The sequence below is a fragment of the Hermetia illucens genome, chromosome 7 (genome assembly GCF_905115235.1).
Source record: "Hermetia illucens chromosome 7, iHerIll2.2.curated.20191125, whole genome shotgun sequence".
Lineage (NCBI taxonomy): Eukaryota > Metazoa > Arthropoda > Insecta > Diptera > Stratiomyidae > Hermetia > Hermetia illucens.
Genome location: NC_051855.1, coordinates 12,881,369 through 13,154,540, shown reverse-complemented (window position 1 = coordinate 13,154,540; position 273,172 = coordinate 12,881,369). Strand labels below are relative to the sequence as shown.

At 44.9% G+C, this 273,172-nt stretch overlaps 9 protein-coding genes across 28 annotated transcripts; 5 read left to right on the top strand and 4 right to left on the bottom strand.

The window, feature by feature from the left end:
* Window positions 1-5,396: 5,396 nt before the first annotated feature.
* LOC119660887 (lysophospholipid acyltransferase 5) lies at window positions 5,397-14,573 on the bottom strand. Of its 6 annotated transcripts, none has more exons than XM_038069809.1 (5): window positions 14,181-14,573; window positions 7,154-7,543; window positions 6,356-7,090; window positions 6,004-6,296; window positions 5,397-5,937 (listed from the first exon to the last, which is right to left on the bottom strand). In XM_038069809.1, the coding sequence occupies exons 2-5, from the start codon at window positions 7,233-7,235 to the stop codon at window positions 5,620-5,622; spliced, it is 1,428 nt and encodes a 475-aa protein (XP_037925737.1). In that variant the 5' UTR covers window positions 7,236-7,543; window positions 14,181-14,573; the 3' UTR covers window positions 5,397-5,619. The 6 variants fall into 6 exon arrangements, with proteins under 6 accessions (XP_037925737.1, XP_037925736.1, XP_037925739.1 ...); XM_038069808.1 differs by having other exon boundaries at window positions 7,154-7,525; XM_038069811.1 differs by having other exon boundaries at window positions 7,154-7,478.
* A 6,329-nt stretch (window positions 14,574-20,902) lies between these two features.
* On the top strand, window positions 20,903-27,306 carry LOC119660710 (DNA-directed RNA polymerase II subunit RPB1). The gene is made up of 5 exons (XM_038069345.1): window positions 20,903-21,077; window positions 21,242-21,405; window positions 21,473-25,775; window positions 25,835-26,020; window positions 26,092-27,306. The coding sequence occupies exons 2-5, from the start codon at window positions 21,331-21,333 to the stop codon at window positions 27,174-27,176; spliced, it is 5,649 nt and encodes a 1,882-aa protein (XP_037925273.1). The 5' UTR covers window positions 20,903-21,077; window positions 21,242-21,330; the 3' UTR covers window positions 27,177-27,306.
* Window positions 27,307-29,504: 2,198 nt separating this feature from the next.
* On the top strand, window positions 29,505-63,419 carry LOC119660858. Its single transcript, XM_038069753.1, has 5 exons — window positions 29,505-30,095; window positions 37,363-37,801; window positions 50,601-51,623; window positions 58,099-58,322; window positions 58,411-63,419. The coding sequence occupies exons 3-5, from the start codon at window positions 50,806-50,808 to the stop codon at window positions 62,238-62,240; spliced, it is 4,872 nt and encodes a 1,623-aa protein (XP_037925681.1). The 5' UTR covers window positions 29,505-30,095; window positions 37,363-37,801; window positions 50,601-50,805; the 3' UTR covers window positions 62,241-63,419.
* Window positions 63,420-77,691: 14,272 nt separating this feature from the next.
* LOC119661008 (putative uncharacterized protein DDB_G0282133) lies at window positions 77,692-118,248 on the bottom strand. 6 transcript variants are annotated; one of them, XM_038070149.1, is made up of 12 exons: window positions 118,185-118,248; window positions 117,435-117,641; window positions 108,970-110,926; window positions 102,572-102,758; window positions 98,911-99,145; window positions 97,958-98,002; window positions 89,421-89,497; window positions 89,146-89,247; window positions 79,461-79,906; window positions 78,784-78,853; window positions 78,284-78,528; window positions 77,692-78,212 (listed from the first exon to the last, which is right to left on the bottom strand). In XM_038070149.1, the coding sequence occupies exons 3-12, from the start codon at window positions 110,916-110,918 to the stop codon at window positions 77,861-77,863; spliced, it is 3,708 nt and encodes a 1,235-aa protein (XP_037926077.1). In that variant the 5' UTR covers window positions 110,919-110,926; window positions 117,435-117,641; window positions 118,185-118,248; the 3' UTR covers window positions 77,692-77,860. The 6 variants fall into 6 exon arrangements, with proteins under 6 accessions (XP_037926077.1, XP_037926078.1, XP_037926074.1 ...); XM_038070150.1 differs by lacking the exon at window positions 79,461-79,906 and adding an exon at window positions 88,291-88,553 and having other exon boundaries at window positions 117,744-118,224; XM_038070146.1 differs by having other exon boundaries at window positions 117,744-118,224.
* Window positions 118,249-145,031: 26,783 nt separating this feature from the next.
* On the bottom strand, window positions 145,032-166,567 carry LOC119660794. Of its 3 annotated transcripts, none has more exons than XM_038069609.1 (11): window positions 165,294-166,567; window positions 154,304-155,049; window positions 153,803-154,082; window positions 153,181-153,742; window positions 152,472-153,111; window positions 152,150-152,406; window positions 151,041-151,893; window positions 146,686-147,311; window positions 146,367-146,610; window positions 146,193-146,304; window positions 145,032-146,161 (listed from the first exon to the last, which is right to left on the bottom strand). In XM_038069609.1, exons 1-10 carry the CDS (start codon window positions 165,328-165,330, stop codon window positions 146,227-146,229), a joined length of 4,323 nt encoding a protein of 1,440 aa, XP_037925537.1. In that variant the 5' UTR covers window positions 165,331-166,567; the 3' UTR covers window positions 145,032-146,161; window positions 146,193-146,226. The 3 variants fall into 3 exon arrangements, with proteins under 3 accessions (XP_037925537.1, XP_037925538.1, XP_037925536.1); XM_038069610.1 differs by having other exon boundaries at window positions 145,032-146,087; window positions 146,216-146,304; XM_038069608.1 differs by having other exon boundaries at window positions 145,032-146,304; window positions 165,294-166,566.
* A 7,914-nt stretch (window positions 166,568-174,481) lies between these two features.
* On the top strand, window positions 174,482-187,893 carry LOC119660797 (segment polarity protein dishevelled). 7 transcript variants are annotated; one of them, XM_038069621.1, is made up of 11 exons: window positions 174,482-174,564; window positions 175,690-176,079; window positions 176,146-176,215; window positions 176,280-176,861; window positions 176,938-177,301; window positions 177,377-177,550; window positions 177,615-177,704; window positions 177,770-177,838; window positions 186,285-186,371; window positions 186,522-186,593; window positions 186,908-187,893. In XM_038069621.1, exons 2-11 carry the CDS (start codon window positions 175,892-175,894, stop codon window positions 186,925-186,927), a joined length of 1,716 nt encoding a protein of 571 aa, XP_037925549.1. In that variant the 5' UTR covers window positions 174,482-174,564; window positions 175,690-175,891; the 3' UTR covers window positions 186,928-187,893. The 7 variants fall into 7 exon arrangements, with proteins under 7 accessions (XP_037925549.1, XP_037925550.1, XP_037925546.1 ...); XM_038069622.1 differs by having other exon boundaries at window positions 174,496-174,700; window positions 186,327-186,371; XM_038069618.1 differs by having other exon boundaries at window positions 174,496-174,700.
* A 6,407-nt stretch (window positions 187,894-194,300) lies between these two features.
* On the top strand, window positions 194,301-217,933 carry LOC119660772 (plexin-B). The gene is made up of 12 exons (XM_038069540.1): window positions 194,301-196,910; window positions 204,456-204,632; window positions 204,705-204,830; window positions 204,896-205,498; window positions 205,558-205,761; window positions 205,825-207,753; window positions 207,806-207,939; window positions 208,003-208,691; window positions 208,755-209,335; window positions 209,398-209,580; window positions 210,233-210,356; window positions 216,339-217,933. The coding sequence occupies exons 1-11, from the start codon at window positions 195,651-195,653 to the stop codon at window positions 210,338-210,340; spliced, it is 5,994 nt and encodes a 1,997-aa protein (XP_037925468.1). The 5' UTR covers window positions 194,301-195,650; the 3' UTR covers window positions 210,341-210,356; window positions 216,339-217,933.
* Window positions 217,934-223,605: 5,672 nt separating this feature from the next.
* Window positions 223,606-247,002, bottom strand: LOC119660899 (slo-interacting protein 1-like). Of its 2 annotated transcripts, XM_038069837.1 has the most exons (9): window positions 246,441-246,484; window positions 238,147-238,230; window positions 237,892-238,093; window positions 237,541-237,801; window positions 233,032-233,130; window positions 230,414-231,459; window positions 230,205-230,344; window positions 229,868-230,145; window positions 223,606-224,308 (listed from the first exon to the last, which is right to left on the bottom strand). In XM_038069837.1, exons 3-9 carry the CDS (start codon window positions 238,069-238,071, stop codon window positions 223,787-223,789), a joined length of 2,526 nt encoding a protein of 841 aa, XP_037925765.1. In that variant the 5' UTR covers window positions 238,072-238,093; window positions 238,147-238,230; window positions 246,441-246,484; the 3' UTR covers window positions 223,606-223,786. The 2 variants fall into 2 exon arrangements, with proteins under 2 accessions (XP_037925765.1, XP_037925764.1); XM_038069836.1 differs by having other exon boundaries at window positions 237,892-238,230; window positions 246,441-247,002.
* Window positions 247,003-252,886: 5,884 nt separating this feature from the next.
* Window positions 252,887-271,777, top strand: LOC119660926 (slo-interacting protein 1-like). Its single transcript, XM_038069906.1, has 8 exons — window positions 252,887-253,571; window positions 260,242-260,712; window positions 266,381-266,887; window positions 266,950-267,219; window positions 267,290-268,323; window positions 268,386-268,654; window positions 268,733-268,977; window positions 270,385-271,777. The coding sequence occupies exons 2-8, from the start codon at window positions 260,683-260,685 to the stop codon at window positions 270,958-270,960; spliced, it is 2,931 nt and encodes a 976-aa protein (XP_037925834.1). The 5' UTR covers window positions 252,887-253,571; window positions 260,242-260,682; the 3' UTR covers window positions 270,961-271,777.
* Window positions 271,778-273,172: the final 1,395 nt, after the last annotated feature.

Genomic DNA, 273,172 nt, shown 5'->3' with positions numbered 1-273,172 from the left:
GAATTTCCGGGCTGAATCATCCTCAGCTATACGGATTAAGTGATCCGGCCACCGCAACCTGTTGAGCCGGATTTTATCCACACCTACACGATCATGGTATCGCTCATAGATTTCGTCGTTATGTAGGCTACGGAATCGTCCATCCTCATGTAGGGGCCATAAATTCTTCAAAGGATTCTTCTCTCGAACGCGGCCAAGAGTTCGCAATTTTTTTTGTTTCTGCACTGATTGCCAAACTTAAAATTGTAGATATCGGAACGCGATATATTTTGAGGCCTAGATTTGTGAATTTTTTTTTCAGATTTTTCGGTTAGATAGGTTCTGAGAACCGAGATTTGTTTCACTTTTTGGGGTACACATTTTGAACCCTCACTCCCTTATATTTCATCTAATATCAGAAATAAGACCAGTTCCGGAAAGTACTAATTGAGCCCTTTCATTTGATACCCCACATGACCATTCCCATTTCGCATATATGGGAAAACCCCCCCTTCAAACTCAACACAGCCGACATGTTCTCACAAAATTTCATGACGATCGGTTTAGCCGTTTCTGAGTAAATCGGCTATGACAGACGGACAGACAAATATTGAAGCGATTTGAATGAGATTTTGCTTCACGCAAGACTTGTTCGTCTTAATAACACTGTTTTCGTATTTTGTGACTGCTTATTGAATCGTGATCGCATCCTAAAGATTGACCCAAATTACACGTTAATTCCACTACAAGAGTTTGTCTGTGAAGGATCTTGCTTCGATACAATTGCACTGCGTGAAGCTCGTCAGAAGAAAGTGGAAGGAAAATATCAATAGCGTGAAACCTTTTTTTTTTTGTCGTATCAATTCTCCTCTTCTGGAAGAGAATGGTGGCCATCATTTCATTGTTGCAACGATTACGGATTATTCAATAACGGTGTGGTTTGGGCGCGTTTGTGCGTGAACTATGCTCTTATGGTAAATCGCAGCAGTGGGATCCAATCGAACCCACTCCTTCCCTTTCTTCTTTCTCCGCTTCGTTCGTCTAGTTTCGCTTCGGTGTTCCGCCTCCGCTTTGGTTACTAGCGCCACATGTCTCGGGAAGACAAAACAACGGGCAAGTTGGCACTTTCGGTCACGCTGCTCTCAGGGCAGAGGTGAGGCAGCGTCTGATGAGTTGCCTCTGCCCTGGACGAAACCGTCAGTCAAATTTTTGATTTTTTTCGATTCTTAATGCTTGGAGTGCTACGCTCCAAACTAGGGATGCATGGACTAAAAAACGAGGGAGTAAGTTGCTCCTCATTTAGTCCGGTCCACCATCAAGTGGATGGGGACTTAGGATCCCGCAGATCCTAAACAACAACGGGGGGCGCGATCCCCCCTGTAGCAGTGGTCGCAATCAGGGTGCCCCCCTTTAACGGTAGAATTCGGCGGCGTGGTTCGGCCAAGTAAAGGCAGTCAGTGAGTGAGGAAACGAAGCTGAATCACTTACTGGACGTGTTGACGCTGGGCAACCATACCCCTAACCAGCTGCTTCAAAAAATGAGGCAGCTAGGTGGGGATAAGGTCGGTGAAAAACACTCTAATTGAAGCGGCTCCCGGAGTGCACCCGCACCATCTTGGTCTGCGGCGATTCGGGGTCGCTGGAGGTGTACGTAGGCCCCGTGGTCGCGCAGACGCTCATCGGGATGTTGAAGACCTAAAGCAAATGGTGACGACACTTGCGCATCCAGTTTCGAAACTTGCGACGATGGTAGGTACTTTGCGTTCAGGAGGTAGATCTTGATCGCAGTCACGGCGTTGCTTCCTGGGCGGCACGGGCGCGGAGGTGTCTATTCCCTCCATACCCCGTCCAAACACGTTGATATCGCAAAATTTGAGACTGGCTGCCGCGAAGTCAACGTGAGTCTCATATTACGCTGAACGTTTTTCTAGCGATTCGTTTTGACAGACATTAGCACCCCTATTTTAGGCGTAGACTTCCTGTGTTACTATGGACTGTTGGTGGACCTGCAGAACAAAGTCCTTAAAAGACCCCGCAACCTTGCCAGGCAAGTGTCTGGAAGTAATCAGCACCGCCACAGCACTCCTCTGTCAGCGGTTGAGTGCAAGGAAATTACGATAATTAAGCTGACCCTGCTGTGACGCCAGCTGTGGGATTTTGTTGTTGCTATTGTTGAATTGCTGATAGATTTCGTCGAGTTTGCCACTGCAAGTTGTTGAACGGGAGTTTGGCTGATTTTCGAGATGTCTCTCTGGGAGCGTGTATTTTCACGATGGGGTCCTGGTATTGGTTCGAGATTGGGTTCCCTTCGATGTTGTTGGACATCGCGTGTCGATCGATATTATTAATAGACGCGCTGGTCATTGTCGCAGGAGCACTGTCTAGCCAACTCAAGACAACAACGGTTGCTGAGATATTGACACCACTGCCTGCACATCTTTGTTGCGTGATCGATACGGAGTTTGCAGTTTCTGATGCTTTTGGCTTCGTCTGGCTGCCTTGGAACGCCTCTTTTTATAGGCTTCCGATACAATGCTTATATCGGCGCCTGTGCCCCCAGGCAACCGGGTTTTCGTATTTCGGTTGGACATAGACATTCATCGTGAAGGGGATGAAAGAGGACCATTCGCAATCACTGAAGTCCAATTAAATGATTTCTTCCATATGATGGCTTCGGAGTTGAACCTCCAGGTTTACTAACATATACCCTCGGGGCGAAGATTTTTGGAGCAGCGGATTGGCAAGATCATAGTCTTGTACAGTAAGAGCTTTGACCCTATGGTGAGACGTTTCAAGCGAAACAGTTTCTGTAAGCTGAAATAGGCTCTGTTGGCTGCCAACAACCGTGCGCGGATTTCATCGTCATAGCTGTTATCGATTGTGATTTTCGACCCTAGGTAGGGGAAATTTTCAACGGTCTTAAAGTTATAGTTTCCTAGCTTCATTGTTTTGTTTGACCAGTGCGATTCGATGTTGTTCGTTCTTTGATTTTTTGGCACTGACGTTGCCACCATGTACTTTAATCTTGCTTTCATTAATGTGCAGCCCAAGATCTCGTGGTAATCGCCGCCTGTTCGATCTGGATGAAGGCAGTTTGTACGTCTCAGGTTGTTTTTCCCATGATGTTGATATCGTCAGCATAGGACAGTAGTAGTTGGGTGGACTTAAAAAGGATCGTACGTCTTGCATTTATCACAGCATCACGGATGACTTTTCCGAGGGACAGGTTAAAGACGACGCATGATAGGGCATCCCCTTGTCTTAGACGGTTGTTGGAGAGGGATCCTGCTGCTTTTATCTGGCCTCGCACACTGGTCAGGGTCAACCTAGTCAGTCTTATCAATTTCGTCGGGATACCGAATTCTCTCATGGCCGTGTACAGTTTTACCCTGGCTATACTATCATAAGCGGCTTTAAAGTTGACGAAAAGATGGTGCAACTGATGTCCCTATTCCAACAGTTTTTCCATCGCTTGCTGCAGAGAGAAAATCTGATCTTTTGCTGATTGGCCTGGACTGAAGCTCCTTTGGTATGGGTCGATGATGTTCTGGGCGTATGGGGCTATCCGGCCTAGCAAGATAGAGGAGATTATCTTATAGATGGTACTCAGCAACTTGATACCTCTATAATTGCTGCGTTGCGTGATATCCCTCTTTTTATGTATGAGGCAGATAATGTCTCGTTGTCGTCAGGCATGTCAGGCCCCACAATGGAACGGGATGAAGACTAAGAAGAAGAAGAGCTGCATCCATTATCCAGAAACAATACATTCCGTCCATTTTCCAATTGTTTGCTGATTTATTGATTTTATTGAAAATCCCTTCCAATTCTTATAATGTTTCTACTTATCGCAATTACTGGCGTCTAAATGTTGCCCTGCACCCTAACCAGATCATCCTAATTTCAGAGTGAAATGCTCGACAGAATATTGTATTCTATATTATGGAAAATAACAAAATTTTCTTTCGGCTCTTGCGTTTTCTTTTTCGTTTCCTTTTTTTTTTTTCAAATTACTATTGCTAAGTCTTATACCATCTAGATAACGATTCTTATGTACTAAAGAATTTATTCAGTTTCAAATAAATCACAAAGCAATTAAATAAGTGACATTTTTTTTTTTGGTCACTTTTTTTTAAGGCAGGTTGATGTAGATTTTCATCTTGTAAAGTTGAGGGAGGGAGGGTAAGTAGCATAACAGATTTGACTTGTGAATGTGTGGTATTGGTTTTTACTTTGTTAACATCTTGCAACCTTTTATTAGGAAATTAAAAAGTGGTAATAATACTTTCTTGTGGATTGAGGTGAACGGAGGGCAAAATCATAAGCTCAGTCTTAGATATTTACAAAATACAGCTTTGGCCAAAACTATTAGGCATCCCTAGAAAATGTTAATAATAATCGTTGGCGCAACAATCCATGTTGGATCAGGGCCTTGAAGTGTGTTAGAGCACTTCATTCAAGACCGTAACGGTCCACTACAGTACACTGTAGGAGGCAATGTGGTCAGCATTGTGCTCGCCCGAGATTATTATCCTGATTTGACTCATGTACTCATTCACAGCTGAGTCGACTGGTGTCCGACGTCAAATCACGATACAAATTCCACTGCCACCAGTGAGATTTGAACCTCGACCTTCCGTATGACAGCCTTGCGCTCCAACCACTCAGCTATCCGGACAAATGTTGGTACATTGAAAAGTACAAATTGATTTTACAAAAGCTTTAGATACAACCTAGGTGGATACGGTTACATGCAAAATAAGACAGCATGAAATTTTTTAGTACAAGATCTGAGAGATAAAGCTTAAAGCAGGTGTTTTGAGCTTTAATGTTGGTGCAAGGACGTGGCGTTTTGTTGTTTTTTGGTTAGATCTGACAGTTGTGTTTCCGAAAATGATGAAATGATTGAGCTTTCAATAGCAAAACGAATAAAAATACATTTTTTTTAGAGAAAAAAGGAAGTCTCACGTTGAAATATCAAAATTGTCTGAGCTTACTTGGGATATGCCGAAAGAAACTATAAAGGTTATTAGTGCTTGTACCGCAAGAGAGAGACTTCCCGAAGTGGATCTTGACGGTTATGGAGTCAGAAAGGAAGCGTAGCTTTTGGAGTCGAACATTTTTGGGTGACCCTAAACCACAAAATAAGGGAGCATAGCCTTGCATCCAAAACAGTGCTCAAAAACGTAAATGATAGCTGCTGTAATAAAGGCCAAGGGTGGACCAACAAAATATTAATAATACTGTATGAATTATACAACAAAATCGATTAAATTACTCAAAGAATTTCATTTTTTTGCACTGAACAAGAAGAAGACATAGAAAGTAGGGTGCCTAATACTTATGGCCAAGATTGTAGGAATATTAAGTTAATTTTCAAAAGAGATTGTTCTCTTTAACAAAGGCATGAAACTATATAAACTTTGCAGCTGTAATTTTGATAATTTTTTTTTTTCAAGTACATCTGTATTACGATTCGGCATATTATACATAGTTGATGAGATTAAGGACTGTAACTGAAGTTGGACCGCTTTTTTTTTAGTCTGGTATGCTTCTTGGGAATTCAATTTTCTGGTTTAATAGTCCTTTTTTATTCTCAATATTCCGTTTTATGTGTTATATTGACCCTATCACTTACATTTAATCTGTAGCGACCTTTGAACTGGGCGCTCTCGTTTCACCGCCGCTCTTTACATTCTTTTTTGGTGGCCTAAAGAATTGGTTATAGATGAAGTGCCCTAAAAACCAAGGCACCAATAATACAAATCCTATATAATTGAATGTCTTATAGACGCTGAACCATTTATCGTAGCTCAAAAACACAAACGGCACTAGACACCAGCCCATTCCGACCAAGGTATATATTTGACGTAGAATGAAAATCACAACCTGGCTAGGCGTGGATTTGACTAGATTGCCCTTTGGTCCATTGGCAAGTCCATCATAAATGTTGGAAATCTGAAAAGGATGAAACAAAATTCTGAAAAAAAGTACATCAGGAGAGAGAGATAGGATGGAATCTACCTGTCTTTCGAAAGTTATTGTCAGATATTCCATAAAAAAGGACATATAATAGCCTGTATGGAATCCATGCCAGAGTGCCAGAAAGAATAGTGCGCTCGCATAGCTGATGGTTCGATTGTTTAAGAATTTCAGGCGTTTATAGACGTTCTCAGCGACCCAGTGATTTGTGTTGACGTTAAATGAAAGGACATAGTGGCCAAGTTTCGAGGCTTTTTCAAACATCTCTAATTTTATGTTGGAACATGCTGACCAATCTTCTGAGCCGTCTTCTTTGATTCCAACAAATGATAAACCTGGAAAGACCAAGTAGAATTGAAGGGTTCATGTTTGGTATTTGAACAAATGGACCTACCAAAGCACGTTGCAGCTCCTTCCGCCAACAGCCAGCATGATACATATTTATATAGCGCCAATTTACCCCATATGGCCAGCAGGATATACTTGTGCCACCAAACATATGCTTGGAATTCTTCTTCCAAGAAATACTCATCAGGTAGAAATCCCGCTCCAATTTGTCTAATTGCTAGATAAAAGATACCCAAACCGAATCGGGTTAGACCACTTCTTACATGTCCTTTATATCGTTCAAACTCCTTGTTCATGAAGCGTTCATAGCGACGAAATGGAAATTGAGGTCCGACTAAGCAACACGCTGGGAAATATGTATAGGCTGTAATCTCAAGTAGTGATGGAATTCGCGTCAGAGCTGACTCTTTTTGATCCTTTGACAAGCTTTCGGGTTTTTTCAAGCCGTCCGCTATGCTGAATCCTAATCCGATTAAACGTAAAACTAGAACACAATGTGGCATTGTCCAAATGATATCGTATTCATCGCTCTCGGTGAAATAATAGGCCAACAATAAATAGGCCATGTGGAATATGAAGTTGATAATGACTAGATGTTTTGGCTTTGCGTAAAGGACATTTGCAATCACATAGGTAAATAGGATGGCAATTAGACTGTGATAGACATCAAAACCATAATTGAAAACAATTAATAGGAAACCGCTAATAGCGAAATATATATGTCTAATTGTTGTAGATTGTTTGTACATGAAGTTATGATAGACTAGAGCTAGAGGGTAGCCTGGAAATTAAGGGAAAAAAAAGATGTTAAATATGAACTTCAATTTATGGTTTTGTAACGTACCGACTAGAATTGAAATAAGCAACCGTAATGCTGGCTCCGGGGCGCCAACTGCTGCAGCTAGACTCCCTATCAGGAAACCCATTTTATTTTGTTATCTGGATCCTGTTCAACCAATGAAACCTAGGACACTCTCAGCTAATTTGTCGTTATTTTTTTGGAAACCTTTTTCTAGTTTTTTTACCAATTATTCAATCACAAATTCATTCATTCAAACTCACAAGAAATTTCAACATTTTGAATTTGTATTTTGTTTACTTGACATAACGGCCAAACCAAAGGGGGCCGAAAATCGTTAAGAGTCGCGCACTAAAATGATTCCATTACACTGAAAACAAACACTCCACTCGTATTTTGTTATTTGGTATTATCCAGCTAAGAATTCAAAGAGGACTGTATTGATTTATGTAATTATTTTAAAACCCGAAATTGGATCAATATGGATGACCTTGCCTAGCACTAACGCACGATTCCGACTAGTATCCAAAGAGAAGGAATTTATTATGGAAAATCCAAAGCCTCCTCTATTGGACTATTCAAATCTTCATAGTGCACTTGGATTGAAGCCACCTTGGTTTCATCAGTATTTCAGTTAGTTGACTGACTACTATGATTAACGAATTTTCTGTGACTTAGTTTTAGCTTGAGGAACCCGTACACTCTCGCTAACGTTACGACAACAGCACTGGGGGGCCCTACAACGGTCCACAATGCTAAATAAAATCTATGAAGCCCACGAAATTCCCTCTAAGATAATCGATTCGAAAGTGCTTTTGAAAAAAAAAAAAAAAAACCTGCATTTGCCCCATTGCATGCTATTGCTTATGATGCAATCATTCAAGATACTTTGTCTGCATATACATGTAAGACACCTCTGGCAGGTATGAGAATGTAATCTGCAATCATTTGGTTGAAAGCTCGAGCAGCACCCCAGCTAGCTATATATATATATCCATTACATATGGGTTCATCCATGTTTAGTTTAGAAGGTGATGTTTCTTTATAGGTTTCATCGCAACAAGTGAAAGCACTCTCTATCGTGTTCCGGTTTTTCTATAAATATCGAAATGCATTTATTAGTTGTAACCAATGGAGCGACGTTAACTGCTGGTGGTCAAGTTACTTAATCATGGTCGGCAAAAAAATGGTTTCATAATGGTTAAAATTGCTATCGTATGAAAGTCAATTACGAAGAAAGATTTTGCGCGGCAAATATTGATGTTTCATCAGAACAATGTCCTTTGAAATTTTATGGAGACGAAAAAGGCTTGCACACATTTGATCGCGACGGGAGTTGTGCGACCCAAATTGCGCGTATAAGGGTTGAGGTTAGTGCCTCGTTGCCTCGCATTTTTCTAAGATTCCCCTTTTCCCAAATGGGGTTTGTAAAATACAAGCTTTGGCTTGATTTATTAGGGTCCCTGACTTTAACAATTCCTCTTCTATTATACTCACCTCCGTAGTGTGGTGGATTAAGGTGAGACAAAAACGTTTTCACCGTAAACTAGCCACACTGCAAAGATCTGTGTGCCATGAGCACGACATCCGGCTCAGCTGTAAACGCATTACTCAATTTGCAGCCCCTGGATATATTTATTCAAAGCACTACAATGAGAGCAGCTCATAGACTAATTTGATTAGATCTGGGGGAAAACAACGGACGTGGAGGGACAGAGCATTGGAAGAGTTACTGGGAGCACTGAATCCATGCTATGCTAACGCGAAGATAAAACAAGCTCTCACAGCTTATGGTCTGTGCAGATGGACCTTTGCCTCGACATGTCCCTCATGTGGTAATGTGGATATACGTTGCTATCATTAGGCCGATGTTCGTTTATGTATCCGTAGTGTGGTGGGTTAAGGTGAGAAAAAAGTATTTTCACCGTAAACTAGCCGCACTACAAAGATCTGTGTGTCTGGGAATCATTGGCGCCATGAACACGACATCCGGCACAGCTCTAAAGACATGATTTCTCGAATAAAAACGAGAAATGGGCTGTTCCTTTTAGACAGTATCCAATGGTTTTTCAAGTCTAAGTATATGCGGTTGAAGGGTAGGCACATCGCAATCTGCAGTGATAGCCACACGGCATTAAGGACGTTGGGATGGAGGAGTCCAGAGTGCCTATTGGGGGATACGAACCCATGCGTACAAAGGATTGCTTAAACCTTACCAAAAAGAACCTCCGAATCATAGTGGGAATTCTCACTGGTCATTGTCGGCTGGACTATCACCTAGGGAAGCCAGGGATATCTACGGACACTGCCTGCAGGTTCTGTGAGGAGGAGGACGAAACCTCTATGCACGTCCTGGGACAGTGTCCGGCACTTGTGCAAAGTAGGTCGATACATCTGGGAGAACACTTAATATCAGATGCAAAGCTGAAACTTCTGGAAGTGGGGAACATACTAAAGTTCCTAACGGTTACAGGCCTACTTGAGATAATATGATCAACAGGTACACTATAATCAGTAAAAGGGGCACAATAGTTCTTCAATGACGCGGTGCGACTTTCCCTTAACAGAATAATAATAAATTAAGGACGTTGAGTAGTCCATTGATCACCTCGAAATTCGTTCAGGAATGCAAAAACCTTTTTGAACTCTACCTCTCGATTCAATACAGTGGAACTACTCGGGGTACCTGGTCACCTGGCATAGAGGGAAATGAAATCTCGGATGCTTTAGCAAAACAAAGTTCCATCTCCCCCATCCAAGGAATCAGCAATTGCAGTATCATTAGCATTGACTAAGGCTGTGTTATCAAAAACTGGGAACAAGCTTCCCACAAATGCAGGTGGGAGAGACTAAATACTGCTTGACACATCAAACTTTACCTGCCAGAACATGTGTTCCACAAAGTGTATCCTGTCGAAAAGCAGAAGGAGTTGCAGGAGTTTTGTAGGCATTCTGACAAGCGATAATTCACTAGCTGGACATATGTTCAGAATAGGAATAATTCAAGATGATACGTGTCCCTCCTGTAATGAGGAAGCCACCGCTCTCCGTGCCCCTGCGTCTAAAGGGTCCCGGATCGATGGAATTATCTTATGCAATGCACGGGTGCACTCTCCTCTGCTACTTTTGTTGGTCGGATTAGGGGATTTCATCCGGACCTGTGGGAGTTGCCCTGAAGTCGGGATTCCAATTTTGCTGTAAATTCGTAATCTTTCACCAAATGTCCTTTTCTCTAGCGGAATTCTAGTCACTGCTGGTTCAGTTTGGCTGTTCTGTTGCGTTCTCTCTATTCTGTTATTTCTAGAGCCAATTTCGTTTATTTCTGATTAAGATTCAATTACAAATTCCTGCCTAAAAACGTCTAACGGGAAATGTCCATTGAATAATACTTACATATTTATGAGGTAGGTAGGTGTAGTGGCCGCTTCGAGGAGCCCAATTAGTGCTATGATGTGCTGCTTTGATGCCACAAACTCCTCACACCATGACTGCTGTTATGAGAGCTGGAAGGCAGAGTCCAGTCACTTCAGATCTCTAGAGCCAGCTCGTAGCATTCACGAATGAAAGCAGCTCTCCCATCCTGCAGCTGGGAATCTCTCTGAGGTCCACAAAGGATAGTTTGCCCAGTCTCCGTAACCTGACTCTAGCTAGAGCTGGGCCTGACGGTTTCTCCTTATTCTCCGCAGCTTTGGCAACGCGAATTGTAGAGTATGCCGAGCCTGGCGACAGTGCCCCGTGCAGACGACCATAATCTTGTATGCCTTTCCACGCGCCTGGCACAGGAGCGCCCGTGATCGGGTTTTGTTATAAACGGGCCAAATCCTTGACTTGGGACAGTTGGTGAGCCTTCGTCATCTGAGGCCCGCGGCTACTAAGTATTGCGAGTAGATTCCGCCCTTGACAGTCGCCAACGAAACACCGACTGTAACCGCCAAAGGACTGCCAAGAGCAGAGCCCAGCCTGGCCAATCCGTTAGCTCGCTCTTTCCGCTCTATGTTCCTATGACTGGGAACCCAGAGGAGGGTAATTTTGACCGTACTGCCCGACCGCTCGGCGCACTTTTGCACTGCCCCGCCAGCCTGGAGGATGTCGTCGATGAGTCCAAGGTCGCATCGCTATTACTTCCACTTAGAATACACTGGCGGAACCTAGGAGACATACGACTCGGAGACACTGTCTCTCTATTCGATAAAACCCCCACAACGACTCCACAGACTATTTTTGGTCTCTCGGTGAAAAATACTGTATGTATGCCGCCGGTCTTTCACTCTGCCCTGATTGGAAAGTCCACAGCAAAGTTTTTCGTGAAGTTCTGCTTGTATGGGGGGCATAGTCTGTGGGGAAAGCCCAGATTTCCCGAGGTACTTCGTTTGAGATGTTACTATGGCTGGTAGGGCTTCGCTGTCCAGCATCCGGACTCACGTAGTCTGACGGCACTGCACGCTACAACGTATTTAATGTGGAGATCTAGGGAGAGGAGATACAGGAGTATATTGAGAGCATCTGCCTAGCAAGATTGCGGAACTCCGGTAGCACCTGCACACGGGATCCTTTAAATCTTATTTAGCTTCGTTCTATTGTACTTTTTACTCAAAGATACCATACAATAGAGCCGTACGTTAGGGTGGAACGCATCACAGCTGTGTACATCTAGAGAACCATCCTCGACCGGAAGCTCCATTTCTTTGCAAAGGTTCCCTTGCAGGCGTAGAAGGCTATACAGGGCTTCTCAACCCACAATTCTATGCTCAATTCTCAATTTAGCTTTGGATCGAGGATTACACCCAGGTACTTTACATTGGAGGAAAGAACTAATCTTTGCTCATTTAGTCGCCGTAGGTGGAATTCAGGTACCCTTACCTTGGCGGTGAATAGCATCAGTTCTGTTTTGGTTAGGTTTATAACGAGTCCACATGTTGCGGTCTGCAACGCTCCTTCCATGATTTCACTCATAAGGGAGGGAAACATCTCTGACACTAATATCACAAAGTCGTCGGCATACGCCACCACCTTCACCCCGCTGCTGTCCAATGTACGTAAAATTTTGTCCATTACTATTAACCAGAGAACCGGAGAGATGGCGCCACCTTGGGGCGTGCCTCCGTTCACAGCTTTGGTCAAGTGGTTGCCTTCCAGATCCGACTGGATTATCCTGGTTCTTAAGCTTCCGCAAACCCCCCGAGCAAGGCTCTGACTCACAGTCCTCCTCGCTAGCGGGAAAGTGTGTTTGTACCAGCAGCTTCAAGGTTTTACTAGAAGATTCCCTCCAAAAGCCTTTCGACTTTTTAAGAAAGGATGGGCTTTCATGTTGCTTGGATATAATCTTACTGAGCCTCGCGGATTCACTGGTGTTTTCGATGTTCTGACAATAGTCCAACCAAGACCGCCTCTTGGCGGTCCTGATGGCCGACTTGTACTTCTTCAGGCAGTTCTTGTATGGCTGCCAATATTTATATCTGTAGCGGATGTTGAAGATTTCTCTGGTCAGCTTCCTGTGGCTGGAGAGAACTGTACTTAGTAGGGGCACGAGACTTTAAAGGTGATATCGAACGTCTTTTCCAGAGCCTCGACCTCTGTCTCCAGTTCGTCTGTCGTGCCAATCTTACCGAATTCCCCACCGGAGAGTTTGTTCTTAATTACTTAACCAAACTGTCCCCAGTCGATCCTCCTGGGGCCTCTGAAGGGTTTGGAGACCTTTGCGGCGAGATCTAGACTGAAAAGTATCCAACTGTGATCCAAGAAGAATCTCTGGTCAGACACTCTCCAGTCATCTACCCTAAGAATCCGGTTGTCGGTTATTAGGGTGATATCAAGGACCTCCTCCCAACCGTCACAGTTCTCTGAACTAAAGAAATGGAAGGTTGGTGTGCTACCCCTATTACACACCGACAGGTTTGAAGTAATAATAAAATCAAAGAATGACTCACCTCTCTCGTTGATTTCCGAGCTGCCAGAAAGCATATACCTTGCATTGGCGTCGCAGCCTATCAACAGGTTAGCCTTCTCCGGATGATATTTCATGGCATTGGTTTAGCAACACCAGTTGTGGAATGCCACTTCATCCAGGTTGCGTTAATATGTGTAGAAATTTCATTAAGCAGTTCTCCATTGGTTGATAGCATTGACCCGAGATATTTAAATCGTTAAGTTCTGGGCAGGTTATTGAAGCTGACAGCACTGACAGCAAATATACCGAGTTAATGCTGTCAGCTAATGGAGAACTGCGTTATGCTCCTCACATAGGGAAACACAAAACCTTTTATACCTGAATTAGTGAATACTGGCACCCTCACGTAACAAGCATGACCTGGCTTTCCGATCCATTGAAGTGCATGGGAGATTCGACTGTAAACAAACTTATTCTTGGTGTGTTTATATTAGAGGAAGTTAGAACTAGTAAGGGCAGATTGTATCATAGTATCTAACGGAATAAATCCACTAAAAAGATACTTCTCTCGTTTACCTCAAGGGTATCGTTCTCTACAACTATTGGGAACGTTGCCTCTGCGTAATAGCGCAGACTGGAGCAGTCGCCTACTAGGCATCTACACATAGGACTGTCAGATCTCAACAAGCATTCGCAAATTCAAACAAAAACAAATTATCGCAGACGCTTGTGACGCATTCACAAGCTTGGTCCCCAAAATCAAGCCAAACGTTAGGGGAGGTTTGAAGTTTGAGGGAGTCTAGCATGTGAACCTGGTACTAGCTTTCATTGGTTTGAATCTAATCTTCGAACTTTGAGTAGACTACGAGCGAATGGTGTGATAGTGTACGCAAGCAAGGATCAGAGCTACTACAATAATATCAAACATCGAATTTACTTGTTATCAGAATGAAGTGCGGAAACCAGCAACAAAAAAAAACCCAAGCCGTAAAACATTCATTGAGGTCAATAGCACACGCTGTGCGCTATGAGAGAAGTACTTTAATCGCATCAGACTATATGATTCAGATTTTAGATATTTTTGTTATCTGAGGCAACTGAGAAGCACAAAGAACACAACGCTATGCTGCATACTACAGCGAATTGTGCTGCACACACTGTTGTCTTTCGCATACAAAAACTCACGCAATAGCACTAAGAAAGGTTTCGCTTGCAACACAAGGGTATTATGAAAATCACTCGTTGTCACTTGATAGATTGTTAGAAAGAACCGACGCGCTCCATGTGGTGACGACACGGGGTCTATACTATTATTTCATTACACGTGCGTTGTTAATTTTCTATTATATCCAGAGTTTCATGTTCAATTATCACCTTATTTTTCAAAATATCACAGTCGAAATGCTATAAAAAAAACGAAATACAGCCAAACCCGAACTTTCCCGGCTCTCACTTAATATTTTAGGACGCAGGAGAAACAACGTCAAGAAATGTACACATAACGCAGGCAATGATGAGGACGGGGGCGGGGTTGACGGCGGTTATCATAGCACACCGAATAGTTTCGTATGCGGGCAACTTTGTGTGTATAGACTAGGTCATGCGCATGAAGACCAGGTCCCCTACTAGTAGTTACTGAGAGGTTTCTAGTTATAGTTGCAGCATGTTTACGTTGCGAAGGCAGACAATGCGGTGGCTGGTCCCACGGTTGCAGATCAAGGGGATGATTCTGCACTACGTCATAAAGAACTATTGTGCGTTCTCGGTAGTTATAATAAGCGTGTCACAAGCATATGCATCATCGGCTCTAAAACTGAGAAGAATTTCAGGATATCGACTACCTCTAGGTGCCTTAGTTTCTTGTCTGATACTAGATATCCTTCCAGGTCCAGAACATGTTAGTCAAACAACAAAGATTCCGGGGAATCCCTAATAATCCAAGGTCACATATCAAATTCAAATCATATACTTTTAGCAGTGTAATTTCTGTTTAGTGAGCTACTGTGGCCTCCCAGCGGGAAATGGATGCATCAAAAATTAATGATTGACAGCTGCCTCGAGAGGGGTAGATGCACTCCCTTTCCATGACACTTCATTTCATATTACTTCCTCCCAGATTCCAAAAAAAATCAATCCTGGATGCATCTAATCATTTGCTCATGGGCTGAAGGACATCATGCCTATCAGACTACTCCCCGGAAGCAATATAAACACTTTGTAATGTCAGCGCAGCTTTTAGGGATATCGAATTGGTGGAGGAGAAAGAGACAGCCCTGCACTTTTTATGAAGCTGCCCGGCATCCTCAGATCTCAGACTAAGACACCTTGGCAAGGTTTTCTTCAATGAAAAATCTGCACACTCTCTATCTCTGGAAAATGTTCTCAAATTCGCTAAAGCCTGCAAACACCGTAGGCGGGAAGCCATTGAATAGGCAATTTACGGGGATAGTACAATGGGCCTAACATTGGCCTGAGTCCTCGGAGCTGTGGCTCCCCCCAGTAAACTAAACTAACCAAGCTTCCTTAAAAAAAACCCAGAAACATAATTCACTCCTTGATTCCAGTAAGATCCATTGCCATTTATCCTAGATGTATCTTTAAAGAAGCGCTACCTTTAGTTCCCACTGGGATTTGACTGCGTACTCGCAACGTTAACGCACAACCATGATGATTTCCCCTTGGTAGTGAACGTTTTTTGTTGGTAGATAAAGTGAAATGGGTTTAACGACGGTTGCTTATCTGCAATGGCATGTTCAAAACGTGTTTAGTGAACTAAAGTATAGTGTGTCAAAAAAGTAATCGTCTGTTTACATTTTCCGCGATTAATTTACGATTTTCATAGCTTAGCCTCTAATGAATGGCGACCCTAATCGTCATGTGGGAAAAGAGGCAGACGATAACAGGTGCCATGGGGGAAAGGAGTTCGGAGCGCGCAATGAGGATAGCTAGCGTATAATCGATTTTGCGGACACCCATGACCTTGCACTTATGAATACATAATTCATCAAACGATTGTCTCATCTTCCTACATTTTATAATGGAAACAGTAAAACGCAAATCGACTATATTCTCATAAGACGCCGACATTTTACTGATTCACTGTCACTGATTGCAAAGCCGTTTATTATGAGACCATCGTACCTCAGCATCGGCTATTGATTGCCGTCCTGCGAAGTAAGCCACCGATAAAAAAGTGTGAGGAACGCACTGGCCCGCCGCGCATTAAATGGTGGCGAATTCTTGAGAAAAAATGATCTCACTCATGCGATTACCGACCATTACGAATGTGGAACAATCGTGGAATCAAATGAAAGACACGATCCACAAAGGGGATCTGCAACCCTTGGGATCACCAAACCGGATAAGCGGTACATCAACCGATGTTAAAATGAAGGTATGTGAAAAGAAACGCCTCTACCACGAATTTCTCGACGATAAAACGCTGGCCAATTGGCAAATTTATAAGAATGCCAACCGGGAAGCAAAGAAAGCCAGTCGTTGTCACCCGCGCGGACCATTACAAAAATCTTTATGATAAACTGGTCACTCGGGATGGCGAGAGAGATCTGGATCGACTTGTTAAAAGCCGCAACGAATGCACACAGGATATCGAACACCTTTGTTGCGTTAATGACAAGAACGGTAATTTGCTTACCAACCGTCGAGCCGCAACAGATAGATGGTGAGAATACTTCGAGCAGATTTCATCGGAAGAATTTGCTCATCTTCCACTTCCACAATTACACATTTGGACCAGTTCCACCTGTCAGAGCGGCTGGTGCTCAGAGGTGGCGGTGAGGAAGACGGGGCGGCAACTCTGTCGGCCAAACCAAAACCAAGTGGCCGAGAAGAACCTCCATAGTGGTGGCACCGAGAGACGCTGTACTCAGATGCAGTAGGCGAATGATCCAAAGGCCTAATCAGGACGATCAGACCCGAATCTGCACGGGGACTCATCTGAAGTGGCAATTTGATCACGAAACCTTACCAGGGGTATACTGGTACCATGGGAACCGGGATAGCCCCTGGACTCTCATACTTGGGGTGAACTCCCGTTGTATGTGAGTATACCTCGATTGTTTGGGGTTGGACCCCTAGTGGGAGCTTCATGGGGGTTATTGGTTATGCTCAAGCGAGAAGAGACCTTCGGGCCTCGGCGTGGTGTTGCGTTTCAACACGGGTGCCGTACTCCTTAGTTCGGTAGAGATTTAGGTAGGTCTTGCATCCACCAGTATGAATGCTAAGCCATGCACTTGGTATAGACTGGTACCGTTGTTGCTTGTCTCAGCGGGGCTCTGATTGTGGTGACAACATCAATCCGTGTCCTAAGAAGACCGTGGGATTAAGTCATCCAGACAGGTGCTCACGTTAAACTCTCAAGGACTTAACTGTCAGCGCAACTGAAGTCGAGGAGGCAATAAAACGAATGAAATCGGGGAAAGTCACAGGACCTGACGACATCGCAACCGGATTTATCAAAAACGGGGTGCGCAGGAAATAGTGGCCGTACAATGCGATCCATCTGCTCGCTCTTAAATGAACAGGGTTTCCTTAGAGCCCCGATTTTTCGGATTAGCAGTTTGTAACTGAATCGCCACGAGTCTCCATTCACCTCGTCGATCAGATCCTGCCAGCAGCGAGCTTTTCTTTTCTTTTCTGATTTTTACTCTGTCACTATGGTGCATGCCTCCTCCCGCTGCGCTGCGGAGTCTGCTTTTGGGTGATGTGTACTCTCTCACTATGGTACATGCCTCCTCCCGGTCGCTGAGACGTTCTGTTAAGCGGCGGAGCCTGTGGCACTCCTTCCGAAGCTCTTCGATTTTCACTCTCCACCAATACATAAAAGGTTTGCCACGTCTCGATGCCCTCCTAGGCATGCAGGCTCCGCAGGCCGTCGTTATCAGGTTCATAACTGAATTTACGACAGTGTCGGCTGCAGCGTCACCGCCTCCAGGAATACCCTCCGACGCGGCCGCACCTGTTCCAAGAGTTTAGACAAACCTCCCGGCGTTCACCTTCGCGACGTTCCATGCACCGAAAGAGCGCCGGGGTGACGTACGCCGAGAGTTTGTGTCCATCATTTCGAAGGCAATATATTGATGGTCGCTTACCCAGAAGTCTTCCAGAACTCGTGAACCATTCACCAGCGACACCAGTGATTCCAACGTGAAGGTTACGTCTGGGATGCTTCTCTCGCAGCCCGGGTGGATCCGGTGTTTAGAACTACCAGTCCTGTTCTCGCCGCCATTTCCAGAATTCGTTTCCATCTGGAGTCTGTGTGAGGCATGCCCTATTCAAGTGTCCTAGCACTGAAGTCACCCCGGCCAGAATCTGCCCATCTATGCCTAAGATAGCGTCCTCCAAAACATTAAGCATGCGTCGAAAGAACGGGATCGTCTTATTCGGCCCAGATGGCAGCGGTACCTGATATGTCAGGAGGCCATGAAACTGGGTCCTTGTTTTGGTACTGCTCACTGATGAGTACTAAATCGGCTTTGGTCTCTGCAGCGAACTGCGCTAGCAACTCGTGAGCGGTTGCACTCTAGTGCATATTGATTTATAGGATGCGAACTGTGTCCTAGCTCTTTCCAGTTCTGCTCTGAAGACTGGATACCGCCCCGAGCCCGCAGTGTGCGCAATGTTCTCATCAGTCGCGCCACGATCCCTGCACAGGCCGCAGCGTTCCTTTTCATTGCAGGTGTTCGCCTTATGGCCTGCCTGACCGCATTTATGGCACCGACAGGTTGCAGATGTATGCCCATAATTCAAACATCTGTAACATTTGGTTGGGGGGCCCGGATTCGTATCCTACACACTACTCAACCAATTCTTATTTTCCCGCTGTTTAGAAGCTTCCTTGATTGCTCGGCAACTTCCACCACAGCGAGTTTTTGGCCTCGGAAGTTCGCAGAGGTGATACGAATCCGGGCATTGGATAGCTCCGAACATTCGCGTTTGATCGCCTCTTTTACCTCGTTCTTTTCAGGGAGGCAGTCAAGGCCTGGGACTTCCAGAGAACACGTGGGTTCCAGGCTGGAAGCCAAAGCTTTTTCTCCCAGAAACCCCTTGACTGCTTCAGAGAACGTAACTTTATTTATTGTCTTCGGGCCTAATTCGACTAGGACTCCACCATCCTTTGTTTTACGAATGGAAGACACTTCTGTTTGGTTATCTTCGGGTTTAATCTTGTAATGGATATCACTGAGGACTTCCGCTAAAGTCTTCCTTTCCGTCGGCTTAATAAGCAGAGCTCTAGCCCTCCTTCGTCTACCCAGCTTTTCTTTTGGTCCCTCGCAGAGTTTTTTCTGATGTCGTGATGTGTTGTTGTCTCTTGTTCCTCTTCGCCTTTGTATTGAGCCCTGGAGAGTACCTGATTGAAGTGTCCCGTAGATGTCCCTTCCTCCTTCCGTTTTTTTTTTTTCAACAGTCCGCTCTGCAGTGAGCTGTCTGCGATCCGTTTGGTACTCGTGGTGTTCTCGTCGGGAGGCGCCGTTGTTTCTGCTTCCTGCAGATTCTTTCTTACTTTCCATGTCCGCTTATAACATGAAATCCTGTCCAGGAGCTCCTCCGGTTGCATTAGCCCGTTTTTCCCCCCTTTGCTGACGTTTTTCTGGAAGAACGTAACAGATCGCATGCACTTCACAACTACCGCGCATTTCTTAATAAGCCTTTCCTGATCAGCTTGCGCCAGAGTAGTCGACAGTCCTCCCACTCGGCTTATATTCGAAATCATTTGGTTAATTTCGGCAATTTCCACTGTGCCTCTTTGCGCGAATCTAGCACTGCGAAGTACTGTCTGGGTTCCTGTCTCCGTTGCAGGTGTCGCATCTCTTTGGGAGTCCTACTCTGCATCTGCGCGTCCCGATGTCTTGTCGAGTATTTTAGTCCTTGTTACGTCCTTCGCTGGACGCTGGGGCGAATGGGGCATTTGTGTACTGTGAATAAACGCAACTAGCTCACTCTCCACTTCCATTATCTCCTCGTTTGGTTTGTTTTTGTTCGTCATTTAAATGACGACCGTACGCAAGGGAGCGGGCCGCAATAGTCAGGAACAGGTATACCCTCGGGGACAAAGCTCCTACCCCAGTTCCCTGAGGCCTGACCTACATTTAGCTGATCCCGGAACTCACGGACGGATCAGCGCTCACTCGGTTCAATGCACACTACCCGAGCAGGGTCCTGGCTCCATTCTACTTTTTTATACATCCTCCTCTCAGGCTTCTTGGCGATAGTTTCAGCCGGCCATGCAGAGGAATCCGCTGAAGTGCCCTGTTTTGACCATTAAGCTCGAACTTACAAGAGGATGTTCACCCGGTAAACAAAAATCCTCCTAATTCCGTTTAGGCATGAGGGTATTCGCAAGCGAAGGAAGCTCTGGTCCTAATACCATTTTAGTTTTGAAAAAAAAAGCTATTTTTCCGGGTTGTCCTAGTCGGACCCGCCATTTATTTATTTATTATGCATTAATTCATTTGCAGAAAGGAGTAACCGCCGCCGATCTGACTTTCTCCGGGGCTTTTATATTTTTCCGTTTAAGGGTACCTGGCCCCTTCGATGGCGGAAGTGTTGCCTGGAACATATGGCGTGAGTGAAAACTAGTGACCGTCGCGCCATTTACTCGTAGCGGCGAAATGTTTAGTTCCGGTTTGTGTATTTGCTGGCGTGCGTAGGAGCATTTCCGAGAATTAATGGTGGAGTTGTCGCTTAAATAATACTTCTCTCAGTCTTCAAAGCCAGTGCATGAATGAATTCAAAAAGTGACTGGCACAAACGGAAAGTTGTGATCTGCCATCAGAAAGAACCTTCGCGATTTGAAACGAATTACGCCGGCATCAGATGTCCATTGTACATTGTGTCGCTCGCTCGCACGTTCATTGTACATTAGCCATTACTCAGCAGCTTGTTCGGCTTGTCAAACTCATTTCAGTGCGAAGTACCGTTTGTGTTGGGTTAGTCCAAGTGTCGTCCTGTTTATTACGTTCAAAAAAACCCATAAAGGAGCGGAAATATTAAGAAATCGAACGTTACGCGTGCTACGCTAAGCACGGAGCGTTTTCTCGTGCAGAAATTCCAATTTGGGGGGTAAGTTGGTGAAATTACGCTGCGAAGCACGCCATTGAAGCTGCACCGAGAGTACGTGGTGGTGCCGTTCCACCAGGGAAGCGTCATTTGGCGCGCCGAGTAATTTCACCGAATTGCGTCAAGTAAAGTGTGTCGCGTTATACAAATGTTTATATTAATTTCAGAGGTGTTGATTCGCTTAAGCGACAACAGTGAGGCCACGAGCGTGGTGAAATATTCTTCGAGGGAAAGAGTGTAGAGCGACGACCAGAAAATGTCGTCCGACTCGAAGGCTCCGCTTCGGACCGTGAAGCGGGTACAGTTTGGTATTCTGGCTCCGGATGAGATTGTAAGAAAGATTTTATCTAAGAATTTCCAATTGATTGTTAAATCCCGTTCCCATTATTCTGTTTTAGCGTCGAATGTCCGTGACTGAGGGCGGAATTCAGTTTCCAGAGACAATGGAGGGCGGTCGCCCGAAACTTGGTGGGCTGATGGATCCCCGTCAGGGTGTCATTGATCGAAATGCACGGTGTCAAACGTGTGCCGGGAACATGACCGAGTGTCCAGGTCATTTTGGTCATATCGATCTCGCAAAGCCGGTGTTCCACATTGGATTCATGACCAAAACTATGAAAATCTTGCGTTGCGTGTGCTTCTACTGCTCCAAGTTGCTCGTCTCGCCCAATAACCCCAAAATCAAAGAAATCGTAATGAAATCCAAGGGACAGCCGCGGAAGCGTCTGGCCTACGTTTACGACTTGTGCAAAGGCAAAAAGATTTGCGAGGGTGGCGAGGACATGGATTTGACTAAGGACGGACAACCAGTGGATCCATCCAAGAAAGCAGGACACGGCGGTTGCGGTCACTATCAACCCTCAATTAAACGAACCGGTCTGGAACTAATAGCGGAATGGAAGCACGTCAACGAGGACTCACAGGAAAAGAAAATCACAGTTCAAGCCGAACGTGTCTGGGAAATTCTGAAACACATTACAGACGAGGAATGCTTCATTCTCGGCATGGATCCGAAATTCGCCCGGCCCGATTGGATGATTGTCACAGTTTTACCTGTTCCGCCACTTGCTGTCCGACCGGCTGTCGTTATGTTCGGCGCAGCCAAGAATCAGGACGATTTGACCCATAAACTGGCGGACATCATAAAAGCAAACAATGAACTGAAGAAAAATGAAGCTTCGGGAGCGGCGGCGCATGTTATCCAGGAGAACATCAAAATGTTGCAGTTCCACGTTGCAACGTTCGTGGATAACGACATGCCGGGCATGCCGCGGGCCATGCAAAAATCCGGTAAACCGCTCAAAGCCATCAAGGCTCGTTTAAAAGGCAAAGAAGGTCGTATTCGAGGAAATTTGATGGGTAAACGTGTGGATTTCTCGGCCCGTACTGTCATCACTCCCGACCCCAATCTCCGGATCGATCAAGTTGGTGTCCCGCGTTCGATTGCACAAAATCTCACTTTTCCGGAGCTCGTCACACCGTTTAACATTGATCACATGCAAGACCTTGTACGACGTGGAAATTCTCAGTATCCGGGCGCTAAGTACATTGTGCGGGATAACGGTGAACGTATTGATTTGCGATTCCATCCGAAACCGAGTGATCTTCACTTACAGTGCGGTTACAAAGTGGAACGACATTTGCGTGATGACGATCTAGTGATTTTCAATCGACAACCGACTCTTCACAAGATGAGTATGATGGGCCATCGAGTTAAGGTTCTGCCCTGGTCAACGTTCCGGATGAATTTGTCCTGTACTTCACCATACAACGCTGATTTCGATGGAGACGAGATGAACTTGCACGTCCCGCAGAGCATGGAAACCCGAGCCGAGGTAGAGAACATTCACGTGACACCGCGACAGATTATCACCCCTCAGGCGAATAAACCCGTCATGGGTATTGTGCAAGACACCCTAACAGCTGTGCGGAAGATGACAAAACGAGATGTCTTCATCGAGAAGGAGCAGATGATGAATTTACTCATGTTCTTGCCCACATGGGACGGCAAGATGCCACAGCCTTGCATCCTTAAACCAAAGCCGCTTTGGACGGGCAAGCAGATATTCACCCTGATCATTCCTGGCAACGTGAACATGATCCGGACGCACTCCACTCACCCCGACGAAGAGGACGACGGGCCGTATAAGTGGATCTCACCTGGAGATACAAAAGTCATGGTAGAACACGGTGAACTTATCATGGGTATCCTTTGTAAGAAAACTTTGGGTACATCGGCGGGGTCACTGCTTCACATCGTCTTCTTGGAACTTGGACATGAGATTTGTGGTCGCTTCTACGGAAACATTCAGACTGTCATCAACAACTGGCTACTATTGGAGGGTCACAGCATTGGTATCGGTGACACTATTGCTGATCCGCAGACTTACAATGAAATCCAGAGCTCCATTCGTAAGGCCAAAGACGACGTCATCAGTGTCATCCAAAAGGCACACAACATGGAATTGGAACCTACGCCCGGTAACACGTTGAGGCAAACTTTCGAGAACCAAGTGAATCGTATCCTGAACGACGCTCGAGACAAAACTGGCGGTTCTGCCAAGAAGTCCCTAACAGAATATAACAATCTAAAGGCTATGGTGGTCTCAGGTTCAAAAGGATCCAACATTAACATCTCACAAGTTATCGCTTGTGTAGGCCAACAGAACGTAGAAGGTAAGCGCATCCCCTATGGATTCCGTAAGCGTACGTTGCCGCATTTCATCAAGGACGATTACGGTCCCGAATCGCGTGGCTTCGTCGAAAATTCATATCTTGCCGGCTTGACTCCGTCTGAGTTCTACTTCCACGCTATGGGCGGTCGTGAAGGTTTGATTGATACCGCCGTCAAAACTGCTGAAACAGGATATATCCAGCGTCGTCTTATAAAGGCTATGGAGTCTGTTATGGTAAACTACGACGGAACAATTCGTAATTCAGTGGGTCAATTGATTCAGTTGCGTTACGGTGAGGACGGTCTGGCCGGTGAAACCGTGGAGTTCCAGAACTTGCCGACGGTTAAACTTTCAAACAAAGCCTTTGAGAAGCGTTTCAAGTTTGATTGGTCCAACGAAAGATACATGCGGCGGATATTCAACGAAGAGGTCTGTAAGGAGCTAAGCGAGTCCGGCTACGCGATCCAGGAACTCGAAGCCGAGTGGGAACAACTCAATCGTGATCGTGAAGCTTTACGGCAAATTTTCCCAAGCGGTGAATCAAAGGTGGTACTTCCATGCAACTTGCAGCGTATGATATGGAACGTGCAGAAGATTTTCCACATAAACAAACGCGTCCCAACTGACTTGAGCCCGCTGAAAGTCATCCAAGGTGTTAAGGAGCTGCTTCAGCGTTGTGTGATTGTGAGCGGAAACGATCGGATCTCTAAACAGGCCAATGAAAACGCCACCCTACTCTTCCAATGTCTTGTCCGTTCTACGCTCTGTACCAAGTACGTGGCTGAGGAGTTCAGGCTGACAAGCGAAGCATTCGAGTGGTTGATCGGTGAAATTGAGACAAGATTCCAGCAGGCGCAAGTTAATCCAGGCGAAATGGTCGGCGCTTTGGCCGCTCAATCACTTGGCGAACCAGCCACACAGATGACACTCAACACTTTCCATTTTGCTGGTGTATCGTCCAAGAACGTAACTCTCGGTGTACCGCGTCTAAAGGAAATCATCAATATTTCAAAACGGCCCAAGGCTCCGTCTCTGACGGTGTTCTTAACCGGCGCTGCGGCACGTGATGCTGAAAAAGCTAAAAATGTCTTGTGCCGACTTGAACACACCACTTTGCGGAAAGTCACAGCCAACACGGCTATCTACTATGATCCGGACCCTCAAAGAACTGTTATATCAGAGGATCAGGAGTTCGTTAACGTATACTACGAAATGCCAGACTTCGACCCCACTCGCATTTCACCATGGTTGCTGCGTATCGAACTGGATCGTAAGAGAATGACAGATAAAAAGTTGACAATGGAGCAGATTGCCGAGAAAATCAACGCTGGATTTGGGGACGATTTGAATTGCATATTCAATGACGACAATGCGGATAAGCTGGTCTTGCGGATTAGGATCATGAACAACGAAGATAACAAGTTCCAAGACAACGAGGACGAAACCGTCGACAAGATGGAAGACGACATGTTCTTGCGTTGCATAGAGGCGAACATGCTATCAGACATGACCCTACAAGGAATCGAAGCAATCGGCAAAGTATACATGCATTTACCGCAAACAGACAGCAAAAAACGTATTGTCATCACGGAGTCTGGAGAATTCAAAGCTATCGGCGAATGGTTACTGGAAACGGACGGAACTTCCATGATGAAAGTTCTGAGCGAACGTGACGTTGATCCTGTTCGAACTTACAGTAACGACATTTGTGAGATATTCCAGGTGTTGGGTATCGAGGCTGTACGAAAATCTGTGGAGAAAGAAATGAATGCTGTTTTGCAGTTCTACGGTCTATACGTGAACTATCGACATTTGGCTTTGCTTTGTGACGTAATGACCGCCAAAGGACATCTTATGGCCATCACTCGGCATGGTATCAATAGACAGGATACTGGTGCTTTGATGAGATGTTCTTTCGAGGAAACTGTTGATGTGCTGATGGACGCTGCTGCTCATGCGGAGACAGATCCAATGAGGGGTGTCTCGGAAAATATTATTATGGGTCAGCTGCCGAAAATGGGAACTGGTGAGTGTTGCTGCTTTTATTCTTTTGAGGAGGGGATGTTCAATTTTGTTGTGGTTTAGGTTGCTTTGATCTGCTTTTGGATGCTGAGAAGTGTAAGCATGGTATTGAGATCTCTAATACGCTCGGATCATCGCTGATGGGCGCCACCGGGATGTTTTTCGGTGCTGGTTCTACGCCTAGCATGAGCCCGCCAATGACACCTTGGGAACAGGGAACCCCACGATATTTTTCACCATCAGGACCTAGTAAGTACCAATATTTATTTATTTATGCAATTTTCGGAGCTGATTTTTTTTTGTGTTGTTGCAATTTGTAGTAAGTGGTATGACTCCTGGCGGACCAAGTTTCTCGCCGTCAGCAGCATCAGATGCATCGGGCATGTCACCGCATTGGTCTCCGATTCCGGGATCACCTAGTTCTCCTGGGCCGTCAATGTCGCCGTTCTGTCCATCGTCTCCGTCAGCGTCGCCATCATATTCACCGAACAGTCCAACCTATGCGGCATCATCGCCGGGCGCGTCGTCGCCGAACTACTCGCCTGCAAGTCCGAATTATTCGCCTACGAGTCCATTCTATGCCACCAGTCCCGGCTACTCTCCAGGCACCAATGTTCAACCAACATCGCCACACTATTCACCGACGAGCTCAAATTATTCTCCGACCTCGCCTGTGTATTCTCCTACATCAAATTATCAGTCATCAAGTCCGGGCTACTCGGGATCGAATTGTTACTCACCATCGAGCGCTTATTCACCAAGCAGTCCCAACTATTCCCCAAATTCTCCGGTGTATTCTCCAACATCTCCATCATATTCGCCCTCTAGTCCTTCATATTCACCGACTAGTCCCTGTTATTCCCCAACTAGCCCTTCCTATTCCCCGTCTTCACCGAATTACACTCCAGCGACTCCATCGTATTCACCGACGAGCCCTAATTACTCGTCCTCCCCGCATTATTCCCCAACTTCCCCTTCATATTCACCGACATCACCTAAATATTCCCCAACAAGTCCAACCTATTCTCCGCCGAGCCCTTCATTCGATGGCTCACCGCAGTATACGCCTGGATCGCCACAGTACTCTCCAACCTCACCGAAATATTCACCAACGTCCCCTGTATACTCGCCCAGCTCACCACAGCATTCACCAACTGTGGGCAGCGGTAATCAGTACAGTCCAACAGGAAGTAGCTATTCGGCCACAAGCCCTCGCTATTCTCCGAATATGTCGACGTATTCACCAAGCAGTACGAAATATTCTCCAACAAGTCCAACGTACACACCTACACATAATTATTCACCGACCAGTCCGCTTTATTCGCCAGCTGCATCGCAAGGGTATAGCCCTACGAGTCCTGTTTATTCTCCGAGTAGCCCAGCTTCGGAGGAACCTGACGATTAAATGATCGATGGAGGTTGAAGGAAGGAAATCCATCTCAAATGATGATTTGATATGATTTTTAGATTTAGTTGTGGCGATTAAATTTCCCTTTTTATATATGTATATGTTCATAATAATTTGAAAAATTATCGACAACGCCTTTTATTTAGTACGGCAACGATGGTGGGAAGTCATGGCACAGATAAAGACACTTGATGGCGGCTTAGTGCGCATCAATATTTTGGTTCATTTAGAGATTTACGTTGTTCTATCTTTTCTGGACGATGGCCGGGTCGTAGAGGCGGCCCATTGTGAATTTGGTGACTGAAGCTCCGCTCCTTGGCGATGAAATGTATTGTCTCCCTTGGTCTAAGCCCAGAATGTCCGGAATATTCTGGGGCCCCTCGGTGGCGCTGGGGGAATACATTTCAGAAGTCTAAGCTTCTTTCGATAGTCGCTTCCGGTGCTCCGATAGCAATTTTTTGGGGCTAGGACAGAGTGTTGCAGCTGGTGACTGCCAACGTGTCCAGGGACTCCGAATCCGCACATGTCAGGAAGGTCTGTATGCTTTCCGGGAGCCTCTGCTCTGCTACTCGGCAAGGATGCGTTGACATTCTTCACGGGCAACCACCTCCCTTGCGGCTGTAGATAGTTTTATGCTCCTTAGTAAGAAGGGCAACGGAGATTGCTCCACCATCACGGCCGGTTCTGAGACAGTGCGATAAGCAGACACCATTCGCAAAGCTCCTGATCTCTGCACTTGAGCAAGGCGCTTACCTCCTTGTTAAGGGCGTAAGCCCATACCTCCGCACCCTAGAGCAAAACGGACTGCGTTGCTCCCATAAGAAAACGCCTCCTAATATATATAGGGCCCCCAACATTCAGTATTAACCGTCTCAAGGCCGAGACTTCCGCTGCTGCTTTAATTTGCTAGATGAAGCTCATCTTCGAGTCTAGCAATAAACCAAGGTATTTAACCGCCAGCTGTTTCCTTTTATCCTTTTTTTATTCGGGCCCTGGGAACTATTTGGATTAAGTTTCCTCCAGGCACGTCTTCCTCTTTCCGTTTTTTCTCCAGTTCGCTTTGCAATGGCCTATCTGCGGCCCGTTTGACGCCTGCAGTGTTTTCAGCAGGAAGTGCGGCTTTTTTCTGCTTTCCAAGCGTCTTCCGCTGCCCTACACGTTCGTGTGTAGAGGGAGATGCGGTTCAATAGTCCGCCCAGTTTCATCAGCCCGTTTTGGACGCTTTTGCTTACGTTCCTTTGGAGGAATGTTGCCGACCGTATGTGCTTCACCACTGCCGCGCATTTCTTGATGAGCCTTTCCTGTTCGGCTCTAGCTAGGATGGTCGACTGCACTTCTACTCGATTCGTGTTCGAATCCATCTGCTCAGGACTAGTGATTCTGACTGGGTTTTTTTCCGGAACAAGGACACTACAAGGTATTGGAGTTGCCATCCCTGTAACGTCTAACACGCCATTTGGCAAGGTTTCCTTTTTAATTGGGTGTCCCGGTGGTCGCTGTGATGAGCGACGCATTTTTGTGCTGCGCCCATATGCAGCCAGCTCTTCCTTCTTCCCTGATATTTCGTCGATTTTTTACGTAATTAGGTTTATTCTCCATGGCCGTAATAGTCAGGATCGGGTGAACCCTCGGGGGCACAGCCCTTACCCCAGTTCCCTGAACTGCGCTTAGCTGATCCCGGAACTCACGGACAGATCAGTGCTCCCTCGGGACAATGCGGTGTATTAACATCCGACCAGGATCCTGAAGAGGCTGGCTTTTGATGCACATCTCGACATCGGGACCTCCCAGTGTATCCCGACGTGCACCGGTCATTCACGGTTCGCTCTTCACCCAGAGGTCTTATCAAGGTGCCAAATAGGGAATCGGAATTATTTACTCGGGGACATCACTCCCCGTATCAGAAGCAACCCGTCGAAGGATGCTGACCACCCCTGATGCTTCGATAGTAATACCTTAATCGCTCTTTACTGCGGGTATCTCGTGCTTGAAAGCTGGAAAGTTGTCAAACTTATTTATTTTATTCCTTTTTTTATTGGTCCTTGCATCTACTTCGAATTTGGGAAAATGGTAAACATTAATTTCAAAAATTATTCAACAAAAACTTTATTTTAAAATTTGCGCCACATTCGACATCCGATTGATTAAAATATAGATTAAAGAATGTCATATAAACGTATCCATTCCCTAACTTGTCGAATCATTCTATCTCTCTTTATCCACAGCACTTTCGTATATTATACCCAGATGAGATGAAGCCATATACCTTGGACAAAAGAAAATTTCATCGAACTGAACGAATCTCGTCAAACATAGAAAAAAAAACAAACCCAACGAACATAATGGCGTCGAGGCGTGTGTGAAAAAATCCGAGTGCGTGATATATCGGCGGAAATATGTGTAAATTTATCTAATTTTCATAGTGAAAATTCATGAAAAATATAAAAGAATCTATCTATGAACGTCCGGTGTAATGAAAATCGATGAAATTGATGCATGAAAAGGATTTTTCGCGAGTTATCCACGATTCGATTGACTACGGTTTGTTGGACGGTCAGTTGTACGGTTTGCGGTGTATCGGAAAAGAAGGGACCTGGTGCTGCGCCAGTGGTTAATATTGAAGAGTGCGGCCTTGTTCCTTTTATCGAAACGATTGTGTAGTGATTTCGAATGGCAGATTTTCATGAACAAATCACACCCGGAATGGTGGAAATCTAAGTAATTTTGTTGTGCTGGACTCCGATGGAATTCAGATGCATTTTTTTTTCTTTCTCGTAATTTGTATCTGATGGCGTTGTGAAAAAGGAGATACTCTCCAGTTTTCGTTGTGTTCGTGCGTGTCATGTTTGCAATATATCGCGGCTGATGGTTTGGAATTGTCGCTACTCCGGGTCGGCAGCAATGCAGTAATTTTGTGTATGTATCGAAATTGGATGTTTCAGGGTAGATTTTAGTCAAATGTTTATAGCACAGTCCACGGAGTTGATGATTCCAGTCAACAGTTGAAATGATAATTGGTTCCCGCAGTCTGTCAGTGCTGGGGGACCTATGTTGGCCTTCGGAAATTAGATTGGTCCAGGACCCAGGAGTTTTGGAAAATCTATCCAATTTGAAGTCCTTACAGAAGTGGTCAGTGGAAGGGAATCGAACCCAGCTGAAAAGGGCTCTCATCCACCCAGGAAAGTGCAGAGCTAGTTGCATCTTTGTGTGTCCACTTGGAGGTCGTCAATCAGTTCTTTGCTGACGCTTGCCCTATTGGCTTACAACCAAAACAGGTGGTCCGATAGCCATTCTATCCCCTCATTTTCCCGACTATTTGGAAGCAAAAAGGAACCTAATATAACCTTCAAAACCTTAGACCACCCCAATTCCTTGTACGATCCACCAAAAGTCATTATTCATCTTAAATCTTAGCTGACAAATGTCAATGCCATTAACGTACCACAACCTCCAGTTTGTTGTCCTTTCCTTGATACGCTAGGTAGGTAGGAAGGCATCAGTGCCTGCTCCGAGTCTCCGCCTCCAATTAGCCCTTTGATCGCCGTTTTGATGCCACAATCCCCAAAGACTCTGACTGTCCTAGCCGGTTCAGGGCTTCAGAGCCAACCCGTAGCATTCACGAAGGAAAGCAGCTCCCCCGCCCTGCAGCTAGGAATATCCCTGAGGTCCCCAAAAGAATGGTTTACCCAGTGTCCGCAGCGCTGGGCAATCGCAAAGGAGGTTCCTCCCTCTCCTCCGTAGCTTCGGCAATGGGAATTGTAGGGTATGTCAAGCCTGGCAGCATGGGCCCTAAGGGCTAGTGCCCCGTGCAGACCGCCGTAATCTTGGTTTTGTTGTAAGTGGACCAAGTCCTCCTTGATCTGGAGCAGGTGGTGAGTCTTCGCCATTTGAGGTCCGCGGCTGCTAAGTATTGCCAGTAGATCCCGCCGTTGACAGTTGCCAACGGGACATCGACTGTACTCTCCGAAGGACTACCAAGAGCAGACCTCCATCTGGCCAGTTTGTCAGTCCGCTCATTCCCTTCTATCTTCTTACGGCCGGGAACCCAGAAGAGGGTGACCTTAAACGTGCCGCCCAGACTGTTCAGCACGTTTCTGCACCGCCCAGACTGTTCAGCACGTTTCTGCACCGCCCCATGAGCCTGGAGGATGTCGTCAGCGACGACATCCTCCTCGACTATCGATCAGAACTGCTATGTTAAGCTTGAGGCTCGGATCATGCCCCAGCCCTCAACAGGCTTCCACTATCGCCAGTACCTTCGCTTGGAATACACTGGCGAAACCTGGGAGACCATACGACTGGGACACACGGTTTGTGTCCGTACCGAGTCCCCAGACCATCTTTGATCCATCGGCGAAGAATACTGTATCATAACCTTCCAACACGCCCCCGGTCTTCCACTCTGTCCTGGTTGGAAAGTCCGCAGCCAATTTTCTTGTAAAGGTCAGCTTGCGTGTGGCATAACCCGTGGGGTATTCCCAAATGTCCCGAGGCACTTCATTTAGGATGTTTCTATGGCCGTAGGGCTACGCCGTCCAGCATCCAGACTCACGTGCAACGCATTTAATGTGGAGTTCTAGGGGGAAGAGATGCAGCATCTGCCAAGCAGGACTGCACAGCCTGGGTAGCACCTGCACAGGCTTCGTTCTATTGTACTTTTTGCTCAAAGCCTGCCACCATACAATAGAGCCGCACGTTCGGATGGGACGCAACACATCCGTGTACATCCAGAAAACCATCCTCGGCTGAAGACCCTATTCCTTTGCAAAGGATCTCTTGCAGGCATAGAAAACTATACAATCCTTCTTATCCCTCGGTTCTATGTTCGACTTCTAATTTAGTTTTGGACCCAGGATTACCCCCAGATACTTCACATTGGAGGGAGGGACGAATTTTTGTTCGTTCAGCCATGATAGGTGAAATTCAGGTACCCTTGTCTTGGTGGTGAATAGCATCAGTTCCGTTTTGGTTGGGTTTATGCCGACTCTGCATCTCCGGCACACCTTTCGCAATGCTCCTTCGACTCCAAATGGAGGGAAACATCCCCAACACTAATATCATCATCGTCATATGCCACCACCTTCACCCCGCTGCTATCCACTGCTCACAAAAGTTCGTCCATCACTATTAACCAAATTACCGGAGAGAAGGCGCCAATCCTGGGGCGTGCCTCTGTTCACAACTCTTGTGAAGTATATAATATATAATCCTCCAATCCAATACTGGTCAAGACTTCCTTGTTGGCGTTGCTATTAACATCGTTGAATGCTCCCTCTATATCCAAGAAGGCAGCTAGGGTATACTGCTTGTACTGCAGTGACTGCTCAACCGTGCCGATTACCTGGTGGAGAGCAGTTTCTGTGGATTTGCCTTGAGGTAGGCATGCTGGGACTTACAAAAAGGCGTTCTTCCCATAGTTGCCCTTAAGTGGATGGTCCAAGACACGCTCTAGGGTCTTCAACACGAAAGAGGTGAGGCTGATTTGTCGGAAGTCCTTTGCGGACTCATTGTCGCGCTTTCGATACATACGTCACTCCAAGCCTATGATACGTAGCCCAAAGAGATACAGCCCCGATAAATCTCGACAAGCCACGGCACAATTCTTTGCTGTTGCTTCTGTAGCATGCCTGGCATTGTGCCATCTGGAGCCGGAGATTTATATGAATGAAAAGCTGTTTATAGCTCAGTCAATCTTATCCTCGGTAATTATCGATTTGATAGTCTCGCAAAATCCTCTTCGCAGACGCGAAAGTGCCCCTGGATCAACAGTGCTAAGGTTTCACTAGAAGATTCCGTCCAGAAGCCTTCCGATTTTTTAAAAAAGGATGGGCTCCATATGTTCCTTGGAGAAAATCTTACTGAGCCTCGCGGATTCAGTGGTGCTTTCAATGTTCTGACAGTAGTCCAACCAAGACCGTCTCTTGGCGGTCTTGATGGCCGACTTCTTCAGGTAGTCCTTGTGTGGCTGCCAATATTTATGCCTCCTGAGGCTGAACAGATCTTAATTCCATCAGGGTAGCAGTATCTTCTTCTTGTATTTAGCAGGGCACGAGACTTTAAAGGCGGCATCAAATGCCTTTTTCAGAGTCCTGACATTTGACTTCAGTTCGTCTGTCGTGCCAATCTTGTCAATTCGGAGAGTTTCCTCTTGATTACTTGAGCAAACTTCCTCCAGTCGATTCTCCTAGGGTCTCTGAAGACTTCTGCGGCGAGATCTAGACTGGGAAATATCCAACTATGATCTGAGAAAGATCCCTGATAAGACACCCTCAAGTTCTCCAGCATAAAAATCCCCATTGTCGGTAAGTAAGGTGATATCAAGGACCTCCTCGCAACCGTCACAGATGTTCGAGCTGGGAAAATGGAAGTTTGGGTACTGTCTCTGTTACGCACCGATAGATGACTTGCCCCTCTCGACGATTTGCGGGCTGCCCCAAAGCGTATACCTTGCATTGACCTCGCAGCCTATCAACAGGTTGCTATTATGGTCGTCAAATGTTGTATTTTTTCTGGTGGAGCCGATCGGACGTAAGCCATGTAAACTTAGGAAATATATACGTTTTCTCAGGCCCGGACACAGAAAAACGTGCAGACCCCTCCTCGCGAAGTAACATGCTCTAGGTTTGTCCTGATTAGCGTCTCCTGTGCTGTGGAATAAATTATAATATTTGCTTTGGAGCCCTTTGATAGTTCGGCCGCTCCGATCCGGAGGTGATGTCAATGTCTTCCTCTAGGAGGAAGACAAGCCGATTAACCGCGTCGCACTGATTTATCTGCGTTACCCTCAGCATGATCTGTTTGCGTGGGTGGTTCGTCAGTCCCCGTCGGACCGTCGATTTCATCTCCTCCAAAAACTCGTTGGCGGGATCGATTGGGTCCAGGTCGTCTTCCAGTTTTTCAGAGTCTATCTTTTCCAGTGCCTCCGGTTGCTCTCCGTTTATACGGAACAGGAAATGTTACTGTTTATCTGGGGTTCTTCTTCCTTGATAACTGCCCAGTTGTCAATGGGAATCTTGGGAGTTTTGAAGGCGGAGGGATTGGACAAGCCTTATACGGATATTCGGCAATCAGATGCGAGCGACCGGTCTCCTGGGAATCTCATCGTAGGGGATGGCTTTCAGCTTTACGCCCTCCCAGGCTTTGCTGTTCATAGCGACGCAGGGACCGAGAAAGTCTCTGAAGAATTGCTCTCGTAAGTTATAACGTGTAACCCGCGGACCACCTGAGAGGAATCAAAGCAGGGAATGGATCCCGTATGTTCACCTTTAGTATCTCACTCAATGCCCATCTCCGAAACCATGGCCGCAACGCTTGTTCACACCTCCGGTGCTAGTTTACCGCTAGCGGAATTGCCATCCGCAAGTGTCTCCCAGCCACTTCGCGGTAGGGTTTCGCAGTTCGTGGCTCGTCGGCTGGCTGTTGTTGTTTACCTTTCTCGAGGGGTTTCTTAGCGTCCGAGCTCTCGCCCACTCTACTTCGCGTGTGTTTTTGTTCGACTTAGGTCTGAGAGCGGTGTGCTTCGCCTTCTGCTCGTCAGGCAGGCGTTTGCTATTATATTCTTTAACAATCGCGTGGTATTTATGGTATTTGGTCCTTTTCATTCCACTCGTCGATGGTACCGGCCTCCTTATTCTTAGCAATCTTGCTGGGAATATGCATGGCCTTCTGGTACTGGCTCTTGAGCACGGTTCCAATGGACCTTCGGTTTTTAGCCGGTTTCCGGTGACTGACATTCTTGCCGGATTTTGCTTTTGAGGGACCTCCGACGTCGATGGTTTCGGGTTAGGAAAACTATGTCTGGTACTCGTTATACTCAGCTTGATGGCAGTGGATTCCAGACTGTGAACCCCTGGTCCGTCTGCCGCTTCGGTCTGGGAGGTCCCTGAGGTTGGTTGGTTTCAGCACAGCGGTGTTAGGGTTTGCACCGATTGTACTGCTCTCCACGGCTACTATCTTCTGGTTGGATATCAGCAGCTCGTCCTCCGAGCAACCGAGAAAAATGTGCACCCTGGGCAGCCCGGCCACCAGAGTAAGTGTCTTATTTGAAACTGAAGGTGCCCATGGTATTCAGAGTTCGCATACTAAAGACCAAGCTCTCCATTGTCCACTATCCCGGCTACCAGGGTATGAGTCTGAAGGTACCCAAGATATTCAGATTTCGCATACTAAAGACCAAACTCCCTATTGGATTTGCCGATTTATGCAAATTTAACTTGCAGCATAAGCTCCCAGAGCCATAGCCATCCCAGTCAAATTGGGACTAAGAGCAAATATCATTCCATTGGATTCACATACTTCAAACTGCTTGTTAGCAGTGGTCGGACTACCTGTCAGGGGCACCGGCGTCCTTCGAGTCCGAATTGACTCTCTCTACTTCCCGGGGGGTACACGTCGCCACCTCACTTCCATTCTGTCCGAACTCTGGGAAGTCCTGATCAGTTTTGACGCTTTCCTCATTGGAGGTGACCTCAATGCCATGGAGCGCCCCAGTTAACAGTTCTCTTCGATTGGTTCCAGTCGGGTCCATTCTTTAGCGGTCTGGCTTTCCAATACCATCTCATCTGTATCACGGAAATGTGGTTGGTTGATAGGATTTTAAGCTCTGAAATCCTTGAAGGGTTCTCTGTCTTTCGCTGCGACAGAGGTCGCGTAGCTTTAGGTAAGACAGCTGGTAGAGGTGCCTTGATTGCGGTCGAGTCGAATTCATCGTCATCTTCCGTGGTTTCCCTCCCAACGCCTGTCCTTTTATTATATGTTGCGTATATCCTTGCCTCAGTCCCTCCTATCGGTACGATGAATTCTTCGACAGTCTTTCAGAAGTCCTTATGACTTTCGGTCTTTCCCTTTATTCACTTTCATGAACATCTGTTTTGCTCTTCAGTTCAACCGCACCACAAATCATCTAAAACGCACTCTCCATCTAGTCCTCTTCAACATGCCAGAACGACTCCTTTGTCAATCTTCTCTTGTTCTTCCCTATGTTGCTCCTGATGCCCATCATCCTGCTCTTAAGTTCGAGGTACAACTGTCAAGCCTTAACTCCTATACTATGTGCAATCCCTCTAAGCTTGACTTTCGTAGGGGTAACTTTGAGGATTTGAACTTATCTCTGGTGTTAATCAACTGGGCTCCCCTACCTGCGACCAAGCTCTCTTCTCCTCCTTCCTTTTGGGCCTGGACTAGCAATTTCAATGGAAAAGAAGGGACAACAGTTAGGCCCCCATAACTTTTACCCCAGGCCCGTATGATTTCTAACCCGGAGCCGTTTTTTTCGCATAATTTTCACCGTGAGTCCGAATTTTCTCTCTACGGAACTGGGGAAAGGGGTTGTGAAAAACTTAGCTCTGTCAATCTCAACTGTATCTATCCGTCTGTCTGTCACACTGCATTTTTCTCAGAGATTTTCACCTATTGACACGAAATCGAATTAATTCTTACGCATACAATGGAAGTGAATTTAAGGGGGTTCTTCATGAACGCCAGGAAGTATTTCGACTATGAAGGGCTATACTCATCGTGCTTTAATCCATTCTAATTTAAAGCCTTTCAAGTCTCAATTGGAACGATTTATCTATGAAACTAAAGCCTCTTTCCTCTAGAAAAAAATGCATTAGAAGATTTTTAGATAATTTTCATTGAATAGCTTTCCTTACTTTAAAGTTTTGATGGAGACGATTTAATTTCACGTCTTTTTAGACGCGAATAATCTCTACTAATCCCTAAATCCCTTCTTTGCAGGCTTCACTATCTGGGATTTGTTAGTTTAGTGTAAACACAATTAAGTGAATAATTGGTATCTTTTTTTTTCGAAACGAACATTGCCTATATGCCGATTTGCGTTACCAACTTTGTCAGAGACATGGCTTGATTTGGACGCAATCGTAATTAATTGGAAAAGATTCGCGGTCTGCATACGTCTTTCGGAATCCATAAGACCTCCTTAAGTCCGCAAGCATTTCTAGATATCCTGACCTCGCGCTAGGGGTTGGAATCTCGCTTATGGTCATGTTTGTCTAAGAGGGTATAGTACAATGGACTTATTGAGGGCCGGAATGCTAGAGTATCCATATGAGCAGCTCCTGTCGCTCCGTCACCCATTGAACTTGTTTTAGTGATAAAAATCTACAATCCTGATATGTTTATATTACTTTTATATTTCAACGTTTCTTCCTTCTCTTTTCAGCTCCTTCAGCATTCGTGACCGTCTGTTCTAGACTAGGTATAAACACGTGTGACCCTCAGTGACTGACGGAGGTCTCTTTACATATCTTCGAAATACCTTTTTCGGGCCGGTTTAATCGCTACGATTTCCCTAAATTTACGGTAGTCGTCACCCTTATTTGTTGACGTTCGCGATAATGTATTCCGATTATCACATCAGTACGCAAGTACGGAACGTAACGATAGTGCACGGAATTTAGTGCCAGTGTCGAAAATGTATGATTATGATGTGTGCCGACAATTCTAACAAGTGTCTCCGCGCGGGATCGGGATTACATGATGGATAAAGGAAAATAAGTCACACATTCGCAGTCACAGTATCCTGAAGGAAGCAAATCGTCAAGGATAAATACCATTGGATTTGATTCTTGACGGTGATTCGACTTTCTTGCATCAGAAGTGTAAGTATCCTTTTCTATTCATTTATTTCTAGGAAGGCAAATTATACGTATTTAAATTCTAAAACCTCCCCCACCCTCGGTAATTCACTTCCCACCCTCAGGTGAAAGTTGTAAAATTGATTTTGAAATTCTGATCAAGTCAATGAGAAGAGGGCATCATTTGTAAACCTCAGTTGCACCTTGTGTTTCTAGCCTTCTCGAAACAATACCTTCTCGCTCCATGTTGTTTTCAGGGCACTAATCACGGACATGACAAATTGGTGAAACAGTTGACACAGCCTCTCCTATATTCTGGGACAGTCGCCAGCATGACGATAGGAAGCCACTGGTGGTAAAAGTCCGGCGCGCATCCGCAGCAAAATACCTTAGGGGACGCACGAACTAGATCCCAGCCCTCATTAACGGAATGGTCTTTTCGGCTCATAGCACATTGAGCAATTCGTCGTTGGCTAGGGGCGTGGATAGGTAGCCCTCCAGCTGTAGAATGGTCTGCAGATACTCGTCGAAAAGCTCACTCTCTCCCTGAAACCGGTTGCTCATGAGCCTTCGAATGTCTTCATCGTTGGCAAGCTGACCGAACCGGTCTAGCAGTTCTTCGCACAGCAGATTCCAGGGCAGCGGACTAGCCCTCCGCCGCACCGCCAATACCATTCCAGTGCAGGTTCTGCTAACAATAGGTGGAGGGAGTGAAATTGCCTTCCCAGGGTATCTTCCGTCAGCATTGCTATCGGATCCAGGAAACTGAGTCTGCGGAGAACTTCAAGCCCCTTCTGCACACTATCTGACTTACACGGTCGTTCGGGTAAGTGCCTCCTCGGAAAAATCTGTTCAGCTCGGTGGTTGGTCTCCGACCCGAATTCGCACACGGCAAATGCGATGCACCAGCTTGAGGAGTAAAGGATGACCGGGGACTCGACGACTCCTCATTTGATACGGTCGCCGAAGAGGGAATCGTGCAATGCTCCGGTTGGAACCTAAGTTCCCGGATCTACTCCCGCAACCCATCAATCTGCTGGACGAGCGCAGAGGTTCTTTCTGCGTTATGTCCAGTATGTATTTGTCAAGAGGGAATGAGGGGCGTTTTAAGTCAGCGGGTGCGCTGAGTGCCCTCCAGCACTTCGCTGCAGGCAAATTTTACGCTGCGGCAGATTCTATTACAGCGGTCTGCACAGCACTCCATCCCCAGTTGAAACCAGGGGGCTTGCAGAAAACTCCTCGTGGTTGACTGTCCGTAGGCCAAGTAGGACGAGTGACAGGACTTGTGACCAGGAAAGATCGTCTTGCGCCATTATATTGGCCTTTAGCGTCCTTTGCCATGCCTGATGGTAGCCGTTGGATCGAGGGTGGTAGGCAGTTGTCCGGTGTCGTTCGAAGCCTAAGAGTTTGCCTAACAACGAGAAAAATCAGTATTCAAACTGCATTCGCTGGCCAATGATAGATGGTCGCCGGCACACCAAAGCGTGGAATCCACTCTCGACATTGGGCCTCGGGACATGATGGTGCCGTAGTTTCTTTTAGGGGAATCGCCTCAGGCGAACTCAGCTGAACTTAACGACGATTGTGAGGCAATATCTGAAATCATGCAATGGGCAAATGATGTCGAGGTGGATGGTTTGGAAGCGGTTGGTTGACTGCCAGGTTTGGTTCACCTTTTGGTGGAGAGCCTTGAAAGCAGCGCCCCACGGATTCGTATTTGCTTCAAGGCACAACTGCTTGTAGTAATTCCGCTTACTTTCCTGTATAGCCTTCTTAAGGCTACTTCGAAGATCGCGGTATTACTTCTCTTCTCTGGTCCTTTGGCAAAGTTTCCTCGCTCGCAGACACGATGCTCTCAACAGCGAGATTTCTTGACTCCACCAGTAGTTTGGTTTCCTACTGTAATGAAACTTGCTTAGCGGCATTGTAGAATCGCATACCTTAGTCTTCCGTTGACATAACTGGCTCACTTTCCCTTCGGGTCATAACCTCCTTCTAAAGCCGCCGAAGTGTCTCTTCCTCGAAAGCTCCAGTAGACCACCCAGCTATCCTGGTTTTTGCGCTTTTTTCCTTCAGTCGACAGTCGTCTTCTCCGTTCCTAATGTCGAGCCTTGTGGTCACTGTGGGTGTAGTGTTCACTCACCTGCCAGATCATTCATCTTGTCAACGAGGTACTGAGGTAAGTCCAATCGACGATTGAGTCTAGTCCTCTGCCTCGGAAGGTGTAGCAGTACGATGGCCAGCTCCGCGAAGGTTTCAAGCAGGGTTTGGCCCCTGGTGTTCATCCCTCGACTTCCCCAGGCTAACGTGCACACGTTGAAATCGTCGGTGATGTAGCTGTAGATATGAATGCCGTTGACTTTCGCCCGTACAAAGCCATAATTTCTTGAATCGTTTGCCGTTCACATGCTCATATCGCCGCGCTTCCCGATGACTCTTTCGCCTACGAAGGACTAACACCACGTCCAGATTCGACTCTCGAATGGTTTGCAAGAGCAAGTCTTTGGTTGCCTCCCAATGATTAAGGTTGGTTTGTATCAACTTCATTTAGCTTCACGATTCAGCTGCCTCCTATATGCCGGGCACCTGCCACCACTTGCACTGTGCTTGTCGTCCACTCCCTTTTACCCTTTGCATAACATGCTTCGCGGATTCCCCGTGCAGTCTTTGATAAGCTATCGTGCTCACTAGTAATCCTGCTGCAAAGTGACCGAAATCAAGACATCTGAAGCATCTCTTGTGGAGGTACTTGCTCGCTATGTCGACACCCAGACCTTGCCCGCGGTAATCAGTTTAATCCTTGATTCCACCGGCAAGCTAATAACTGGGGTCTCTGTACCTCCATATTCCTTCTTCATTCTTTTGATGGCATTTTCTTCTATTTCGCTACTGTTGAATTGTTCCCTTAGCGCAGCACAGATATCCTCGCGTGATGTGACCTATATTAGCTCTTTGCACTCGATTACTAGCTGCTGCTTTCGTGTTTTCACGTCTGCTTGCTCCCCTAGCACGTTTCCCATCTGACCGGGAAAACTATCCACTGTCTTCTCGCTAGATTTGTATACTTCCAGCATCAGATCCCCCTTTTACGTACGTCTGATACGGCTCACACCGCCACCCAGGTCTGTCAATTCCGGAAAGAGCTTTGACTTTCCGAAGGATACCGGCGTAAGATATATCTCCTTTCTTTGGAATAATCATTACTTTCGGGTGAGTCTTCTTTTTCTTTTCTGCCGCTTTTTGATGTCCATTCTTCGCGTTTACGAGCTGTAGGCTTTTCCCTTTTTGTCAAAGTTAGGGCGGTAATCGAAGAACTACTCGGAACTTTCTTCGGCGATGAGGCTTTTTTTTTCATCGCCACTTGTTGGCAACCGAGGGCTTCACTTATTCCATTCCTACTCGGTTTTCCCGCGTTCTCCACTTGCCTTATGTTGAGGGGGGCGTCACCTGCATCTCTCGCGTGACTTTGCCACATGACGCTTATCCTTAATGAAATCACAGAGTTCATTTATGCGTTCCCCAGTGAAACAAACACTGTTGCAGTTTGCTACCTTCCACGACCGTCTACTCGTACAGTATCCATAGTTATGTCAGTCCAGGGATTCTCTGTCTGTCAGTCCAGGGATTCTCTGTCTGTCAGTCCAGGGATTCTCTGTCTGTCAGTCCAGGGATTCTCTGTCTGTCAGTCCAAGGATTCTCTGTCTGTCAGTCCAGGGATTCTCTGTGTGTCAGTCCAGGGATTCTCTGTCTGTCAGTCCAGGGATTCTCGTGTCTGTCAGTCCAAGGATTCTCTGTCTGTCAGTCCAGGGATTCTCTGTCTGTCAGTCCAGGGATTCTCTGTCTGTCAGTCCAGGGATTCCTTTTTGAGTCCCGCGACGAATCTCGACTGCCCAGGGGTAATGTTGCCTTCAGTGGTGACCTCTCAAGTTTTTGCGAAAAGGATTCGGTGGAGATTTCATTTCCAATCCACTAAGATCTCTTGTTTCGTCAGATGCTAAAGTAGCCAAGTTTTCCACTACTGAGGCACTCCGGGAGCCCGCTTGCCCACTCCTGAAAACCGCCAATACTGGGTTTCCGAAATCCTGCACCGTAAAAAACTACCTTTCTCGTCCTCCCTGTTTGGTTTGATTTCTAGGTGTCCCTCCCATAGCCAATGTATGTATATGTTATGTCATAACCCTCTTTCCACCCTACATGGGTGAGTCAGATACAGAGATCAATGGAATCCATCAGCTTATATTGTCCTTGTATTGTGGTGAAACTGCTTCCACCTTCCGCATGGTCCTAGGGATCAGAAGATTATTATGATATTCTGCAGTTTGTGTTACAATTTAGATCATGGTATATCCAACCTATTCTCTTCTCTTATATGCGTTAACAGACTGACAGCCCCCAAACGCCAGGAATATGTGTGTCAAATTCCCAAACCCAGACTGTAGCCATAAGTGCGGAACGATGAATTTACTGGTGCCAATTTTAAAGCCTAAGGTGTTAGTCGATAATACTTGGATACCAGGTGAACCGAAACCTCAGCGTACCTGTATCAATCAAATAGTTGCGCCTGTTCCGGGGGGTCGTAAACGGGAAGAGCGACATGGTGCTGTGTTTAGGGTTGCTGTCCCCAGGACTACCGGCAGATTTAGTTTTTTGCTGCTAAGACGCATGGTCTGGTACATTTTGTGGCTTTTTCCGTGGTACCAGCATATCGGTACCTGTCGAGGGTCCTGGCGACCTTCTACCGGAGCGCCTATTTCGAAGAGCGGACCTCGACCTGTTTCGCGAGCTTCCCTCCGGATGGAGAACAACAACAGTGTCAATAAGTTTTGCCACGGTGGTTGCCAATGGGGCCATTGTTTTAAGAGATGGGAAACCCGTGACCGCTACGAATTTCCATGGGGGTTGAAGCAAGGGAACCTCCCCTCTGGGGCTAACTTTGAAGACTTATGACTTGTAGTTGTGGTAGCTAATTGGTACCTTGGATATCTCTGCTATTATTTCCAGAAAATAATGTTAAAAAAATTCCGAAAATTCAAATTCGATCATTAACACTGCTTTCGTCCATATATTCATAATGAGTCATGTAGAGTATCTTTTATAAATGCCGAATGCACCGTCTATCCGCTTGCTTTATTGATTGTGCCTTTTTGCTATCGATAACTCACGAAAAGTACAAATCTCAATACAATACAGTCGTGTATATATCTTAAGTAAAAACAGGTTTTGTTACTTCCCCTCTAGAGAAGGTAGACCTCTCCTCGCGAGCAAGTCATCAAGAGAGACATCCAAGATTGTATGTGGTTCTTCGCATGAAAAAAAAAGATATCTGACCTGTCTAGTTGGCACAGCCTGCACGATACTACTCTTGTGGCAACAGATCTTCATCCCCGTGCATATGCTACATTTTATTTGAAATTCTTCAGTTACCATTATCTTGGTTTTCGTGTGGTATCCAGTACGGTTTTTCGTTGGGTTTTCTGTTTTTGTTCAGATGTAAATACACAGATTTGGCATTGTATCTGGAATGCAACCCACAGAGGTTGTATTTGGGATGTTTCGTCAGTCGTTGGCAATTAGAAAGGGAATCTATCTGATATCTTTAATGGCCTGTTTAGATAGGTCCTAGGAACACTAAGGACTTTGTTCTAGGACCGAGGGCCCAGAAGAGAACCTTGCTCTCCATAGTTTGCATAACTCAAATTTTATGCGTTTTTAAAGAGCTCGTATTTTGGTAAAACATGAGGGGCCAAATATCTATTGAAGCGCACCTCAATCTTCCCATTTGCAGCCGCAATGTTTACTCACATAGGAGAGGCTGCTGGAGACGGACAAACCGAACAAACGTGATCGTCGCATAAAAAGGGGAAAAAACTAACAACGACGGTGAAGCAATTGACCGGGGTCTTCGTCGGCCCACCGTACACCTTTTGGGCATAAAAAACAACCGTGGCAAAATATCTTTTTACTTTACTAAGGCCGGGCCATTAGAGACTCCATTTTTGTAGAAAGTTGCGGTGATCAGTAAGTTATATCTTGTGAAGGTATCTATAAGATGGAACGAATGAGCAAGAGGTAGAAAAACAGAGATAGAGGCTAAGAAAAAAGAAAAGATACTTCATGGAAGCATTTTTTGCGAATAGGCATTTTAGCTGCAGACTGCAGAAAGAGCGCTGAAGGGGCGGTCTATTATTTTTATCAAATCAGAATTGGTCCCTTTATTAAAAAAATGAATTTATCTATTCAAAAATAGATGCATTTATCGAGGTGAGCAGACATTCTGGTGGACTATCATGGAATGGTCTAGGTATGTCGTCTCGTTTTCTATTTGTTTCCCCCAAGTAGGTCAGGTAAATCAGATGAAAGTGCTCATTTGAACAGATTTTTCATGCAAAATTGTCTTTTGTCTTGTTTCATTTGAAGTCGGAATCCAAGGTTGATCTTAGATTTCGTGAAAACTATCATGACAGAGCCAAAGCATCCAATAATGACTTTTAAAATATGTAGTATTTCAAGGACAACTATTTGTAGAACTGGCGAGATGCAGGCGTATAGTCACTGCCACTCCTCTCTTCAGCACTTTTTGGAAAAAAGCGGGCAAAGCGAAAGCCTTCTAGGTCGATCTCTTCTTAGAGTTGAGGTTGTTGCTGAAGGTAGGTGAGAGGTTTTGGGACATCAATGGTGTTTGATGGAAGAATCGCAGGTTATAATGGGAGCGATCGTGCTGTTGCAGTACAAGCTTGTCAGGAAAATGTATCTAGATGACCGCCCCTAGCTGAAACCGCGCGGGTTCAACGGAGCAAACCGACCAAGCGATCCCGCCAATTGGGTTATTGAGCGAACCTGACGTTTTTTTTTTTTTGAAGCGACCAAGGGCTCGTCGAACGCTTTCAGCCTCGACAAGGAGACCCACTTGAGCCTGCTCCGGCCGTCGACCTTGAGTGCTCGCCTCGTTCCAGAACTCTAAAGTGGCCCTCGTATGGTGGTTGCAGCGGCCTCAAGGACCTGCATCTTAGAACCGCGTTCTTAAGCAGACGCAGCATTCCAGAGTCGCCTAGCCCTGCTTTGATGTCCAACACAGGGACAACGTCCGGTGCCAACGCTCCACCATTCCATTGGACTGTGGCCAGTATGTAATAGTCCTAGGCCGTTTGAAGCCCAGGAGCTTTCCTCTTCTTCTTTTTCTTCGGCCTTTGTTCCGTTCACAAGCGGGGTCGGCTCGTCGTGATCGGCTTCGCCATTTGGCTCTATCGAATGCCTGATCTGGGTGCAATCTTGAGGCTTTCCTAACTTCGCGAAAAGAGTAGATTCGAATTGCATTCCCTGGTCCGTGATGATAACGGCTGGAACATCAAAGCGCGGGGTCCACTCTAGGCAAAGGGCCTCGGCACAAGGTTGCGCCGTAATGTCAGACAGAGGTATTGCTTCAGGCCACCGCATAAACCTGTCGATGGTCCCATAGTTGCATCTGTGCGAGTCTCTCAAAGCGCTGATGATGTCGAGATGGACGGTGCGCAAGCACTTGGTTGACCTATGGAATACACTTGCTTGTTGACCTTACAGTTCTGGCACTGTCTAGCCCAAGAGTTTACGTCGTTGTTGAGTTTCACGATGAACTCTGTCCGACGATCTAGTCGAGAGTTCCTTGTCATCTTGACATTGTTTCCCCTCAGTTTCCTGTCAGACCGTCAGCTGTTTCCGTGGTATAGTCCTAAGCAAGTCCGCTGTGTCCTCTGTCGCCCAATCTACCAATATAAGGCCTGGGGTGGAAAGCGTATGTCGGTCAGCGTACTCGAGGTTTTTGCGAAATGATGTCATTATCCATTGAATTCCTCTACGTTCTCCGGATAAGGTAGCATGAAGAACGTCACCGACAACAATAAGAAATAATATCGGTGACAGGATACAACTCTGGGGGACTCCGTTTTGGACCTCAAAATCCTCCGAGATTTTACCTCGGTAACGCTCTGATAATGGCTATTAGTTTTGTCGGAATGGCCCCCTGCGTAGAGCACTCCAGATACAATCCCTGTTCACGCTATCGAAAGCTGTCTCGAAATCGATGAAGAGCAGGCGCAGTGGAGATCAAGACTTCACGGAGCGTTCCAAAATGGTCCGCAGGGGGTGTTGATGTGGTCAATGCTTTCAGGAAGTTCTTTGCTTTCTAGAATTATTTGAACTATTACCTATGCAACGGCAGCAAGCATGCAGATCAATTGCCACACTCAAAACAGATCCCCTTTTTGGGATCTTGACGATCATTCTTTTCTTCCAATTTCTGGGAAAGGTCTCGGATTCCCGAGATTTCCGTACGAATGGAAGCAACAGACCAGCAGTAACTGCACGTGCAGCGATAAATATAATAACTCTGTTGGGAGACCTTGAAGCCCAGCATCATCGTGAATGAGAATTCGACCGTTGACATCGTTCAAAGGACGATCGAAAGATTTCCAACCACATTCAAAACCTTTCGTGATGCGGTATACATTCCTGAAATTCTTGCAATCTGTGGCATCTTCCGCTTCCCTGACCAGTGCAATGAAGGTCCCGGGAGTACCTGCCGTGTAGGCATAATCCCATGGTCCTCTTCGGACACGGATTGATTTTGAGACCATAATCAAAGCCCTGCCATAACTGGCACAGCGGTACTGGTTTATACTGAGTGCAGACTCAGCATTCATACCAGTGGATGTAAGGTCTACCTAAGACCTGAGATGTACAGCGCAATTTCACGTTTGAGTTCCAAGGAGCTCTGCCCGCGATGTAGGCATAACCACAGCCAACATGAACTCCCACAAGGGGGGCCAACTGCAAATAACCGGGGGGAGAGCACATCCTCCAGGAATTCTCCTGGAGCATATGATCTCAGAGGGCTAGAGTCACTTCAGATGAGCCCCTTGCAGACTCGGGTCTGATCGCCCTCCTCAAGTATGGGGGGACAGCACTAATTAGCGCAATAGCAAATTCTCTCTTGTGACGAATTTCTTATTCCACCACACATCTTCATGACGGTGCTTCCTGCTGCTCACGGTATTTCCTGCTCCCCACGAGCGAGTATTTGCTCCGGAAATACCTTCGGCAATATGGCTAGTCGAAAGCTCTTCATCACATTAGCATCGGGCGAAGATTTCCCCTTTGGGGAAAAGGAGAGTTGCACCCCATGCAGGGACCGTGGGACCTGTTTGGATTCGGTGTTTAGGTGAAACGTTTTCCAGTGTCCATCTAACACCGAATGGGACAATGCCGGGCTTTCGACGTAGGATTGATGTTCTGGAGAAGGTTAGGGAAGCATTCCAGACGTAACCTTTGCCCCGGAGTTCCTGGTGCCGTTGGTGTACGGGTGGCGAGTTCTGGAAGACTTCTCGGCAAGCGACCATCAATATATTGCCTTGGAAGTGGTCGACACAAACTCTCGGTGTGCGTCACCCCAGCGCTCTTTAGGTGAACACCGGGAGGTTTGTTGAAACTCTTGGAATAGGTGCAGCCTCGTTGGAGGGTACACCTGGGGGTGCTGGTGTTACACCCGATATTGCCGTAAATTCAGTTATGAACCTGATAACAACGACCTGCGGAGTTCCCATGTCCAGATGGGCATGGAGACGTGGCAAACTTTCTATGTATTGGTGGACGACGGAAATTGCAGAGCCTCGGAAGGAGTCTCACAGTCTCTGCCGCGTGACACAACGTCCAAACGGTCGGAAGGAGGCATGTACCATAATGATAGAGCACAGATCAGCCAAGAGGAGACAATAAACAGGAACAAAGCTCGACAAGTTTAATAGGGACCTATGGGGTCTCGGTTACAAACTGGTAACTCGAAAAATCTTGGTTCTGTGGAAACCCTGTTCACTCAAGGCCCATTGTACGGGGACTATTCCCAACGCATCCCGTATGGGATGATGACGTCGGCGTGGAAAGCACCGAGGATTGCCCATTGCCCCATTCCTTATAACAGGCATTCCTTTCTATGGAAAACAATAGGGCGCCAGAACCCGGTGGAATCCCAGCAGAGGTATACAAACTGGTGTTCCAGACCTTCAGCACATTCAACGCTTTCCTGAAACAGGGCATTTTCCTTTCTCGTTGGAAGAGAGCGAGGTTTGCGCTGATCAGCAAAGAGAAAGGCGACTCTGAGTTGCTTAGGGTCTTTGAAAGGATGGAGTTCACCTGGGGCACGGGTGACAGGCGAGAGTTCATGGTTATTCCCAGGTATTTAGTGGATTGAACGGAGGGAATGGTGGATGTTCCGATTTTGATCGTGAGGTTGCGGGTGTCGGCTAGCATCTTGCGGGTAAAGGTGGCTCTACCGCGGAAGACAATGGCTTCGCATTTGCTGGGGTTGAGGAGGAGCTTCCAGGATTGGAGGAATTTGTTGAGGGTTAAGATTGTGGTATTGATGCGGTTTTGGGCGGATTGTATGTTTCGGGACGAGGTGTAAAGGATCAAGTCGTCCGCGTATTGGATGGTTTTGACCGTTTGTGGAGAGTTGGTGGGGTGTTGGAGCGGTATATCGGCGGTGTATAGGGAGAATAGGGTTGCTGACAGAACTGGGCCTTGGGGGATGCCTGCAGGAGGACTGTACGGGTCGGATAGGGTATCGTGGATACGAACTAGGGATTGGCGATCGGACAGGTAAATTAGGACAAGTTTGCATAGCTGAGGGTGGAATTTGAAAGTATGGGAAAGTTTGTAGGTGAGGCCTTCGTGCCAGACCGCGTCGAAGGCTTTCTGGATGTCGGAGCGGTGGTGGGGATGTTCTTGTTTAACTGGGAAGAGGATCTCAGTCTTGAGGACTAGGAGTGCATGTGAGGTGCCGTGGCCACGTTTGTTGGCAAACTGGAATGTGGGGATAATGGCGTGATCAGTGATGTGCTGGAGCATGATATCGTGGATGACGTGCTCGAAAATTTTCGATGTCACGTTGAGGAGGGAGATGGGGCGGTAGCTGCCCGGGGAAGCTGAAGGTTGGTCCTTTTTTAGGATTGGGACGATGTGGGATTCTTTCCATGGAGTGGGAAAGTGTGCAGATAGGAGGCATAGATTGAAGAGTTGAGCGAGGAAAGGGCTTACGATTTTGGCGCATTTTTTTAGGATAATGATTGGGATGTGATCAGGGCCGGTTGATTTTTTATTATTTCGGGAGAGGATGATGGATTCAATTGTTTGGGATGTGACGGCTTGTATTGGCAAGCAGTGGGTTGTTGTAGGTGCGGATGGTGGGATCGGGAATTGGGTGTAGATAGATGTCGTGGTGGTGAGGTTGTGGATGTGTTGGCGCACCGTGGTTTCTGTGGGTGGATCAGACAATTGTCGGGTGGTGTGGTGGGCGGCCAGGAAGCTGTTAGCAATCAGGTCGGCGTGGGCTTTGGGTGAGGTGTTGTGAGGGAGGACGCTGGCTGTGCAGGGTTTGGCTAGTCGAGGACAAGTACCACGGAGTTTATTGCACGTTTGCTGATTAAGCGAGATGTTCGCATGCTTCATAGCGTAGTGGTCAGCATATAGCGTTTGGATATGGGATTGGATGAGAGATGCGTGATTGGAGGAAGTTAAACTGGGGAGCGTATCTGTGTCGATGGAGTTGGCGTCTTAGGGTGGCTTTTTGCTTGATGAGGTCAAGGACATGGGGAGGCAGGGTGATTAGGCCCTGGTAGTTTAGTGGTCTGAGAGGAATGGTTTCGCTACAGGCTTTTTGTGTGAATTCCGTGAACTTTTCCATGGCTCCGTCGATTTCGGTAGGAGACGGATTGGGTGGGAGGTAGATAGTTGACAGTTTGTCAGCTAGGTTGTAGTTCAGGCGTTTCCAGTTGGGAAGGAATTTAGGCTGGGATTTGGAGAGGCGATCAGTGATATTGAAGTGGAGAACCACTCCGTCATGGTCGCTCAAGCCTGGAATGATGGGAAGGTCTTGGGGGGAGGTAGGCGTGCTGGAGTGGACGAGAAGGTGGTTGGCAATTCTCTCAGCAAAATGTAACTAGAGGCAGATGGACTACGCGGCTCATTGGCAACTTAGGTGGGTGGCTAAATCAGAAGCATGGTGAGACCAACTATTTCTTTATCCAGTTCTTAAGTGGACATGGAGGTTTTCAGCCTTACCTTGGAAAGATACGATTTTCGTATTGCGCGTTTTCCAATGGAGTTGTGGACGACGCCCATCACACATTTTTTTCTTGTGGAGAGGCGGATGGGATTCGTTAGCAGCTCTATTTAAACACAGGGGATCTCTCCAGACAATATTGTCCAGGAGAGTATCCGCCTTTTGGTGGGGAAGTAACTTCTGGATTATTTTTAACAAGAGGATAGGGCACTTGTTCTGCGGAGATGAACAGCTTCTGAGTCGTTCTGTCACGATGTTATATGCACTACTCCAGGGATTTGTCCGCTTTTGAACAGAGCTTCTCTCATATTCCGCTGGATGGTGGGCTTGAGGTTCCTGCGGGTTTCCCTATGGGGGATGAGCATCTTCTAGGCATCGATGCGTTACATGCTTTAAAGATGTTTTGTGGAGTGTGGAGGTGCCTGCTTTACGAGGCAGGTGCAGCCACACTTCATCCATTGTTTTTGAAGACCATGTTTGTGTTCTTTTGGATTTCAGCTTCCGGGGTGCGGGTCTCCTGCTGTAGCTCCGTCCTTTGTTCAGAGGTGATTGCCTGGTGGTCGCTGTACGTCAAGTCCTCGCTAACTTGGACTTGACAGGATATATCACTTGTCAAATCATGCTAGTGGGGGAGGTTCTTCTTTATTTCTGTGTTTGTAGATTCAATTGAAAATTATCTAATTTATCCGACGAAGATACGACATAAAAATTCATTTTCTCATTTTTTTTTTCTAGGTTAAATCGGCAGTTCCCAGATAAACGCAGTAAATAACGACTAGTAACCATTGGACTGATGTTAAAAATTGCCGATGATATGAGAAATCACAAGAGAGCAAAGATTGCAATCAAGCAGTTGACCATTTTGTATGTTCATCCCATCGGAGAAACGGCAAGGATAAATTAATTGGCAAGATCCAAGGAATTTAACTTCAAGGCAACCATGACAGTATCATCGAAAGATAATGATACAGATGTGATACTAATGCCACCACCATTACAGTTCACGATAAAAAGTCATTGTGGCGATTTACGTGAACAAAAAATCAGCCCCCGTCGTGTTATTTATAAAAAACATCGTCTACGAAATGGATCACGGAATTTATTACTAGATATATACTCACATACAGCAACTAGGATGAGCTATTGTGTTAATCTATATTATCTTATTACTACTCGAATCCTGCGAGCAAAACACAGGAGCTTAACACGACGAAAACTTATGTTCATTTTCTTAATTTTAATAAATCAAGTGATACAACCGTTGGGTATCTCGTCGACAAGTATTGCAGCTGAGGCTGCAACTGCAACTGGTAACTCGGTTGCTTTACGTATGGACGATTTATTTCAAAATGACGGTCATAATATCGGTGACGGCAGTAGTTCTAGTGATGAGGATAGCGATGGTATTCTGATTAGTTCAAATTTAAATAGTGATAGTTTAAATTCAAGTAACAATAAAACATTGTCACCCTTCTCATTGTCATCTTCGAATCTCGTAACGGCTGCTGCAATTGGTGATAATCCACCATCACCAGTTGTTATTAATGGTGGCAGTAATAGCAATGCAGGCGGTAGTAATAGTGGAATCGGTACCGGAGGTCATTATTTAGATAAAATCGATAATTTAGAACGTAGTGTCGCGGCGGTTCTTATAAAAGTTGCATACGGTACTACATCAACAACGAAACGAAGCATTCCAGATAATAGTTATGTGCCGAGTTTAACAACGATTGCAACACCACCTTTAACGACACTTCGGTGAGTACCAATATTTTTAATTATTCCTTTTATTTGTATATTTTTTTGTATTTATTATTTAATAATTCATCGGAGTTAAGATAACAACAGAGGAGTTAGTGGTTTAGCTTAGTAACATGGAAAACATACTATTTTACGTTGAATTGTTTAACATCTGTTCGCATGCAATACTCAGAGGTGTAAATAATGAACTGGACCCCTGCGTACAAAATTAATCACTGTCATTCATCATTTTTATTTAAACTACTGATTTTTTATTATATTTTTTGCATTTACTATATTTGGTATATAATTTTCACCTTGTCACCTTTACCATATTATTAATATCGCCTAAATGTTTTCTTCCCCTAAATGCTTTCATATAATTTCATTATTTTCCTTACAGCCTTACATTTGCTTCTACTAATTTCATTATATAACTTATTATTTACTTGCACTTGCTTATACCTGCTTTGATGCTTCTGTCAGACGAAGTTCTGTCAGATCAAGGCTTACATTTTTAAGGTTTCGTGTGAACCAGTTGACGTAAAATTTAGTGGGAAGCTTAGACTTGTGAACACGCACGAATATAGTAACCTCATCCTACATGGAGTTTACAGGGACGGGGAGTGCAGAAAATGATCACTCAAATCCTGGGCCCACTCTCAGAAACTACCTAATCCACAAAATCTGAAAAAAAAATCACGAAGCTGTCCATGTAGGACGTCTACGACTTCAAAAATTCTCTACGCCCTTATATCTGCTCAAATAAAGTCAACAATAATATTTTACCATATTTCCTGAAAATCGATAAATGAGAAGTTTGGTGCAAATCCTTCCCCTTCTGACAAAGTTATAGCAACTCAAAATTGTCTCTCTTGAGTAAATTTACTGCAACTGAAAACACTGAATGTCAATATCACAGTAAACTGAGTATTCTCACATGCAAAAATGCATATACATTACGGGCTACATGCAAATGGAACAATTCTGCACTCCGAGTATTCTTACAAAAAAAACCTGAAGCCCTGGACTTTTGCTTTTCGGTCCACTAACTTTGTAGACTATGACGCCGTGGAAAAGCCACCAAAATTTACAAAAAAAAAAGTCAAAAACGCACCAAAAATTTACTTTTCAAAATTTTTGAATAATCCTAGTTTGCGAACCGAGGTATGTGTGGTTGGAGAGACAAAGCCTCTGAGCACTCACTCAGACTCTAGTGGAATAGAATATCCCGAATTCGTTTATGTATCACAGGATTTCTGTCAGTAGATGTGATTGGGGCAATTTTTTAAAACTCGTAGACAGAAGATCAGTAATTTTTTTTCTTCCAAAAATGACATTTTGCCGTCCCCCTCATAGCACTCTGCTCTCCACTCCTGTAGCGAGGTCTAAACTGAGTGGAGAGCGCCGGTGACGTTATCTGTCCGCTGGCATTCGGATCATTCGAAATAAATTTCGAATGCCGCGCCACATCACTCCGCCCCCAGATGAAACCGAGGGGTTTCAGCGACCGAATCCGAAACTGTGTTCCCCTTGAAGCGAACGCGTCGTTGTTTAGGGGTGCCAGGGGGACCCCTAAACAATACGAGGGGAAGAAATGATCTCCCCGCTCGAGAATGCGGTACGGGCCTTCATAAGGAGGCTGCAGCGGCTTCCGGACGTGCGAACACGTGTCCAATTTCTTGGGCGCACAGACAGGTGCGGACGAGTGTTGGATGGGAGGAGTGGCCTTGATGCATCGGAGATTGTCTCTCAGCAGACGCGCCAACCCCAACTCTGTGAGGTCCGATCTCTTGAGTCTCGGTTTCGCTCCGTATACCAGCTCCACGGGGCTGGCAGCAACGGAATAGGACGAGAGGCAAGACTTGGGGTCCAGGACGGATCGTCGGGTGCCATAATGGCGGCTTTCAGCGTCCGGTGCCAACGTTCTAGCATCCCATTCGATTGCGGGTGGTATGCAGTAGTCCGCTAACGTTTAAATCCCAGGAGTTTGCCTAACTCCGATAAAATGGACTCAAATTGCATTCCCTGGTCAGTGATGACCACTGCAGGGACGCCAAAGCGAGGTATACACTCTCGACAGAGAGCTTCGGCACAAGATTGTGCCGTAATGTCTTTCAGAGGTATTGCCTCAGGCCACCGCGTAAACCGAGTCTCGCAAAGGCCCTACTATGTCGAGGTGTATTGTGTGGAACCGCTTGATAGTGCGGGAAAATGAGCCTACTTCTTTCCTTACATGCCTTGTAACTTTACACTTTTGGCATGCGATGCACTCTCTGGCCCAGGAATTGACATCCTTTTTCATAGAGAGCCAGAAGTATTTTTCGGTGACTAACCGATTTGTTGTCCTGTTGCCTGGATGCGCTAAGTCGTGAACCGCGTGGTACACTTCCTTGCGAAAGGTGGCCGGAATGTATGGCCGAGGTCCCTTTTCCGAGTCTTCGTAGCTGAGAGTGAAGTTCGAGCCGAAGATGGGCAACTCCCGGGGTTGGATTTGAGGCTCTGAAGTGCTGCGTCATGCTCCTGCGCCTTGGCAATAACCGAGAAGCCGAGTGAGGCGGGGATGTTAACCTCGGAGATACGAGACAAAGCGTCAGCAACTATGTTGTCCTTGCCCGACACGTGCTGGATGTTTGACGTAAACTGGCTTTTAAAGCTCGGATGTCGAAGCTGACGAGGGGACGCTTTGTCGGGCTTTTGAACACTGTGAACGGCCTGCCTTCTAGGGAGAAGTATGATGCTCAAATCCGCGGCGAGCAATGCACGATCGTAGGCACTGTAGTTCGGTTGAGCGGGGTTCAACTGCCTAGAGAAGAAGTTCAACGGCTGCCAGGCGTGACCTACTGCGATGTCAGAGACATCTACAAAAACGGCTAGAGGTGCATCTTGCAGAGGAAATACCATGAGTGTAGCTTCAGCCAGTTGCTGTTGGGATTTATTGAACGCGCGGGCAGCCTCTTCAGATGCTATCTGCTGCAGTTGTAGCACATCCGCATCAAAAATCTGATGTCTGATACGCTCATAGGCAGGGCACTCACATAGAAAATCTTCCGTGGATTCCGCTGAATGTCAGAATGCCCATAAAACTTCTGCAAGTCTTCCTGACTTTCGACAGGATAAACTTTGCAGTATGTTTGTTTGGCTCTAATAGGAATTGTTTGGTGTGTTTAGCAGCACTAAGGCTCAGCCACCTGTCATTATGGGAAGCTTGTTCCCAGTTTTTGATAGAAGCATTAGCCAATGCTGCTGACACTCCAATTGCTGGTTCCGGTCCAGGCATGGGGGAAACTGAACTCTCTTTTGGTAAGGCATCCGGGATTTCATTTCCCTCTACACCATAATGACCGGGTGCCCATAGTAGTTTCACTGTATTGAATCTAGGAGCCGAGTTCAATCGAGAAACCCAATTCAATCGAGAAACCTAGTTCAATCGATTTCTTTATTCCTGAATGATGTTTGAAGTGATGAAAGGATTTGACTATCTTGACATAATTATCGGTACAGATTGCGCTGTGCCTGCCCTTCAGCCGCTCGTCAATCATCCAGGTTGCCGCCCTTAGAATCGCATACATTTCAGCCTGAAAGATCATTGTATATTGTCTCAAGGGAAGAACCCACTTCTCATTTTTGTTCGAGAGGTGGACTCCTGCTCCAGAATCCTGTTCTGTTTTTAAGTCATCGGTGTAGCAGACTTCAGTATATCCTGACAGACTTCAGTGTATCCTGGTTCGCCCCAGGATCAGGATATCTTCAACTAAACAGATGTATTTATCTGAGAATCGGAAGGCATTGCGAAAACTAGATTCAGTTCTTCCAATGACTTCCAATGCTCTGTGCCCCCCACGTCCATTGTTTTCCCATAGATCTAATCGAATAAGTCTATGAACTACTCTCATTGCAATGCTCTGAATTGAGTAATCCATTCAGAGCTGCGCCGGATGCTGCGATCAGTGTGGATCTCATTGAGGTTACCAGAATGTCCTCACCTTCCGCCGAAAGTTCCGCTTCCTTGCGTCCGATTTCTCTGGACATCTCTACACTTAGTGGTGTAACAATGCCTATGTCCTCATTCAAGAAATTTCGTCTTCTTTCGCAGTGCCTTCCGTTGTCGTCGGCTGGGAGCTCTGCCAGTTGTGTCGACATCACCAGCTTCCGTTTCTTCTGCTTTTCCTGGTAGATGCGGAGGAGAAGGTTCTGATAGGCAGGCCTGTACTCCCTTTTTCTGTGCGGCTGAAATTTCCTTCTGCAGAGTCTTCCTCCTCTGTTTTTTAAAGAGTTAGGCAATAGTGTCATGACTTTTTGTCATCTTTCAGGCAAAAGATTTATCCTTTCTGTGAAAGAATTCTTGATTTTCTGACACAATCCCCGAGTGTAGTTTTTGAAGGTGAAGAAAGGCTTCAGTCTGTCTAAGGAGATCGTTCTGGGTCCGCCATCGACGTGCAAACCGAACGCATGCTCCCTACGCTTGAGGACCTCACAGAGACCCTCCGGCGGTTGCAGCAGCCTCCGAGTGGCGTCAGTCCTCACCAGAACATGGGTGCAGACTCAAGCTCTCCCAGTAGAAGAGAAGTAATTTTTGCGTTCTTCTTCTTCTTTTCCTTCAGCCTTTGTCCCGTTCCCAAGCGGGGTCGGCTCGTCGTGATCGGCTTCGGCATTTGGCTCTATCGAATGCCTGATCTGGGTAGAAGTAATTTTTGCGTTAATGTACTCAAATGGATTAAGGCCCCTGGAGTTGACGATATCCCAGTGGAGTTATTTATTGCTGGATTTTCAGTTATTACAAGTCTGCTAATTCCACTTGTATGAAAAACTTCGGGAATCCGAGACTTTTCTCAGACAGTGGAAAAAGGGGATGGGATGATAGTCAAAGATCCCAAAGAAGGGGAGCCGTTTTGAGTGTAAAGTTGATCCCTGCAATCGCAAATATAATAGCTAAAATAATCCTGAAACGCATCAAGAGAGCAGGTTGGTTTCTGCTTCGGATTCTCCTGCATTGACCCCATCAACACTCTATGGATCATTTTGAAACAGTGCACGGAGTTTAAATCTTCACTTCACCTGCTTTTTCGAAAAAGCTTTCGACAGCGTGAACAGGGAGTGTATCTGGAGTGCTCTACGCAGGAATGGCATCTAATAGCCATTACCACAGCCACATATGATGGCGAAAAATGTCACGTGTTGCACCGAGATAAAATCAGAGGGGTTTTAGGTCTAAACCAGGATCCGCCAGGGTTGGATCTCGTCATCGATATTATTTCTTCTTGTAATCGGGGGATGTTCTTGATACTGCCTTGTCCGGACGACGTGGAGGAGTTCAAGGGTTCATTTTTGCTTAAATACTTTGACTACTTTGATGGCCTCTGTCTCCTCTCTCACCGAGTCATGGACCTTGGCCAAATGGTTCTGGATTCGGAACAAGAGGCAAGTAGAGTTGTACTGAAGTTAAACACCAACAAAACAAAGGTTTTCTGTCTGATGGGTCTTCGCACTCTCCCTATCTGCATTAACGGGCAGAGCATCGAAGGCGTCGATCAATTCGTATAGCTAGGAAGCGTGGTTTCTGGCGACGGTGACACTGAACTGGATGTTGGCCAACGCATTAACAGCGCTAGATCCGCTTTCGCTGCCCTGTCTAAAATCTGGAAATTACTTCAACACCAAAATCGAGTAGAGATTGTTTTGTGCTAGTGTCCTTTCTGTGTTTTTATATGGAAAGTAAACTCCATTGTTGCCCAAAAGCTCCAAGCCTTCGTGAACACGTGTCTGCATCGTATAATCGGGATACGCTGGCCTGATACTATCTCAAACGAAGAACTTGCGCACGAGCCTGGCACTTATGTCATAGGAAGACGGAAAGGGCATTGCGGGCTAAGCCATGCAGTGGAGTTCACCCTTCCAAGATGGCCAACGAGTGGGTCGTCCCAAGAGCACTAGGTGCTGAACAGTATAGGAGGAGGGCGTGCGTCTCGTAAAGTCGTGGGGGGAGTTGAAACGTATTTCCGTATATTCGTGTGGGGTATCAAATGGAAGGTATCGATCAGTGCTTTCACAAGGAAGTTTCCGTTTTGACGTAAATTGAAGAATGTGTGAATGAGGTTCTGTGTATATACGCAAGAGAGAACGTTTCGTATTTAAGTTTTTTTTTTCGGTTTTTATGTGAATTCAAGAAAAAAAGGGAAAGGTGCCATCATGATTTGTAAGTTGGTTTTTGATTTCCTGCTATTTATGTTGCATGTTTGTTTGTTTGCGTCTGTTGTGTTGTAAAATTTATATGTTTGTGAAATGTTTAAATCTATTTCTGTCGAACTTGTAGGCTATATCCTTTCAGTATAATAAGTTCATTCATTTCATACACAGAGAATTATTCCAATCGAATTAATGGCTTAGCATGAATAAAACCTATTATACGTGTTGGGAAATATCCTTCAAGTTTTCATAGTCCTTAACCATTCTTCTCGTCCATTTTGACTAATTATCTTCAAAATATTTGCAGTTATTTGGAGAAATCACAACATCAACAACAAATCAATTTGCATCATCGTAATTACGAGCTGGACTTGGAACGCGATCATGCACTACCGACGTCCGCTCCGAATGCTGATATACTGAAAAGCAACAGTAATCCAACGTATCCTAATCCAAATCGTCATCATAATCATGATCGCGATCGTGATCGTCACAGGCATCTTGTTACAAATTCAACACCTCCACCGTCAAGTAAGAATTTCGGAAACACCAGGCTTATTTTCGTGTATAGTAATTCTGTTTGTGACTAAAACGATACTTCTTTTTTTTTCTTTTGCAGTTCATAATCTACAAAAGAAAGGACCGCCGACAAATCCAATGTACTCAATCGACATGCCATCATATTCCCCACCCGCAAGGTCATTTCTTACTCCTCCTCTACCGCCCGAGTATACGAATCCTTTTGCTGACAAGCCAACTTTACGTGGTACTAATAATGATGGTGGTATCTCTAACGTTGGCGGTGGTGGTGGTGGTGGCGGAACGTATATTAATCGACGTCCGATTCCACCACCAAGCCTAATGCCTGGACAAGAACGTATACCTCTACGACCGCCTGATCTAAATGGAGGCATCACGGGACAGTCAATAGATCACAGTAAATCGCAACCACCGACTGATGACATAGGAAGCACAGGTCAACGGAAAAAGGCCCTTAATACGCCATCAATAAAAGTTAATAATAAAGTTGATTCGCCAACTTTTGAAAAGAGTTCAGGTGTTGCGGCCAATCCTGGAGGCGCGGCGATATCGGACAGTGCTATACCGAACGAGGGGATTAACCCTACGAATGGTGGGGTTAACAATGGTGGGAGTGTCATACATTTTCAGGGAATTTCGCGGATTTTGTCCGGTTCCAATGGACGTAAAGAGGATATTCCTGAAGTCCTCTTGCGTACAGCTACAGTTCGTCCAAATAACTCCCCTCAGCAGTCCCCCATTAGCCATCAGCAAGCCGGAAACGGTCAAAATCCGAACATCAATCAAAGCAAAAATGGCAAAAGCACTGGTGATTCGGATGATAATCCCGTAGAAGTAGGGAATTCAGGTGCCAGTGAAGGCAAGGATCCCGGTGGTAATATTGCTAGCGATCGTAACAGAAAGAATAATAACGATAACCCAACTGAAGATGAAAACACTAGAGGCGATGATTATGATAATTTTGATATTTTTGTCGCTGCCGAACCACAGCCGAAAATTAAGATGAGTACGAAATCCACTGAAAATCCATATGGTGGGGAGAATGTTGGACCTGAAGGAGGATCGACACAAGTAGTCCATAATGTAGGAAACAATCATAAAAGTCTACTGCTGACGACGTCGACTCCGAGTGGCGGTAGTGGCGTGGGGAATGATAAGGATGCAAGTACAAAATCAACGGTAGGTTCAGCGGCTTCAGGAGGAGGAGGCGGAGGCGGCAACAGTTCCAGCGGAGGAGCAACATGGACCGTGGCATGGAACATACATGTTTACTTATCTGCAATTTTATTCACAATTCTAGCGGTTTATTCCATCTTTAAAATGATATTCTATGATAAGTTGACGCATCTTTTCAATCAATCATATTTCATTTGCATTCACCTGATACTGATCGTGATTTGTATGACTCGAATTTTTTACCTTTGCTATGACGCTTATAATATCCATTCATCTTTTCATCTGTTCGTCTCCGAGATACTTTTGAATTTACCAGCGACATTCCTCACAATCTCATTCTCTGTTTTGATATTATTTTTATTGATACGATCATTGAATCATAAGAACAATCGTTATTCTGCATTAATTCGGCCGTTAACCGTTGTTGTGGGGAGCAGCGTGCATGTGGGACTATGCATAACACTACATTATGTGGAGAGCTATACTACAGCTAACAATCAGCAGTTGTACTATCAGCAACAACTTTATCGCAGCAGTGGCGGCACAATGGCTGGTAGTGTCGGTCGACTGCCAACTGTCGGTACTGTAGGACACACTCACCATTCCCATCATCATCATCATCACCAGTTGCAAGTTCCACCCTCACCGCCACGTGTCTTATCGCTAATTTGCCAGATTATATATATTTTCGTTTGCCTTAGCCTCGGGCTGTTGTATCTGTATCTCTATCGAATTCTCAAGCGTGTACTGCGCAGCAAAAGCCAAAACTATATCCATGGCTATCAAAATCTTTCATATGCTATCCATATTACGATTGCAACTGCTTTGTTATTTGTTCTGCTTGCAGCACTTCAAATTTATGGCGCCCTGAGCATATCGACTACAAGACCCTTAATAACAGTTGCACTTGAAATTGATTGGCTCCAATGGGGCTATCAGTTTTCTTTGCGCTTAATTGAAATAGCGATTATTACGCTTATGTCCTGGGTAGCTGGACTGAAAACGGGAGGGAATTCTGGTGTCCTGCAGCGCGAGAAAGCTGCAGGCGGGGACACTCACAATGTTTCGGGTTTTGCATTGTTCCCATGCACATCGAGCTCCAGTCAGGAGCATTTTGAGACTGATTATCCAGCGGTTTGCAATGCAAACACCAATTTACATACGTATACTTTACGAACGGGTAAGCCCATCTACGATGACAACTTTGCGCTGAATTCTCTAACAGGAGGAGCAGCAGCAAATAGCTCTTCTTCAGGCGGAAGCGGTGGTGGGAGCTCGAATCAGTCAAATATAACACAACAACAACGTTTGCAACATGATTTCCAATTGCAAAACGCTGCACCCGGTGGTGATTTCGTCCGTTCCTATGAAACCAGCTCCCTTAGATCTGCCTCTCATCACTTTCATCACAACCATTCGCCTCATATACTAGATGCACAGAGCAGTGGTGGCAATGTGAATAGTTTTCTTTGTGACTCTCAAACCGATCATTATGAAAATCCCAATTTTGAATTAAGGCCAGCTACCTCAGCCAGCACTCGGCATCATCACCATCAGGACAATTGTTATTCAGAGCCATCGAATCCTTATGGAGCCAACAATGGTGGTGGTGATCCATCGATGCTTCCTCCAAATGCACCGGCATCTGGCTATGATTTTCAAGATTTTGAACGCCCAATTTTTGGCAATGCTGAAGGTCCGAGTGACCATCATCCGCGTCCGAACTCACGAAATGATTGTCATCTTCTGTCGAAATCGGCAAAGAGCCAAACCGGATCGACGCGAGATCGCTACCAACAGCAGCAGAATATTCTTGATCGGGCAAGCTACGAGAATCCTGAACGGCGTAGCACAAACTCAACTCATTCATGTGGGTCGGCTCGTAACTACCCTACTTACAATTCTTTCGAAAGGCGCAATGGGGGCGTGCGGAAGAGCGGAACCTTGAATAATATCGGGAATATAATGCATGGTGGCCAAATTGGAGGACGCAATAATAGTACATCATCTTCGTCCTCTTCTTCACATAGGCCGTCGGGGGTTCAAACCCTTAGTTCCACTCATAATAGAACTCAGAACAGTGCACGCAATGGGCCAACAAATAACGGGGCAAATATTGTTAAACAACAAACACCTACAAGCGGTACTGCTTTTTATCGCGGAAGTGACCGATCCCATCACCATCATCACCGGTCTTCCCTTGAACGTAGCAATAGTTCAGTCCTTCATCAGCCCCATCATCGGCAGCTCCATCAGCAACAGTATGCGATCCCATCGTCAGATGATGCTGATGATTTCTGTTGCCCCAATCCAGAGCGCGCTACTTTGATCAACAATTCATCCTCATCGGGTGGACTATCAGGATGTGGAGTACCCGGTGGTGTTGTTGGAAATTGTCCCGACAATAATCGTACCGGTGTTGGTTGTTTAACATTAACCACAAATGGTGGCAATTTAGCTGATGGAGTTAATGGTGGGAGTGTTGCTATTAGTGCTGGTAGCGGTGGTGGGGGTGGTGGTGCCACTTGTACGAGCACAAGTAGTAGCGGCGGTGATAGTGCAAACAGTGGTAGTATGCTTGTTGCTGAGCATGGATTTGTGCGATTTCGTGCCCTCGATGACATGAATAATGCACAAGGTGTGGGAATCCATAATGCATCCATACGGGCAACAACTGGCGGTAGTAATAGCCGTCATAAAGAGAAGCCACGCTGTTTCACCAATAATACGTAGTCAATAGTTCTTAAAGTAGGCCTATAACATGTTTTTTATTTTTTATCTTCTTGGGTTATATCTGGAAGCCCCTCAGCCCTCCCTCACCCCCCCATTTCCCTTGTGTCTTTATTTTTATCTATAGTAGGATCACACATTAGATATTGTCTGTGAAATTCTACTATGAATTAGAATGCGAACGAAACAATTAAATGACTAAAATAAGTATAATATTAAAAAAAATAATGAAATTAGAACTATAATGGTATATTTAATAGAATGAGCAAGATGCAGGCAGGACGCTCTTCAGTCTTTTTGCCTAAAAGAAATAATATTCGTCTCATTTCGATGGGACTGGCGCTTTTTTTTTTTTATTTTTATTGTTTATTCTTCTGTTATTGAATCAATCGACTTTCTCAAGCGTTTTGTAAATAAATTTCCGGATGCTTTATTCTCTAAATAGCTCTCTCCGTGTTCATTCATAAAAATCTTAAATTTTAAACGTTTATTTTCACCTCTAAGTCGCAATAAGTCTACTGCTGCTGGACAGAGCGAGGACCGAGATGTTTGTCCGTTTTTAAAATCTCGATCTCGTGCCCTGGGTTCAAATCCTGGCCTGGTCATGGATGTAGGATAGTACAATGGGTCTACTAAGGACTCCGGTGCTGGAATAATGATCCCCTTGTTTTAAAAATGCCTGCTGCTGAGAAAAGGGGCTGTCCGATAAATACTTAGCCTTCAAAAAACAAACGAGAATTTTTGAGAAATGGCGATTTATTCCTCAACATAGTCTCCTCTTTGCTCGATACACATGACCCAGCGTTGCTCCAATTTCTTTAGGCCGTCTGGAAAAAATTTTTCTCAAGGTCTGCAAAATAGGCCTGTGTTCCGGCGATGATCTATTCATTTGACTCATATTTCTGCCCGACAAGTAGCTTTTTAAAGCTGGAGAATAAAAAAAATCGCCCGGGGCTGAATTTCGGGTTTTTTTTTCTGCAATTCGGCGTTCAATCTGGCCATTAATTCGGCATAGTAAAGATCTTCTTTTTCTTCAGCCTTTGTCGCGTTCACAAGCGTGGCCGGGTCGTGATGATCGGTTTCGCCATTTGACTCTATCAAATGCCTGATTTGGATACAATCGCGAGGCTTTAAAATTCCCACCCAGCGTATCAAGCCACTGTTGTTTCGGCTGGCCTTTTGGTCGCTTACTAGCGAATTCGATGTTCAGACCAATGTTGGCAACTGAGTTCTCATTGGCGCAAATTACGTGACCATACCATCGAAGACGCCTTTCTCGCAGTTTTTCCACGAATCGCCTCCATTACTGAAGGACGTTATAGTCGGCCAACAGTCAGAACCATAGACGGCGACAGGACGGACGACATTGCCGTAAATTTTAGATCTAAGACCTTTGCTGATACGTCGATCATGAAAGTCCTGGGGGTTAATGTGAGTACCTGTCGTGTAGGCATAATCCCACGGTCCTTTTCGGACACGGATTGATTTTGGGATCACAATCAGAGCCCCACAATGACTGGCACAGCGGTACTGGTTTATATTGAGTGCAGGCTCAGCATTCATACCAGTGGATGCAAGGCCTATCTAACACCTCTGCCGCAATTAAGGGGTACGGCATCCGAGTTATACAGCGCAATTCCACGCTTGAGTTCCGAGAAGCTCTGCCCGCGATGTAGGCATAATTACAACCACCATGAAACTCCCACTAGGTTGCCAACCGCAAATCACCGGTCCGAGAACACATCCCCTAGGAATTCCTGTGGAGCATATGCTCTCAGAGGGCCATCCCGGCTCCCATGGTACCAAATAACCTCCGGTGAGGCTTTGTGGCAAGAGCCACTTCAGATGAGTCCGTTGCAGACTCGGGTTTGATCGCCCTCCTCGAGTACGTGGTGATATGTCGATCACAAATTACACCAGTTGTGGAACGCCACATCATCCAGGTTGCGTTAATGCATGAATCTTAACGCAGTTTACCATTGGTTGATAGCATTGACCTGAGGTATTTAAAACGCTCAGTTCTGGGCAGATCACTGCCGCTGACAGTGATTGTGTCTGTTTCATGGGGATCGATCGTCAAAAATTTATTCAGATTCAATCTGAGACCGTGTTGCATGGGGCGATTTTTTGACAAATGGTTCGAGATCATTTTTGCTATTAGACACTAGGAAAACATAGTAGAGATCACACCTTTTGAATGCCATAAAACTGTGGCCATCACTTTTTCGGCCGATGGGGCAGTCTTCGTCCTTTTCGGAGCACATTTACCGGGTGAAGTCCACCGTTTACATTGTTCCTTGGCCTGTGGGTACCAGTTGACCCATGTTTCGTCGACGGTTATGAAACGATGCAGAAATTCCCTTCGGATTGCGGTTAAACAGTGTCAAACGCTACTCTGAAGCGGTTTCACGCTTGCACTTGTTGTCCGGAGTGAGCAAGCGCGGCACCCATCGCGCCGACAGACTCCACAAAATTTCATGCCGGATTTGACTCATGAGGTCTTTTAGGATGTCTTAGCTCTCTCGTGCACCTTCAATCGGCGGTCGGTTACGGTTTGTTACTTTATTCTCTATGGTAGCCGTTCTCGGGACACCTGGGCGTGGCTCATTAAAACTCCACGTGCGACCGCGTTGCAACTCATTCAACGAATTTTTATCGGTTGCCATTGGAGGAGCAGAGTCACCTTATACAAAAACCAAGCGCTCTTTGATTTTGCTGTGCCAATTTGGTAGCCATTTTCGAGACACCTGGGCATGGCTTATCAAAGACCGACGTGCGACCACGTTGGAAATTGTTTAACCAATTTTTTTCGGTCGCCATTGAAGGAGAAGAGTCACAGTACATAAAATCCAAGCCCTCTTTGATTTCGCTGCACGATTTTCCTTCGAAAAACAAGAATCGAATCACCGATCGATATTAGTTTCAGCTATCTCGTGCTCCTGTATATGTCAATACGAGATCTTGGTTTTTTGTCACGTTATCCTCCATGGTAGACGTTCTCGGGACACCTGGGCGTGGCTCATCAGAACCCAACGTGCGACCGCGTTGTAACTCGTTAAATCAATTTTTTTTGGTCGTCATTGGAGGAGCAGAGTCACCTTACACAAAAACCAAGCGCTCTTTGATTTCGCTGCTCGATTTTGATAGCCGTTTTCGGGACTCCTGGGCGTGGCTCTGATATTGGTCTGAGCTATCTCGTGCCCCTGTATCTGTCAATACGAAATTCTGGATTTTTGACACGTTGGCTTCCATGGTAACCGCTTTCGGGACACCTGGACATGGCTCATCAAAAACCGGCGTGCGACCACGTTGCAACTCGTTAAACCAATGTTTTTCGGTCGCCATTGGAGGAGAAGAGTCACCTTACACAAAAACCAAGCGCTCTTTGGTTTTGCTGCGCGATTTTGGTAGCCGTTTTCGGGACACCTAGGCCTGGCTCATCAAAAACCGACGTACTATCACGTTGCAACTCGTTCAACCAATTTTTTTCGGTCGCCATTGGAGGAGAAGAGTCATCTTACACGACATCTAAGCGCTCCTTGATTTCGCTGCGCGATTTTCCTTCGAAAAACATGAATCACCGACCGATATTGGTCTCAGCTATTTCGTGCCCCTGTATCTGTCAACACGAAATCCCGGATTTTTGACACGTTACCCTCCATGGTAGCTGTTTTCGGGACACCTAGGCGTGGCTCATCAAAAATCGACGTGCGATCACGTTGCAACTCGTTAAAGCAATTTTTTTCGGTCGTCATTGGAGGAGCAGAGTCATCTTACATACAAACCAAGCTCTCTTTGGTTTCGCTGCGCGATTTTGGTAGCCGTTTTCGGGACACCTGGGTAAAACTAAACGCTTTTTGGTTTCGCTGTGGGATTTTCCGTCCTTGGTATTTTTCTAAAATCTGTGGACACGCCCGTCGATTAAAACAAAAAACTACGAGCCCAATTTGGCTGGAATTTTGACATTGTGCGTCTACATTCTCGTACGCGCCAACAGTCGGTAAGGCTAAGTACTTATCGGACCGCCCTCATAATTGAATGCTTATCCCTATAAAGGATTTTCACCTCTGAAAGTAATTTTTATAATATTTTCCTAAATTAACTTTGTACAGCTGCAAAGTATCTCTGACTTGTGCATTGTTATTAGCGCTCTGAAATAAAAAAGATTGTATCATTTCAATATACAACTAACCGTGATAATAGGGAGTTTGTACTTAACCTGGTAGCTATTCCAACGATACGTACATTGTGGTGGAAACTGGAGTTTTAACGTTCGATACGGTTGCCATAAATGGTCTTGATTAAGACGGATTATTTCCATGATTCTGATTGAGGTAAATTTTTTTTTGAGGAGGTTTTTTCTTACCAGGGTGCATTTTTTTTTCTATGCTACGTAGCGTTTCCAGTTGAAATTACTTTATCGACGAACAATGTACATTATTTGTTAAAACAAAAACAAGACTGATTATTTTACTGTTTGATCTTCTTTTATGTAACAAATGCTCACGAGATTATTTTTTCCCATTCTCAAAATACGATCATTAACAAATGAAATGATTTTCATCTATTCTAATCCGTCCTTTTTTTTTTTATTTTTATTATAATATTATCTATCATACGCGGTAGATATTACATCACATCATTTCTTTTGTAGAATACATCACGCTCTCTATCTCGTTTTTTTTTTCTCTCTGTTTAAATGCTTTTGAACTATCTTAAATCATTATTGTACCCAAAAAAATAAGGAATGCAAATCGGAATAATATAATTCTTTCCCCAAAAATTAGAAAGAGGGACCGCTCAATTTACTAAGCAGAAAAGAGATAACTCAGTAATGGTTTTAGATAATTTAAAGATGCGCCGCGATCAAACTATTTGGGTTTATATGACGATCAAATATCTATATATACATGTAATTTTCGCACTTCTAAAGCCGTGTTTCCTTTCCATGGGTTGTTTCCATTTCCCCCCTAGAATACTTAATATTATTAACAATTATGGGTTGAATTTATTAGGTACTTTCTCAATCTGTATACAGTATTATGTCAAACAGTATTCCCCTTCCATTGGAGTTTCTTTTCTTTATTTTTTATTTTTATTTTTTTAATTCCAAGATCAGTAGAAATGAAAGGAACATGTTAGAATTTAGACAGAAAACAACACTTAAAAGTCTAACACAAAACACGATCTTTCAAACAAGAAAACAAAACTGATTTTTCTGTAAATATTATATATGATGTTTAAATGTAAGCTTAAAACAAATTAATATTAAATTTTATTTAAGAATGTTTCTAATATGTGAAATTTAAATTAAAAGAAAATACGCATGTTTAGATTTAGAATATTTCTAAGATGAAAAATGATAAAAAAAAAAATATCTTAAAAATTAAAGATTGTCGCCTTTTTACAAAATAAGATTCAAATTCGATAATATAGTAAAACAAAAGTAAAGCAAAAAGAACAAAAAAAAAACTAAAAACGGGAAAGTGGAACATACCAAGGTCGTCACTGTTTCGAATTTCCATAATAAGTGAGAGAAAAGATATTCAGAATTTTTGATATTTACGATATTTCCAAATGGCATTTTTATTTATTTATTTTTTTTCCTTTCTGCGATATCATCATCGCTCTTTCGGCATTAATATATTTTTAACCATAATTGGAAATAGTTGTTTCACTTCGAATGAAGAGTATTCTCATAAAATCATTGCTTCGGCTCCCATTCGTTTCCAAACTGCCGGTTCCTAATTTTTTTTTGAGCTCCAGGTACAATTGATGGTATTTAATCTATTAACCATTCTAATTCTGATCTCTTATCCAATATATCACTGGATAAGAAAGAGCATTGCAGATTTAGTTCAAACGTATCACTTCTGCTTTGTTTTTTATTTCTCTCCCCCATTAGGAGCCATTGCCACTCCCCAATCTCTCTTTACTCTTCTATTTCCATCTGATTATCAATGATCGATTGGAAAATTTACTTTTCATTTTATGAAAAAAAGAATAAAAAAAAAATGGAAATTCGTCAAGGTACAAAAGATCGCATTATGGATATTAAAATCACATTAAATAGAAGAACAATTACAAAAAGAAAGAAAAAAATAAAACAAAATCTGAGAAAAATAACATAACAAATATATTATGAAAAGCATTACTATCATTATTATTAAAAAAAAAAACGAGATGAATTTAACTATGATGAAGAAGCATATATGAAATATAATGAAATAAAAATAATTTTAAAAAATTGATAATTTATGTCCAAGATTTATTTCAATTTATTTTCAGTTGTGTGTGTGTGATGATTGATTATATTTTATAGTAGGAGGTGGTCGAAGGTGAAGGGCATCCACATCTACAGCTGCTATGCTCCACCCAGCGCTACACTCGTCGACTATGAGCGGATGCTTGCTGCTCTTCTTTTGGATGCAAGAGGACGTTGGCCGATCATAATAGGAGGCGATTTCAATGCGTGGGCTCTTGAATGGGGCAGGGGACGTGTTCTCCTCGAAGCATTCGCGGAGCTGGACGTGGTACTGGCGAATGTTGGGTCTTCGTACACTTTCCGGGGAAGGGGCCTGGGGTCTATAGTGAACCTAACATCCGTGAGTGCCACTTTAGCCAGTAGAATCGCTTGGTATGTCAGTGAGGACTATACTCACAGCGACCACCAGGCAATCTGCATAGAGGATCAAGGGCGGATCGAGCTCGAAAAAGAGTTTTCGCAAAATGCCGGGTGGTATGCTTGGCTGGACAGTGAAAGCGTTCCAGGGGGGACACGTTTTCCGCGGTGCTCAAATCCGACATATCCCTGAATGGTACGGCTGGAGAGAAAGCCACCCAGATCATTCGATGGGTGACGGAAGCGATTGCTCCCCAGTAGGCAACCCAACTACTGGTGGAACAACGAAATCGCAAGTTTGCGAGCCGCATGTTTTCGGGCAAGGAGGCTTTGCCAGAGGCTCAGGGGAAAACCCGCTGGCAACGGTCGAGAGGAGGCAAACAAGCAATTGCGTGGCCGCCTAAAGGAAGCCATTCGGAGGAGCAAAAAGAACTGCTTCAAACAGCTGTGCGGCCATGCCGACATAAACCCTTGGGGCGAGGCTTACAGAGTGGTGATGAAAAGGCTGCGGAAATCACCCCAGGTGACCTGTCAGCGCCTCCTGAAACAGATTGTTACCACTCTGTTCCCTCACCACGAAAATAGGGGAAGGCAAATTTTGGTCCAGCCAAATGACGGCATAATACCGCCTGTAACTGTGGAGGAGCTGCGGGAAATATGTGGTAGGTTCGGTGACAGCAAGGCCCCAGGTTTGGATGGCATCCCCAATCGAGCTTTGAAACTGGCAGTGAAGACTTGGCCCGACCTTTTCGCCAACACCTTCGAGGCGTGCCTAAAAGAAGGAATATTCCCTGCCCAGTGGAAAAAGCAAAAGTTGGTGTTGCTTCCGAAGCCTGGCAAGCAACCTGGAAACCCAGCGTCGTATCGTCCTATTTGCCTGTTGGATACAATGGGGAAGATGATGGAGAGAGTCATCTACAACAGACTCCTGCCCATCGTCGAAGCCAGCAATGGTTTGTCGGAACGCCAGATTGGTTTCCGACGCGCCCACTCTACGGTGGACGCAATTGGCATGGTGGTAAACCTGGCAAAAGATGCACTGATTTCTGGCGGCTGCTGTGCCGTGGTGGCGTTGGATGTGAAAAACGCATTCAACTCGGCCAACTGGAATAGAATTAAACGGGCGTTGGCTGACATAGGTGTCCCCGGATACTTAGCGAATTTGGTGGAAAACTACCTCTCAGAGAGGACTCTCTAGTACGGGACGGATGAGGGCCCCAAAGAGTACATTGTCACAGCCGGGGTACCACAGGGATCGGTACTTGGTCCCCTGTTGTGGAATATCATGTATAATGGGGTGCTTGTTCTTCCCGTCCCAGAGGGGACTACGATTGTCGGCTTTGCTGATGACCTATCTGTGGTTGTTGCAACAAAACACCCAGAAGATGTGGAGGTTTACGCAACGGAAACAGTGAGAGCGGTAAAGTCCTGGCTAGAAAAGGCCGGGCTGGCCTTGGCGGACGCGAAAACAGAAGCGGTCTTGATAACGAAACGCAGGAAAAATAACACTGTAAAAGTGGAGGTCGGTGGACATACGGTCGTATCAAAGCCGGCTATCAAATACCTGGGGGTAATAATTGACACCAAATTGAGTTTTAGGGAGCACCTAGAGTATGCATGCCAAAAGGCAGCCAGTGCCACCACGGGACTTGCAAAAATGTTGCCAAATATTGGTGGACCGAAACATTGCCGGAGGTTGGTGCTAGCCGGAGTGGTGCGCTCCATCCTGCTCTACTCGTCGCCTGTGTGGGCAGAGGCGCTTGCAAACTCTCAGAGACGGAAGCAGATGAACTCGGTTTACCGGCGGATGGCTTTGAGGGTTTGCAGTGCTTTTAGAACCACATCAGATGAGGCAGTATTAGTGGTGGCAGACATGATCCCGGTTGACATTCTGGCCAAAGAAATGAGTGTCCTGTACAATGCAAGACATTTGGAGGGGCATGCACAGCGTAGAAATGCGGCAATGTCAGAGTCGCTTGATCTCTGACAACGCAGATGGGACGAATCTGCGAAAGGTCGGTGGACGCACAGGCTCATTCCCAACATTAGGGTGTGGCTTGAGCGAAAACATGGGGATACCAACTACCACATTACCCAGTTCCTCACGGGACACGGTGGTTGCTACAGGCAGTATCTGCACCGCTTTGGGTTGAATGATTTTCCGAACTGTCCCAGGTGCGATGGCATACCGGAAGATTCAGGAGCATGTGATGTTTCACTGCCCACACACCAGTGTGTACAATTTTTACCCGCCGAAACCGATCTCTCCCTTTCCCCCCGTGCCCCGCGAAACCACCGTCAGATATTACATTACGGGGCGGAATCAGCTCACTCTAGCTTCGTCACCTTTCTTCTATACGCGGCGTACGTGTTCGCGCTTTTCTCCTCTCCTCTGTCTTTCGCAGTTTGTTCTGAATATATGCGACCATGGAATAGAGGACATTCCAATCCTCTTAACGTGCTAATATTCTCACCACCAGTTTGCTCCTTTCTTCCACAAATTTTGGGCAGTGGAAGAATACATGCTCTGGATCCTCTGGGACTCCATCGCAATTTGGACAGTCGGGTGAGGTGTCCAATTTAAACCATCTTGAAGGCAGAGTGTACCCTCAAAGAAAATTGCCTGGTGATCGCTGTGGGTGTAGCGTTCGCTGACGCACCAGGACATACCACGCGCCAGCGAAGGGCTGACAAACGTCAGGTCTACAACCGAGCCTGACCCCCCTTTCTGGAAGGTGTTTACAGCACCTTCGTTAGCCAAAACTATGTCCATCTGCGCGAAAGCTTCTATTAAACTGCGCCCCCTAGCATTCGATTCTCTGCTACACCACTCTAGGGCCCAAGCATTGAAATCACCAGCAATCACCTTTGGACTTCGTCCCCTTGCGTCGAGAACAAGATTATCAAGCATTTGCTCGAATTCAGACGTGATCCATATGCCACCGTGACGGTTTTTATATGGTTCACTTATGATGGCAATTTCCATCTCAGATTCGAACGTGGTCTGCTCAAGTAAATCCTGAGCGACCCTGCAATGATTGAGGTTTATTTGAATAAACCTCATTTTCTCATTGCAGTGAGCGCCTTCCTAAATTCCGGACATTTACCACTTCCGACAAAATGCCGGTGATCCTGTCCCTGTTTTACTTCGCACAATAGGCATTTGGGGTCCCTATTGCTCTCTGGCAATATGGCCTTTCTCCCCACACCTTCTGCATCGATCGGACAGATCAATGCTGCTGGTGCATGCCTTCGCGAAGTGTCCAAACATGAGGCATTTAAAGCACCTCTTTGGTGAACTCTGTTCTCTTAAACGGCAGACAACCCATCCAATCCGAACTTTTCCGGCAGCCAACAACATCTGCGCTGCCTCCGCTGGTACTCGAATTGTGGCCGTTTGAGTACCGCCATAGGCTTTTCGTAAACTTACAACAGACTCCTCTGTAAGTTCTTCCAACTTGAATTGCGCCTTCAGAGCAGTACAAATTTCTGCTTTTGATGTTATTTCATCGAGATCCTTACATTGTATGTAGATCTCATGTTTTTGGGCACGCACTGCGGCATTCTCCCCAAGTGAGTCCTTCATCCGAGTGCGAAAGTCATCAGCCTTGCCCACGCTGGATCTTTTCAGCTCGAACATGAGATCCCCTTTCTGGGTTCTTCGGATTCGATTCACATTTCCGCTCAGATCTTTTAGGTCGGGATCCGCTTTGACCTTTCTGAGTATCTCCGCGTAGGACAGATTGCCCTTATTGGAGATAACAATCGCATCTGGACGGGTTCGCAATTTTGCTTTTCCTTTCGCTTTTTTGCTCGTAACCTTAGTCCATCCATCCGTTCGTCTTGGGCTCCGCAACGCTGGTCGACTTTTCTACATTCGCTGTACGCTTTCCTTCTTCAGAGCTATTAGTGCTGGTTTTCAGAGTTTCCTGTCCGCCTTTTTTTCTCTTAGGTGCCTGCTGATTATTTGAAGGATCCCCCTCTTTTTCACGTACTCGCTTATTTCACTGGGATTCGATGGTAGTACGGTTAGGTGTCACTTGGGTCGCTTGTGACACTGTTGGTGCAGCGGGGTTCGGCGTATCCTTAGTATTCTTTTCCTCCATCTGCGATCTATTATAGAGGACTCTAATGGCCCTCACCATATTCTTTATGGCTTGGTGCACGTTGTGCTTGTCCTTGATGAACTCGGACAGCTCAACTATTTTTGCCCCAAGCTGGGTGAAGGGTAATTCCTCCGGATCGGGACTCCGCTCCTTATAAGCCCCGACAGGGTTACTCCTTTTATACGATGTTTCACTTTTGCCAGTTATTGATCTTGTCTGTACTTTATCCTTCATCGCCTTTAGCATTGGTGGAGATCTCAAAGTTGATGAGCTTCTTTTGAATGGATCCTTATCTTGTTGCTGGAGCACCTCTTGCTGTCGCGCATCTTGAACATATGCGGTGGGTGTTGTTACAGTTTTTATCGTCCAACGATCCATCTTAAGTTCATCCTTGGTTGTTCTTGCTACTGGTGTTCTCGGTAAGGTCGTACTTCGCTTGAATACTTCCTTCTCCAGATCCAAATCACTTGTAATTTAAACCATCTAAGGCAGTCCTGAAGGCAGAGTGTACCCTCATGTAGACTGCAGGTTGTTAGTGTTAACTGACATCCGCAACGCCTCCCTTGAAAGTGGGGTCGCATAGAGCATTATTTGGGGCCACCACCCTGGTATAGCGTGGCTCTCCCACGTTCGGTATCATCCTCGCTAAGGCCACACTTGCAGTGGATGATTTGTCGCAAAGGTACTGCACGTGCTGTCTAAAGCTGAGCTTCCTGTCTGTCACCATTCCCAAGTATTTGATGGTCCGCTTGGAAATGATATGATTTCCCATTCTAATATAGGCGTAATTTCTCTTCCGGCGCTTAGAGATGAGGACCGTTCCTATCCTATGTCTAGCCAACCCTTGATAGCTCTGATTGCTTTGCTTGACTATATTCAGCATCATCGAGATGCTTTGCGACAACAACCAGCCCTATATCGCCAGCATAACCCACCATCGTGGCTTCCTCTGGAACCAGAAGATTAGGAACATCGTTGTACATAATGTTCCACAGCAGTGACCCCAATACGAAGTCCTGTGGGACACCCGCCGAGACAGTATACTCCTGGGATCCGTGATCAGTGTCATATGAGAGCCTCTTTTTAGGTAAATAACTATCGACGATAGCAGCAAGATGGGCGGGAATACCAATCTTCGCTAGGAATTTCCCCATTAGATTCCAGTGAATCGAACTGAATGCATTTTTCACGTCTAAAGGTACTTTCACGCAATATTTGCTGCTACTACCCTTTTCGTGTATTGCTTCTTCGGCCAAGCCCGTAACTAATTTGATGACATCAATGGTTTATCTGGCTTTACGGAAATCATACTGCCGATCGGAAAGGCCGCCTTGGCTCTCCAAAGCAGGGAGTAATCTATTATAGATTACCCGCTCTAACTTTTTCCCCACAGTGTCCAGAAATCATATGGGTCTGTATGAGGATGGAGGTTTACCAGGCTTAGGAGTATTACCAACTTCTGCCGCTTTTATGCCGCTGGAAATATCCCCTCGAATATGCACGCTTCGAACATGCCCGGAATGGATTTCACGGCAAACATAAGGGCCTTATTCGGTACTCTGCCTAGGCTCGGGGCTTTATTGTCTTCTATTCTACCGCAGATCTCCAGTAGCTCATCTCTGGTGACTGGCGGAATTGCCGTCACATTTACAGGTGGCTGGAATCTGTCGGCGCCCTCCTCTTTCTGGGGGAATAACCGCTGAATGATTTTCAGCAAGAGGGTAGAACACGGAGATGAACGGCCTCTGAATGGTCCTATCTTGATTCTATAAGTACTCCTTCGTGAGTTTACATCCGCTTCTGAGCAGAGCTCCTCTTGTTCCGCTGGATGGCGAGCTTAAGGATTTTGCGGGCCGCCTTATAGGTGCACTCTTTTTGTCCCTGATCGACTGTACCTATCGTCCTCTGAGCCGCTCTTCTACCTACCGCCCACTGAGCACCTTGTTGGCAGGCTGATCGTAGTAGTTTGGTCTTCTACTGGGGAATGAGCACCTCCTAAGCATGGGCGCGTTCCATGCTTTGGCGATACGTTGGCCCACATGGACGGCTATTTCCGTAGAGGCGCCTCCTTCATCAAATTGATCTAAACACACCTTTTCATTGCAGTCAGCGCCTTCCCAAATTCCGGGCATTTAGCACTTCCTCTCTTCATTCGCATAATAAATATTTGGGGACCCTATTGCACTCCCTGACAATATGGCCTTTCTCTCCACAACTTGTGGGTCGATAGGACCGATCTCGAAACGTCCATATCCTCTCCATTGAAAGGGATGGCTTGCTCCATATGCCCTAACTCAATATACTCGCTGATGGCCTTGTGATATTCCTCGTGTAGCTAAGGGTCTCTGTCTAGGCGTCTCTCCAGTTGCTTAAAGCAAGCAAACGCCCTGTTTCTGGAGTTTCCTAGTGGGGCGATAGTTTTATCCTCTTTGAAGGGTAAAATCACTGCATATCTTCCGTTGGCTTGTGATCCTGGATCGATCAAAGCCCGAAGTGTAACGCTTCCTGCATCCGGTCCGATAGTCCTTACTATTGCTGTTGCCAATATAACGCTTCTGTTTTGTTGTTTGTTTGCTGTATTGACCTGTCCTTCCTTCTTATAGTGAAGGAAGGTATGGTGGAACTTCTTGCACTCCAAGCAATAGGTTTTTTTGAATCGGGGCGTGACACGATTTCGACATAGTTTCTGCTATTTTATCAATTGACATCTTTCATCAAGCGAAAGTTTCTTGAAGGTGTCAAATGCAAATATAGAATGTTCTCCTTTATAACAAGAACAGCCCTTTTTCGACAGCGTTGTAATGATTTTTCCTACGCGATTTAGGGTGGTCTGTTGTTTGATGGCTACGAAGAAGCTGGCGCAGAGCTTGTCCACTGAGTGGAAATCTTTGAGATCCCCCATACTCTCCTCAAAGATGCGACGTGTTTCGTCATCAAATTTCCGAACTTCTATTCTTATAATTATCGGATCCCACTTCATTGTCGGGTATCTCAGATTGCGGAGAGCTGCCAGACAATTCCGAATTGTGGTATACATGGCCATAGTATCGACTGCGGACCTGTAGTGCAGCTTCTTAATGTCGAGGATGGAGTCCATGTATTACGTTGCCACTTGCAGGGCAGGATAACTAGCGCAGCTTCATAGTTGCTGCTGGTTAACTGCAGATGTGACACCGCCTCCTTTGCGGCGCCTTGCAAGTACCCGAGTAAGTAGTGGATTTTTTGTATATTCTCGAGCGCAACCTTGGTAGCTCCTGAGGTATGTACATCTGTATAGCTGTGAATTGTCACCGTGTTCGCCAGTTATCCTAGTCATACCGCTTGTTTCGATGCCTGTCGATCCCGTTGTTTCCAGTGATATTTCGGTGATCCTTCTGATACAAGGCTTTTACCGCTGCTAATTTTGCCTCCGATTCTAGGTGGATGGCAAAATAGGGGTCCTTTGCTTCCAACAATCTGATGGATGACTCTCGTCAGTTCCTCCAATTTTCCTTTGGAAATATTCAGGTGTCTTACGCTCTATACGCTCTCTATTTCGGTAATTCTTCGTCTCCACCTCCTTAATGATGTCTGTCTGCTCTTCTAGCAGTGTCTCGGCCATGATTGGTTTGTATTCTCGAATATTTAGGACTTAAAGGCGACTAGGAAAGTTGGAAACTTGGGTAGATGAAGAAGTGGAAAAGAAGAGTTGATTTTGAAGATTCTATGGACCTATTGCCCCCCTCCGCCCTGTTTGTCGAGGTTTTAACACACAACAGCTTGGTCCTTAAAATTTCTCCTCTGCTTTCCCCTCCTTTTTTCCGGGTATTCGGCAAACACCACTGTCATCTTTACAGAAGCTAGATGGCTTTCTTTTGTGCTGTTCTTCCAGCAGGAATACCCCCGGGTAGTCTCGTCCCTTTAAAGGGAGCTCTCAACCGTCAGTCACTCCTGGCGATATTTTTTAGTTTATTGCTTATGTCGATTGGTTTATAGGTGGTCAAACGGTTATGCTGGCAATAAATGGTTCATGTGTGTTATGTCTCTATGGTTTTTAGACTCGTAGACTTAACTCCACGGTCTTTTTAAGACACGTATTGATTTTGTGACCACAATCAGGGCCCCGGTGATACAAGGACAACGGGGCCAGTCTATACTGAGTGCATGGCTCATTTTTTTCATACAGTGACCCCTGATCCACGCAAGCCTAATTAATCTCGCGAGTCGCACGGGATCCTTGGCCAGTCAGAGGCTCTGCTCATTTTCAGCTCCACCCATTCATCTACACGGGTCGCATTACCGTTCGAGGTTTTTGATTATCTCTGGAATTTCGGAGTGCTCTGTGGTATCCCAGGAAGTATTCTTTACCAGGTCTCGCATGGGCACCCGGATATCCTTTTGAAATGACAGAGCCAGAGATGTTGACAGAGACCAGAAATAGTTAGGCACATATGGTCGAATGCAAACTACACTTGTCAATCAATCGACTTCTCGACCCAATGTGACAGGAGGTTTTATTCTGCTTCGTCTAGACTTTCTAAGACGTTTTAGGGACTTATTTTAAACAACAAATTTTTCGGAATTATGAACGTGTTGGTTCCGGATAGTGGTCTTCAGGTAGCTAAAACTTTACGCCCAATGAAGCAAGTCTCAACGAGCCTTTACAGGTCTACAAGGATCTCAGTGGAATTATAAATATTGGTGTACGAAATACAGTAGTGTAAATAGATAAAAGTATATACCATTCTAGGTTTTTTCAGCTCATTTATTTCTCAAAGGAAAATTTCTATCCATGATGGTTTCAATTTCAAATAATACATAAAATCTAGCTTATAAAACTGAAGACGAATTTTTTGGTTTCGGTTTCTTTTATTCGTTTGCATCATTATGTTTGGAGGGGGGGGTGTGCCAAAACGTTAATTATCTATTGGTGCGACTGGAGATTCTGTCGATGATGCTGCTACGGACAAATCTTCTGGTCCTGATTTAATATCCAGAATATTGTTATTATTATTGCTGGTATTGTTGTTATTATTAGGATTTATCTGGTTGCTACTATTACTGCCGTTACTGTTCACGTTAACATTATTTGATTGTTGCTGTTGTTGTTGTAATTGTTGACCCAGCACCATTTCAGATGATGTTATGTTTCGACACTTTCTATCCAAATTTTCCAACATTATTTTATCATTAACTGATAAATATTGAGAGCAATGTTGTGGTTGTTGAGATGGTGTAACATTACCAACGCAATTTGATACCATCAGTCTATGGAGAAATATGTGTTAATTTCAAGGGTATCAGGGATAATTTAGCATTGAATGTAGTTTTTTATATACCGTATATCACTACTATCCATTGGTACAGAATTCGTTGGTGATCGATCCATTGAAGAGGATGACGATGATAATCTAAAACTTGATTCATGACTCTGCTGTAGTTGTTGTTGATGATGGTGGTGGTGGTGGTGATGATGATTGTTGTGTTTTCCATGATGTTGCTGTTGATGATGATGGCGCATGAATAAACCACTTGCTGACAAAGCAGCTTCTTCAAGTGATACCGGTGGGCACGACCACATATTCTATGTAGGAATGAAGCAATTAACTAAGTCTTCAAATGATATCATTGATCAATGATTGATAAATTTAACACATTGATTTTTTTTCCAAAATAAGAAATTGGTCCCCCATCTATATGCTAACCACTCCGAAGAACACTTAACCTTGGTGAGTGGATGACCAATTGTATCAAGACGGATACTATCTTTTTGTTTGTACTCAAAGTGCTAAATCTGTTCTACTGTTTGATCCTTATATATGTAGTATATCATTCCAACCTGTAAACTTGGTCCACAATTATCATTTGTAAATGTTGATGAATTCGACATTGGACCCTGCGCAACATTTCTGCAAGAATTTATTTCCAAAATTATATTAATGACAATTTAAATAATTCAAATCAGTTTAATAGTTAAAAATACTTTTTCTAGTGAAAATAAATATTTAAAGACTAAGAAAATAAAACCTTACCTTGACAATATGACCTATGACCTGAAAACATTGCTAATCTTATTTTTTTCTTAATGAAAGGCCAAACCAAATGATTTAACATTAATATTTACGTATAAATGGATGAGTTGACTGGGATTTTAAAGCAAGAATAAGATTCAAAGTGATATCAAAGACTAAAGGAAACAAATGCAAGAATTTTAAAAATATAAATCGCGATAAATTGATTCTATTTTTGCGTGGTTTTTTTTTTATTGTTGGAGGAAGGAAGACATTGGCTTTAAGATCTGGATTTGTCTCAGAACATGACATGAAACTCTATAGATTGTCAACATAACTGAATAAAGATGTTTAAGAACCATTTTAAGAAGTAATAGAAGCAAACGAGTTAGATATATTGAAGCATGCAGTCGGGTGCGATTGTGATACAAAGTTATTAAAATATTCTGAAGAATTATTCGAAAATTAACTACATAGAATAAATAGTACAAATGTATAGGCTTACTGTGTTTGAAAATTGCATGATAAATACGATGTTCCATTATTACCACTTCCATTACCATTTCCACAATTCATGGCATTAGTACCACCACCACCACTACCACCATTGTTTCCATTAGTTGATCCATTGTTACAATTTGATGTTGCATTTGATCCTATCAAAGAATTTGCTCCGCTATTCCCACAATTATTATTGCGTGTACCATTATTACTGCCTCCATTACCAGAATTATTACCACTTGCACCACAACCACCACCACCACCACCACCTCCATTATTATGTTGAGACGATGATGTAGGCGAAGTGGAAGGCTCATATTTTCGTGGTCGTCCTCGTGATAAATGACGCCTTTTTACAAATTCATTATCATCAACCATCCAAAATGATCCAAAATCATCTTCGTAGCGTACAAAACATTTATGCAATGATAAATTTGTTCGAATCGCATTCTAATTAGTGAATTCGCCATATTGTCATAGGCGCCATTTTGTTTTATTCAAGGGTAGTTTTCCAAAATCCATAAAGTTTATTCAGCAGGACGTAGGTGGAAGATGATATTTTATAATGGATCGTTGTCATTTTTTTTCCAAAGAGAATGGTTGAATGTAGCAAAATTGGACCATATTTTTTGGGCGTTCAGTGGACGCCATTTTGTTGACCACCATTTTGGTAAACGCCATTTTGGTTAACGCCCCATTTAAGCGATATTATCCATTGGGAGTATGTTAGTTTTATTGCAATTTGGTGATGTGATTTGCAGTAATTTTGTTGTTTTGTTTTTGGATTTGATGAATTTGATTCGTAGGAGATTTCGTATTTAGTAACACGTGAGTTTGAATGGGAGCACATTGTAAATAGAGCAAAAATAGAAGACAAAAGTAGAGTAGAGAAATGGAAGTAAAAGAAAAGTAAAATATTTTAACATATATCCAACAGAAAAGTAGATGATTTGTTAAAAGTACATCCATGAATATAATAATATTAATTAAATGGTCTAGTATTAATCATTTTTACGAAATAGAATGAGATTGTTATTTGAAAGTAATATTTTTAAAGAAGTTTTTCAAGAATTAGAAGCATAAAGAAAATAGTTGAATTCCTATGTTGTTTGAGATATCCTAGATAATTTTAATTATATTTAATAACAATTTATTTAAAACATTTTTAATTCAAGGAAATTTGTAAAAAATACTATCAAAAACCTACTATTTTGAAACTACATAAATTACACCAAACCAGATACAAATAGGAAAGATATATGAGAGATATTATACAGAAATAGAGAAGATTTAAGAGAAAAGATACTAGTTTAACTACAATAGCAAGAAAAGATATAATTGCCTAGTGGCAAAAAAATAAATCCGGAATTTTTTTTCAACGCCAAATTTTGTTTTGGATTTTGAATATCAAAATGTGCATATTTGCATATTACTAACAATTTACGTAAATAACTATCAAAAGCGGATAAGAGAAAAATTTTAATTGTGTAAATTCTACGCTTCAAGATAAAGATCATGCAGTCTTTGTGTTAGTTTTATGCATTCCTTGAAGCAAATTCATTGGGTATTCTTCCGATTAGGGGGTGTGAGCCTCCTAAATTGAAGAATTCTACAAATGTTACGTATATTCTGCTGATTGCAAAAATGTATCTGGTTTTTGGAGACTCGGTCTATGAAATAACGGTACAAACTTTTGGGACAAATCACAGCTCAAATTCAGCATTTATTGGAAGAAGCAGAATAAATAACAGGCGTTTTACAAGACATGGGGCTCCCTACTTTGACGTGGTGAGGGAGCACTCAGCAAGGACGACCCTCTAGAAAAGCAGAGGTGACACCTGAAACCAAGCGATAGCCAAAACCCTAAGCAAAGGGGTCACTACCCTGCAGAGGGCTGAATGGTCAAACGAGCCGTAAACAGTGAACTCTGAGTACTAGGCGACCCTCAGTTTCAACTAGCCTTGTCTCGACAAAAAGGGGCTCTGTCGAGATCAAATTATTATACTTTCCCCAAAAATCCTTTAAAAAGCCAAAATTAAATTTTGACCGTGATGGTCCAACTCCGAGTGAAGGGGTAACCCCGAGCTCATCGATGGAGAACCTCAATCTAGACTCAGATTCTCCAGTTACTCAAGTAGGAACCATTTTGACTGGGGTCCAGTCTTTAACGGGTGAGTTTAAGCAGGCCCCTTCTGTCAGCACTCCTGGCCTCGATCTCCACTCGGCGCCACCTTTTCGACACAAAAGGCAGCAAAGAGAGAGCTCGGTCGGCAACGGCTAAGACTTCATTTGCAGTCAAAGCAATCAAAGCCGATGGATGGGTCTTGTATGATGACACTAATCCATTTGGTTACGATACTGGGCAGTGCGAACAGCTTAAGGGGAACTCGTCCTAGCTGTAAGGACTGCATCCTCGCACGGCATTGCAGCTTTGCTTTGAGTCAGGAGGCGTATATCGTAAAATGTTATGGCTAAACTTTGCCTTTCGTTGGCACGAACGAGTAGCTCGGCCAGTACTGCTCCTCCTTCGACAATGTGCGGGAAGATGTGTGACTACCCCTGAAAAGGGTCGCTGAGCTGCCATCGTTAGAAAAGTGTTTCTAGGTAGCTTGAATGCTGGTCGATCGTAGGGTTCCCAGATTCGTCATTGAAAAGACATGCACTGTCGTAATCACCAAAATAGAGGAAACACCGACTTAATAACCTTCACTGACGGGTCAGTCATGGAAGACGGATCGGGCGAAGGGTTGTTCTCGGGTAATCCGATTATGACGACCATATTCCAGGCGGAGATATATCCCATTTCATTGGCAGCAGAAGAATGTCTGCGATGAAAATGCAGAGCTTGCACCATTCGAATCTGTTTCGACAGTCGGGAAGCATTATCAGCAGTAAACAGCAACGACATATCAGGCCAGTTGATGTGGAGTTGTCATAAGGTGCTGCTGAAACTAGGTCGACTGAACAAAACATTCCTGATTTGGGTGCCAGGGCGCTCAAATATCGCTGGTAATGAGGAAGCCGACAAACTGGCTCGCCAAGGTTTTGGATTCACAATGATGAGACCAGAAACAGCTTTTGGCATTTGGCCATCTACTGTCAAGTCAACAAGCCGGTTTGGAGAATCGAATTTCCTCATACTTCGGCAGTAATAAATCGGCACAGGAGATAAAAGAATCGAATCTTCGATGGTATAGACGATTGCCAAAATTGTCGTCAACATCTTGTGAAAGCAATACTACAAAATACTCAGTCGAAAGCGAAAGCTGTTGCAATGCTTAACGACTCCACATCGACATTTAGCGATAAACTGCTTATCAGTTCGACAGGTCTTTGGTTCTGAATGATTGAATTTCCCTCATCGTTTTCCTGAGAGGTCTTTACTGTTCGTGTCGACTGAGTCCCTATCATGACCTTTTTGTCCACACCCCGCTTTTTTGGTTGAAATATTAAATTATGCTATATATTTTTGTTGACCAGATGGATGTAGATATCAATGTTATCTTCTTTTTCTTTATCCGTTGTCCCTTTCTCAAGTGGGGTCAGCTCATAGTGATCGGTTGCGCCATTTCATCAAAGACCTGATCTAGATGTAGACGTGAGACCTTCAAATCGCCATCCATCGATTCAAGCCACTGTTGTTCGGTCGGCCTTTCCGGACCAATCTTGGTGATTGAATTCTCTTTAGTGCGAATTACGTGACCACACCATCGAAGATGCCTCTCTCGCAATTTTTCCATGATCGGTGCAATTCCATATCGATCGTGGATGTCCTCATTTCGGGTGTGATCAAGACATGTCACGCCACTAGTCCAACAGAACATCTTCGTCTCCATTACTGCAAGATACCGTTCATTATCTTTTATAGTAAAATCTTCATGGGGACAGCAACCGGATCGGACGGTAATTTGAACATTCTGCTGGACTACCTTTCTTTTTCGATATTGGAACTGTGGTACTTTCTTGCCAGTCGCGTGATTCCTTTCTCAACTTCAGTTGTTCTGACATGAAGGTCCTGGTGGTTTAATGTGAGTATCTGCCGTGTAGGCATAATCCCACGGTCCTCTTCGGACAGAGATTGATTTGGAGAGCACAATCAGAGCCTCGCCATGACTGGCACAGCGGTACTGGCTTATACTGCGTGCAAGCTCAGCATTCATACCAGTTGATGCAAGGCTTATCTAAGATAACTGTCGCAACTAAGACATACGGCACCTGAGCTTTGCCCGCGATGTAGGCATAACCACAATCACCATGAAACCCTCACAAGGGGTTCAACCAGAAATGACCGTGCCGAGAGCACATCCTCAAGAGCCATTCCGGTTCCCATGGTACCAGATAATCTCCGGTGAGGCTTTGTCGCAAGAGTCACTTTGGATGAGTACCTTCCAAACTCGGGTCTGATCGCCCTTCTCGAGTACATTGGGAGACACTCCCCAAGGATTTAACTGGAATTAGCTCGAAGCGGAGAACCGCAACGAAACTTTTCCACCAGTCAACTACCGCTCTGCGTACAATATATCACGTAAGATGTCACAAGACAACACTAACACAAAACACACAAGGCTGGTGGCTGTCCATCATGGCCGCTATGGCCATTGGCCTATCATACTGCAGGTGAAACAGCGTCGAGAGACTCCTCCTTCGTCGGAAGGCAGCATGAGTGAATTCATTAGCGCATTGAAGTGTATCACTGCTAGCAAGGCACTGACTAGAAGCATAGATACCATTCATCACGTGAACGCCTATGTCCTCTAGATTATGGAGAGGACATGGAACCAGTCCTCTGAGTATGCCCCACAGAGAATACAACCGGTTCCGCAAGAAAAGAAACTCATTCAAGCTACCATGCTCTGTCATGAGGAAGCCCATTTCAAGGCCGTAGTCCACGACAGAACTTCCTCTGGTAGACACATTTCTGACCCGACCTTTCCCAGGTTCGTCTGTTCCATTCGTAAGCTGTCACTTAAATGTTACACTCTCATTTAACAAACTTTTGACAACAAGCGGTCCTAGACCTTCCACCTGATCGACACTTACTAAGTTCGTTTGCAGCAAATGTACGCCCCTCCTGATCCTGTAGGTACGGGCACGCCGGACTACCTCCAGATTAAGAAAGGGGACACCCGAAAAGACCTACGTGGCGTCGGTCCAGACCGTACGACATACAGGAAGACACGCTCATAGTCCTTTATGTCCTTATACAATATTAGGTTCAGCCGAGTGTGGCGTCAAACGATAGATATAATATTTTTAAGGTACTAAATTTGTCCTCACAGGATTTTTCCCAAAACTTTCTACCGTTATCATATATTATATAAGGGATGACCCTTATAACTCCGAGTCACCAAAATAGACATATATTTCTAGATTCCTGGGATCACATAAAATATCCTTATTGGCTTCACCCCATAATCAGAAAAGCGTCCAATTTATTTGTCCTATTGACGTTTGGTTAGTAATTTCTGTCTTTTTTAGGAAGTACTACTGAATTGTGGAAGCTAACATGATGTTGTCTCCGCAAGGGGCCCATTTGTCTCTTCAAACATTCAAACAAATTCTCAGTCTTGGTTTATGAAGTACCGCCTAATATCGTCCAATACGAGTACGACCATTGTCCCAGAAGGAATTCTTGATTGTCAAAGATTATCTTGTGAAGGCATAATGTATCTTATACAGGTACAGATATTAGTGAGACAACACCATATTTTTAGATTGAATTAATTTAAAGAGAATAATTTTGACCGTTAAAATCAAGTTTGCAGACGTGAGGTGTTTTTTTTAGTGAACTCGTAAGCTCAGTACTCAGGTTTTGTAGGGCTACCCTATCTGCTTAAGATAATTACAAACATCCATGAGCCTGACCGAGATTCGAACCTCGGGCTTTGTGACGTTTAGTTAGTTTAGATTTTGTAGTGCTCATCCAAAAATAGTTTTAATTTTAGTCAAAAGCATGCTATAACTCTACAGATCTAACGAAAATTTAGGTGTAATTAAGGTTATAGATATTTTAGAAATGGAAGATTTTTAATTCGGAACGATTTGACGTAGAGATAAAAAGATAAAATTTGCAAACTACGTACATTTATCTAAATTCAATTCCAACGTAAATAAGACAATATAAGATATTTATTTAAATATTTAGGAGAGAAGAAAGTTAGAAGATTTTAGAAAATATTTCAGTCACACTTATCATATTCTCATGGGTTACATATATGTTATTAGATCAATAATTATAAATGTCCAGCATACATACACATCCCCTCACACACGCGCAAACATGAAATATATAAAAAAAAAACAATCGAAAAGTCTCACTGGATATTAGATTTTACTTTTACCGGATACACAGTCAATATTGTCAAGGGGACGGTACGATATAATTTTTCACATTTCAAAAACGATCATTAACAGTTGCCAAACATTTCTGGATATTATTAGAAAAAACGTGAGTTGGGAGCTGATATACAGCAGAAAGGAGGATGGAAATCACGTCGGGAGGAGCGCAGGGATCCATCCTAGGGTCGGACCTCTGGAACGCTTCCTATGATAGTCTTCTGAGGCTCGATATGCCCGAAGAGTCGCGCCTGGTCGGTTATGCAGACGATGTTGCGGCACTTACTGCCGGACGCACTGTTGAACAGGCGCAAAGCAGACTTGACATATTGATGCGACGGGTAAGCGGATGGATGACTGCTCGAAAAAACCGAAGTAGTCATCTTGGCCAGAAGGAGAATGCCGGCCGTGCGTCCCATATCGATCGACGAGTTGACTATAGAGTCAAAACCAGCGGTTAAATACCTTGGTTTAATGCTAGAGTCGAAGATGAGCTTCTTCGAGCAAATCAAAGCAGCAGCAGACCGGGCTGCAGCTGCGGTCGCGGCCTTGAGTCGGCTAACGGCGAATGTCTGGGTCCTTAGATCTACTAGCAGAGTTCTCCTCATGGGAGCAACGCAGTCGGTTCTGCTCTATGGCGCGGAGGTCTGGGCTGATGGCCTTGACAAGGAGGTGCATCATAAGCGCCTTGCTCAAGTGCAGAGGCGGGGAGCTTTGTGAGTGGCGTCTGCTTATCGCACCATCTCCAACCGGCTGTAATGGTGATCTCGGGAGTGATCACCGTTGCCTTCCTTGCCAAGGAACGCAAAGCTATCTACCGCCGTAAGGGCGAGAACTTAAGAGAGGTGGTTCCCCCTCAAGAAAGTCAGCGCACCTTTACCGAGTGGCAACTTTCTTGGCTCTGGTAGCCATGACTGTTGGGAGGGAGAATTTTGTGCTCTTGAATGGAAAGGTTTAGTCTATTTTTGACAAGCGTGTTGAGGATTTTGGCGAAAACATTAATCAGGGATATGGGTCTGAAATTTTTATAGTCCGAGAGGTCTTGTTTATTTTGGGTATGGGCATGGTTTGTGGAGGGTTGAGATTTAGCCAAGTTTCATTAATAAAGGTTAACATAGCAAATTTGACAGGCGTGTTTAGTCACTGGATGTACGTGTACCTAATTTGGTCGTAACCCGGGGCGGAGCTCTTTTTTCGTTTGTTAAGGACCAGAGCGAATTCCTCAGGGTGACAGTAAGAGGGATGTGAAATTGTTTGGAGTTGGGTTGTAGTTTGCGGTTAGTAAGTCTACGTATTTCTAGTCATTTTCAGAGTCCCAACTCCGGTTGTTGGTTCCTTCGTCTTGAAATTTTTTTATGTTTTTCCAGAATACCTTAGTGTCTTTCTCAACACTGAGTTCTCCCCAGATCCCGTCCCAGGCTTTTTTCCTTGCTGGTGTGGTGGCTTTCTTCCACACATACTGTGTCCGCTTTACACTGAGTGTTCTCATTGTATTTGTACCACTGGGATTGTTTGTTCCATAGGAACTATGTTTTGCTGCTCCATGGGAGAAAAGGTTTTACTTGGGTCCTGAGACTGGGCAACCTCAGGAAAAGCTTTGAGTTGAGCTGTGACAGGTAGAATTCCAGAAACCTTTGACCGTTTGATTGTTGAAGATTGAATTGGGGATCTTGACAGGCTCTTCGATGCCCTTCTCTCTTTCCTGGTTAGGACATAGCCTCCAATTTCTGTTTGGCTTTTGAAATGTGGCCCTACAGGTGCCTGAGGAGATACATCCGTCCACGGCAGATGTCATGAATAAAATGGCCAAATAGTAAACTGTCACATGAAATGTCAGCTAATTCCGACTCGTGACAATTCAATTTTTTGATCCTTATAATTACTAAATGACTGTTGGGAATTGGTTGTTTTTAAACGGATATGGTAATTGGGCAGGTGAAACTACTATTTCTGCGTGAAGGGACGTAATGGGGGGAGTCTATTATAAACGTCGAAACGTGAAATCGCGAAGTCGAGGGTTTGACCAAAATGGCGACTGCTTTTTGGAGTACTCACTTGGTTGCATAAAGGTTTTTCTTTGTAGTAGGTTGCGGCAATATTGACATATGTATGAGCAATGATTGTAATTATTTAAGTAGCTGTTGCTAGTAAATACCCTGTTTTATCACATACTCTCCACCAATAATAAATGTTAACACTAAATTCTCTTTAAAAAAAAATTGAGATGGTATGTCATGCTTTAGGGGAGTTTGCCGCAGACTAGCGTAGTTTTTATAGATATTATTTTGTATCTATTATAAAGGCAGATGTTTGGTATGGATATGTTATAAAACAGGAAAAAGATTCGATAAGATTAAAAATAGGATTTACTTCCCAGGAAAAGTGAAATGATTAAAATTGATAGCAATATTAATGGAAATAATCATATTTTAAATAGTTTTTTGGTAAAATTTGTTTTTTCGAGATTGCTTGTTGTCTTTCTTCTTTATTGGACGTACCCAAATTGCGAATTCGATGCTGCTACTGCCGCTACAGCTACTGCCGCTGCTGCTGCTTGCGCCTGTACTTGAGCCTGTTGTTGATTTGTCGTAGGACTACCCGATAGGGCAGCTGCTGCACAAACAACAGCCGATGATGCTGCCGTTGTACGTTGTGGTCGTCTTTTATAAAATTCAATTTCATCAACTGTCCAGACGGCACCCTTAACATTTTCAACTCGCATAAAACACTTGTGTAGTGAGAGATTATGTCGTACTGCATTCTATATGAAGAAGAAATGACGAGGAGCGAAAAAACCATGTTGTTGTTGTTGTGTTGTTGTTGGTTGATTGTAGAGTTGAAGAAATTTCGACAAAAATGTAAAAGTTTCAACGAAAATACAAGCATACCAAGTATTTGTTGTGAAGGATGATGGGATTAATGGAGATGGATTTATGGAAGCAAAAGATTTTCATTGGATGTCATGAGAATGGTCAATTAATATTATCAGCAAAAGTTGTTCATTTTTACACATATGAAATGAGGCCTGCAACATTTATCAATTCAAAACTGAAAACAATTATATGGCGTATCCATCTTGCCTTCCGTAAGTGTATCAGCGATCAGTTTTCTTGTTAGAGATCCTGTTCATCCTGATGATACGTATAAGGATTTTTCCAGTTCTTTTTAAACTATTTATATGACTTTCACATATTCAGGGAAAACTCTTTGAAAGAACGTCCTTTTAATTACATTTTTTTGAGTCCTGATTCTTACAGGATTTTTCTTACTTTATTCTCGTAAAGTATAACATTATTAGTAGTCCATGCAGATTTCTATTTTTCTAAAACAACTAAGTTTGCTTTAGTACTCACCTTCCATGTTGCTGCGTTTCGACGAAAGTAACAAAATGTATTTTGAAACCAATTATAGATTTCATTTAGTGTCAATTGTTTATCGGGTGATTCTATGATGGACTGTAGGAGAATAAAAAGGGAAATATCCGTTGATTGGAGTACCACAATAAACCATTCAAAAACTTCAATATTACATATAATTTCACCTTTATTTTTGTGTGCATTTTCTATGAGAAGTACCCCAGAAAATTGTATTTTGTTGTTATCATCTAGATTATTAGTAAAAAACTTACTTGTCTTATAAGTGATGCATAGGTGAAAGGAGGTCGCACATCTGCGTTCTTATAAAATTCACGATTTCGTTGTATCTCTGTGAAAATATTAAAATGTTAAAATTTATAATTGCAAACCGAAAAAGGCACTCTTTTGTCGTTAAAGTAGGCTCTATACGATAGTCTTAGGAATGATAAATGAAATTTTGGAAAGAGAAATTCGCATTTCTAAATATATTTTAGGCAGGCACCCTCACCTCAAACTACCCGCACAAAAAAAGAGAAAATTCATGAACGAAAAAGGGTTGAAAGCCACCCTAAAGAACACAAGGGCCGACAGGATCCTCATCTTCACTCAGAGCATTGAAGGTCATTCGTCGATCTTTAATCTCGTAAAAGAAAAGGGGCTACACGCCAAAACGAGCACCCCACCAGTCTTAAGGACTCAGTCCTTGGTAATTCGCGGTCTCCACAAAGAGACAGACCTGGCTGACATAAAGCGAGAGTTCAATGAAGAGCTCTGACACTTGAAGGTCAAAAACGAGTCGAATCTAGTCACGCGAGCAGACAACCTTCTTCATGGCCAGAATCCAACATGGCAACCTTCGAGCCCTCTCAAGAGCTCCATGAAGCTTTCATCAAAAGATTGCGCCTGAGAAAGTCAAGCCATTTCTGCCATTGTGCACAAGTGCGCCGTGAAGTGTACAAAAAGCCATGTGCGAGGAATACCCAATACTTGCGGCAGAGACGCCACACTGCTGTAATTGCGGCCAGACTGGACATCCCGCCAACTACTGCGGATGCCTGCCATACCAAGACATGGTTGCCAGAATCTGGTGGAGCAAAAAAAATGCCGAGGCAATGAGAGCCAAGCAGGCGGTGACATAAATGTCATAAGGCTTGGCTCAACCAGAATAGTTGGTTTACTTTCTTCTCTGCCCTGGGTCAAACTGACAAAAAACAATAACACCGACCGCGTGATTGTGTCTTTCAAGGTGAGGGAATTTGACGTCCTCTGCAACCCTCCAACGCCCCACTTCGCGGGCGAAGTTCAGGACAACCCGCTTACTTCGCCGAGCAATGTAACTGGATCTGTGTTTACTGTCCGTCTATTATCGGAATGTTAGGGGTTTAAGAACCAAGCTAGGGGCCTTGAATCTATCCGCACTGGCTCAGCAATTGGCTGGACGATACCATATTGAACTCCGAGTTCTCCGAAGGGTATTCCACTTTCTACTGTGACAGGGACCGGGCGGCGGTGGGGTCCTAATTGCAATAAAAGATACACCCCTGCCGAATTCGTCTTCTTTTCCTCTGGCTTCCCTTTTGACTGTGTTGCTCTTTGTGTCTCCCCACCCAACTACCTCCCGTTCATTGCATCTTGTGTATACTTCCCCTGTGCTTGCCCTTCTCTCCTGTCTAAAGAATTGTTTGACAATTTGTCTGAACTCCTTACTGTCAGATTCCTTTTCTTCCTTTTCTTTGCGACGATTCACTTGCTTTACTAGCCTTCGAACAACCTCTCCCTTTCTTCCCTTCTACTATATTTCTTTGTGAATATTCGTCTGAAACATGCACTGCAGGCTTTTAAGAATGACGTCGACCCTGCTCACTTTAAAGCTATGCGCTCTACTGTAAAGTCAATGATTAAAAAAGTACATAAAAGGTAATTATTGAGCGTCGAGACCGCCTTTGCCTACGGCAACTTGAAACCCTTGTGGCCCACACTCGTAATCTCACTCAATCTCTCCCTTCTTCTATCAGTTTTGCTGACTCCACCGCCAACTCCCCACAACAGTCATGTGACCTTCTCTGCACTTCTCTTTTGGGTTTTCTCTCTCTACCATTCCACCCTCTACGCCTCTTCTAACTGCAGACAGCTCCGAATCTCTGGCCATTCCTCTCCTTTCGTTTTTCGTGGTTGAGCTCCTCATTGGTAATTTTGACCTCAATGTCGGACCTGGCCCCGACGGGCTTCCTAACCTCTTCTTTCGTAACTGTAGAAAACACATTCAGACATTTGGTGACAAAGTTGATATAGACATAGACTGAGGAAAAGTAGCGGCAGAATAAATCACCAGATAATTGTGGGGAGTTGGCTGAGGAGCCAGAGAATTTAATGGACGGCGTGGATAACTGGGCACTATATAAGTGTCCCGCCTATGTAAATCCTGTGATACATAAACGAATCCGAGATATTCCGTTAGACAGGGGGAATCGAGTACAATGGACCACTAAGGTCTGAGTGCTCAGAGGCGCACACAAGCCAAACGACGACGGGAGGCCATGCGGAGATTATAAGCCTCTGAATGCTCAGACAGTTCCCGAATGATACCCCATTCCATTCATTCATGATTTTGCGCAGTCGGTTCTAGCCAAGGCGTGTCATCAAATCCCTGTCGCTCTTGAAGACATTTCGGAGACGGCTATCTGCGCACCTTTCGGACTCGTCGAGTTCACCAGGGTGACTTTCGGCTTTTGCAACGCTGCGCAAACTTTTTAGAGGTTCATCCACTCTGTCTAGCGAAATTTGAACTTGGATGATATTTTGGTTGCTTCCTCTTGGAAGAATTTGAGCACTTGGACCATTTCGAGAGCATTTTTCAAGGTTTGCTTGAGGCCGGACTTGTCCTAAACGTTAAAAAATGCATTTTCCCGCAGAAGCAGATAAAATTTCGCGGCCAATTGATACCCCTGACGGTATCCAAGCTGACCGAGGCAGAGAGATTAAGGGCTTTCCCCTACCAGCCACGGTGAAGGATTTGCGAAGGTACTTGGGCATGTTAAAATTTCTATCGTCGTTTCTTACCAAGCGATCCGTAATGTCTACTTGGCTCCAACCACAGCCTACCCAGAATAGTTCGCGGTTCCCTGGAGATGCTGTACGGAGAGGATCTGCGCGTCCCCGCCGGCCCTATGCTGGACATCAGAATAGGATTCTAGTTTGCTGCGTCTGCTCAGAGACGTGGCTTCGAAGCTGCAACCGATTCCACCTTCCCAATACGCGATAACGGAGTTCAACGCCCTCAGGGCCTCGAGATGTGTTCACAGGTCCTCATTCGGGTGGACGCTCCTCGGGGGCCTCTGCAACCATGATACGTGGGCCCCTTAAGAGCTCTGGAACGAGGCGAGCATTCGTTCAAGCTCGACGGTCGAGATGGGCCGAAGTGAGTCTCCTTGTCGAGGCCGTGGTCGCTTCAAAAAAGCGCCCCCCCCCCCCCAACATTCCTTTTCTTTTATTAAGTTACCTTAGGTCACGTACTCATCAGTCGGCCCTCGTAGCTATTTTTCATCTGTTCTTAGCCATTTCTCTGATTGAAATAAACCTCCTCCACATTCCATTTTGACAGAGAATCTATAATCTGAAATATTTCATTATTATTCCTATTTTCTTTCCTCAAAATTATACTCATAACATCCATACATAAATTCCATGATATATAAACAATTTTAAAAATTCAGTTGGGTACAGGTGTGGTCTGTGGTACCGCAATTATAAACAAAAACACAAACACTATTTAGTGACGGGCGAAAATGTGTCGCAAACAAATGCCATAACGCGAACAAACAAATAAATAAATGTTATTATGGATAGCATTTGTTTAAATAACAATCGTGAAACAAGTTTTATTTACTTCATACACAACGGAATGAGAATCTATCGTGGTTGCACCATCAAGCGCTTGCTTGCTTTTGGTTTTTTGAGGTATATTTGTCATATTTTGGCTATGGACAAACATACAAATAATCTAAATTAAATAATAAAATGTTGAGGAGACAGAATAATAATATTAATATTGAAAATTTTCGGGATCTATTGCTTTTAGAATGTGAGGAGGGAAAAAAAATGGTAAAAGTCTGGTTGAAAATTGGAATGAGATGCTTTGGTTTTTATATTATTTTGAAATTAGTTTGTTATATCATTTTCGACCTAATTAGATAAATGTATCTTTAATCATAAACAAAAGATAAAGCACTCTTCCCTCTTTGTCTGTATTTGCAATCTAAGAAACTATAAATTTCATCAATTTATTTCATTACTGTATATATTCCTTATATCATTGCTAAAAAGACCAAGGCAACATGAAAAAAAAAAAACTAATTACATGAAATAATAATAACAAACAAACAAAGAAATATATTGAGTAAACAAAGCCCAGTCGGACTATGTCGGTTGGTTCAATACAAGCGGTGGTCCACATTTGGTTCAAGAGTGCTAATGTATAATTGAATGTACGTGGATGATTAAGTGATGTTGATTTAAATTTCAGAAAGAATAAGCTCTATGAGATGACTAATAAAATTTCATCTAAAATCTTTTCTATGTTGTCTGGAGTAGAAGTTATAAGCTGACAGTCTTAGACTTATTCGGGAATAGAACTTTGGATCCTCACTGAAATAGCACTATTAGATTAGTACTAATTGAATGGAAGGAAGGGATGGATTGACCTCTTATTCTATTCATTCAAAACTCTTTTGAAATTTTGCTGTAACAATTTTCCATAACTAAAATGCCCAACCTCTCCCGCAAAGAACGGACATCCCCTTTGAATTATTTTTATAATAATAATTCATTTAAATCAATTATTATTTTTATATATTTTATATAAAATTATTACATTAAAATTATTAAATAAATTTCGGGCTTTTATGTCTCCAGTAACAACTTCGATAGACCTCATCAGATCATCTTTAAAAAGTATCTTGATAGTTAGGTCCGATCAATGCAGAAGGTTTCATGTATCCATGCGTATCCAATGAGTACTCATTATGTCATCATCATTGCTCACATCATCACCATTTTTATTAAATGCTGAATACAAACTTGCACAAGAATCCCAAGAGATATAAGACGATAGGAACAAATAAAAAACAAAAAAAAGCGTTTCAGAAATTCCAAAATTATTTGTTTATTTATTTGTTTATTTTCAAGCACTCATTTTTCATCTTAAGAATTCTCCTTTTCTATTTTCTTAAAGAATTCTTTTTTCTGAAATTGTTGATGGTCCAGCTCTTGGATTTCTATGCGTTTACTAATCACGCAGGGTTTTATTTATGAATAGTTGGTAATTTTTTTTTTTTTAACATTTTTCAATGAAATCTTCTTTCATTTTTTTTTCTTTTTTTTTATTTTTATTTTTGAAATATATTTGTTTTGATTTGATTGCGCGCGCGAAAATTTAAAACATTACAGATTACTGGCATCGAATGATATGTGATATGTTTACATTATGGTTATTTTGTTGTTGTTAGCTGTGTTGTTGATTATTGGATATTTGTATATTTCTCCATATACACACAATATTTGTATATTTGGCCACTAGACATGGGTGCAACAAACGATACACACCATGTCGAACATATACTGGGGATCTTTTTGAAGTTTTTCTGGAGCCCATCCGTTTGTGGACTATACTTCTTACTATTTCTTTTTTTTTTGTAAAAGACTTTTGAGAGTTTTGCTGTTAACTTTTGTATCTTAAAACGGCGGCGAAATTTGCTTTCTGTATTCTGGAGACAGTGTTTTGCCATCTTGTGGTGATGAAACTGATGTTTTGTTTAGATTATTGTTGCCAAGATCATCTTTGCTTACATTATGGTGATTGTGAACACAATCAATTGAATTTTCATATTTTAATAATTGCTAATGCATAGACAAGTAAGATACATAATCTACCAAATTGTTAGCCTGGAAGTTTCTGATTTTGAAGGGAAGTAACCACAATTAAAAGAAAGGACAGAAACCAGATTAACTTACTCTGGCTCATCTTACCTAGCACATATATATTCCTCGTCATTTCTGGAAATGCAAAAGGAAACAACGATCGACTTCTAGGACTTTCACCTTGATAAGTTCTCGTTCCTTTGCTGCGTCAGTATCAATATCAATTTCGACCTCCCGCCCTCCCCGGCTTTCCAACAAATGGTAAAACTAAGACTGGCTTCAGAAAGTATTCATTGAGATCTTTCATTTGATACCCAACATGACTATATTCAGTGAAAGAAATTTGTACACTCCCTCCCCTTAACCTCATCATAGAAAGACCTACCTTCCCACTAAATTTTGTGTCAATCGGTATAGCCGAATTACTGATACTAAGGGATAACATGCCAACAAGGTTTCACTTCGATAAGAAGGTTGAAATACGTTGGAGTAATAAGGCAAACTGGGAGAGGGTGGCTGGGACATACGGCTTAAACCAGCAACTGATTGCTTGGTACACTGACGAATTCCTCACAGCAGAGGAAGCGGGTGCCGGTGTCAGTGATCCAAGGAAAGTGTACTTCGAGCCATTCGTCAGGTACACTAGCATATTCCAGGCGGAAATATGTGCCATAGACAGATGTGCCTCCTTTAATCTCCAAAGGAACTAGAGGGGGCAGAACATTGCTATTCTCACCGATAGCCAGGCAGCGATCAACGCCCTTAGATCCAACTAGGTGAATTCTAAACTGGTATGGGAATGTCTTAAGAGACTGAATACATTCGGCTCGCCCAACAAGGTCTGGATACTCTGGGTGCCAGGCCATGCTGGGTTGGAAGGCCCAACAAGGTCTGGATACTCTGGGTTCCAGGCCATGCTGGGTTGGAAGGCAACGAGGCAGCGGACGAACTAGCCAAGAAGGGAGCAGGGACGCCTTTACACGGGCCAGAACCCTTCTGTGGAATCGGAAACGCCACTGAATGCGGAAGTTCATTGACAAATGCAAGAGGGTATTGTCTTTTAGAGGCTTTCGCGTAATTAGATATCATATTGGGTAACGGCGGTCAGGTTAATATGATACTTACCGGAAAGGGGGGTTCGATTAGGTTGTGGATCTGACTTTTGTTAGTCCTTCACTAGCTCGCGATATGTCTTGGAACGTCAGTGCACGGTACACCCACAGTGATCACCACGCAATAGACTTTGACCTGAAGAGCAAGCCAAGCAGTTAGAAATCTGCTTGTCTAAGAATGAGGAGAACATCAGATTGGTCTCCGAAAGCAATTGACGAGCAAACATTCCTAGATGTGTGGTTGGACCAGGACACAATACCGGTTGCACTTCAGCAAGAGCCTTCCATATTATATACTTATACTTTCCCCAGTGACCAGGAGATAAAACAGTGACCTCAAGAAAGCTCGAAGAAACTTGAAGCTGGATATACAGCGAAGCGAGAGGTATTGCTTCAAGCAACTCTGCGCAGAGGCGGATATGGACCCATGGGGAGGCGTCTACAGGGTTGTGATGGGGAGATTTAGAGGTCAGGTAGCTCCACAAATTACATGTCTCGATCTCCTACTGAAAATCGTTCAGTAACAGCGGTTACAGTCTACGGACATATTTAGATGTGGCTGTAGTACCCCCAGTAACGACAAAAGAAGTACTGGAGATTTGTGGTAGGCGGGAGACAACAAAGCGCCGGGCCGCGGTTGCGTACCCCAAACGAAGCCCTTAAGCTAGTCGTCAAGTCGATGCTAGACATATTCGTAGAGTTGTTTGAAGCATGCTTGGCAGCTTGGATCTTTCCCGAGATATGGAAAAGCAAAAGGTTAGTGTTGTAAACCTGGTAAGCCTCTTGGTGAACCATCTTCCTGCAGGCCTATATGTCTATTGGACACTACGGGGAAAATATCTACAACAGATTGCTTGCGGCTGTAGCGAGTGTGGAAAGCTTATCAGACTGACAATTCGGCTTCTGTATGGCCAGATCAACCGTTGGCGCCATCAAACTGGTCAGAAGCTTAGCTGAAAATGGGATGCACGGAAGGGATGGTACTAAGAAGTATTGTGCTGTGATTACCCTTGACCGCCAACTCGGCCAGTTGGAGGAGCTCGAGATCGAACGACTCCACGGTAAAGTAGATTTCGACCTAACGCAAGTTTTGAGCGTACACGGAGGTTATCGAGCGTACCTCTATCGATTTGGGCATGACGAGTCGCCATATTGGCCACTGTGCTCGGACATCGCAGAAGACGCAGAACACGTGCTATTTCAATGCCCGAGGTTCCCGCGGGGAGAGTTGGAGTCCCACATATATTATACACCCGGAACTGTAGAAGAGAACAATTTTTTTCGTTGAGGATGCTAGAAGTCCTGAATCCACATCCACTTGATGACGGACCGGACTACTTGGGAAGCAACTCACTTCTTCTCTTGGGGTCCACGGACTCCTCTTTTCGGGTTAAACACTCAAGTTCAAAGACAAACAAATTGTTCCCGAAATATCGATATATGCTGAATAAAAATTACTTCTAGCGACGGAGACGATGTTGAGTTGGAGTTTTAACCGTCTGGCAGGAGCCTACTGTAGCTTGTGAAGCTTGTTTTGTTTTACAAAAAACCCTCAAAAATAGAAGAGTTGTACGAGTAGTTCCAGTAATCAGATGTTTCGTAGGTCCGTTGTATTATTATTTAACCCCTTTTAGACAATCACAAATATCCATGACCGTTGACGGGATTCTAACCTGAACCCAATTGTAATATGATCTATGGAACATATTTCTACTTATTCAATCCGAAAATTTAGTCCTGAAATTCTTAATAAAAAAGATAGTAATGATTTTTGCACTCACCTTGCTGTACATCTAAACCAGCTCGCTCTAGCATATAGGGAAGACCTATGACATCAACGATTTGCATGAAATGACAAAATTCAGTTCAGATAAATTTCTGTTAGTTCTCCCAATTGGCTTATTAATTTTGAGACTATGCATGCCAGTAATAAAAAAGTAGTTTGAAAAAAGGACGAATATTTGAGATGGATTGTTTCGACACGGAATGTTTCGACGCGGACGCTTCAATGCCAGATAATAATTTTTTAACTAACATGTTTCTCAAGTCCTTTGAGCACTTTGATCCCTCACGTGTCATTCTACAAAATTTGACGTGTCCTTGCCGCTACGTGGGTTCGCACCGTATCCTGTAAAATTCTCGAATATGGGGATTCGCGTGCACCTAACGAAACGAACACACGTGGGCTAAACCCGGCTCGACCGCGCGCGTGGACTCGTAAATCACTGGACCCGAGTACCGTGATCGAAAAGGAGGATCGACGAGGGATCACATCCTCGATCAATGTTTCCCCTGTCATAGATGTTTTGTGAGGTCCCCGCCCTTCCTTGACATCCTCAGGCCATAATTTTGGAGGATGTCCCTATTATATAAGAGCCTCGCATCGAAATGAGCGGTGTCCAAATGAGAGGCGTCGAAACGTTATGTACACGCCCTAATATCTTGTGATAATGAATCTTAACTCCGAAGGAATTAAGATAGGTACGTCAGTTGAAAATTAGAAAATTAGGTCTTGGTTTATTTTTGCCGTTAGTTAGGGTAAACTGGTCTTTTCCAATTGCGCAAGTAGACCACAAAATTTGGTATTGGTTTGTTCATCTCCGTCCATTGATTTTCAAGCCATATTTTTCCTTTTGGCGCAAAATAACAAAGGACCCTAAAGTTACCTCTTTATTTTCTCATTCTCTCTTATCCCTACCAAGCAGATATTAAATAAATGATGATAATTACTTACCACCTGCCAGTGAAAGTGGTGTTTTATCACTAATACGTTTCCTAATCGTTGATGATATGTTCGGATTATTCAAAATTGGCGAACGAATCGATACAGGCATTATAGGATTCGGTAAATTTATATTGGGTGGACATAGTATATATGGTGGAATACCGCCAACATTTCCACCGTTATTATTCCCACTAGCACCACTACCAGTATTACTGCCACATGCAGTGCTATTGCTATCATTATCCTGTAAATGAAAATAAATTTCACCTTAGTGCAAGGAAAACAATTGAAATCTAAAATCTCTTATGCTAACTCAAGGAGACAGTTGGTTCCCGAAATATGGTATACCAGGTGGGCCGAAAAGTTATTCCAGTCATCAGGGACTGGTTGGGAAAAGGACATAGGCAGATTCAATATAATTTTAACCAGTTCATTACCGGGCTTGTAGCACACCTTTACAGATTTAAATTGGACATCCTATCCGATTGTCCAAACTGCGATGGAGTTTCGACGGGCTGGAACCGACCTGGAAAGAGAAACCCAGAAAGAACTCTAGGTGAAGTGTTGGTAGCGGAAAATCTGGCCCGGAGGATGCCCTTATCTCAGTAGCACTAGGGTGATATCTTCTCCATGATCGAATCTAGCCAACTTAGACTAAGAAAAGCGGAGGAGACCACGAAAGCGCATTTGCATGCCCTGCGAATAGAAGAAGGGAGACCCAGCTAGAGTGAGCCAATTCTAGTTCGTATTGTAATAGCTTATCATAGTTCTGCGGGAAAAAAACAGCCAAGCAAGCGATTATAGAAGGCTGAGGGGAGCACCAGTGTCGTGTCCTGTCAGAATACAAACGTTGCTAGACATCAGCCGTTTTTATGGGGTGCGACAGTACCAGTTGTGGAATGACCCGGGTAGATAGGTCCCACGTCGGCAGCAAGAGATTTGCTCAGCATCGGTTGACAGCCCCTCCTCCCTCCTATCCCCCATCTAGGGCATTATGTGAGGGAATGTGGGCTGAGGAACCTTAGTCCTTTTTGTGAAGAATTCGAGGTCATCTCAACGGGGAAATCACTCCGTTCCCTTTTCTGAACCATATCGGGACGAACATAGGTTCTCAACCAAGAGGTAGTTTTGAAGAAATAAAATTGAACGCGTTGTTTAAGGATAGTGTTTGGGTAGCCAGGGTGGACATTTATCTGGGACTGCCCGTCGGATCTGTTGCGAACGTACCTCTCGTTGATTTGGGGTCTGGATAAGTTTCGAATGTAACTTCATGTGGGGGCTCCAGATGGAAGGGTACTTTGAAGAATGCGGGCTTCAACCGTTCGATACTGACATTTGCTTCTCGTCCATTCACGCCCACAGAGAAAACCTTGAAATAAGTCTGAATGGGCCCTCATTGAGAGGCTCCAGAGATTTCGTCACATCGTCAACCCTGATGAACACATCTTTCCGCGGTTGTGGTGCACTTTTGTTATCGGACGTAAACGTCTCATCCGTTCCTTTCTCAAGGAATATTTGCGGATTCGGCGACATGTCCTTTGTTACGAAAAATTCTCCGGCTATTCGGAGGATGCTGACCCAGACGTGGCTTCTACTAGGGCATATTATTGTTGCTTTGAGCGATCGATGCCATCGCTCAAGGATCCTACTCGAAGGAGGATGGTACCAATTAATCGCGTAAGAGCTTTGAAAAGTGACGCTTCAAACTGCGATTCTTGATCATTGGTGATTAACGCTGGAGATCCAAAGCGCACGACCCAAGTAGAGAAAACAGTGCCTGCGAGGGTTTCAGCTGTCGTGTCCTTATTTGGTACTGCCTCCTGCCAATGGGTATCTCTGCCTTTCATCGTTAGGATGCGGGTGTAACTTGGAGAGGACCGCCTATGTCAATGCGCAGCTTGGATGTGCCATGCTGTGGGCCATATGAATAATGTGCTTTCTCAAATCGGCAGGGATATACGGACGAGATTCCTTAGATAACAGAATCTTTGGTAATTCCTCATCTACTCACTGGGCTACGGCGACTTCTTCAATAGCTTTAAGCTGCTGTAAAGCGCTTGCAGTTCGCGGTCGTAAGTACTGTATCGGGCCTGCGTTTCACAAAATTTCCTCAAGAAAAAAACCTAGTGGTCCCCACGTATTGTCATTATATTGCCCCAATACGGCGGCACCTATGACCGTATCTGAAGCGTCACTATGGCTTGAACACGTTCTTGTGCGGGTGTCTCAGCAACGTGGGGTCGGCAAGCTGACGTTTCGCCAAGAAGTCCAAAAAATTGGGGTCTTGTCACTCTTTTTGGCCCCGGATAACAGACGATGTAGAGGCGCCTGAAAATTGGGCTGCTCTAGGCAAGGGGCATCTATAGAAATTTACCATCCCCAGGAACCTTCTCAGCTGCTCCAACGATGCTGGCTTTTCGTAATTACGATTTGCTGGCGCTTTTTCAATGAGCGGCCTTGATCCATGCTCGTCTATCTGGTATCCTAGATAATTAACTGCATAGGCTCGAAAGACGCATTTGGCGACGTTGATGCGGAGATCAAACTGCTGAAGTCGCTCAAAAACGATGCATAAATGATGGTGATGTTCCTCTGGCGTCGCTGACGCTGTCAGGATATCATCGATGTACGTGAAGGAGAATTCGAGTCTTCTGAGGGCAGCGTCTATGTAGCGTTGAAAAGTCTGCGCCGCGGGGGTAGTCGCCGCATGGACGCCATTTTTCTTGGGTACAAGGTGGAGCGGACTAGCCCATTGGTTGTTAGACGGGTGATTGATTCCTTGGGCGATTATTCATTTAAACTCTGCCTTGGCTATCTGGAGTTTTTCTGGATTTAATCTCCGCCCTCCTTATGCCGCTACTGGAGCTGTCGTGGTGATGCAGTGGAATACTTCTCGTTCCTCTATCTTTGCTGGAATGGCTGGGACGGTATTATTGATGAATTCCCGCATTAAATGCGACGATAAAAATTGGTGAGCCGTGTCTGTCAGTCCCTATTGCTCGTGTTCTAAGTCTCGTCATTTTGTCTGAGAAAATCCCCACCAAGGATAGGTTGTTCAACGTCTGCAACTATAAAATCCCATCTGGATTCCCGTCGCAAACCTAGGTTCAGCGTCAGTGGTCTTTTGCCCTACGTGCTGATGGGTGTGGAATTGTCAGTGTAGAGTCTTAATTCGGCTTTTTGGGTATGTTTTTTTGGTTTTTAACCGCGGGATTAAGGAGATGTCGACTCTGATATCTACTAAAAACTTGAGCCCCGTTTTCTTGTCCACTACTATCAGGTAATTTTGGATGACTGGAAAGTGAAGTTGATCGAGATAGCTGAGGCTCTAAGGGTAGCAAAGGAACGTGTTGGACATGTCGTGCATAAATGCTTGGGTATGTGAAAGCTCTTTTCAAAATGGATGCCGCGCGAGCGCGTACTTTCCGCATCCACCATATTCTCCAGATCTGGCCCCCAGCGACTTTTTGCTGTTACCAGACCCCAAGAGAATGCTTGCTGGAAAGATATTTAGCGCAGATGAAAAGATAATCGCCGAAACTGAGGCCATTTTGTGACTAAAGACAAACAACGAATTTTTGAGCCCACCTGGTATGTCCTGATTTTATTCCTTTTTTAATCCTTAAAAGTGATATTTTTCTATTGAATATTTATGAAAAAAAAAACTCACTTTACTACTATTATTACAGTCTTTCTTATCCGGTGAAAATTGCTTAGTTAAATACAAATGATGCATCATGGCTTGTAATCGATCTCGTTCCTTTTGTAAATGTATCTCAAGCTGTGATACAACCTGCATTTGGACTCGTGCTTGGGCCGTTGAACGGTCATCTAAATTGTGTTCGGAATTTAAGTGCCTAGTTTGAGAGGGATGAAGAGATGACAGAGAAGGGATATTTCAGTTTGTTATATATCATGCGAAGTTAGTTAAATTTTAAACAAAATGTTGATGCTCGATTGGTGAAGAGTTTGGTGAGCAACGTTAGTAGTATTGGATTCAATAAAGAAACCTGGAGAAACCTCATGGAGAAACACCGTGAGAAGTGTCGCCCTCATTACATTTTATTTCTGGTTCTGGAAAAAGCGTTTGACCGTGTGCCACAGGGAATTTATCTGGTATGCTCTACGACAACACCTGGTACCAGAGGAACAGGCATGAGACAGCCATTCTGACCGACAGCCAAACAACCATTGAGGCTTTGTATTCAGTGGTGATAGCTTCCAGGCGGGCGGGAGGGGTTGGTAGTGCTGGGACGCGGTGAACAAACTAGCTGGCGCGCTCAAAGTCAGCTTCCTCTGAGTTCCCGGTGATAGGGGCAAAGCGAGGAATGAGCGGACCGACGGACATAGCCAGACGGGACTCTGCTCTTGGCAATCCGAAGGCTCACCACCTGTGCCATGTCAAGAAGGATTTGGGCCGCCTATAACAAGGCCCTATCGTAAGAGCTTTTTGGGTCAAACACATGCAAATGCGTACAAGATTAGGTAGTCTGTGCGCTGCCTCGTTTTCTTTTTCTACCATAGATATTGACCTTATAGACTTACCGGGCTGGATCGTCCTCATTCATACGGATTAAGTGACCCGCCCACCGTAACCAATTGAGCCGGATTTTATCCACAACCTGGTGGTCATGCTATCGCTCATAGATTTCGTTGTTATGTAGGCTACGAAATCGTCGTAGATCCCCACTGTTCTCACCTTATCTCCTTTTGCCGATTTTTTCTTCCTCCTCTGGCGGTCTAGAGGCACTCCGTCCTTAGTTGCACAAAACTAAGGACTGCATTAGCGATGTGATTTCTTCTCAGCTCTTCTTCGGCTGCCATCCAGGAGTCTCGCTGGTGTGCAATAAGGTATAGCAATTCTTGCATTTCCATTATGCGATTTTTGATATCCATGGAGATGTTTCGCTTGACAATGGTAGCAGCCTTCATTTTCCATATGATCACACCGCACTCCTTGAGTAGTCTTTATTCCTCTAGTCTTGTCTTTCCGATGAGTTCTGTCCTTTGACGGTGGCATGACTTGCGTTTCCGCCTGGTTGAGGAGTATGTCATCCTTTTTTTCCGATGAAGGGGTGTCACGAAGCTCGGAGTTTGGCACCTTTTCTCGTGGCCAATTTTTTGAACTCCAATTCAATGGCGTCTCCTTTTCGGCCGCCACGACTTTGGCCTTTCTCAATTCTAGTTGCCTTCACCGTTGGACAGTGGGCCTACTTTTTCAGTAGGTGGCGATCGAAACTTCGCGCTTCTTGCAAAGGGATTTATAGTGGAGTCTCTCATTTTAGCTGTCAGAAGCGGTGAGTGTGTTGTATTGCTGTTTTTTTTTTATTTTCGGCTATTGTCGGTTGTGTCGTTGAGTTTGTTGCTGTCATTTTAATTTGGGTCCCAGCTACAAGCCGCTTTTTCCGCTAGGAAGTGCAGTCGCCTTGAATGTTCTCCGTGGTTGTTTATGCGAGGAAGGAGGTCACGCGTGGTTTGACACAAATCAAGTGGATACTCTGAATCGCACACTTTTAGAGTACTATAAAGAGGCTTGTCCTATTTCCCGAAGCCAACGCGGTCAAACGGTTCCATGGTGGAACCGAGAACTGCAAAGACTCAGGAAATTCACCAGACGACTTCTGAATCGTGCTTGCAAAAGCAATAAGGAAACAGATTGGTTAAACTATATGAACTCATTGCGTGAATATAAGAGGCTCGTAAAATTGCCAAAAGGAGACTCTTTTAGAGCATACTGTTAGGAACTGGAAGATGAAAGGGAGACTTCCAGGTTGTGCAGAGTCGTTAATAAGGATGAGTTGACCAGGTTGGACTCTTTTAGAAAACCGGGTGGTACTTACACGAACTCCAGAGTTGAGTCGATACAGACTCGCTTCGAAGTACACTGGGAGAGCAGCACTCAGAAGTAGGGGGACGAAAATTGGTGATTTCTGCAAATCTTTCAACACGAAAGTGTTGCAAAGGGAGTGGTTGTTACCAATGAAAAAGCAAGAGCTGCTATATTATCATTTGAACACTTCAAAGCATCTGGCATAGATGGCATCTACCCAGCGATGTTAAAGATGGGTATAGAGCACTTAGAGCGACTTCTAAGAAATATTTTTCGCGGATGTCTTGCTCTGGGCTACGTGCCTTCCTCTTGGCAGAAGGCTAAGGTGGTCTTCATATCTAAGCCTGGGAGAGATGACTATTCAAATCCAAGGAACTTCAGCCAAATCACTTTAACATTATTTTTGCTGAAATGTCTGGAGAGACTGGTTGAGTGTCACATTCGCAAGAAGGCGCTAAGGTCGGTGGAAAGTCCTGTAAGTCTGCTCTTCACTCTTTGGTTTCAAAGACAGAGGACGCAACTTTGGAGAGGAAATACGCGATGGGAGTGTTTGTGGACATTGAAGGGGCGTTTTACTGGGCGTCCTTCCAAAAGCTCTGTGATATCGTCAGAGAGCATGGTTTTGATGAAAGTTTAATTCAGGAGATTTACGCTATGCTAACGCAGAGATTGGAAGAGTTATTGGGGGAGCTCATTCCAGTTTTAGCAATGCCTTCTGATTCTCGGATCTCCATACTTCCGTTTGGTAGAAGTTATGATATCTTGGAACGAAGAGAAAAGTGGGACGAACCAGAAGAATTTGTGTCAGGATATACTGACGTCTTCCACACCGATGGCTTAAAACAGAAGAGGGTTCTGGCGCAGGAGTCTACCTCTTGTGTGGGCTTTCCCCTTGAGCCAATATACAACCGTCTTTCAGGCCTGAAGTGTATGTGATCCTAAGGGCAGCAACCTGGATGATTGACGAGTCGTTGAAGGGCAGGCGCATCGCAATCTGTAGCGATAGTCAAACTGCATTGAGGGCGTTGAGCAGCCTTTTGATCACTTCAAAAATCATTCGGGGATGTGAAAATCGATTGAACTCTGTTTCTAGATTCATACGCTGAAACTACTCTGGGTACTTGGCCATTGTGGTGTGGAGGGAAACGAAATCTCGGATCCTTTAGCAAATGAGGGTTCAATTTACCCCATTCCTGGACCGAAACCAGCAATTGGGCTGTCAGTAGCATTGACTTAACTGAGAACAAGCTTCCTATAATGACAGGTGGTTGAGCATTAATGCTGTTAAACACACCAAACTTTTCCTGTCAGAACCAAACAAACATACTGCAAAGTTTTTGCTGTCGAAAAACGGGAAGACTTGCAGAAATATTGTGGGCATTCTGGCAGGCCATAATTCACTAGCTGGGTATATGTTCAGAATAGGAATTCTCCAAGATGATACGGAATTCACGGAACAGTTTCTATATGAGTGCCCCGCCTATGGAAGAATCAGACATCAGATTTTTGATGCTGATGTGCTTCAACTGCAGCGGGCAGCATCACATCCACCAACGGCAATGTGGCGATACATTAACGAATCCAGGATATTTCGTTAGACGGGGGAAACGAGTAGAATGGACCACTAGGGTCTTAGTGCTCAGAGACCTTTCATTAGATACCCAACATGATCATATTCGGTGAAAAAAAATTTACACCTCTCTTTTGCATGTATGAAGACACTCCCCCCTCTAAACTCATTGTTTGTGCGGGGCTTTCACAGTTCCCAACTTATCTCCAAAAATCGTGTAAATCGATAGGACCGTTTCTGAGAAAAGTACGTGTGACAGATAGATAGTAAGACTGACGGATAGACAGACAGCCAGACAAATATTGAAACGATTTTATTAAGGTTTTGTTTTACAAACACACCCTAAAAAAGGAGTCACCTAATAGCAGCACAGGGTAAATGTGCTGGGGAGAAGTAGCTTCTTCATATATGGGGCTGCAATATTTCACTCGAACGTCAACTATTCTCGTTAATTATAAGGTCAGCATGCATGGCTGAACTCCTATCGTCGAATTTTAAACTTGGCTTGCATATGCGACACATTGTCCTCAATGCTGGTGTAAAATTTGATACTCCTAGGATGCACTTAAGGGAGGGAGGTATATTACTAAGCTGGTAATATACTATTAGTAAGCTTATTTCAGCAGATATCAGAATGCAGCATGTTTGGAGGCCTAAATTTCATATAGGGATGTCATCCTGATTTTTTTTGTCAGATTTTTGGGTTGGATAGTTTCCGAAAATGAGTCCTGTCTCACTTTACGTGTGTGCATTTTGATTCCTTACTCGCGCAGGTTCTCTCCAGGTTCTGGAAAAGATTGGGGGTAGTGGTTTCGGCTGTGTGCAGCCAATGTGAGGAGGAGGAGGAGACAGCCCTGCACTTTTTATGCAGCTGCCCGGCATCCTCAGATCTCAGACGAAGGCACCTTGGCAAGGTTTTCTTCAATGAAGAATCCGCACACTCTCCGCCTCTTGAGAATGTTCTCAGATTCGCTAAAGCCTGCGAACACCGTAGGCCGGAAGCCATTGAATAGACAACTTACGGGGATAGTACAATAATAATGGCCTGAGTGCTCGGAGCTGCGGCTCCCCCCAGTTAACTAAACTAACTAATATCAGGTTCGGAAAGTACTCATCGGAGCCTTTCATTTGATACCTCACATGACTACGAGTATATATGGTGAAAAAAAATTTTACATCCTCCTTTGCATGTATGGGGAACCTCCCTTTAAATTGAATGAATGCGTGGGATTTCGTAGTTCCCATCTATCCACTAAATTTCGTGTGAATCGGTTTAGCCATTTTGGAGGAAAGTGCATGTGACAGACAGACAGACAGTGAATCGATTTTGATAAGGTTCTGTTTTACTCGAACCTTTAAAAACGGATTTAGATTCAGCCCCTTCCCCCCAAATTTACCTTATAAACGGCTTGTTGAGGTTCAAAATCGTGTATAGTTATAATTAGTGAAGATTTTTGTACAAATTAAGTTATTTTTCAAGTTTTGGCCATCAGTTTCGCATTCTACTGGGCGTGACAAATCCATAAAAAGTATCTTTTCTATCTGATCTGATTGAGGTTTCGGTTATAGATTTGATTTTCTTCTTCTTTTTTTTTTATCAAGCAATCATGGGCGGCGAAGATAAAGTACAATAAAATGTTAGCTATACTTACCTTAATTTCGGGTGTCAAATACTCACCGTTTGATAATGAATTAGTAAAAATTCCAGTTTAAAATTGGGATCTTTTTTTTTGTTTGGTACCCTCTGAGAAATGGGAATGTGAAATAATAGATACTAGATAAATTTTCCTTGCTTGGTTTTATTTATTCCGGTGACTATGAATTTATTTTCAATTTTAAACAAATCATCAGCGATATTTGTTTCAAATTGAATAAATTTTTAGATAATTTTTTACTATTTGTACATTTCCCATTTCTAAAGAGTTTAAGGGACGTGCTCCGTTTGTCGGTTCGTTTAGTTTCGTTTGGTTGTATGGTTACGTGTCTATCAGTTAGTCAGCGCATTAGATGCATTAGATCGTCTCTTTTCTCTGTTATTGTTCTAAAGGAGTATCTAAAGGCGTAGTCAACTAGATGATTCAAAACTCATTTTTTTTGTTTGTTTTGTTTTTGATGTTCGGTGTTAAGTAGACGAACGGCAAAACATCCTATTCGGCCATGTTATCCGATCTTTTCTACTTCACCAACATCACAACACCACAATTATTGTTGTTTTTTTGTATTTTTACTTATTTTTATTAACTTTCAATGGTGGACATCATACAGAAATAGATAGATTTATCTGGAAAATTCTGTTTAATTTAAAGATTGATCAGTTTTTTTTCCGTGGTTGTGTTTTTATTTTACTCCTTTTCTGATGGTGAAAGGTGTAAAGTAAAATCACATTTTGCTGTAAATAAAGATAATAGAAGTATCTAAAATTGAATTAGTACTTTTTAGTCACAACATATAATAGATATTGTCAGCTTTAGATAAAACGCCCAGTTGTTCGTGGAAGCCAAGCATCTTTTCTCTTCACCAATCGAGTCAATCGCAATGAAAGACAAAACCTTAAAATTAGACTAAACAGTTAAAAAGGTTGAATCTCGAGGGGTTTTGCTATACCTCGAAAAAAATATACATATATTGTCAGTGGAAATTAGTTAAGATACAAAAATCTGATACTCACTTGATAAAGGCCGAGACATCATCTAAAACTAATTCACAGCCAGGCCATCGGCACATTCCATGAGCATAAAGGGGATGATAATATTTCTCAGCATTCGTATAATCATCGTAAGAACTATTCAGGCTCATTATTGAATCACCACCGCCACCACCATCTTCACGACTACCACCAGTACCGCCCCCTTCTTCAGTACTATTATTCCCTGCACCACCGCCAACTAAATTAATTATAGCACCACTAGATTCAAATTTACTACCGTTACTGTTATCATTCTTCTCATTAAACGTTGCGTCCTGTTGTTGTTGTTGTCGATGATGTTGATGATGTTGTTGATCTAAGTTTGGTGAACTACCAATTGTTTGATCGTATGAGCAAGATGTGCAGCTCATATTGCACGTAGGATGGTGACTGGGATGGTTTTGTTGGTGAATATGGTTGTTATGTGATTGTTGTTGACGTTGTTGATGATTATACTCGCTGGAATGTTCAGCAGTTGATATCAACTCTGATGCAGTTGAAATACCATTCCCGCAAGTTCCTATTGAATTTGTCGCAACCGAAATTGATGATTGTGATGAATTGTTTGGTGAAGACGATTGGTGATGGTTGTGGTGCTGCCGTAAATCAGGATCAGTTCCTTCTGCTGCACCATTGCTGCTATTTGATAGCTGATGACTTCGCGATTGTTGTGGTGTTTGGGGGGATTGTTGATGGCTTGACTGGTTATAGTGTTGTTGCAATGGTGAGACTATCTTCGCGTGAAATTCTAGATTATGCAGAGGAGATTTCATGAATCCAGCCGCGGCTATAGCAGACTGATGTTGCGCCTGCTGTAAGGACATGCCCTGATGCATTAGATATTGACGTTGCACTAGCTGCAATTGCTGAATCAATTCTTGTTGTTGAATGCTCAACTGATGCTGCAGTTGCATTGTTGAGATTTTGTAATCTTCAGATTTTCCAAAAATCCTAAAGTATTGACTTCTTGTCGTATTGTTTTTGTTGTTGTTGTGGTGAAAACAACGCTGCTGGAAGGATTTCAATTTCGAATCACCGATATTTTCATCATCCTCATTCTCATCGTTGAATAGTTGATGGTGAGATGGTGAATCATTGAATTTTTCTAATTGTTTCTGATCAATGAGCGAAATGGATGGATTTGTCATTAAAGACTCATTGTTCAGCGATGATGACTTGGCAAATGTCGTTTTGGTCAAGTTGAAATCCCTTGAAAACTCATCGGCATCATCATCTGCCCCACCTTCACCACCGATGTCGGTATCGTTTTCAGGATATCTACTGGGGGTATCTCTCTCGTCTGAATTTTTATAATTTGTATCTAATGTTGTTGAACAAGTGCGAATTGTTTCATCAACTTCGCTTTCATCAACACTATCAATTTCTCGTTTAATTTTCGCAAAACAAAGTTGACTGAGTGGTGATGTTTCGGGATTGTAAGGATTCTTCTCCTGTTTTACGAGTTGTTGTTGCTCGGGTTGTTTCGCGGGAGGCTGTTTGTAGAATTTGTTTTGTTGTTGTTGTTGTTGTTGTTGTATTTCACTATCGTCGTACTGGTGAAATTTTTGTTGTTTTATGATATGCGCTTGTTGCAGCAAATTCAATTGGAGTTGCTCCTGGATTTGTTGTAATGTGATTTCAAGTTGTTTTGTGGTGAAGTCGGGCAAGTAAAAGGGTGCCTGGGATTGTTGATGATATCGAAGATTTTGTTGATAGTATTGTTGAAATGTTGAATATAGATTGAAATTGGTGAGTAACGGTTGAGCGGTTTGAAGAGAGTGATGGCGGTGGTGGTGGTGGTGTTGATCTTGATGATATCGATGATGATAGTGAGAATCGTGACTTTGTTGTTGTTGTTGTTGTTGTTGTTTCTGCAACTGGTGATGTTCATCTGAATATTGTTCTTCAGTATGTTCGTATGGTCGTTTCATTCCGTGATCTATTCGCAGCGAAGCAGGTAAAGGGAAAAGTATAAGGATTGAATATAATCGCAAGGACTATTCTAAAACATTGTTGAAGCTAATTATATTGTTATTATCCCTTCCTACCCACCTAACAGTAGTGTAAAATAGGCACTTTATCTCGCATTTGCCTTATAATCGACAATCCTGCCGTCACATGTATACACACTTCCTTTTTGAACAAATACCGTCCAACAATCAATGACCAATAGACAAAAAGGATGGGAAAAGATAGAAAAAAAAGCACATACACTGTCAAAGATATATGATTCGGACAAAAGCCTCTTGAAAGGCTAGAAACGACACCCAAATGAAATTTAAGTTATTATAAGGATGAACTTTCATATTGTCACTAGTTTCCTCTAGTCCATATCAAGTCCTTATTGCAAATATTCATGGTGTTGTTACGCTAGTCTCATTCCGTTTAATACCCGTTTCTATTCCTGCTATAATTATTTGGACGTCTATCATATCCCTGCCTTTCCTATCCAAAGGGATCGGGGTTAACGTCCTTCCTACTTGACTAGTCTCCTGACTGAGTCGTGATTCCTCGACGAAGGATGAAAACAGACACAAACAAGGGGGGAGAAGCGAGACCAGGAGCAGGAGAATGCCGACTTGTCTTGAATTTGAGGGTTTAGGATTGGGGTCAGTTCCCAGACGACGATATCGATTTATCCTTGCACAGGAGACAGACAACGCTTTTCATTCAATTTGTAAACAAAACAAGCAATCAGGATGCCGATGCTGAACACTAAGCACTGTTCCACACTATCTTGTTTGAAGTTAAAACGGTTTAATTATGAATTTTCAGATGGGAATTAATATAATTTAAGTATTGATACTTTGAGCTTAATTTTCAAGGCACTTAACCGGTGTTTAGCCCAGGATACTATTGCAATCGTCCTGGCTTTCCGTGGATTACCACCAGGGAAAGATTAGATACAATTCACTTCGCACTTCATGGGCTTTAACTTTTATTAAAAACTCCCTGGACACTGACACACTACAAGATTGGTTAATCCTGCATTGTAGATATTAAGCGGCAAAAATTGTCACTCCATTGACGAACGGTCGTCCTTATTTTTTTTTTTTTTGAGTGGTTAGTCTATAAGGACGGTTTGTACACGTTCAACGTTTGGCACCGTCTCGAAATGAGTCTATGGGGGTCTACTGCATACCGTCCCTGTACGAGAATGCGACTAAACCTACGATACATGCGGCTGGCGTGGACGCCAAACGACGAGTTGCACGCTGTTGCCGGTAAATGGAACCCCCCAGTTTCCAAATGTAAATTCATAACCAGTGGGAATTTAGAGTAGAAGCAAAATGATAACAACCCAAAGGTAAGGGGGTGGTTTTTTGGAAGTTATTTCACGACCATATTACATGCCATGCTTTATATATGGCAGTGACTAGTGAAGCTAACAGAACGACAGATGTTTTTCGGACTTAGAACGAAAGGAATCATATGTGGGCTCCCCCATCTATCTTGTGCTGGACTATAAACATACCAAAAAAATTGTATCTGTTTTCCTCATAGTTCGCTACGATTTTGGGGCTGATATATCAAATGAGAATTGAATGTGTGATAAGTGTGTTTCAATTTTTCATTGCGCGTGGGAAAATTAATGAAAGAGGGAGGAGGGAGGAGGAGGGAAAGGTCAAACCATCCTCAACAAAATGACTGGTGGGTTTGAGTGTTTGGGGCGGGTATTTGTACCCCGCATCATCAAATCATAGAACTTAGGTATTGGGCAATGTGCCGCCCCATTTTCAGTATCTAAATTCTATTGTTCATCATTTTGCAAAAAAGGCGCGAAAGGTAATGTCATTTATCCGTTGAATGTAGTTGCTCTTCTGGAAAATATTCTGAAGATTTGTTTCAGCATTGGGATTTGTGCCGCTAAAGCCAATCGTAAATGCGTACGTAGACCTCAGTCTTTTACTGGGAAGACAGCCGAATTAAGTTTATATTCAATGCAATAAACGTGTCTTCCTTTCTTCCAAACCATAAGCAAGGATTTCCCGGCTTGGTTGGAAAAAATTCTAGGAAGTACTATCCAGACGGACGCTTCAAGTATGGCAGATTTAATATATTTGTTTTATAAAAATATTTCAGTGGACATTTGTCCCATTAGAACCTATATTATTTGATAATATTCACTTTCCTCTAATACTGGCATCCAAAGTCTTGAATTTGACCAGAAGCGACAACTTTGACCGATTACAACTTTGTTAGCAATAGTGTGATTTCCACCAAACTTGATAGGATTTTGGGGGGGGGGGATCAGGGAATTCCTTTCACCAACGGCATAGAAGAGGAACAGGAGAACTGTCAGCTCAAGGAACACTCTGTCATCTGACTCCTCCACCGGTCGAACTCTACGCGGCTCCACCTATGAACGCTCCTCAGCATCTCATCGACAATCGATACCCTGGGTTTAAATAGAGCTGCTGACGAATCCCATCCCACCTTTCACAAAAAAAAAGGTGAGCTGGACGTCCTCGACAATTCCATTGCAAAACACACAATCCGCAGATCGTGTCTTTCCAATCTTGTGCACGTAAAGCTGAAAACTTCCATGCCCACTTAAGAATTGGGTAACGAAACAGTTAATCTCATCATGCTTCCGATTCAGCCACGCACCTAGGTTGTCAATGAGCCGCGCAGTTCATCTGCATCTAGTTTCATTTTGCCAAGAGAGTTGCCACTCATCTAGCCATTCTTCATCAGCAACAGCAAACTTGTATGATATATAGCTTGGCGGTCCTTAGCAAGAAGAGAAACGGAGATCACTACCGCGATCACCATCACAGCCAGTTCAGAGACAGTGCGGTACGCAGATGCCACCCGCAAAGTCCGTCTCTGTACGATACGATATACTTGTTGAGCTTGGGTTGTAGACCGATAAGAAGAGTAGAGACAGTCCAGAGCATTCTAGCACGAAAGCAGTAGTTTCCAGTCTAGAACCCATGTCCACCCTTCAAATAAGGGATCTGGATTGTCTCATTAATGCGGAAGAGATGGAGGAGGCCATAAAACGGGATTACCCAGATGTGGGAGTTACGTATGTCAACTGTAGGCGACAAAAATTGGCCATTGCAGGAAAATAAAGATCGGATGGATTATTTGCAGGATAAGGCGAAGGGCCACTCCAACACGCTGCTTTAAGTGCTAGGCATACGGACATATTGCAGGGGCTTCCAAAAGAAAGGACAGATGCACTTTGTTTTACAAGCGCGGCGAACCCGGGCACAAAGCGAAAACTTGTGATTCGGCAAAGTGCTCTGCCCTTTGCAAGGGATCACGGTTTGCAAAAAAAAAATATGTGGCACTTGTTCGCCGTTCTGGGCGAAGGAAGAATTACAAAAAGGTTATGACCTGACGGGACAGATGATGCAAGAAAGAAGAGCTCACTTGTTGCTTCTCAGTGAGCAGTATAAAGATAGGAGCTCACCATCGTGATATCTCCCATTGTTGCCATCTGGGTGAAAGGCACGATTAACTTGCGAGTGCGGGCCCATGATCGAGGGGATGGCTTCGTTTGGGTTCGTTGTGTGGAAGTGACGGTTTTCACCGATTTCCTCACACCGAACGAATCTATACAAGCTTTTCGGAATAGGCTCGTCGCCTTGGAGGACTAGATTAGAAACATGGAAGGGTGAATTCTAGTCGGAAGAGACTTTAACGCCAGAGCCCTCCAATGAGTTGAGTTTGTTTTCAAAGTATTTTGGCGGATTCATAGGGACGTAGCGACAAACTCTGTAATGGACCTTACCAGAGATTTATTGAGATTGATGGCCTTATGGGGCGCGAGACCCCCAAGAAAAACCAGTTGAAAAATTAATTAACCTGCCTGCCTAGATCTTTTTTCCAACTGCAAATATATTCAAATCAATGTTGCCCATAGAAACGAACAGGTTTCGCCAGTGTATTCCAAGCGGCAGTAAACTTAGGTCAGGTGGCTTAGCTGCAGATGGTGGCAGGGTTAACAGCCACCGTCTCTAGGTTCGCAGAAACCGTCAGTGCTTTGCGTTCGAGAAGTAGGACTAGATCAAGGTCTAGATCCGCCTCCCGGCATGGGCGATCGGTTAGTAGGTCGTCTGGACCTTCGGCAAGTACCGGGCATGCTGATACCATCGTAGGCAATAGGCACACCTTTCGGACTCCTCGAGCTCACTAGGATGACTTTTGGACTGCGCAATGCGGCGCAAACCATTCTGCCCGAGTCCGGGCATTTAGAAAACCTCGAGTGCATTTTTCAGCATCTAGTACTTAACGTTGAAAAGTGCAAATTTCTACAATCGCAGGTGAGATTCCTTACCCACCTGATTACCCCTGAAGGCATCCAACCGGACCCAGTCATGGTGCAAGAGATTTCGAGCTTCGCGCTTCCAAAAACTGTTAAGGATCTGAGAAGATTCTTGGGAATGTTACATTTCTATCGTCGTTTCTTGCCCAAGGTCGCCCATCATCAATCAATCCTTAACGCCTTCTTGTCTGAGCCAAAAACCGAAGGCTCCCGTCTGATTGTGGGGTTTCCAGATGCTGTCCAATCGTTTGAGACCACCAAGCAAGCGTGAGTTACTTGCTGGGTAAATACTTCCGGTATGTCCTTGAAGAGGTCGTTCACATTGTTTACGGACCATAAGCCCCATAACTTTTGTTTTGAACCAAAAGCCCGACAAAGCGTCCCCTCGCCAACTTCGGCACTTGAGCTTTATCAACCAGTTCACGTCCGGCATTCAACACGTGTCTGGAAAAAATAAGAGTGGTTGTATACGCTTTGTCAAATGTTGCAGAGGTCAAGATCCCTGCCACCGTCGATTATCCGGACGACGCAGTTCTTCTAAGCTTCAGGACCAATTCCAAATACACGTTCAGAGAGTTTCCTATATTCAGCTCAGCATTCGGATAACAAATCGGTTAGTCACCGCAAAGTATTTCTGGCCGTCCATGAATACGGATATTAATTCTTGGGCCAGACATTTCATCGCATGTCAGAAGTGCGAGTGTGTGAGGAAAGAGCTAGGAGTGTTCCCTCGATCCATCAAGCGTTTCCACAAAATCCATCTCGACATCATTGGTCCCTTGCGAGATTGGCCCCGTTTCAGGTGCTGACACACAATCATCGATAGGTTCACGCGGTGGCCTGAGGCGATATCTCTGAAAGACATTACTGCACAGTCCTGTGCAAAGGCCCTCTGTCGAGAATGGATTCCACGCTCTGGTCTGCCGGCAATGATAATCACCGACCAGGGAATGCAGTTTGAGTCGTCCCTTTTCTCAGAGTTGGGCAAACTCCGCGGCTTTGAATGCCACCGGACAACCGTTTACCACTCGTAATCCAATGGGGTGAATGAAAGGTGGCACGGGACGCTGAAGGCCTCTATAATGGCCAAAGACAACCTCTCTTGGTCGCAGGTCCTGCCGCTCGTTGTTTTTGGGGTCCGAACAGTCAATTGAGAAGAATTTGCTACAAATCCCGCGGAGCTGGTGTACTGGGAGAACCTGAGACTCCTCATCAACTCTCTTCTCGAGAGGAGTTGCCCCGCTTATAACAAAACCCGATCACGAAAGCTCCTGTGGCAGATGCGTGGAAATGCATAAGTCAGTCTGCACGGGGCACTATGCTGAAAGACTGGGCATACCCTAGAGAGAGGAGAATATCCTCAGGCACTTCCTTTGAGATTGGCTAGCGCAAACTAGAGTCAGGCTACAGACACTGGGTAGACCATCCTTTGAGGACCTCAGGAGATGGGAGAGCTACTTTCCTTCGTGAATACTATGGGCTGGCTTTGAAGGTCTGAGCCGGCTGGACTCTGGCTCCTTGTTGTTATCACAGCAGTCACGGTCTTAGGAGTTTTTGGCATTAAAACGGCGCATAACAGCGATAGTTGGGGTACCAAAGAAAGGATGTCGTATTTTTATGATTTTTGGGTATGCATTTTTTATGGGCACTGGAAATATCCATTTTTCATTATCTTCAGGTCAAATCTTATCTAATTGTTAATTCTGATGAAAGCCTACGGAGGTCTTTCAAAACTAACGCATGCTCTGATTCTCAAAGGTATCTAGAAATCCAGTCAATCTTACGTCGGGAGAACTACCAGCAAGGTATCATAGACTTTCGAGGCTAAATATTGTGTATTTTAAAAAGGAGGGAACAGTCCGCGATCCATATCCTTTTAACTATGCACATCCAGTTGTCCTCACCGCTGGCAACTGGTTCAAAATTGGTTTTTTTTTTTTAATTTGTTAAAACAAAGAAACCGGAAAGAGTAGGTACCCCATATTATTGTTGGTGCCTATTTTGATTTATTATAAACCTTTAATAATCAGAGAGTTGTGACTGCTTTTAAGCAAAAAGGGCAAGTCTTGGCTTAAAAATGTTCTCCGCCCTAATTTCAATGGAATTATATACAATTCACTCCTACATTCTATGAATAAATTAATAAAAAATGGAGACTGTATGCACAAACCTTTTGAAAATCATACTTATCATCGGTTTTTCTCTCCGTTCAAGTACTGGCTTTTTTTTTTAAAAATTATTTTTTTATTTTTCCTTATTTTTTGTAGTTTTTAATTATTATTTTCATAATTTATTTAATTAATTGTTACACTGTCAAATTGGATTGCTCTTCTGCTACGTGTTTACTTTTGTTTCATCTCCGGTATTCATAATAGCACTGAAAATATATCTGATTTTATTGATTTCTAAACTAAAAGATTGTGTATCTATTCACAGAAGTGTTCAACGAATTATGCATGGTATTTAGTATTTTTATTACTTTTGATATGTGGTAGGGTATCAGTGGCCTAAGAGGTTGTTGCTTCACTTGATTGACACATTATTTGACACAAATTTGTTTAGGACGTGATATCTTACGGATAGGAAGCTAGTTTGGATAGAACTTTTTATAACACTATACTAAACACTTTTAGAATGTTCAGAACTAGTATCTTTTTGGTTTAATATTATTTCGGGAGAAGCTCCAATGGATTTCATTGTTTGTTGATTATTGTTATGTTTATTGATTTATTTGTTGTTTTACTACGCTTATTATTATTATTTATTTTTTTTTATTAATTTTCAAGGAAATATCGATTAAAGGAAGCTATAAACTAGAAGATTTTTGCCTACACACTTTATCTCACGCTCAACGACCGCAATATTCTGATTGCAATGTTGTTAACTATCTTAAGATCAACGATGAACTCTCTCTCCTTACCATGCACCGTGCGAGAAGAAATAGAAATAGTTCCGGGGTAGGGCAATGCAATGCAATTGGAAACAACAAAATTTCTCGAAATATATACATTTTACACAAGCAAGCAAAAGCAAGCAAGCAAGCAAGAAAGCAAAAGCATGCAACTAACCGGGCAACTAACCAACCAAGCAAGTAGTCAACTAGCATACCTATCCCCACTTCTCATACCCATGCATTTTCCTGACATTATCAGAATGCACCCTCTCCGGCATGGTATATATGTATATCTGGGAAATCCTAAAAGAAACGAACGGATCAGCAGAAAACAATAATGGCTGCAGTTGGGCCGAGGGGGTGTCAGGATGCAGCTAGTAGGGGATGGTGATTGTGTTTAGTGTTGTGTGAGATGTACGAAGAAAAGAACGATGGGGCGATTTATATGCGGGCACGTTATCCTTTCATGCAATTCCAGAATACTGCTCCACATTCGCTACACTATCAGCTCATCTGATGGGGGCTAATTTCGGCTCCATTAATGCGCCCCCTCCCTCCACGTCAATTGCAAGGATAGTTCAGGCAATATACATATACAGATAAAGTAGGATAGAATGCAAACATTGCAACGAGGAGGGTGGGAATAAAAACTATAGAGCAAAAATAAAACCACCCTTAGAAATGACACCTACAAGGGTGAGCTCCTAGCCACCAATAGTCAGACTTCCTCCTTTCCATTCCTTTCCTTTCCTGGAACTACAAAGAACTTCTGTCTGTCCCTTCAAGGATAGTTGCTGTTGCGCTTTTATTCTCCATCTTAGTTTCCGCATTTTCTTTTCCTTTCATTGTAAATTCGACTTGCTCTAAACTCATAGCACACAAAACACAAAACATTGCACCGAAGCACACAATAACACATCAACGCAACGTAAAGTGCAACCTTCTTCCTTCTCGAACTCTTAGAAATGGTATGTGACTACCAATAGTGTGGAGTTGTGTTGCATCATTATTATCGTTGCCCCCAAGCCATCAGCCAATGGGGAAGGGGCTGGGCAGTTCCTTACACAGTTAAGGAAAGTATGGTTTGCCTATTTGACAGCACGATAAAATTGCATACTATCCTAGCTCTTAGTTTGATTCTCGTGCATCTCTCACTAGTATTCTGTTACGGTGCTTGTTTCTGGTTTAGATGCAAGGCGAACAGAATTGATATTCCAGGAAAGTATGCGTTATAGGGAACATTGTAGCGGGAGAACAGTCGTTTCCTATTGCTTTACAAAAATGCAGGAAGGGTGAAATGTGTAAGTAACGAAAATAGGATGAGGGACATGAGTTGTTTCCCGAAAAAAAAAGCCCAAATCTTTTTCAAACGGACATTTTTGAATAGCTATTTGCAGCCACCTTTTGATCTATGACCTAGTTATGAACAGTCTCCAGTCTCGCGGCACAATAGATTTGCAATAATCAGGTCAGATACAACTTTTCTGTATTTTATACAGTCCACAAACTGGTCCCCTTGATGGGGTATAGCGCGGTAAACCACGGTTACCTTCCCGAGATGCTGGCACTCTTCCTCTACTGTTCTGCGCCAAGTGCCCTTGGGGCGGCTTACTCGTCGGGGCCATCTTGGGAGAGTGGATTCCACTGCATGGTAATTGTGTCGCCCACTTCTTAAAGTGTGACCTATCCACTAGCACTTCCGTCTTCCGATCATAGTGCGTACGAGCGGCAGACTTGTTCGCTGACCAAGTTCTTCGTTTGAAATAGTGTCAGGCTCCGATGACACGACGCAGAGAGGTATTGACGAAAATTTGGTGAGGCAGCGTCTGATGAGTCGTCTCTGCCCTAGGCGAAAGCGTCATTGAACCTTTTTTTTAAAAAAAAAACTTGGGTGTTTGTTGCTTCCCAGATGGTCCGGTCCGCCCGCGGACTCAGAACTCTCTGCATCCTCAAAAAAAATCCACTTCGGCCTAGGCCCCTCCCCCTCCTGACGAAATCCAACCTGACCCAGACAAGGTTGGTCCGATTAAGAGCTTTCCCCTACCAACTACGGTGAAGGTTCCTGGACATGTTAAACTTCTATCGTCGTTTCTTGCCCAAGGCCGCTCATCACCAAGCGATCCTCAACGCCTACTTGTCTGGGCCCAAAACCAAAGACATCCGGGAAGTCTCGTGTTCTGCTAAGGCCGTCCAAGTGTTTGAGACAGTCAAGCAACATTTTGTTGATGCAACACTGCTCACATTTCTTCACCCAGATGCACCCCTAGCTGTGTTCATCGATGCCTCAGATACAGCGGTAGGCGCTACTCTTCACCAATGGGTGAATGAAACCTGCCAACCGTTGAGCTTCTTTTCGAAGCAACTTAACCCGCCTTAACATAAATGCAGCGCCTACGTAAGCTACTTGCCGCGTGGCTCGCTTTAAAATACTCCCAATTTTTCCTTTGATGGCAGGCCGTTCACCATGTTCACGGACCACAAGCCCCTTACTTTCGCGCTTAGACAAAGCGTCCCCTCGCCAACTTCGGCACTTGAATTCTGATATCTAACGCGTGTCTGGAAAAGACAATGTTGTTGCAGACGCTTTGTCTCGAATCTCGGAGGCCACACACGCACGATTATACGGCAATCGAAGAGGGGAATGTAATTCGAGGCAGGCTCCTTGGCTTCAAACAGCATAGGACTACCGTATACCATCCACAGCCCAATGGTATGTTGGAACGTTGTCACCGGACGCTGAAGGCCGCCTCAATGGCTCCCGACGATCCGTTGTGGTCGGGGTTGTTACCTTTCGTCTTCCTTGGCCTCCGTACAGCGCAGCGAGAGGCGTTCACGGCCAGCCCAGTGGAGATGGTATACGGAGAGAATCTGCCCTTCCTGCAGGCCCAGTGCTGGACATCAGAACAGAGTTGAGTGGTTGTGGTATGCTGCATCTGCTCAGAGACACGGTTTCGAAGCTACGACCGAATCCACTTTCCCGACACGCGACAACCAAGGTTAACACCCCCCGATATGTGTTCACAGGCCCTCATTCCGGTGGACACTCCTCGGAGGCTGCTACAACCACCATACGAGGGCCCCATTAGAGTTCTCGAGCCAGGCGGGCATTCTTTCAAGCTCGACGTTCGTGGGGGCCCAAGTGGGTCTCCTTGTCAAGGTTGAAAGCGTTTGACGAGCCGGCGGTCGCTTGACAAAACCCCTCCAGTTGTCAAACGCGAAACGGCTCCCCTTTTTTTGGAATCTTGACGATCATCTCCTTTTTCACTCTCTGGGAAAGGTCTCGGATAGCATTCTCTCTTGTCACGGCGTACATTACGCTGAACTTCCCGGAATTTCGCTTGGTATTGGAGTTCGAGCGCGTCACGCCCGCCATCGCTCGCAGCAGTCATTAGAGCCTTCAACCCCTTCCTTTCATCGATCCACTTTCACGATCCCGCAGTCGGCTAGATCTTAAGAGTCACTTTTGGGATGTGCCCGACGACCTGTGTAGCATCCGATAAAAGAGCACTTTGTATGGCGGTCCAGTGCTCATCGATATTCTCAGGTGGGTTACTCAATATGTCTGCCGTTCGATCAGCAAGATAGCACTCCCAATATATAGCGACAGCTGGGTAGTACAAGCGATCGATGTTGAAGTTAGGGGGTTGTAGCTCTCCAACTCTGCGAGAAGCGATGTTGATCCGTTTCGAGGCCAATGTCAATACCTCTCATGTTACGCACATCCAACAGACAACTCCTAAATCTACTGCTAATCGTGAAGTGGGCGATCTGGTTGCTTGTATGGTGTCGGTCAAGTGAAACCCAACTGATCTGTGCTCGAGCCAATGACGAGGCGGGGGAAGTTGCAGAAATCCACGAACCTCCCACCATTATCGTTACGGTCGCCAAGACCGTGTCTCCCCATGCTCCTTAACCTGGACCGAAATCTGGCAATTAGAAGTCTGTGAGTAACCGGGACCCAGGTCAAGAGAGCGCGCCTTGCGGTAGAAGTCAGAAGCAACTCGACATCAAATTCGCGTTTGCTGCCACTTGACTTTCTAGAGTACAAAAGCACATTGCTGCAAGAGGGAGAGGAGTACTCTCCAAAGTCCCACCTTCATACTTCGCTTAGGCCAAAAATGACCAGTTTATATCGCTGGAATTCCTGCTTAAGTAGGAGAAAGCGAGCATTCTGAGGACCATCGCTACTGTTGTCGAGGTCGTAGCCTCGTGAGGTCAGCCCCTATCGGAGGCGCTGTAGAGTTTCAAAATTTGCAGGTTTCTAGCCCTTACGACAAGCAGGGAAGACTTTGAGTGTATGCTTAAGCCCCAACTCACAGGGCCAACAAACTAGTCAGGATAGCACAATAACACAAAACCGTTCGCGAGAGTGTGACCCCTCCTTAATTTTTATTGTTTCGTAGCCTTCCTTTTCCACTAGATTTCTTCAATTTCAAATGAATCCTTCCTGCAAAATCTTACCTTGGTGTCCACCGATAAATAGAAATAGAAATGAACTCAGGTAGAAGAAGTGACCTCGTAAAATCCTATTGCTGAACAAAGCCCATATTACTTTTTCGACCCCACCAAATCATACCTAATTTCATAAATATTTTCTGTTCTACTTTTTCTTCTACATTTTGACATCAATGTTTCTGAAAACATTATAAAACGCATATGGCAGCCTCACCTTGCCTTACACCTAGTCCTTCTGTACGATTCAACCAGTTTGCTGCCTATGGGGTCAGAGCGGTTTGTTGCTTGGAAGCCGAACGAAATGGCTAACGACTCGGTCGAAGGGGGGCGGGGGGGTGATGGGGGCAAAATATAACTACCCAACTATATACTATACATTCTATGTGGATGAACAAGGAACTACACAGACACTGTGCAGTATCGTCGAAGCTATTCTGCACTCCTGCTGTTGCTGTCGATGACACTTTCCATGCAAGTACTTGCTACTTCCAAACTACCAATGGTGGCCTTGCACAGGATTCCCGAACAATATTCACAACTAGCAAGAGTAGTGGTACAGTAGGAGTTTTCTTAATTTCAATTCTTACAATGTGTATGTGTATTTTCTACCCCTAATTTGTTTCAAAACAAGGAAGCACAGAGCATCGAAAAAAATGCAACTTTCACCCCCATATCATTGCCTCTCCGGAATCTCGGGAGAATGCCTCCCTTCTCTCCGCTATCTCTGCTGTTGGTACGTTGTTGGCATGTAGGTATTTATAGTGTGTACATGCAACCTCATATGCTAAAGCTGCTTCTCCTGATATTGGTGGAGCGCATAAACTACAAGCTCGGTATCGAATGTACAAAATCATCCCCTTGCATATTTCAGAAGTAGGCGAGATTGCATTTAGGGTGGGCCCCAATGAAAAATATGTTTCTCCACTATTTCAACATTTGTCCTGCTTCCTGTGAACTCTAGCTAAATGGTTGCTTTCAATGAGCCCATCTACCCTACCTCCTTCATTTATAGTGTATTATATTTACCCACAAAAAAAAAACAGTTTTGAAAATAAGGGAGTGCAAGTGGCAAGAGAAAGGTAGAGAGAGAGAGAGAGAGAGAGAGCGAAAGAAAGAAAGAGTAAGGATAACATAAACCTTTCCATAATGTGACAATATAAATAATATGATAGAGGTGTCGTTTCAATTCTCCATAGATAGCATAACCATGGATTGCAACTGGTTAATGCTTGATTTTTAATTTTTCTGTGCAATACAAAAATTTATTAAAATCGGTTCACTGTCTCTCTGTCCCTTTTTGTAGAAGTGGAAAGCATGGAAAGTCGGGGTGGGGGAATTTAATCTACTATGCAAACCCTCTCAGCCCGGTATATCCGCGGAACCGTCGTCGGACATTATTTGATGAAGCAAGAGCACAAAAAGTTCAAGGCTCCTTCAATATGGAGCGTGAGGTATCAATTTATCTATTTAGTCCCAGGATTCGGTCATACGATGTATCCCATCCCTTCGTCAAATAGCCAAGGCAAAGACGGAAGACAATATCCTTCGCGAAGCTGTTCCCGGCCGCGAGAATATCAGTCGATATCATCCGAATCGCCATACATATTGCGTCCTCGGATATGGTCCTGTAAGGACTACTTTGTCGGACACCACCTTGTCATGGTGGGGAGGAGGCTATAGTGGTTTACTACTACACTAAGGGTGTCCAAACATTAATATGGAACCTGGATTTTGACTCTCCAAATGGTAAGAAGTCACACACCTCGAATCCACCCGCGATCATGAGAAATCAAGTCGTGGCCGAGGCGCGAATTGTGGAGGCCTTACTACATGTCATGTCCCCCTACGGAAAATCTGCAAAAAGCATGCTTTCAAATTCTATGGAAAGCTTGCATTTAGTGCCTATGGCGAAGCCAGCCAGAAAAGAGAGTTCCACAACTCTCAATTTGGCAGAAACTGGAAATCTGTCTGCGGTACTACAGCCCAAATTTATCCGTAAACAGAAGATGAAGGCTCTGCAAAAGGGAACATCAGCTACTAAGGAGGGGGGGGCTAGAAGCTCTGTCTGTCAGAATGTCTCTTCAGGATGAGGGGAAGGAAGGGAAGCTGGTGACGTGGACGCTACTACCGATCGCTATCCCCTACGTGACCTACATCCTCCTCTGACCTTCTAGTGTTTCATAGAACAGAGGGCGGTTCCTCAGATAGCCCCTCAATATCCGTAAGAGATAGTTCGGAACATGGAAAGTATTGTCTAGTGGGTCTAGAAGTAAAGGCGTTTCTAACGTCAAGTGTTACAAGGAACACCACCCGTCGTCGTGTATGACTTCAGCGAGACTATTTCGAGCACTTTTCCAGCAGGTCAAGCATACAAAGTGGGCGATATGAAGACAGGTCGCCTTTCCCTTTGCTGATCAGCGTAAGATTCGCCACCTTCCAACAAGAAGGGAAAGTGCCCTCTTTCAAGGCCAATGTTGGAATACCAGTTTCTACACCTCTGCTGGAATACCATTGGGTCCTGGCACACTTCTTGCTGTTCATAAAAAGGACTGCCTGTTCCAACTCTTTGATAGAGAAAAGTGGACAATCCAGTCCACTTCAGTCTCTCGATGACGGCGTCGTCATCCCGTAGGGGGTGCGCAGGGCATAGTGCCCGTACAATGCGGTCCATCTGCTCAGCCTTAAGTGAGCAGGGTTTCCGCAGAACCCCGATTTTTCGGGTTACTAGTATGTAACCGACACCTCAAGGGTCCCCATTCACCTCGTTGACCAGATCCTGCCAGCAACGAGTTTTGCTTTTGTTTATTTCGCTGCGGAGTCTCATTTTGGCTGATCTGTATTTTGTCATTACCATACATCCTCCTCCTCTCAGTCGTTTAGAAGTTGTATTAAGCGATGGAGTCTGTGAAACTCCTTCCGGAAGCCTGCATTTTCCGTCGTTCACCAATACATAGAAGGTTTGCGACGTCTCGATGCCCTCCTGGGCATGGAAGCTCCGCAGGTCACCGTTATCAGGTTCACAACTGAATTTACGACAGTGTCAGCTACAGCGCCACCACTCCTAGAAGTATTTTCCAGCGCAGCCCCGCCTGTTCCAAGAGTTTCGACAAACCTCCCGGTGTTCACCTTCACAACGTTCCAAGCACAGAAAAAGCGTCGCGGTGGCGCACACCAAAAATTTGTGTAAACCACTTCGAAGGAAATGTATTGACAGTCGCTTGCTGAGAAGTCTGCAGAATTCGCCATTCGTCCACCAGTGACACCATCATGTTGACCGTGTCCTAGCTCTTTCCAGTTCTGCTTTGAAGACTGGACACCGCCATGGGTAAAAAGTGTGCGCAACGTTTTCATCGGACGCGCTACGATCCCTGCATAGGATGCTCTCTTTTTCATTGTAGGTGTTCGCTTTATAGCTTCTTAGAACGCACTCGCGCCATGTTGTCCTTCTGTCAGGTCCCCGACAGGTTGCAGACATGTATCCATAATCCAAACATCTGTAATATTTAGTTGGGGTGGCCCGGATCCGTATCCTATACACTGCCCAACCAATTCTGATTTTCCCGCTGTTTAGAAGCTTCCTTGCATATTACTCCGCAACTTCCACCACAGCGAATTTTTGGTCTAGGGAGTTCACAGAGGTGATATCAATGCGGACATTGGTTTCCTCCGGAAATTCCCGTTTGATGGCCTTTTCTAACTCGTTCTTTTCTGTGAGGTAGTCAAGGTCACGAATTTCCAGAGAGGACGTGGGGTCCAGGCTGGAAACCAAAGCTTTCTCTCCCAGAAGTCCCTTGAGTGCTTCGCAGAACGTAAATTTATTTGTTGTCCTCGGGCCTAATTCGACTAGGGCTACACCACTCTTCATTTTTTGAATGGAAGACACTTCAAGGTCACGGATTTCCAGAGAGCACGTGGGTTCCAGACTAGAAACCAAAGCTTTCTCTCCCAGAAGTCCCTTGACTGCTTCGCAGAACGTAAATTTATTTGTTGTCCTCGGGCCTAATTCGACTAGGACTCCATCAACCTTCGTTTTTCGAATGGAAGACACTTCAAGGTCACGGGTTTCCAGAGAGGACGTGGGGTCCAGACTAGAAACCAAAGCTTTCGCTCCCAGAAGTCCTTTGACTGCTTCGCAGAACTTAAGTTTATTTGTTGTCCTCGGGCCTAATTCGACTAGGGCTACACCACTCTTCATTTTTTGAACGGAAGACACTTCAAGGTCACGGATTTCCAGAGAGCACGTGGGTTCCAGACTAGAAACCAAAGCTTTCGCTCCCAGAAGTCCTTTGACTGTTTCGCAGAACGTAAATTTATTTGTTGTCCTCGGGCCTAATTCGACTAGGACTCCATCAACCTTCGTTTTTCGAATGGAAAACACTTCTGCTCTGCTATCTTTGGGCTTGATCTTGTAACGGATTTCACTGAGGACTTCCACAAAAGTCTTGCCTTCCGTCGTCTTACTAAGCAGAGCTGGCGGTCTAGTCCTGCTTCGTCTCCCCACTTTTTTTTTGGTGTTTCATCCTTGGTGTCCGCCTTAATTTTAAGCAGAGGTTCTTCTGATGACGCGTCGTGTTGTTATCTCTTGTCCATTTTCGCCTTCTTCTTTTGAACCTTGGTGAATATCTGAGTGAAGTCACCTTCAGGTGCTCATTCTTCCTTTTCCTTCCTTCTTTTTCCCCGGTTCGCTCAGCAATGGATTGTCTACGATCCGTTTAGCGCTCGCGGTCTTCTCATCGGGAGGTGCGGTTGTTTCTGCTTCCTGCGGATTTTCTCTTACTTTTCATGTCCGAAATTTTGTGCAGGACCTCCGCCAGCTCCGTATGAACGCAGACAGCCCACTCTCCATTCCCACTATCTCCTCGTTTTGTTCGCCATTTGAGTTTCTTACCAGCACATCATGTACAATGCCGCAATAATCAGAAACGGGTATATCCTCGGGGACAAAGGCCCTACCCTAGTTCCCTGAGGATTCACCTACGATTAGCTGATCCCGGAACTCACGGATGGATCAGTGCTCGATTGGGGCTGCTAACACCGGTTCAATGCACACTGCTCGACCAGGGTCTCGAAGGGACTGGCACCACCTTGGCAGAGCCAGGCTCGATTCATCCCGTCGACCTGTGTGCCCCGGCGTTTATTGGCCAGTAGCAGTTCGTTCTTCACCTAGAAATTTTCTCGAGGCTATTACCTAGGGAGTCAGAACTACTCGCTCGGGCACCTGCTGGACGCCACTCCCCGTATCGTAAGTGACTCGTTAAGGATCGTTGTCGACCCCTGAGACGGTGGACGGGAGCCGAGTCCTAGAGGACTTCTCGGCAAGTGATCACCAGTACATCGAAGTGGTTGACACTACTTGTCTGTTATGCAGATTCACACTGGAGGGCGATTCAAGAGGTGTTTGCGTTGGAGCTGACACCGTCGTAAACGTAGTGATGAACCTGATAACATCAACGTTAAAGGCTTCCATGCCCGGAAGGGTTCCAGACATGACAAAGCTTCTATATACTGGTGGACGGCAGAAATTGCTTACTTACGAACGAGGTGTCATAAGCTCTGCCATTTGGTACAAGGTTTACAAGTAAACGAGGAGACAAGCAGAGTATAGATCAGCGAAAAGGAGACTCTGCAGTGCGATAAATAATAGCAAAGCTCGCGACTAGCAGAACCTGATGAACGAGGTGAATGAGGGCCCGTGGGGACTTGGAAAATCGAGGCTCTGCGTCCTCAGACATTCCGTACGGGTTGATGTCAATAGCGCGGAAAGTGTTGAAGATTGTCCCATTTTTACAATAAGAGAACTCGAAGAAGCGGTAGTCACCTGGAAAAACAAGAAGGTGCCAGGTCCTGATGGTATGCTGGAGGAAAGTTACACACTCTGACTAATCAGCAAGAGAAAATTAGACCCGAAGCTGCAGTCTGCATTTCGACACGGCCAGGAAAGTGCTAAAAAGGTCATCAGGAGTAGACTGACTGAAGTGATCCGCGCTGCCGGGGGCTCATCCTTAAGGCAATTCGGGTTCAGAGCAGGGAGAGCCACGGTAGATGTTGTTATGGAGGTCATGGATGCAGTTCATGGGGACGAAGGTCATAGCCGCCGATCTCAGCGGATAGTGCTCCTCATAATATGCCAGGCATGCCTTCAATTCCGTAGGATGGACAGATATGCTAGCTACATTAGAAAAGGCACTATGTTACGCATAGGAAAAAGGACCTTTCGATCCCATACGATGTATCATTTACATCCCTTTTTTTTTAATTTAACAAATTTCTTGGCCATAATCCTCCCATTTGCATATTGTGGTTTATAGCATTAGATTAAGTATCTAATATCCTTTAACCTTATTCCTCCCGAATTCCCAAACTACATCGCTTCTGAATTTCTGGACTAAGCTATTGGGAATTATTGCCTCCAAACTGCGGAGAATAAACACTTTTATCCGCTATACTATTCGCATATGAAAAGCAAGGACTAAACGCAATTCTTCCCCTACGAACTAGCACTAGCATGCAATTGTTCATTTCACTATTGAGCTCCTTATTCCTGCATCCTGTTTCTATCCTTCCCCTATCCGACTGGGCTTTGTATTTGAAATAAATAGTCATAAATCAGTAGCAAATGCCTTGTTGAAGAGTACATTAGACCGGTTTATATATGTGTATGCATTTAGTAAGTATCAAAAGGACTAGGTATAAAATGCACATAGCATCCACTAAAAAAGGGCGGCGCCTGAACATTAAACCTTCCTTTCGTTTTGAACAAGGAATCTCGTCAACCCGACGGGATTCTCTGTGGAAACAGCTATTTTGCTGTAGGAATTAAGGATTTTCGCTGGAGGCAATGTGTTGTGAGAGAGGTGGTGAAAGAGAGGGAATATAACTGTTAAGGATTTGCATAGCTTGCCCAGCATCCAGTGCTGTCGTGGATGACCTTCTCCATGCCGTAGAGTTTCTCTTTCCTATCCTTTCTAACTTGCCAATTTGCCTTGTTGATTAACTGTAGGCGGGGCAACTGTGCAGAATGCACAATGCATCTATCATCCCCAGTATATTGTATCTTTTTCTTTTATTTACTTGAGAATTTATCTACATATAAATGCATAATGAATTATCCTTTGAAATTCCAATACAAGAGAAACATTTTGCCTACAAAGTATAGACAGTTATTACATAGCAATTTTTAGGAAATGGATTTATTTGAGAGAGAGAAAACAGGACTCAAGATCCTAATAGTTTACTAACATAAAAAGATGTATTTTAAATGCATCTATCACGTGAATATGTCTCTATGTGTAGATACACCATCTGCATTCCACGAAAATGTACTCTACATATTTGAAAACCTATGTCGCTTTGCAAACATATCCTTTTTCAGTAGAACATCGGAAATGTTATATATGAAAATAGATATATTGTTAAATATGGATGGATAATGGATGGATAATCAAACATTGTTAAATATTTGATTTTTTCAACATTGAAGGACGATCGAGTTCGCTATTTTGAAGAAAAAATCTAGCCCCATAAACTACTATGGGGTCCTACGTCAGGGTATCCTTAGAAATAGTTGTTCCCTCTCACCCTTACTACGGATATACGAAAATTACTCGTATATGCCCTGGATAGCCAGGGGAGGGCAGGCCACCTTCCCACGCCAGACAAACTAGAGTCAAAGATCGGGGCTGTGGAAAGGCATTCAAAACCGCCTTTAAAGTTTCGTCCCCTTCAGAATACAGCAAAAAATCACAGCCACCGTGATGGATTGAAGATCTCCTAACCTCAGCAAGCTGACCAGGGAGGTCTTCAACATCGGCTGCATGTACAAATCTTGGTAGCCACACGGACATTACCTCACGAGATAATAGTCGATCATTAAGACTGCCAGGAAGTGGCTCTGACTGTCCAGCCAGAAATGGTCAGCACATTGAAACCACCAGTGAGTCTGCGAGGTTCAGTGTGATTCTGGCCGAGAAACATAGGAGCCTAGGACGGCTATATTGGGCGATTTCGTCCGCACACGTCAAGCACAAACGACTAATGATGGCTTATGTTTATAAGGCATGCCAATAATCGAGCTGTATTTCCATGGTTTTTATCCAGAAAGGAGACAGCCGGAATCAGTAAGTCCGCGAAAGACTTCCTGCCAAACAGCCTCACTTCTTTCGTTTTGAACTCCCTAGAACATATCCTGGATATACATTTTGGGATAATCATAGCGAGGTCGCCCATCTCAAAATCATGCCTACCTCAAAAGCAAATCCAGAAACCGCTCTCCATCAAAGCCATCAAGGAGGCCCCAATCAGGATAGGATTAAAAGATCTCGTACACATTGGATAATATCCATTGCTAAAAATCAGGGTAATCCCATCTGATCTAGGATATAGTGACTTGATCAGAGGTGTGAGCAGAGGATCCATTGCTCTGGTTGATAGTCATCATCATCAACGGCGCAACAACCGGTATCCGGTCTAGGTCTTCCTTAATAAGGAACTCCAGATATCCCGGTTTTGCGCCGAGGTCCATCAATTCGATATCCCTAAAAGTTGTCCGGCGTCCTTGCCTACGTCATCGCTCCATCTCCGGCAGGGTTTGCCTCATCTCCTTGTTCTTTTGTTTCCGGGCTGGATCATCCTCACCAATACGGATTAGATGACCCACCCACCGCAACTTATTGAGCCGGATTTTATCCACAACTTGGCGGTCATGGTATCGCTCATAGATTTCGTCGTTATGTAGGCTATGGAATCGGCCATCCTCATGATCCTCTTCGGAGGATCCTTCTCTCGAACGGGGCCAAGAGTTTGCAATTTTTCTTGCTAAAAACCCAAGTTACCGAGGAATTCATGAGGACTGGCAAGATCAAACTGGCAGGAAGAGCTTTGACTCTATGGTGAGAGGTTTCGAGCGGAACAGTTTTTGTAAGCTCTGTTGGCTGCCAATAACCGTGCGCGGATTTCATCGTCGTGGCAGTTATCGGTCGTGATTTTCGACTCTAGATAGGAGAAATTATCGACGGTCTCAAAGTTGTAGTCTCCGATCTTTATTCTTCTCGTTTGACCAGTGCGATTTGATGTTGTTGGTTGGTTGGTTTTTGATGCTCACTGTGCCACCATATATTTCGTCTTGCCTTCATTGATGTGTAGCCCAAGATCTCTGGATGGCCACTATGATACATGGTGTAGTGACTCTTCTCCAGGAGACCGGTCCCTCTCCAAGGCATCTCTTGCAACGCTGTTACATCAGCTTTATATTGTGACAGGGTATCGGCAAGCTGCTTGGCAGCTCCTTCTCTGCACAGGAAGCGCACGTTCCATGCAAAAGAAGATAGTTGTCAAAAGTTCAGTAGATTTTGAGAGGGGACTCTCCCCCCCAACATTTTCCAAGTTATTTACACAATTAATTTGCTCTGGGAAATATTGTGTCGATAATAGTCAACTTCATACGCTTCATACTAGAAGTTCAACGCTATTATTATCCATCCCTTAGGGAGTAGTAATTTGACACGAAAGAGGCAACTTTGACATACTATAACCTTGTTAATAATAGGAGGATTTTCACCCATCAGTCACCCAGCTCCATGGAAGCAGTGAAGATGGACGAAATCCTCCTTTTTCCTGTCCACTCCATCCGAGCTGACATTGTTGATGAGAGTGTGAGTACTGAGGAATACCTACCCTTCACTATAAAGGATCTAGAGGAAGCGGTCTTGTCCATGAAGGGCAAAAAAACACCAGGATCTACTGGTAGTCCCAGCGAAGTGCTGGAACTGGTATGCAAGTATAAGTCGAGGTGAGAGGCTTGCGCTAATAAGCAAGGCCAAAGTGGACTCCGAGGCACCGTCACAATACTGCCCTCTCAGCATGTTGGACATAGTGGGGAAACCGTTTGAGAAGCCCATCAAGCCACGATTGACTGACACAAAACGTGCTATACAAGACTGCTCAACAATTCAATATGGTTTTAGAGGTGGGCGATCCACAATTGATGCGACTGAAGAAGTGGTCCAAGCGGGGAAACTGACTGAAGCACACGGCCGCCCCTGTCGACGAGTGGTGCTCCTGGTGACCCTAGCCGTAAGAAATGAGGTTGCGCTACATGCTAGACGTTTATATACCCCAGCTTACCTTTTGCGGATATTGAGGGACTATTTACAGGATCGTGCACTGCTCTACGAGAAACGGAAAGGATAGCGCAAAATGAAGGTCACATCGGGAGCGGCTCAGGAATCTACCCTCAGAACGTTTGAAATGCCTTATAAGATAGGTTTCGACAAGTCGAGATGCTCGATGAATCGCATTTGTTCGGGTACGCAGATGACGTTGCGGCATTGGTTCTCGCACGGAGGGTTGAGTAAGCTGAGCACACACTGGAAATGGTGATGTGGCCAGTTACCAGATGGATGACTAAACATGGATTCTCCCTAGCTCTGGAGAAAACCGAAGTCGTCCTTTCGCGCAAGGAGAGGGATCTCACAGAGCTTCCTATTCGGATTGGTGAAGTCGTGGTCTTGTCAAAGCCTGCGGTGAAAACGCAGTATCATGGTAGACACGAAGACGAATTTCTTCGAGTAGATTCGCAACGCCACAGACAGGGCTTCTAGGATATTTGCGATTTGCCGACTGATGTCCACTTTCGGAGCTGCCTTATCCAGTAGGCGTTGTTTGCTTAGTAGTGTCGTTCAGTCCGTCCTTCTTTGCGGTACCGAAGTCGTGAGTGTAACAAACTGCTCGCACCGGTCAGTGTCGTGAGTTTATCTAAAATGAAAGCCACGAAGTTCGCCTTCTCTTACTGGTTATGTGTAATGAGAAGTCCTTGTATTCAGGCAGTATCTTAAGTCTGTCGATAAGTTTATCTATATTCTTTCATCAAAATGTCCTAACCCCTGAAGAAGTAAATAATGTTTTTTTCTTTTGTTCCAGGTAGTTCGTGTTTTCATCTAAAGTGAAGTGATCATGAAATGTGCTAGTGGAAAGTGAAAGAAGAAAGTGCAGATATGGATTGAGAAGCTGTTAGTGAAAACTAGTGGTAAGTTTTTTTACTCTTAGATTTGTCTACTACTCATTTTCTTTATTATAAGCCATTTAAATCTGGTCTCAAGTTCACATAAAAAAGGGGTGTTTCAGACGCTCGTGATATCGCTCATAGATTTCGTCGTTATATAGGCTACGGAATCGTCTATCCTCATAGACCTAGGTCCTAGGGACCAACAATTCTTCGTAGGATTCTTCTCCCGAACGCAGCCAAGAACCCAATTCTTCGAGGCCTGGCAGCTCTTGAACAGTAAGAATTTCGACCCTATTGTGAGACGTTTCCAGCGAAACAGTCTTTGTAGGGATGTAGTCTACTATCCAATATCTCTATCCTATCGTTAATAGTAACAGTTTTATGCGGATACAAAGCTCTCAAAATCTGTCAGATATTTTCCGACAAAATGGCGACCGCTTCCATCTTCAAAGAGATTTAGTGAAGTTGTAGATGAACTGCTCATTGGTTATACTTTTACTTATATATACAGGAAAATTGTTGGTAAACCAATGATAAACTGGCTTTTTAGTTATTTAAAGGTAAAAAAATCTTTTCTTTTGGACAAACGCACGTTATTAGTCTTTTCTGTAGAAGAATCCTTTTAGGCTTTTTCATAAGGTCGTTGATTCTCATTCATGGATGGACATGCGTATTTTCGTACATATTTCTATTAAATTATCAACCTTGGCAGTGATTTGATCGTTTAAGTCTTGTTCAAATTGCTTTTTTTTAAATTTATCTAAGTCGTTTTATAACATATATCTTTGAATTTCCCTTGGAAGGTTAGAAACCCATTCGGGTAGTACATTTTTCACACAATAAAAGATATAACATTACCTAAACTACTTTTCTCGATTACTTAGGCATAAATATCACAAGTACCTAGTATCTATCTATTTGTTCTCCCTATTGCCTTAGAGATATATCCCCAAAAATACTTTTTATTGGGGGTCTGCCGTCTATTTAAAATAGTCTTCCTAAATTTGGAGATATAACTTCGGTAAAAATCTCTTTCTGAAGTTAAAAAGATGTCTGCCGGTAATGCTAATTTTTTTCATTATGCGTGGAAAAGACAATACATATCCAAGGTAAAGGTTGTCTTAAGAAAGGCTTCTTATAGATTTTATGGATGAAAAGAATAATTTTCTCCATTGATAATGTATTTCTGCAGATAAGATAAAGAAAACTTCAATTTTCGAAATCAATCTGTAAATAATTGACTTTAAAATTATTGTAAATGAAATACAATTCTAGATTTCCAAATACTTTATTGTTTTATTATAAATCCTGAATAGTAAAAGTAAACAATATTATATAGAGAATCATATGAGAATCAATTAACAATCATTTAGATATTTGTATGAATAACACAAGATACTTTTGATAGTGTCAAATGAATTTGTTGTATAAATAGTATAATTGTATAGTTATATCTTCAACTTTTTAAACTATCGCGACCAAATTAATAGAATTTTCAGATTTTTCTCCTTTCTTATATATAACTACGAAGCCTATACCATTATTAACAATTATTATGAACAAATATGAAATTTACTCTACATTTACTTGATATTACGAAAAATACTATTAAACATAAAGTTATATAGATAAATCTTTAATCAAATCAACGAAATATAGTTGAAGTTATTATATTTAAACATTTTGTGGATATAAATGTATTTATAAATGACTAAATCACAAGACAAAGATACTCTTTTGCTTTGATTTAGAGAATCATTCTGTAGCTTATCATAGAGACTCTACTACTTAAGTTATATTCCTAATTTTTAGATAGTTGTGAATATTAGATATTCAATTAACGAATATTGTGGATATACACATATAACTTAAGTTAAAGAGACTTTGGGATCAGTAAAAGAGTGATTCTCTGAACCAAAGCAAAAAGGTATTTTTCTTTTATAATTTTGTCGTTTATAAAAACATTTATATCCATAAAATGTTTAAATATAATAATTTCAACTACATTTCGTTGATTTGATTAAAGATTTATCTATATAACTTTATGTTTAATAGTATTTTTCGTAATATCAAGTAAATGTAGACTAAATTTCGTATTTGTTCATAATAATTTGCTGATAATGGTATAGTGTTCATAGTTATATATAAAAAAGGAGAAAAATCTGAAAATTCTATTAATTTGGTCGAGATAGATCGAAAAGTCAAAGATATAACTATAGACTGACACTATTTATACAACAAATTCATGTGACTCTCTCAGAAGTATCTTGTATTGTTTACACGATTATCTAAAGGATTTTTAATTGAGACTCATATGATACTTTTAATAATCTTATTTGCTCCTATTATTCAGGATTTATAACAGAATTATAAAGTGTTAACTTTGCCGCAAAGTATAATTTTAAGCCCTTGAATGTCATTTTATTCAGATAATTTATTTATATATCCATTTCGAGAATTCGAGTTTTGTTATCTTGTCTGCAAAAGGACGTTATCTCCTTTACGAAAAAGTTTATTACCAAAAGATGAATTGTATTGAATGAATTCCTAATTCCGAATTATCAACAAAGTATTGTTAAAAACAACAAGATTATTGGTAGACGTGATATAAAGGGGGCAACGAGTGAGTGCTATAAAGGAGGGTGGTAACCTATTTTCGGGCAAGCGCTGTAATGTGTGGATTTTGAGTGTTGTATGTATTTGCTCAGTTCGTAAATTTACCCTAGATTGGAGTGAGAAGGATTTAGTATCAATCAACTCCTGAAATGCGTAACCAATGAAATTCTTGTAAGGTAGCATTCATTATGAGGATTACATTGCATAATTGTGAGTCCAAAAGTGCATTATTAATTACCTACATAGTTCCTAGAAATGATTGTGCGTTTATGCGTAATTAAAATGTGGGAAACGACAATTCCTTATTGGTATTGCTCACTCCTTGTAAGGCAGTTAATTTCTGCAATTCAGTGTTCCTTGGGAATATCTGGCAATAGAATGTATACATGGGATACCAATATTTTCTAATAAATCGAGTGGGGTCTAACACAAAAAAAAAGAATTATACTCTTCACCTGTCGATTGGTTGGAAAGAATAAATGGAAGAATAAATGGAAGCCGGTCCCAAGCCCGGTTGTGAAAGGAGGAGGGATGGATAGCTTCAGTCTGAACGGCTGTACGCCACCGCAGCGTCTCAGGGGGTAGGTGAGTAAAGTGCAGGAACTTTGCAGTCTTGCAGATTACTCACTAAGGAAGCTATCTCAACACCTGGCAGCTAGGAATAAAATGCACCACCAACAATGAGAAGAAGAAGAAATTTGAGGTCCGGTACGGATAACCGGCGGGAGTCGTCTGACTTGGTGACTGGGTCGGGGGCTCTCGTAATGGACAGCACGGCGTCGAAACCGCTAGTCGTGGGGCGGTTCAACGTCTAGGCGCCACGACGACCAGGAGCACAGCTCCGCCTGCTGCAGCTGTTTCGCCACAATCTGTGGCGACCACTTCAGCAGGTTCGCGTAGGAAGCGGATGAAATGGACTGAAGAAATGAACCTCTTCATCATCCGCTCCTACTACGAAATAACGGCGGGGGCGGGTACAACATCTTACCGCCCCTTGTTGCACCAGAGATTCGTCGAGCGTTTCCCGCAATTCGCGCACGTGACTGTGCAGCGAGTCGCAGACCAGTACCGCTTTATTACTCGCAGCGACACAATCCCGGCCACCATCAGGGAGCGTGTTCGACTTGAAGTCATCGGGGAAACTGGTGACCGAGAGTCGATGGGGGCAGAGACGGCGGCATCAACAACACCACGCCGCACTGCAGGCAACAGGTTCAGTACTCGCCGAAGCACAGTTCTCCACCGTCCAGCTGAGGTTCAGGACGAATTCCAAAGAGCATGTATAGAATTCTCGGATATGGATCCTTTGCATAGACCAGGTATTCCTATGCATCTCCAGCAACTCCGGGAATTCTATCTCAAATCAATGATGAGATTGCATCTCGACTATGTGCTGATATGTCGCTGCTGCAACTGCAATCACTTGTGTATTGTGGTGCAGTTGCGGCTATCAGATTGCACGGTCAGAAGATTCGCTTTCGCGTTATTGGTTTGAGTGACAAAAGAGATCCACCATGGAAAATTCGTCTGGAACGTCGGCGGGACTCACTAAGGCAGAACATTGCTAGATTGATTCAGATCAGCACTGGCAGTGCCAGCCGACGGGTGAGAAATAAAGTGCAGAGGGTTTACCGGAACTATGGCATCCCCTGTGAGACACCTGTAGTTGAAATTCTGGACACACTAAAACAGAAACTTTCTGTCATATGCAGTCGGTTACGACGGTATGGCGAAAGTTACTCCAGACGTGTCCAGAATGCAACATACGCGAGGAACCAGCGGAGCTTTTTCAGATCTCTCAACAAATCCCAACAGAGCGCCCAGACAATACAGTTCTCGGTGACGGAAGCGAAGGAGTATTGGGGTGGACTTTGGGGGTTACCTGCCCAGCATGCTGAGCATACTGAGTGGATCACCGCCGAAGGCACCCGCCATGCCAATACACCTGGCATGAATTTCGCGGATGTTACCGAAGAGGAAGTTCGACGAGCCATAAACATCTCGAAGTACTGGAGGGGCCCAGGTCTGGATCGGGTGCAGAATTTCTGGTATAAGAAATTTACCAGCGTACACAGTCGGTTGGCACGCAGTATAAATGAGGTCATGAGTCGGCCGGAGGAATTTCCACCTTTCCTCACTGCGGGGATTACCTACCTTATCCCTAAGAAGGACACGATGCAGGACCCCGCAGACACAAGACCGATCACTTGCTTACCAACCCTCTACAAATTCATCACGTCCATTATTAGTGGAAGGATCAATGCGCACCTCGAGACCAACAACATTCTGTCCGATGAGCAGAAGGGCTGCCGAGTTGGGTCAAGGGGTTGCAAAGAGCAACTCATTATCGACTCGGTAGTTGTAGGACAAGCAGCTAGAGGCCAAAGAAACCTCTTCAGTTGCTATATCGATTATGCCAAGGCTTTCGACAGCGTTCCGCATACCTGGCTAATCGACATCTTACATCTGTATCGCATTGATCCGAAACTAATAAAGTTTTTGGCGACAGTTATGGGAGGGTGGCATACCACCTTATCAGTCCGTACATCTGAGGGTGCTAATACCTCAGAGCCCATCCGTATACGGAGGGGCATCTTCCAGGGGGATTTATTGAGTCCTCTTTGGTTTTGTATGGCACTGAACCCCCTTTCATGGCTACTGAATGATGCTAGAGGGCATGGTTTTGCAATAAAATATGGCCTACGTGCTAAGTGCGAACTGACACACTTGATGTACCTAGATGACATCAAGCTGTATGCTGGTACTGACGACCATCTTAGAAGTCTGTTGCGAATAATAGACATGTTCAGCCGTGATATTCGGATGGAGTTTGGATTAGACAAATGTCGAATCCAAGCCATCCGCAAAGGTCATCACAAGCCGGATGCCGGACATAGCATTGGTGACCTCCACATCGAAGCTATGACCGAGACAGACTTCTACAAGTACCTAGGAATTCTGCAAGGAACCCATGCTCGAGTTGGTGATCTGAAGGAAGCTCTGCTGTCCGAATTCCTGCGACGTGTAAAGCTGGTGCTGAAATCGCATCTCTCGGGGAAGAATAAAATAAGCGCGTTGAATGTATTCGCTATCCCTTCACTGGCTTATGCATTCGGAATATTGCCGTGTACGAAGACCGACCTGGAAAACGTCCAGCGGCGGATACGGACAACTATGTCCAAATTCCGAATGCATCACCCAAAGTCTGCCGTGGAGCGGATGAACCTCCCTCGTGACATCGGAGGTAGGGGCGTGGTTGACGTGGCGGCACAACATCATCGCCAAGTCGACTCGCTGCGCGCTTATTTCCAGAGTAAAGAGCAGGCGAGCCCCTTGCATGCGGCTGTCTGTAAGGCAGACTGTGGACTGACTCCACTTAACTTGAAGGATCGATCTTTCAATCCTCTGAGTGGGGTGAAGTCGGACCAGGAGCGGATCGAGGAATGGAAGTCGAAGGCAATGCATGGTAAACACGTGAATTGTCTTTGGCAGCCATTTGTCGATTTGCATCTGTCGAACAGATGGCTGTGTGCTGGGGAGCTCTTTGCTGAGACGGAGGGGTTCATGTGTGCCATTCAGGATGGCGTCGTCACCACCCGAGCTTATAAAAAGCTCATTATGAAAGAACGGGTGGAGAACGACCAATGCAGAATGTGTGGTTCGGCGTTAGAGACGTTGGACCATCTCATTTCTGGCTGTACTATTATGGCACCTTGCATACAAGCATGGGCTGATCACGGGGACATGTCCGGTTTACCGATATGAGCCGCAAGCAGTACTTGATAGTTCTGCTTGCAGCATGCATTGGGACCGGCAAGTTCTGACTGATCGCCATACCGCACACAACAAGCCTGACGTACTGCTAGTTGGCAAGACGGGTCGCTCCGCGTATATTATTGATGTTGCTATCCCCCAGAAGGTGAACTATGAGCCATTGGCTCGTGAAATCAAAGAAATTTGGCGTCTCGAGCGGGTGGTTGTAGTTCCCATAATATTGTCAGGTACAGGTATTGTACCTAAATCCCTGACGGCTTCCCTTGATGTCCTGGGACTTTCGCACAGTCTGGTTCAAACCATGCAGAAGTACACCATTCTGCATACGTGCTCGATGTTGCGGGGAGTACTCGACGGATTCTCCCACTGACCTACCATCGGCCACCACCACCAGTGCCCCTTTAGTTTTTAAGTTGGTAGGATCGTCCGAGCCTAAATGCTTGGCACTTAGTGCTAGTATTAGGTAAAATCCGGCATCTGCCGAGATTGTGATAACTCGGAAATAATAATAATTTCAAAGCGCCCCTATCCTCACTATATTGTTATAATTACTCAAGAGAACGAATTCCTTGCCAACGAAGGCAATGCGCAACATGGCTTCATATGCCTGAGCTCCTCAGCGTCTCTCTGATAACGTTGTCTGCAGAGAACTCCTCTGTGCTTGCTGACAAAATCTTCCACAAGAGAAAAAGGTGTGATCGGCGTCGACCACAATCAAGAGATCATGACTCCTCACCCTCCCCCGCATGGATTTTAATTGCCGTGGAGTCGCACGGTCTTCCTGCTTTTTGACTCAATCTACCCTTGCAGTTGTAGATTGCTTCACAGTCCTTGGCTAGGAGGGCAAAACCAGAGCTCTTTGTCTCTGTATCTGGGTAAGGCGCTTATGATACACCTCATCATGGTAAACGTTCGAGAGTTTCGGCCCTAGGATGAATCCCTGTGCTATCCCCGACGTACTTTCCATGCAGATCTGTCCTTCTAGCGTCGTATACAGCAAGGAGCGATCTCTCAGATAATTCCTCAATATTCGCAGGAGATAGCTCGGGGCGTGGAATGAATTTTCTAGTATGTCTAGCAAATCTATCTATCTTACGGAATTGCAGGCATTTCCGACATTAAGCGTTGTGAGGAGCATAGATTGGCAACTGCGTGCCTCTGCTGAATGAACCACATCTACGACCTCCATAACAGCAGCCACCGTAGATCTCCCTTTTCTGAACCCAAACTGTCTTGTCACGAGCTACATAACAGCATCCACCGTGGATCTCCTTGCTCTGAACCTGAGTTGTCTTGGGGATAAGTCCCCGGCAGCCCGGACCGGTTCAGATTCAGTATCCGAGTGGCAGCTCCCCCACTTCCCTTGCTGATCACGGTCAGCCTCGTCGCCTTCCAGCCTTCAAGAAAAATGTCCTACTTCGGGCAAGCATTGAACGCGCCGAGCAGCAAGTAAAAGTTACATTGGGGATGCTTCCTTCGGAGCCTGGGCCCTGGACCGTTAGCGTGGATCCAGTGCGTTTAACCCTATTTGAACGACTATGGAACGGAGAACATTTTGAGGCCTATTCATCGACCACCCCATTTTTTTCAAATTTTCGATTGAGTTGTCCCTTCGAAGTGATTGATCCCCTTCGGGCCCCGGTACTCCTATCCTTTGCTACCAATGCCCAAACTAAGATCTGTTTTGAGAGGTACGCCTACTTTTCCACAAAACCTTAAAAAAGCTTGCCCTTGTGAGATAGGTGCTCCCACCGGTCAGTGTCGTGAGTTTATCTAAAATGAAAGCCACGAAGTTCGCCTTCTCTTACTGGTTATGTGTGATGAGAAGTCCTTGTATTCAGGCAGTATCTTAAGTCAGTCATAAGTTTATCTATATTGTTTCATCAAAATGTCCTAACCCCTGAAGAAGTAAAGAATGTTTTTTTCTTTTGTTCAAGGTAGTTCGTGTTTTCATCTAAAGTGAAGTGATCATGAAATGTGCTAGTGGAAAGTGAAAGAAGAAAATGCAGATGCAGATATGGATTAAGAAGCTGTTAATAAACCCTACTGGTAAGTCTTTTTACTCTTAAATTTGTCTACTACTCATTTTCTTTATTATAAGCCATTTAAATCTGGTCTCAAGCCCACATAAAAAAGGGGTCTTTCAAACGCTCGTCATATCGCTCATAGATTTCGTCGTTATGTAGGCTACGGGATCGTCTATCCTCATAGACCTAGGTCCTAGGGACCAAAAATTCTTCAGAGGATTCTTCTCCCGAACGCAGCCAAAAACCCAAGCCTTCAAGGACTGGCAGCTCTTGAACAGTGAGAATTTCGACCCTATTGTGGGACGTTCCCAGCGAAACAGTCTTTGTAAGCAAAAGTAGCCAACTACCATGCGCGGATTTCATCGTCATAGCCGTTATCGGTTGTGATTTTCGACCCTAGGACTGCCTTAATAAGGAAGGAAGGATAGCAGAAATTTTCACTGGTCTAAAAGTTGTAGTCTCCTATCTTTATTGTTCTCATTTAACCAGTGCGACTCGACATGGTCGGTTCTTTGTGCTTTGGCGCTGACGTCCTCCATGACTATCTACTTCGTCTTGCCTTCATTAATGTGCAGCCCGAGATCTCGCGCCGCCTGCTTGATCTGGATGAAGGAAGACTGTACATCTCGGGTTGCTCTTTCTATAATGTCAATATCGTCAGCGTAGGCCAGTAGTTGGATGGACTTGAAGAGGATGGTACCTCTTGCATCACGAATTGCTTTCTCCAGGGCCAGGTTAAAAAGGGTCCATGATAGGGTATCCCCTTGTCTTAGGCCGTTGTTGCCGACGGCAAATATCTCGTTCAAACTGTGTCCAGAGGAGATTTTCGCGGAGGCACCAAAAACCACTCTAAGCTTAGTGGTAATTATGTTGATTTGAGAACCACTATGCAGCAAGGTCCTTATTTCTACTGATTCTCCTTCTTAATGAGTGCGGTAGCTAACAGGACAAGAGATGGCTAACTTCAGGAAGGTTTCGCATGCAAGGATGTGCTGTCCTGAGCCGACGTTTGATTGTTCATGGGTTTGTTCTTCTAAAGATGGGAAGTGTCTTTCCAGAAATTCGAGGAACGTATCAATTGGCTACAGTTCACGTGGTGAAACCAAGGTTTGTTCGAAGAAAGCATACGTGGCCTGTCAAGCTTCTTTAATAGAATATGATTGATATTGATATGATATTGATTTGAAAGGTCTTGAGTCTCGATAGACATTCCCTTGTGACATCGTGAAGCTTCCTCAAGGCACTGGAGGATTCTGAAGTAATCGTAGATTGCAGAGTTAGCCTATCCAATAGCGTGGATACCATTAATCGTTGATTGCTGTAACGATTTGTCAACGTCTTCCATGCTATGTCATAATTTTCGTCGGTGATGAAAAGAGGACGTATAAGTTGTTCTGTTTCAACCTGTAGATTGCTCTTCAGGTACTACATTTTTTGACCATGGTTGCCATATGGTTGCCATGATCTTGACGCAATTCCTCCCAATATTTGGAGAGCGTAGCCGATTTGAGCTTGTAATATGATTTGGGCTGCGTCTGCTCAACTATATCGATACCGCTGATGATATGCTCCAAAGCTCGTATCTTCGATTCTTGCTTAAGTATTAGTACGACGAGATTGGTGGGAGGAGCAGCCTGGCCGTGTTTACTGCTTGGGTAGCCTTGGTATCTAACGTAACTGAAGTTGGTATACCAAGTCCAATATCTCGACGTGTCCTTTAAGTCCTGAAGTCGTTGGACTATGTCACCTCTGTACTTTCCTTTTGAACAAATGCACGTTATTAGTCATTTCTGCAGATGAATCCTTTTGACCTTTTCCACAAAGTCGTTGGTGCAGATTGACGTTGAATTTTTATCGGAATCGGTGACACTGTTGAGGCGCCTGAATTTTTTACAGAGGTGCCGATGTTTCTCATGCTTAATCGAATCTCGATGTTTTTTTTAAGCAAATTGTGGAAGGCCATTCCTTGCGAGAGCGTAGAGATTCTTGAACAAAGCTCATTCGCCCGATAACACTTGGGTAATACAGAAAATTAGGGCCTAGGATTGGTTGTTCTACTTTGAGGACTGTGAGTTTCCAACTTGAAATTTGGAGGAGACATAGGTCAAATTAGGGCGGGGGGGGGGGGTGTATAGCGTGACTTATACCGGGAGAACTTTTCGTGGTAATGACAATTGTAGCAACAATAGGTTGCGTTCCTGCAGAAATCTAGGTTTAGATCGAGCGCGATTTGAGGATGGGCTTCACGACCTAAAGTGGTCTCGATTCTCTCGGATTTGCTGATTATATGCGCCATCGCATGTCCCTGTATGGTATCGAATAAACTGACTGGCCTTAGAACTGCAATACTCAGCAAGTGCTGTATTTCGACAGTTTCATTTGCGTCCCCGGCAGTTTGATCTAGGCCTTCGGATTTCTCAAAGCTGTTCACTGTGTATGGCGCAAAACCGAGATGTCTGGAGTTCCTTATTAAGGCAGGCCTAGACCGGATACCGATTGATGTGCGTTGAGAACTGTGCTGACTTTTTGCAAGTAACGAAAGAGCCTGTTTGTCTCGCGTGTTTTAGGTCTAGAAAAGAAGCCTCAACCTCGTCTCCTTGCAATTCTGGAATGCTGTCAGAATTCTGCTTTTGACATTTTCATACTCGCCAGTCTCTAGGATGTTTTCTGTGCAAGGGAAATAATTAACAATAAAAAGACCTCTGCATTATATTATAGATGAGGTGTTCCTTGAATATCGAATACTGCCTGGGCTTTTGAGAACCAGAAAGCCAGCCTGAAAGAACAGCCTGCGGGAGATTGGAAAAAGGGTAGCTGTTGACACCTTGCTCAGCACTACTTCTGAGCTGCTGAGGGATGGAAACTTCCCGAATTATGGGGGCTATGATCTGTTCTTTGAGAGCCTTCGACTCCTCGGGTTCTCACTGAAACTCCTTCCTCCTCTCTTCATCAGTGGGTCACAATAAGGCTATGTTTTGGGGGAAGAATCAAACGTCTAAATGTACTTCTGTATACTTTGTATATTCTTTATTTGATTTAATGCTATCAATTAAACACAGGACATGGGACAAACATAAAAATTAACAAATAAAAAAGGACAAAATCCTTTGATTGTGTCGACTTTAAACGACGTTCTTCTTTTTCTTCAGCCTTTGTCCCGTTCACATTAAATTTTGCATCATTTTCATTGATTTTTTTATTACAGAAAAGATGAAAATGATTTCATTATATAGTTGCCAGGATCTAGGTTATAAATACACTGTTTATGACGTGTGAACATTGAGGATTATTCCAAGTTTACACTGTCAAAAAATATAATTTTTACTTGATCTTGATTCTGACTGATGTCTTGTATCTTAAATCATTGTCTTACAAAAATGTAGATGTACCCTCACAAGGTCAATTCAATAAAAATACATATACATTTGTTTATATATGCTTTATGCAAAAAATGCATATAGCATGAGCTTTCTAGGATTTTTTGACGGCATTTTTCAACTAGTGCTACTTCACTATATATATATACTGTACAAATACGATCTCTACAAAAATTATCCAATTTTTAAGAAAGTATCTAGAACTTAATTCACATACATTTCACTTTTTGAACGCCTTACAATAACTACCCTGTGTGCCAGGACAAACACCAAGAACGACGGTCGATCATGTACTTTCTTTGTATATAACGAGGAGAGCTTAGCTGCACGGACAGACCCATTCTACTATGCTATCCCCTTTAAATAATCACAAGCATCCATGACCGTGGTGGAATTCGAACCCAGGGCACGAGATCGAGATCCTGAAACTAACACCGCAGCATCATGGTATTTATTGTTAAGCGCCTTTTTGCTATGTACGTGTTTACCATGGATAGAATATGACAAGAAGAGAAAGTCCTGAAAATCCGACGTACTTTTGTGTAATATAAAAGACTTCCAGAAAATATTAAAACAAACTAGAGTAATCTTCTTATTGTCTAAAATCTTATATGGAATGTGTATCACTAATAAAATGTTGTAGAGTCCAAATAGTAAGGGAGGGACTATTGAGATTTGACTAAAGAGAAAAGGAAGAGAGAGAAAAGGGATCACGATGTTTTATTAATTTCAACTGTTATCCTTGAATGGAAGCTTAGAATTGTAGATACATGCGGTATAAAAGGAAAGAAAACCGAAATAAATCACCTAAAGAAACTCTAATCGCAATCCCTAAAAACTCTAATGTTGTACTGTAGCAGATTACTAGATTCGTCAACCTGGTCTTGACATGTACTCTGAAAAGATACAAGAAATTATAGGGAATATCATCAAATGATGCCGGTCCAGTCCAAATTACCTTAACATCAAAACCGGCACGCAATTCGAACCTCTTCTCGAAATATCCATAGCTTGGTAAGTGGAGATGAAATATAGATTTGCTAGGACTCAACTGGAATATACCCCCATTATCGTCAATATTGTTACCACTGTCCGAGACGATGGGCGGTGACTTTTTTAGATAACCCCCGCCGGATCCTACACTGCCTGTTGCTGTGCCTTCCTTCCTAGTACAAAGGCTCCATTGTAGAGTATTCGGACCACTGGAACGTAGTACAAAAAAGACTAAAGTTAGTAAATTCCAGCATCCTAGGAAACCTGTGTCCAAAAAAACATACAAGAAATGAAATTCCAGTTTGGTCTCTCGCATATACTTTGATATTGGTATAGTGTAGATGATATTCTGGCGTCTTTCTGCATTCAAACAGATAACTTCCTTCCCAGCGGACGTATTAAAGGATTCAGATCGTATGAAGAAGATAATTGGATAACAATTATCACTCGACGTTGGTCGGTTGGAATCATTGTTTAAGGTCACATTTCGATTGCTATTCTGACCCTCTCCGTCAACAAGTAAGTCCAAATCCACGACATCAGTTATCGGATCAGATCCAGATGCTGAAGATGCCTTACGCTTCAACTTAGAAGCCTGTTCATGCTCTTCCAGGATTGTGCCTGTTTCCTCTATTGTAGGTCCTACCTCAAAGGGTGGGGCTTGATGATTGTGTCTTTCATTTAACAATGGTTGCAATGGTGGATTTGAATCAACTTTATTGTTCGGTTGCAAGCCCGTTGATGAGGTACAAAGTGAGGATGTGGACGTATTTGAAAGGAAGGTGTCCTTCTCATTAGCGCTATTGGTTGCCATTCCATTTCCACTGCCTGTGGTTCGATTTAGATTCGGATTGGTGTCTGTGAAATCGATGGAATCCAATAAACGATTGGATTCTTCGCAGCATACTGACTGTAGGGAATGGAAGAAAGACGGGAAAACATTAATCATTACAATGCTTGTTGACTATCTACTATCTATCTTATCCCTACGATGCTCATCAGAACACAGAAGTAACAATATCTGAAGAGCACCGCGCATTGCTGGACAACAGTCGTTGAATTTGAGGCACGGAGTCGAGCTAGCGAGGCCAATGCCTCAACCACCTCGGCCATCACACCGTCTAATAGACTCCCCGCATTATTTCCACTAATGGCGCAAATCACTTCTATAGTACAATCTAACAAAACCCTCAAAGACTCAAGAGCACAGCAAGGATGATCCAACTAAGAAATGGACAGGGGTTAGGGCCGTAGCGTCGTTTGCGTTTGAACTGAGTGGGCGAGGAGCCTCGAGTTGAAACGTGCTTCGATTTTTGCAGCCAGGATTGACAGTTCCTCAAAGGCAAGAGTGGGATCTCCGATAGTTCTACTAAAGTGATGCTTGAAGCTGCCGTCTCCCAGAGGCCGCCAAAGTGTGGAGCGCGAGGTGGTATGCATGACCACTTGGTGCCTCGGAAAGCCAAGGCCATGAAGGGCGACGACTTGACAAAGAGAGCTTGTAACTCCTTGTCGGAGCCATTGGAGGTTACAGCACTGTCGAAGTAGAGGTTCTCGCAGCTGCAAGAAATGCACTCGATGAAAGGTCGGATACGCTTTCGATGTGCGCTGCTCGAATTACAAAACAGATAAAAATTTCTATGTAACCTTTCATGGTTCTAGCTCCTCTGCCTTTGGAGAACAGCGCGGGCACTGGTTCAGGGTAGTCCAAGCCTGTGATGGCGAAGACTCGTGATGAGACGACGTGCTCCAATGGCAAGGGACTCATTTGCCGAACAGGTCTTCTGCCGCCGAATCGAGTGCAGCGAACGCACTGACGAAGTACTCCGGTGGCGACTGAAACAAAATACACGAGCGAGGCTCCGTTCTCTGGTCAATGAGGCTCTATGCGTTGGCTTTTTAACAGTGCGAAGTCTCTTACAGGAGCAATAGGTCAAAATCCGACAAGCAATTGCATGTAGACGTAGCAAGGGACTGCACGTCTTCGTCGGCGTTCGTGTCGACAGACGCTGAGGATGGCCAATCGGTTTCTGGTTTCGTCAACCAATCTAGTCCATGGCACCAAAAGCAATGGGAAGCGAGGTCAGGAGGGCTCAGGCCTCACGTTTCACAACCTACGGCATTGTCAACTAATCGCACATGCCCCCAAGTAGCCGTAGGAAGCGGGGTGATGATTTCACTTATGCGGTTAACAAAAAAGGTTTGTCATTCCACCACGACTCGGGACAATCACCGGAGCAAGCGGGCCTAATGGATCAAATAGATGGGCAATCTCAGATGAAGTTGAACGTTTTGTTATTTCCATTTTATAAGGCGCGGCTGAGGTCTTAAACATAAAGGCATCGTCCTTGGGGAGCCACTTGAGCGCAAGGGTGGACGTTACCTCAACTAGTTCGACATCTACATATCTCACGCAGAGATATTGACGTCAAGCCTTGCAAAAGTTGCTGTCCATTCGCTACCCATTTGCCGAGTGTCATACCTGCGGATGTCAATAATGCCACTGCTTTCATCAATGTAGTGTCTGCTCCACAAAAGAGATCCCCTCAGGATGCTCCGTAGTGGCCAGCTACTTCATTACGCCTAACGCCAAAAATGGAGCCAAAGCAGTCCCGTATGTTACCCGTCGCGGCTGTCAACGTGCCGTTAACAAGTAGGCGAACCACTCAGGCGAGTGAGTTTCCAGTCGTAGTGAGTTTCACTGACCTGGTGTGGAGCTCGGGCGAATCTCCGCTAAAAGGCTCCACACTACCCCACCGCCAGGTGATACTGAATTTCAACGATAGAGTCCGACGCCAATTATAGGGGCCTACATCAAATTTCACGCGTCGTGCACCTTTCGACTCGGAGACCTCAGCCCCGGGGATAAAAAGCTTTAGCCAGGACACGGAGGCGTTCTTTGGTCTGCCATCGACGTTAAGCCTAAAGAAGTACTTCATCCTGTTCATCACTTCATAAAGGGCCTGGCCTCATATGGTGGTTGCAAGGACTTCCGGGAAGCAGCCACCCGAAGCAAGACGTGTGTGTAGACGTCCAGGTCCTTGGGGGGTGTTAGCCTTCGTCGAAAGATGACGGGATGACGAGAGTGATTTTGATTTGGTCAGGGTGTCCCGGAGCAAGCACAAAAGCCCAGTCGTGGAAAAGGCTGACCTGGTATTGAATACAGGGTCGCAGGGGAGTCTCAAATTCTCCCTGTATACTAACTCCTCACGATGGACTGTACGTAGGCCAAGTAAAACGAAAGGCAGAACTTGCGACCATGAAGAGCCATCGTGTCCTTCAGTGTCCTACGCCATTATTCCAGCATCGCATTGGATGGCGGGTGGTAGGCAGCCGTCCCATGGCGTTTGAAGCCTAAGAGTTTGCGTAACTTGGGAAAAGGGAAGGCTCGAATTGCATTCCCTGGTCAGTAATGACTTCGGCTGAAACTCCAAAGCGTGGGATCCATTCACAACATAGTGGCTTCTGGCACGCGTTATTCATTTAAGGCCAAAAATATTTGCTTGTGACCAACCGATTCGTTGTCCTGCCTGGATTCGCATGTAATATTTCTAGGGTTGCATCTGATTGGAGGAATGCCAGCGGTGTAGCGTCAGCCAGCTGTCGTTTGGTTAGCTCAAATGCCTGGGCGGCCTCTGTGGATCACGCAATCACGCGTGAGCCTTTGGTCATAAGACCAGACAAGTAAGGCGTTAAGGATAGTTTGATGTTGTGCGTCTTTGGGCAAGAAACGACGTAGATCCTTGGTTGCGAAAAGTCTATGATAGCCTGAACCTTGTCTAGATCCGGTGGGATTGCCTCACGGGAAATCGTGTGGCCTAAAACTTCACCTGCTCTTGAAGGAATTTGCACTTTTCAACGTTAAGCGCAAGACGCGTCGTTGAAAAATGTATTCGAGGTGGTCCAAATGTTTAAACTCAGAGGAGGAGACAAAAGTTAAGCTTTCGCAGGACAGAGTGGATGAACCAGTGAAAAGTTTGCGCCGCAGGTATCCGTGTGAACTCGAAGAGTCCGAACGGTGTGCATATTGCCTTTTTCGGAATATCTTCTGGAGTTATAGGAATTTGATGGAACGCCTTGGCTAAGTCCAAGGTCGTGAAAACACGGCAGTTACCGAGGTTTTGCGCAAAGTCCTGGATGGTTGGTATAGTAAAGCGGTCTGGAACGGTCTGAGTATTCAGACGCCTGTAATCGCCACATGGTTTCCATTCACCGTTGTACTTTGGGGCCATGTGTAGTGAGGAAGACCAACATCTTTTTGATGGTTTGCAAATGTCCTGCTTTAAAAGTGTGTCGAATTCTCTCTTAGCAACAGCGAGCTTTTGGGATGGTAATGGACGCAACTTTGACAAGATATGAGCGCCAGTAGTGCGGATGTGGTGCTGCACATCATGCTTAGCTGGCTGCGAGAGGCTACTGTCAGTAGTTATGTTGCTGTATTTTTGAAGAAACGCGCGAATGCGAGGGTCGCCTACTTCTTCAAAAATGATTGAAAGACTGACAGGTGGCAAGTTTTCCTGAATACCTGAGCAGATCCACTAGCTTTTCAGACTGGCCTAGAGGGGAGGAGTCTATTGGATAATATCTTGTATCTTAGAAAATTAGACCAAATTGTATCTTATTTCTTCTCATATTCACTTACCTGACACTCAATTGTTTCTGTTTTCACACTTTGACAAAGTGAAGGAACACCAATCGGGATTGCACTTATTGTCCTATTTAAAACGACGAAGTTGCTACCACTAGCCTGGACCGTATTTTCCACTGAGAACTGGTCATCTGAATCATTATTATTACTCAAATACTGCAAATCTTGATCCTCGGCCGCCGCATCCTGATGGTTCTTATTATCAATATGTTGTTCGTTTGTGCCCACATGAACTTGTTGAGTCTGTTGGACGCGAAGGTCCTGTTGCGAATGCTGGGCCGATTGTTGATATTGTGATTTCTTTGCATTCCCATTCGTGGCACCACTGCTGCTACTACCACCACTTGACTGTGCCAAGGACGATTTTGATTTACCTTTTACAACCTTTTTAATACGCTCTCCCTCAAAGGAATTCGGTGGTAAGTTACTGATGTTCATCTCAGAGATTTTTTCAGAAGAGGTTTCATCACCAGGCGGTGCAGGTGCCAGGCTATCGGTATCATAATCTGGTCCAATAGGAAGTTGATTGTTATTTATTATGATCATTGTTGTTGCAGATGTTTTTTGATCCTTTTTCATAGCAACTAGATATTCGTCAACATCATTGCCTAGTATGTCACCCGCGCCTATAGGATAATTCGTTCCGAAGCGCGTTTTTATCTCTTCCTGTTGCAGGCTATGTTGCTGATCCTGTTGTGGATAATGGTATTGATGTTGCCTATCTGAAGGGTACTGCTTTTTTATGTTGCTGTTGTAGATTTGTTCACGAGATAAGATTGCCGAAGCACTTGTACTCATGTAATGTTGACGGTGTTCCACAAAGTATAGGGCCGAAATCGCCAGTAAACTGGAATGATAGTGGAAGAATTCTGATGAAGTTTTAAACTAGTTTTTTAAAACTAAAGGCGGAGATGTTAGTCCCTTTTCCAGACAGTCAAAAACATTCATGACCATGGCGGGATTCGAACTCGAAGCAAGAGGCCAATACCTTGTTTGTTAAAGCATTAATTTCATTTGTTAAAGCGTTAATTTCATTTGTTAAAGTGTCAATTTCGTTTGTAAGAGCGTTAATTTGACTTGCAAATTGTAGGATATTATCTTACCATATTGCCATGATGATAACTAGAATTATGATGATTTTCTGAATGGTCTTATTCGAACATATTTCCTCAGCGGCATCATCATCATCATCGAAAATGTGTTTACATTTTGGTGTCGAACCATTTGGGTCGCGATCAAGTTGTTGAATTCGAATCAATCTAGAATTGATTTTTTCCAATTGCTCGATACGTGTTTCAAGTGATCCAGTTACTTTACAAAGCTCCTTGACTGCACCAATGTTTTCCATAAGAATTCGATCCTGACAGGGCAAAGTAAAACAATGGGATCAATTCAAGCAACCACCTAGACCCCCCCTAGACTCACCTTATTCACAAGGAGAAATTTCTCAATAACTTGACCATTCGATAGCACAATATTTCCAGCTTCCTGAACAGCATCTGGTAGCACTTGCCTTACTTCCTGGGCAATAACACCGGTGTCAATGATCTCTTCATCGTCGTCCTCATCTTTAAGACCACTATGAATTGCGAAATCTGGCTCATATCTATATTTTACAATTCGAATCTTCTGAAGATTCCTCAATTGTTCAGATGTGTCCAGCTCCTTGATCTCCTGTTTTGCTCGGCTATCACTTGGCTGTACAATATGTCCTGATACCTTCAAATTACCATGCACTACAAGGCTCTCATCTGGACGATCTGTATTAATTCCAACGCGTCCTGCGTGAAAAATCGAATCCTGGGTGACGCCCCTTTGCCAGCAAAGTTCAACGTCACTTTCAAATTGTCCAGGATTTGAAGCGCGAACAATGATCCTTTCACTCCCATGACTAATGATTGGAAAATGTCCGGAATGGGTGTGGGCATGTAGGCCAACAACTAGTTGAAAATATCTTTGTTCAGGATTTGGTCGTCCTTTTTTCCGCATATTATTGCTGGTCGTTTCAGAGAAATGCAATCGAACCACCGTAATTTTGCTAACAACATCATTTTGTAGATCGATCCTGCGAATGGAAAGAGGCAGATTAATGGTACTAAGTATGCGTGGTATGGATCAGGATAATACAACTTACAAAACTGGATGGAATGGTTTTTTCGAACGATCCGATTGGCTCTGTTCAATTCGAATCGTATGATTTGGCGCTTCCAATTTCACTCCATAGAAATGCAAGTGAAAGGACTTGATTTTCTCCAATCCAGATGATGTCCTTACAAACACTGCATTTCCATGTAGCTTCGCATGACATGTAATCTGGAAGTGATTCTTCTTTTGACAAACAAATGCATCATCAGAATTCGAGAAATTGAAACCCTTGTCAGCGTCAACATTATAGTAAGGAAGGGGTAGCTCCTGAAGTGACTGATTACACAGGATATGCCAGTTCTGCTGCTGGAACGGACTAAATCGTATACACTGAAGAGGACATGGCTCGCCGCTGGAACTACTACCACTTCCACCGCCACCTCCAGTAGTTTCTGGGTTTTGTCCGGTCCCGATATCACCAATACTGTTATTTGATCCTGCATTGGAAGCCTCTGGGGTGCAAGATGGTAACGACAAATTCTGAAGTGTCGAGCTTATAGGCGAATCTGCTTGATCCAAATGTTGGTGACACATTGGACTTAAGGATGAACCTAGAATATTTCAAGAATCAAGCGGGTCCTAAATTTCAAAGATATTTTTTCAAAACATACTTGGTTCAGGCTTCACAAGGGATGCGCCACTAACATCTGGTTGGGAAAGCTTCCGCTTACGACTTGCAGTAATTGAGGATGATATCGATACAGATGTGGGGGTTGGCGTAAGCTGGCAAGGACGGATTGAAATTGTTGAGGTTGGTATTGGGGTAGTTGTGGAGTAAACATCGGTTGGCATAAGGCGCGACAGATCGTCAGAATTGAGCGGTCCTTGCCCAATATGCAGTAGATTCCCATGAGTTAAATCGTTGCGGAAGTTTTCCAGAAGATTCGTACTCTAATTAAAATAGAAAGAGATATTGCAGTTATAACCGTTTTTAAGCCTTTTTTCGACTGTATGAATTGGGTCAAAAAATGGTCTTCCCAAGGAAGACGGTTATCCAACTTCTCTCTCCTTTTTAGTCACGAAGTTATTCTTTATTTCTTGGATCAACCCGAGAAGCATTGACAAACTGACCCTAAGGACATGTTCAAGGACAATAGACTTAACTTCCTTACATTATGTTGATGATGGAGTATCAGAGATTCAGGGTCCTGTAGTAGCATATCCTCATGTTTGCAAATGGTAATCTCGCTAAGACCAGCCATGGATTGTTGTTCTTGGTGATGCGAATGGTGTAAATGTTGGTGCTCGTTTCCATTGTGATCATCTCGAATATAGGACGGGACATTTGTGTGATGTTGCAAGGAATGCTTTTGATGCGGTTGGTGGTGATGCGGATGGTGTTGAGTATTCAATAGAGACAAATGACTGTGATGCAAATCAATTGTTGCTTGTGATAATTCGGTGAGTGATTCCACATTTGCAGACGATAGTCCAGGCGATTGTTGCTGCTGACCATGATGATGTCCATTACGTTGGTGTAGTGAAGATGTTCCTGCTGAGGCTGGTCCTACTATTGTTAAACCTTGAAGGTCAGTTGGACTGTATGGCGGTTCCGAGCCAGAATCTGGCGGACTTTCAGGCAAATGTGTTTGTGATGTTGAAGCAGTTGTTACATTGTTTATTGTAACTGCTGTTGTAGCTGATGATGTGAACGTGGAACAGTTGTTGATTGCACCTACCGATCCACCTGTATTTTGCCCATTTCCGCTATTTCCGTTTTGAATTCCTGCGGTCGAATTCGGAACAATACTATCGCTAGGTGTTTGCGATTCATCATTGGTTGTGACATGTATGAATTGGTCAAGTTGACCGAAATCAAGAGCCTCATTGTCAATACCACCAATGTAATCTGATCGACCTGTAATTGATAGAAAAAAATGAATATTAAATTGGCGAACCCTTTTAAGTTCTGAAGATCGTCACACAGGCAGCAATATTTTGGCTATTATGAAACAGTTTGGTTCATAAAATTTACCAAACGAAAATCCAACTAGGCTATAAGAGTCTCTACAGAAATTACCGAAAACCATGTTCGTATATTGACTATGAAAATTTGTGTATAGTCAACATGATCCTGCGGGCCATGAGACTCCACTGTCACGTGTCAGGAAGGTGGAATCGGTCGCAGCTTCGAAACCGCGTCTTTGAGCAGACGCAACATTCAAGCGTCGCTCAACCCGACTCTGATGTCTAGCACAGGATCGGCGAGGAGGCGCGGATTCTCCCCGAACACCATCTCCGCGGGGCTGGACGTGAACTCCTCTCGGTGGCCTATGCGGAAGCCGAGGAAGACTAGAGGCAAGGGCCGCGACCAATACCAATCGTCGCGAACCATTTAGGCACCCTCCAGCGACCGGTGCCAACGTTCCAGCATACCATTGGACTGTGGATGCTTTCCAGTAGTCCTATGGTGTTTGAAGCCTTGGTCCGTGATGATTACGGCTGGTACACCAAAGCGCGAACTCCACTCTTGACAGAGGTATTGCCTCCGGTCACTGTGTAAACCCGTCGATGATGGTGAGCCAATACTTGAATCCCTGCGAGTCTCGCAAAGGGCCAATGATGCCGAAATGGATGATGTGGAAGAGCTTGGTTGACCTAGGGAATACGATCGTAGGCGCTGTATTTACGTTCAACTGGGTTGAGTTGTTTTGAAAAGAAGCTCAACGGTTACCAGATTTTATTCACCCGTTGGTGAAGAGCGGCGCCTACCGCTGTATCTGGGGCATCGACGAACACAGCCAGGGGGCATCTTACTGAGTAAATGCTAGTAGTGCTGCATCAAAAAGCTGCTGTTTGACTACCTCAGTAGACCACGCAACCTCGCGAAAGTTTGTGATTTTGGGCCCAGACAAGTCGGCGTTAAGGATCGCTTGGTGAAGATAGAAATTTAACATGCCCAAGAACCTTCACCGTAGTTGGTAGGGGAAAGCTCTTAATCGCACCAACCTTGTCTGGGTCAGGTTGGATATCGTAAGGGTTATTAAGTGGCTGAGAAGATTTACCTGCTTTTGTAGGAATTTGCATTTTCAACGTTTAGGGCCAGTCCGGCCTCAAGGAGACGTTGAAAAATGCACTCGAGATGGTCAAAGTCCTCAGATTCTGGAAAGGAAGCGACCAGAACCTTATCCATATAAACGAAACAAAAGTTCAAGTTTCGCAAGACAGAGTGAATGAATTTCTGGAAAGTCTGTGCGGCTTTACGCAAGCTCAAAATCATCCTAGTGAACTCGAAGAGATAGTCGTCTTCAGAGTGTCTTCAGGAGCGACAGGGATTTGGTGATACGCCTTGGCTAGATCCAAAAGCAGCTCGTAAGCGAGTACGCAAAATCATGGATGAATGGAAGGGGATATCGGTCTGGAATTGTCTGAGCATTCAGAAAGAGCTTGAGAGATGCCACCGGGCCGGTAGACATTGTTCTCGACCTCCTTCCGCTTAGTAGAATATCCTAAATTCGTTCTAAAATTACTCACCGGAATTGGGGAGCATCAACACCAGGACAGGACAGGAAGTGCTCTATGGATTCCTCGTAGCGTGGACACATGTTATCTTATAGCACTTCTTTCTATTAACAAAAATCCAGGTAGTGGGTTATAGCTCGTGATAATATCTAAGATACTGCCGCATAACCTCCTGCTTTTTGGATTTAAGACTTCGATGGCGGTGATTTATTATTTTTTGACCACCCTTTCTTAAAAAGTCGAAAGGCTCTTGGGCGGAATCTTTTGGTGAAACCTTGGAGCTGCTGGTTCAGATGCACTTTCCCGCCCGCGAGGAGGACTGTGAGTCAAAGCCTTGCTCAGAAGGTTTACGGTCACCCCAATTGTGCGAGGCTACCACATCGGTAATTGCCGAGGATAAGATCGGCTTGCCTATAAACAGCTCCTTCGGATATAAATCTCCGGGTCCAGATGGCATAATGTCAGTCATGCTACAGGAGCAGCAGGAAAGTGTTGTGCCATGACTTGTTGAGATTTACCAGAACTCCAGAGCTGTATCTCTTTAGTATACGTACCACAGTCCTGGAGACAGGCTGGCGCGGCCTTAAGTCTGCGAAGGACTTTCGACCAATCAGCCTCACCTTTTTCGTGTTGAAGACTCTAGAGCCCGTCTTGGACATCCACTGAAGGGCGATTATGGAGAGAACGCCTTTCTCTAAGTCCCAGTATGCTTAACTCAAACCAACTCTACAGAAACCGCTTCCCGCGAGGTAATTGGCACAGTTGAGCGGTCACTTCAGTACGAGCAATATCCCCTAACTGCCTTCCTGGATATAAAGGAATTATTCAACAACGTTAGTACCAACGCCATCAAGGAAGCCTTCACCATTATAGGCTTGGAGGGTATCTTACGTATTGGATTATATTCATGCTAAGTACCAGGATAATCCAGTCGTATCTGGGTGACAACCACTTGACCAGTGCTGTTAACAGAGGCACGCCCCAGAGTAGCATCATCTCTCCGGTGTTCTGGTTATAGTGAAATTTTACGAATATTCAACAGCCAAAGGGGGGAAGATAGTGGCACATGACGACGACTAGGGGGTATTAGTGTCAGGAATGTTTCAGGATCCAAAGCTAAATTGACGATTGAACATTTAACTGAGAGTTAAGAAGGCTTTTATAGCCGTCTATGCCTGCAAGATAATCTTTGTAAAGAAATGAGGTCTCCGGCCGAGGAGGAGGAGCTATGATGCGTTTGGGGTTTTCTCATATACACACGGTGTATCCGACTCTTATGGTGTCCCAGATTTCGCCAGTGTATTCCAGGCGATACTGAAAGTCTGTCGATGAGTGAAGCATGATCCGAGCCCAAGCGTAACATAGCCATTGGGACCGATAGCCAAGCGGACATTGAGGCCTTGTACTTAGCCCCGACATCCTTCAAGCTGGTGGGGCAGTGCAGAAACGCGCTGGACAGTCTGGGTGGCACGCTGGGCGCATCAGACATCAGATTTTTGGTGCTGATGTGCTACAAGTGCAGCGAGTAGCTCCACATTCACTACCGGAAATCCTGCGATACATAAATGAATCCAGGATAGTCCGGGATAGTCCGGGGAATCGATTACAATGGACCACCAGGGTCTGAGTGCTGAGAGGCTTTACTTCTCTCCCAACTCAAGCACCCACACCCTTCTTTGGGTTGACTGACTGTCATCTACTCGCACTACTTAACTGCCGCGAACTTTTGATGGCGAAGATTTACCACCTGTGCCAAGTCAAGGAAGATTTGGTCCGTTTATAACGAAACCCGATCACGAGGGTTCCTGTGCCAGACGCGTGCAAATGTGTACAAGATTACGGCGGTCTGTAGGAGGCACTAGCCCATAGGGGTGCATGACATACCCTACCCTACAGGGAGAAGCCCTTAGTCACTTCCTCCCGAGGTCTAGATAGAGTCAAGCTGCGGACACTGGGTAAACCATTCTTTGGGAACTTCAGAGAGGTGTTTCTAGCTGCAGGGTGGGAGGACTGCTTTTCTTCGTGAATGCTACGGGCTGGCTCTGAAGATCTGAACCGGGTGGACTCCGCCTTCCCTGACAACAGTCACGGTCTTAGGCATCAAAATGGCGCATCACCGCGTTAATTGGGTTCCTTGGAGCGACCACTGATACCTACATACCTACCTACCCTACATCCACCCTTGACTTTTATATTAAATATGTGAAGTGTCGGGGTCAATTTTAGTTTTGGACTTAAAGAGATACGACTTAAATTAGATTATATAATAAATAGGCTCCTTGAAGTCAGAGGAAAATCAATGATGCTTACTTCACTTCTAATAAATGCAAAAATTCGTCAATTTTATTGCTTTCCTTGCCATAGCAACGAGGGTATCTTTTATTGATTAAACAGAAATATAATCTCAACATAAATATAGATATGTAGATATGGGACTCATGAAACTCTTTGATAATGGTAAATGACCTTTTCTCAACAAACTTTTCGATTGTCATTATCAAAAAGAAAAAAAATGAAACAATACCAAAGGATCTACTCATCCTTTTGTTGTCCTTGTTTACTCGCTTGTCCGCTAACAATCTATTTTTTCCCGAAATGTGAAGTAAATGATATCAACATCAGATGTAGGTACTTTCTGGTCCTTTTTCTGACCCTTCCATATATTTTAGGTATTTATGTGATCATGGAGTCCTTGATTCAACAAATGATGTGAATTTTCACGTGCGCTGATAATATGACAAGGATATTATTTAAAATTTACAACGAGCTGTGAAAGGAGAATTAGACGAATAAGGATACAAAATTCAATCTATAAAATTCTCAGATAGAAATAGTATTCAACCTTGCGAAGCCCTTACTAATGCTGAGTAGGATCTCGACCCACCTATAAAACACCTGTTGATTTATTTTGCAATAGCTGGGTAGCACTAGGGGCTATGATTTATATTTTGATAACAAAAAGGTATCTTTTGATCGAATAGGACGTGGTGATTGATGACTTCTGGCCCCAGACTTTCTCTCTTCTACTTACTGACTTCTTGAGACCTCAGGCTTCACTACATGACTTTTTTAAACAAAAGGGGAAAGCCTTAGTTCCTGTGCTCAAGTTCTTGCTAGTGGTTAGTACACTGTCCTATCCTATTCAGGCTTCCTTGACCAGGAATCGAACCCGAGGCTCGGATTAATCGTGTTCAATATCGCAACCGTCAAAAAATTTTTGCAAGGACTTATTAGGTTGTCTGAGAGCGGGTGCCTTATCTTTTTGTAAGAATGATAGAATTTGAAAATTTACTCACCTGTTAAGGACCTTGTGTATTCCATTTTATTTCTATTTAAAATATTTATTTTGGGCAATTTTCAAAATTAATAAAAGTATTTTTTTATTGGAATAAAAGACACTGTCAACTATATTAAGACAAGGCAGGACACAAGATAGTTCAATCTCAAAGGATATCATGGAAACTAATGAGATAATTATGTCATTATTGAAACTGTTGCTTTATTAGATATACAAGGAATAATATCCACGGATCCAGGGATCATTTCTTATCCGAACCACGCAATGTTTCTTAGCAAAATATTCTGTTTTTCTTTATTTTTTATAAGAATCCTTTCCAGCTCTCCTGCTACACAATAATATATTCAATTATTTCCGTATTTATCCACAATTATCCACAACACGTTATTATTAAAATACAAATTAAATTATTTTTATCCAGACACAATTATAAAAAAAGGACCCTCTCCGTTCTCTGGTTCACTAGTTTTTCAAAACGATCTTTAATTTCATCCCCCGATTACTACACAGAGTATAATAGGACGTATTGAAAACTTTTAGGAATTTATGTCCTGCTTCCGAATAACGACTTGTGCACTGAGTGTATGTGTACAAGGTTGACGGGAAGTTTTGCATATATCAATTACTACCCGATGGCTCTTCTGAACAGTTTTTATTGACCAAACAAACCGAAAAATTTCGCGTTTGACTATAATATCATTGTTTGGTTGATTCTTACAGGAGCATGGGGGATGAATGGCCTCATATCACCTTTCATAATATAGTAACGAAAAAACTTTAAAAAGTATGTCTTACAAGGGGTAATTGGGTCCTGGAAAATAGAGGCAATCCTCATATTTATTGAACGTCTCACTATTTATTCACCCCTGAAAAATCTGTGACCAAGGCATACCGGGCGAACTGGGTGGGGGAGGGTGTAATGGTGAGCGACCAGGAACGACGGTAGAAGTTTACCATGCCCAAGAACCTCCTAAGGTCTTTGGCCGTCTTTGGCCATAGAAAGCTCGCGATCGCCAGGACTTTGACTGAGTCAGGTTGAATTGCGTGAGGGGTGATGGAATGGCCTAGAAATTCCATTTACTGTTGGAGAAATTTTGTCAATGTTGGGAATTAGATTTCAAGGAGGCGTTGAAAAATGCACTCAAGATGTGACAAATCCTCAGACTCGGTGGAAGAAGCGACCAGAACGTCATCCTTGTAGACGAAACAAAAGTCCAAGTATCCTAGAACAGAGTGGATGAATCTCTGGAAACTTTGCTCCGCATTGCATAGGATAAAAGTCATCCGTGTGAACTCGAAAAGTCCAAAAGGTGTCCAAATTGCTTTCTTCGGAATATCTTCGGGAGCTACGGGGATTTGATAGTAGGCCTTGTCAAGATATAAGGTCGACAAAACACGACAGTTCGTTAAATAATGCGCGAAGTCTTGGGTGAGTGGAATGGGATACAGGACCGGAATAGTCTAAGCATTCAGGCGTCTATAATCTTCAAAGAGTCCTCATTCGCCATTGGGCTTTTGGGACCAAAAGGAATGGAGATGACCAACTATTGCTAGACGGTCTGCATATACCCTGCTTGAATTATCCATTGAATTCTTTCGGCGCAACAGTGAGCTTGTGGGCTAGTAGAGGACGCACCTTCAAGAAGATCGAGGAACCAGTAGCGTTGATGTAGTGCTCCATATCGTGATTAAATGGCTCAGAGATACTACATTCGATGGTAATGTTGTTCCCTAACGACCGGAGAGCGTTTGTGGGGTCTATATTGAACTTATGCTGCATATCGACCAGCAGCCCATAGTGACATAGGAAGTCTGCTCCTAATATGGGGACACTGAAATCAGCTAAAATGAAGCGCCACGAAAAGGTTAGACGTAAGGCGCGATGGGCCCTGAGTATATGCCCTTACCATTACTGCGATTGTACCGCGATTGCATATGTCAGACGAACTTGTTGTATTTTAAAAAGAACCGTCCCTATTCGTGTTATTTGAACACGCCAAAAGCCTGATGGACAATTGTCTGAGACTCCTCTCTGAGACACCCCATATGGCATCCGCACTGTTAACGTTTACGAGGTACCCGCCGCCGAGCTTTTGTCCTATTTTCATTTCCTCGTGCCAAGAATGCTACGAGAACTGCTACAATTTTGTCAGTAATTGTAGGATTTTCGTCAAATTTGGTAGTATCATGCTTGATATCATCATCATCATCAACGGCGCAACAACCGGTATCCGGTCTAGGTCTGCCTTAATAAGGAACTCCAGACATCCTGAAGAACTGGGCCCGAAGACGGCTAGTTTCTAGCCTAAAGCCTATCTGCTCTCTAGAAATCTGGGATCTTGACTGCCATCTGATCTTGACAGAAAAGGTTAAAGTGAAGGAGGCGATAAAGTGTGACTGTCCAGAGGTAACCAATGCCCCGTCACCCACACTACATCCAATCTTTAGGGCGGAACTTGAAAAGGTCAGGGCGCGAATGGCATGATCCACATTTTACAAATTAACATTCACCGGGATGCAACCCCTCACCACTTGCTGGAGCAGTTCGCTGCGGAAGTGGATGCTGATCTAGTGCTAATCAGCGGGCAAACATTACATCTCGACTTATCGGGCATCGCTACCATCTGGGTTCGGGACAACCTTCGACTTCGTATTCTTCCCAAAGGCCGAAGGAATGGGTTTCTCTGGATTCGGTGTTCAGGGATGACATTTTTAGCGTTTACCAGGCGCCGAATGAAACGATGACGGTCTTTCGGCGCCGGCTTGATGTTCTGGAGGACGTCGTTTCGAGCTCCGAGGGGCGAATTCTGGTAGGTGGTGATTTTAATGCCAAGGCTCTTGAATGGGGAATGCCTCAACCAAACTCCAGAGGGAAACGAATTCTGAAAACGGCGACGAGAACCGGGCTGGTAGTTTTAAACACCGGATCAACGCCAACGTTCTGACGACCAGGCTATGAAAGAAGCATTCCTGACATTACTTTTGCGTCGGAATTTCTGGTACAATCGGTGGACGGGTGGCTTATCCTAGAAAACTTCTCGGCAAGTGATCGCCAGTACATCACGTTCGAAGTGGTTGACGCTACTTGTCGGCGAGTACCAACACGATGGTCCCGTACCTGTGGAATATCGCGAGGGTGAACATCGGGAAGTTCGTCAAAGCTCTTGGAGTAGGCAGAGCCGTGCTGGAGGACCCTTCGGGGGGTGGTAGCGTCATACCGTCCTAAATTCAGTGGTGAACCTGATAAAGACGGCGAATGAAGCTTCCATGCCCCAGCCGCGACAAGCCCTACCTAGACCTACGGAAAAAGTGTCATAAGATCTGTACCTTGCTCAAGTGCAGAGACGAGGAACTTTCTGAGTGGCGTCTGTTTCTCGCACTATCTCAGAACTGGCCGTGTTGGTGATCGCAGGAGTAATCCCCTTTGCCCTCCTTGCCAAGGAGCGTAAAGTTATCTACCACCGTAAGGGCGAAAACTTAAGAGATGTGAAGAACGTCAACGCACCCTTACCGAGTGGCAATTCTCTTGGCAAAATGAGCCAAGGGGCAGATGGACTGCGTGGCTCATCGACAATTTAGGCCCATAGCTGAACCGAACGCACGGTGAGATTGATTACTTCCTTACCCAACTTCTAAGCGGGCATGGAGGTTTTCAGTCTGACCTGCACAAGATTGGGAAGGCGCGATCTCTTGATTGTGTGTTCTGCAATGGAGTGAAGCTGAACACACTTTTTTCTCTTGCGAAAGATGGGACGACTTTTGTCAGCAGGTTTATGCAAACACAGGGGAGCTCTGTCTAGACAACATTGACAGAGAGATGCCGAAGAGCGCTAGCAGCTTGGGCCGTGTTGGGCATTCTATTTTTTTTATTGCGAAGAAGATTGAACTCGACTGGCGGAGGAACCGGATGGCAAGGGGTTTCCTGAACTAAGAACTCCCTTTCTCCCCATCCCATTGGTGAAAGGGATTCCCTGACTTGAAGGCTTCCAAAGCCGGGAGAGCGAGATGGCTAGCCCAAAGTAGTGTGTCAAACGATTTCAGACTAGTTGTTAGTGCTATTACGGGAGTCCAAAACTGAACCAAAACCAAATGGCCGAGGAGAGCCTCCACGTGGTGGCACCGGGAAACGCTGTATCGCATTGGCTTGCCGGCCGTGATGCAGTAGGCGAAATCTCCAAGGCTTAATCAGGGCGATCAGATCCGAGTCTGCACGGAGACTCATTTGAAGTGGCTTCGGCCACAAAATCTTACCAGGGGTATACTGGTATCATGGGAACCGGGGTAGCCTCTGGACTCATATACATCGGGAGAATTCCTGTCATATATGAGTACAGCTCGGTTGTTTGCGGTTGGCCCCCTAGTGGGAGCTTCATGGGGGTTGTTGGTGATGCTCAAGCGAGAAGAGACCTTCGGTCCTCGGCGTGGTGTTGCGTTTCAACACGGGTGCCGTATTCCTGAGTGCGGTAGATATTTAGGTAGGTCTTGCATGCACTGAATACGCTCGGCTCGCTCAATAAGGTCTGGATACTCTGGGTCCCAGGCTATGTTGGATTGGAAGGCAATGAGGCAGCGGACGAACTGGCCAAGAAGGGAGCAGGGACGTCTTAACACGAGCCAGAACCTGTGGAATCGGAAACGGATTCATGACTGAGCTGAGTGAGCCTACCAGGAATGGAGTAGTCCAGAGTGCTTATTGGAAGATACGAATCATAGTGGGAATTCTCACTGGTCCATGGCGACTGAACTATCACCTAGGGAAGCTAGAGATATCCATGGATACTACCTGCAAGTTCTGTGCAGGGTGTGTTGAAAGTTCTATACATGTTTTGGGTCACGGTCGAGGCACTTGGGAGGACACTTAATACCAGATGCAAAGTTGAAAGATTTGGAAGTAGGGGATGTGCTTAAATTCCTACGGGTTATAGACTTGCTTGAGAGACTATAGTTAATAGGTACACTGTAGTCAGTAAAAGGGGAACAATAGTTCTTTAAGGACGCGGCGGTGGGACTTCGTCTTCTTCTAAGCCTGTATCGATATTGAAGAGTTCAGTCCTTTTGACAATCAAGGAAACAGATACAGCATTCTCTTCTTTGGCTTATGTGGGTAAAATCAGATATTAGATCGCATCGTATAGGATGAAAATCAACACAATTATTGGGGGATTGGGGGGGGAATCGTTCTGGGATGTCTGTCATTTGCTCTGCATCTTCCTTCAATCTTTCTAATGGTATTCCATCATAATTCAGATAGTTTCAATTTGATTTCGTTGGAAAAGATTATAAAATCTAAAGTCTTTAAGTACTTAATCAAGAAATCACAGTCACAGGTTACTTATACTTACCGAATTCCGTAAACAGTGTATCAGTTAGAAATTCCATTTCCACATATGATAGCCAACATCTTGATTACAATACAGCATATCATACAATTTGTCATTCTAATAAAAATGTTTGAACATTTGCGTCTTTCCCTTGCTCCTCTCACTACGTATTTATTTGGGGGTTTTTTTTTTATTTATACTTTTCCTGATGAATTTTCCATTGGAATCGGTTAAGTTTGTAAAAAGTCAACAAGATTTATAGATAAAATAGTCACATTCGTAGTTAACATTTCGCCAGTGGACTTTATGCCCTTTTGTTCATGCTTTCATATTGTCTATATCTTTGAAAAGCATTTACCGCACAAGATATATCGAAAAACCAGAGTAAGGAAACCGTCAACACTTGGTTTTATCTGATTTGTATCTGTCTTTTTCGTGTTATTATTCTTGTACACCGCGAAAAACACTGTCCAGGTAAAAGGTAGTCAAGAATGATAAGCGTATAATCTAACGACACATATGTAAAATTCATGGATCACACACATTCTCTCTCAGTTCCTTTCTCTTTGAATCTTTTTGAAGAAAAAAAAGAAAAAACAGAAGGAAACGTGAAAAAACAACACGATTACATTCACGAGTTTAATATGATGCATAGATACTTTTCACAAGATACACTTTACACTATTTTTCGCGATAGATACTCCACTAAATTACTGATGTCGTCCGAAAACCACCTGTTACCATGCTCTTTTCTCATTGTTTTCCTCGCTCAGATAAATCCATTTGGCGTACTTTAACGTTTCAAGATATTCTTCAAATTTATCTGGGATTATTTAGATTTTCGATCACCACGCACCGGATTCTCCGAAGAGTTGCTATTGGCAACAGAAAATCAAGAGTACAGAAAATGGCATGAGGCTGGTGAGCTCTATTGAAAAGTCACTTTTAAATAATCTCTACAACCATTTTGTAGTGCTCAAATCAGAGATCTATCTATTCGTGTTCATTTTTTTTTTCTATTGGGGCAATTACAATCTCAGCATCTTCTCATGACGAACGCCTTTGGGGCGGGAAGTGTGGTGTCTTCTTGTTATTATTCAGATTATTATTTGTAATCCGTTGTATGATCTCTAAATTGAATTGATTGATGTTAAGTAGGTTGGCTTGCATTTAGACTGGAGTCGATCTTGTATCTTCTTCACGACCGCTTTCCAGATAACAGATAAACAATAAATACTATGGACTAAGTAACGTCATGGATTGCAAAGAACACTAATCAAAACGCTACATAGATACCACCAAATAGTATCTATCATAGTCATACCCGTGACTCGTATGATCCCATCGAATTTTATTGCTTTATCGTTTTCTCTAGAGACCAATTATGGAGAACATTATCTCTGAGCTTGTACTAGAATTGGTTGTCGTGTCGCAAACCAGATGAAAAACATCAGAGATCTTCATCGTAGCCACTACATACGGAGGTTCTACCTCAGATAAACTGCGGTGATCGTCGCTCGATCGGAATTCGTGGTGCTAGCATGCTTAAATGTCATCAAGCACAGCATCATCGCTACAACACACACATTTCGATGAAGCAACACAAACAATCCATTCAGATATCTCTCCCAAAAGATGACTATTCTCATTTGTTCTGCGCCAAGTTAACGTTGGAAGCTTCTACGAACCGGGAGCGTTTAAATCTGCTTTTTTTCTCTGTGATTACAGCTGAAAAGGGTTAAATATGAGAGGTCCTCCAATATTTCTTGAAAAATGGTAATATTTCTTAAAGATTGATCGTTGAGCGGTAACAATGTCCATTTTCCTCAACGGGCCCTTGCTTTACTTGTAAGAATAACCCTCATATCCCTCCCAAGTATTATTTCCAAGTTAAGACAATATCGGCTTCTGCGGGCACTAAGTACCAAGCAGGATGATTGCCCCTTTTACTGGTTATAGTGTACCTATTGACCACAGTATCTCAAGCAGCCCTATATGTTCCCTACTTCCAGATCTTTCAGCTTTGCATCTGGTATTAAGTATTCTCCCAGATGCCTCGACCTACTTTGCACAAGTGCCGGACCTTCTCCCAGGACGTGTATAGAGGTCGCGTCATACTCCTCACAAAACCTGCAGGCAGTGTCCGTAGATATATCTAGCTTCCGTAGGTGATAGTTCAGTCGACAATGACCAGTGAGAATTCCCACTATGATTCGGAGGTTCTTTTTGGTAAGGTCTAAGCAATCCTTTGTACGCATGGGTTCGTATCCCCCAATAAGCACCCTGGACTACTCCATCCCTGGTAGGCCCGCCCAGTATAGTTCCTTCAACCATTCCTCTTCATTTCTTAGAATCATAGCCATGAAATCGTTTCCGATCCCACAGAAAGGCCCTGGCTCGTGTGAAGGCGTCCCTGCACCCTTTTTGTCTAGTTCGTCCGTTGCCTCGTTTCCTTCCAACCCAGCATGGCCTGGAACCCAAACCGAAACCTTATTGGACGAGCCGAGTGTATTCAGTCTCTCAAGGCATTCCCACAACATCTCTGCAGATCGTGCGTCCTCTTGTTGAAAATCATCCAGGGGTTGTTCCGCCAACAAGAGGGGTGCACCGACACATTCCAACCAGCCCTGGATGTGACGGCAATTCCCCCAGCCACCAGAGACGAGCGCCGTGCTTGGACGAAGTACCGAATAAAGCCCTTAAACTCGCCGTGAAATCCAGACCGGACATGCTCATTGTGCAAGTATGTATGTTCGAAGGGTTTTTTCAGCAACTTGGAAGCGGCAAAAGTTGGTACTTCTGCCTAAGCCTGGTAAACCACCAGGTGAATCATTCTCATGCAAACCCATATGTCTTTCGGACACTCTGGGGAAAATGTTGGAATGGGTAATCTACAACAGATTACTCCTGGTTGTTGAGAGCCATGTCGGCTTTTCAGATTGGTATTATGGATTCCGTAAAGCCAGATCAACCATTGCACCAATGGCACCCACCAAATTGGTTACTGGCTTGGCCGAAGATGCAATTCACGGAAAGGGTAGTGTACCAGTAAATATTGCTCTGGACATGAAAAATGCATTCGATTCGGCCAGTTGGAATCTAATAGGGAAATCCCTAGCGAAGGGTGGCATTCCCGCCTATCTCGCTGCTATCGTTGATAGTATGACACCGATAACGGACCCCAGGAGTACTTTGTTTCCGCGGGTGTCCGGCAGGGCTCCGTATTGAGGCCACTACTGTGGAACATTATGTACAACGATGTACTTAATCTTCTCCTTTCGGAGGAAGCCACGGAGATGAGTTAGGCTGACGATGTAGCGCTAGTTGTTGTCGCAAAGTATCTCGAAAATGTTGAGTTATACTTAGGTGAGCCAATCAGTGCTGTTTGTTTCCCGATCGGAGTCGAGCGTATTCAGTCTCTCAAGGCATTCCCACACCAGTTTAGAGTTCACCTGGTTGGACCTAAGTGCCTTGATCGCTGCTTGGCTATCGGTGAGAATAGCTGTGTTCCGCCCCCTGTAGTTCCTTTGAAGATTAATGGAAGCACATTTGTCTATCGTGTGGAATATTCTAGTGTTCCCACCCATTGACTCAAAGTACATTTTCCTTGAACTAATGACACCGGCACCCGCTCCCTCTGCTTTGAGGGATCTGTCAGTGTACCAAGTAATCAGTTGCTGGTTTAAGCCGTATGTCGCCGCCACGCTCTCCCAGTTTGCCTTGTTACTCCAACGTGTTTCAAACTTCTCATCGAAGTGAAACCTCGTTGTCATGTTATCCCTTGGTATCAGTAATTCGAGACACCGCCTAGAAAGAATATCAATCTTCCTTCAATTTAGGCGGCTCCCCGCCTCACTGATACTACCGGCCATCCTGAATATTGCCCTCCTTGCCTCCATCTATATGTGTAGATGGAGAGGGGTTAATCCCAGAAGGACCTCCAGGAAGGCCGTTGGGCATGTCCTCATTGCCCCACTGATACACACGCAAGCCACCCTTTGGAGACTATGCAATTCCCTGGCTTGTATGCTGAGTTCGGTTCTTTCTGCCCAGACTACCGCTCCATAGCTAATCATTGGCCTTACTATTGCAGTATATATCCAAAATAGGATCTTCGGACTGCAACCCCATTTTTTTCCTGCTATGGGTCTAGAAGTCATCAGAGCCCTCGTGGCTTTCCGGCAAGTGTTTCCGACATGTGTCTTCCAGAGTAATTTTTCATCATCAACAACGGCGCAACAACCGGTATCCGGTCTGGGCCTGCCTTAATAAGGAACTGCAGACACCCTGGTTTTGCGCCGAGGTCTACCAATTCGATATCCTTAAAACCTGTCTGAAAACGTCCTGACCTACGCCATCGCTCCATCTTAGGCAGGGTCTGCCTCGTCTTCTCTTTCTACCATAGATATTGCCCTTATAGACTTTGCGGGCGGGATCATCCTCATCCATACGGATTAAGTGACCCGCCCACCGTAACTTATTGAGCCGGATTTTATCCACAACTTGACGGTCATGGTATCGCTCATAGATTTCGTCATTATGTAGGCTACGGAATCGTCCATCCTCATGTAGGGGGGCCAAACATTCTTCGGAGGATTCTTCGCGGCCAAGAGTTCCTTAAACTCATTAATCATTAAACCGTAAATAAACTGCCCTACCATGGGGTCCTGCAGGCAATTTCTTTCCACTGTTTCTTCATTCTGGGAACCGATTTTCTTGGAAGCTATAAGTTTTATCCGCGAATGATCTCTGCTTGATAATCCACACGCAACTACGCCAATTTAAACTCAGTTTTAAGGCTTTGTCTCCGGTAGGTGGAGTCAATTGGAATCTATTCCTGCGAATACTAATTGAAGAGGTCTGCTTCGGTTGGTCCCTTGGATTGGTTACCAATTGAATATCTGAAACATCGCTTGTGCCGCGGTCCGCGTATGACGGGGTTCCCACACACCATACCGCCAGAGACTCAATCCCCTCGAGCACATTGCTTGTTTTCCTATTTCTAGGCCTGTGACTTTTGACTTCTTCCAAGAGCCACCTCGCAATATATATAATATACGTCAACGAAGCTTCCACCAACTAACCATGTCGGCTCCTTAGAGCTACGAAATAAGCTCAAGACGATTTATGTCAAACAAGAATCAACAACCACTCCCGAAAACGAGTCCCAAATCCACCTTACTCCTGCCAATGAACCCTGAATTCAGTTCGCGTGGTCGCCGCTAGAATGACTACAGGATTACAGTACCCTGTAGGAGGCAATGTGATTACAGCATTGCACTGGCCCGAGATTATTACTCTGATTTGGCTCAGGTACTCATTCACAGCTGAGTCCACTGGTGTCCGACATCAAATTACGATACAAATCCCATTGCCACCAGTGAGATTTGAACCGCCATCTTCCGTACAACAGCGTTGTGCTATAATCACTCAGCTATCCGGACATGGAATGGGTGACCATCCCAATGGTCGAAATCCAAGGGCACTTCGATATCTTCCATTGGGAATCCCCTGCAGTAGCTGGAGATGATTATTGGACCGTTTGCACAAGTTGAAGCCTATTGTGTTCAGCAACTTTTTCAGTTGATGTTGCGCTTCAATTGCTTCGCTTAGGATGTCAGCCCCAACCTAGAGAGAGAGGGGGCATGTGCGAGGCCCCTCCTAATTTAGATATTCAAGGCACCGGATAGCCTGAAAGGATGCTACATGCCGTAGGTAACTGTTCGCAATTGATATGCGCGAATGCGCTCACTGGGGTCGTCTCTCCACAAGATGGTTTGGAAGCGTTGGTCATTCTCGTGGATCCAAATTTGTCTGTACACCTTTTCGACAACAAATACGAATGTAGGCAACCGGAAACGAAATAGAACGGAAAACAGTTCGGATTGGAGCTGGTCCTGTGGCCAATATGTCGTTGAGGGAGGCCCCGGAAATGGTCTTACAAGATGCATCGAAAACTACACGTAGTTTGGTCGTTGTGCTGGTTGGCTTCAGAACTGCATGGTAAGGTATGAAGTAACGAAGCTTTGATGACTGCCTGACGTCAACTACTCTCATGTGATCTAATTGGGCATATTCGTTCATGAAAGCTACTTACTGGGCCTTGAGATGGGGTGACTTGTTTAGCTTCTTTTCTAGAGAAGCAAACGTCTTAAGGGCCATGTTATACGAATCCCCCAATTCCGCCGTTTCGCCAATGAAAGGCAGCCGTTCTATAAAGCATCCTGCATTGTCTCGTATCGCGGTTTGCATGAAATGCTCCTCGTAGCGACGCTCTGCCGCCGTTAATGGGCGTGGCAGGTGGTCCACTTTCTCGAGCTCCCAAAAGTACGATAGCTGCTCGTCTAAGGACTGCTCTTTTGTGAAAATGCTTCGTATTTAGGTCCTCGGGAGTCGCTACTCTGCCACCAGCGAAACCAGTGATTCCGACACGAAGGTTACGTCTGTATTGCTTCCCTCGCACCCCGGGCGTCGGAACGTTGGGGTGGATCCGGTGTTTCGAACTACCAGTCCTGGTCTCGCCGCCATTTCCAGAATTCGTTTCCTTTTGGAATCTGTGTGAGGCATGCCCCATTCAAGTGCCCTAGCATTGAAGTCACCCCCGACCAGGATCCGTCCATCCGTGCCTAAGAGAGTGTCCTGCAAAGCATCAAGCCTCCGACGAAAGTCCGGCATCGTCTCATTCTGCGTAAGATAGACACCAAAAAACGTTATCCCTGAACACCGAATCCAAACAAAACCGTCCCCTCGGCCTTGAGCAAAAACTCTAAGGAGAGTGCCGTCCCGAACCCAGATGGCAGCGGTACCTGATATGTCAGGGTGCCATGAAACTGGGCCATTGTTTCGGTACTGCTCACTGATGAGTACTAAATCAGCTTTGGTCTCCGCAGAGAACTGCGCTAACAAGTCGTAAGCGGTTGCACTCCAGTGCATATTGATTTGTAAGATGCGAACCATGTTGACCATGTCCTAGCTCTTTCGCAGTGTGCGCAACATTCTCATCAGACGCGCCACGGTCCCTGCATAGGACGCAGCTTTCCTTTTATCCACTTTATGGCCTGGCTGACCTCATTTTCGGCATGTTCCTCTTCTGTCAGGTCCCCGACAGGTTGCAGACGTGTGCCCGTGGTCCAAACATCTGCCACATTTGGTTGGGGTCGTCCGGATTCGTATCCTACACACTACCCAGCGAATTCTGATTTTTCCGCTGTTTATAAGCTTCCTCACATATTGCTCAGCAACTTCAACCACAACGAGTTTCTGACCTCGGGAGCTCGCAGAGGTGATACCAATCCGGACATTGGTTACCTCTGTTTGATGGCCTCTTCTGCCTCGTTCTTTTCTGTGAGGCAATCAACGTCTCGCATTTCCAGAGAACACGTGGGTTCCATCAAAGCTTTCTCTCCTCCCGGAAGCCCCTTGACTGCTTCACAAAACGTAACTTTCTTTGTTGTCCTCGGGCCTAGTTCGACTAGGACTCCACCACCCTTCGTTCTATGAATGGAAGACACTTCTGTTCCGCTATCTTCGGGTTTGATCTTGTAACGGATTTCACTGAGGACTTCCGCAAAAGCCTTGCTTTTCGTTGCTTTTAGAAGCAGAGCTGGCGGTCTAGTCTTGCTTCGTCGTCCCACCTTTTCTTGTGGTGTTCCGCCCTTCGTGTCCGTCTTGATTTTAGGCAGAGGTATTTCTGATGACGCGGCGTGTTGTTGTCTTCTTCTTTTGAGCCCTGAAGAGTACCTGAGTGAAGTCTCTTCAGATGTCCCTTCCTCCTTTTCTTTTTTCCCCAGTTGGTTTTACAATGGGCTGTCTGCGGTCCGTTTAGTACTCGTAGAGTTCTTGTCCAGAAGCGCGGATGTTTTTGCTTCCTGCGGATTTTCTCTTACTCTCCATGTCCGCCTATAATATGAAATGCTGTCCAGGAGCTCCTCCAGTTCCATTAGCCCGTTTTTCACCCCCTTATCGACGTTTTTCTGGAGGAACGTCGCAGATTACAAGCGCTTCACAACTGCTACGCATTTCTTAATAAGCCTTTCCTCTTCAGCTTGCGCCAGAGTAATCGACAGCCTTCCCACTCGGCTTATATTCGAAACCATTTGGTTAGTTTCGGCAGTTTCCACTGTGCCTCTTTCCGCAATTATAGCACTGCTTGGTAAAGTTTGGGTTCCTGTCTCCGTTGCAAGTGCCGCATCACTTTGCGAATCCTTCTCTCCGTCTGCGCGTCCCGATGTCCCGTCGGGTATATCAGCCCTTGTTGCGTCCTTTGCTATGCGCTGGGCGAGCGGCGCATTTTCATTCTGCGAATAAACGCAGCCAGCTCACTCTCCGCTTCCACTATCTCCTCGTTTGATTTGTTTTTGTTCGCCTCGCCATTTAAGTTGTTTACCAGCGCATTGTGTACAAGGGGACGGGTATACCCTCGGGGACAAAGCCCCTACCCCAGTTTCCTGAGGCCTAACTTACTATTAGCTGATCCCGGAACTCAGGGACGGATCAACGCTCGCTCAGGACAACACGGTCTACTAATACCGGTTCAATGCACACTACCCGACCAGGGTCCCGAAGGGGCTGGCTCCTGATACACACCACAATTACCACTTTGGCAGAGCTAGGCTCACATCACCCCATCGACGTCGACAAGGAGTTGTTGACGGCTCCGGGGCTCCTAGTGTGTTCCGGCGGGTATCGGTTATTACCAGTTCGCTCTTCACCAAGAAACTTTCTCGAGGCGACTACCTAGGACGCAGATCGGCACTCCGGGGATGCCACTCCCCGTACCATAGGCAACCCATTAAGGATCGTTGTCGACCCCTGAGGTATGCAGATAATTGTAACATCCATTGTCCCTTGCTTGCAGCACTTCCAGTCTTCCATCCACATCGCCACCGACATCCAAGTTCCACACTTATAATGGACATTAACAGTAATTTTTGATTATCTCCACTAGATGTCATATCGTGCGGTTGGGATCATATCTCACAACCATGTTCCATGATTTTTGCCATCGCAATTACTGCGATGGATTATTGTGCGTGTAATTATTAATTAATGAATTAATGTTGATTAAATGACATTGTGTAGCCCGAAATTTGCAAAAATCCATGGAAGTCATGCATATGCTTCCCCAATAATGGTGGAAAAAGGACGATTACTAATTTTCTCAACTAGATGTCTCTCGTGTCGCAGAGGAGGTCTCGATGCATTTCAAGGCATTCTACCTTACGCCGTCAAGTGCTTGGCGAATGACAGGTCGCCCGAGTGCTAAAAATTTCGTTCCACCATCAAAATTCAGGTAGACGTTTCGTCGGTGACTTGCGATAGATTCAACTCAATTTGTGTCCGTATGCAGCTGGGCTGACGTTTATAGTCGTGTTTTTCTTTACACTTGGCTTTTCGTGCCCCGGGAGATCGGGACAAGAAATCCGGTCGTAAGTGGGCTTGGTATCACAATTTCAAAGTCGCCATTGAATTAATCATTTCACTAAACAAATTCAATAGAGTTAGTGTGGCGTCCGATGTGACGAATCTCCGGCATTTCCATCAATCTGAGAATCTGGAAGGGAATTTCATCGCGCAAACAAAGCCGCCATGTTTGTTGCGTTCGTTTCGCACACACTGTTGAAGACCGGGTAGATATATGTCAGCGCGAAGAGTGCGGGTGGGACGTGCCGTGATTTTCTGTTTAGCCCATTGCATGCCAGCCCTGTTTTGGCTTTTGTCTGATTATGTTAATTCGCTGTGAAGTATAAAAGTTGGGTGTCTTCTGTACACGCGAGTCGTTCGGTCCAGGTGATTGTGCGCTTTGTGGCAGGGCCGTCCGTTTGTTGACAATTTCCCGTGGATTCCGTCAAAGTGAACGACCAAGTCTGAGCCAAGGTACTCCCGCGATTATGATACTCTGCACACACATACTAGCGCCAGGGCGTTGAGGAAAACAATATCAAAACATACGGCGGGTTCTGGGTGATCAGTTTTGGGGTGAATTTCGGAGGAAGTCTTAGGTCTTGTGAGGGACCAAGCGTCCCTGGTCAGTCCGGGTAGTTTGCGGTGGTACCTAGCTGGGCTGGAGGAGGGCAGGGCGCTCCGGTGACAACTCGAATGACTGACAGCTGGTTGGGTCTTCTCTGCGTCTTTTGGGTGTGATTTGTTTTGCGCCCGGCCTGGTTGGATTTTGCCGTGAAAATCGCCTGATTGGGCACGTGCAGTTTCAGGATGCTCAGCTCTTGGGGTAGTCGTCAAACTTTGCGCCGGCAGGCGAGTTTCCTCAGAGGTTTTGGTCACTTATCCTCAAGCAATTGATTGGTTCGTCTGGACCCTTTGGGACGCAATAATTTGTTTATGTTCTGATCTAATTCAATTGGCAGCCACTTCCTTTCTCAGACTGCAATCTTTGCTGATACCTATTCCCTTCTTGCAGTGATTTTGTGTTGTGAAGCAGTTGACAAATCTCCTATGAATTCGTATGTACCAATCAGCTAGGATTGCATCGGTCAATCCCGTTGCCTTTGCTGATTTCGCGTCTAAAAGGCGTAAAACTGCATTGAGCCCTTTCAATTCCACAAGTTCTATGTAAGGACACCCTTGTCCGACAGCAACAAAACCGGGAAATAAATGACACAATGGAGGACAGGACGAATACCGGAGCTGAAACAAAAGTCATTTATCACATCGACGATGAGACCACACCGTATTTGGTTAAGATATCGTTGCCGGCATCACAAGTGACACTTAGGGATTTCAAAATGGTCTTAAATAAACAAAACAATAATTACAAGTATTTTTTTAAGTCAATGGATGCGGACTTTGGGTAAGAATATCCTCACTCACTACCCTTCAATGGTGCCTAAACTTCAATTTTCTTGTAAAACTTCAGCGTCGTCAAGGAGGAAATCGCTGACGATTCCACGATTTTGCCATGTTTCAATGGACGAGTCGTCTCTTGGGTACGTTACCAACGATCCACTACCATTTTCCCGATGTCCACTAACCAAGGTTTATCTCCTGCAGCTTGTCTCGGCCGACGGATCAAATCAATCTGATAATTGTTCAGAGGTACCAACCAGCGAGATAGACAGTCGAGTGTGCACGCAACAACGTCTCTTAACTGGCAAACAACCGGGCCATCATCCTTCTGGTCCAGGGACCGGTGTCGGTGGCGGTATAACGCAACAAATGAACTTACCGCAAACACAACTGATGCCACCGTTAACATATCAGTCAGCATCAGTATTATCCAGCGATTTGGACTCAACCAGTCTGTTTGGAACGGAAAGTGAAATAACCCTTGATCGCGATATGACCGAGTGTAGTAGCATACAGCGCTTACAAGTGCGGAAAAAGCCTCAGCGACGTAAAAAACGTGCGCCGAGTATGAGTCGTACGTCGAGTTACAGCTCAATTACAGACTCGACAATGTCCTTAAATATCATCACAGTCTCTATTAATATGGAGGCGGTTAATTTCCTGGGCATATCTATCGTTGGCCAGTCAAATCGTGGCGGCGATGGCGGGATTTATGTTGGAAGTATTATGAAAGGCGGTGCTGTTGCATTGGATGGCCGTATTGAGCCTGGTGATATGATTTTACAGGTAAAGTGGACTCGTCTCTCTCTGTCTCTTCAGGACCCTAACCTCCACTTATAACCATCCTCTCGCCCCGTTCCAGGTAAACGATGTAAACTTCGAAAATATGACTAATGATGAAGCTGTACGTGTACTACGTGAGGTTGTACAAAAGCCTGGACCTATAAAGTTAGTTGTAGCGAAATGTTGGGATCCAAATCCTAAAGGTTATTTTACAATACCACGCACTGAACCTGTGCGACCAATCGATCCTGGTGCATGGGTAGCACATACACAAGCTTTAGCTTCACACGATAGTATCTGTCCTGATATATCAGAGCCAATTAAAGAACGTTTGGATCGTAATAATTTAGAGGAAATTGTTAAGGCCATGATAAAACCAGATAGCGGTCTTGAGATACGCGATCGTATGTGGTTGAAAATAACAATACCAAATGCATTTATCGGTAATTAACATCCCATCCACTCTCCCGCCCCTTTAGATAGTAACGAATCTACTTTCGATCTTTTCATCTTCAAAGGTGCTGACGCTGTTAACTGGGTTCTAGAAAATGTTGAGGATGTGCCAGATCGTCGCGAAGCGAGACGGATAGTTTCAGCCATGCTTCGTAATAATTTAATAAAACATACGGTTAATAAATTAACATTTTCAGAACAGTGCTATTATGTCTTAAGTGATGGAAAGAAACAGAATTGTAAGTTTCAAGTTGACAATGTCCCTCGTTAATTGCTTTTTAATAGTGGAATATTATTTGTCAGGTCGTTCAACAGTTAGTCTTGGCGATACAGAAAGTATTACAAGTGATATTGCGCCGCTACCTAATCCACCTCTCTACATGCCATACTCAGGTAATGGTCGTAATTCATTTCAAGGTTACAGTTTCTATACTGAAAGTGTTCTCCCTTCCCCTTAGCTCCTTATAATCCTAGTCATGGATATCAACCTATTCAATACGGATGCACCGATAGACATATTTCATCAGGTACGTGCAATAAGACTTTTCCCCATTTTCCATCATTGTTAAGGATTATCATTTAATATGTCTTAAGATTCCGGCCGTATTTTTCTTTTTGCAATGGAGGTGTTGGTCTAGAAGTGATGTGAATCGAGTCCCTATAAAAGGAATTTAGAATGGGTGGACCCTCTTCCATCCCTTCCCAATTACATATGAAAAAATCAGGCCAACATATTTTTGAGCTACATCCATTTGAATACTACTGAATTGAATGTTGAGGAAAGTGTTGGGCTCCAACAACAATACGCTGTCGGACTACCAACTAAACACCACGCTGTCATCAGAATGCTAGTCTGAAACCCGTTTGACACACTACTTCGGGCTAGCCTTCTCGCTCTCCCGGCTTTAGGAGGCTTCAAATCATGGAATTTCTTTCACTAGCGAGAGGTAAGAGGAGGAAGGGAACTTTCAATTCAAGGAACCCTCTGCCATCCCGCTCCTCCACCGGTCGAGCTTTATTTTCTTTGCAACGAGAAGGACCCGAACGTAATGGGCAACATGGCTCCGTTTGTCTTTAAATGGACAGCGTTTCCGCAGAGTCCAGATTTTTTGAGTTACCAGTTTATACCCGACCCCCGTTCACCTCGTCGATCAGATGCTGCCAGCAGCGATCATTGCTCTTGTTTACTGCACTGCGGAGTCTCCTTTGTACCTCCGTCATTATGGTACATGCCTCCTCCCGCTGAGACGTTGTGGTAAGCGTTGGGGCCCGTGACACTCCTTCCGGAGCTCTGCAATTTCCACTGTCCATCAATACATAGAAAGTTTGCCACGTCTTGATGCCCTCCTGGGCATTGGGGCTCCGCAGGCCGGCGTTATCAGGTTCATAATTGATTTAAGACAGTGTCAGCTGAAGCGCCACCACCCCCAAGAGTACCCGCCAGCGCGGACCCACCTATTCCAAAAGTTTCAAGAAACCTCCCGGTGTTCACTTCCGCCACGTTCCATGTACAGAAAAAGCATCGGGGTGGCGCGGGGTGGTGTCTACTACTTTGAAGGTAATGTATGATGGTTGTTTTTCGAGAAGTCTTCCAGAACTCGCCACCCGTCCACCAGTGACTCTGACGCGGAGGTTACGTCCGGAATGCTTCCCTCGCCGTCTGGGTGCCGGAAGGTTGGGGTGGATCCGGTGTTCAGAACTAACAGTCCTGTTCTCGCCGCCATTTCGTGAATTAGTTTTCCTCTGGAGTCTGAGTGAGGCATGCCCCATTCAAGTGCCCTGGCATTGAGGTCACTCCCGACCAGGATCCGCTCATCCATGCCTAAGATCGCGTCCTCCAAAGCATCAAGCCTGCGTCGAAAGTCTGGTATCGTTTCATTCAGCGAAACACGATATCCCTAAACTCCGAATTCAGACAAAGCCGTCCCCTCGGCCTTGGACGAGGACCCCAAGGAAGGTGCCGTCCCGAACCCAGATGGCAGAGGTATCTGATATGTCAGCATGCCATTAAGCTGAGTCCTTGTTTCGGTACTGCTCACGGATGAGCACTAAATCACCTTTGGTCTCCGCAGCGAACTGCGCTAGCAACTTGGGAGCGTTTGCACTCCGGTGCATATTGCAAGCTTGTGTGTGAAAGTTGACGCACCTTTGAGAAGATTGGGGAGCCGGTAGTGTTAATGCTGCAATCGTGCTTCATCGGTTTGGACAAACTACTTTCCATAATAATGTTCCTGTACTTTCTGAGCACTACGCGATTGTGGTGGTCGGCAACATCCTCGGAAATAAACGAAAGAGTGTCGTCCTCGCAGGTAGAAATTTTCCTAGACTGTAGAGACGTTGTGGGGTCTATGAAGGCCTTGTTCTGCGGGTTCACTAACAGCCCATAGTGACACAGGGAAGTCTGTGCTTAATATGGGGGTGTATTGTCCGCCAGAACGATTCGGTACGAAAATGTTTGCCACAGTCCGAGACTCACGCCTATAGCCATAGGTGCGGATGGGAGAAGAGTTTGCGGTAGCCAGTCGTACATTTTGCCGGACGGGGTACGGAGATAATCGACACCTCAGCGCCCCTGTCGATCAGAAAGCAACGTCTGTTCAGGGGATCGAAGATTCTAAGGCGAGGTGGTATTGCGGTTCGGGTAGCCGTCGCCGAGGCACCCAGCGAGCCTAGTTTTTTGTTGCGTTAAACGCGCATCCGGTGGTACATTTAGTCGGTTGAACTCCCGCATTTACGATGGTACCAACAAATCATCAAGGCCGATGAGGGTCTCGGCGTGCGACTACTCGAGCGCTCTTTTCGGGAAGCAGACCTCGCCCATAATTGCAACCGAGTACCGTCGCTGTAAGCTTTGTGGCCGCGTCGGCCAGTGTCCTCATCATGACCTTGAGCTCAACGACCTCCCGAGTCGTGTCTCCGGAAACCTCCGCGATCACGGGCTGCACATACACCTCATGTACCTTGTCGACCGTGGCGGACAACACCTCCAGCGATCCCGAGTCCGCGCAGGGAGTGAGTCGTTACAGCCAGAGGGACTTTAGCAACTCTCGGCCAACCTTATTTCCACCCACCTGCTTCAAGTGCGAGAAAGTGCTCGAATTAGCTGTTCCTTCAAGCGGGCGTACGAGTAATCCTCAAGAACGTCCGAAACAAGCCCGATGGTCTCTTCGTCGAGACCGATGAGGGCGTGGTTGAAAAGGGTGGCGTCCGTCGTGACGCCAGCCAGCGCAATTGTGTCTCCAGTTGGCGGAACCATACCGCGACGACTGCCAGCGGTGATATTGTGCCTTCCGCGGTCTTCACCCCACGCGATATATTCAGTTAAAAGGAGAGCGGAAAAGGGACGGAACACCAGAGCGAGCAAACAACTGTGGCCCCAAGGAATTTGCGCTCCGCAAATGCGAAAAAAACATGGTCGAAAGAATTTTGGTCTCCCAACAGCTCGGATTTGAATTCTCTGGACTTCTATGCATGGAGCGTAGTGTGAAAGGGTCACCAAGAAATCCAGATATCCAAACGTCGTATCATTGAGAGTCGTTTGCAAGCACTAGTCCTTGCTCAGCGAAAACCCTGAGCAGGTTCTGGCCTCCAGTGTTTGTAGTTCGTCTAGAAATTATGCAGGCCTTCCCGAATTTTCGCAATTCATCAAATTCTATTCCGAACCCAGGAAAACCATCCCCTCTCGGTGAATCTTTCCTAATGATGGTTTCGTCCTTAATTGAAGAAGCTTAATTAATATGGAAGCCGTTGTGTTTTATGTTTATGCTGCATACGTCCAATGTCATCATAATTAGACCATGAGGAATCTCTTGTGGAGTTACTTCGTCCCCGCATTTACTACAAATCATTTTAATAAATATAAAATTTTAGTACTCACTTTGTAAGCTTTTATTAACGACAACTAGACTGGTACCTTTTTCAATAATGACGGATTTCTTAACACATTCTGGCCACGCTTCCCAAGGCTGATCTAATAATGAAGCACGCTCTCAACATTACATTTTAATAAAATTCTCAAAATTTGTTTTTATTTTTGTCTGCAAGGGGCTCATCTCACCGGAGGTTATCTGGTTATATGGGAAACGGGGTAGCCCTCTGAGAACATATGCTCCTGGACAATGTCCTCTCGGCCTGGTTATTTGCGGTTGCGGTGATGCCTACATCGCGGGCAGAACTCCTTGTGAGCTCAAGCATAGAGATGCGCTGTACAACGCTGTACACCTTAGTTACGGCAGAGGTGTTGGATAGGCCTCGCATCCACTAGTATGGACGCTGAACCTGGACCCAGTATAAACCAGTATCGCTCTGCCAGTCAGTGTCAATGCCCGGCTTTGAGTGTGGTCTCCAAATCAATCTGTGTCCATAGAGGATCGTGGGATTGTGCCTGTACGGCAGGTACTCACGTTAAACCCCTAGGATCCGCATCTACATGGATGACTTTTCGCAGCACAAGGTCTAGCGTTGTAAAACAAAATCAAGTTCGTGTATTTTCTTTAAGAATTGAGGGGTCCTAAGTCGGCATCCATTTGATATTGGACCGGACCAAATCGGGAGCAACTTACTCCATCTTTTCTTGGTCCACGGAGCCCCCGTTTAGGGCTTAGCACCCAAACCTTAAAAATATTAAGCGAAGATGGCTTTACTGTTTCTTATCAGAGGCAAATCGTCGGACGCTGCCTCACCTTTGCTCCAACAGGACCAAGGAGTTTAGGATATCCAGCAGTTTGCTTTTTTTTTGTGGAGTCAATGCAGAATCATTTTATATGTAATTTTGTTCGTCCCTGGAGCGGATTTTTTTGTTTTTTCTGTAGGGCGGTGGACAGTTCATCCATGTCTATGGGGTTAGCGGGATAGAGAGGTAGGTAGAGATGTAAATAGAGTCGTTTGTTAGGGTTTTAAGGTGGTTCAGGAGGCTCGTCGAGAATTGAGGACTCCAGTTTTCTATCGGAGCGGGAGACTGCCTTTTCTTCTTGATGGCGTGGGTCAGGTCCCATAGATCTTTATATTTATATTTAGCCCCTCAGCAGTTAGCTCCCATGATGTTTTTTTTGGCTAAGCACGTTTGGGTTTTCCACTCGAAGCAAATGCATTGAAGGGCAATGAGAAGTTTTGGTAGGATCGTAGCTGACGGTGTCAAGGTTGAAGGTTTCTTAGAAAAGGGCTATGTCTATTTTATGTTATTGTTGTGGTTTGATTGCTGTGAGAATAGGTGAGGGTTTTTGTTAAAACTTCGTTAACAAAGATGGGTGGGTTTTTTTTTTTAAACTTTTGGCTCGATTACAGGGAAGTTGGTGTCATCCTTCGAGTTGTGTTTTTTTCAAAAGACACAAGAGAAAGGATGTCCAAAAGACACAAATCTTGCAGAGGATCTGCTGTTTTCTGATATATTGCGGGGCTGCGGTAAGGTTGGGATCTTTGAGGTCTCAGTAGGGACATGGTCTGTGGGGGCAAGAACGGTTGAGAGAAAGTCTGGAGGATTGCAATCGTCCATCATTATTTAATAAAAAATGGACCAAGCGGAATACTACATAGTATAACCATAAGTTCTGTTATTCAAACAAATTTTTATTTCTCACAAAGTAATAAACCAAATCAATTGAAAAGTACGCCATTAAAAAAGGGAAACATAGAGCTTTCAAACGGAATTTATGGTCGCCACTAGCAGCCATACAGGCCCCAAGTCTGTGAGGTCATGCATCGACCGCTTCACGCACGGTATGAAGTGGCATTTCTCGACCTGCGCGCACGATGCTGGCCTTCAAACTCTCCAAATCGGTGTAAATTCAATCGCAGGTAGTCTCCTCTAACTTAGCCCAAAGGCTATAGTCCAGTGGATTCAAATCTGGGCTTCCTGAGGCCCATTCATCCGCGTTTATGAAGTCAGGAACATGCGCCGCTAACCACTGCTGAATTATCTTGGCTTTGTGAGCGGGAGCCGAGTTCTGCTAGAAGCACCACGGTTTTCCAGCGAAGACGGACAATGATTGGTTTCTGGAATGTGCGCACCCTCCTGAACAACGGTATCAAAGGTCCTCAGAATGCTCACTTTCTCCAAATCGAGCGAGAATTCGAAATATATAAGCTGAACATTCTGGGCCTAAGCGAAGTAAGATGGTGGGACTCTAGAGAGTACTCCCCTCCCACAATGTTCATTTGTATTCTGCAAAATTAAGTGGTAGCAGCTGTGAATCCGGTGTCGGGTTGTTTCTGACAGCCCCGCAAGATGCACTCTGTTGACCTGGGAGCCAGTTTCTGACAGGCTTCTAGCTAAAAGATTCCGGTCCAGATGAAGGAGCGTCACAACTGTGCGTTGCTATGCACCAATGGAATCTTCCGATATAATGAAAAAGGATGCTTTTTAAGAGCAACTACACACAGTTTGGGAAAGACTTCCTAAAAGTGACATTGTGGTTATTATATGTGATCTGAATGCCAAGGTGGGCCCTAACAACATCTTGCTCGGACATGTGATTGGGAAGTACGGTCTTGGCAATCGTAACGATAATGGTTGGAGGTTTGTGGATTTCTACAGCTTCCACCGCCTCGTTATCGATGGCACATCGTTCAAGTACAGAGCCTTTCATAAAATCAGCTGGGTTTTAACAATTTTGCGATCAACAGCAGATTTAGAATTTGTCTCCTGGATGTGCGTAAGAAGAGAGAAGCTGACTTCGGCCGCGAAAGAGATCACCATCTGATGGTCGCTTGCGTTTTGCGTATGCTACTTCTCGCAGCGTTGTAGGATCCCAAACCTGGAAATACCCGTTTTGAGTGTGACAATTGGGGCAAAGAAAATAGCTAAAATGATTCCGGAACGATAAAAGAACAGTGGTTGCCGCTCCGAGATTGAGATGTCGTAAAATACGAATTGAAACGCCCATTTCTGCCGACATTCGTTTCTGTTTGCGAAAAAGATTGCGACGAACACGTTCACCGCGTACGGAGCGCAGGCGCCCCTGCGGTATTCAGCAGTTCGTTTTCCAGCAGCTTTTTTTTTTTTAACAAACTATGAATCTTTTTCGGCGTATTCCCACATTGGTGCAATGCAATAATCGCGATTCTTTTTTCGTAGTTACTCAACTTCATCGTGTTGTCGCTCACGCGCTACTGACCTTGGGAATTTGAAAGTCTGACGGAAGTGGTGGGGTACGGTTAGGTACTCTCCGTGCGCTGTGTTATCAGTTTCGGTGGCCTAACATTTCTCGCTATTGGCATCGACTGACAGAGCTTATGACTGTACTATGTATATTTGCCTTGGGGATTGTTTGTGAAAGTCGGCGCATTCTTCCGTTCCGTTGCTAGCTTACATTCATCGTCAAACTAGCCGTTCCGACTTTTTTTGCGGCTGGGGTCAAGTATTTTTGTGGCCGGATCAATGATAACGTTCGTCACGTGGTTGTGAAGATCATTTGTTGATGGTTCATCTCCAGGACCTTTGTTGATTGCGGTTATTGCGGCATCCATTTCCCTCTTATAGGTGTCGCGGAGGGCTGTGTTGTGGATGGCTTCAGTATTCACTCTCACCTGATTGTCAGAGGGGATTGTAGGTGGTGTCGTAATTCGAGCTCCGAGCACCATTCCCACGAGATAGTGATCCGAGTCTATATTGGCCCCCCTATATGTTCTGACATTCATCAAGGCTGAGAGGTGGCGACGTTCAATCAGCACGTGGTCAATTTGGTTGAAAGTCGTCCCGTCTGGAGAGGCCCATGTATGTTTGTTGACCGCTTTCCGCGCAAACCAGGTACTTCCAACAACCATTTCGTGTGACCCTGCCAATTGAATAATCCGCAGTGCGTTATCATTTGTATTTTCGTGTAAGCTATGGGAGCCAACGTATCGCCTGAATACGGGCTACGTCCCTACTTGACTGTTGAAATCTCCAAGTATGATTTTGATATCATACTAGGGACAGGCTTCAACGGTTCGCTCAACTGCCTCGTAGACTCTGCAGTCTCCTCTCTAGGGATGTGAACGTTTATGAGGCTTGATATTTCTAAACTTGCCGCGCAAACGCAGAGTGCATAGTCTTTCGCTTATATTTTTAAAGCCGATAACAGCAGGTTTCATTTTTTGGCTGACTAAGAAACCTACTTCGAGCACATGGTTTACTGGATGGCCACTATAATATATGGTGTAGTGGCTCTTCTCCAGGAAACCGGTCGATGTTCATCGCATCTCTTGTAACGCTGTTACATCAGCCCTATATTGGGACAGGGTATCGGCTAGCTGCTGAAAAGCATTCGGTCTGTACAGGGAGCGCACGTTCTATAAGTAAATGCGCAAATCGTTAATCCATTGTCGTTGTCGGGTTCGTCGTTGTAAGGTCCATCCTGTCCGATGCTCCTTTCGTGGCTAACATCGGTTTTCCGTGTAGGGTTGTCAGCCTTACCCAACCGCCAATCTGGAGGACCAGTTGATACATTTTGTCCCGTTTTTAGGCGCGAGAGACTCGCCTTCATCCGTCTCCATCTGCAGTTTAGTAAAGATAGATATTCCCAGCGATCATCACGTGGAGGTGGAGATAGGGTTTGGTAGTAGAGCTGTTGGTGTCGGTTCAGCAGAAGTTTGCCAGGTTTTATGCTCCATCGTGGGTACCAATCCACGTTTCGCCCTGGGACCTATACTACCCTTTGATCGATAGTGTCAGTGGATTGTCCACATTTTATTGTCCCTATTGGGGAAACTATGTGCATGTTTTGGCAGCAGGACATTTCTTGATTCAGCGACTCCAGCAAGTAGGATTTTGTTAGGATTTGCCAGATACACGTTGGGGTCCAGAATGTGTTAAGAATATTTTACACTTCACATTTAGTACTTTTTATAAACAAGAAAAATATCATTAAGAATTACATTTATAATCTAATATAAGTTTCATGTAAATTCCATTTTTTTTCTCTCACGCTCGCTCGTTCCGTCATCTATTTTTTTTGTCCATCCATCCATCATGATACATACAATGCAAATATCAAGGTTCAAGTAGCTCGGATGTGTTAACAAGTAAAGATATTTCAGCATCGCAGAGTGACATTACATCAATTATTCATCAGGCTAATCAAAGTAAGAATGTTATATTGTAAATTTGTTTAATTTGTTTTATTGCTTTCCTCCTTTCGGAGATATATAACCCCTTCTGGTTCTTTTACTATTTTTTTAAGATAGTCTGCATTTTATTGATAATTGATGGTTTGATATCATTCTATTTTCTAGTGACTATAACTAACGGTTCTAATAAATCATCAGGGTCATCGAATCGTGGAAATACAGAGCAAGACGTTTCTGGTACACATTTTTAATTTTCACTTTTATTGTAAAGATATTTTTTTAATTTCGGTTAAAATACTTTCCGAAAGTTAGAAATTGAGAAGGCAAAACAAAAATTATCGAAATCAATTGATTGATTTTATTAGTCAGGATTGTAAAATAGGAAAACAAAAAGAAACATTTGAAATTTTTCTATCTATTTTCTATGGGCTTTTGTTTGTTGTCTCTCATTCATTGATTTCTGATTAATTTTCGTTTATATTTCCACTCGATAATTTGGTTTTGATATCTTAATCACATAAATTTTGTTCCTTTCTCCCTTTCCCTTTCAGTTTTCAGTTATGTCCTGTGAATTGCCGACGCTAGAAAACCCATGATTTATGCACTTTTAAAATGGTAGCCACATGAGCCCACATTTGGGATTATTCGATTTATACAAAGATCTTACAACATTTTGGCTGATGTTAGGAATACAAGAAATTTTCATTTCGTATTTTAATTTGTCCGTTTCAATTTGCATGTTTTTTTAAGGAGGGGGGGGGGGACTGGGACGAAAATAAGGATGTAAAATCTTCCTTGTTCTAGCCTCCATGTTTCCCTGGTTTTCGTTTCCAAGAAAATCGAGTTAATAAATTCATTTCTTGTTGAGTTTCTGCAATTTATTATTCTTATTATGTTAACCAGCTTTGCCCTTACATGAGCAATAGATGGGAAGCGAAAGTTTGACATCGCGACTGCTAAAAAGGTCTATAAAAATCCAAAGACTCAGACTCTAACGAAAGCAAGAGCTTCTTCAAATCCGGCAAATAAAAATCCTTTAAGATGCTACCAATATCAAAGAAGCAACAAAAAAAAAAACATGCAAGAGACGAAAATACAAAAAAAAAACTATTATAATTCGAATAAAACAGGAAATTATAAAGACTTTTTAGCTTAACATAGAATCTATTGAAATAACACGATTTTTACAATGAAGAAAACATGAGAAATCATTTAAAAAAATAAATATATATATATAAACGAATAACGACAGCCGTATGATTGGTAAGAGAAGAGAAACGACAGGGTGTTTAGGAAAACAAAAAAAAAAAAATGAAGATAAGATTGCCTACTGTCATGCTACGGAAAGTGAAAATTGCAATGAGGAAATTCTATGAAATGTAAAACAAAGTGAAACAGACAATTACGAAGCATAAAAGGATGAAATGGAATAAAAAAAAAAATACAAAATGTAATTTATTATAATTTACTTTATTATATGAGTATATACAATTAGTAATAGAACAGAACAGACTAAAAATATATTATATAAAAAATACTCCTAGCCATGTTATATTATGTATCTATGAAAACCCATCTTGCAATTGACTTATAGGTCCAGAACTCTTCATTAAATGCGACAAATTTCCATTGTCCACGGGTGCTTTAGCCCTCCATCTACTTCATTCAAGTGGGAAATTTATTGACGTCCCGGCTTTATTGCACTTTCCATGCTGTCAACATTTTCCACTGCTCAAGGGGCGTGACAATCCAGTCAGGAAAGTACGAGGGCTCTTTCAAAAATAAGGTTCCCAACGCTGTAAATTTGCCGCGCGTAAGGCTAGTCGAAATCCGGCAACACCGCCTTGTCCGCCGGTTCCCCCACCGCCGATCCTAACTACAATCGCCCGTCAGCCATCCGCGATGGAGCCCTTCATCGCCAGGGGAGAACTTTATGCGGTCATCCGATTTTTGGAGGGAGGGAGGGATAGCTGATAGCTGTAGCCTGAATGGCTGACTTACACCTAAGTTCTTTCCTATAGGTCATCTCCGGTCACTCACGGTGGCCGTTCGACCATCATCATCATCAACGGCGCAACAACCGGTATTCGGTCTAGGCCTGCCTTAATAAGGAACTCCAGACATCCCGGCTTTGCGCCGAGGTCCACCAATTCGATATCCCTAAAAGCTGTCTGGCGTCCTGACCTACGCCATCGCTCCATCTTAGGCAGGGTCTGCCTCGTCTTCTTTTTCTACCATAGATATTGCCCTTATAGACTTTCCGGGTGGGATCATCCTCATCCATACGGATTAAGTGACCCGCCCACCGTAACCTATTGAACCGGATTTTATCCACAACCGGACGGTCATGGTATCGCTCATAGATTTCGTCATTGTGTAGGCTACGGAATCGTCCATCCTCGTGTAGGAGGCCAAAAATTCTTCGGAGCATTCTTTTCTCGAACGCGGCCGAGAGTTCGCAATTTTTCTTGCTAAGAACCCAAGTTTCCGAGGAATACATGAGGACTGGCAAGATCATAGTCTTGTAGAGTAAGAGCTTTGACCCTATGGTGAGACGTTTCGAGCGGAACAGTCTTTGTAAGCTGAAATAGGCTCTGTTGGCTGACAACAACCGTGCGCGGATTTCATCATCGTAGTTGTTGTCGGTTGTGATTTTCGACCCTAGATAGGAGAAATTGTCAACGGTCTCAAAGTTGTATTCTCCTATCCTTATTCTTCTTCTCTGCTCACAAAATTGAAAGGCTCCTCACATCAAAATAGTATCGTGCACACCAGGTGTTTATAAGAATCTCCATCAAAATTCTATGCGAATGCCCCACCCAGATTTTTGGTGCCAATGTTCTCCAGTTGCGATGGGTAGCATCACATCCACTAACGGATATCCTGCGATACATTAACGAATCCGGAATATTCTTAGAATGGGGATGTCGAGTACAATGGGTCAACATGGTCTAAATGCTCGGAAGCTATAGCTTCTCCCCACAACACACACACCAGGGTATCACGAATTGCGTAGCTAGACTTGCAATATAGTCTTGTGTGAACTCCAGCACGTTTCGAACCTCCTTAAGCAGCTATCACCGAAGCCACCACAGGATAGGGCTTTGCGATGGGCCGACAACCCATCCATGTAAAAACTACCTTATGTCAAGAAATCTGGAACATTTGCATCGGATTGGATGGATAAACGACGACGACCACGACGATTCTTTCAGATCCTGGAATGTACGCTACCTGAACAAACTCCATTTCGCGAAAGATAATCTTGTTACCCTCTTTTTCTTAAAACTTCAGCTCCAATTAAAAATTCACTCTTCAAAGTATCCACCCAGACCAAGAAAATTGATGCCAAACTGATCACTGAACACAACACTGAATTGATTGCCTATGTTCTGTTGCGCTGGCTATAACTCGGTAGTTCCCCTAATTTAATTATTCCTTGGCGTTTACTTGTTGCGCTCATGAGTCCGTCGTTATAAAATTCAAATTTAGCCAATTCGTCGCTATAAAAGGTTGGTCGTAATATCCGATGTCGTTTTAAACAATATATACTGTACCTGGTTTGCGTGGAAAGTGGTCGATAAACAGACGTGGGCCTCCCCAGATGCGACCGTTTTTAACCCAATCGACTACAATGCCGCCAACTTTCAGTCTTGATGAATATCAGAACATATTGGGGGGTTCTATCTCGGGTCACTATCTCGTTGGCTTGGTGCTTCGGGCTCGAATAACAACACCACCTAGAATTCCCTCTGACAATCAGGTGAAGCCATCCACAGCACAGCCCTCGGCAACACCTTTATAAGGGGGACATGGATGCCGCAATAACCGCAGTCAACACAGATCCTGGAGATGAAGCAATAACAAATGATCTTCACAATTACCTAAAGAACGTTATCGTAAATACGGTCCCAGGAGAGGCAAAAACCATGGCGATTCATATTTCCCCCCCTAAAGTTGTTTCTTTTATCCCTGCAGAGTGGAGAGTGATCGATTGATATTGATTCTATACAAAAATCGACGTTTTCAAGCCTGGAGACGTGTCGTGAACTTTAGATCAACTAGTAGTACCTTCATTTCGCGTCATTTATTATTAGAGCACTCTTCAGCATCTATCTGACAATGTTGACTGGAGAGAGCTCCCTTGTGTCTGCATAAAGCTGCTGACGAAAGCCGCCCCACTTCTCGCAAGAGAAAAAGGTATCTTCAGCGTTGTCCGCCACTCCGTTGCAGAATACGCAATCAGGAGATCGCGCCTTCCCAATCCTGTGCAGGTAAGACTGAACACCTCCATGTCCGCTTAGAAATTGGGTAATGAAGTAATCAATCTCATCGTGCATTCGGTTCACCCACAGGCCTAAATTTTCGATGAGCTGCGCAGTCTATCTGGCCCTTGGGTCATTTTGCCAAAAAAGTTGCCAATCGGTAAGGGTGCGTTGACGTTCTCCACGGGCAACCACCAAGTTTTCGCCTTTACGGCGGTAGATAGCTTTGCGCTCCTTGGCAAGGAGGGCAACGGGGATCACTCCCACGACCACCATCACGGCCGGTTCGGAGATAGTGCGATAAGCAGACGGCACTCGCAAAGCTCCCCGTCTCTGCATTTGAACAAGGGGCTTACGATGCACCTCCTTGTCAAGGGCATCGGCCCATACCTCCGCGGCATAGAGCAGAACCGACTGCGTTGCTCCCATAAGGGGACGTCTCCTAGTAGATATAGGGCCCCCGACATTCGCCATTAGCCGACTCAAGGCCGCAACTCCAGCTGCAGCCCTGTCCGATACTGCTTTGATTTGCTCAAAGAAGCTGATCTTTGAGTCGAGCATTAAACCAAGGTATCTAACCGCTGGTTTTGACGTCAGCTCGCCCATCGATATGGGGCGCAGGGTCAGGATTCTCCTTCTGGTCAAGATGTCTACTTCGGTTTTTTCCAGCGCAAGGCTGCAATCGTGAGCAGTTACCCGTCGCATCAATATGCCAAGTCTGCTTTGAGCCTGTTCAACAGTGCGCCCGGCCAGGCACGACTCTTTGGGCATATCGAGTCTCAGCAGACTGTCACAGGAAGCGTTCCAGAGGTCCGACCCTAGGATGGATCCCTGTGCTACTCCCGACATCATTTCCATACTCCTTTGGCTCGCTAGCGTCTCATAGAGCAGGGAGCGATTTTTCAGATAATCCACCTTACGAAATTGAAGGAATTTCTGACGTCAAACGTTATAAGGACCACTATCCGTCGAGATCGGCCGCTGTGCGCCTCGGCTTGATGAACCGCAATCTACCACTTCCATAATAGCATCCACTGTTGATCTCCGTGTTCTGAACCCGAACTGCCTTGGGGGTAAGTCCCCGGCAGCGCGGATCGCTTCAGCGGGTCTGCTGCTGTAGTGTCCTTGTCTTTGGACAGACGGGTCTCTGGCAGGGTGGTCAGTTGTTTCCCTTTATCCTTCTTCGACTTCTTTTTTTGGGCCCTGGAAACTACTTTGATAAAGCCTCCTCCAGGCCTGTCGTGTTCTTTCCGCTTTTTCCCCAGTTCGCTTTGAAGTGGGTTATCTGCGGTCCGTTTGGTGCAAGCAGCGTTCTCAACGGAATGCGGCTATTTCTGATTTCCAATTGTCTTTCGCTGTCCTCCACGTTCGCTTGTTGAAGGAGATGCGATCCAATATTTCCTCCAGCTCCATCAGCCCGTTTTTGACACCTTTGCTAACGTTCCTTGGGATGAACGTTGCCGACCGCGTACGCTTTACCACTGCCGCGCATTTCCTGATGAGCCTTTCCTCTTCGGCTCTAGCTAGAACAGTCGCGTCACTTGGTAAAGCTTCCTCTTTATTTGGAGGTCCCGGTGTCACATCAGGTACGTCAGCCCTCGTTTCCTCTTTCGCTGATCGCTGCCGTGAACGACGCATTTTTGTGCTGCGCCCAAACGCATTCAGCTTTTCCTCGTTCCCTGCTATTTCGTCGATTTTTTTTTTGTTGGTTTTGGTTTATTCTCCATGGGAAACTCACCAGTGCATCGTGTGCAAGGAAGCCGGCCATAGTAGTCAGGATTGGGTGTACCCTCGGGGACACAGCCTCTATGCCAGTTCCCTGAGACCTGACCTATGCTTAGGTGATCCTGCAATTCACGGACGAATGAGCGGTCGCTCGGGGCAACGCGGTCTACTAACACCGGATCAATACACACTATCCGACCAGGGTCCCGAAGGGGCTGGCTCCTGATACACATCACAACTACCATCTTGATAGAGCTAGGCTGACATCACCGCATAGACATCGACAGAGAGCTGTCGACGGCTCCGGGGACTCCCAGTGTGTCCCGACGTGGACATTTGTGGTTCGCTCTTCACCGAGAGGATTTCTCAAGGCTGCTATCTAGGACGCAGGGGTACTGCCAACTAGGGGGTCAGAACCGCTTACTCGGGCACCTCGGGGACGTCATATCCCGCGTCGTAAGCGACCCCTGAGGGGTCCTATCCCGGGAAAACTGCGTCACTTATAGGTTTTGTCTGTAGTCGAAGGTCGGGGCTGCGATAAAGGCATTCGATGCCGCCTTTAAAGTCTCGTGTCCTAAGTACAGCAAAAAGACACTGCCACCGTGCTGAAGATCTCTCCAGCCTCAGGAAGCTGACCAGAGAAATCTTCAACCACTGCTACAGGCAAAAATATTGGCAGCCATACAAGGACTGAAGTACAAGCCGGCCATGAGGACCGCCAAGAGCTGGTCTTGGTCGGGCTATTGTCAAAACATCGAAAGCGCCAGTGAATCCGCGAGGCTCAGTAAGATCCTGTCCAAGGAACATGAGAGCCCTTCCTTTTCTAGTGAAACCTTGGAGCTGTTGGTTCAAACGAACTGTGAGTTAGAAGCTTGCTTGGAGGGTTTGCGGCCACCCCAGCTATGCGAGACTATCAAATCGGTAATTACCGAGGATAAGATCGGCTTGCCTATAAACAGCTAGGAACATAGAGGGGAATGTGCGGGCTGACGGGTTGGCCAGGCGAGGCTCTGCTCTTGGCAGCCCTTCGGTGAATACAGTCGGTGTTTCGCTGGCGGCTGTCGGGGGCTGAGCCTACTCGCACTACCTAGCAACCGCGGGCTAAGATGGCGAAGGCTTACAAGCTGTGCCAAATCAAGGAGAATTTGGCCTGCTTATATCACGAGAACTCCTGTGCCAAGCGCCTACAAATGCATTCAAGATTACGGCGGTCTGTACGGGGCACTGGCCCATAGGGGACCATGCCGCTAGGGTCGGCATACCCTACAATTCGAATTGCCGAAGTTGCAGAGAAGAAGGGGAAACCCTCATGCATTTTCTCTGCAATTGCCCAGCTCTAGTTAGAGTCAGGCTACGGAGACTGGGTAAACCATTATTTGGGGACCTCAGAGAGATTCTCAGCTGCAGAGTGCGAAAGGTGTTTTCCTTCGTGAATGCTACGGGCTGGCTTTGAAGATCCCAGCTGGCTAGACGCTCCCTGCTTTCATAACAGCAGTCACGGGCTTAGGAGTTTGTGTGATCAAAACGGCGCACCACAGCGCTAATTGGGCTCCCCGGAGCGGCCACTGATACCTACCTAGCTACGCCTGGGAATACCTGGTCTATGCAGAGGATCCATTTCCCTATATTATTATTTGTGGTTATTATTATCTTGGCCTATTTATGTTAAATGAATTTAACATAGTTAGGTTTGCCCCAATCGCTCTAAGAATTCGATGCAACATTTTTGCGATATTGTGCGAAATTTTGAAATTAAAGAACAAATAAAATATGGAAAAAATATCTCAAGACGATACACCCCCTTAAGATACTTTTCGAGTAGCTGTCAAAACAAAATCTGGCACAATTTTACAGTCCACATTGTAACATGTAAACGTATCCATATCCACACATTCCCATTGGAACTTATCCTATATGATTTCTCTCACAACACCGCCATCTTAAGATGCACCCTTCTACTTGAAATGTCAAAGATGGCGCCGATTTGTTGTTCTGTCCGTGTACAGCGACTAGTGTTCAATATTTGGAATTTTAAGTGTATTTTTGTCTCGGCCGAGTAATTTTTTACCGAAATCATAACAATTTACTTTGCCATTAATCATTTTATACGTTCGATTATATGAAATCCGCGACGGTATCACGGAAAATTAGTTTCAAACATTTCAGTGTAAGTGGAAGTGAAGAGTGCAATCGTCGTCAGTGGGGAAAAAATTTGGTCATATTTTTGTCATCATATATGAGTCGGGATTCTTGAAAACCACTCACTCTCCGTCTCATGGGACTTTTTGTATGGTTCGTGTGTTGCTTGATGCGTGTGCGTAGACAATCCCGAATATGAAATGCATAATATGAAATGGCAACAAATGGATATAAAAATGTGAATGAGAAAATTCAAATGTGAAAAAGATATTTGATATGGTCACAAAAAGTGGCATAGAGGACATATTCCCATTAGGATATGTGTAAATGATAATCCGCGAGTGTATTTTAGTGTCCAATCCTGTTTGGCCGCGTATGTTTTTATGATATTCTGTGACACCTCAACCCCAGGCATCATCCAACCAAGGGACGCATTGCATTTTGCAAACAGAAAATCACAAGGAAATCATGCGGATATCCTGCGGCAAGTCATCAAAAACGTTCCTTAGTAGTTAGTTTCCTTGAAAATCAGTCGTTTTTGTTTTTATTGTGCGTGGTCAAGCGCTTGCGGTCAACATCTTGTCAGATTACCCACAAAGCCTAAGTCAAGTCCAATTTCAATCGTGCTCCGTTTGCAACTATGAAGTGTTCTGGCTCGTCACGCTTTCCTGAGTATTTTCACCGCTTTCGCGAAGGATATCGTATGAATTGTACTTAAAAAAAGTGCATAGACTCCGTGGAATTGCGAGCAATACAGAAGAGCAGCAGTAGAAGCTGTGATTGTGAAAGGGGGGCAGCGGCGACGCTAGTAATCAAAGAAAAGTCCTCGCAGCCCCGTTTAATGGACTGGACTCCACCGTCCGATGCACTACGAATAAACGCCACAGAATATAAGCATCGTAAACTGGAACACAAGCAATTCCGGCGAGCCCAGAACACTCCATCACCGATACTGCGGGTTACAGTCACTTACCTGGCCTAATCGAATCTCTCTCCTCGACTAAGGCGTATTTTTGTAGTTTTAAATAGCAATTAACTGACAAGTATTCGTTTAAATATTGCTCACAATTGGCTGCCTGCCACTGTTCTCGCCGCTACAACAACAATTCCTCTTCTCCGATCTTCGACTGCTCAATATCAAAATCAAAGAAAAGATTTCAACGAAATGATGTCCGTCCTTTTACGATCAACATCAACCACGTCCTCCGAACGTTGCCATTACGCTATTTTCGTTGCCATAGTTATCCTCCTAGCCATCGTACCATATTCAAACTCATCACAGTCGGTGCCAAGCTCTCTAGACATTGTCGCGCAATACACACTGCCCGGCTCGTCGGTCCCTTCCTTTACAAAAGGACCCGGTTCTGGATCAAATGTCACTACAACGACCAATCTGTCGTCCAGAGCCTACTTCACCCATTTGGCCTACGACAGCAAGCGATCGGTACTGTATGCGGGGGCGACGAATCGTATCATTCAATTGGATGAAAACCTCCTAGTGCTGGCCCATGCCGTGACCGGGCCGAAACACGACAGTCCGCAATGCCATGCGGCCGGTTGCCCGGAAGAGGTGGAGACCTCGCAAACAAACAATCACAACAAGATTCTGATCGTCAACCAAGTAGGGGACACCCTCATCGCCTGCGGAAGCATCCACCAAGGTGCCTGTGAAATGTACAACTTAACAAAGTTCCCAGATAACCCAAAGTTCATTGGGATCGCATTGGCAGCTAACGACGAGCACCACTCAACCTACGCCTTCATCGGTCCCTCGAAATACAACGCATGGCACACGTCTGACGTCCTCTACGTGGGGACCACATTCACCACCGTGGGCGACTATCGTCACGACGTTCCCGCCATATCCAGCCGGAAGCTGGACGACCTAAGCTTCGCCGAATTCTCCATACAACAGTCAATTATCAACATCGACGTCAAGTACCGCGATCAATTCCTCGTCGATTACGTTTACGGCTTCAACTCATCCGAGTACGCGTACTTTATGATCGTCCAGAAGAAATCACATCTCGCCGAGGAAGCAGGCTATGTTACGCGATTGGCCAGGATCTGTATAAGTGATTCGAACTACGACAGTTACACAGAGATCACAATACAATGTCTCGCCACTCACTCCAATGTTGATTATAATATTCTGCGAGACGCAAAGATAACACAGGCAGGACAAAAATTGGGCCAACAACTTGATATAAAACGCGATGACTATGTCCTTGTTGCAGCTTTCTCGCCGTCCAAAGAGATTACAAATCAACCGGAACCCAAGTCGGCAATATGCGTGTATAGCTTGAAGGAGATTGATGAAGTCTTTGCCGAGAATATTCATATGTGTTTTAATGGGACAATTAAGGATCGTAATTTAGGATATATATCGGGCACAATAAATGATGGAAAATGTCCGCTTGTTGGGGTAGGTTCGCTGAAGTTGTTACTTTTTTTTGTCCTCCTGGTTCGTTGCATATGTTGTGTTATTTTTCAAGGACAATATTTTGGTTTTTATGCTAGGAAATTAAGGAATCGACAAGGTGGAAAACACCCATAAGACCCTCGTTTAAGGATCTCTAAATCATTGTATATCCCTTTTTGATTGCTGGCCGGTAGCAAGGCCGGCGCGTTTATTTCTCTAGACCATAAGCTTGGTCCGTGTGGACCAATGAAGGTCTCGTGGGTTTAACGTGAGTAGGCATAATCCCACACTGGCACAGAGGTACTGGTTTATACTGAGAGCAGGCTCAGCATTCATACCAGTGGATGCAAGGCCTATCGAACACCTCTGCCGCAACTAAAGGGCTCGGAACCCGAGTTGTACAGCGAAATTCCACGCTTGAGCCCCAGCCCCAATCCCGTGAAACTCCCCACAAGGGGGTCAACCGAAAATAACCAGCCCAAGAACACATCCTCCAGGAATTCTCCTGGAGCAAACGCTCTCAGAGGGCCATTCCAAGAACACATCCTCCACGAATTCTCCTGGAGCAAACGCTCTCAGAGGGCCATCCCGGTCCTCATGATAGCAGACAACATCCGCTGAGGCATCGTGCCAAGAGCCACTTCAGATAAGCCTCTTGCAAACTCGGGTCTGATCCCCCTCGAGTACGTGTGGACGGCACTCCCCAACGAGTTGATTGGATTGGGCTCGAAGCGGAGAACCGCAACGAAACCTTTCCACCAATCAACTACCACTCTGCGGGCAATACAACTCGTGTTGAGACGTCACAAGACAACACTAGCACAAAACACACAAAACTGGTGTCTGTCCACCCATCATACGTGTCTGCACGCTAAATGTTGGCACGCTAACTGGAAAGACCGAAGAACTCGCAAGCCCCCTTCGGAAAAGTCGCGTTAACATCTGCGCTCTGCAAAAAACCGGATGGTCTTGTACAAAAAGCTGCGACATTGAACGCGAATGCGGTAAAAATGGCTTAAAATTCTCTATTTTGGTAGTCCACACACTCAATATGGTGTTGGCATTGCCATCTCAGAGGGTTTCCGTGATCATCATATCATATCAGCTTCTTCTTTTTCTTCAGCCTTTGTCTCGTTCACAAGCGGGGTCGGCTCGTCGTGATCGGTTTCACCATTTGGCTCTGTCAAATGCCTGATCAAATCTCGAAGCTTTTAAATCCCCATCCAGCGTATCACACCACCATTGTTTCGGCCTGCCTTTTGGTCGTTTACTATCGACTTCGATGTTCAGACCAATCTTGGCAAGTGAATTTTTGTTATCGCGAATTCCGTGATTATACCATCAAAGACGCCTCTCTCGCAATTTTTCCACGATCCGTCCTGTCGAACTAAGGAATACGGCACCCGTGTTTAAACGCAACACCACGCCGAAACCCGAAGGTCTCTGTTCGCTTGAACGCAACCACAACCCCCATGAAGCTCCCACTATGGGGCCAACCGCAAACAACCGAGCTGAACAACACATACGACAGGAGTTCACATGAAGTATGGGAGTCCAGGGGCCATCTCGGTTCCCATGGTACCAGTACATCCCTGGTGAGGTTTCGTGACCAATTTGCCACTTCAGATGAGTCCCCGTGCAGACTCGGATCTGATCGCCCTGATTAGGCCTTTGGAGCCTTCGCCTACTGCATCATGGCCGGCAAGCCAAAGTGAGTACACAGGGTCTTCCTTTGCCACCACTATGGAGGTTCTCCTCGGCCATTTGGTTTTGGTTCAGCCGACAGGGTTGGCGCCCCGTCTTCCTTCCCGCCCCCTCTGAGCACCCACAATACAATACAACACGAAAGACGTCGCAAGACAACACTAACAGAAGATTGGTGACCAGTCCACCACGGGCAATATGGCCATTCGTCCACCATACTGCGGGTCAAGCAGCATCGAGGAACCCTCTCCTTCGTCGGAAGGCAGCACGTGCCAATACATCAGAGCATTGAAGTGTATCACTGCAAGCAGAGCACTGGCTAAAATCAAAGATACCGTTCACCACGTGAACCCCCTTGTCGTCTAGATTATGGCTGTCATTGTACGCTAGACAGACACAGAGGACATCGAACCAGCCCTTTGAGTCTGTTCCACACAGAGCACAATCCTGACTAGGGGCAAGGTTCCGCGAGAAGAGAATCTCATTCAAGCTACCATGCCCCGTCAGGAGGAAGCTCATTTCAAGCCCGAAGTCCACGACGGAACTTCCTCTGGCAGAGACATTTCTGACGTGCTCATACGTAACCCGATCTTTCCCACATTCGTTCCATTTAAGCTGCCACTTAGATGTTACACTCTCATCTAACACCGTTTTGTCCGCAAGAGGTCCTAGACCTTCCACCTGATCGAAATTTACTAAGTCTGTTTGCAGCAAAGGTACGCCTTTTCTGGTCCTCTAGGCCGTAGCACCCCGGACTACCTCCAGATCGAGAGGAGGAACACCCAACAAGACCTCATACATGGCGTCGGTCGAAACCGTGCGACATACAGGAAGACACGCTACAAACGCCACTCGCTGACAAGCGTAGAACAGTTTCCTGTTCTGTGCCGTTATCGCAAACTCATACAACATAGGGGGCCCGTACGGAGAACATGACATGGATCTAGCAGCTCTCCCGCTTAGACCCCACTCACCTCTCATCACACACCAATTTAGTCGACCGTGGCTTGAGCTCACGTAGGTGCGGTCCCAAGGACACACGCCCCACGACCGTGACTCCCAAGTATGTCACTTTTTTCCGGTATTTCCAACAAACTCCATTCGATTTAACCAAAGACGAACGACATAGGCAGCCTTTCAGCACTATCGCGATGGTTTTATCGGTTGAGCCTGCGACACCGACTTTTAGAGGCCACGCGTTAACGATGCGCATGTACTCAATAGCCCGCTGCTCAAGCTCAAGTCCACTGTTCCCCTCAACAAGAATGTGGAGATCATCCGCGTAGGCAACACATTTAGCTACGGTAGAACACTCACCCAACAGGTTCGATATAATTGAACCTGCGATAGGTCCCTGTGGGCAGCCGCATTCCACATTCATCTACACACACGCTTGTTGACACCTTGAACGAATGCTTTCCAACCATGGAGGTAGCTCTTTCATAGAGTTAATTCCTTGAATCTACAAAGATTCCAAGGACGTACTTGCTATGACAACGAACAACAAAGTTCTTCACATACACTAAGGTGTCGTTGGTAGACCTGCCAGTACGGAAGCAATGCTGTCTGTTAGACACCACATCTGATGTTTTCATCCCCAGGCCCTGGACCGCAATCCTCTCCAGGACTTTGCCAAGGGCTGGGAGAAGAGATGTGGCCCTGTACGACCGAGGATTACTCTTATGCTTCTTAGGTGGCTTCGGGAGCAGAACCACCCTGGCAGCCTTCCAGAATGCAGAGAAATAATCCTCCCGCAAGCAACATTCAAACAGGCACTGGACATGAGATGGGATGGCCCGCCAGATGCCTTTGCACATCTTGCCAGTCATCCCATCCCAGCCAGGTGACTTCCGAGACCCGAACTTCGCCATGCTCTCCCCGATCTCACATCACTTCAGGGGGAGGAATTTCTTCCTCTCCTTCATCGTGACCGCCAGGAGACACCGAGAGCTCGGATCTCGGAAACAGTTTACCCAGCAGAGCACAAAAACGATCACGCTATGTCAGCATAAGTTCACCGTTCACCTTGATGCTGGCTATATCGTGGCTACGTTTCCCACTACATATCCCGTAGACCGTTCCTCAAGGGTCACCACTACGCTCACCGACGAATCGTCTCCAGTTATCTTCCTTAGACTGCCTTAATAGATCTGTATAAGACGAGACAGCACACCTATAGGCGAGCCTAAGTTGGTTAATGCCATCATCAGGATTGACGGCGCGCTCTTTGGAATCTTTTTCTCAGGCAACGGACTTCCCTCCGTTTAATACGAAGAGCATTTGTCCACCACGTGACATGCTTTCGAGCCCTTCGTTCGGGGTTGGTAAGCATGTCATCATTGATGCTACCCCTATGCCACATAGGGGAGAAAGCATTCGCGTCCATACCCAAGGTGAGTGGTGTCCCGCGAACCACCTCATCCAGGGACGCGATATACTGTTCCAGGTCACCTGTGGGCGGACAGTACATGCTCGGACAAAACCACCGTCCTAAAGGCCCCGTGATTGAGACACATACGCCCCATTCATTAGTGAGACTCTCAACACAGACGCAATCTAGACACGTATCATTAATGACGACGGTCGCCTTGACCGACCCCCTAGCTGGTCAGACACTCACACACAGAAATAATAATAAAATCAAAGAATGACTTACCTCTGTCGTTGATTTCCGAGCTGCCCCAAAGCCTATGCCTTGCATTGGCGTCGCAGCTTATCAACAGGTTGGCCTTTTTTATTGCTATGGTGTTCGTCAGAAGTTGTAGTTTTTCTGGTGGAGTTGATCGGTCGTGAGCCATGTAAGCCGAGGAAATATACACGTTCTCTGCCCCCGCCTGCTCGAGGTCGCTGGAACTCACTTCTGGACACAGAAAAACGTGCAGACTCTTCCTCCGCAAGAACACATGCTCTAGGTCTGTCCTGATCAGCGTCTCCTGTCCTATGGAATAAATTAAAATATTTGCTTTGGAGCCCTTTGAGATCGCCTACGACCCAGGGCTCCTGTATTAGTGCGATGTCAATGTCTTCCTCTAGGAGGAAGACAAGCAGATTAGCCGAGACGCACTTCGAGTGTTGTAGATTTATCTGCGTTTGTCAGTCCCCGTTGGACCGACGATCGTCATCTCCTCCAACAGCTCGTTGGCGGCGTCGATTGGATCTAGGTCGTCGTCCGGTTTTGCAGAGCGGAACACTTTTACCTTTGCGTTCCTGACTCCGAATCGCACTTTATAATCGACCTTTTCCAGTGCCGCGAGGCACTTTTCGTTTATACGGAGTAGAAAAATTTGATTGTTTGTCTGGGGTTCCTCCTCCTTGATAACATCCCAGTCGTCCATGGGAATCCTTATTCATGCGGATCTTCGACAACCAGATGCGGGCGACCGGTCTCCAGAGAATCTCGTCGTAAGGGATGACATTGAGGCGTTGCTGATCTTAGCGACGCATGAAACAGGAAAGTCCCCAGAGAATTGGTCCTCGCAAGTTATAATGTGGAACCCACGGACAACCTGAGAAGAATCAAAGCAAGGGATGAATCCGGTGTTTGTCTTCGGTGTCCAGGAGATGCTCAATGACCATCTCCGATTGTCTGGCCTCAACACTGGTCCACACCTAGTTTGTCGTTAGGGGAATTACCATCCGCCAGCGCCACACGTAAGTGGCTCCTGGCCATGTCGGTGAAGGGTTTCGCAATTCGTGGCCCGTCGGCTGACTGTTGCTGCGTACTTTTCTTCAGATGTTGCTTAGCGACTGAGCTCTTGTCCACTCTGCTCCGCTTGTGATCTTGCTCGACCTCGTCGATCGATTGCGTTTCACAATGATTGGCTTCGCCTTGTGCTCGTCTGCCAGGCGTTGGCTATTGTATTTCTCAACAATCGCCTGGTATTTAGAGAGGTCTTTTTCATCCCGCTCGTCGACAGTACCGGTCTCCTTATTCTTAGCAATCTTGCTGAGAATATGCGTGGCCTTTTGGTACTGGCTCTTGAGCGGGGCACCAGTGGACCTCCGCTTCTTAGTCGGTTTCCGGCGACCGACGTTCTTGTGGGATTTCACTTTTGAGGGATCCTCTGACGTCGAGGGTTTCGAGTTAGACTGTCTGGTACTCACTACACCCAGTTTGACGGTACTGGATTCCAGGCTGGAACCCACTAGTCCGTCTACCGCTTCGCTACGCGAGGTCCCTGCTTTTGATTTCAGCATGGTGTTGCGGTTGCCATCGAGTGTACTGCTCTCGACGGGTACTGTCTCCTGGCTGGATTCCTGGCATCACCCCATTTTCTTCTATCGTCGTTTTCTGTATTTTTAAAATTGAGTTCATGTCTTGGTCCTACGAGTAGTCCGGGAAGAATGTTCACCCTGGCTAGCTCGGCCACCAGGGTAAGGGTCTTATTTGACACTGAAGGTGCCCAAGGTATTCAGAGTGGGCATACTAAAGACCAAGCTCCTCATTGGCGACGCAGCACTCGACGTACGCTGTTCCACCCTGGCTTGGGGTCCTATTAGCACCTTCTCCAGTGCAGGGAGGACGATCTCCGGGCTGTTGCTCCGGTCCATTCTTGTTTGTTTTCTATGTAATGTCCTCATTAAATAAATAAATAAATCCCCACCTTCCGAGGAAGATTCCGTTCCTTTGCGTCCGATTTCTCTGGACATTACCGCACTTAGTGGTACAGCTACGTTTATATTCTCATTCCCAAGGCGCTTCATCTTTCTTCGCAGTGCCTTCTTCTGCCACCGGCTTGCCACCTTTCCAGATTCACGCTGTTCGGATCGCTTGGGTCCATTTCCACATACCGGCGTTAAACCAGTAGCGTCCACGTCACCAGCTTGCTTTTCTTCCGCTCCTTCCGGTAAGGGTACAGGAGAAAGTTCTGATAGGCAGGATTGAGCCTATAGTCCCCGCTCCTTATTGGCCGAAGTTCCCTTCTGTCGAGGCTTGCTCTTCCGTTTGCGGGTAGATTTGGGCTGTACTACCGCGGACGAGCCGGCCATAGTCGGATTTTCAGTTTCTCTCAAGTTGATAATTTCCGTACTTTCTGGCTTGCTTGGCCGTAGGCACTAAATTCTAGCTTTTCCACCGAGTCGGAAAGCATGCTTTGTACAGATTTACTCATAGGAGGTGTGAATGTGATGAGGCGTCCAAAATCCTCGCCTCGGCCGCGACATCCTTGCTCATGGTTGCGGGTGGATTTGAGAGTTTGAGATTTTTGCTTCCATATTCATGTTTTGGCTCCTCCATCACGACAGGGTGGTGTCCGAGGAAGAGTAACAAGACGACCCCCTTAACCTCGTTAATCATTAAACCGTGAATAAATCGTCCTGCCATGGGACTCTGTAGGCACTTTCTTTGCACTGTTTCCCACATCCTGATCCCTCTTTCTGGGACCCTGCAGGCACTTTCTTTCCACTGTTTCCACACCTGATCCTTCATTCTGGGAATCGATTGATTATCTTGGAACCAGACTTAAAAGAGATATCTCTGCTTGGTAATCCACGCGGTACTTCGTCAATTTAAATTCGGTTTTGGTACAACTTGAGGGTCCTGGTTTGCCTGGGGGTAAGGCTTTGTTTCCAGTTAGGTGGCGCCGATTGGAGTCTATTCCTCAGAGTACTGATGGAAGAGGTCTGTTTCGGTTGATCTCTTGGATTGGTTACCAGTTTGATATCTGAAAAATTCGAGTCTAGACCAATGATGTCCTTCAGGGTTGGATTCCTAGCATCTCCTAGGTTTTTTCCTGTTCTCTTTCTTGTTAATTCCTGACAAATCAAACCACATCTGCAACGAACCTGATGGATAACTAAGCTTACGAAGAAGTCATTATAAAGTAATTGTATCAAATATTTTAGTCCATCGGCAACATTTTCAATTTCTGTCCTGTTGGATTAAAAATAAGCGGGGTATCGCCTATAACTTCTCATGCATTGTTTCATTTCGCCAATGAATCCATCACATCCATAACGGCAACAACAACCGGTCCCCATTCGTTAGCATTTTTGGGGACAGAACATGGAAGTATTAAAAAGGTAGGCACTATCCTTGAGATTTATGCGAGCTCCAATAAATGATGAAATTTCAAAATTGCTCGTCCTGGCCAGGTTATGATTTCAGGACGAACACCAGGTGAATATGAAGAAATCCAAGTGGATCCTGGCAATAGGATTCTACCTGACTCAATGATGCTTACAAAACATAATTATCTTTATGTACTATCGCGCTCGAAGGTTTGTAGTGTCTTTTTGCTTCCTGATAGTTGGCAGGGTTGAAAGGCTTTTCTTTCCTGTCTTAGATTACGAAACTTCGCGTTGAACACTGTGGGATTTATACAAACTGTTCAAGTTGCTTAGAATCGCGAGATCCTTTCTGCGGATGGTGTTCACTGGAGAAACGCTGCACAATTCGCAGTGCATGTCAAAAGGACACTAGTGCAGCTCGATGGCTGTCTCTCGGTAGCGGACAGCAATGCATTGACTTTGAGTCTGTTTCTCCTGATAAAATACCAATCTCGGAAATTACTACGGTACAGCTTGTGATCAGGACTCTACCGGAACTACCGATGAACGCTAAGTATCGTTGCGTATTCGGGAATTCGACACCAATCGATGCAGATGTTCTCGAGAGTGGACTCTCGTGCATAACGCCACCAATTGAGCAGCGTCCACAAATCGAGCCAACTAAGGATCATGTCCTAGTTCCTTTGTCAGTCCGAAGTTCTGAGACCAATAAGGATTTCGTTTCGCGCTCATTCGCTTTCTTCAATTGTTCGCGACATAATACGTGTAGGAAGTGCGTCAAGAGTCAGTGGGACTGCAATTGGTGCGTTTTCGATAATAAATGCGTCCATAAATTGGAGCATTGTCGAAATTTGGAGAATGTGATCAATAAGGAGAGTGTAAGTTGTCTTTAGGTATTGGAGGCGGAAAATGTTTATTCCTGATTTTCTCTTGTTAGTCGTGTCCGCATATTACGGATAGCTTGAATCCCATTCTGTTGCCTGTGAAAGTACCCAAGGAAATCCGGTTGGAGATTGACAACCTGCCGAAACCCAAGAGTGCGCATACTGGATTTTTGTGCACTGTTCATGTTGAAGGGGCTCAGATGCTCCTGCCTGCGCGTGTGGAAAACAACAAATTCGTCGTTTGTGAGAAAACACCGGTAAGTCTTAGTCTTCCTAAGTTAGTCTCCTAAGTCTCACCTTCTGCTTCCTTATCCACTTAGTATTCGTATGAGGAAAATACAAATGAATATGTAGCAAAAGTCGACGTGAGTTGGAACAGGCAACATTACATTGACACAGCCTCTGTGATCCTCTATAAATGCGACGTGCTTGGCTCCCATCGAGAACATGCGGATTGTAGCCTGTGTGTAACGCGTCATCCTAAATATCAGTGTTCATGGTGCGTGAACTCCTGTGTTTACAATGAGACCTGCTCCATGGATAAGCCCAATGAGTGTCCACGGCCAAGAATTGATATGATCAAGCCACTGAGTGGACCAATTGAAGGTGGAACCTTGGTCACTATCGAGGGCAGTAATCTAGGGATACGTGAAGAAGATGTACGAGGAAGAATCAGCATTGGAAATGTGCCATGTGAACTGGTCAATTATGAGATTTCAGTGAAAATAGAATGCAGAACGGGAGCAGTAAGTCATGAGTTAACTGCGCCAATCAAAGTATCCAATGACGCGGGCTACACGGAATCCAGTGTACAGTTTCAATTCAAGAATATCAAATTAGAAGGACTGCAACCAACTATGGGTCCTAAAAGTGGTGGCACTCAAGTGTCTTTGATTGGAAAGTATCTGAATATTGGGTCGAATATTCGAGCGTATTTGGACGATTATGAGTGCTATATAAACGTGACGCAAGCTTCGAGTAGTCGCCTGACATGTATCACCTCAGGTGCTCACGATCCTAAGCCAATCCGAACTCTGACCTTATTTGTGGATGGCGCAAATAGGACGTATAGCGCGTGCAGTAAATACCAGCGAAATAGCTACGAACTAATGTCCATGGCTTGTAGTATTTATAATTATACAGTGGATCCAAGGATCATGCAAATTAAGCCATTGAAAAGCTTTGCCAGTGGGGGTCGAATGTTGACTGTCCACGGGACACATTTAGATTCCATCCAAAAGCCTGAAATTGAGATATTCTATGAAGGGGAGCGCGTGAACAAGAGTTCTTGCTATGTCATTAGCTCAAATCAAATGGAATGCCCATCGCCTGCGGTTAATGCCCGATTCAATGCCTATAAGAACAGCATGGATCGACCGGCTCTGTATGAGAATCTAAAGAGACGACGACGTAGCATTATCTCCCAAGACGGAAGCAGTTCTGGCTTACTAACAACAGTAGGATATCTATCGATCCCAACCGGTGGTAATGATATCGCCAGCTTAAAGTCACGTGAAACACAGTTAAGTCTGCAGGTCGGCTTCATCATGGATAATGTGCAGACTGTCCGGGATTTGAGCAAATATTTCCAGAACATCAGAAGCACTATTGTCTACGTGGACGATCCGGTTTATTCGCCGTTTCCTGGGGGGATGAAGCTTTACAAGGGCGATACGCTGGTCATTGAGGGTGAAAATTTGAACATTGCTTCGGACGAAACAGATGTGGTTGTAACAATTGGGACGCAACAGTGTAATGTGACCAGTTTAGCGCTAACCCAGCTAGTTTGCACCCCGCCAGAGACTCAACCAGCTCCTACAGATGAAAATAACGTACAAACCAGCACGGATTTACCGCTGGTTGTGGTCCGTGTAGGACGACATTTAACCTTCCCCATTGGATACTTAAAATATGAATTACTTAAACCCTACACATTTTCACATGCAGTTCTCGGGATAGCTGTAGGCATTGTAATTATTGTAGTTCTACTAGTGGTCATTCTGGTAATTTATCGTCGGAAGAGTACCCAAGCTGAACGCGAGTATAAACGTATTCAAATACAAATGGATACCCTGGAAAGCAACGTCAGGTTGGAGTGTAAGCAAGCTTTCGCTGAGCTGCAAACAGATATGACTGACCTGACGGCGGATTTAGAGAGTTCTGGGATACCAACCCTTGATCATGTCAATTATATCATGAAAGTTTTCTTCCCGGGAGTTTCCGATCATCCAGTGTTGAATTCGCCAAAGGTGGGTGGTTTGTCCCTTTTTTAAAGACAGAAATTTATTTGGTCTCTCGCAGTTGAAACAAAATACAGCCAGGACGAACTACGACACGGCCATGATGCAATTCGAGCAGTTGATAAGCAATAAATACTTCGTATTAGCCTTTATTGAAACTCTGGAAGCGCAAAAGTCATTCAATATCCGCGACAAGTAGGTTTTTTTGATTTCTTTTAAATTGCAGTTCCCTTTTTAAGGATTTTTTCTTCAATACAGGGTCAATGTGGCTTCATTGCTGACTATTGTGCTAATGAATAAAATGGAATACGCGACAGAAATTCTGAAATGCCTTTTACTCCGTCTAATTGATAAGTCTGTGATGACAAAATATCCGCAATTGATGTTGCGTCGAACTGAAAGTGTCGTTGAAAAGATGCTAACAAATTACATGGCCATTTGCATGTATGATTACTTAAAAGAATATGCCGGATCCAGTTTATTTTTGCTTTTCAAAGCGATTAAACATCAAATTGAAAAGGGTCTGGTTGATGCAGTTACACACGATGCTCGCTATTCACTATCGGAGGAGCGTTTGCTTCGTGAACAAATTGAACATTCCGTCGTTACCTTACATATCGTTCAAGATGATCTCGACGAGAAGATTCAGTGTAAGGTGTTGGACTGTGATACAATATCTCAGGTTAAATCAAAGATATTGGATGCACTATTTAAGAATACTCCATTCTCAATGCGCCCTTCAGTTCACGAAGTTGATTTAGAGTGGCGTCATGGACGCGGAGGACATTTAACATTGCAAGATGAGGATCTGACCACGAAAACAGTGAATGGCTGGCGAAGACTGAACACCTTGGCACATTACGGGGTTAAAGAGTCAGCTGTTATGTCCCTGATTGCGAGGCAGAATGATAGTTACAACTATAGTAAACAGCAGCCGTTTGCCAATTGTAAGTATACCTGGATTTTGTCGCCTTTTACATGAGTTACTAATGGCTTGGACCTTTCTGCAGTCTATTATATTAACAATTCACAATCACACATCATCATGAATGGAGACCTGGAGTCGGGACTGCAACAGCCTCGTGTATATCATTTAGTGAAACCGCCTATCCTCATGACCGATCATCATTTGAATCTAAAAAACTCAACTGTGTCCTCCTCACATGTTGCTTCCGCAGCTCAGGCTGCGACTGAACGGACACACAAAGCTATCCCAGAGATATTCCTTACCCGTCTCTTAGCCACAAAGGGGACTATCCAGAAATTCGTCGATGATTTCTTCGCTACAATTCTAACAGTTAACGAAGAACTACCGCCGGCAGTTAAATGGCTCTTTGATCTATTAGACGAGGCTGCACGTAGACATAATATAACCGATCCAGAAATCGTGCATGCATGGAAATCAAATAGTTTACCATTGCGATTTTGGGTAAATTTCATAAAAAATCCAGATTTCATTTTTGATATCAATAAAACAACAACCGTGGATGCGTGCCTGAGTGTAATTGCACAAACATTTATGGATGCCTGTTCGACAACAGAACATCGTTTAGGGAAGGATTCACCATCGAATAAGCTGTTATTTGCAAAGGTGGGTGTTACAGGACTATTCCAATTCATTTTAATTGACTTTCCTTATTTTTGCTTGGACAGGACATTCCACAATATAGAGAAATGGTTAAGCAATTCTATCGTGAAGTTGCACAACTGCCGCAAATAAGTGATCAAGAGATGGGAACAGCTATGCAACAGCTTTCCGTACAGCAGACTGATGAGTTTGATACAATTGCAGCGCTGAAAGAACTCTACATATATGTTACAAAATACAGGGATCAGGTAAGCGGAAATACTATTTAAAATAATTAACGTTACTATACGATTGCAGAGATGACTGGCGCTTCGGGTTCACGATCTTTACGTAGTATTTTAGGTTTGAATTTAGCCTCGGTCAAGATTGATCTAGGCCTGTCTTAATAAGGAACTCCAGACATCTCGGTTTTGCGTCGAGGTCCACCAATTCGATGTCCCTAAAAGCTGTTTGGCGCTCTTATCTATACCATTGTTCCATCTCAGGCAGGCTCTGCTTCGTCTTCTTTTTCTGCCATAGATATTGCCCTTATAGACTTTCCGGCCTGCATCATCCTCATCCATACATACACTGAAGATTTGAGTGCTTTAATTACGATTCCCCTCTTTGACACGCCCACCGTAACCTATTGAGCCGGATTTTGTCCACAACCTGACGGTCATGGTATCGCTCATAAATTTCATCGGTATTCCTCGGTCCATCCTCGTGTAGGGGGTCAAAAATTCTTCGCAGGATTCTTCTCTCGTCTTGCCTTCATTGATGTACAGCCCAAGATTTGCCTTACTGAAGACTTGAGTGCTTCAATTACGACTCCCCTCTTTAGATAAGCGATAACTTTAGCAAATAATCTTTGTTTTAAATAATGTTAAACGGTTTTCTTTTCGTCTCTTCTTTTTCCAGATAATGCATACACTTGAATTAGATACAAATTGCAAAAAAATGCATTTAGGTCATAAGTTAGAGAATGTGGCCTGTACATTAGAAGGTGATGAAACATCAGCTTGCTGACATAAAGATTTAAGTGGTAAGTGCTTGTTTTTCGATACTCCAAAGTGCATGTTGTTTTTGTAATGATAATTTACTTAGAATTTATGCTTTTGAACCCTATATTTTTGGCGTTTCCTGCTGCTCCTGGTACTAATTTTGGGTTATGGTCGTAATTTGGGTTATGTTGGCGATGCCTCGCTGCTGGTTCACGCTTGTGTTTATATTTATACTTCATTAATTTATTATAACATTATTATGCTTTTGCGTACAATCAGTATTTGTAATAATAATCCAGTCTTCGTTGCTTTTCCATAATTTGAGCGTTCTTGGAAAAAATACTTGTAGCTTTTTATCACATCACAAATAGTGATAGGTTGGCTGACATTTTGTGATACTATTTTCGTTGAAACAAAATATTGGACCTGATTTTCGTTAGATGGTTTCCATTAAGCTTTATTCACTCAGAAATTGTTTTTATTGATTATTGTTGGGCATATTTAAACTACTTGACGGGATGGTCAGCGAATGAATGACCGTGATTCCGTACCTCTTAATTTTCCGCACAAAATTTCTTTTGAATCTTCGATACTTCAAGCTGGATATGCGTTCCAGTGATAACGTATGCGCTATTGAACTTGCCTGTGAACAGTTTTTGTGAATTTCGCGTTTATTTCTGTGTATCTAAGTGGACAAATTATAATTTTATCTTCTGACTTCCTACGGGCAGCAGTGAAGGTTGGTTCGACTCCTATTCGTATTTTTGCTTACTAACTATAAGTGAAGGGGTCAGAATTTGATTCTGGACTTATTCGCTTTTCGCACTCCTAGCAAGAACGAGGACGATTTTCATATAATCCATACTCATCGGAATTTAAGCGTTTAATCCTCCAACGTGGAAGTGTTCTTATAGCTCGGTGATATCGTGTATAGCCAGCCAGCTTGGCGCGTCTGGTGAGAGCGTCGGTGTCCAATCTTCAGGGCGGAATTGGAAAGGGGTAGCGTGCGAATGGGATGATCCGCATTTTACAAGTTAACATGTACCGGAGTGCAATCGCTCACCAGCTGCTAGCACAGTTTGGTGCGAAAATAAATGCTGATCTAGTGCTGATTAGCGAGCAATACCAAAACAAGGACCCGTCCTCATGGCATTTCGACTTACGGGCACCGTTGCCATCTGAGTTCGGGGCGACGTTCGAGTTCGTTTTCTTGCCGATGCCGGACTTTCGGCACCAGCTTGATGCTCTGGAGGCGGTAATTTTAATGTCAGGGCCCTTGAGTGGGGCATGCCTCAGTCAGACTCCAAAGGGAAACGGATTCTGGAAATAGCGGCGAAAATCAGGCCCGTAGTTTTAAACACCGGATCCACACCAACGTTTCGGCGCCCAGGCTGTAAAGGAAGCATTCCTGACATCAGTTTTGCGTCGGAATCTCTGGCATCATCGGTGGACGGGAGGCGAGTCCTAGAAGACTTCTCGGCAAGTGATCATCAGTACATTGCGTTCGAAGTGGTTGACGCTACTTGCCTGCGAGCACCAACGCGACGCTCCCCCTGCGTGTGAAATGTCGCGATGGTGAACATCGGGAAGTTCATCGAAGCTCTTGGAGCAGGCAGAGCCGCGCTGGAGGACGCTCCGGGGGTGGTAGCGTCGCAGCTGACATCGTAGTAAATTCCGTGACAAGCCTTCTATGTACGGGTGGACGGCCGAAATTGCCGACCTACGGAGGGAGGGACCGGATGGTAAGGGGTTCCATGAACTAACAATTCCCTTTCTCCCTTCCCCTCTCGTTGGTAAAAGGGATTTCCCCATTTGAAGGCTCCCAAAGTCGGGAGGGCGGTTCCACGCCAGTTTTCTGATGACAGGGAGGTGTTTAGTTGGTGGTCCGACTGCGTACTGTTGTGGGAGTCCAACACTTTGGCCGTACACGCATTTACCTACCCTACACCCACAAAAAAAATAGCCAGCGGCCGAGAGACCCGCCGTTCGATTCTCGCTGGCTCTGACTTTTCTTCTTTTTTCGCTTTTTGAAAACTGGTAATTTTGCAAGCGCGTGGAAAATATATTCATAATATTTCAGACTATTCCCCGGAGCGGTCTTATAATACATTTTAGGCTACCTGATTTCTTTCTACATTTTTTTAACCTACGGATCTTTACGTTACATCATTAGTACTATGGCGTCGTTTTCGGCAATCTACGACGTTCGCTGCGCTATTTGTAATGAACCTGAATCAATCCGCTTAAAAGTCGTTAACTGCTATGGGTACTGTGGTAAATCTTATCACACTAAATGTCTTGGCATTTCCGCCGCTTTCCTCGACATTCGTGCAAAGTTTGCTTGGAATGTGTCCTAATGCTGTAACAGTTGTTGTGACACTACGGTCTCTGATGCGATCCAGCTTTTGCATCAGCCCTCAGTGGCGTTAGCGGCGATGCAGCAAGCAGTTGCGGCGATCCAGCAAGCAGTGGGAACGGTCAACTCCTATTTACTGCATCTGGTGCATCCCCAGGCTTACTTCCTCTATCCGAACGGTTCCCAAGACGCGACTCGGGGACGAGCTCAAGGCAATGGTAACGACCCTGGCCGACGCGGTCACAAAACTCGCAACGACGGTTGGTTCTTTGCGTTCGGGAAGTAAACCTCGATCGCAATCATGGTCGAGGTCTGCTTTCCGAAAAGAGTAGATAGTCACACGTCGGGATCCTTACCGGCCCCGACGATTTGCTGGTACCATCGTAAATACCGAGTTCACAGTCCCCGCCGCGGTCGATTATACGGCAATGACCGAGGCATAAAGTAACGACGCAGAGCTCCAGAGCCTGAAGGCAAACTCCAAATGCAAGTTCAATGAGCTTTCTATTTTCGGCTCAAGCTATTTACTCTGTCAGACCTCAGATAAGGAACCCAGGCCGTTCATTTCGGCGGATTTTTGCAGGGAAGTATTTGACGCAATAAACGATCTTGGGCAAGCAGGCATCAGGACGACGAACTGGTTAGTCACTGAAAAATACTTCTGGCCGTCCATGAACAAGGACATAAACTCTTGGTCCAGACTGTGCATCGTATGCGAGAAGTGCAAAATCAACAAGAACGTACGTAGATGTATTCCCTAGGTCGACCAAGCGCTTACGCACCATCCATCTCGGCATCATTGGCCCTTTTCGAGACTCGCACGAAACTTTGACTGTCATTGGGGCGCAATTATGTGCTGAGGCCCTCTGTCGAAAGTGGATCCCGCGATTTGGGGTTTCAGTCTTAATCATCACGGACCAGGGAATGCAATTCGAGTCGACTCTTTTCTCGGAGTTAGGCAAGCTCCTTGGCTTCAAAAGGGCATAGGACTAATTCCATCCACATTCCAATGGCATGCTGACCGATGATCCGCTGTGGTCGCGGTACTTGCTTTTCGTCCTCCTCGGCCTCCGAACAGCCCACCGAGATGAGTTCACGGCCAGCAGCGCGAAGATGGTGTTTTTTTGGAGTAGGGTAGGTGAATGCGTTTACGCACAGAGTGTTGGACTCCCGCAACAATACGCTATCGACCAGGCGCGACTCTTCAGGAATATCGAGTCTCAGCAGACTATCATAGGAAGCGTTTCAGAGGTACGGCCCTAGGATGGATCCCTGTGCTACTCCCGACGTGATTTCAATCCTTTTTTGGCCCTCTAGCGTCTCACAGAGTAGGGAACGGTCTTTCAGATAATCCCTTAATATCCGCAAGAGATAGCTTGACATGTGAAATGAGCTTTCTAATGTGCCTAGCATATCTGTCCATCTTACGGAATTGAAGGCATTTCTGATATCAAGCGTTATGAGGAGCACGAGATCGAGATCGGTGACTGAATGGCTCGGCTCGATGAACCGCACCTATGACCTCCATGATAGCATCCACTGTTGATCTCTCTGGTCTGAACCCGAACTGCTTTGGGGATAAGTCCTCGGCAGCGCGGATCGCTTGAGCGAGTCTACTCCTGATGAGCTTCTCGAGCACTTTCCCGGCCGTGTCAAGGATACATAGCGGTCGGTATGCAGACGCGAGCACCGAATCTCCTTTTCCCCTTGCTGATGAGCTGATGAGTCTGGCCACCTTCCAGCGGCAAGGAAAAATGCCCCCCTTCAAGCAAGCGTTGAACGCCCCAAGCAGCAATTCTGGCCGTTGGCGGAACACCAGTTTGTAAACTTCCGCCAGGATGTTATGAGGACCTGGCGCCTTCCTGTTTTTCATAGTTAGAACCGCTTTTTCTAACTCTCTCATTGTGAAAGGGGGGGGGGGGCAATCCACGACGCTTTTACTTTCATAGTGAGAACCGCTTCTTCGAGCTCTCTCATTGTGAAAAGGGGGCAATCCTCGACGCTTTTCGTGCTATTGACATCAACCTATAGAGGATGTCTGGGGATCAATCAACGCAGAATGCGGTCCATCTGGTCGGTACTTAGTATGCAGGGCTTCTGCGGAGCCCCGATTTTTCGGATGACAAGTTTATAGCCAAGTCCCCACGGGTCCCCATTCATCTCGTTGACAAGGTTTGCTTTTATTTATAGCGCTGCGGAGTCTCGTTTTTGCTGATCTATACTGTGCCTTTACGGCGCATCTCTCTTCATTAGTTGTAAACGTTGTGCCAAACGGCGGAGCTTATGACACTCCTTCCGTAGGCCGGCGATTTCTGCCACCCACCAGTACAGAAGGCTTGTCTCGCCTGGGGCCCCTCCGGGGCATGGAAGCCTTACACACCGTCGTTATCAGGTTCATCACTGAATTTACGACAATGTCAGCTGTAACACTACGACCCCTCGGAGCGCCCTCCGGTGCGGCCCTGCTTGCTCCAAGAGCTTCGATGAACTTCCCGACATTCCACAGGCGCGAAGACGGTGTACGGGGAGAATTTACGCCTCCCCGCCGACCCTGTGCTGAATATCAGGGCAGGGTTAAGCGACTTTGGAATGCTGCGTCTGCTTAGTATCACGGCTTCGAAGCTGCCACCCACTCCACCTTCCCGACACGGGATAACGAAGGTCAAAGCCCCCAGGGACCACGAGATCTGTTCACAGGTCCTCATTAGGGTGGGCGCTCCTCGGAGGCCACTGCAACCACCATACGAGGGCCCCTTTAGAGTTCTGCAGCGAGACGAACACTCATTCAAGCTCGACGTTCGATGCGGGCCCAAGTGGGTCTCCTTGTTGAGGTTGAAAGCGTTCGACGATTCTTTTATTTATTAGAGAAAAGGCTTCCTCAAATTATTATTATAGGATTACTTTGGGAATATCACGGCAATATACTCTTTTGATCGACTTGTTGGTGTACGAAAATTATAGAAGTCCTGCTGGATAGCCTCTGAGGGTCGTATTCCATCGTTTTGGCGGTTCTGGGTCTGCTCTACGATGAGCATGTTCTCAGAGGAGGAGTCGTTGGTATCTTTGGAGCTGTGCGTCCTTGTTCTGGGGTGTGAGAAGTTCCATTTTTTTTTAAGTTTGTGTGGTGCGCGGGGTAGATTATCTTTGGCTGCAACCACCATATGAGGGCCCTTTTAGAGTTCAGAAGCGAGGCTAGCACTTGTTCAAGCTCGACGTTTTGGCGGTTCTATGGCTGCTCTGCGATGAACATGTTCTTAGAGAAGGAGTCGTTTGTATCTTTGGAGCTGTACGTTCTTGTTCTGAGGCGTGAGAAGTTCCATTTTTTTTTAAGTTTGTGTGGTAATTCAGATATTAGCGATTGACTCTGGTATCATGGGCGGAAACCTTCGAATTTCTACTTGCTGCTGGCTAATTTCGAGTATATTCTAACATTGATTGTTTAAGCATTTCATCTATTAACCCGTATTTTGTTTTGTAAATATTTTTTGATTCATAATATCATGCTTGAAACATGCTTGGTTTGCTTAAGTTGTATTATCTTTGCACGTGTTTTCTTCTGAGTTTACTGATCAGTTTTGGAACGTTTGTCATGCTCATAAGTATTATAGATGGCCATGGTAATGATGGTAGAATAAATGATTTGAAGATTTCCACTCTACACTTGCAGATCCCTTTAAAGACGACGGCGGCAGCCATAATTGCGTTGATATCATTGCAGTAAAGCAGTTGATTGTGACTGAACTTAAATGCCTACTATTATTATCGTACTAAGAGAACTGAAAGAGAACTGATCTTAATGGTCCCCGATGATTGCTGTCATTAATTGTAGTAGTGATATTGTGTAATTGTAGCAGTAACAATGTTGCAAGAAAAAAGAAAAAAAGAAAAACAAAACCTACAAAGCGATGACGACATTTAATAATAATGATAAGAAGAAAAATTCTGTTCAAAAAAAGTTCCATTTTGGTCACATTCCTTGATCTTACATGTTTGTGTTTTGCTTGTACATAACATGGTACATTCTTCATCCTCTTTTTCTCTCCCTTTTTTTTTTTATACTTCACAAAAGTCCACATTTAGTTGTAGTAACTCCTCGGTGCAGAGAATATCCATGACATTTTTAATCAATGTTCCGGGAATGTCCGATATCATTGCAGTAGCAGTTTTCACTCCCTATTTTTCCGCCCCTCATGTTATTTAGTTGTTTTTTTGTTTTTCAGCCCATTAGTAATTTAAATACAAAAGAAAATCGGTTATTCATAGAAGGATTGAAAACGGTTTACAGATTCTAGAATGGGGTGTGTAACGCTCCTCTGACAAGTTCTCAATTTTTCATACTTCCAATTGTGATATTTTATACTATTTTCCAATTTTTTTATATGAATAAGGTTAACTTTATGGTAATTTTTAAGTTAGTCGCTACTCTGTTTTGTATGGAAAACAATCCTGCCAATTTCCCCTTTCGAAAGTTAAGACACTTTTCTTTTTCCTCCACTAATTCCCCCAATTAACCCATTTTGCCTTTTCTTTCACGATAATTTTTGAACAGAATTTCTAACGAATCTCTTAATGTTCGATTTCGGTGCGTTAAATGAAGAAAAATCCTCTTAATTTCATTTTTTTTAGCAGTAAGTTAAGAAATGATGAAAAACAAAAAAATGATATTAGTTTTTAGGTGAAAACAGAACAGTATAACATAAAAAGGTAATTTTAAAGTATGTAAGGAATGTATAAGAATTATATATATAGAAGGAAAAAAAAAATGGAACGCATTTATTAACAAGCACATATGACTACTTAGTAAAAGGAAAAGAAAACATCAATCCGAGACAGAAGGAGCGAAAGTATTTTTTTTGTAAGTTATCTACGAGTATACACTATTATTTACATGCCTTCCTTAAGCCTTACAACGATTCTGTTCTTATTCCTTCGAATAAATGACATCAAATCGCGGAAAACTCTGCTCTCTGCTTCTCCACCTTACTCCTAACTATATTATTTTATAATTTATTTGGTAGCAGAGATATACGTAGATATATTTTACATAATTTCTTCAGATTGTAAATACTGGCCTTTATTTATATAAATATTTAGACGTTTAAATACGAAGAAGTATTCTTTGGGCAGCGTGTATTCAACACTCTCATTTCTATGTTAATAACAAGCGTATAATGCAGGATATTCGTAATGGCAGACAAACCGGACTGAGAAATATTTTACGAATAGAGACATAAGAAAATTACAGAAAAAGTTGATCACAGACTGCTGAGTTTCATTTGAACTATTCATATATATGCGATGTGCATTAGCCACACCTGCGTCACCACTGTTGAGTGTTTCAGCTTCTCCAGGACTTCTCGAGAACCCTATCTTATTATTTGTTGGGGCACAGTAGCAAATGCAATCCAGGAGGGGAGAAGCTATTTGATTTCATCACTTAAGGTGGTCTTATGACTGCAAACATAGGGTGCGCTCCTACGTTCTTCGGACCGAGAAGAAACGTAGTAATTGACCTAACAATCTGTACCTCAAAATTTTTAGTTGATTACACACTGGCGAGTGCTAGACAAGGTCTCACTGTCCGACCGATATCTAGAATTCAATCTGACTATTGCGGGCGAACAGTCTGCAGTACAAAGCCGGAACCCTAGGAAAACGGATTGGGCAAAGTTCAATGAACTTCTTGGCAATATAGTACAGTTTCCTAGGCGACTAAGGACTCCTTTGGCGCTGGAAGATGGATAGAAAACTCTGAACTGCACACTTTCAGAGTGCTATGAAGAGGCTTGTCCTACTTCCCGAGACCAAAGCGGTAAAACGGTTCCTTGGTGGAATCGAGAACTGCAAAAACTCAGGAAATAAACCAGGCGACTTCTAAACCGTGCTTGCAAAAGTAACAAGAACGAAGACTGGTTAAATTTCAGGAACTCACAGCGTGAATATAAGAGGCTCATTAGGTGTTCGAAATGAGACTCCTTTAGAGCGTACTGTGAAGAACTGGAAGGCGAAAGAGAGACTTCAAGGCTGTGCAGAGTCCTCAAAAGGGATGAGTCGACCAAGTTGGATTCTCTTAGAAAACCCGACGGTACTTTCACGAGCTCCAGACTGGATTCAGTACAGACCCTCCTGGAAGTATACCACCCGGGAGAACGGGTGAGAGAAGTGGTAGGGGGACAGTTGACGGTTCTTGCAACCCCTTCAACACGCAAGTGTTGCAAGGGGAACTGGAACACTGCGAAAGCGATTGTTACCCATGAAAAGGTGAGAGCTGCCATACTGTCCTTTGAACATTTCAAAGCACTTGGCATGGATGGCATCTATCCGGCAATGCTAAAGGAGGGTATGGAGCATTTAGAGCGACCTCTCAGAAATATTTTTCGAGGATGTCTTGCTCTGGGCTGCGTGCCTTCTTCTTGGCAACAGGTTAAGCTAGTCTTCATACCGAAACCTGGGAAAGATGACTATTCTAATCCAAAGAACTTCAGACAGATCAGCTTGACTTCATTCTTGCTGAAAGGTTTGGAGAGACTGGTGGAGCGTCACATTCGTGGAAACGCACTTAGGTCACACCCACGCAGTGAAAACCAACATGCTTACTTACTAACGTGGAAAGTCCTGTGAGTCTGCTCTTCATTCTTTGGTCACAAAGATAGAGGATGCAACTTTGAATGGTGAGTACGTGATGGGGGTGTTCCTGGACATTGAAGGGGCTTTTGACTGTGCGCCTTTTCAAAAATTTTGTGCTGGCGCCAGAACGCATGGTGTTGATGATGCTTTAAGTGGATCCATGCTATGTTAACGCAGAGATTGTTGTGCGCTGAGGTGGGTGTCGATCGCTTCCTGACTGCAGAAGCAACGAAGGGCTGCCCCCAAGGAGGTGTGCTTTCGCCACTTTTGTGGCTCTCACTACTAGGCGAACTGCAAAAGTTGCCAATACACGCTCAAGCTTATGCTGATGACGTGGCTGTGCTTGCTGTTGATCGGGATCCTGGAACGGTGTGTAGGAATATACGAGTACAACGTGCCGTTGATTTGATAGACAGCTGGTGCCTCAGACATGCTCTGTCAGTTAATTCAAATAAAATCATAATGGTTTTATTCACAAAAAAGAGAAAACTGGATGGACTTTGTCTCCCTCAGATGAACCCTCCGAAGAAGTGAAATATCTGGGAGTCTCTCTAGATAAAAAACATCTTTGGAACAAATATGTCGAGGTAAAGATGAAACGAGCTCTCACAGCTTATGGTCTGTGCAGACAGACCTTTTCCTCGACATGGGGACTCAGGCCTCATATGGTAAGGTGGATATACGGTGCCATCATTAGGCCGATGTTCATATATGCATCCGTAGTGTGGTGGGTTAAGGTGAGACAAAAAGGTTTTCACCGTAAACTAGCCGCACTGCAAAGAATGTGTGTCTGGGTATCACTGGTGCCATGAGCACATCCGGCGCAGCTCTGAATGCACTACTCAATTTGCAGCCCGTGAATATATTTATTCAAAGCATTGCAATGAGAGCAGCTTACCTCGAAAATCGTTCAGGAATGCAGAAGCCGTTTGAACTGTATCTCTAGATTTAATACGGTGGAACTACTCTGGGTACCTGGTCACTGTGGCGTAGAGGGAAATGAAATTTCGGATGCTTTAGCGAAAGAGGGGTCAATCTCCCCTATGCCGGGACCGGAGCCAGCAATTGCAGTATCAGTAGCATTAGTTAAGTCTGTTTTCAAAAACTGGGAACAAGCTTCCCATAATGACAGGTGGCGAACGTACGTACCGCAAAGTTTATCCTGTCGAAAAGCAGGAGGACTTGCAGGTGTATTGTGGGCATTCTGACAGGCCATAATTGACTAGCTGGGCATATGTTCAGAATAGGAATTACTCAAGATGATACGTGTCCCTCCTGTAATGAGGAAGCGGAATCCACGGTGCATTTCCTATGTGAATGCCCCGCCTATGGACGTATTAGGCATCAGATCTTTGGTGCCGATGTTCTCCAATTGCGACGGGTAGCATCACATCCACTAACGGAAATCCTGCGATACGTTAACGAATCTGGAATATTCCGTTAGACGAGGGGTGGCGAGTACAATGGCGCAACACATCGGAGACAAGGACCCACGACTGCATTGCCGGTGGTGAGAATACCTCCGTCGACGCACTGAATTGTCGCCAACACACCTGGCGGCCGGCGCGTTGCGCTACCACCTTTTGGTTTCGACCGCCAGCGAGTGCAGACGTATTCTCCTTGTTTTGTCTTCTTTTCAACTTTTCGAATGTTTTTAATATCGAATCAATCATAAACTCGAATTCCACCGGGGAAGTGGAAAGAATGCTAAAAGCGGTAAGAATCCGATGCTAATTCGGTGACCCCGACGTGATCATGCAGTTTGAGTCTATTATGTCGAAGTTACGCAACCTCCTCAAACGTCCCAGGACCACTGCATACCACCCATAGTCCAATGGGATGCTGGAATGTTGGCATCGGACACTAAACGACGTCTAATGGCTCGCGATGATCCGTCGAGATCATAGACCTTGCCTTTCGTCCTTGGCCTTCGCACAGCCCGTCGAGGGGAGTCTACGGCTAGCCTCGCGGAGATGGTTGGTGATCGGAGAGAATCTGCGACTTCCCGCCGGCCCTGTGCTGAATATCAGAGCAGGATCAAGCGACTCCAGCATGCTGCGTCTGCTCAGGGACACGGTTTCAAAATTGCGGTCGAATCCAACTTTCCGACATATGACACCCGAGGTCAACATCCCCAGGGGTCTCGAGACATGCTCGCAGGTTCTCATTAGGCGGGACGCTCCTCCGAGGCCGCTGCACCCACCATATAAGGACCCCTTTAAGGTCCTAGAACGACGGGGGCACAATTACAAACTTGACGGGTCTCCTTGTCGAAGCTTGAAGCTTCCTTGAACCGGAGAAGGAACCAAAAAAACGTCCGCCGAGCGCCAGGTTCGTCCCCTATGGTGAGGAATCTTTAAGTTCGCTTACACTTTTGGTTATTCTAATTATTGTATTTTTCATATATAATTTATTTTAATTGTTTACATTTAGGGGTTGTGTCAGATGGAAAGAATAGTTTTAGTCTAGATAAGGAGACCGTTTTTGGGTGGCTTCCGATCTCGAGCTGGAAAAAATGCTTTCCCCATTCGAGCACACGATATGGGCCCTGATAAGGCGGTTGCAGCGGCTTCCGAACCGCTTCCGTCCTGAACAGGACGTGTGTACATTTATCGAGCTCTTTGGGTGCGCTTCCTATCGCGGATGCGTGACGGGTGGGTGGTGTTAGTTTGATTCTTTTTAAGTATCAATCCTGAGTTTGTGAAACTCGATCTTCTGTTAAAGACCGGGTCTGCTCGGGAGCCTCAGGCTCCTGAATCTTGTGGTAACCAATCTTCTAGTTTGTCCGACGTACATTTTTCGATTCTGCGCAGGCCAGAGGTACAGCTCTAGAGCTCCTCTGGGAGAGCGGACAGCAGCTTCCCAGTTTACCGCCCCTAAAGCTGCTTCCACGGCAAGGCTCTAAGGCAACACCCGCGGGCGACTGTGACGTTGGCTTACGCAAGGATACCTCTAATGTCTGAGGCTGTTTGCTGTTTCCCTTTTGGCACATTTTCCTGATGCTGTGTTTCGTATCTTCCACATTTTGCTGCGAGAGACGTATCGTATTAAAAATAATAAATAAGACTCAGCCTCAAGGGTTTCTTTCTACAGTTCTAGTTTTTATTTTCTTTGGCCACTTTTAGACTAGATGCCTTTTTCAATCGTACATAATTTGATTCATTATAATTTTATCACAGATAAATGCTTGAAATTGATAACAGAATTCAAACAACAAGTTTTCGTCCATTTTATCTTTTGAAAATGTAATAATGTGGATAATCGTTCCAAAACGAGTTCATCTACAGATAAAATTATCTTACGGTCATAATTTGCTGCAGGTTTTTGTCCAGTGACTATTGATGGGAATATATAGAAGTCATTTGTAAGGATATCTCTCTCTGGCAATCTTTTCCTGGTAAAATAAGATGTATTTCGTTTTCTTATCATGCTGAGAAGTGATAAATATAGGAAAAATTATGTCAGCTTGACCTCGAGCCCTCAGTTCGAATCACGGACATGTATGTTTGTGGTTGTCTAAAAAGGGGCTGGGATAGTACCAATGAGTCTGTTAAAAAGAGATTTTTCTCTTACAAAAAACTGGGTTTCCATGTAATGGTCACTGGACTTGGTAACAAATATATGAATACTTAGGCTGTGAGCAGGGCTGGCAGGCTCTTTTTTGGAACTCAATCGCTTCGTTTCACGATCATATTTTTTTTAGACCATTTTGCATTTTCTTCACTTGTCGATCGGTGCGGCGGGTAGTATAGGTCCCAAGGAGAAACGTGGATTGGTACCTACGATGGAGCATAAAACCTGGGAAACGCCTGCTGAACCAACACCGACAGCTCTACTACCAAACCCTATCTCCACCTCCACGTGGTGACCGCTGGGAGCTCTTTCTTATCGAAAAGCTCCAGACGGAGAAGGATGAAGGCGAGTCTCCTGCGCCTAAAAACGGGACAAATTGTACCAACTGGTCCTCCAGGTTGGGGTTACGGATCCATTCTAAGAGCCTGAAAACTCTGAAAAAATTCAAAGAGGTCACTATCCGGTGCCTATGCTCCGAGATATCCCCCATGCCGACATTTCAAATTATAGTTGACTATGACACCCTCCTTAAGTTCAGCCTAGAACCATAGAATTTTGCAGTAATATAAGGCGCGATCTTACCAAGTTTGGTGTAATCGCACTATTATTAACAAAGTTGTCATAGGCCCTGAAACGTCTAGCTCCTGGTTTCCTGACTTGTTTACTATCTAAGTCATTCTTTTCCAGGTTTTTCCCATGAATTTCGGTTCTAATTGCCATTTTCCCGAAAAGACGATAACTAAAATAGCAACCAATATTTCTAGCCCCACTCCTCGAGCCTGCACAGTTCGAGTGAATGTTGGAATTACAAATTATCGGTTTTTTACAAGGAATTCTCTACTTAGGTTGATATGTATAAACAGCTAGAAAACTTGGACTAAAATAATTGATTAAAAATTGAATACTATTTTGTTACTAAATAACCCATTGTTTCTGGATATGTCTGCTGCTTCCGTTTCGACTACAACTTGTACTAAACACTGGTTCATGCTGTTGTTGGTGCTGTTTTTGTTGATGTGTCTGGATTGTCGTTGTTTGCTTACGTTCTTTTGTATTTATTTCACTATTTTGTGGGCGGCTTAGTCGGCCCTCCGACTGTTTGTTAGATAAATGACGATAATGTGATGATGACTTGGATGATGCCTCGGTAATTGTTATTATTTCGTCTTGAATAACAATACCACCACCAGTTGCGCTGCAAAGTATCTGATCCTGTTCCGGATTATGACGGATTTCTTGATGATGCGAGTATTGTTGATATTGATTTGTTGAAGATGATGTTGATGCACGGCGTATTGGTCGACGGACAATATATCGTGATCCATCTGTTCGTCGTTTCACTTTCCAGACCATTGTGGTGCTGTCGTCTTCAGGAAATTTTGCTGTTTCAGAAGTTGTTTCACATGAGATTGTCAAAGGTTGTACCTGGGACGAGAGCTACAAAAAGGTTTAATAAGTAGAAGAATGATCAAAATACACCACGCCTATGGGTTTCTATAATAGCAAGTTAAAATTTTACAATCGTCGACTCTGGTGCAGTATGTAATGTTACGAGTGGAAATAGGAGATCAGGTCGATCATCCTGAGTGGCCGATAACGACCTAGAGGGCAGAACTATCCCAACCGTGAAGGTCCGCCCACAAAGATTGAAGCTCTATCAAAGTGCTCGGTCGACACGTTCTTGCACGCCTCTGTGCTAGCCAGGCTCGGGAATGTGGGGGGGGGGGGTCCTTTGAGCGCTTTGATCCCTCACGCTTCATTACTAAAAACCAACGTGTCTTTTCCGATGCGTGGGGTCAAATCCGGGTAGGTCAAATCTGGTTTATCGGACCGCTTCAACACGGTAACTTTCGGAGTTACTGTGGAAGATGTTGTCACAACGCCTGCGCAGTCACGTGCGTCCAATGCAGGAACGCCCTGATGGCTGGGGCTGGGCTCTGGAACTCGACAGTTCGGACATACGGGCTTACGAGTGTTCGGGCGCCCGCAACCGAAACAAAACAAACGACTTTGGGATCCTCCCAACAGTCTTCAAACAAATGTCCAATCTGCCGACAATTCCAGCAGACCCAAGTCCAAATATCGATCATGAATCTCAGACTGAGGATTTCCTGGGATGTTTTTTATGTCAACACCCTCTTCAGATTCAGCAGAATAGCTGTGTAATTGGTGAGAGAGCCTGCTTGAGAGACGCTCCTCTAAAATCTCGCTTTGCTGTACTAACTTACGCAGCTCGCGAACCGTACTAGCCGGAAAATAGAGAAGTTGCCTCTGAACGTCTGGTCTCAGCCCACGACGTAGCAACTCTACCAATTTGTTTTCCGTTAAGGAATTTTCTAGCCTATTGGCTAGCGAACGCACAGCTTTATAATAACTGTCGAAATCTTCGGATGGACCTTGCATGCGGTCTTGCATCAGTTCAAGGATATCCCAATCATCTAGAGAATCCTTAAACTCATGGCGAAGAGCCTCACGGAAAGAGGTCCACTCGATTCGTCCGACAGACTGATGGTAGTCCCAGTACCAATCTGCTGCTCTGCCTCTGAAAAGGGTGTGTACATAAGTACACAGCAGGCCGAAATCCCCCTGTAAGGTTGTGTTGGTCAACGCCTGCACGCGGAACAGGAAATGGTTGATGGGCAAAGTTTTGGATGTGCCATCAAAAACCAAGTCCCAGGATGCCAAAATTGAATAAACACGATCCGCTGATTTGGTATTAAGCGGTCGTGCCTGGCATCCATACGGCGAATCGTCCTCGTCAGAGTCGGTAAAATCGTACATATAGTCGAGTCCGGATCTGTCGTCATGTCGTTGAAAGTTCTCGGATTCGGACCTGTCGTCAAGTCCGTAAAAACCAACGTCACGTTTATGGTCATGTATATAAAAATTGTCTTTATTATGACCATTGTTACGTCTGTCCTCAAAATGTACTGCACGAGTTGAAGCAGGCTGATGTTGAGCTGCCTGATGCACTGAGTGCGTGTTCGGGGTCGAGTCTCGAAGCGGGACAAAATGCTCTCGAACCAATCCTTCAACTCGTGAAGCGTCCGTCGCCCTAGCATCCTGCGTGGAAGGATCAACCCAACCCACAGGATCTCTCCTCGCCGCCTCATGCCACCGTCAGTCGTCACGGCGTGCTGGCAGGTCAAGCTCAACTGAGCTCCATTGACCTGGAGGTAGCGTGGAAGGAAGGCGATAAAGGTCGCGAGACCCGTGATCTCGTTGAAGGGACATGTTGGTTAATAAAATTTAACAAATTGGCTAAATGGACCGTGAAGGTCCGCCCACAAAGATCAAAGCGCTCAAAGGATCGTTATGTAGGCTATGGAATCGTTCATCATCATGTAGGGGGTCAAAAATTCTTCGGATGACTCTTCTCTCGCACGCGGCCAAGAGTTCGCAATTTTTCTTGCTAAGGACCCAGGTCTCCGGGGAATACATAAGGACTGGCAAAATTGATGTCCTGTACTGTAAAAGCTTTGACCCTATGGTGAGACGTTCCGAGCGAAATATTCTCCTATATTTGTTGTTCTCGTTTGACCAGGGCGATTCTTTGTTGTTCGTTCTTGGTCTTGCCTTCATTAATGTGCAGCCCGAGATCTCGCGGCGCCTACTCGATCTGGAGAAAGGTAGACTGTACATCTCGGGTTGTTGTTCCCATGATGTCAATATCGTCAGCGTAAGCCAGTATTTGGATGGACTTAAAGAGGATGGAGCCTCTTGCATTGACATCTGCATCGCGAATTACTTTCTCCAGGGCCAGGTTAGAGAGAATGCATGATAAGGCTTCGTTGATGTTGAATGGTCTCAAGAGTGATCCTGCTGTTTTTATCTGGCTTCGCACAGTGGTCAGGTTCAACAATTTTGTCGGCATACCAAATTCTTTCATGGCAGTGTACAGCTTTATCTTGGCTCTGCTGTAATAGATTCCCAGCCTGGAACCCATGTGTTCTCTAGAAATCCCAGACCTTGACTGCCTCACAGAAAAGAACGAGGCAGAAGAGGTCATCAAACGCGAATGTCAGGAGGTAACCAATGTTCGGATTGGTATCTCCTTTGCGAACTCCCGAGTTGAAAACTCGCTGTGGTAGAAATTGCCGAAGAATACGCGAGGGGGGGGAGTTTCTAAACAACGGGAAAATCAGAATTGGTTGGGTAGTGTGTAGGATACGAATCCGGACCGCCCCAACCAAATGTTACAGATATTTGGATTATGGGCACACATCTGCAACTTGTCGGGGACCTGACAAAAAGTCAACATGTCGCAAATACGGTCGGTCAGGCCATTAAACGAACACCTGCAATGAAAAGGAAAACTACGTCCTATGTAGGGGTCGTGACGCGTCTGATAAGAACGTTGCACACACTGTGCGCTCGAGGCAGTGTCTGGTCTTTAGAGACGAACTGGAAAGAGCTAGGACGCGGCCAACATGATTCGCATCTGGAGTGCAACCGGTCTCGAGTTGCTAGCGTAGTTCCCTGCGGAGGCTAGAGCTAATTTAGTACTGTACAGTGAGCAGTACCGAAACAAAGACCTAGTTTCATGGCACCCTGACATATCAGGTATCGTTGTCATATGGATTCGGGATAGTATCCTCCTTAGGGTTCTTACTCAAGGCCGAGGGGGCGGCTTTGTCTGGATTCGGTGTTCAGAGATAACGTTTTCAGTGTCTGTTTCACGCCGAATTAGACGATGCCGAACTTTCGATGCAGACTTGATGCTATCGAGGACGTTATCTTAGGCACGGATGGGCAGATCCTGGTTGGGGGTGACGAATGAATGGGGCATGCGTCACCCAGACTCCAGCGGGAAACGAATTCTCGAAATTGCGGCGAGAACAGGACTGGTAGTTCTAAACACCGGATCCACACCAACTTTGCCGCGCCCAGGCTGCGAGGGAAGCATCCCAAACGTAATCTTCGCTTCGGAGTCACTGGTGTCGCTGGTGGACGGGTACAGATTTCTGGGATACTTCTCGTCAAGCGACCATCAATACATTGCCTTCGAAGTGGTGGACACAAACTCTCGGTGTGCCTCACCCCGGCGCTCTTTCTTTGCATGGACGTTGCGAAAGTGAACACCGTGAGGTTTGTCGAAACTCTTGGAATATGTGGGGCCACGGTGGAAGGTACTCCTGGGGGTGATGGCGCTGCAGCTGACATTGTCGTAACCTGATAACGACGGCCTGCGGAGCCTCCATTCCCAGGACGGTATCGAGACGTGGCAAACCTATGTATTGATAGACGGTGGAAATTGCAAAACTTCGGAAGGAGTGTCACAAACTCCGCCGCTTAACACAACCTCTAAACGACCGGGAGGAGGCATGTACCATAATGACCGGGTACAGATCAGCCCAAAGGAAACTTCGCAGCGCAATAAACAGGAGCAAAGCTCGCTGCTGGCTGGATCTGGTCGAATGGAGGAAAGGTGAATGGTGACCCGTGGGGACTCGATTACAAACTGGTAACCCGAAAAATCGGGGCTCTGCGCAAACTTAAGGCCAAGCAGATGGCCCGCATTGTACGGGCACTATTCCCTCTGCAACCCGTACAGGATGATGACGTCGGAACGGAAAGTGTCCAGGACTGTCCACTTTTCTCTGTAAAAGAATTGGAACTGGCAGTCTTCTCTATGAAAAATAAGAAAGTGTCAGGGACCCGATGGTATTCTAGCAGAGGTATACAAACCACTTGCCTGAAAGAGTGCATTTACCCTGCTCGTTGGAAGGTGGCAAGGCTTGCGCTGATTAGCAAAGGGAAAGGCGTTTCCATGCCGCCCATTTCATCATCATTTTTCTCGGATCATCATCGGACCTTGGTGAGACTTGAACGGATACAAGTATTGCCTCACAATCATCGATAGGTTTACGCGGTGGCCTGAAGCAATACCTTTGACTGACATTACGGCGCAATCATGTGCCGAAGCCCTCTGTTGGGAGTGGATTCCGCGCTTTGGTGTACCAGCCGTAATCATCACGGACCAGGGAATGCAATTCGAGTCTTCTCTTTTCACGGAGCTAGGACAGCTCCTTGGCTTCAAATGGGATCGGACTAATGCATATTGTCCGCGGTGTAATGGTATGCTGGAACTTTGGCACCAGAAGCTGAAGGCTCCCTTATGGCTCACGACGATCCATTGTGGTCGCGGTGCTTGCACACCGAGAGGAGTTCATGGCCAGTCCCGCGGAGATGGTGTAGGGGGAGAATCTGCGCCTCGCGACCGACCCTGTGCTGAACATCAGAGCAGGGTTAAGCGCATCAGGAATGTTGCGTCTGCTCAGAGACGTGGTTTCATAGCTACGACCGACTCCACCGTCCCGACTTGTGACAGCAGAGGTCAGCACTCCCAGCGATCTCGAGACATGTGCACAGGACCTCATTAGGGTGGACACTCCTCGGAGGCCGCTGTAATCACTGTACAAGGACCCCTTTTGGGTTTTGGAGCGAGGCGAGCACTCGTTTAGGCTCGATGTCCGAGGCGGTGTGTCGATTTGCGAGTGGTCGCTTCGAGGAGTCGCCCGCGGCGCATCAGATTCGCTTGGTAAGCCTATTGGCGGGATCACGCGGTCGGTTTGCTCCACTGAACTCGCGCGGTTTCTGCTGGGGGCGGAGTGATGTGGGGGCACATCGGAGGCGTGAACCTGAACGCCAACTTACCAACTTCATCCCTGGAGGAGGAGGGGATAAAAATGGTATGCAGGCTTCCTTTCTTAGTCCGCTAACAACTCGTAGCGGTCGCCCTTCCATTAAGAGGCTACGGAACCCCGGGTTAGTTTCATGTTGTTAATAGGCTTATTGGTAAGGAAATTGTCACGCGATTTGTAATGGAGTAGGAGAGGGGGGTCGCCCCTGTAATTAGTCTATGAATGATATGAAAATAGGGAGACGGGACTCTTTAAGATGGGGCGGCTACCGCGATTTATTTAGGTGGTTGTGTGTCCCGAATCAATACCACCCTAGCGCGCAACCCCCTGGAAATTCTGAAAAATACTTTACCTGCTGCTGCCCGCTAGTTTCAATACTAGAGTTTGTCGTGCCTCGAAATACTTGATATTGGCTTGAACTCGGGGATAAATAATTTGTGCTGGTGATTTCGCTAATTTTTTGTTGATTATGCGCCACGGCTCGTCGAAGTAATTTATTTTGACCTTTGATTGTCTTCGATGTTTCTCCGGTAACTGAATTTTTATATGATGACGATGACCCTCTGCTTTGCATTTGGTATTGTTCTTGGTGCAGGCGGGTTGTAAGGTCGAATTCGGAGTTCATTTTAACTAGGGAAGTTATGGGAGTTAGCTTGTGTGTTTGTCTGATTTTGATCGCAAGGGGTTACCTTCAGCTCGATTTGAAAACTTCTTGGCACCTCCTTTTGTACTTGGTTTCTCCTTTCGACATCGCAATTGCTGGCATTGCTTGCAATTGTCGAAAGCCTCAATTTGGCGGCTATATGGCCGGCTCACTAGGGTGGAACTGCTGCTTGTAGGAAGATAAATTTGATGAAATTGAACAGGTTTTGTCAAGTAATATGGTAAATTCACGAACCTCTTATTTTTGTCATCGCCCTTCAGTTCGAACGTTAGCTGGTTACTTGTACAAGAGTCGCCTGTGTTATAGGCACTGGAGCTGTTCTCATAATCATCCCCACTTGAGTTATTCCTATACATTCGGGTTAATGCTGTTTGATTCAGATTGAACTCCTTCTTGGTTCCCGAATTGTTAAGGATCGTTATCTGGGGCTGCTGTGGACATAAGCTTCCCGTCATTGCGGGTGAAATCGCAGGTTTATTGGATACATCACCCCCGATTCCACTACTATCGCTAACATTCTGCGATTTGAGCCATTGTTCAATCCGGCTTTGATCCTTACGTTCATCATATGGCGAGCAATAGTAGGAATCTGTCTCCGAGTCCTCAGGAATTGTTTCGTAAATATGCTCAATCTCCATAAATTGGCCCGTTTTGTTGGAGGGTTGTTGAGTGATGGAAGCTACATTTGACGAAGTCGTTACATGTTGAGCTGACAGTGGTGGCTTTTGAAGATGCACTGGTTGGTCGTTGGAGTTCGCCAAGGATTTTTTCACATTTGAAGTTGCTGAGGGAGGAGTCTCATTGGTACTATTACTTTTTTGATTTATTGGAGACGTTGACGGAATCTTGGATGGCTTAGTCGAACAAATTGTAGAGGTTTGAGTGAGGGATGGAATAATTCGAAGGGATGATCCCGGTACTGATGATACCAGAGGTTGCGGTGAATGTGGGGGCTGTTGTGTGGAATCCTTTTGAAATTTTATATTAGAAATCTGTGAATTCAACAGGGATATTTCTTTGTTCACGGATTCAAGTTGAGCTCGTATATTGGCATGATCACAAGTATTTGTATCGAGGGTTGTAATAGTTTGTAATGTGGTCGATTGTTTTTGCTGCTCAGGTAGTGAATGTAGGGATGATTGTTTCTGTTGCTGTTCGGTCAGTGAATGTAGAGATGATTTAGATGAATAAATACTTGGCTCACAGTCGATAGATAGGGATAAACCCGTGTTTTGATCCTTTTCGTCGCAATAGATGGCGGAATCAAGGAACTCGTCGTCCTGAGGAATCGAGAGGCGTATAATATGCTATGAAATTCTGGAATAATCTCTACTATACGTGTCCTGTTGACGATAGTAGAAATGGTGGATAGCACCACTTCTTTGGGAAAACCTGTTCCATGGAATGACTCCTCTATCTTTTACCGTAACAGAGTTATAGCGTTTTTCATGAATAGTGTTAAAAGGATAGACCTCCCCAATAAAATCACAATTTTCCACTCCCTCAATCATTTGATTACAGATTTGACGATGTGATGCTACTCGTCGCAACTGGAGAACATCGGCATCGAAGACCGAATGTCTGATGCGTCCATAGGCAAGGCATCCACATAAGAAATGCTCCGTAGATTCCGCTACCTCATTACAGGAGGTGCACATATCATTTTGAATAATTCCTATTCAGAACATATGCTCAGCTAGTGAATTATGGCCTGCCAGAATGCCCACAATACTCCTGCAAGTCCTCCTACTTTTCGACAGGATAAACTTTGCGGTACGCATGTTCGATTTTGACATGAAAAGTTTGGTGTGTTTAGCAAACATTTAGGCTCTGACACCTCTCATTGTAGGAAGCGTGTTCCCAATTTTTGAAGTCAGACTTAGCCAATGTTACTGATACTCCAATTGCTGGTTCTGGTCCCGGCATGGGAGAGATTGACCCCTCTTTCGCTAAAGCATCCGAGGTTTCATTTACTTCTACGCCACGGCGACCAGGTACCCAGAGTATTTCCATCGTTTTGAATCTAGAGATAGAGCTCAAACGGTTCCTGCATTCCTGAACGATTTCCGAGGTGATCAAAGGGCTACCCAACACCCTCAATGCAGCCTGGCTATCACTGCAGATTGCGATGCACTTTCCCTTCAACCGCTCGTCAATCACCCAGTTCGCGGTCCTTAGGATCGCATATACTTCGGCTTGGAAAACTGTTGCATATTGTCCCAAAGGAAAAGCTTACTCTCTCGCTTTTATTCGGGAGTTAGACTCCGGCTCCAGAGCCTAAAAGAAATTGGATAAGTTGACCGTTAAGGACTGCACGCCTTTGTGAGAGGATCCTTTGAGCGCTTCGATACCTCACCTGTCATTTTACGAAATACAACTCTAAAATTTCAAGGCCCCACATATTTTAGGGACATCCTCCAAAATAATGGCCTGAATATGTCAACGAAGGGTGGGAATCTCAGAAGCCGCGCCTCACTGAACATCTGAGGCAGAAAAAAGAATGATCCGGAATGGTTCGGAAATTGACAGCTCCACGAGCGCGGCCGAGCCGTCTTTTTTTTAGTTTTCCTTTCAGTTTAGCTCGCATGTGGTTATAGCTTTAGGTGCACGCGAATCCTTGCGTTTGTTCTGAGTAGTTTTCAAGACCGGCGCGGTGTTTTGCCATTATTCACGAAAAACACTACAGCTCTGTAACAATAAAAGATACGGTGGCCATTCTATGATACAATTTTCCTATCCACCATTAAAATTTCTACCATCGTCAACGAGACACTCTGTAGACAGAGGTTTAAGGCCACTTGACTTTCATAAATATACTTAACCTTTAGTCTCGTTTTAAATGGTATACTTACCGTATAAACACATCGACTGACAAGCAATGTTATTGAATTTTTGTTTTCTGCAAAAAGTGATTGAGTTTCGTCTTTATTTAATATGTCCTTCCCATTTATCTGTGATAATGGAAGAGTAATATTTGTTATTCATATAGTACTTGGTTCAGTCGAAAAATCAGCTTCATGAAGGTGAACATTGTAATGACAGTAAGAGACATTGCCACTGCCAAGCGATAATTTAATGTAAAATTGAGACCAGACCTCCAATGCTACAGTTCAAATCTTGACAAGACTTCAAAGGACTGGTGGTAAAAAGGCGAGTAAAGCATTCAAAAAAGTCTACAGTTCTGTAAGAGAGACGTCTTCAATGGTATGGCTGCGGTGAGCGCTTCGGTTTCACTCCCCAGCTGTCATGTCGGGAGAAGAGAAAACGGTCTCGACGAGGAGACAATTGGACTCGTCACGGACTTGCTGGAGGACTGCTCCTACGTCGGGTAAAGGACCAGCTCATACACCAGCTGTCAGTGAGTGAGGAAGTGAAGCTGAATCACTTACTGAATGAGCTGACGCTGGGCAATTATACCTCCAATCAGGTGCTTCGAGAAATGAGGTGGGTGCGAAATAAGGTTGGCTCGAAGTTCCTTTGGTTGCAGTGGTTCCGGAGAGCACCAGCGCTAATTTGGTCTGAGTGGATTTGGAGTCGCTGGAGGTGTTGTCTACCACGGTTGATAAAGTATACGAGGTATACGCACGCCCCATGGTCGCGGAAGTCTTGAGAGAATCACGTTGGGTGGTGGAAGACCTCAAGGAAATGGGAACGACACTGGCGGGCACAGTCTCTAAGCTTACGGCGACGGTAGGTACTTTGCGTTCGGGAGGTAGATCTCGATTGCAGTCACGGTCGAGGTCCGCTTTGCGAAAAGGACCTCGGCCCGACGATTTGCTGGTACCACCGTTCGGAGCTCAAGCGACTAAATGTACCACTGAATTCACTTTTAATACAAACAACTCGCTGGGTGTCTCGGCGATGGCTAACCGAAACGCATTACCACGTCGCCTTATAATATTCGACCCTCTGAATAGGCGTTGCTTTCTAGTCGACACTGGCGCGGAGGTGTCGATTCTTGCCGTATCCCCGTCGAAATACGTTGATTCCGTAGAATTTACGATTGGCTGCCGCAAACTCCTCTCCTATCTGCACTTATGACTGCAGGCAAGTGACCGTGAATCTCGGACTGCGCCGAACATTTTCGTGGCGATTCATTTTGGCGGACATTAGCCCCCCATTTTAGGTGCAGACTTCCTGTGTCACTATGGATTGTTGGTGGACTTGCAGAACAAGGTATTAATAGACACTGCAACCTCTTTAAAGTCGTCAGGAAAAATTTCCACCTGCGAAAACGACACTCTTTCGATTATTTTCCAATAGCTGTTGATCATCTCCACTTCATTTGGTCCCTATGCCAAACCGCGGATGGAGCACTTGCGGAGATTACTGGCGTCTGGACGCTCAGACAATTCCCGGCTGATACCCTATTCCGATCATCCATGATTTCGTGCAATCACTTACAAACTACCGTATTTTTACGACCTTGAATCTAGCGTACCATCAAATGCCTGTCGCTCCGGAAAACATATCAAGAACGGCTTCCTGCATACCTTTCGGACTCTTTGAGTTCACCAGGATGACTTTCGGCTTGTGCAATATTGTGCAGAGATTCATCCATTCCATCCTGCGAAATTTAAACTTTTGTTTCATATACATAGATGATGTTTTGGTCGCTTCTTCTTCCGAATCGTAGCACTTGGACCATCTAGAATGCACTTTTCAAGGTCTCCTTGAGGCCGGACAAGGTTGAAGCGATTAAGAACTTTCCCCTGCCAACCACGGCGAAGGTTCTTGGGCAGGTTAAACTTTTATCGTTGTTTCTTGCCCAAGACAGCCCATCAACAAGCGATCCTCAATGCTTACTTGTTTGGGCCTAAAACCAAAGACTCCCGCGAGGTTGCGTGGTCTACTGAGGCCGTCCAGGTCAAGGAAAGCTTGTTGATGTTACACTACTGCATCTCTAGCTGTGTTCGTTGATGCTTCAGAGACAGGTTAGGCGTCGCTCTTCACCAACGGGTGAATCAAACCTGGCAGTCGTTGAGCTTCTTTTCGGAACAACTCAACCCAGCTCTACGTAATTACAGCGCCTACGATTGTCAGCTACTCGCCGCGTACCTCTCCATTAAATACTTCTGTTTCTCCCTGGAGGGCAGGCCCTTCACAGTGTTCACGGACCACAAGCCGCTTACTTTCGCGACAAAGCATCTCCTCGTCAACTTCGGCAACTGAGCCTCATCAGCCAATTTACTTCCGACATCCAAGATTTGTCTGGAAAAGACAACGTCGTTGGAAACGCTTCGTCTCGCATCTTGGAAATCATAGTCCCCGTCGCGGTCGATTATACGACAAACGCTGGGGCATGAAAAGACCTCGCAGAGCTTCAGAGCCTGCAGGCAAATTCCAAACACAAGTTCGAGGAGTTTCCTATCTTTGGTTCAAACCCCTATTTACTCTGCGAGAACTCAGGGAAGGGACTTAGACCATCCATTCCAGTTGATTTTCGCAGGGAAGTATTTCACGCAATACACGATCTTGCCCATCCAGGCAGCAGGACAACGAACCAGTTAGTCACTGGAAAACACTTTTGGCCCTCCATGAACAAGGACGTAAATTCTGGGGGCAAATAGTGCATTCCAAAGTGCAAAGTGCCAAAAGTGCAAAATCAACAACCACGTTAGAAAGGAAGTAGGTGTATTCCCTAGGTCGATCAAGTGCTTCCACACTATCCACCTCGACATCATCGGGGCCCTTTAGGAGACTCGCACGGATATAAGTGTTGCCTCACAATCATCGACAGGTCTATGCGGTGGCCTGAAGCAATAAATATGGTTGATATTACGGCACAATCATGTGACGAGGACCTCTGTCGAGAGTGAATCTCGCACTTTGTTGTACCAGTAGTAATCATCACAGACCAGGGAATGTAGTTTGAGTCTACTTTTTTCTCGGAGTTAGGCAAGCTCCTTGGCTTCAAACGTCACAGGGCTATTGCATACCATCCGCAGTCCAATGGGATGCTGGAACGTTCATATCGGACACTAAAGGCCGCCTTAATGCGTCGGGACGATCCGTCATGGTCACAATACTTACCTTTCGTCCTCCTCAACCTTCGCACAGGTCATCGAGAGGAATTTACGGCCAGCCCCGCGGAGATGGTGTGCGGAGAGAATATGCTACTTCACGCCGACTCTGTGCTGGATATCAGTTAAGTGACTCCAACAAGCTGTGCCGGCTCAGGGACGCGGTTTCGAAACTGTGGCCTACTCCACCTCCACGACACTCCCAGGGAGCTCGAGACATGTCTGCAAGTTCTCATTAAGATGGGCGCTCCTCGGAGGCCGCTGCACGCACGATACGAGGGCCCCTTTAAAGCCCTGGAACGACGGGAGCACACCTTTAAGCTCGTCGTTCGGGACGGATCCAACTGGATCTCCTTGTCGAGGCTGAAGGTTTTCGCCGAGCCGGGGATGCTCCAAAAAATCGCCTGCGAAGCTTCAGATTCCTCCAATAACTTCATTGGTAGGATCACGTCCAGGATTCCTCTGCTGAATCTGGTTTTAACTGGGGGCGAAGTGATGTGGCAGCGCATCGGAGGCATAAATCACGATCGCATTCCAGTAATGAATTGGCCTCGGCCGGGACATTACAATGCCGCCGCGGATGGGGGCTTGGCACGAGGCTGGCGCGCAAACGTTCTTTCCTTCTGGACCATACCGCGGCGTGGACGGCCGCAAGTAAACGAAGAAAACGTTGTTAAATTGCATAGGACGGGGTGAAAAGTTCAACTGGAAATTCCATGGAATCCTCGATCCGTGCACAAAAATCCTCCTAAATGGCCATGTAATCCGCGCCGACAAGAGTTCTTTAGCTAACATTGGGCTTAGCATCGAAGTGAATGGGAACTGATCCATATGTCGACCGTTACAACGATGGTTTGATTTGCTAGGTGATGATTTGAAAGCCTACTAACTCCGCCCAGACCAAGCATATAACTGAGAAAATTGGCGAATCCGATCTAGATGAACTGACTCCGAACTGGACCGAAAGTATAGTATTTATTTATCATATTTAGACAGTGCGATGGTTGAGGGGGTAGAGAGTCAGCCTCCCAATCTCGCTGCTTTGGGTTCGAATCCTAGTCGACATGGGTGTTTGTGTTTGACTCGCTGCTGTGAGCTTATCACTTGTCTTTTCAGCATTGAGTGTGATGATAGTGTAACCAAGGAGCGTCACTGATGAGTGGAGAGGGTGTGCGATTTTTGAAGGGGAAGAGCAGTAGTTTCAGCACCCAGATTTTTGGTAGGCTCATTTTATTTTCTCTTGCCAAACGTCAACATCCATACTCTTGACGGGTTTCGAACCCGGGCCCTCATCCGCATATACCAATTTTGTATCTAATAAAAACTGAAAGTATCTACCTGAATTATCTGATCGCCCTGTCGTAGTCGACCATCACGCGCTGCTATACTATCCGGCAGAATATCACAAATGTAAATATCACCGCATGTATTATCATCATTATTTTCATTTACATTTTCTTCCTCTTGATCACCGATTATGTTATCACTATCTGGTTCATCTTCATCTGACGCGGAGATCGATGTTGAACCATTCACAGAACTATAACTCACCGTGAGGCCAAGTTTCTCGTCACTCCGTGACTTTCGTAGCGTCACTTCCTGAAAGATATTATAAAATGGAAATTTTTTTTAAACGTTAGTACATCTACAGACCCCATCATCTGATCTCAAAAAAGTCTCCCAAATTACCTCAATGTCTATCTCAGGTGCCAAACAATGCGCAAAAATGGTTTGACTATCAATCAAGCGGTGGCAACATTCTGTATTATTCGAGCTATTTGTTATCGCGGTGTGATGATGCTCTATCAAATTACAGATTGGAAAATTTGCTTGACATTCTACATTGTTTGCAATTTTACAACCGCTCATCGTTTTGGTTTGCTGCTGGTACCTGTCGAATAAACTTAATTTGTCAGTACCGTCTTCAGCGCGGCGTCGACGTACTTTAACTATTATTGGATCTTCAGTTTTAAGGAAAATTTGTATAATCTCCTCATGTGATAAGCCCGTAACATCGATATCATTAATCTGAAACGATGAAAATTATGGGACATGCATATGAATCAGAAAATGCAAGGTTTAATGTCTGACTGTGCATACAGTTGTCCTCGAGGGGCTATAAATTGCTGTCATTTCACCTTCTTTCTCTCTTTGCAATTTCAAATCTTATCTATTCAATAGAATCAGTCCACAAACACTTTTCCAGCTTGAATATGGAAAATTAACCATTCACTCATCAATCTGATATGCAGTAGCAGAAACTAGATCAGCAATTAAAAATCTAAAGACTTATGTATCTACAATAAGCATTTCTAATGGTAGCCATACACAGTTCATCGCTATTTAACTCAGCAACTTTATTAGAGAGCTTTTATTCGAATTGGATACGGAAAATGAAATGAGGTTTATATTTTCGTTGCCTTTGGTAGCTCTATGTCAATATCCTTTAATAGAAAGGAGGGGATTTATCTAAATAGGATAGGAGTAAACCACGGGGAAATTAAGAATTGTGTATCTGATGTTGAGATGGAAAAAGCAAATCTAAATGCAAATAGGTCATGTTTCTTTTCATATATCTTTTTTCATTAAAACAGAGATTGTGTTGAAGATATCAACTGAGTGACTGCTCAGAAAACAAATTTCTAACTGAAAAGGCATCATCATTTAAACTATGACACTAGTTGCGGGGTTGATAGCTTTTTAGTTTTCATTGTAAAGTATTCCAACCCCAAAGAATCGGGGGTTTTACGGCAACATCGGTAATGAAGCCTTCTGTATCGTTTTCAAAAGCAGAGCTATGGGATTTTAGTAAGCCATAGCCGAAATTTTTATAGGAAGCAGCAACAAACAATGCTCACTGCTTCTGGCAGCTAAAATAGGAGATCCCACTATAAATCCGTTTGCAAGAAGCGCCAACTTATGATGGTCACCTACTAAAAATGTAGAAAGGCCCACTGTCTCAACGGTGAAGGCTAGAGGCTAAGAGTCCTGGCGACCAAAAAGAAGAGGCAGCATCGAATTCGAGTTTGAAAAAGGGGCCGGCAAATTCCGAGCTGCCCGACACTCCTTTCTCGGAAAAAAAGGGTGACGAACTCCCCAATCAGGCAGAAATGCAAGTCGTCTTACCGGAGAGGATGGACCTCATCCAAAAGGCAAAAGTAGAGGTTAGAAAGGCTACTCAAAAAGGGCGAGGGGTCCTACGAAAAATGAAGCCTGCTACCATCGCTCAGCGAAACATCTCCATGGGGCTCAAAAATGGGACATGATGGGGATGGAGGAATTGCTGGACCTTATTGATGACGGCCGAAAAGGACCTGAGGAAAAAGCACATCGCTAGCGCAGCCTCTAGTGCCCTCAGCTCGCCAGAGGAGGAACAAAAAATCGACGAAAGGACGCGAGGGGAAAGCAGCGGGGATCTGCCGACGAAGACGCAGCAGGACGAATTCCGTGAAGTGGTAACCAAGCGGACAAAGCAGCGGTGCAAACAGGAGAAAATTCAGCAACAACAACCGAAGTTGAATAGCGACAGCAGTGGCTCTACTATAGCAAAATCGAAGTCGACTACTACAAGATTTGCTTCAAAAAAAAAACATGGGCAAACCACGGTCAGAGGCATTCTCATTAAGTCGGACGAAGGTAGATCTTTCACGGTAGTTCTTCGAGAAGTCCGCAACGACGCCAAACCGGGAGGAGGAGGGGATAGATGTTACATCTATCTGACGGACGCGAATTGGCGATATACTTGTAGAGCTTGGATCGAAGACTGAAAAGAAGAGCCCATTTTGCGAGACAGTTCAGAGCATTCTAGGCACGAAACCAGTAGTTTGCAGCCTAGAACTCATGTGCACCCTTAAAGTAAGGGCCCTGAATTGTCTCACTAACACCGAAGAGCTGGAGGAGGCGACAAAAAGGGATTATCTAGGTGTGAGCAACCTTAAGATGGGAGTTACGTCTGTCAACTCTAGAGGACAAAAATTGGCCGTTGTCACTGTCCCTGAGGAGACGAGGAGCTAACTTCTCCATTGCGGGAAAATAAAGATGAAGAATAAAGCGTAGAGCAGTTCCAATCCGCTGCTTTAGGTGCTGCGCATAGGAACATATACCAGGGCCTTGCAAGAGGCAGGATAGAAGTATTTTGCGTTATAAGTGTGGCGAATCCGGGCACAACGCGAGGACTTGCGATTTGGCAAAGTGGTGTGTCATTTGCAAGGTCTGCGGTCTGCACAAAGAAGATGTGATGCATGTTCCCGGTTCTGGGCGTTGCCAGGTCTTCACGAAAGAGCTGTAAAAAGCGAAAAGTCAAGCCCCATGACTTATATCCTGCAAGCAAACATGCATAGGAATGCAAGTGCTCCGACCTGACGGGGCAGATGGTGGAAAAGAGAAGAGCTGACTTGTTGCTTTTCAGCGAATAGTACCCATGCAGGAGCTCACCATCATGGTATGCTGATATATCTGGTGCTGCTGTCATCTGGGTACAAGACACGGTTTACTTGCGAGTATGCAATGGTCGAGGTGAAGGCTTCGTTTAGGTTCGTTGTGGAGAAATTACGTTTTTCAGCGTCTACCTCACACCGAACGAATCTATACAAGCTTTTCGCAATAGGCTCGTCGCTTTAAAGGGCGAGATTAGAAACACGGGAGGAAGAATTCTAGTCGCAAGAAACTTTAACACCAGAGCCCTCGAATGGGTCGTACTTCAACCAGATTCTTGAGCCATTTCGATTTTAGAGATGACCACCAGAGCAGAACTCATGGTCCTAAATACCGGTAGTACTCAATCTGGTTGCGAGGGCACTATTCCTGACGTAACTTTTGCTGCGGAGTCCTTAGTATCAGTGGTCCAACGATGGAAGATACTGGAAGATTTCACGGTCGTCAGTACATTTATTTCGAAGTGACAAACAGCTTTCCCCAATGTTCTGCGGTCTTTCAAACATCTCGCGGCTAGAACATCGGGAAAATTAACTCCACTGTAACCCAAAAGCTCCAAGCTTTCGTCGATAATTGTCTGCGTCATGTCATCGGAGTGGACTGGCCTGACGCTATGTCAAACGAAGAATTTGGTTCGCGCACAGCCTTTTCACTCATATGCACTGTGATCGGAAGACGGAAGTGGCTGTGGATAGGTCACATTTAAAAGAGGGCCGACAATTGCATAGCGGGCTACGCCATGCAATGGAATTCACTCTCCGAAGATGGCGAACGAGTGGGTCGTCCCAAGAGCAGTCATTGATCCAGACGACAGATCAGTGTAGTGGCCGCTTCGAAATGTTGCAAATTTATTCGAAAAATATTGCACTTCGTTTATCCTTCTGACCTTAGTAATTGAAATTTCTAACAAAACGGAACCAAGCCCGTAGTAGAATCGGTAATTCGTTTGTTCCCGAAGCTTCTAAATACTAACATTCCTGGCCTGTCACCTCTTTCTTCTGCTTTCATTATTCTAGACACCAAGATTTCTCAGTACCTTGGTACCGTAACGTCCCTCTGTTACCCTCACACATAGTTGAGAGAGGAGCAGTACTACCAGAGCTAATCGTTCACGCTCTCGTCTGCAAAACTTAGCCGTAATCAAATTGACAGTATTCACCTGCGGACTCAAAACGAAGCTTAATGCCTTGTGAAGATGCGGTCTTTACAGGTAGGAGGAGTTTCCTCCTCACTGTTCAGTATGTTAACCGGATGAATTGGTATCGTCCTACAAGATCATCCATTGCCTTTAAAGCCTCGCAAATGAAGATATGGCCATTGCTATCCGAATACTCACATCGATCGCGGACATTTTCATTAAGGATGTGATCAAGGCGTTACTGGAAGATGTCGTTCCTTGTCTTTCATAGTCAGCCAACACTTAGAACTATATAACAGTGCGAACGAAACTATGGCAAATTTTAGATTTGAGACGTTCGTAGATTCGTCGATCAAAAAGGATACCAGTTGTGGAACGCCACTTTTCCCAGGTTGCGCCAATGCGTGAAGCATTTCATAAGGCAGTTTTCCATTGGTTGATAGCGTTGACCAAAGATATTTAAATCGCTCAGTTCTAAGCAGGTCAATGGGGGTGACACTGACTGTTCCATTAGGATCAGTGGTCAAAAATTCAGTTTTATTCGGAGTCAATCTGAGATAGTGTGGCATGAGGCGATTATTCCATTTTCGCGCAAATTGCTGGAGAGCTGCTTTGCTATGAGGCGTTAAGACAACATCATCCGTTGACAGTGTCCATAATAATAACAAAGAAGGGGGGGGGGGGGGGTGAGAGTGTCCTTCCTTGATGAACACCGACAGAGACACGAAGCGGTTTTGATGTGCCTGCCACACTTCGAGCTTTACTTTCCGGATCATGGTAGAGCAATGGCGAGCGATGGCGCATAGGCGCCCATACTCCACCAAGGGGGAAAAGGCAACCATATAGGTGCCCATTATTGTGTTGAATGACTTGTCGTCGATTTGGAAGCTGGTCATAAGATTATAACTCAGATTTGGTAGAATTACAACGAATGAATTTTACAATATCGATGAGGGATTTTTTTTGGGGGGGGGGGGGGAGGGTAGGTGAATGCATTTACGCACGCAATGTTGGACTCCCGGTTCGGTACGACGTCGGGCTACCAACTAAACACCTTCCCATCGTCAGAGAGGTAGCTTGGAACCGTTTGTCACATTACTTCGGGCTAGCCCCAAACTCTCCCGCCTTGTGGAGCTTTCAAATCAGGGAGTTCCTTTCACCAACGGGAGGGGAGAAAGTACTGGGGGTTTAACGTGAGTACCTGCCGTGAAGGCTTATTCCCACGGTCCTCTTCGGACGCGGATTGATTTTGTGACCACAATCAGAGCCCCCCCATGCAAGCACAGCGGTCCTGGTTTATACTGAGTGCAAGCTCAGCATTCACACCAGTGGATGCGAGGCGTATCTAACACCTCTGCCGCAACTAAGGGATACGGCGCCCGAGTTGTACAGCGCAACTCCACGCTTGAGCTCCGAGGAGCTCTGCCCGCGATGTAGGCATAACCACAACCACCATGAAACTCCCACTAGAGGGCCAACCGCAAATAACCGGGCCGAGAACACATCCTCCAGGAATTCTCCTGGAGCATATGCTCTCAGAGGGCCATCCCGGTTCCCATGATACCAGATAACCTCCGGTGAGGCTTCGTGGCAGAGCCATTTCAGATGAGTTCCTTGCAGACTCGGGTCTGATCACCCTCCTCGAGTACGTGGGGACGGAACTCCCCAATGGGTAACGGGAGGGGAGAGGAGGAAGAGAACTGTCAGTTCAAGCAACCCCCTGCCATCCGGCTCCTCCACCTGTCAGCACTCCTCAGCATCTCTTCAACAATGTTGTCTGGAGAGAAATCCCCTGTATTGTTTAAATATAGCCGATGAGCCGCGCAGTCCATCTGCCTCTAGTTTCATTTTGCCACGAAATCTGCCACTCGTCTACGGTGCGTTGCTGTTCTCCGCGAGCAACCCTCCTTTGGCTCATCTCCCTTGCGCTTGTATATGGCTTGACGCTCCTTAACAAGAAGGGCAACGGGGATCACTCCCGCGATCACCATCACGGCCGGTTCAGAGACAGTGTGGTACGCAGACGCCACTCGCAAAGCTCTCCGTCTCTGTACTTGCGGGAGGCGTTTACGATATACCTCCTTGCTAAGAGCGTCAGCCCATACCTCTGCGCCGTAAAGCAGACTGCGTTGAAGTCATCAGGAGACGTCGCCTGCTAGACTTAGGACCCCTAATGTTTGCCATTAGCCTACTTAACGCCGAAACTCCAGCTGCAGCCTTGTTCGCTGCTGCTTTGATTTACTCAAAAAAGTTCATCTTTGAGTCAAGAGTCAACTCGAGTTACTTTGCCGCTGATTTTGACTCGATTATCGACTCGCCAAACGATACGGGACGCAGGGTCGGAATTCTCTTCTTAGTCAGGATGACTACTTCGGTTTTTTCCAGTGCAAGGTTGAAACCATGAGTAGTCATCCATCAGCGTACCCGTGGCATCAATATGCGGAGTCTGCTTTGCGCCTGTTCGACAGTGTGTCCAGCATAGCCGACCAGGCGCGACTTTTCTGGCATGTCGAGTTTAAGTAGACTGTCATAGGTAGCGTTCCAGAGGTCTGGCCCTAGCATGGGTCCCTGTGGTATCCCCGACGTGACCTCCATTATCCTTTGACCCTCTAGTGTTTCATAGATCAGGGGGCGGTTCCTCAGATAGTCCCTCAATATCCGTAAGAGATAATTCGGCACGTTGAAAGCATTGTCTGTGCCTTGAATGTCTTTCCATCTTACGGAATTTAAGGCGTTTCTGACGTCAAGTGTTACGAGGAGCACCACCCGTCGAGTCCGGCTCGTCGAACCTCGTCCACGACTTGCATGACAGCATCAATTGTGAGGGATGGAGTTACAAGAATAGAACGTTCGCACCGGACTTATACAGGAATTGCATCTACACACATTGATTCACAAAGAAATATCTGCATATCTTTAATATCTTCAATCAAAAAAAGGACCCTCTTCCATATGACGAACAGATGAGAATTCCTTTTGCTCGTAATCCAATCTTTTTTTTTCTTCCCCGTTAGCAGAAAGAATTCTCAAGATCCCCAAACCACGCAAATGTTAGGTGGAAACCACACAGGTAAAAGAGAAAGTAGACATTTGGAACTTGAAAAATAGATGGAGGACGATGCCTTATGCCTGGATAAATGACTGTCAGGAAGAAAAGATGGAATGGGAAAAGGAGCAGAAGTTCCAGAAGCGGGAAAAATGCGACATACTACTTATTTTGTGCCCGTTACGAAAGGGACCAGGGTGGGTGTATACCATTCTGAGATGCAATACCATGAGGGACAGGATAGAGGTACAATTAATGGAAAGGAGTAAGGCATACGTGGGCTCCTGTGTGTGAATAAGGATGATTACAATGATGATGCTTCTGATGAGTGGGTTATTTTTCCAACGTTGCACTTGTCGTGTATCTGTTATTGTCGCTAGTTGTGGCACTTTACGCAAATATCTACAACAGCTATTTTGATATCTGTGAGATACTAAGGAAAAGCTATTTTATTTTCATCCTTTTTTTTTCTTAATCATTGTTTGTCTATGCCTCTGATTTCCGTTTGCTTTGGAATAGTTGGAGATTGTCTTCCTCGTGAGCCTTCGTTTGCGCCATGCTAGCCAGGATACTAGGAGTAATGATAGGATTACTTAATATTCAGCTTCAAGCGCAGGATATGTGATAGTTGCCAGACTGAGGGCGAATAAAAAGGTTCAGACTCCCTGGCTGAGTTGTATAGTAACCGTTGCTATGGGTTTCTATATTATATCGTCCTTTTTCAAACTGCTTCCCGAATAGCCAATAGACGCAAGCACTATTTACTGCAGATTTCGCGGTTAAGGACGATGGTAGGATATAGATTGACTGGTGTTAAACAGGACGAAAGTTTGGATCATATGTGGGAGATATCATTGGTGAATTGATGTCACTTTTACAGATTCAGATACAGATACTGATTCAAAGGCTGCTTAGGAAGCGAGAGGAGACTGATATGGTCGCTTAGGAGAGCGAAGGACATGGTGGGGTGTTACGCTTTACATTCGTATTCTGTAATGTTGAAGCTAAGTGAAGTCTTTCCCTCGCATCTTGTTTATCTTTTACAATGAAGTAAGTAGGAGAGACCAGAGATCCTAAATGTTCCGCTTCTTACTATTGTGGGATGCAGAAAGGATGAGTCTCGTAATCTTTCCCATAGAATGATTTTGTCTGAGCTTGGTTTTTTTTTTAAATTTATCTTTTTGTTTTTTGCTGCAGTTTTTAAGGGTTTTGTCATTTATTTTATATGAATATATGATAAAATGGGGGATTGTATGTTTGGTTGTTAGTAAAAATGATTATACTTCATAGAATTGAATAGGTTCCTTCTTAATCGACCGGTTGGCCTTAACTGGTAAGGCAACGGTATGCAGGTGGTAAGGGAAGTTTGAACATTAGAAATAGATAATCTAATTTGTGTGCTTCAGAGATTATACTTTTGCAGAAAATTCCGCCACAAGTTGTCCTTTAACTGGGGAGAAGCGTTTGGTGTTTCTGTAATAAGGTTATAAGGGGCTAAACTGTCCTTTTTTTTTGAAAAAGATACTTTCTATCAATAGATTCCTCCACATAGCCCCCCAATATTCGCTAAAACATTGAAAAGGAAATTATATGTATTCTATCTATTCACTATTACCTTACCTTCAGTACAATGAAGTTTAAACCAGCGCTAGACATTGTTTCAGGATACTGATTGTAATATTTGGATCACCTAATTTTTTATAGTTTTCATCATTGTCATATACTGGATTTTTCACAAAGAATATAATTAATCTTTTCGTTATGGAATAACAACATTTTATTTTGGAAAAAGGGGACGCAGTTCAGTAAGGATATAAGCGCAAAAATCCATGAAAAACTTCCTTTGAAAGTCAACGTTTGACTGTTTCTTTAACGTACACAAAAGAAGGAACGAATATCTTTTTGTCACTAAAAGATATTTACATTATTTACTAACATTCAATTAATATGTCCTTCTTGACTATGTATCAACAAAGTAGAGTTCCTCTTTTTTTTTTAAAAAAACTATGCCCATAAAACCCAGGCACTATCAAAGATCAGGTAACCAATACTTCAAATATTAAATAATTATAAAAAAATCACTTTATTTATTATATAAAAAACCATCTATTGGTCATCGCACGCACGATTAATATATCACAGTTTCCAATAAACTTTCCTTTACACCGGATTATACCGTATATAAGCGTCCTCCAGTACTGACTAAATGACTAGACTGTCTGGCTGGCTCCCTGGGAAAAACAAGGGACATCCAAAAGAAATTCAAGTGTAAGCACGGAGGTTGAGGGTAACCATATTACTCGTCCTTACCTCCTCTGACTGTGATTCAGAACTATAGGTATTCCATGTCCTTCCATGACAATTCCATGTGGAAATATCCTAAGAATCGAAAATGGTATTCACCAATTCCCAAGGCCGAAGTTATCATAATCCTATCCTTTTGTAGATTAATCAAGGGAACCATTCTTCTTAACGACTCGTCCTTTAGACCATTTCTTTCCCTTTTGTACCCCTAAATCCTTAATAACCATGTAACCATCTGCTTTAACTGGACCAACAAATGAAGTATCTCAATAATCATTTCCCGCTGGGCGGAACTCTTTTCATTTTCGCATACTATCAGACGACAGGTGAAAAAAAATGTGGAAAGATGCATTTTCAACGGGAAAATTGTGGGGAAATTTAAATTTCTGTTTTACCCCAACACCCACAACAGAATTATCAGAGTTCAGGGTTCAGGGCAATCATAATAATGATAGAAGACGTATATGATGTTGATGAGATGATGGAAGAATCATTTTAGAAAAAAAAAAAGAAAAACATGCGGGTTTTATGGAGAATGGATAGATTTTCTAGAGTGGTCCTTAAGGGTATGTGGTATTTTAGAAATATTACTTTGTTTGGATTTGAAAGTATACATGAATGTTTGCCTCGATTTAATGTTCAGTTAATAACCTCCTCCTAGAGGCATCCATCCTGATAAGGTCCTGGTCACACGTCTCAAGATCCCTGGGTGTGTTGGCGGTGGAATCGACCGCATCTTCGAGATCGCGTCCCTGAGCAGACGCAGCATTCCTAAGTCGTTTAACCCTGCTCTGATGTCCAGGACAAGGTCGACGGGGAGGCGTAGATAATCTGCGCAAACCATCTCCACTAGGCTGGCCGCGAACTCCTCTCGCTGGACTGTATGAAGGTGGAGGAGGACGAAAGGGAAGGACCGGGATTGTCGCGAGCCATTAGAGCGGCCTTCAACGTCTGGTGTCAACGTTCCTGCATACCATTGGCCTGCGGATGGTATGCAGCAGTCCTATGCCATTTGAAGCCAAGGAGCTTTCTTAACACCGCGAAGTAGATTCGAATTGCATTCCCTGGTCCGTGATGATAACGGCTGGAACACCAAAGTGCGGAATGCACTCCCGAGAGAGGGCCTATCATCATTGCGCCGTAATTTCAGTCGGAGGTATTGCTTCAGACCACTGCGTAAACTTGTCGATGATTGTGAGACAATACTTGTATCCGTGCGAGTCTCCCAAAGGGCCGATGATGTCAAGGTGGATGGTGTGGAAGTACTTGGTCGACCTAGGTAGTACCCCTACTTCCTTTCTAACGTGCTTGTTGATTTTGCACTTCTGGCACGCGGTGCACTGTCTGGCCTAAGAGTTTATATCCTTGTTCATGGGTGGCCAGAAATATTTATCAGTGACTAATCGTTTCGCTTTCCCGATGCCTGGGTGCGCAGGATCGTGAATCGCGTTGAATCCTTCCTTGCGAAAATCAGGCGGAATGAATGATCTGGGTCCGTTCTCTGAGGTCTCACAGAGTAAATAGGAGTTTAAGCCGAAAATATGAAATTCCTTGATTTTGTATTTGGAGTTTCCCCTTCAGGCTCTGAAGCTCTGCATCGTCTTTTTGTATTGCCCCACGGCTAAAAACGAGACAAATTGTACCAACTGGTCTTCCAAGTCGGGGGTTGGTTAGACTGACAACAGGGAACGGAAAACAACTTGTCACGACGCCACAACAAGAGCCTCAAACTGGAGTGATAACACAACATAGAACCCAGCAACGAATTCTGAATGTTATTCGAGCCCGAAGTACCATGCCAACGAGATAGTGACCCGAGTCTATATTAGCCCCCCTTTATGTTCTGACATTCATCATGGCTGAGAGGTGGTGGCGTCCCTTCCTGGCTGTTAGAATTCCCAAGTATGATTTTGATATCATATCTGGGACAGGCTTCGAGGGGTCGTTCTACTGTCTCGTTGAAACTATCCTTCTCCGACTTTGCATTCTCCTCTGTAGGGGCGTGAACGTTAATGAGGCTTATCTTTCCAAATTTGCTTCGCAAGCCCAGAGTGCATAGCCGTTCGCTTATGTTTTTAAAGTCAGTAGGTTTCATTTTTTGGCTGACTAAGAAACCTACCCCGACCACATGGTTTACTGGATGGGCGCCATAATATATGGTGCAGTGACTCTTCTCCAGGAAACCGGTCCCTGTCCAACGCATCTAGTGCAACGTTATTACATCAGCCTTATATTGGGACAGGGTATCGGCTAGCTGTTTGGCAGCTCCATCTCTGCACAGGGAGCGCACTTTCTATGAGAAAATGCGCAAATCGTTATTCCTTTTTCATTGCCGGGTTCGTCGTTGATTAATCCGGGGTCCGGGGCTTCTTTTGTGGCTTTGGAACAGGTTACTTTCCATGTAGAGTTGTCAGCCCTATCCAATCCCCAGGCTGGAGGACCAGTTGGTACGCAGGCGCTGCCAGGTTTTATACTCCATCGTGGGTACCAATCCACGTTTCGTCCTGGGACCTATACTACCCTTTGACCACGTACTGTACTTTACTTGGCACCTGAGAATGTTGTTCACATCTGCAATGCCGTCTCTTGAGTTTGTCTGGTTTGAGCTGCTAGCTTTTCAAGGAGTGAAAACCATGTTGTATTCAGAGTCATTGTCGATCGGCTTGTAATAATTCCTGATCGTGTTGGATAATGGTGGTGTTCTTTACAGCGGCAATCTTAATAGCCGATTTTTATACTCCGTCCATTTAAGGCAGTCCCTATTCCTTGCATTATGCTCCAGGTTTCCACATAAAATACATTTTTTAGTGGAAGCTGCACCATCGCAATCTTCGGACGAGCCAAATTTTAAGCATTTGCTTTTGGATGCTTTACACATCTTAATATGTCCTAAGTGCCCACAGTTGTAGCACTGTCTTTTCCCCATTTCAAAGGGATCTACTTTGAAATAGGTTTTCCAAATTATAACTGACACTGCAGTGATTGTCCCAGAAAGGTTAATTTTACAATGGGTACTTTGACCTCCTTGTTTTTACTGCCAGTTCTTGTGAACCTCTGGGCTTTTATGACTTCTACGTTGGACTCTGAAGCTTGAAGGATTCTCTCTTCCGTCCAATTGAGTGATACACCCTTAATGACGCCATAGCGACACGTCGCACTAAATGGTATGAAGGGCTTAAGGTCGCGTTCTTTGTCCTGATTTGTCTGGATTCGTACCACTAAAACCAAATACTGTCTGTATTTGGTGCCGCTGATGGGGAGTAGAAATTGTTTTCGTCAAGTTTCCCACAGGAAAAGTAGCCTTGGCTACCTCGGACATATTTTGTGGTCATTCAAGGCAGTTGTAGATTTCCATTTAGGGGATAAGGGTTTCAAGGTGCTCGGAGTGTTCCTACAATATTTGGTGACGTTATCATAACAACAACAATCGCAACAACAGCAGCTCCAGGAGCAGCGAGCTTCGGCACCATAAGTTTGTTCTTAATTACCTGACCAAACTTTCTCCAGTTGATCCTCCTGGGGCCTCTAAAGGGCTTGGAGATCTCTGCGGCGAGATCTAGACTGAAGAGTATCCAACTGTGGTCAGAAAAGGATCTCTGGTCAGACACTCTCCAGTCCTCCAAACTAAGAATCCCATTGTCGGTTATTAGGGTGATATCAAGGACCTCCTTCCAACCGTCACAGTTCTCCGTCTCGTCGATCGTCATCTCCTCCAACAGCTCGTTGGCGGCATTGATTGGGTCTAGGTCGTTGTCCGGTTTTGCAGAGCGGAACACTTTTACCTTGGCATTGCTGACTCCGAACGACACTTTATAATCGGCCTTTTTCAGTGCCTCCAGGCACTCCTCGTTTATGCGGAGTAGTACAGGCTGGCTGTTTGTCTGAGGTTCCTCCTCCTTGATAACAACCCAGTCGTCCATGGGAATCCCGGGGTTGTGAAGGCGCAGGAATTGGACGAGCTTGTCCTTATCCATGCATCTGGATCTTCGGCAACCAGATGCGAGCGACCGGTCTCCTGGGAATCTCGTCATAAGGGGTGATATTGAGCTTAACGCCCTCCCAGGCGTCGCTGATCTTAGCGACACACGAACCGAGAAAGTCCTTAGAGAACTGGTCCATGCAAGCTATTACATGGAACCCACGGAGCACCTGAAATGAATCAAAGTGGGGGATGAGTCCCGGGTGTTTGCTTCCGGTGTCAAGGAGGTGCTCATAGACCATGCCCGACAGCCTAGCCTCAACACTGGTCCACACCTCCAACGTTAGTTTGCCGCTAGCAGAATTGCCATCCGTCAGCGCCACACGTAAGTGACTCCTGGCCACGTCGCTGAAGGGTTTCACAGTACGTGGCCCGCCGGCTGACGGTTGTTGCTTAGCGTCTGCGCTCTTGCCCACTCTGCTCCGCTTCTTATCTTGCTCGAACTGGTCTTGAGATCGATTGCGTTTTAGAGCGATGGGCTTCGCCTTCTGCTCGTCAGCCAGGCGTTTGCTATTGTATTCATCAACAATTGCCTGGTATTTAGCGAGGCCTTTTTCATTCCGCTCGTCGACAGTACCGGCCTCCTTATTCTTAGCAATCTTGCTGAGCATATGCATGGCCTACTGGTACTGGCTTTTGACCAGGACACCCGTGGACCTTCGCTTTTTAGCCGGTTTCCGGCGACCGACATTCTTGTCGGTTTTCGCTTTCGAGGGATCCCCCGACGCTGAGGGCTTCGGGTCAGGAGTACTGTGTCTGGTACTCGCTACACCCAGCTTGATGGCAGTAGGTTACAGGCTGGAAGCCACTAGTCCGTGTGACGCCTCGCTCTGGGAGGTTCCTGCGGTTGGTTTCAGCACAACGGTGCTACGGCTGGCACCGAGTGTACTGCTGTCGACGGCTACTATCTCCTGGCTGGAGGCCAACAGCTCGTCCTCCGATGATGCGCCTGGCATCATCCCCGCTTCTTCTATCGTCGTTTTTATTTTTGTTTTTGTTTTTTGAGTCCATGTCTTGATCCCACGAGTAGTCCGGGAAGAATGTCCACCCTGGTTGGCCTGGCCACCAGGATAAGGGTCTTATTTGAAACTGAAGGTGCCCAAGGTATTCAGAGTTCGCATACTAAAGATCAAGCTCCCCATTGGCCACGCAGCCCTTGGCGTATGCTGTTCCACCTTGGCTTGGATTCCTATTAGCACCTTCTCCGGTGCAGGGAGGACGATCCCCGGGCTGTTGCTTCAGTCCATCCCACCGCCAGATCTACTTGTCCCTAACATATGACCAGCAGACAAGCAGATCCTCGCCAGTTGGATGAGCCTACTCCTAGCCCGGCCCTACACACACTTGGCCCGCCCGAAGACGGTTTCCAGCGGACTGAGGACTTGCCGAATTATGCAACTTTAATCTGAAGTATAATCAGACCGGGCCGCCAAAAGGTATATTTTGGGTTTTTAGCCATGTGCGATTGGGAAAAGTGTGCGTAGAAAGTTGATTATGAACCGTTTTACGCAAGACCTTGATACCCGAAGTGTCAACTTCCGGTATTCCGATTTGATTACTCAGAAAGGAAGATTTTACTGAAAAATGGATGCAAAATTCTCTCTGTTAATTCGTGCTGTAGCTCACATTGTTTTTTGAGGGATTTTCATAACAAGAATTTCATCGATACTTTTTGGTTAGCCCTTACAGGCCTACGTGTGCTCAGCCCTTTTATCGGATACGTCGATATACGTCACAATCCTTTGCATTGTTGCATCGCCAGCGACTCATTGTTGTTCGACTGGTCGTGGCGGAAGGATGCATGGCGGCCGCCCTGTGTTGTTCGGCGTGCTAGCGAGCGCCCTTTCTCAGTTTTTTTGTTGGGCTTGTGTTTCGTACCGGATAACGTCGCTTCGTGGGCTTGCGCTCCTTCCATGTTTTCTGTTTTGTTTTGCTTACGACATCTGAATGTGTACTCTCCCCGCTGGCGGACGCTCATGTTTAGCTGCGTGCGAATGGCAAATGGCAGGACGACCACTCCGCGTATTCGTCGCGTCGTGAATGTCGTTTTGTGAATTTCCTGAGTTTCTGCTGGCATTGGCGGTGCAAGAAGCAAATCGTGTTTTTTTTTGTCTTCAATTCACTCAATTGCTGCAGTTCTGGGTGTTATTGTGAATGATCCGGGAACATGGTACGTCTGACAGGACTGCTGTTGACTGCGAGGAGGTGCAAGGAAGTGAAATGAACTCGTGCAAGTCTCTTACGACGGTGACATAAATTGGTGTTCCGCGCTCGATTAAATCCTTAGAAAATTCCGCCATACGGTAATGGACCTCGTAGCGTAAATCGGTGCAATTGTGGTGTTCAGATGTGCGGAATTCATCAAGGTAAACATAGATTTTAGGTGGTAACAGCTTCCCGGAATGGCTGTCCACAGCGCTCGATTGCAAGCGCCTGGTGCTGCGATTTTCTAAAGGCTCCATTATTCGGTGAGTACTTGATTTTCCCTTAAACCCCTAGTGCTTGTGAAGAGGAATATTGTGTTCTATTGAATAAATCTCGCCTGCCTTATGGCGGAAAATATGGCAGGAATCCAGCCCGCGAGTCATACATGAGCCCACCCACATAGTGTTGACTGGCTGCACTTCTCGACATTAATGTCAGCTGAAAATATCTAAGTTCTCCTTCCCTCCATATTCCGATAACAATTGCTTATTATTCCGACTTTAGAAGCATGAAATGAACAAGAGGAATTCCACCTCTGTCCGGTCCACTATGCCCTGCACTGTACCTAGCATTTCCTTCGACATTCAAACCAAGACAAACTGGGAAACATATCGTCCGCCGGAATGTTCAGCTTGTTCTCCAAAACGATGGAAGTTAGGGGTAAAGTGCGAGTACTACGCGCAACTCGTGTGCAGTTGCTGGAGGAGACCCCTTTGTAAATTGTATTCTCGAGAGTACGGAGACATCGAGTCAGTTCGATGGAACTTCACTTCCAATGCCCGGCACTGCCAAATGCTTCGAAATCTAGGTGATGTCGGTAAATTGAATGATTTCTGCATTCAAGATAAATTGTTACTCCATGTACTCCTCCTGTAAGCATTGTTCATAGATGAATTTCGACTACATCCAATTACCCACTGCCATCAACATGCGGACAAGGAATATTGTGCGGTTACTACGTGTATTCTCCGCATGTGGAAAGGTTGATTACAAAGAGGTAAATGACATTAACGATGATGGAACAAGAACAATATTCCTGATAAGACCGATCATGGCCTAAATAGACTGTCGGTCATTGGCTCTCAAGAAACAGAATTGCTTATCTCGGTACAAATTATTCTTCCAAATATTGTGCACACGATTTCACTGGTTTACATGTAAGATCGCAACCCGAAGGTTTCATTAAATGAATTAGTTTTAGTGTTCTGATGGGGGAAAAACGAATTTTTTACCATTGAATTAGAAGGTAGGTATCAGTGACCGCTCCGGGGAGCCCAATTGGCGCTGCGGTGCTCCGTGTTGATGCCATAAACTCCTTAGATCATGACAGAAAAGCAGCTCTCCCAGCCTGCAGCCAGAAATCTGCCTGAGGTCCTCAAAGAATGGTTTCCCCAATGTCCGTAGCCTGACTCTAGCTAGAGCTTGGCAATCGCAGAAGGGTTCCCATTCCTTCTCCACAGCTTCGGCAATGCTAATTGTAAGGTCTGCCGAGCCTGCAGACATGGTCCCCTATGGGCCAGTGCCCCGTGCAAGTCGCCCCGAAGGGCTGCCAAGAACAGAGCCTTGTCTGACCAATCCGTCAGCCCGCTCATTTCCCTTTATGTTCCTATGCCTGGGAACCCAGAGGAGGGTGATCTGCACTGCCCCACTAGCCTGGAAGATGTCGTCGCTGAGTACAACACCTTGATGGTCGCTTAGCTGCCGGTCAGAACGGCTATATTACACTTGGGGCTCGAATCTCTCTCCAGTCATCGACAGACTTCCAATATCACCAGTATTTCCGCCTGGAGTACACTGGCAAAATCTTCCGGTACCACCGTGAAGTATTACTTCGCGGGAGAGGCTCTGCTTCGCTACACCAGCACGTCCATGTCGCGTCTTCGTCGCGCCGGCTTCCGAGCTCGATTCAACTCCAGGAGTTTTGTCTGCACTGCGGCTGCTGCCTTATTTACCGTCATCCAGCTTTCATTCGACCTCAGCATCTCTTCCACCAGGTTGGAGGGCTCGATGTCTACCCCCAAGATGCCTTTCAACCTACTTTTCTGCTTCAGAAATCTTGGACAATAGAACATAACGTGCTCCAGTTCCTCGGTGGTAGCACCGCATTCAGGACAGTTAGGGAGACTCGTCCAACTCGAAGCGATGCAAAGATTTCCTATAGCCACCGTGTCCCGTAAGGAACTGTATCAGATGGTAAATCAATTCTCCGTGTCGGGCCATTTCTCGATACACGGTCCACCGTTCCTTGTCGGAGTTATCCTACCGTTGTTGCCACTTGCCACACAATTCTCTCCTTATGGCTTTTCGGAAATCCGCATTCACCTCGGCTGGATTTGCCTTCCGTTTTTCGTAGAGCCAGTGTGCCTCGCTCGCTAGAAGATCTATAGGAATCGTTCCCGTGATAACACACACTGCCTCCGTCGACGCCGTCCTAAATGCGCTGTACACCCTTAGCGCAATTGGCCGGTATGCCGAACTTATCTTCTTTCGGTTTACAGCGTGGTTCAACGCTTCCGCTAAGACAGTGGCCGAGTATAACAGGATCGACTTCACCACTCCCGCGATGAGTAGCCTGCGACTATACTTCGACCCTCCCACGTTAGGCATCATCTTTGCAAGGGATGAGCTTGCATTTGCTGCCTTCTCCCGCGCGTCCCCTCAGCTTGGCGTCGATCATCACAACCAGGTATTTGACAATTGATTTTGAGACGACCTCACGATTACCAACTCGAATATTAACCGTGTTGTTCTTCCTGCGGTTGGCAATGAGGACCGTCTCCGTCTTTTCGTCCGCCAGGTCTAGCTTGGCCATTCGTAACCATGACTTGATGGCTTGAATGGCTTAATTTGCATACAGCTCCACATCCTCGGGATGCTTTGCAATTAAAACTACCGCCAGGTCGTCCGCAAAACCAATCAGCGTTGCCTCCTTCGCCACGCGTAGGCCAAGCACTCCGTCGTACATTATGTTCCACAGCAGTGGTCCCAATACAGGACCTAGAGCCACACCTGCTGTCACAATGTGCCCATTCGGCCCGTCGGACCAGAGAAGTCTGTCCGAAAGGTAACTATCGATTAGCCGAGTCAAGTAACTTTAATCCAGCCCCAGTTGGCTGAGTTGAAAGCATTTTTGACGTCCAGCGTCAGAGAGCGTCACCAGCATTTGCATTTCGAGCCAATTCCACAACCTTTGCTACTGCATCGACCGTAAAACAGGCTCGCCGAAACCCATGTTGTCGCTCTGAAAGACCACCTCCAAGCTCGATGAACGGGAGCAGCCTGTTGTATATCACCCTCTCCAACATCTTCCCCATGGTGTCTAAGAGACAAATAGGGCGGTGGTTTTTAGGGCTCCGGTAGCAACACCAGCTTCTGCCTCTTCCATTGGGCGGGAAATACTCCTTGCGCCATGCACGATTCGAATGTGCGAACCACCTTGGTCTGGCCTTGACCGCCTAATACGTCCGCAGATTTCCCGAAGTTCCTCTTCGGTCACACCAGGGATCGAGAAGACGTCCTGCTGAGCTGCCAGTTGGAGTTCACTTTCATCCTGCTCCTGCTGCGGGAAAAAAGTTGTAATTATTTGCAACAAGAGCCGTGGGCATGTCACTTGAGGTGATTTTTGCCCTCGGATCTTGTTCATTACAACTTGGTAGCCTTGGTGGTGGGGTATATCCCACGGATTCGTATTAGCCTCCATGCAGAGCTTCTGGTAGCATTCCCGCTTGCTTCTCCGTATGGCCTTCTTAAGGTTGTTTCGCAGATCCTTGTATTCCTCCCCACACTCCTGGTGTTCCGGGCTTCCCCTTGTCCTGTGGGAAAGTCTCCTTGCTCGGAGACAAAAGGGATCTCAAGGCAGCGATCTCTTGCCGCCTCTTGCCGTGGTGCAAACGTCGTCGTGGCATGCTTCGGTTACACGCTGGGACAGCTGTATGACCCTTTCCACCGCTGTTCCATCGGGATCATGGGCTCTCTCCAATGCCGCCAGGAATGTCTCCTCCTTGAGAGCTCCGATAGACCAGCCAACTGCTTTAGCCTTTCTATCTCCAGAGCGTCGTTGATTGCTTCCTCGGTTTTAATGATGAGGAAGATGGCCTGGTGGTCACTGTTGGTGTAGTGCTCACTCACTTGTCAAGCCATCTCCCTCACCAGTGAAGTGCTAACAAATGTCAGGTTAACGATCGAACCCGACCCTCTACCTCGAAAGGTGAACCCGCATCCACAACGTCAGATCTCCTATCTCCGTTCGCCTGATACGGTTTATACTATCTCCCAAATCCATCAGTTCCGGGCCTGATTTCACTTTTCGGAGGATGTCGGCATTGAACATATTTCCCTTCTTGGATATATTTATTATTTCCGGGCGGAGCTTCTTCTTGTCCTTTTCCCTCTTGTTGCTCACCTTAATCCATTGTTTGGGCTTCCGAGCGTTGGTTTCTTCCACTTTTGCAGATGTTGTGGCTGCAATCGTGAGATTATCGACTTCCGCGGATACTCTCGCGGGCTCCGCCTTCTTTGGTGAAGAGGCTTTTTTCTTCTTCGGGACTTGCTGCGGTCCTAGAGGCTCACTGGTACCGTCTCTAGTCCGTTTTCCCGCCTGCCTTATCAGGAATCACCTGTGTTTCCCTTGTGACCTTGCCACCTGACGCTTGGGAATTCTTTTTTTCGAGTGCCTTGATATAAGAAAATTTAATGCCTCTTATCAAGGCCCGAATATTTTGGTGGATATTCTGCCCCTCCTTGATGAACTCACACAGTTCATTTATTTGTTCCGCGAGAGTAACGAAAGCCATTCCGATATGTTCCCGTTTACTCTCGCGCCTTGCGCCACAAGGAATGATGTCGGTCAAGGGATTATTCATGTTTCTTTCAGAGTCCCGCGACGAATTTCGACTACCAAAGGGAACCATTGTCATCGGTGGTGATCTCCTAAGCTTCGAACTCCTTCTAAAAGGATCCGGTGTGACCTATTTTCCACTCTCTTGTAGCATTAGATGCCACAGTAGCCAAGTTTCCCACTACTGGGGCACTGCGGTCGTTGGATATCGACGGCCGGGAGCTCGCTTGCTCACTTCCAAAAACCGCCGGCACTGGCTTTCCGAAGCCCTGCACCGTAAGAAAACTTCCTTTCTCCTCCTCCATATTTGTTTTATTTTCTGGGTATCCTTCCCATAGCCAATTTTTATCCACGGGTGGGCGTTTTGTTCCCATCTACCCGGGCTGCGCATAAACATGCCTATGGGCGCACATCTCCTAATGCGTACAAGTGCGTGCTCATAACAAATCCGCTGAGCGTTCCCTTAGCCGCATGAAGGGATGCGCCCGTAGGAAGATTTGGCAACTCCACACTGGCGAAACCTGGGAGACCATACGACTTGGATACACTGTGTATCCGAGAAAACCCCCGCGCCGACTCCGCTGGCCATTTTTGATCCGTCGGTAAAGACTACTGAGTCATAACCTTGCAGCATGCCGCCGGTCTTCCACTTTGCCTTGGTTGGAAAGTCTACAGCAAAGTTTCTTGTGCGAGTGCCCATATTTCCCGAGGTACTTCGTCTAGGATATTGTTATGGCCGTAGGAATTCGCTGCCCAGCATCCGGACTCACGTAGTCTGACGGCACTGCACGCTGCAACGTATTTAATGTTGAGGTCTAGGGGGAGGAGATGCAGGAGTACATGAGAGCATCTGCCGGACAGGACTGCAGAGCCCCAGTAGCACCTGCACATGCAGTTCTTTGAATCCTATTGTATTTTTTTCTCAAAGCCTGCCACCATACAATGCGTAAGATACCCCTCCAATCCAATAACGGTCAAGGCTTCCTTGATGGCGTTCGTACTAACCTGGTTAAAAGCTCGCTCTATATCCAAAAAGGTAGCCAGGTTATACTGCTTGTACTGCCAATTACCTCGTAGAGGGCAGTTTCTATGGTTTTCCTTTGAGGTAGGCATGCTGGGACTTAGAGAAAGGCGTTCTCTCCATAATCATCCTTAAGTAAATGTCCAGGACGCGCTCTAGGGTCTTCAGCACGAAAGAGGTCAGGCTGATTGCTCGAAAGTCCTTCGCGACCGCGCCTGCTCGCTTTCGGTATGACGACTGTAGTATGTATAGTAAAGAAATGCAGCTTCGGCATAACCCTTTCCGGCTGCTTCTGTAGCATGACTGGCATTATGCAGATTTATATGCGGAGAAGCTGTTTATAGCTCAGCCAATCTTATCCTCGGCAATTGCCGATTTGATAGTCCTTCACAGCTGTAAGGTTCTGACTTACAGTCCTCCGCGCTGGCGGGAAAGTGTGTTTGAACCAGCAGCTCCACGGTTTCACTAGAAGATTTTTTCCAGGAGCCTTCCGAATTTTTAAGAAAGGATGGGCTCTTATGTTCCGTGGACAGGATCTTACTGAGGCTCGCGAATACACTAGTGTTTTCGGTGTTCTGACAATAGTCCAACCGACTGATGGCCGACTTGTACTTCTTCAGGCAGTGCTTGTATGGCTGCTAATATTTATGCCTGTAGCAGATGTTGAAGATTCCTCTGGTCAGCTTCTTGTGGCTGGAGAGATCTTCATTTCACATTGGTGCCGGTGTTTTTTTGCTGTACTTAGTAGGGTCTGGAATGTCTTTTCCAGAGCCCCAACTTTTGACTCCAGTACTCGAATGAGTCCTTCAATTTCCAATACCAATCGTCGTCTCACTCAATGTTTGCCGTATCTGAAATGGATACTCGATCCTCCGCCTTAAAGTAAAAAAAAACCCTGGGTATAGACCGGGGTCCTAACCCTATCAACATGGCTCTAATTTCAGTTTTATTGTTGTATTTCGTATTGAATAACTGTCTTAATCGCTGACTGCATCATTTTGGTGGAGCTAGTTTTTTTTATTGTCTTCCCAAAATGTTATGATATTGTTTTAATTGTTGTTATTTTTCTTTTCAGTTTTACGGAGCGTTGATGTTTAATCAGGAGAATAACTGATTAAATTTACTGATTAAAAAAAATCATTGATTAGTTTGAAAAATCAGCTAAATAAAACAGCAATAATAGCTAATCATGAGACCTGAATCGCCGGAACACTATCTAAAAAGTGTCTTTATTGTGTTTAACGAAGAACAAAAAGACAAAATCGGAGTGTTTTAGGTAAATCTTTCTGAAATGCATCGCGTTAAATTTCGCCGGAATGAATCAAAGGAAATTTCAAAACGTGAAATATTGAAGTAAAATATGTTGCAATATTTCCATACTATAAAAATCGTATTTCGTCTATTACTAAATATTATAAGCAATGCGCGCAAATATATATACGTAAACAAAAAGTGCTGCAAATGCATGTGACTAAGTGATAATTTTCCCAAAGTTTTTTACTCTCTTCATTTAAAAATGGCAGATATTAAATTCATTGTTCTAAAGGTAAGTGTTTTTTTGGTTTATTTATTTTTCTTTTATTTTTATTTGAGTTATGGAATCCGCATTGCTTTATATTTTGTCCGATTCGGTTCCCTGAATGCTCATTCATGCATTTCTTGCAGAGTCAAAATTATATCTCTTATTATCCAACCATATCCCTTACCTCCTTGTTTTCTTCACAATGCAGTTTATAAAGTTTATTGAATGCTAACTTTGCTATCTCAAAGTGTATAAAAATCTCTAATAATGAACTGGAGAACGATTCCCATAAATCGGGGCACATAAAGCCTCCGAATGGGTTTTTATTGCATCAAGTTATTTCCGTTTCGTTGTTTATTCAAAGCGCATTCGTTACATAAATAAACTTAAATGATAGAAACGCTGCTGATACCTTCAAATCGAGATCTCAATGTAAACATTGAGCGTAATATACTCCCCAATTGTTGTAGGCTGTAGTTTAGTTGAACTATGGAGCCAGAATAATATTGAAATTTTCGGGTTATACGCAAGGTTAGTTAACGTTTGCTGCTATTCGCAAAAATAAAATTCACATAAACACTCCGTAGTTTAGAGATAAAGAAAATTAGGTGATTATTTTCGAGCTTTTTAGAAATGTATTCATTTAAGAATTAATGTTTATTGTATACCTGCCTCATTTAGTGCCAATTTATTGGTACCTCATGTTCGAAATCCGCCACGGTCATGGATGTTTTAGTTTAGTTTACTGGAGGAGCTTTCCCGCCTACTTCGTCCGCTGGCTTTAGCGAATCTGAAAACATTTTCCAGAGACAGAGAGTGTGCATTCATTGAAGAAAACCTTACCAAGGTGTCTGAGATCAGAGGAGACCGGGCAGTTTCCTCCTCCTCCTTAAATTGGTTGCACATAGGCAAAACCAACAAAAATGCTGCTCTGGTGGCCCCGGAATTTTTCTCAAAGATTTTCGCGTGCCAGCAAGAGTTTCTCCACTTGGCTGCATGTGCATCCTTGCAATTTCACCCTTCAGAGTAAAGTGGACAGTGGATGGCCGGATGTCAAAAGCTGCCTCTGGTCCCACCATTGTAGGATCCAGCCTCTGGGCGAGCCAGTCTGTCAGCCTCCTCATTGCCAGTATTGTTTGAGTGCCCCGACAACCACATCAGGAATGTATCGTTCAGTCGGCCAAGGTTCAGCAGGAGTAGGGTAGGTGAACGCGTTTACGCACAAAGTGTTGAACTCCCGCAACAGTACGCTGTCGGACTACCAAAAAAACACCTCCCTGTCATTAGAGAACTAACCTCGAGCTGTTTGACACATTACTTCGGGCTAGTCCTCCCGCTCTCCTGGCTTAGGGAGCCTTCAAGTCAGAGAATTCCTTTTACCAACGGGAGGAGAGGGCAGGAAGGGAGCTGTCAGTTCAAGGAACCCCTTATCGCCCGAATATAATGTGCAATACGATTCCAGCGCTCTTCAGAATCTCTCTGACAATGTTATCTGCAGAGAGCTCCCCTTTGTCTGTATAACGTTGCTGATGAAAGCCGTCTCACTTCTCGCAAGTTCAGCGTCGTCCGCTACTCCATTGCAGAACACACAATCAGGAGATCGCGCCTTCCCAATCCTGTGCAGATAAGACTAGAAACCTCCATGCTCGCTTAGAAGCCGCGTAAGGAAGTAATCAATCTCACCGTGCGTTCGGTTCAACCACGGGCCTAAATTGTCGATGAGCCGCGCAGCCCATCTGCCCCTTGGCTCATTTTGCCAAGAAAGTTGCCACTCGGTAAGGGTGCGTTGACGTTCTTCACGGACAACCTTGGGAAGGGGGGCAACGAGGATCACTCTCCCGATCACCTTCAAGGCCGGTTCTGGGACAATGCGATAAGCAGATGCTTCTCCCAAAGGTGCTTCTCTCTGCACTTGAGTAAGGTGCTTACTATGCACCTCTTTGTCAAGGGCATCAGCCCATACCTCCGCACCATAGAGCAGAACCGACTGCGTTGTTCCCATAAGGAGACGTCTCCTAGTAGATATAGGGCCCCCAACATTCGCCATTAGCCGATTCAAGGCCGTGACCGCAGCTGCAGCCCTGTCCACTGCTGCTTAGATTTGCTCGAAGAAGCTCATCGTCGAGTCGAGCATTAAACCAAGTTATTTAATCACTGGTTTTGACTCTGTAGTCAACTCGCCGATCGATATGGGACTCAGGGTCGGGATTCTCGTTCTGATTAAGACGACTACTTCGCTTTTTCCAGCGCAAGGCTGAAACTGTGGCCATCCATCCGCTTACTCGTCGCATCAATATGCCAAGTCAAAGCAGACTTGTTCAACAGTGCGTCCGGCAACAAGTGCCGCAACGTCGTCTGCATAGCCGAACAGGTGCGACTCTTTGGGCATATCAAGTCTCAGCAGATTATCTTAGGAAGCATTCCAGGGATCCGGCCCTAGGATGGATCCCTGTGCTACTCCCGACGTGATTTCCATCCTCCTTTGGCCCTCTAGCGTCTCATAGAACAGGAGCGGTCTTTCAGATAATGCCTCAATAGATAGCTTGGCACGTGAAATGGGTTTTCTAATGTGCCTAGCATATCTGTCCATCTTATGAAATTGAAGGCATTTCTGACACTATCCGTCGGGATCGGCGACTGTGTGCCTCGGCTCGATGAACCGCATCTACGACCTCCATAGTAGCATCTTCCTGTTCTGAACCAGAACTGCCTTGGGAATAAGACCCCGGCAGCGCGAATCCCTTCAGCGGATCTACTCCTGATGAGCTCCTCGAGCACTTTCCCGGTATGCAGACGAGGTCTCCTTTATCCTTGAGCTTCTCGAGCACTTTCCCGGCCGCATCAAGCATACACAGCGGTCGGTATGCAAACGGGAACTCCGGGTCTCTTTTGCCCTTGCTGATCAGCGCGAGAAGGAAACATGCCCTCCTTCAAGCAAGCGTTGAATGCCTCGAGCAGCAATTCTGGCCAGCACCTGGCGCCTTCTCGTTTTTCATTGTGAGAACCGCTTCTTCGAGCTGTCTTGTCTCACTGTGAAAAGGGGGCAATCCTTGACGCTTTCTGCGCTATTGACATCAACCCGTACAGGATGTCTGGGTAACAATGCGCTTCATCTGGTCGATACTTGGTATGCAGGGCCTGCGCAGAGACCCGATTTTCCAGGTGACAAGCCATACCCAAGTCCCCACGGGTCCTCATTCAACTCGTTGGAAAGGTTCTGCCAGCCGTGAGGTTTGCTTTTATTTATTGCAGTGCGGAGTCTCCTTTTTGTTGACCTATACTGTGCTTTTATGGCGCATCCCTCCTCATTGGCGTGCAAACCTTGTGCCAAACGGTGGAGCTTATGACACTCGCTCCGTAGGTCGGCAATTTCTGCCGTCCACCAGTACATGGATGGCTAGTCGCGCCTGGGACCTCTTCGGGGCATGGAAGCCTCACACGCCATCGTTAACAGGTTCATCACTGAATTTACAATGGTGTCAGCTGTGACACTACCACCCCTCGGAGCGTCCTCCAGCGCGACTCTGCCTGCTCCAAAAGCTTCGACGAACTTCCCGACGTTCACCTTCGCGACATAGCATAGGCAGGGAGAGCGTCGCGTTTGTGCTCGCCGGTAAGTAGCGTCAACCACTTGGAACGCGATGTACTGGTCATCACTTGGACAAGTCTTCTAGGACTCGCCACCCGTCCGAAGGTGATGCCAGAAATTCCGATGCAAAAGTGAACTTGCCGTGGATCCGGTGTTTAAAACTAGGAACCCAGTTCTCACCGCCATTTTCAGAATCCGTTTCCTTCTGGAGTCTGACTGAGGCATGCCCCATTCAAGGGCCCCGGCATTAAAATCACCGCCTACCAGGATTCGTCCATCCGTGCTCGAAACGGCGTCCTCCAGAGCATCAAGCCGCCGCCAAAAGTCCAACATCGTCTCATTCGGCGTCAGGTAAACGGTAAAAAACGTTATCCCTAAACAACAGATCCAGACAAACTCGTTCCATTGGCCTTCGGCAAGAACACGAAGTCGAACGTTATCTCGAACCCGCTGCCATCTGGGTTCGAGATAACGTTCGGTGCTTGATAAGTCGAGATGCCATGAGGACGGGTCCTTGTTTCGGTATTGCTTGTTAATTTGCACTAGATCAGCAATGCTGCAAATTTATTTTTGGGAAATGTGGTACCTCATCTACGCTTCAGATGAAGATGCCGAGGACTGCACGTCCCTTTTATTGGTTTTAGGAGCCGACACTTGTAACGTGACGGTCCCTAACTCGTAGTAGAGCCGGCAGCCCCAATGTTCTCGAACTTTCGTAACATCGGGATCGGGAACGCCGATAGTAAGGAAAGTTCCCGCCCTATCAGCTCTCTCTCCTGTTTTGCTGCCTAGCAGCTTCCAGGTGGAGGTGTTGGGGTCATCCTGGACACCATGTTGTTCCAAAACCTCAGCACCATTACACTCTTCTTCTGGAAGACAGAGGAAGCAATTTTTGAGCGATGGCAGCTCAGAGACTTTTTTCAGGGTTAGTTGCGCACCCTCAAGCCTCAAGCCATTCATTCGTGTTTTCGTCGGTAAAGTTTTGCCGTAACATTTTACGGTATACACCTACCGACTCAAACCGAAGCTTTAATGCCTTGCGAGGATGCAGTCCCTACAGCTAGGAGGTGTTCGCTGTTCGCACTATTCAATATCGTAACCGAATGGATTAGAGTCGTCATACTAGACCCATCCATCGGCTTCGATAGCCTTGGCTGCAAATGAAGGCCTAGCCTTTGCCGGCCGAATCCTCTTTGCGGTTTTTAGTGTCGAGTTAGAATCGTCCGAGGGCCGCCATCGCTTCGGTTTCACCTTAGCCGCAAGGGCCTTGAACGATCCTTTCTTCTCAATCTCAACCCGCATAAACCACGAGCTGTGCCAAGGTCTGAAGTCGGTTTGCTCGGAGACGGTTCGTTCGGTTTGCTGTCCGTGGACAGGTGCTTACCCATGGACAAGACTTTAGTCTTAGCAGATGGCGCCGATTGGAGCCCGAGTTCAGGAGTGCTGACAGAAGGGATCTGCTTCGGCTCGTCCGTTAAGGACTGGGTCCTAATTAGATTGGTTCCCACTTGAGTAAATTGGGAATCGGAGCCTAGAATCAGGTTCTCTATCGATGAACTTAGAGTTGCCCCTTCACTCGGGGTTGGATCGTCACGATCGAGATTTAATTTTAGTTTCTTAATAGGTTTTTGTTTTTTTAGTTTCTCTGTTTTATCGGGGAAAGTAAGTCGATCTCGGCAGAGTCCCTTTTTGCCGAGATAAGGCTAGTTGAGACTGGGGCTCGTCTGGTACCCAGAGTTCACCGCTTACGGCCACATCTTAACCTCTGTGATCATTCAGCCCTCGATACGGTGGTCACACCTAGGCTTGGGGTTTTGATTAACGCTTGGTTTCAGGTGTCATCTCCCGTTTCCTAGAGGATCTTCCTTAGTGAGCTACTTCATCACAACAAGGTGGGTGGTTGTTGAAAGGCGATATGGGAGTTAACTTCGTTTCGTTTCGTGTGAAATGGATAAGACGGAGCTGAGATAGTAGTTGGCTTATTTACTTTAATTTTTTGTTGCTATCATTTGCATTTCTGTAAGTTTATTATCAAATTTTCAAGTTTAGCGATCATTAACAAATTGACTATGAATTAATTGAGAACCACCGTATTTCGTACAGATTAATGGTATCGATATAAGTGAAATGCCTCATAGTGATGCAGTACAAATGTTCCTAAAGGCTTCTGAGCCAATGAACTTGGAAGTTCGACGTCCAATATCTGATGATCTCAATAAATTTCATATTTCTAATGGATACTTCTCGCCATTTACGTGTGTAATATCACCATCGTTGACACTGTCCCCTCCATCAACTTCTCCACAACAACAGTATTCTCCCAAAGTTGATAATTTTGAAAGTAAAAATGAAAATAAATTACCATTGGACGACGAAGCCGGCAATGGGGGTGGAGATGATGTTGCCGAAGATATAGTTAAAGATTCACCAACATCTGGTACTGTGACTGGATCACCATCGTCCGGATCGATTGGCGAGAAGTCGTTTGTTTCAACTGGCATACAGACTGATACGATTATTGCGGAATATATCTTTAGTGATGCATCGGTTGACGATCAGTCTAATGAGCATATTTTTGAGGAAGGTTTACCACCTGAAATTGATATTGAGGTAGGTGGTGTTGTCTGCAATGTCTTTTGTTGGTCCCTTATATTTCGTTTACCATTCAATAGGAAGTAACATTACAAAAGTCAGCTAGCCATGAAAAGCTAGGATTAACGGTGAGCTACAGCTCGGGATCTGATGACACCGATACATGTACAGAAGTTTATATTAGCGATATAATACCAAATAGCGTAGCTGCGCGAGATGGGCGTTTACGGCAAGGTGATCAAATACTTCAAGTGAACGGTCGTGATGTCTCTGGCAAAGAAGACACAGAAACGTTAATTGCCGAGAACAAGAATGCTGTCACGTTTCTGGTCAGCCGCTATTTATATATAGTAAGTCTCCTTGGCACCTTGTCCATTTTTTTTTATTGAATCCTATATTCTATAATCATTTGAATTTCAGGACGATGATCTTCACACTTCATATGACGACTATGACAATGATATCGCACAACAGACTTATCAGAATTGTTTGTCTCCGACAAAAGTTCGTAACAATGGTTTCTCCATAATAGGGGACCTTCGTTCGTCATCAGAACAAACAAATTCAAATACTTCTAGATCATCGTCCTCACATAAAAGCAATATTGAAGCAACTGAAATAGGAGGAGTTAACGCCAAGGATAACAAAGCTAAAATCGCAATAGACCCATTAGACCATGTAAATATCGAAGCTCATTTGGAATCTGTGAATCAAGAACTTGCTCAGTTAACATCTCGAATGGAGAACAGCATGATGCTTCATAATAGCATAAGTGGCCACAGTTGGAAATATAACAAGGCGACGAGTAGTTCTGCAATTATGGCATCTTCGTCTCTTCCAAAAGTAGGCCAAAATTTAAATATATATCGTACTCCTATTGATAATGTTGCGAAATCCACGAGCTCTACGATTGCCGACAACACACTCGATACTAAGCCACCTAAAACAACTCCAACCGTGTCAACTCGAAAATTAACAAATCCTAGGTCTAATTGCAATAAAAAACCGATCGAATCTGACACTGAACATATTTATGAAACTATTCCCGAGGACATTGAATCAGAACCGTTTTATTGTCTTCCTTACGAAGCGATTGAACAAAATCTAGTTGAACAATGGCTAGAGATGCAACACTGTCAACAACAGATCTTACTGCGTCAACAGCAACTTAATGATGTTGAAACTCCTGCTAAAACGCCAGGTATTCGTGGCGGCAGTAAAAAAGATCGTAGTGGCTTACTTTTGCAACAAATCAAAGCAATCTCCAATAATATGAGATTTCAGCCGTCAAGTTCTTCGAAAACTATGAAAAGCAATTCAAGCGGCGAAGACCACGAGAATAGTTCAAGTGCCTATAATACGGGCGGCTCCTGTAATAGTAACAATCATTTAGCGCCTGAAATGAACTCTAATGAAGAAGGAGGGGGTGTTTGTGATAAGACTGGATATCAAAGGTAGGTTTCCTGTTAGAATTGTCTGTTGTCGTCTGCGTGAACACCAGTTTTCTTATCATCAGAGCAACTGCGGCCTTGCATATTCCGCCAGGATCACAGCCATCTGTACAACAACAATGCCCCGATGATTGTGCAGGTACTTATATTCAGGATATAAACGATAATTGTGAGGAGTGTCAACGCCAGAAAAAGGATAAAGTATCTTCAAGTCCAAAACATGAGCTGGCACAGCAGAAATCACCTCAAAAGTTGCAACGTTTGTTAGCCTCTAAACAGCAGTGTCCCCTTGCCATCCCAATCATTCACTCTGCATTGCAACAACGAGTAGCAGGTAATTAGGCTTAGTTGTTTGGCTAGTAAATGTCTCCCCCTTAATTTTGGTTTGTTTTTCTTATAATTCGTGGTATAGATCAGACACTTGCTAAGTCGCCCGAGATATCCGCTGATACAATGTATACGAATATGGCGAATCTAAAACGGACAATGTTACTTCAACAAAAACTATTTCGTCAGACCTTGATTCGTCAAAACGCTGCTCTAGGACAAGCTTCACATGCATCAGTAGCTGAAGGTGCTAAAATTTCGCCACCAACTGATCGATTACCGTTCAATGCGCCAAATCTTAGTCAATATCATTTCGTCAGCAGCCAAGAAGTAAGTCGACTTTATTTACGCTAGTATAGTTTTCATATTGGATTAGGGAAAAAGAAATATCGTATTTTGTCAATAGACATATGTTGTGCTGTGCTTATCGCATCGGGTCATACTATACGGCGATTTGAAGACGACAATCTGTGCTACAAGTGTCTCTTTGACAGTGTTGTGATCGTACGTTTCAGTGTTAAGTTATAGCGCGTCAAAGATGGAGTCCATCAAGCAAGAAATTCATCATATTATCATCATAGAATTTGTGAAGTTTATGGGCCCGACACTGTAACGATTTGCACAGCACAGCGTTGGTTCGATCGATTTCATTCTGGTGAAGTGAATATCGAAGATACACCCCGTACTGGTAGGCCAATCGTCGTAGAAACCGGTAAAATTCGTCGAAATCATCCAAGAAGACCGGCATGCGAGCATTCGCCCGATTGGCCAGGCAATGGGTAAGGACATAAAACCGTTTGGAACCATTTGCAGAAGATTGGATTCCAAAAAAACTGGATGTTTGGATGCCACACGAGTTGACGCAGAAATGTTCTTCGCAGGCGTTGATTCGGTCCCAGAGATGTTTCTCTGGGACCGTGTCAACGCCTGCGATGCACTGCTGAAACGGAACGAATTCTACCCATTTTTGAAGCGGGTGGTGACTGGTGATGAAAAAGTGGATCACGTACGACAACTTCAAGCGAAAAAGATCGAAGAGCCGGCCCAAACCATCGCCAACCCCGGATTGACGGCCAGGAAAGGTTTGCTGTGTGTGCAGCTCATAGTGGGTGATTCCCTTCCAATCCCACGGAAGGGAATCATCCACTATGAGCTGCTCAACTATGCCAGATCCTTAATTCGGTCCTCTACTGGGAGCAATTCGACCGTTTGAAGCAGAAATATGAATGGTGTTGCGTTCCACCAGGACAACGCTCGGCTTCATACATTTTTGATGACCCGCCAGAAGCTACGGGAGCTCGGATGGAATGTCCTATCGCACCCAGCGTGTAGTCCGGACCTGACACCAAGTGATTACCATCTCTTCGGGTCCATGCAAAACGCTCTTGGTGCTACTAAGTTGGCCTCAAAAGAGGCTTGCGAAAACTGGCTGTCTGAGTTTTTTGCAATTACGGAGGGGGGATAATGAAGCCTGCCTTCTAATTGGCAACAAGTTTGCGAACAAAACGAGGCATATCTGACTTAAATAGGATAATTCTAAGTATGTTAAATAAAGCGTCAAATTTCGATCACAAATACGACATTTCTTTTTCCTCAAAATTTGATTATATTTTCGTCCTCGCATTAGGTTCATATTTGCATCCCTCATAATTTTTTTTCCTGTAAATGCTGCCAGTGAATGGATTATAGAAAGCGTTCATAAATTCCAATGTGTCCCTATGTCTAATTTCTTCTCAGGTGAGTGCAATTCAAACGAAGCAAACTACATGCGAGGAGCCCCCAATGGTTTGGAAGGTGAAACGGCGACAGGATGGAACTCGGTACATTGTTCGACGACCCGCTCGTAATCGAATACTCCGTGAACGTGCCATACGCTTGACAACTGAACGTAACGATCAGACAACGGAAGACGATACAATTTCTGAAATTAAGACAGGTCGTTACTGGACTCGGGAAGAGCGAAAGAAACACATTGAACGTGCTAAGGAACGTCGGCAACGGCAACAGCAACAACAATTATCATTTAATAGATGTGAAAATGCAGACAATACACTACCAAGCGGTGCTCTTGCAACTGCAACAATTGGTCGTAAGCAGCAAGGACGTATTATAGGTGGACAACAATCTTTAATTTCAACACCGGGAGCTACCAGCCAGAATAGGTGTCCTACATTAACAACAGTACAGACTTTAGATTGCCCTATTACGCATAAGAAGAGTTTGAAAAAAAAGAAAAAAGATGAAAACCCAACCACAGTCGTAGGAGAAAGTAATAATAAGATGGTAGGTCTACTTTCCGTTACGACAGTTTAATATACAAAGCTCCATTACACAAGCAATCTAAGGACGAGTTGCTTGACAAATAGGAAAAAGTGTAACGATCGTAAAATCGTCTAAGATTTGTAACGTTTTCTTCCAGATTCAGACTAGTATTCCATTCAGTCTTAACTACTCAATTCCTTTCCAAACATTTGTTCCGTCAAAATCCGTTCCAACCGAACAAGTCTGATTCACATTCCTGGTGAAGCCCAATTTCGAAAGTGGATTGTTTATAGTAAGCGAATACTGAATAATTCTATTTAGAGGGAAATATTATTAAATACAGATGCCTATTAATGGTTGTCAGTGTCTTCCAATTCCAGTTGATAGGAGACTTGAGCCAAATTTTAGAGCTCTACATGTGCTGTCTTCCTTTTCCTAGTAAAGGTTTCGCTTATGGTTACTTCCACAATAGAAGTTGCTTATCTAGGAAATGGGAAAGTCCTTGTTCGGCCGTATAAGCATTAAACATATTATATAAAGTAAATCAGAACTCTTCCTGTATTAAAAAAGATAAAAAAAAAGCTATTCTCCTATGTCGTTGCTAATTCCCTTAACGTAGAATTAGAAATTAAAATACTTAATGTGTAGATGCATCTATATTCGCTGTTCTATTACAAATTGATATACGTAGTGTTTATATGACGATAAGGAAAATGAAACGGAAAATATTTACAACATAAGTACTAAAGTAAATTAGGTATAGAAAGAACGGGAAGAATATAGAATATTGTGGTTATTATGTAATTATCTTGTTATACAGGATGTCATATACTAAAAAGGGAAATTCCTGTAATCTAATAATATGCAATTTTCGTGTTTCACTCGCGTCATATATTCTTTTCGCTCGTGTTTGTTCCTGGAAAGCAGTTGTTATACCATCTATGGCACGTTCTCCCAAAAAAGAAGAGTCCGAATTCGCGTTAAGAGACCATCTTCAGACTTTTTGATATAACAATGCAACCCCATTGCGATTTTTGATTCTATCTAATTGAACTGAACCGATTTCTCATCTACAGGGTTAATACTAGAGCTCATATGTGTTATAATGAGTTGAACCCCCGCTTTTCCCGTTGGTTAGCCGTCTATCGGGGGTAGTTCCAAAATGTACCTTAAGCTCCTTTGCATTTGGTGTCCCTCATGCGTCACTTTGCAGAAATGTTCAATCCGGCGTTCCAGGACCTGCATTGCGGTAGGTTTTGAAGCCCAAGTATAAAGAAGGCTGAAAATAGTCAAACCAAAATGGCCTTTTTTCATCATCCCTAACTATTACAGGTCAATGGACATTGAGGTTGATGTTTCCTATAACTCTCTCTTATTCATTGTTCTTTGCCGAGAGATACGATCGTTGGAATTTTCTCTGTTGGAGCAAGTGAATGTGGAAATCCCCTTGTTTACTAATACACAGTATTTCATGCAAAATTGGAGTCTGGACATCACCCTAAGGAGTACATAAATGAAGAAGAGAAGGAGGTAAGCAAGAAACTCAATTAAGATACGTAATGTGTACGAGAGAACTTCTGATCCGGGTCACTTGCCCGGGGGTCGAGGAAAACCATAGGCAAGACCTCTACTCAGCTACGATTGTCTTCCAAGAACATGATGGCCGCCTTGAGAGAACGGTGGCACCGTTTGATGGCGGATAATATGGGGGTGTTCTGGTCCGCTTGCATCCCAGTGTTTTGGCTAAGGCAGTGAAAAGTGACGATTCAAATTGAGTGCCCTGATCCGTGGTTATAACCTTAGGTGTCCCGTAGCGCGACACCCACGTCGCAACGAATGCTTCAGCAACGGAATCGGCATACTTGGGCACCCCCAATGTCCAAGTGAATCTCCTTTTCGGTAGGGAGCTTCGAATCGTTGGTATCGGTTTTTTCTATGCATTACGTCCTTTCGCATGCCTGGCCACACGAACTTTCTGTTGATCGTGTTGAGCGTGGTGGAGCTATCCACTATCAGCTCATCAGTATCAAACGTTGTCGGGAGAGAAGTAGCGTCAATGCGCGAGAGTGCATCAGCTACCATGTTTGCTTCTCCCCTGACGTAAACGATATTGGTTGAAAATTCGGCTATGTACATCAGGTAACGTACCTGACGAAACGATGCTTTGTCCACCTTTTGCTGGAACACGTAGGACAGCGGCTTATGATCCGTTTTGATAACAAATTGCACGCCCTCCCAGAAATAATAATAATCGTTAGCGCAA

What these genes read in the sequence shown, in the direction of transcription:
- LOC119661008 (XM_038070149.1), bottom strand. Translation starts at nt 110,918, where the DNA reads ATGAAACGACCATACGAACATACTGAAGAACAATATTCAGATGAACAT. An exon ending in ACCACTTTCACTGGCAGGTG is followed by an intron (nt 98,003 to 98,910) that starts GTAAGTAATTAT and finishes TTGATGTCATAG; the next exon opens with GTCTTCCCTATATGCTAGAG. An exon ending in TGGTTTAGATGTACAGCAAG is followed by an intron (nt 89,498 to 97,957) that starts GTGAGTGCAAAA and finishes ATATTTTCACAG; the next exon opens with AGATACAACGAAATCGTGAA.
- LOC119660794 (XM_038069609.1), bottom strand. Translation starts at nt 165,330, where the DNA reads ATGGAATTTCTAACTGATACACTGTTTACGGAATTCG. An exon ending in AATTTCTCCTTGTGAATAAG is followed by an intron (nt 152,407 to 152,471) that starts GTGAGTCTAGGG and finishes TTGCCCTGTCAG; the next exon opens with GATCGAATTCTTATGGAAAA. An exon ending in GTTATCATCATGGCAATATG is followed by an intron (nt 151,894 to 152,149) that starts GTAAGATAATAT and finishes CTATCATTCCAG; the next exon opens with TTTACTGGCGATTTCGGCCC.
- LOC119660926 (XM_038069906.1), top strand. Translation starts at nt 260,683, where the DNA reads ATGGCAGATATTAAATTCATTGTTCTAAAG. An exon ending in TCAGCCGCTATTTATATATA is followed by an intron (nt 267,220 to 267,289) that starts GTAAGTCTCCTT and finishes TTTGAATTTCAG; the next exon opens with GACGATGATCTTCACACTTC. An exon ending in GATAAGACTGGATATCAAAG is followed by an intron (nt 268,324 to 268,385) that starts GTAGGTTTCCTG and finishes TCTTATCATCAG; the next exon opens with AGCAACTGCGGCCTTGCATA.
- LOC119660772 (XM_038069540.1), top strand. Translation starts at nt 195,651, where the DNA reads ATGATGTCCGTCCTTTTACGATCAACATCAACCACGTCCTCCGAACGT. An exon ending in GAAAATGTCCGCTTGTTGGG is followed by an intron (nt 196,911 to 204,455) that starts GTAGGTTCGCTG and finishes CAAATATTTTAG; the next exon opens with TCCATCGGCAACATTTTCAA. An exon ending in TCATTCAATATCCGCGACAA is followed by an intron (nt 207,940 to 208,002) that starts GTAGGTTTTTTT and finishes TCTTCAATACAG; the next exon opens with GGTCAATGTGGCTTCATTGC.
- LOC119660710 (XM_038069345.1), top strand. Translation starts at nt 21,331, where the DNA reads ATGTCGTCCGACTCGAAGGCTCCGCTTCGGACCGTGAAGCGGGTACAG. An exon ending in TTCTGGCTCCGGATGAGATT is followed by an intron (nt 21,406 to 21,472) that starts GTAAGAAAGATT and finishes ATTCTGTTTTAG; the next exon opens with CGTCGAATGTCCGTGACTGA. An exon ending in TTTTTCACCATCAGGACCTA is followed by an intron (nt 26,021 to 26,091) that starts GTAAGTACCAAT and finishes TGCAATTTGTAG; the next exon opens with TAAGTGGTATGACTCCTGGC.
- LOC119660858 (XM_038069753.1), top strand. Translation starts at nt 50,806, where the DNA reads ATGACAGTATCATCGAAAGATAATGATACAGATGTGATACTAATGCCA. An exon ending in CCACCTTTAACGACACTTCG is followed by an intron (nt 51,624 to 58,098) that starts GTGAGTACCAAT and finishes AAATATTTGCAG; the next exon opens with TTATTTGGAGAAATCACAAC. An exon ending in TTCAACACCTCCACCGTCAA is followed by an intron (nt 58,323 to 58,410) that starts GTAAGAATTTCG and finishes TTTCTTTTGCAG; the next exon opens with TTCATAATCTACAAAAGAAA.
- LOC119660899 (XM_038069836.1), bottom strand. Translation starts at nt 246,476, where the DNA reads ATGTCTAGCGCTGGTTTAAACTTCATTGTACTGAAG. An exon ending in AGGGCGATCAGATAATTCAG is followed by an intron (nt 233,131 to 237,540) that starts GTAGATACTTTC and finishes CCATTATCACAG; the next exon opens with ATAAATGGGAAGGACATATT. An exon ending in GGCGATGACAAAAATAAGAG is followed by an intron (nt 230,345 to 230,413) that starts GTTCGTGAATTT and finishes TCCTACAAGCAG; the next exon opens with CAGTTCCACCCTAGTGAGCC.
- LOC119660887 (XM_038069809.1), bottom strand. Translation starts at nt 7,235, where the DNA reads ATGGGTTTCCTGATAGGGAGTCTAGCTGCAGCAGTTGGCGCCCCGGAG. An exon ending in GCTTATTTCAATTCTAGTCG is followed by an intron (nt 7,091 to 7,153) that starts GTACGTTACAAA and finishes CTTAATTTCCAG; the next exon opens with GCTACCCTCTAGCTCTAGTC. An exon ending in CAATAACTTTCGAAAGACAG is followed by an intron (nt 5,938 to 6,003) that starts GTAGATTCCATC and finishes CATCCTTTTCAG; the next exon opens with ATTTCCAACATTTATGATGG.
- LOC119660797 (XM_038069621.1), top strand. Translation starts at nt 175,892, where the DNA reads ATGGAGGACAGGACGAATACCGGAGCTGAAACAAAAGTCATTTATCAC. An exon ending in TCAATGGATGCGGACTTTGG is followed by an intron (nt 176,080 to 176,145) that starts GTAAGAATATCC and finishes GTAAAACTTCAG; the next exon opens with CGTCGTCAAGGAGGAAATCG. An exon ending in CGATAGACATATTTCATCAG is followed by an intron (nt 177,839 to 186,284) that starts GTACGTGCAATA and finishes GCAAATATCAAG; the next exon opens with GTTCAAGTAGCTCGGATGTG.